We start from the raw sequence: 288358 nt of genomic DNA, 5'->3' as shown, positions 1-288358 counted from the left end.
AATGTACAAAAGCTGTCCGAAAACAGCCAAATCTCGTAATTATATATTCGCAGATTTTTTTCGTTTTTTAGTGCAACGGCCAAGATCAACACACCAAGAATACTGTATAACAGCAAAATGACAACATTGTCTCAATATCTCTACACATTTAGTCACACTCATTCTTTGCAAATAACGGGTTCCGTAGTGAGAAATTAACAGGTTTCACGAGGAAGCAAATGAATGTGATTCTTTTAGTAAAGGTATAAGTGTGAAGAGTCGGACTTCCGTAGAAAATAACAAAAATTATGTACATATAGGACGTATAAAATCCTCAAAAGCTAGGTCCATGTCATACACATAACATACAAGTGCTCAACAGCGTTCAAAACACTAATTTCTTCATTTCAACGGAACCTGGTATTACGTGGATGCAACAGGAAGAAATTTTATCATATTGTACAGTGAGAAGTACAACACTAAATGCACGCTACTATGGTTTGCTGAGTATCGATGCAGATGTAGAGGTGTCTGTTGTCTTAACGACAGAGCGATTTTTACATGCATTTAGTCTGTTACTTGTGATGTAACAGAATATACTTGACAGTGGTTTGATGAGCATCAACTTAGATGTGGACATGTGTAGTGCTTCCGCGCAAATACGATTTTCACATGTGTCTAGTCTACTGCTTCTAACGTAACATTACGTATACAGTCGACTACAATATTAGACCGCTTGAAATTACTTTCATACCAATCTTCTTATATATATTTACTCATACATTGTTAAGATATAATTTCAGTTTTCGCTTTTCGTTTCCTTTTTAGAGATTATGTCTATCGCCACTAACATCTATTGATGGTCAGAACCATCTTTTAGTCTTAGTGAGATAATTGTATTTGCCATGGCAATTTGGATGAGCTCTTTCACCGATACCTGTGATAGGAAACTGATTGCACCATAAAATTTTACATACAGTCTGAGATTTCTTAACTCGAAAAGTGGCAAGACGTTCGGGTCGCCTCTTTTTATATACGTATGAGAAATTTAACCCACACGAGGAAGATGCTGTGATAAGCAAATGATTAGCTCTTAAGAGCATTCACACAAGGTTGGCGCCGGTGGCAACACCTACAACGTGCTGACATGAGGAAGGTTTCCAAACAGCCGTTGACCGGCCTTGCCTAGTGAAACGTTGTTGTAATGCCTCGTGTAAGGAGGAGAAATGCGTACCATCACTTTTCCTATTTTGATAAAGGTCGGATTGTAGCTTATCGCGATTGCGGTTTATCGTATCGCGACATTACTGCTCGCGTTGATCGAGATCCAATGACTGTTAGCAGCATATGGAATCGGTCGGTTGAGGAGGGTAATACGGAACGCCGTGCTGGATCCCAACGGCCTCGTATCACTATCAGTCGAGATGACAGGCATCTTATCCACATGGCTGTAACGGATCGTGCAGGTACGTCTCAATCCCTGAGTCAAAAGATGGGGACGTTTGCAAGACAACAACCAACTGCACGAACAGTTCGACGACGTTTGCAGCAGCATGGACTATCAGCTCGGGGACCATGGCTGCGGTTACCCTTGACGTTGCATGATAGACAGGAGCGCCTGCGATGGTGTACTCAACGACGAATCTGGGTGCACGAATGGCAAAACTTCATTTTTTCGGGTGAATCCAGGTTCTGTTTACAGCATCATGATGGTCGCATCCGTGTTTGGCAACATCGCGGTGAACGCACATAGGAAGTGTGCATTCGTCGTCGCCGTACTAGCGTATCACCTGGCGTTATGGTATGGGTTACACGTCTCGGTCACCTCTTGTTCGCACTGACGGCACTTTGAACAGTGGACGTTACATTTCAGATGTGTTACGACCCGTGGATCTACCCTTCATTTGATCCCTGAGAAACCCTACATTTCAGCAGGATAATGCACGACCGCATGTTGCAGGTCCTGTACCGGCCTTTCTGGATACAGAAAATGTTCGACTGCTGCCCTGGCCAGCACATTCTGCAGATCTCTCACCAACTGAAAACGTCTGGTCAATGGTGCTCGAGCAACTGGCTCGTCACAATACGCCAGTCACTACTCTTGATGAACTGTGGTATCGTGTCGAAGCTGCATGGGCAGCTGTACCTTTACACGCCATCGAAGCTCTGTTTGACTCAACGCCCAGGCGTATCAAGGCCGTTATTACGACCAGAGGTGGTTGTTCTGGGTACTGATTTCTCAGGATCTATGCACCCAAATTGCGTGAAAATGTAATCACATGTCAGTTCTAGTATAATATGTTTGTCCAATGAATACCCGTTTATCATCTGCATTTCTTCTTGGTGTATCAATTTTAACGGCAAGTAGTGTATAAATAGATTATTGAGATTGCAGTGTTTGTGTGTGCCAACTTCACGACCTTACTTTTTTAACATTCTTGCAATTCACGTGTGGCATACAGAAAACCAGTGCTTAACAGTATTGGTTAAAAACAGTCATGATCGCAATTTTTTATTTTTTTATTTTTCGATGACGTGTTTCGCCTTATTTAGGCATCTTCAGGTTGTCTTAATTTGGAATTTCTTAGAAGAATCCTTTAGTCAGTGTAGTCAAAGGGCATCGTCAAATGTATGAGGCCAACATCGCCTTCGTTAAACTGAGTAAAAACTAGAATTTCTAGTTTTTACTGAGTTTAATGAAGGCGATGATGGCCTGATACATTTGACGATGCCCTTTGGCTACACTGACTAAAGGATTCTTCTAAGAAATATCAAATTAAGATAACCTGAAGATGCCTAAATAAGGCGAAACGCGTCGTTGAAAATAAAAAAAAACTAAAATTCCAACCAATACTGTTTTTAACCAATACTTTTTTAACATGACGCTGACTTTATCAATTGGTTTTCTGGATGGGTATTGGTAGTGAGGAGCGCTGCAGGTAAGGGACGGCTGAGTTGTAGAGAAGCTCGGCGAGATGCCCCCAGGTGAGTTGAGGAAAGGCGGCCTTTCGCGGAAGTGCTGGCAGGGGAGCGGCAAGTGTAGCCAGCCCCTTTGGCGTTGTCATGCAGAAAGTCGCTTTGGCTAGCGTCACGCTAGAGCCCAAGCTATTCTATTTTCGAGAAAAGCAGTGAATGGAAGACGGATGAAGTTTTCATTTCTTTGCCTATTTCATTTAATATTTTGATTCTATGTATCTTGAAACTGAGAGTGCGAAAAGTTTTTCAATCTTTGTTCGATTGCTACGTTTATTACAGGAATAAAAAACGGAAACCGATTATTTCAGAAACCGGTTATTTTGAGCAATTTTAACAGTCAGGTTAAGCTGGCGTGAAAAAAAGAGCGCTATAGCCGAAATCCGGTTGTTTCAGCAGTCACTGCTTTTCCTAAAAGAGTGATGACACCGTGTCTGGCTGCCATGAAGTAAGACACTATAATCGCACTGTTGAGAACTCGAACATTGGTGCCCAGTTGGCTCTTCCAATTGAGAGCGCAGCCAGCAGTGTACCAGTGTGATTAGCGCAGTACAGAGACGAAATCTTTCTTTCTAGTCAGTAAAGAAATAACCACTCCCTTCTTCTCGCCAAGAATCTTGACAGCCAGAGCTCTTTAAAATTACTTCAGTCTGTTAATCGTGTAATTGTTTCTTTAACAAAATATCCCGCCAAGAAGAGGCGAAACGTTAAAAAACCAATGAACTCAGTTTCCTCCGCACTTTTCTAAAAAAACTTCCTGTTACGTATTATGTCCTCCTGAAGTTACAACAATTTCACCATTTGGTGACCTCTCAAGAAGGAGCTACCCTCTCGTTACAGGCCTGGGAAAAAGTAAAAAAACTGTGCTTCAGACTAGCCGTCAACTCTGCGGTATTTTCGGAACTGATAGTGTACCCGAGCTGTTTTGTGATTTATTTATTTATTTATTGAAACGCTAGGAGATGTTTATCAGCTGAAAGCACTTTTCTTAAAATGGCCCAAACGCCTACCTCCTGCTCGCAGAGTTCCGTCATGGAGAGCAAATGCATTGAGCTCGGCTGTCGAAAGTGGTAACATTCTGGCAGTTACATTGCTTATTAATGTACCAGCATTTCATATTTCCAATGACTTATTTTGAACTTGCATTAATATGTGATCTTGCAATGTTAATCAGTTAAATATGTTACTTAGGCAAATGTACTCATGATATGTGATAACTCCGCACGAATTATGTTTTGGAGTTGCGATCTTTTTCCGTCAGCGTAAATCAGAAATTTAACAAGCGACCAGTTACAGTTACGTTGTTTTAGGCCGCCCGATTGGCCGTGCGGTCTAAGACACGTCTTTCCGGGCGGGAAGGAGCGCCGGTGCCCCGGCACGAATCCACCCGGCGGATTTGTGTCGAGGTCCAGAGTCCGGCCAGCCTGTGGATTGTTTTTAGGCGGATGCGGGCTTGTTCCCCTTATTCCACCTCAGTTACACTACGTGGCGATTGCTGCGCAAACAAGTTCACGTACGCGTACACCACCATTACTCTACCACGCAGATATAGGGGTTACACTCGTCTGGTGTGAAACGTTCCCTGGGGGGTCCACCGGGGGCCGAACCGCACAATAATCCTGGGTTCGGTGTGGGGCGGCGGAGGGGTGAAGTGGACTGCGCTAGTCGTCGTGGTGTTGTGGACCACTGCGGCTGCGGCGGGGACGGAGCCTCTCCGTCGTTTCTAGGCCTCGGCTAACATAACGTAACATACGTTGTTTTGCTGACAATATACATCCGCGCCCATTTATCTCAATCTTCCCTTAGTCCAAGGCACTCAAAGTGCCAACTTTCTCCGTTCTTCCCACACGAATTCGACAAAGCAGGTTCTCTGTCTCTACAGTACTTTGATACACTTTTCATACAATATTTTTCCTCAACAAAACCTACACTAAAGCGAAATTTACAAACCTCTATAATCCATTTTGTAGAAAGAGGCATCCGACATTTGTATTCTGCTGTTAGGATGGTCAGTCACTTTCAGTTTGTGCCAACAGTATCCATAGAGAATAAGCCAACGGGCGTCGCTGTTTCTGAGGTATCTGTTTCCAGCCTCTGGGACATCTCAATCTGTAGCTTATACCTGCTGCGTTTCCAGTCTTTCTATCTGCAGTCGGATGATTGCTCCATACCCTAGCCAGCTGTATTCCTTTCGTATGCTGCTTGCTTACAGTGTGCCCATGTTAAAACAATGTCGTGTTACACTCATGTAACAGAAGTCGTGGGGTAGCGATATGGACATGTAGAGGTGGCGGTAGTATCCCGTACCCAACGTGTGCATTAGCGCAGCTGTCATTTTTCCCAGGTGACTCATGTAAAAAGATTTTCGACGTGAGTATGGCCGGACCACGGAAATAACAGACTCTCAACATGGTATAGTAGTTGGAGCTAGATGCATGATGCATTCCATGTCGGACATCGTTAGGGAATATTCCAAGATTCACAGTGTCAAGAGCGTGCGGAGAATGGCAAATTTCAGTCGTTACCTCTCACCACAGACAACGCAGTGCCAGACAGCCTTCACGTAACGACTGAGAGCAGCGGCGTTTGCACAGACTTGTCAGTGCTAACAGTCGTGCAGCACTGCGTGACATAACAGCAGAAATCAATTTGGGACGTACGACAAACGTATCCGTTAGGACAGTGCGGAAAAATATGGCGTTAACGGGCTATGGTAACAGATGACTGACGCGACTGCCTCTCTCAACAGCACGACATTGCCTGCAGCGCCTCTCCTGTGCTCGTGACCATTTTGGTTGGACCCTAGATGACAGGAAACGCATGGTCTGGTGAGATGCGTTCCGATATCGGTTGGTAAGAGCTGATGGTAGGCTTCGAGTGTGGCGCAGAGCCCAGGAAGCCACGGGTCCAGGTTGTCAACAAGCCAGTGTGCAAACTGGTGGGGCCTCCAGAATGGTGTGTGCTTTGTTTACATGCCATGGACTGGGTCCTCCACTGACTGGAACTGGTTATGTTCGTGCTGTGTACATAGTTCCGCGTAGTCAGCGCGTACACAACGTTCCCACTAGAGCGCGCCCCGCTCAGCACAACAGCGCAGGCGCAGCGCTCGTCCGTCTCCGCACTACGAGATGGCGCTGTCTTAGAGACGGACCGAATTCTGCTTCCGCCGATCCGCGTATTAATATGTAACACAGCCAATGAGATTGCTGCTAACGTAGAACCTTTTCTCCTCGTGGATCACACTCGCGCAGTGATTCCTGAACGCTCGAGGTATTATAGCAAGTGTACAGACCTCCGATCAATCAGTCTGCATTTGTCTGCACCAGTCTGCATTAGTCTGTACCAGTCTATAGTCAAGTTTCAGTCTGCCCCTAATAAGATTATCATATTCCTGTACATAGCCATGAAGATAAATGTATAGACACTTTGTCAAGTATCAGAGATATGTGAGAATAAGATTAACGTGCCAAGATCAAAGGAACTTCAGATTGTCAATTGTAAATAGCATCCAGAATCAAGTTAAGTAATTTTATGTTGTTATTATTTTAATAAATGTGTGAAAATTAATCAAGTTCTATTTAAAGTGGGTCACCGTCAATCTGCTACTCTAAGCGTGCAAGTGGCATTTCTATCGTCTGACCTAACGCCAGAAGATAAACACGCCACGATAAGACCACGAGACATATTGCTGACACTCGCCTACTTCGCTAGTCAAATAATCTGATGGTGTGTGTACCGAAGGTCTTACTGGGAGACGATTTGCAGCCATTCATTGCCGTCATATTCCCAAATAACGATGGAATTTTTATGGATGACAGTTCGCCCTGTCACTGGGTTACAATTGTTCGCGATTGGTTTGAAGAACATTCCGGACAATTCGAGAGAATGTTATGGCCACCCAGACCGCCTAGCATGAATCCCATCGAAAATTTATGGAACAAAATCAAGAGGTTAGTTCGTGCACAAAATCTTTCACCGGCAACATTTTCGCAATTACGGACGGCTAAAGAGATAGCATGACCCAATGTCTGTGCAGCGTACTTCCAACCACTTGCTGAGTCTACGCCACGTCGAGTCGGAGCATTACGCCTGGAAAAAGGAGGCCCGACACGATACTGAGAGAAATTTCATGGATTTTGTCAGCTCAGTGTACTTCGGCAAAACACGGTGTATACATGTTATTACATGTGCGCCAGAGCAGGTTTCCCTGTTAATATTGCTATAAGTACACGCCTCAGAAATTACACCGCAGCGCCTGGGGCTCGACTCCCAGGTCGCACCCCCTGCATTTATCCCTAACCCTATTATGTTTCCCTAGGTCCCCTCTCGTCCTCCCCTCCGGGCCAGACGCTTCAGAGTCACCCTGGCGCATCCCACGGCGCAGTATTTAAACTTGAGAGCAATCTAATTAAGTATCTGTCCCGACAAATCCGCTCAGCATTTGCAGTGTTATCCCTGTAGAGGCAGCCGTGGCGGTACTGATACTGCCGAGCCACAGAACTGACTCTGACAAAGGGACGAAGTCGGACATTAGAGTACCGTCAGTAATAATAAGATTAGTAAGTTTACGCCTCTGTTTTCCGTCAGTGTAGCATATCCTCTGATTGGAATATTATGAAAAGCTGTTTTTTTTTTTTTTTTTTTTTTGCTCCTTCTTGTACAGAAGCCTCACAATTGTTCATTATTTAAAATTTTATGTTAACAGTTGTTATTCTATGATGAGTGAGGAACAAGGTGTATTATACAAATGAGTAATAGAAATTAATTAAAGAAGAAGAAACGAAGGTCACGTATGCTTTTCTCATTTTGATAGTTGTACACAATTATTTCCTAATAGAAACGCGTTCCTTACTCATGTCTGGATAAGACTGGACATTTGCATTCCTTTTCTGTTTTGTAAGTGCACATTGGAGTTTAAATTTTGCATGTAATTTCAAGCTCTTTTGCACAGATTAATTATAAAGTCCATGAAATGTTTTAAAAAATCCGTCTGAGTAAATGGCTGAACACGGCGTAGAAAATCGTACAGTATGTTAAACAAAACTGTCAAAGCATTTTTGCACGTGACGGCGGCAACTTAGTTTGGAAAACCGCCAACAGGGGCGCCACCAACAGAAGTTGCTGAAAATGGCGGCGAACCAGGAAGAGAAAATATTTTTGTGTGCTAGAATAAGCTAGTTGCCAATCAGTGGTGACTGTGGAAAGAGGTTACCGTGGTAAGTTTCACAATACACCGACTGTTTCCAACATCATATTGAAGTAGTACAAGAAATAAGAGGCGGGTAGTTATTTGTGCGTTTATTATATCCGGCCGACCATTTGCGTCCAAGCAGAATGTGAACTTTGTGCCGGACATTGTAGCATTACACGGGTAATCGTCCTCGTAGCCATCGAGATCTTTAAGTAATAATCTTGTGGAGATGTCTATAACGCCGCGCGGGATTAGCCGAGCGGATTGCCGGCACGGTAGCTCAGCGTGTTCGGTCAGAGGGTTAGCAGCCCTCTGTAATAAAAAAAAAAACTGAGCTACTCGATCAACAACGAACTTCAACGGATGTCTTACGACGTCCGCCCCGAGCAGATACAACGAACAAAAGCGAACAAAATGAGATAAAAAAAATAAATAAAAAAAGTGGTCTGAGGCACTGCAGTCATGGACTGTGCGGCTGGTCCCGGCGGAGGATCGAGTCTTCCCTCGGGCATGGGTGTGTGTGTTTGTCCTTAGGATAATTTAGGTTAAGTAGTGTGTAAGCTTAGGGAGTGATGACCTTAGCAGTTAATACCCATAAGATTCCACACATTTGAAAACTTTTGATGTCCATAACAGTCGGATATACCTTGTGTCACGTGAGAGTAGGAGAGTCAAAACAGGTAGTAGCCCATGACGTCATCTCAAGTCGATATTTTTGTTGTTGTTGTGAAATCTTTTCTGAGTGACTGACACAGTGTACATGTAAATCGTTTCTAAATTTTATTAGTTATTTTTGGAGTAAAGAATATAATGAAGTATAATATGTTTTAGCATCAATAGGTAATGAGCCTTTATGAGATGGATATAAATTTGTTTCGACATATCAGATCGCAATGCTGCGCTATGGGTGATATTTTTTTCTCTTTGAGAAGGATGATACCATCTGAGTTGCTCGAGTGCGCGGACAAGTCGTAATCGAGAGCGCGTCTTCTGTAATTTTTATGGATGGACACAGAACTGATAATTCACAAACCGGAGTTGGTTTAGAAAATATTCTAGGGAACCCCGGCCAAACTTCGTTACAAACAAATCGCGCGCAGACTTTTAAATATCGGCACAAAGTTTGAGATACGCGGTAGGCTATGGCGCGTTATAGTCGCGTGAAGTATTAAGTGACACTGGCCGTGATTTATTGACATTAACTTAATAATAATTATCAAAGAATTGTCGGAAGGAATAGTGAATGTTCTTGATGCTTAAAGCAAGTGTGAGTTGATTTACTGTTTGAATACGACAGATATTAATCACGGAATAGTTAGCTAGTTGATACGTTGCTTAGCAAACCATAAACAGACTGTGATAGAATTACCGGAACGATCATTTCAATCATTAGTGACCACTACACACACACACCAGAAAACTTACTACTCTCGTTGTGAATGACATTTGGAACGGATGAGTTTTGTTTCGGCTCCTTGGGATCAATAAACTTCATCCGAAGTTGAAACTTTACGAACTGTGTCGGGTTCCCTCATTTTGGTAGAACCATAGACAATACAGTCTACACTACTCTTTACCTTTTTTTTTTCAAAAAGGGAGCACTTACCTTTTTCTTTTAGAGGAATGTTTCTGCTTCAGTCATCAATCTTCTCAAAACGGAGATAAGGGTGACGCTCAAACATAGCACTACGTCATCGTGATCAACCATATACATGTGCCCCTTCCTCCCTCCATTTTTGTGTTGAAAACCCTGAGATATAGCCGCGGTACCACGAAGGAAGAGAAGAGAGAGAAGAAAAGGAAGAGAGGGCCAAAAAGGGGAGGTCACAACATGATGATCCGAGTGTGTGAAATCTTATGGGGCTTAACTGCTAAGGTCATCAGTCCCTAAGCTTACACACTACTTAACCTAAATTATCCTAAGGACAATCACACACATCCACGCCCGAGGGAGGACTCGAACCTCCGCCGGGACCATCGGCACAGTCCATGACTGCAGCGCCCTTAGACCGCTCGGCTAATCCCGCGCGGCTGATGATCCGAAGTCCCACAAACTCTACCTATCGAAACAGCAAAAAACTGACCATCTCTCAGCTTTATGGAGGATCCTTCGTAAGCGATTAAGAGTGAAATTGTCCGAACTGCAGCTCCTGCAAACCATAGTCCACGATGACAATCTGTGGCGTCAGCCGTTCTGTATTAATACGCAAACCTATCTTGAAAAAGACGACTTTGTAGGCATATTAACCTTGAGTGACGAAACCACTGCTCATTTATCGGGAAGGGACAGCTGATACTAAACGCATATCTCGTGGACAGAAAATTCACGTGATACTACTGAACTCATCCGGGATTCCGAGGAAGTTCACGTGTTCTGTGGTATGTCCAGACAGACAATCTATGTACCCCATCTCTTCTCCGAGAGAACTGTCAATGGTCTGAGCTATGTCGACACAGTGCGGATGTGGCTCACGCCTCAACTTGAAACTGATAGCAGGCATTTCATCTCTAGATAAGACAGCACTGATCCACATTTCCTCAATTGTGTACGAGGGTTCCTGAATAGTTGCATAGGGAAGATAGGTCATGCAGCAGGCGCTGATTTGTCGCTACCTGAGTGACCACCACGTTTGCTGGTCTTAACGCCTTGCGGTTTTTGGTTGTGGGGTTATATCGAGGATAGGCTTTTGTTCCACCCTACGACAGAATCTCGAAGACTTGCGCCACTGCATGCAGCAACTGCTCTTGCTGCCACTCTGTCACTCTTGACATGCTGGGTCGGCAACGGGTAGGATTGGACTACCCGTTAGAGACGTGCCGTGTGAAAATGGTTCAAATGGCTCTGAGCACTGTGGGACTTAAAATCTATGATCATCAGTCCCCTAGAACTTAGAACTACTTAATCCTAACTAACCTAAGGACATCACACAACACCCAGTCATCACGAGGCAGTGCCGTGTGACCAAGTATGGACACATAGAACATTTATAACCGCTTCGAGAGTTTGTCTTTCATATATTGTATCATTTGATACGTTTTCTTGGCCATTATTTGTACCGATTTTTTAAAAATGTTTCGTGGTCTTTATAGTTACCCTGTGTAAGAACCAAATGTCAGATGGAGTGCAAATTAAAATATTACCGTAATTCTTGAAGTTCCCTTCGGGACGTTTGTAATTAAACATCAAGGACACAATCTTGCCCCACTTAACTCTATTCCCTTCCCCTGTAATTTCGCTTTGTACTGTGCGGTCCAGAAGAAATGTATTGCAAGTGGTGCAGGGATAAACGCCTGTCGCTAGACAGCCCTTTCGGCAGCAAACGAATCTATACGCTGATGACAGCATTCAGGACTTAAGATGCCATGTAACTCGTCCTAGCCTGTCCCAGCACTTAAGCAACCGCTAAGTGTAGTGACGGACGGGACGTCAGAGCTACAATTTACGCCCACAGCTCAAGGAATGACATAACGGCATGCATTCTACCCTGCAACTGCGACGCTCTGTGATGCCTTTGGACGATGTTTCCTTATCCTAAATTTTTCCTTAGGCCGCTCTCCAAAGCCCGTCAAAGGTTGTTAGTGGAGTTATGGGCCACTCTGTAAAGGGGCTTCGGCGCTGTGCTTTAAACAAGAGCGTCTCGCTGCACGAAAGGTGTTCAAAAGGAAATGTGGTACGAATAGTTAAATGCACTGAAAGTGAGTTAAAAAAAAACTATATCATTACTTCTGTTAGCTGAGCGCATCGATCTCAACAGATGACCTGGCCATACCGCACTATCGAGCAATCCATTTATCATGTGGTCGCCAAGCTACGTCTGAAACTGATCCTGTTACGTATGCAATCGATTATTTACTGGAATTTATTTGGAGGCTTTAAAGAGTTATCAACACACTTTAATTCTCTGTTTTCCTTGTTACTGAATTCTGTCTCGCTTTAAATATTTGGTGTTGATCATCCTTATTACGATAAATTCAAACTGGAAAATAATTGTATTTATTTCCTTTTGGCACAACAGGCAGAACTAATGTTCAATATTTATTGGCCTCTTTGTTTTGTCCCTGCATGAGCTGTAGGAGATACAATCGAGCACTAAAATTGTTTGAAAATTTTCTCGTATGTAAGTATGTAATAAAGGAGTAAAGAAGTAAAAAAAATAAAAAGTTGTGTTAGGGCACCGATCGCTGCTGCTACAATGGCAGGTTATCAAGATTTCAGTGAGTTTGAACGTGGTGTTACAGACAGCGCACGAACGATGGGACACGGCGTCTCCGAGGTACCGATGAAGTGTGGATTTTCCCGTATGACCATTGCATGAGTGTACCGTGAATATCAGGAATCCAGTAAAACATCAAATATCGGACACCGCTGCGGCCGGAAAAAGATCCTGCAAGAATCGGACCAATGACGACTGAAGAGAATCGTACAACTTGGCATAAGTGCAATCCTTCCCCAAATCGCTACAGATTTCAGTACTGGGCTATCAACAAGTGTCAACGTGCGAAACATTCAAAGAGACATTATCGATATGGGCGTTCGGAGCCGAAGATCCACTCGTGTACCCTCGATGACTGCACGACACAAAGCTTTACCCCTCGCCTGGTTCAAAATGGTTCAAATTCCTCTGACCACTATGGGACTTAACTTCTGAGGTCATCAGTCCCCTAGAACTTAGAACTACTTAAACCTAACTAACCTAAGGACATCACACACATCCATGCCCGAGGCATGATTCGAACCTGCGATCGTATCCGTCGCGCGATTCCAGACTGTAGCGCCTAGAACCGCTCGGTCACTCCGGCCGGCGCCTTGCCTGGGCGTGTCATTACAGACATTGGACAGTTGAGGACTGGAAACCCGTTGTCTGGTCGGACCAGTCCCGTTTCAAATTGTATCGAGCGGATGGACGTGTACGGGTATGGAGAAAACCTCATGAATCCATAGACCGTGAATGTCAGCAGGGGACTGTTCAAGCTGGTGGAGGCTCTGTAATGGTGTGGGGCGTGTGCAGTTAAAGTGATATGGGACCCCTAATACGTCTAGATACTCTGACATCATGTTTGATCACCTGCATCCATTCATGTCCATTCTGAAAGAGTGGCTACAGGTACACTCTTCTGGGTTTAAACACTTCCGCTGGCCACCAAACTCCCCTGACATGAACATTATTGAGCATATCTGGGATGCCTTGCAACGTGCTGCTCAGAAGAGATCTCCACCCTCACGTACTCTTATGGATATATGGACAGCACAGCAGGATTCATGGTATCAGTTCCCTCAAGCACTACTTCAGACATCAGTCGAGTCCATGCCACGTCGTATTGCGGCAGTTACGCGTGCTGGCGGGGACCCTTCACGATATTACGCAGGTTTACCAGTTTCTTTGTCTCTTCAGTGTAGTTCAGCTGCCAGTATACTACTTTGCACTGGTAAGACAGTCATGTGACCATTTGACCACCACTGTGTGAACCTCAGTTAACGCTTCATTGCTGTAGTGATCGAGATTTATTTAAACTCTATCGGCTGTTGATGGAATGTTGGATTACTTCAGGACAACCCATCACTGTAGGTGTTAAACTAATATCCAAACAAGTGGAAAGCTAAACAGCAGAGATTTACAGTAGCTTCCTTTGGTCCTATGTCCTAGCTACCCATATACTACGCAACGCAGTGTCTGATTTCTTCGCTGCAGATGACTACAAGCAGCCCGTAGGGGGAGACACAGCATGTGAATAGCAGAATTTCTGAGTAGTTTGCTTTGCAGACATGTTGACATGTAGTAGTTGACATATTGATGTTTTCACGCAAGCCAGTTTCTGCCTCCTACAGTAACGACATTATCAGGCGCCACTAGCGTGAGACAGCGCTACCGTCGCGTGTCAACAGGCGGCGCGCGTACCGAGAAGCGGGCTGGGTGTTTACGCGGGCCGCACCGGGCGGACTCAAAGTGGATTAGGACGGCCGCTCGTTACTCGGGGCGAAGCGTGTCCCCCGCGACGCCGTCAGGTCGTCACTCTTAATTGCGTGATTTAAGGAGGCTGGCAGCCGCTCCGCGCGCTTCTTTAAGGTGGAGCCCATAGCCTACGGCGGCAAGACCCAGCCCCAGGCTAAATCCACTCCCAAACATTAATCTTTCTCTACAGCTGGCTACCCAACGGGATTTTCTATAATGATCTAAGCTACCTTATTTGAAACTGTAGTAGAAAGCGCATCTGAAGAGTGCAGGGTCCATGAGAAATATTTTGTATATTTCCTGTTCGATAGCAGTAAGTCACAACCAAAATAGTTCTGCATTGACGTTAAATGCGAACTTTTTAGGTTAGGTTTTACCATAACGTTTACTCTTATCAGTCTCTGTTTATTTATCTCCACCAGGCGTTTCAAAGGTTTAAATCTCCATCAGGTGGATTTACATCTGATATATGTAAATCCACCTGATGATGGAGGTTTTAACCTTTGAAACGCGTCGTGGAGATAAACAAACAGTGACTGGAAACAGTAAACTTGTTGTTTCATTTAAAGTTCTCCATTGACTGTGTAAAATTTCAGTAAATCAACAGGGGCTTTTAGAGAATATGAAGCAATTGAGACGCGTAGTCATTATCTTTTACTTTCACAATAATGTTACATAAAACTGCCGTTTTCCACTGTAGCTCAGGACACTTGTCTATCCTGTGCAAGTCTCTACGTCTCTAATAAGTACTCTGACCTACATAAATCTGCGCCTGCTTCCTAAATTCAGGCCTATTTCTCTCTCTACAGCCGGCCAGAGTGGCCGAGCGGTTCTAGGCGCTACAGTTTGGAGCCGCGCGACCGCTACGGTCACAGGTTCGAATCCTGCCTCGGGCATGGGTGTGTGTGATGTCCTTAGGTTAGGTTTAAATAGTTCTAAGTTCTAGGGGACTGATGGCCTCAGAAGTTTAGTCCCATAGTGTTCAGAGCCATTTCTCTCTCTACAATTTTTACTACCTACACTTCCTTCCGTTACCTAGTTGACAATTCGCTGCTGCCTCTGGATGCATCGTATCAACCTACACCTTCTTTTAGAGAAGATGTGCCATAAATGTATCTTTTTTTCCAGAATTCGATTCAGTACTTGTTATTCAATCTTCCCGTATAGCCTTCACCATTCTTCTGCAATACCACATTTCATAAAGCTTCTTGTGTAATCTTCTATGAACTCCTTATCGCCCACATGTCATTTCCGTATGATGTTAAACGCCAAACAAATACTCAGAAAAAAACTTCCTAACTCCTAAATTTTTATTAGATAACTAATTCGTCTTTTTCAGAAATTCTGTTCTTGCTATTGTAGGTCTACATCTTATACTATCTCTAGCACCATCAGTTATTTTACTGCCGAAATAGAAAAAAAATTTAACTTTTTAGTGTCTCATTTGCTAATCTAATTCCCTCAACATTGCCTGATTTAATTTCATTACTCTTATTGTTGCTGACGATCTTAAAATATCTTTCAAGGCACTATCCATTCCATTAATCTGATCTTCCAAGTCCTTTGCCATCTCAGATAGAATTACGATGTCACTGTTACACCTCAAAGTATTTATTTCTTCTCCCTGCACTTTAATTTCGTCTCCAATTTTCTCTTTGGTTTCCTTTTCTGTTTGCTGAATGTACAGAAAGAATAACATTGATGCCAGCCCGTGTGGCCGAGCGGTTCTAGGCGCTACAGTCTGGAACCGCGCGATCGCTACGGTCGGAGGTTCGAATCCTGCCTCGGGCATGGATGTGTGTGATGTCCTTACGTTATTTAGTTTTAAGTAGTTCTAAGTTCTAGGGGACTGATGACGTCAGAAGTTAAGTCCCTTAGTGCTCAGAGCCATTTGAACCAATAACATTGATGATACTCTACTGATAGGCTACATTTACGAGGTGCGGCTAGAAAAAAACCGGACTGATGCTGGAAAAAACATTTATTTACAATTATTTACAATTTCATGTTATCTCCTTCAATGTACTCTCCTCCTCGGTCTCTACACCGCTCCATACGAATTTTCCACTGTTCATAGCAATGCTGCAGATCATTTTCGGTAAGTCCATACATTACTTCCGTCGCTTTTTCTTTTACTGCTTCAACAGTCTCAAATCTAGTTCCTTTCAAAGCTGACTTGACTTTAGGGAAAAGAAAAAAGTCACAGGGGGCCAAATCAGGTGAGTTGGGTGGATGATCTAAGATGGGAATGTTGTGTTTTGCCAAAAACGTCTTCACTGACAACGCACTGTGAGCTGGGGCATTGTCTTGGTGAAGGATCCATGACTTTTTTCTCCACAAATCGTTCCGTTTTCTCCGTACTCGCTCACGTAGGGTAGCCAGGACGCTAATGTAGTAATGCTGATTCACTGTTTGTCCCTCTGGTACCCAATCAATGTGCACAATCCCTTTCATGTCAAAAAAAAACAATCATCATTGCCTTAAATTTCGATTTTGACATTCGTGCTTTTTTTTTTGTCGTGGAGAACCAGGTGTTTTCCAAAGCATCGATTGGCGTTTAGTTTCGGGATCGTAAGTAAAAAACCACGATTCATCGCAAGTAATAACATTTTGTAAGAAGGTGGGATCACTTTCAATGTTTTCCAGGATGTCAGAACAAATCATTCTCCGGCGTTCCTTCTGTTCAATTGTGAGACACTTTGGAACCATTTTTGAACACACTTTGTTCATGTTGAAACTTTCATGAAGAATCTGCCTAACACTTTCCTTGTCAACTCCTGTTAACTCAGACACTGCTCTGATTGTTAAACGGCGATCTTGTCGAACAAGTTTACCGATTTTTTCAATGTTTGCATCAGTTTTTGCTGACAATGGTCTGCCAGTGCGAGTGTCATCACTGGTGTCTTCGCGGCCATCTTTAAATCGTTTAAACCACTCAAACACTTGTGTTCGCGATAAACAATCATCGCCGTACACTTGTTGTAACATTACAAACGTTTCACTTGCAGATTTTCCTAGTTTGAAACAAAATTTGATGTTAACACGCTGTTCTTTCTGTACACTCAACATTTTCCGACGCACAGACAAAACGTCAACTACTTAAAACAGACGCCACGGGCAGACTGAGTGCAGGAGGCAGATGAAACTCGAGCAGTAGGCGGAGCGAGAGTCACGTGACAGGCCACGCGACTTTCAGCCTTATTGCATTCGTTTTATTGTTTCACCAGTACTAGTCCAGTTTTTTTCTAGCCTCACCTCGTATGTCTCACTGCGTCTCATATACATCTTGACCTTCGTTTCCTTCGACTCTTACAACTGCAGTCAGAGTACTGTACAAGTTGGAAATAATGGTTCATTACCTGTATTTTATTCCTCCTACTTTCAAAATTTCGATGAGTGTAGTGAAGTCAGTATTGTCAGGAGCTTCCCTAAACCTATAAGTGTTATAATGTCCTAAATACAAAATATCTGCACTGCATGGAGCTCGCCTCTCATTTACGGGTTACCTAACTGCATGTTTGGAGGTATGTCGTCTTGTGACATGGGAGTGGGAACAGCTGGCATAACCAAGTGGGTCAAACTGGACTGAGGCTTCATTTACGATCGTCTATGCAGTGGAGAGCCGGTGAAGGATAAATCGATGGATAAGAGAGCAGGCCTGTCGACGACGAACTCAGTAGCGACTTAGCACAAGCTTGCATCAGGGAAAATGTTATTTCCAAGAGAATCGTCCTGGCATTCATCTTAATCGTTTTAGGAAAACAGTGGAAATCTTAAATATGGATATTCTAATGGAGATTTTAACACCGCCTCTTGTAAAATTCTAGTCTAGTGTTCGATACAGCACTCGTAAAAATGTTCGAATAGTTTGTTTCGTTCAGATGAAACTACGTTCCCACAGAATATAATAAATCAAGCGCACTCAAACACCACTGTTATTCTTTTGTTCCATGATGTGACTGAAACACTGTTTCAGTCCTTCGTCTGTTATGATTCGGGAAATTTTGCACAATGTTGCCGCCTGGTCGCTGGATCACCATGTCTGTGGAATTCCGTCACCTTTTGACAACCACCTGCTTTTCTGACGAAGGCAGTGGTGGATATTTTCTAGATCTCGGAAGTTAATAGGGATCTGACGTGACAACAAAATTCTATTTTACAAATGTATTGCAACAGACATGGTGGTTAAATATCTGTTCCTTCATACATTGTTCTCGTTCACGCCTTCAGTCCGAAAACTGGTTTGATGCAGCTGACCACACTACCCTGTCCTGTGCAGCCTCTTAAACTGTACATAACCAGTGCAGTGTACATAACCAGTGCTTATAGAGTTTCATTATGAAACTCGCCTGTCAAGTAATGGACTGACACGTTTCATGTGTTATTTCTATTGATTCAGTCTTTCATGTTCCTGCCGTTTTCAAGTTTCTACCGATTGATGAATATCTGACGCTGATATTACGGGTGTTACTTGTGATTGCTAAGATCGAACTATTGACCTAAGTTGGCTGGTTCAAATGGCTCTGAGCACCATGGGACTCAACGTCTGAGGTCATCAGTCCCCTTAGAACTTAGAACTACTTAAACCTAAGTAACCTAGGGACATCACACACATCCATACCCGAGGCAGGATTCGAACCTGCGACCACAGCGATCTCGCGGTTCCAGACTGAGCGCCTAGAACCGCTCGGCCACTCTGGCCGGCCTGTTGACCTAAGTTTGTAGAACTCAGGAGCTGTCTTGGAAGAGCTACACAGCAGGAGGGAACAAGTGCCGCTGCCGACCACCGCCCGGAGCTCTGTAGGGAGAAAAGCCAACATTTGAATGTTAGGCCGCTTGAAGAAGGAAACGACGGCCCGGCCACAAAGACGGGTAAGTGTTTACGAGTCTCGTATTGTCTGCCATGGTGATAGCAGGGTGCACGCAGTCAAGATACCACAAAACGAAGCTTATGCCCTGTGCAGTCCTGGACTCTGGGTAAAGAAACCCCATATGACGAACCAAGTTGTGCGTACTGCAAGTGTATAATAAATCATTTTTGTAAGCCAACCTCTCTGGTCGGCTTGGTGGACTGTTGTTTACGCTGGTCGGATTTTACTGTCGAAAGATATTCTTCTCTGCTTTTACGTGGGAAGCTATGTAACCGTTTATTGATAAAAGGTTTTTCTTCACTCCTTGTGGAGGGGAAAATGCAACAGTCGTATGCCACTCTAAGTGAAGTGAGAATATCTCTCTCTCTCTCTCTGTCGCAAGACGTGAAAGTAGCTTATTGGTTGAACTAAAAAAATATCTGTCATCTTCTGTGCAGAGTACAAGGACACACTCCAAAGAAAATGTGTTGCTGGCCTCGGATATAAAGCAAAGGGAGTAACGAAACTGGCCGATTAAAATAGATTTACTGTAGGTAATCGTAATAATATATCGCTAGAAACGGAGAAATAACGATATTCATTTGATCACATGGGAGCAGTTTCAGTTTGCTGAGAGGGAGTTTTCTGGTAGTGGATGTCTGGAGGGCAGTATACGTACAATTCAGGTAAGGTGAAGACGGTAATGCGGTCTAGCTCAGTAAGTTATTTCAATAGATTACACTAAAAGTACACTTGAGTCAAAAGTGCGTTTAATTGGTCTGCTATGTAGTCAATGAAAGTGTGCTCTCTCATCTCTGCCGGCTGGCAGCGCCTTATCGTACCACTCACAATCTGTGTGGGCGGAAGCATTTGTGCTCTTCAGTGCGGCTGAGAGTGATACTGTGGAAGAGTAGCTACTGTCAGGGAAAGGCCAGAGAGGAGGATCCCGAAAATATGTGTCTCACAAGGACCTGTCTCCCCTATTTTCCATTCCTTGTCTATATTATATTCTCCACACCATAGGGCATGGAGAGCTCTTGCAGTGTAATGGAACCTATCCTCCTAGGGGAGAAAACGTTGTTGACAAATCTTGTCTTTCCTTCTTGGAGTACCACAGTCATAAAGAATGTTTTCAAAGAAATTTCCGCCTAGTGACTGTTAAAGTGTTCACTTATTGCACACAATCATGGTTTCAGCTTTGTAGCCATTCTCAACTGTATGTTGAAATATTAAAATATATATGACCTGTCTGTGACATGCCATCTCGAAAATTCTGAACTTATCGAACAGTTGTCGTATTACAGTATAGACAGTTGATGAAGTGATGATTGCAGGTCAGGGGAATATATTAGACGTTCAATGCGCCACACCGTATGTTGATGGTTTCCCATGGTGCACAATGTAAGCTATATGTTGTGTGTTGGATGCGTACTCCTATCCTACAATACGACAACTGGTCTATTACACCAGAAATACATATTTTCGGCGATGACACGACACAAACAGATCAGATATATTTTAAGATTTTAACGTGCACTTGATAATGACTGCAAGGCCGAAATCGTGATTGTGTACAATAAATGAGCAATCAACATTCCAATGGTGGAAATTTCTTTTAAAAAAGAAAATAAAAAATAAAAAAATCTTCTTAACTCATCAGCAGAAAAGTGGCAGCCCCATTGGATTAACCCTCCACAGCATCGGTAATGTGGCCAGGGGACACTCGTCGCACCAAAAGCATTACAAACGTGCAACCCTGTAAGACGAAAACCGCTAGACGAAGAGCTGGCACGGGAATGTTCGAAGTCTATATAGACCACGATTTCGTAACACCGTAGTGTCCGAGTTGGAGGAACATAGATTGTCCAGACTGGAGGAACACAGAATCGATGTCACTGTATTACAAGAAACTAGATGTTATCGGGAAGGGATTTTACATGTGGCTGAGAATAGAATAGGAGGCAAGAATATTTAGCTTGATATATTTGCCGTAATGTTCCCAAATATTGGTTTCAGTACGTTTTTTTTGCTTCTGCTATTTCTCTCTTCTTTGTTTGACGTTTTTTGATGTATTTCAACAGCATTGTTTGCTTATTTCGTCTGAGCTAACAGTATGTTAGCCTCTTTCTTCGTACTTTAAACTCCAGTATTCTCTTCTGTCACTGTTGTACTAAAAGTAATTCCATAGCAGTACATGAATTTCTATGGTTCTTTGCGATTCTTTATTACTTTCTACTACTCTTGTACTGTAGTACTTTCGGTGCACTTACATTGATCATTGATAATGCCTAGAAGAATTTACGCTTTCTTCTCAAGCAGTATTTCCAGCATATCAATCCCTCTTCTAATTACTCTACTTCTGAATTTCAGCCCACTGAGCGTAAGTACTACTTATGATCTGAGTGTACATTCACAGCTGGATATGTTTTGCAATCCAGTATTTTCTTTGCGCAGTGTATCCATATCTAGCTTATAGCTTTCCGTGCATCCCAGCCTTTTCGAACTGAGAAGTTGAAAAAAATTGTTTGCAAATAACGTATTATCAGCTTAATCAGAAAAATCTACCAGTAACAATAAGTCCTTTTTGACCACTATACAGCATCCTCTACCGAACTTGGCGAGGTCTTTTGGTAACGCATAATTTGCACTCATTTACCACGTTAAATTCTCCGTAAAGTATTGTTTCCGTAGATGATAAGCTACTTAGCCATTAATGAACAAACATAACGCAACCTTCTAGAGAAGAAAGAAAATATTATATTAGAGAAAAAAATGTTTCAGACGTAATATTTCGTTCCAGGATTATTTTATTAAACATCCTGTATTTTTCGGGATTCAATAGAACGTGAATCACTGATGCCGGTAAAAATGTTTCGAAACGTATTTACGGAATAACAGTGCTTTTTGATTTGCATAAATAAGTGAATACCATTTCTGGCACCTCTGTGTGCCAACAGATCCACATGAAACACCAAAGTTTCATGACTCCATATTACAGTTCATATGTCCTACATCTACATCTACATGGATACTCTCCAAATCACATTTAAGTGCCTGGCAGAGGGTTTATCGGACCACCTTCACAACTCTCTATTATTCCAATATCGTATAGCTCGCGGAAAGAACGAACACCTATACCTTTCGGTACGAGCTTTGATTTCCCTTATTTCATAGTGATGATCGTTTCTCCGTATGTAGGTCGGTGTCAACAAAACATTTTCACATTCGGAGGAAAAAGTTGGTGATTGGAATTCCGTGAGAAGATTCCGTCGCAACGAAAAGCGCCTTTCATTTAATGATGTTCAGCCCAAATCCTGTATCATTTCTGTGACACTCCAATATTTCGCGATAATACAAAAGGTGCTGCCCTTCTTTGCACTTTTTCGATGTACTCCGCCAGTCCTACCTCGTAAGGATCCCACACCGCGCAGCAGTATTCTAGAAGAGGACGGACAAGCTTAGTGTACGTAGTCTCCTTAGTACATCTACATCTACATCCATACTCCGCAAGCCACCTGACGGTGTGTGGCGGAGGGTACCTTGAGTACCTCTATCGGTTCTCCATTCTATTCCAGTCGCGTATTGTTCGTGGAAAGAAGGATTGTCGGTATGCCTCTGTGTGGGCTCTAATCTCTCTGATTTTATCCTCATGGTCTCTTCGCGAGATATACGTAGGAGGGAGCAATACACTGCTTGACTCCTCGGTGAAGGTATGTTCTCGAAACTTCAACAAAAGCCCGTACCGAGCTACTGAGCGTCTCTCCTGCAGGGTCTTCCACTGGAGTTTATGTAGATCTGTAACATTTTCTAAGTGTCCTGCCAATAAAACGCAGTCTTTGGTTATCCTTCCCCACAACATTTTCTATGTGTTCCTTCTAATTTCAGTTGTTTCATAATTGTAATACCTAGGTATTTAGTTGAATTTACGGCTTTTAGATTAGACTGATTTATCGTGTAACCGAAGTTTAACGAATTCCTTTTAACACTCATGTGGATGACGTCACACTTTTCATTATTTAGGTCAACTGCCAATTTTTGCACCATTCAGATATATTTTCTAAATTGTTTTGCAATTTGTTTTGATTTTGTGATGACTTTATTAGTCAATAAAAGACAGCGTCATCTGAAAACAACCGAAGACGCCTGCTCAGATTGTCTCCCAAATCGTTTATATAGATAAGGAACAGCAAAGGGCATAAAACACTACTTTGGGAAACGCCAGAAATCACTTCCGCTTTATTGGATGACTTTCCGTCAGTTACTACGAACTGTGACCTCTCTGACAGGAAATCACAAATCCAATCCAGTCACATAACTGAGACGATATTCCATAAGCACGCGTGATGACTGGGTGTTGTGTGCTGTCCTTAGGTTAGTTAGGTTTAAGTAGTTCTAAGTTCTAGGGGACTGATGACCATAGATGTTAAGTCCCATAGTGCTCAGAGCCATTTTTTTGAACCATAAGCACGCAATTTCACTACACGTCGCTTGTGTGGTACAGTCTCAAAAGCCTTCCGGAAATCCAGAAATACGGAATCGATCTGAAATCCACTGTCAAAAGCACTCAACAATTAATGTGAATAAATAGCTACTTGTTTCCGCAGGAATGATGTTTTCTAAACCCATGTTGACTGTGTCATATGGTTCAAATGGCTCTGAGCACAATGGAACTTAACATCTAAGGTCATCAGTCCTCTAGAACTTAGAACTACTTAAACCTAACCAACCAAAGAACATCACACACACATCCATGCCCGAGGCAGGATTCGAACCTGCGACCGTAGTGGTCGCGCGGTTCCAGACTGTAGCGCCTAGAACCGCTTGGCCACTCCGGCCGGCTACTTCACTACTCCGGGGATATTTACTTCTACGTTACTCATGTTGGCAGCTGTTCTCGATTCCAATTTCGGAATATTTACTTCGTTTTCTTATGTGAAGGCATGTCGGAAGACTGTGTTTAGTAACTCTGCTTTGACAGCACTGTCTTCGATAGTATTCCACTGCTATCGCGCAGAGAAGGCATTGATTGTTTTTTGCCGCTAAAATACTACACATACGACCAGAATCTCTTTGGATCTTCTGTCAGGTTTCGAGACGCTGATGGATGTGAACACTGTTCCTTACGTTTTTCGTGAAACATGGAGGAGGGTTAACTAATTGTCGAAAGTATAATTTGTGGTTAATTTAGTATACGAAATTGGTATGTCTTCTTTGCTTCTATTATTCTCTGCGAGAAGGGATATACGATATGGCAGTCATTATAGGCCTTGTATCACATAGATTGTAGGATTCGCTACCATACAAGAGATGGTGTGGACCACGATACCGCCAATAAACTGGATGGACGGAGTTCACCCCCAAAAATTGTAGTCTACCGCATTCCCACAGTCACGCATAGAAGTGCGCTAGGTTCAGAAGGCAGACGTCTTTGGCGGTGATCTCTCAAACGCCAACGCTGTGACAGAAGTCTGGTCTGTACGACCACATTAGTACTGTAGGGAAGCAGCCTACTCACGCCGTATAAAATTCACATCAGTCTCTCCATTGTGTGCCAGCCTAGTCCGCTGTAACTAACTCTGACGTCATAAATGTTGCGCAATACTTTAAAAATTAAGTAAATAACCTGAAACGGTTCTAGCATGTCAGGAGTAATACTAAATCAATATGTGTTGAATGTCAGTTCAATAACTTTAACTATTTTCAAAATTTGGACGTTTTTCTGTAAAAATCATTGGCACAACAGAAAAGAGCTAGAGACTTAAAAATTTATATTTAGATTCCTTTTTCATAATAATTTAGTAGAAACAGTATTCTGGATATCACAAATTAAAATTTTTGTTGAAATTCATGATTTTCTGGATTTTGTCTTAGAAATTAAGGAAGCAAGATAGATTAAGTAGGCGAATAAATAAGGCTAGGATGTTTAAATTTAAGTAGAAGGGAGATGCGCTAAAATCGTAAAGATGTGAGAAGTTTCAATTGAATAACTATAAAAATATAGCCATAGCGTATCTCCAAAGGGCAAGTTCAGAGCTCGTCTACTGCGTGTAGTGTAATTAAATTAATTCTCTCGCCCAAAATATTTGACTTAGCCACGTCAGACTTTTATTATGATTACTTACCTGTGTGCTGATTGCACAATTAAATTGAGAGCTTCATCGGCCATCAGCAAAGGAAGCAATGATTTATTCAATAACTTAAGGTGGTGGTGCATTACTAGCCCAGCGGCTAGTCGGGAGAGCCAATTTGATTAGGCGTTCCCTTAGCCATCCGCACCGCGGCTTTATATATAAGAATTTTGCGCGAGAGAAGAAGGCCCCAGTTCTCTCCAGACGCTGAATAGCACACCATCTGTGCCGGGAGTCGCGTCGCGTCGGTATCATTGCTATAAACAGCCTCGGATGCCGTATTAAGTTACTCGGGATACGTGTAACCATGAAATCATTTCCGAGTGAAGTGTAAATTCTGGGATGACTTTAATGATATATCTTCAGTTTGCGTATGTCGTACTTTCACGTGCCGTTGCGGGACAGACATTCTACCATTATTTAGCGTGGCGTTTGATGAACATTATCATCAAATTATGGCGAGCATTCACTTAAACATTTAATTTGGACAGTTATAGTTGCATCAGCGCATTAGACTCTGAACTGTTCTGTTAGTTGGATTGTGTGGAAATTATTTTTGGTCTGTGACTTTCAGAATATAATGAACATTTTTTCAAAATCGTTTTTGATCATGAATCCCAGACAATCTAATTCCTCAGAGCTATAAGCTGTAGCTATAAGTGTGTTTCTCAGATAAAGTGGGCACTAGGAATTCTAATTACAGACTTCACATTTTGCTAATCACTTTCTGGTTGCCAATATTGTAGTTAGAGAGCCAGTGTTGAGAATGGCAAAAAGACAGCATAATTAATAGGAACATTATATAATAACATTATTCCACCCGCCGCCCCATATATGGTGAATCGGCCTGGAAAAACAAACAAAACTTATATTTAACAACTTCATTCCACCAGCCGCCCCACATATGGTTAATCGGCCGGAAGTGTTTCTACATTACAAAACATTCTATATAAAACATAAAATTCCACCAGCCGCCCCACATATGGTGAATCGGCCGGGAAATGCATAATTTCTACATTACACTCTGCATTTAAACAACATTTTATATAAACAAATCATTCCACCAGCCGCCCCACAATTGGTACATCGGCTGGGAAAGAAACTGAGTAAAAGTGAAAGTGATATTAAATATTCGGATTCGGGAGTGAAATGCGACACTCATTACGTGTGTATGTGGGCGACGCAATTGGATTAACAACGCATCTGGATTGACGGAGCTGGCACTAAGTCTAGCGGCACTGCCGGCATCGCAAGAAACCAGTTTCGCCGCACTGCAGTCATCCGCCGGAGCAACCGGAGCCGCGCCTGCTGTTGCGGCCACGCAATCACACAACAGCCGTCGGAGTGCAGTCTGCAGTTCAACGCACTGCGTCGCATCAGTAATCCTGGTACGCCGCGCCGGCAACGCCATAAGTCGTGCAGAAGGAACTAAGTTAAGTGAAAAGCTGTTAAAAATTTTACTAACCTTCACTAAAAGACTGTCGGAAATGGAACTGCCAGAAGAAACTGAGGTTAAACTTAAATCAGAACCAATGTCTGTTGAGGGAACTGTAAATCCAGACAACGGTTTAAGTGTAATTTTGCACGAAAATAGTAATGTTAAAGTGAAATATGAAGTATTGTCTTCTGACAGTAGTGTGTAAAGGGGCAATGATTCAATAATAGAGACCCCTGTAGTAGAGCAGAAATCAGAAATTGTTAATTTATTGGATGATAGTTTATCTGATGAGTTAAAAACGAAACACTAATCAGAGGTGGTAGAGTTTAAAAAGGATAAGTTAGAGATGACTGATCAATCAGAAGTTTAATTTCGTTTTGATGATTCTGTTATTGAAGCTAGTTTTTCGTCACCTGAGTGCGATAAAAAACCAGCTAGTGAGCAACCCAAAGATACTGGGGCTATTGACTTAAATGTTATATTACAAGCAATAGCTACCAGTAATGCTGAATTAAAGTCTGAAATAACTGAAGTCAAAAGCAGTAATGCAAAAATGTCAGCCAGTAATGCTAGAATGACAGCTGAGTTAAAATCTGATATAATTGAGGTAAATAACAGAATTGTGGCCAGCCAAATTAATTTTAATAAACGATTGGAGGAAATGGACAATACCTTCAAGGCTGGTTGCAATAAGTTGAAAGAGGATTTGGACAGTTTAAATTATAAAATTTATTACAATCATGAGGACATTAAGAATAAGGTTGCTCAACAATTTTCTGAAATGTATAAAACAGTAAAATCCGAAGTTGCTAAGGTTCGCAAAGACTTCCAAATGGAAGATGCGAAGCTGGAGCACAAGTTAACAGAAACGATCGAGGCGGAATCTGAACTGTGCTGAGATAGGTTTAAAGATGTTAATATAAAAATAAACATATGTCAAGCAGAAGTAGATGCAATCAAAACTGATACTACTCATACTGTGCAAAGAGTAGATTATGTTGACATGAGAGCAGAAAATATTAGTACTAACATTGCTAAGATTGAGAGTAAAGTAGCTTCAGTAACTTCTGGTAATGGTAGTATGCAACAAATTGTAGCTGCAAACGCCGCTTTTATCGGGTGTCGGCAGTTCTTGCGGTCCGATCCAGAAAAAAATATCCACCCGATAGATTTCTGGAACGATTTTGAAGATGTGATTCCACCAACTTGGTTTGAACGAGAGAAAATCTCATTTATTAGAAGCCATTTAGCAGGTCACGCCATCCGTTGGTCAGCTGATGTTATGTTGAAGTGTAAAACATTAGCAGAATTTAAAACAGCTTTCATTAATGAGTATTTGTCTAGCAATAAGCAAAATGAAGTGTGAGAGAATTTTGAAGTGGAAATCGCTTCAATGCAGGCAAGGAATCTATAAAAGAGTTTGCGAGGTAATGGATCTCACGTTTGTCACATTTGGCCGAAAAGCTGAAACCTGAAATGATAATACTAGGTCTTGAAGCCAAACTGCCATGGTATTGGCAAACTAGAATTATATCTGCCCCTAGAGACAATATTGATCGTTTCATTGAATATTTGGAACGTGTAGAGCTGCCAATGAGGAGCAAGCACGCAGTAACAGATTTGCTAATAACACTAGTAGTAATTTTAAGAACGAGCAGAATGGCAATGTAAACATCAGAACAGCAGGTGTTCGCCATCCTAAGAGAGGTAGGAATTGGAGAAATAATTATCAGAACCAACAATGGCATCCAAATGATAGTAATTTTGTTCTGAACAAAATTATGCAGGTAAACAACAGTGCGGAAAGCAATGCTGTGCCAGTTAACTATAATGGAAATAAAGGAAACAGTAGTAGGCCGAGGCAGGAAAACTAGTTCCCGTCTATGAGGACACTGGCGCTCACCAGGCGGTTACTTTTCCTAAGCCAGTAGTTACGGTAATTGGTAAGACAGATCAGAATACTCAGACTGAACGTGTGGATGAGGGGTCGGTAGCATCTAAGGATACAGCAGAAATATTAGATCACTCACAGTATTTGATAGATACCGTGTTAGGGACGCTTTCTAAGTGGGAAGAGAAAGAGAAGGTGCAGCAGTGTAACGGTAGGGAAGAGCTACAAAATACTGAATTGTCAGGTGAAGAAGCAGAAGAAATTCATGCTTATATTTACGATGAGGATGATGTGCTCTTATCTGAAGTGCCTGTGCAGGATGTTGATACTGTACTAATAGATTTAGGAAAGGAGGTAAGTGAGAATGTAGAGGATAGCCTGTTGGGGGTCGATGAACCCAGTAGCTGTGACCAGTTGTCACTTGAGAAGGAACCCGACGATAATAGTGAAAGTGGTTTAGCTGTAACTAGTGTTATGCCCGGTCTGGAGGCGCAGAATCGCTCAGAATACAGTGATTTGGGTCATGTTCAGCAAACTAAGCGTAATGAAGTCGTGCGGTGTTTAGATTTGAAATTAATAGACCGACTGGAAAAGGCAGCTGAAAATGTAATTCAGGAAACCCCTAAACACTTTGACCTAAATGTAATGAAGACAGATGTCGATCACTTTAGTTGGAGACAAATACAAAAGGAACTATTGGATGAGTTTGAGGAACCACCTGTACAACCTAGAATAAGTCACCCTGTAATAATAGTGAATATGTTGGGTATCAATGTACGTTGTCTCTCAGACAGTGGAAGTGAGGTGAGTGCGATATCTCAGTCCTTCTTTGATACGTTACCTGGTAAAGACAAGCTTACAGTAATGAGGGTATCAGGACTAAGAATAATTGGTGCTACTGGCAAGGTGTCAAAAACGGTAAAGCAAGAAGCTTTACTGCCCTTAGATATTAATGGTAATTTAATTGATCATCCATGCTTAATTGTAAATAATCTCAGTATTGAGGTTTTAATTGGCATAGATTTCTTGTCGAAATATCAGAGTGTTGTTGACTTTGAAAGAAGCCAGTTAAAAATGGTCTTGCCGATAACCGGAGTAATTACAGTACCATTTAGTGATAAACATGTAGTAACTAATGATGAAACTTGGGAGCTGCCTATACGAGTTCTGAAAAATAGGAGATATTGGGACGAAGGTGTTAATCTTAGTAAAAGTAAGCTAAACACAGAAGAAGCAATTATTTTGGACAAAATAGAAGCTAAATTGCAGGAAATCGATAAAATTTCAGCTAATCAGAAGAAAGAACTGAGACAGGTTTTAAAAAGGCATCATAAGGTATTTTCAAATCGACCTGGCGTGGTCAAAGGTTATGAATGTCAATAAAAGGTGAAACCTGGCCAAGTGTTTTTCAGGAAGCCATACCAAATACATGTAGCTAGGGAGGAGGTTGTTCTGTAACCTCTACACAGTCTGGCAGCTGTGCAGTCCCAGCTGTGTGAGATCTTTCCATTTCAGGTCTCACTCATTCTTCATCTTCCCTATCTACAAAAATTTTGACCCCTTATTTCCAATATGAAAATTTTAATAAACTAATGAATTCTATAGGGAGGAGGTTGTTCTGTAACCTCTACACAGTGTGGCAGCTGTGCAGTCCCAGCTGTGTGAGATCTTCTTTCCATTTCAGGTCTCACTCATTCTTCATCTTTCCTGTCTTCAAAAATGTTGACCCCTTCTTTCCAATATGAAAATTTTAGTAAACTAATTAATTCTGTAGGGAGAAGGTTGTTCTGTAATCTCTACACAGTGTGGCAGCTGTGCAGTCCCAGCTATGTGAGATCTTCTTTCCATTTCAGGTCTCACTCATTCTTCATCTTTCCTATCCACCAAAGTTTCGACTCCTTCTTTGCAATACAAAAATTTTCCGTCATGGCTATCAAGCCATGAGTTCTGTAATCATTCTATCCACCGATTAGTGAAGAAAATACGTAATGTGACAAACCCAACAGTGACATAAACGACAGAGAAGTATGATGTAATTAAGATACAATGTATTTGAGTAACAAGTATGTATAGAACCCAGGTAATATTGTAAGTACAAAATGTTGTTTTATTGGAAATGGTCCCACAATAATATTTTAAAAAGATGTACAAATTCGTGTTCAAGCAGGATCTGAAGTGGTAGTGAAACCTATTGTATGCTGTAGAGCTAACTAATTAATAGTAAAAGAGATTGCTTAGTGTCATGAAAAATATGCAGATAAGTTGTAAGAATAAAGTCACCTAGTGTAGCAAGGAATGACAGTGTAATAGAATTGAACAGTGTTTGTGGTTGAGATGTGAAGGACACTTCCCTCAAATATTTATAAGGTTGGATCTGGCCGTTATTTGGTGTAGTGTGTGACAGGACACACCTACATGTATTGAGGTTATGAGTTGGAGGCGTGAATGCGACCATAGATACCCTTATGTTAGATGAGACAGAGCAGCTCATGGTGTCCTATAGGTTTAAGGAATTTAGCATTACGCTCGTCCATAATTACTTAATGCACTTTAGTGGTAGGTCGAGAGAGACTACCTGTGGTTTCAGCGTCCGATCGAGTGGAAATGGATTGCCACGTGAGCAAACTGATCAGCTGCAGTACACTATAGATATGAAATAAATGTGCTATCCTATGCTTTAAATGTTAATAGAGTGAGTGTTAAATAAGTACATACACTAGCAACATAATTGAGTAACATAATGGCAGACGTGAAACATTATTTATAGCTCAGCATAAATACACTTCGATGAAGAAAGTACATAACCGCAGATGTGGAACTGACACAGCAGCAGAGGACCAATAAGTGGATTTAGTAGCCAACTAAACGTAGTGTGTCTTGAACACTCAGAACTGTACTATTACCAAAAGTTACTCACATGTACAAAGAAGCTGAGAAAACAGCTACTAATCAAATATACTCATACTATCTCTAAGAATAAGGTAATCGAATATGAGTCAGTTAAGTAAATAAAATACAGATTTGGCAGGAATGTACCGAGCATTGGTTCAGTGTTCCGGCCCAGAAATTATAAATTGAGATTAAATAGGATTTATGGTTCTATGCCTTGAGCATAAATTTTCTCTAGTACGTGACTAACGGCGTTTTGAGCCATTTGTTTACCGATTTTATGACAGTTAAGGAATCGCGAGAGTAAAATTGAAAAAAATTCTGTTAACTTTGTTCCTGTAACATGTTGAAAGATAAAATGTATATATCCCAATTTCATTGTGACCCACCATAAGATATTAAGTGAACAGAGTCTGAGGCACTCTTTTTGTTTGTTCTACAGGACAAACCAGATAATGGCAGCCTGGTAGCTGCGTGAAAGCGTGGAGTGACTTGGACACAACTCACAGTGACCCCTCCCCTTTCCCCATATAATTTAGAGTGAATGTGGAGGACGCACACCATAGCAACTTCCCCTCCTCTACCCTTGTGAATGGAAGTGTATAACGCCAGCAAAAGCGGCTACAACCACGTGTGTAAAAATGAAATTGTCATGATTTGTGAAACTTTCTTTCAGGTTTAGAAAAGACTGCTAAGATATAATTATCTGTTTATGTATCATGAATAACTGTGTTATTTTCTTTGAATTTGTGTTTGTAAAAATGTATTTAATGGATTTAAGCTTTTCATAATTTTACATATTTTTGTGTTTGTTTGTCTAAGGCAATATGTATGCCAAAGTGTTTCACTGATTTTGCTTAAATTTTGAGTGGTAATGTTGCTTATGAGGCAGTGAACATGCCAGCAATTTAAATAATTGAAGTAGGTAATCAGTTTTTCTTTTAATATTTCTATATGTTTACATTTCAATTTTAAATTTTCATAGGGAGTTAAGCTGTACTCTTGCTTCCCTTTTTGTAATTAAATTTTTTTTCCATTCGTTAGCATTCAAAAAAAAAAAAAGTAGAGGGTGATGTAGGGAAGCAGCCTACTCACGCCGTATAAAATTCACATCAGTCTTTCCATTGTGTGCGAGCTAGTCCACTGTAACTAGCTCTGACGTCATAAATGTTGCACAATACTTTAAAAATCAAGTAAATAACCTGAAACGGTTCTAGCATGTCAGCAGTAATACTAAATCAATATGTGTTGAATGTCAGTTCAATAACTTTAACTATTTTCAAAATTTGGACGTTTTTCTGTAAAAATCATTGGCACAACAGAAAAGAGCTAGAGACTTAAAAATTTATATTTAGATTCCTTTTTCATAATAATTTAGTAGAAACAGTATTCTGGATATCACAAATTAAAATTTTTGTTGAAATTCATGATTTTCTGGATTTTGTCTTAGAAATTAAGGAAGCAAGATAGATTAAGTAGGCGAATAAATAAGGCTAGGATGTTTAAATTTCAGTAGAAGGGAGATGCGCTATAATCATAAAGATGTGAGAAGTTTCAATTGAATAACTATAAAAATATAGCCATAGCGTATCTCCAAAGGGCAAGTTCAGAGCTCGTCTACTGTGTGTAGTGTAATTAAATTAATTCGCTCGCCCAAAATATTTGACTTAGCCACGTCAGACTTTTATTATGATTACTTACCTCATTGATGATTGCACAATTAAATTGAGTGCTTCATCGGCCATCAGCAAAGGAAGCAATGATTTATTCAATAACTTAAGGTGGTGGTGCATTACTAGCCCAGCGGCTAGTCGGGAGAGCCAATTTGATTAGGCGTTCCCTTAGCCATCCGCACCGTGGCTTTATATATAAGAATTTTGCGCGAGAGAAGAAGGCCCCAGTTCTCTCCAGACGCTGAATAGCACACCATCTGTGCCGGGAGTCGCGTCGCGTCGGTATCATTGCTATAAACAGCCTCGGATGCCGTATTAAGTTACTCGGGATACGCGTAACCATGAAATCATTTTCGAGTGAAGTGTAAATTCTGGGATGACTTTAATAATATATCTTCAGTTTGCGTATGTCGTATTTTCACGTGCCGTCGCGTGACAGACATTCTACCATTATTTAGCGTGGCGTTTGATGAACATTATCATCAAATTATGGCGAGCATTCACTTAAACATTTAATTTGGACAGTTATAGTTGCATCAGCGCATTAGACTCTGAACTGTTCTGTTAGTTGGATTGTGTGGAAATTATTTTTGGTCTGTGACTTTCAGAATATAATGAACATTTTTTCAAAATCGTTTTTGATCATGAATCCCAGACAATCTAATTCCTCAGAGCTATAAGCTGTAGCTATAAGTGTGTTTCTCAGATAAAGTGGGCACTAGGAATTCTAATTACAGACTTCACATTTTGCTAATCACTTTCTGGTTGCCAATATTGTAGTTAGAGAGCCAGTGTTGAGAATGGCAAAAAGACAGCATAATTAATAGGAACATTATATAATAACATTATTCCACCCGCCGCCCCATATATGGTGAATCGGCCTGGAAAAACAAACAAAACTTATATTTAACAACTTCATTCCACCAGCCGCCCCACATATGGTTAATCGGCCGGAAGTGTTTCTACATTACAAAACATTCTATATAAAACATAAAATTCCACCAGCCGCCCCACATATGGTGAATCGGCCGGGAAATGCATAATTTCTACGTTACACTCTGCATTTAAACAACATTTTATATAAACAAATCATTCCACCAGCCGCCCCACAGTACAACAGGCGGACAATGTGAAAAAACTGGGGCTCGACAGCTGGCAAGTCTGGTGTCTTCTGACAGTGGGTCTAATATACTGCTACTGGCAAATGGCTAGAAGAACTCGATTTTGAAGAGTCTAACCCTCTGCTTTTTTGTGCTAGTTTCAGAAGCGACACGTGGGGTCTGCTGTAGATAGCACAGACCTTCAGACAGCTTTATCGTAGAACTGCGAAATACTATTTATAACTACGAGATGTTTATCTATTAAGTACAGCTCAGGTCGAACCAGGACAGACTTGAAAATGAATAAAAGTGTTATTTAATCTGTCTACTGGTTATTCCATAACTGAGACTGAAGGCAGCTACAAACTGCGCCACCTTAGCAGTTTCATAAGAGCATTAGGACGTAAGTACATTGTATGATAAAAAATAACCGAAAACCTATTATCTGATATTTCTATGGATTTTACCACTTACTCACTGTCTTTATTATGCCTTTAAGTCTGCTGGATATAATTTCAATGTCGTTTCTGAATGTTTGTGGAAGAATTGCAGCCCATTCGTCCTAAGAGCCGCAACCAGAGATGGCAGTGATATACGCCTGGGCCTGGGCAGAAGGCGACATTCTAACTCATCCCTAAGGTGTTCCATTGGGTTCAGTTTGGCACTCTGGGCATGCCCGACCATTTCTGGAATGTTGTTGTCCCCAGACTACTGGCTCACAGGTGTTGCTTTACGACATGGTCCAGAGTCATCCTTAGACATACAATCGTCACCTCCAAACTGTTCCTCCACTGTATGCACTACATTTTGCCGTAAAATGCTTTCATATCCTTCTGCATCTACCATTTTCTTATGTGCAACACCCGAACCACTGGAAACACGCCCGTACCATAACAGTGCTCGCTTCGTACTTAACTGATTGCACTACTCATGATGGCATGTAACTTCGTCCATGCATTCGCCAAACTCTGACTCTTTCGTCGCGCTGCCACAGGGTATGGCATGACTCATCGCTCCAAATCATTCTTTTCCATCCATCCACTGCTTGTGCGTCGCTCTTTACACTACTACCTCTATAACTATATAGCACTGACTACAGAAGTGTGTCACTACTAAAAATCTGCTTGACCATTGCACCTCATTGTTTTTAAGTACCTAGGCACAGGCAATGTGCTAGCTGCACTGGCGGCAGTACTTTGGAACTCACGGTTGATTCTATCAGGTGATTTCATACGGTTTTTACAACCACATTGTGCAGTGCTCGACGGTCCCTGTTCTGTCATTACATCAGGTCAAATTGGTCTTGGTTTAGCTGTAGTTATTCCTTGGCGTTTGCAGTTCATAGTCACATCACCAGCGGTCTACCAAGGCCCCTACAGAAGAGTTAAAATGTATCTGGTGTATTTGTTACTCGAGTGACATCCAGTGACTTGTCCAGGCTCAAGATCACTGAGCTCTTCTGACTGACCCGTTCTGCTGTTACTGATCTGAAGACAACAAAACACTCCCCACCTCGTTTCATACTGACGTATCCGCCTCTCGTGCCACAATGATATTTAAGCCGCAGAACACAGGGGTGTTCGGATACTTTTCATCAAATAATATATGCAGATATAAACGAGGATGACTGGTACGCTTGGCAACCAGCTACGTGTGTATCGCTCAAGGCTCTCCACAGCTGGTGAGGCTTGTGACATTCCAATATAGTCATTGCCTTCCATAGCAGTGGAGGATCGTTCGCCTACGGATCGGTCTCGATTTAAGTTTCAAAGCGTGGACAGTCGTGTTTTGCATGCGGCGAAACCCGATACCATTATGATTCGTCGAGTTCCGTAAATGAGATGCTTCCAGACAAGGCAACACCCTTGCCTCAAATAATTGACCGCCCATGCAGGTTCAGCATTCTTATTTGCTTAATATGTTGGACCACTTGCTGACGATTTCATACTGTACGTTGATGCTAGTGGGTCCATCTCTGTGACATCTTGTGGTCATTTCCACATTACGTAGGGATGTCCGCATACTTTTGATCAGGTAGTGTATGCTTCAACCCTCTGTACGTCAAGACAGATCGGAATAATATTTTTGGAGTTACTCAGTTCTGTTTCATTGACCTCATGTCAATTTTTTTATACTTACTTACCTTTTAAGCAAAATTTTCTCGATGATTTATGCCATATTTTCTATCTCTAAAATCTGAGAGAGGTTTGATAAGTTTGGTAAATTTCCATGAAAGAATGGAACATTTTTGTTGCACCTTCATGGTTGGTAGGCTTCTTATTTCAAAGGATCGTAAAAAGAATTTCAACAATGTACAGTGTACAGTTCTTTGTCAACAGCACTCTGGTCTGTGAGTCGACTATGATAGAAAATGGAGAGAACCGACTTTCGTGCTGTCACTAAACATTTTCATTTGAATATTTCGACTGCTGCACAAGTCAACAGAGAATTTGCTGAAGTTCACAGGCACTCTGCACCATCATTGAAGACCACTGACGTTTGGATTAATGAATTTAAGCGTTTTCGGACAAGCACCGAAGACGAAGTGCATTCCGGCCGCCCATCTGAGGTCACTAAAATGAAACCTTTGACAAAATCCAAGATGTGGTAACCAAAGACCCGCGAATAAAATTTCGTGAATTTCCTGAGACTGCAGACATCTAGAGTGAGCGGGTGAATAATATTCTGCACGGTGAACCGACTACGAAGAAACTTTGTACGAGGTGGGTGCCGCGACTGCTAACTGTCGGCCAAAAGCGCATCCGGCAAAGCATTTCCGCACAATATCTGCCTATGTTTAATCGCAATCCACAAGACTTTTTTTCCTATTTGTGACTGTTAATGTAACCTGGATCCATCATTACACACCATAGTCAAAACGGCAGTCAAAACAATGGACTAAACGCTGGTGAAAGTGCGCCGAAGTAGACGAAGATTATTTTGTCAGCTGCTAAGGTGTTTTTTTGGGGATTTCGAAGAAATAATCTTCATAGACTACTTAGAAAAAGGCAGTATCATGACAATATCCAATTATTCTTCGTTTTTGGATCGTTTGAAACTTGCATTGTCTGAGAGAAACTAAAAAAGTGCTCTTCTACCAGGATAATGCACCAACCAGATTAACAATAACAATGGCGAAAGTGCATGAATTACACTTTGAATTGGTTCCATCCTATTTAACAGATTTAGCAACAAATGAATTCTTCCCTTTCCGTAACTTGAAATTTTGGCTTGTGCCAAGAAATAGTAATCAAATAAGGAAATGATAGTTGAAGTCATCCAGTATTTTGCAAAGTTTGACAGAACCTATCTTTCCGATTCTACGAAAAAGCTGGAGGATCACTGGACCAAGTGTATATCCCTCAATAGAGACCATATCGAGAAGTAACGTGAGTAGTTTACGAAACAAACAGTTTTTCTTGCTTTTTGCCAGGTCTACAAAATCACCCTTGTGTAGTGGCTCCATTGCTGCTTCCGTTTCAAATTTAGTAACTCCAGGTAACGCCGCCAGCTCTCTCTTCTTTTGTTAAAGTAATAGCAGCAGTATTCATATGTAGATCACTCGATATGCGTTGGTATTGCAATTTTAGAACAACAAAAATGAATTCACATATACAGGCATTTATATACTGAAAGGATGGGACAGGTAGATGACCATGACATTTACTCTCCATGCTGATGGTTTGACAATCTACACTTTCCATTCTGATGAAGCTGATGCAGTGAGCAAGATGCCGACATGGAGAGAGTAGATCTCACATCCCCACCTGCCAATGCAGATTTAGATTTTCTCTCTCGCTTCCTTCAGCAGTAATTTTCGTCGAATGTCTGGGTTGTTCCTTCAGAGTAGAGTCGTGATCGATTCCTTCGACCAACCCCCCCCCCCCCCCCCCAGCCCCCAACACAGCCCAGAGATCGAGCTTTATCTCCGTCCCTAATGACCTCAACGTCGACGGAACCTAATACGTCAATTTTAGGTCAACTGGGAGCAGCTGGTTCAAAATTCTCGTTCGGGCTTCGTGATATTTTCCTGCAAGATTTCTTTGAATCGAGGACAGCGCTTGGCTGGGCCATTTCCTCATTAGACGATTGCCGTTTCCTATTCAAAACAACACACAACCTAGTTAGCGCTCCGTATCTAATTACTGCAGTGAACACAGAACGCTAAACCGTAAAATATTTCCAACACTAGTCGACCATAAATTTCAACTTCCACTTCTGACATCAGTTTCTTATGGGCGAGCGCACCAATCTCGGTCAAAAAGTAAGATAAATAAGGTCCCGTGATTACAATTAGAAGTAAACCACGTTTAAAATATCTCTGCGGTGTACGAAAGTTTTGCGGCAGTTAGCAAATCGTCATCAGACAACCGTGGAGCTGACCGCAGCCAATTCCATATATTGCAATGGAAGGAGCCCTGGAGAAGCAAAGATGTTAACACACATATACTTTTGCACACGGCCGCCTATGTACATAAGTTTTCTAGACAATCGCTGTTGTGTGACGTCATTGTCACACGCTCAGACTTTCGCCAACAAGCTGAAGTATGTACCTCGCTACTACTCCTTTTGCCGGCCGGTGTGGCCGAGCAGTTTTAGGCGCTTCAGTCTGGAACCGCGCGACCGCTACGGTCGCAGGTTCGAATCCTGCCCCGGACATGGATGTGTGTGATGTCCTTAGGTTAGTTAGGTTTAAGTAGTTCTAAGTTCTAGGGGACTGATGACCTCAGAAGTTAAGTCCCATAGTGCTCAGAGCCATTTGAACCATACTACTCCCTTTGTTTATGTGTCGCGAAAAGGAAAACAAAAGAAAAAACCAAATTTTTCGAAGTAGGAGATGGAAATACTTTTCAAATTTGTCAGTGTGAATGCATCAGTTCTTCAAAATAAAAGAACTAACAGGTGCACTACAAAAGCAGAAACTTGCAGTGCCTCGTTTTTTTTTTTTTTTCGTTCAGTAAGAATGCATACGTCGTTTAAAAAAATGTTCATCAGATATATGCTGATTAACATCTATGAGTGTCACTTCATGATGAATGCAGGTTTTGTTATTTCTAACTACATCCAAAAAACAGTTTCTTTGCAAACAAAAATTCTCAATTACTGATTTTCATAAAAGGCTTTTAATCAAGAGTTTATAGCTAAAAGGCCTCAAATTAATTTTTGTTCTATATTTTTATACTTCATGCTTCACATATATGCTCATAGAACATGCATCCTAGTTCAAAAATTTGAATCCATCAGGAACCAAACGCAGACAACCCCACGCAGTAATCGAGAATGCTACCAAAAAATGGTTCAAATGGCTCTGAGCACTATGGGACTCAACTGCTGAGGTCATAAGTCCCCTAGAACTTAGAACTACTTAAACCTAACTAACCTAAGGACAACACACACATCCATGCCCGAGGCAGGATTCGAACCTGCGACCGTAGCGGTCGCGCAGTTCCAGACTGTAGCGCCAGAACCGCTCGGCCACCAGCGGCCGGCCGAATGCTACCACAGAGCCACTCTGCTTGTCGAAAAAATTCTACCTTATTTCAGCATATTAAACGCTATCGGCTAACTCAGAAGCCGATTTTTTCGACAATCTTTCAGAACTGCATCGAACTGCTTTGGGAGAAGTATATTTGAGTTTTGAACTTCACGTACAGCAAATATAAAAAATTACCAACTCCCCTGTTAGAGAGAAACAGGCAGAGTGGTCACATATGGATGTACAATTTAATTTTACTACTGGTAGTTCTGATTCATAAATTAATAAACTTCCTGGGTTCATCTTACGTATGGAGTACAGTATACGATGCCTTGCCTTGATTCTTTCTCAGCAAATCGAAACGTGCCGCCATCCTAATACCGTGCTATTATAAAACTCTGGTCATCTCGCGAAAATCGAGCGTGAGGCACAGTCAAATTTAAACGCAGTCGTCTCCCCCATTTAAATTTGATCGAGGTCGGTGCCCCACAATTTTGCGTTGAACGTAGTTAAATGCCGACTTAATCGCACTTAACATTTAATCTAGGTTGGTGTACTCGGCCATAAGATTTAGCAGCCTCGTATTCCATTATAATTTCTTCATTTGATCACTTTTCAATTCCCTTTCACAATTTCGTCCCGTACTATCGGAGAATCGCAGGTAGAGGATGTTTCTGACAACGGGGTAGCAAGAAGAACCTTTGAAAAGCTGAGCCCTTTATGAATAATATACCGATGGGCAGCTGTAGCCCAGTCAAGAGCGTGGTTCCTGCCGAGGCGAAATGCGTGAGATGCGACCAATTAGAAACGATGGCCGCCGGCCATACAGACGTCATCTTCCCTCTTGAAGCGAATGTTCAGGGCCGCCTCTAATTAAAAACATCCTGCCCAGTCCGAGATGCCGTTTCGAAACGACTGTGGAGGCGGCCGCCTCAGGGCTATTACACTTTATGAGGAACTGGTATTACTTTAACCTTACTACACTTAATTAGGTTTTTTTCGTCATATCGCGTGACGTATATATGGTAGATATCTAAGGCAAGGATGCTCGTTCGTATGAACGTTCCATCTCGTCGGTTGGGTTTTATAACTCCGTTCGTACCAAAGTAACAACATGTGTAGCAGCAATTACGGAAGCCAATTACTTCTGAGTAAATGGCAGACGAAAATGTTCCGTAGTGAGCATGTGGAACTGCAGCACTGTGAAAAACTGTAATAGAGGAAATCTGCGGTATTCACTGTTCGTTTTCTGATTTACTGGCGGTAATATTAGTTTCGAACCCTTCAGGTCGTGTACAGACGGTGTTAAGATGTTGTCTTGGAGGATACAGTTCATAAATACGTTGATCTGACAGATGACACAAAAAAAATTGTGAGAAAGAATGTCTTGGATCACCATCTATATAAATAACAATGCTATATTCTTTTGTTCAAAATTGTATTCCTCCGAAAGTTCTTGATCGATTTTTTTGAAAATTGAACACAACGTTGCATTCTGACATACGCGTATTTTAGGTGCCTATCACTTTAATATATTATCAAAAATCTCAACATGTACCTTTCCCATTAACTCAAAATTTTTACTCGCTACTGTAATAAACGTTTAGAGACATACAGAACATATACTTTTTAACATATAAAGATAAAAAAATATTCAGTAGTGGAGAATTGTTAACAGACAAGAAAGTTGTATTAATGGCTTATTGTTTTATGATTAGAATACTACTGCAGAATTTCAGTTCGAAATAACAATAAACAAGACTCAAGGTCAGAGAGGGCGGGAAGGAAGAGATGGACATAGAATAGGGGAAGGAGGAGATAAATGGAGAGAGGGGGCAGGAGTTGATGGAGATTGAAGTGGGAGTAGAAGATGGACAGAGAAACGGGGGATGAGGTAATGGACTGTGTGAGGGGTAGAGAGGGATCTGAGTAGAAGATGTACAGAGAGGGGAAGGAGATGACAGAGAGAGGGGGAAGGAGGAGTAAAAGACAAAGGAAGGGGGAGATAAAGACCGAGGAGAGGAGATTAGGACATATATCCAGTTACCACCCATAATAGAAAAGTGTGCTTTCTCTTTTCTTTCTTTCCCATTTACGCAGACTGAGCCACAGCGAAGTATGGCCGCTTACAGCTAGCAATAAACATGGCCGTAAATATGTAGCGTGTTTGGGATTCCACAGTAGGTCGTCTTATACATGGCTGGGTAAGTCACTTCAAATGTTTGAGGCAGGCAACGGCATGTCATCTCTAAGAGGAATATGCCTAGTAAAGGTCTGTCCTGTTCAAAACAATCTTCGGACTGAGGGCTACTTAACTTTACTTACACAAAGAGCAAGGGAATAAAAACGCTTTCCTGAGCTTTGGACAACAAAAGCTCGAAATGAACGAAGAATAGAAGCTGCAGAAGCGAGGTTTTTAAGAAGAGCAGCTGGCTGTATACTATGATAGAATAAGGTGTACTACAGTCAGACAATAACTAAGACTGAAAAGCAGACTGTGGCGCCTAGAACCGCTCGGCCAACCCGGCCGGCCCTAAAATAATAATGAATTACCCAGCATTAGGGAAAGATCAATGATAGGTGGACCAAGAAAGAAGGGAAGAGACTAAACAGCAACTAAGCATTGACAATAGAAGCACTGAACAAGAGGACAAAATAGGTGAATGCCCAACGCTTGAAGAAAGAAACAGAAGAAAATTTATGGGACTATTTAGAAGAAAGCGTAAAAGTCAGCGCTCGACATCAATGCAATTCGGTACCTCTATGAATATAACAGTGAACAGGTGGTTTCAACTGGATTTTGCGTATCTGAAGATACATGTGGGCTCTCTTCCTCGTCGAACTGAAGCAATCATGAAGGCCAGATGCAGTGCTGTAAGATATTATCGTGATGTCTCCCGGGCTGACTAATTTTGTTACGCGGAGTGCTTACTATCAACAGTAGCAACAACTGTTCAGAAATACAGAATGAAGCACATCAAAATAGGCTATGGTTTAAGTGGCAGACTTGTATAGACTGGAGATGTGCTCATCTCACTCATTACTTCAACTGGGCCAAAGAGACTGTCTGGAAGCGTTTGCCATAACTTTCTTAACACACTTCACTCCGTATAGTGAGTGAACTCGGCCCCTACCTGCAGTAATCACTACCCTCAGACTGCAGACCTCATCCCCTTCCCAAATCAGCCACTTTGTGGCCATTTTCTGAAGTAGACCTAAAATATGGCGCCATTCCCGGTGATTTCTTTTAGTGTAGCCACAAAGCAATGAGTGACAACTAGTGAATCAACTATGCAGCTACTCTTCTGACAGATTACAAATTATTTCAAAATTGAGTGGTTGGGCGTGGAAACTGACATTTCCGCATCTCCATGAAGTACTCAAAGCTCCTCTGCCTTTTTCTTTGTCGTCTCTTTGTTAATTTTGAGATTTATGTACAATAGTTTTACAGTCCATGAGATTACCTGTCAGCTTCCTCAGTCAAAGAGGTATGGGCATCCAATTCTTGGACAATTTGTTGATGGCCGACTCTTCGAGTTTTCCTGTCCAATAAACTCTATGAGAGCATCATCTATGTAGGACTCTAGCATGTATATTTAACGTTTCTTCATTCTCTACGTAGAAAGTCAATGAAGGGATGTAATGAAAGATGTCCAAATCACTGTACTATCAATAAACGCAAATTTTCGAAGCTATTGTCAGATATTCGTCCAGTAACTTCTCAGTTGTCTGCTCAGGACTGAGCAGACAAGGTTACAGTTCTCCGACGAATAAAGCCTCCGTCATTGTACGTCAAAACGGGTTCAGTGTACGTCAGTGAGACACACTCATCTACAGAGATATGCTTTATACCTAGCACCTCTGTGCATATGAGGCCTTCTTTCGTTCGTATTTTGCATTCCAGACGGCCATTCACCTTCTGTCCGAAGTTTCCGTCGCCAGCCTCCATCCTAAGTTTGTTGGTACAGGCATCTTCCATAGTGTCCAGAAATGTTTTGGTTCATGCCAGAAGAATCAATCAATCACTCCGCGATCGGCATGTCCATATCTTCCGGAAGATTGTGTCGTGTTCGCAGGGTAGCAGTCGGAGTCAAATCAGAGGGTGCCACAACATGAGAACGTGTCCGCAGTGCGGTCCGGTCTGTCGTGCTCGATGTCCAGATTATTTCTTCAATCGATCACTAATCAGTGGGCTGATATTATGTAATATGGCTCGTCCGTTTCGGGTTTACCAAATTTTTCGTATAGTTTTGTCGAAAAGCACAAAAATGTATGCTACGGATATCTAAAATGTACTACACCATGTGTGACGATAGCACCGTTACATAAGTGGTAGTGGTGATGGTTCTACGCTCGAAAACTACAAACGAAGTGCCAAAGTAATTTCATTGCAATACGTGATGATGCCGCCCCTATGAACTATGGACCTTGCCGTTGGTGAGGAGGCTTGTGTGCCTCAGTGATACAGATAGCCACACAGTAGGTGCAACTACAACGGGGGGTTATCTGTTGAGAGGCCAGACAAACGTGTGGTTCCTGAAGAGGGCAGCAGCCTTTTTAAACGGCGTTGCTGTGCTGGTACTGCGAACGGCTGAAAGCAAGGGGAAACTACAGCCGTAATTTTCCCGAGGGCATGAAGCTTTAGAGTATGGTTAAATGATGACGGCGTCCTCTTGGGTAAAATATTCAGGAGGTAAAATAGTCCCCCATTCGGATCTCTGGGCGGGAACTACTCAGGAGGACGTCGTTATCAGGAGAAACAAAACTGGCGTTCCCCGGATCGGAGCATGGAATGTCAGATCCCTTGATCGGGCAGGTAGGCTAGAAAATTTAAAAAGGGAAATGGATAGGTTAAAGTTAGCTATAGTGAGAATTAGTGAAGTGCGGTGGCAAGAGGAACAAGAGTTCTGGTCTTGTGAATACAGGGTTATCTATGCAAAATCAAATTATGATAATACAGGAGGAGGTTTAATAATGAATAAAAAAAACAGGAACGCGTATAAGCTACTACGAACAGCACAGTGAACGCATTATTTTAGCAAAGATAGACACGAATCCCATGCCTACCACACTAGCTCCACAGATGGTGAAGAGAGTGAAGAAATGTACGAGGCGATAAAAGAAATTATTCATATAGTTCAGGGAGATGAAAGTTTAATAGTCGTGGGGGACTGGGAACCGATATTGGGAAAAGAAAGAGAAGGAAAAGTAGTAGGTGAATATGGAATGGGGGTAAGGAATGGAAGACGAAGCCACCTGGTACAATTTTGCACAGAGCATAACTTAATCGTAGCTAACACTTGGTTTAACTATCATAAAAGAAGGTTGTACATGTGCAAGAGGCCTGGAGGCGCTGGAAGGTTTCAGATAGATTATATAATTGTAAGACAGAGATTTAGGAACAATGTTTTAAATTGTAAGGAACTTCAACGGACAGATGTGGATTCTGATCACAATTTATTGGTTATGAACTGTAGATTAAAACTGAAGAAACTGCGAAATGGTAGAAATTTTAGGAGATGCGACATGGATAAGCTGAAAGAACCAGAGGTTGTAGAGAGTTTCAGAGAGAGCATAAGGGAACGGTTGACAAACCCAAGAAAAAAAATATAGTAGAAGATGAATGGCCAGCTTTGAGAGGCGAAATAGTGAGGGCAGCAGAGGATCAAAACAGATATCTAATTTAACTGATGAAAGGAAAAAATATAAAAATGCAGTAAATGAAGCAGGCGAAAAGAAATATAAACGCCTCAAAAATGAGATCGACAGGAAGTGGAAAATGGCTCAGCAGAGATGGCTAGAGGACAAATCTAAGGATGTAGAAGTGTATGTCACTAGCGGTAAGAAAGATACTGCCTACAGGAAAATTAAAGACATCTTTGCAGAAAAGAGAACCACCTGTACCAATATCAAGAGATGAGATGGAAAACCAGTCCCAAGGAAAGAAGGAAAAGCGGAAAGGTGGAAGAAGTATATAGAGGGTCTATACAAGGGCGACGCACTTCAGGGCAATGTTATGGAAATAGAAGAGGACGTGGTTGAAGATGAAATGGGACATACAGTAGCGCGTGAAAAATTCGACAGAGCGCTGAAAGACGTAAGTCGAAACAAGCATCCGGGCGTGGACAACATTCCAATAGAACTACTGATAGCCTTGGGAGAGACAGCCATGACAAAACTCTTCCACCTGGCGAGCAAGATGTATGAGAAGGGTGAAATACCTTCAGACTTCAAGAAGAACATCAATAATTCCAATACCAAAGAAAGCAGGTGTTGACAAGTGTGAAAATTACCGAACTATCTGTTTAAAAAGTCATGGTTGCAAAATGCTACAGTAAATTCTTTACAAACGAGTGGAAAAACTGGTAGAAGCCGACCTTGGGGAAGATCAGTTTGGATTTTGTAGAAATGTCGCAACACGCGGGGAAATACTGACCCTACGACTTAGAAGAAAAGTAAGGAAAGGCAAACCTACATATCTAGGATTTGTAAACTTCGAAAAAGCTTTTGACAATGTTGACTGGAATACTCTCTTTCAAATTCTGAGGGTGGCAGGTGTAAAATACACGGAGCGAAAGACTGTTTACAATTTGTGCAGAAACCAGATGGCAGTTATAAGAGCCGAGGGGCTTAAAAGGGCAGCAGCGGTTGAGGTGGGAGTGAGACAGGGTTGTAACCTATCCTCGATGTTACTCAATCTGTATATTGAGCAGGCAGCAAAGGAAAGTAAAGAAAAATTTGGAGTAGAAATTAAAATCCAAGGAGAAGAAATAAAAATTTCGAGGTTTGCCGACGACATTGTAACTCTGTCAGAGATAGCAAAGGACCTGGAAGAGCAGCTGAACGGAATGGACTGTGTCTCGAAAGGAGGATATAAGACGAACGTCAACAAAAGCAAAACGACGATAATGGAATGTAGTCGAATTAAATCGGATGATGCTGAGGGAATTAAATGAGGAAATGAAAAGCCTAAAGTAGTAGATGAGTTTTGCTACTTGGGGAGAAAAATAACTGATAATGGTCGAAGTAGAGAGGATGTAAAATGTAGACTGACAATGGCAAGGAGAGCGTTTCTGAAATGGCTCTGAGCACTATGGAACTCAACATCTTAGGTCAGAAGTCCCCTAGAACTTAGAACTACTTAAACCTAACCAACCTAAGGACATCACACACACCCATGCCCGAGGCAGGATTCGAACCTGCGACCGTAGCAGTCCCGCGGTTCCGGCCTGCAGCGCCAGAACCGCTAGACCACCGCGGCCGGCGCGTCTCTGAAGATGAGAAATTTGAAACATCGAGTATAGATTTAAGTGTCAGGAAGCCGTTTCTGAAAGTCTTTGTATGGAGTGTAGCCATGTATGGAAGTGAAACATGACTATAAACAGTGTAGACAAGAAGAGAAAAGGAGCTTTAGAAATGTGGTGCTACAGAAGAAGACCAGTTGGGTAGATCACGGAAATAAAGAGGAGGCACTGAACAGAATTGAGGGGAAGAGGAATTTGTGGCACAACTTGACTAGAAGTAGGGATCGGTTGGTAAGACGTGTTCTGAGGCATCAGAGGATCACCAATTTAGTATTGGAGGGAATCGTGGAGGGTAAAAATCGTAAAGGGAGACCAAGAGATGAATAAACTAAGCAGATTCAAAAGGATGTAGGTTGCAGTAGTTATTCGGAGCTGCGGTCGCAGATTCGAATCCTCCCTAGGGCATGGATGTGTGTGATGTCCTTAGGTTAGTTAGGTTTAAGTAGTTCTAAGTTCTAGGGGACTGATGACCCCAGATGTTAAGTCCCATAATGCTCAGAACCATTTGAACCAAGTTATTCGGAAATGGAGAGGTTTACACAGGATAGAATAGCATCGAGAGCTGCATCAAATCAGTCTCTGGCCTGAAGACAACAAGAACAACAACTTGACTGATGACCGGGCTGTGTACAAGATTGTGACTGTGGTCGTTGCCCTACTTACGCAAGTAATCATTTGTTTACGTTGGACTGAGGTGCCTTACCGTGCTCCGTCAGAGCGCGGCATCTGACTGCAGCACCGTCATTACTTGTTGCACTCCACGCAAAATCACCACGTCATCAGAGGCCTAGGAGCAGGTAAAAATGCATTGCAAGTTCAGCACCATGGACTCCTCAAAGATCAAACACTCCTGGTAAGGAAACGGATCACTACGAATCAGGGGACTCACAAGTATCTAGAACGGTAAACGTAGTTCGGTCATCATAAAGTATGTTTCAATCGCTTCCAGAGACAGAATAATACTGAAATAAAGTCTAGACGAAATCAGTGGCAGGTTAGATATGTGTAATGCAAGGGTAAATTTATGACATCTGCCGTGAAATTCGGAAGCTACGTGCACAAATGCATATCAATCAGTACCAGCCCTTGAGGTCAAAATCAGATAGCCTGAAGAGAAAAAGGATAGGCTCAAACACGAAAATGAAGAGCTAAAAGAGCAAATTGTAAGACCATCTGTCTCATATGCGTCTTCTGCGAATAGTAATACATACAGTTTCACGCACCATGGCAAAAATACGACATGTAAAGAGCATAAACACTCCCTTCATCTCGGCGACAGACAATAAGGGTGGCAAGGTTGTCAGGCAAAGACTCGACAGGGGCCGTTAAAACTGACTCTCTTCCACACATCCCGTTAGTATGGATCAGCGTCTCGCGAGCAGTCATTGCTATCATACACTGAAGCGCAAAAAGAACAAGTATGGGCTTAGGTATTCAGATACAGAGATATGTAAACAGGCGGAATACGGCGCTGCGGTCGCCATCGCCTTCATAAGCAACAAGTGTCTGGCACAGTTGTTGGATCGATTACTGCTGCTACAATGGCAGGTTATCAAGATTTAAGTGAGTCTGAACGTGGTGTTACAGTCGGCACACGAACGGCGGGACACGGCATCTCCGAGGTAGCGATGAATTGGGGATTTTCCCGTACGACCATTTCATGAGGGTACCGTGTATATCAGGAATACGGTAAAACATCAAATCACCGACGCCGCTGCGGTTGGAAAAAGATCCTGTATGAACAGGACCAACGACGACTAAAGAGAATCGTTCAACGTGAGAGAAGTGCAACCCTTTCGAAAATTTCTGCACATTTCAATGCTGGGCCGTCACCAAGTGTCAGAGTGCGAACCATCCAAAGAAACGTCATCGGTATGAGCTTCCGGAGCCGAAAACCCACTGGTGTACACTTGATGACTGCACGACACGAAGCTTTACGCCTCGCCTGAGCCTGTGAATACCGACACTGGACTGTTGATGACTGGAAACAAGTTGTGTGGTAGGACGAGTCTCGTTTCAAATTGTTGCGAGCCGATGGAAGTGTACGTGTGTGGAGACAACCTCATGAATCCACGGACACTGCATGTCAGCAGAGGGCTGTTCAACCTGGTAGAGGCTCCATAATGGTGTGGGGTATGTGCAGTGGGAGTGATATGGGACCCCTGATGCGTCTAGATACGACTCTGACAGGTAACACGTACGTAAGCATCATCTTGCATCTACTCATATCCGTTGTGCATTACGGTGGACTTGGGTAATTCCAGCATGACAATGCGACACCACACAGGTCCAGAATAGCTACAGAGTGTCTCCGGGAACACTCTCTTGAGTTTATTGAACATATCGGGGATGGAATGTAACGTGTTGTTCAGAAGACATCTCTACCCCCTCGTACTCTTACGGATTTATGGACAGCTGTGCATGATTCATAGTGTCAGTTCCCTCCAGCGCTACTTCAGACGTTAGTCGAGTCCATGCCACGTGGTGTTGTGGCACTTCTGCGGGCTCGCGGAGGTCCTAAGCGATATTTGGCTCTTCAGTACCTCTGTGGCACGTTGATCGACTTCCTCATATTCATGGCTCCTTCAGGCTGAGGTCACTGAGGCGAGAGCGGTTTTGGCCTGTGTCTAGCGAAGGCATTGTAGCCACAGGTGGCTTACCAGTTTGGAAGGAAATCAAAAGATTTTGTTTTATTGCATTCAGTTTGCGCTGCTTTGCAGTGCAATTGTTTTCCCCGTGTATGATTTAGTGTGTTTTTGATGGAGCCAGCATTCCTTTACGCTGAGAAAGATACAGAGCAATAGCTAGGAGCAGCCTATGGTTTCTACTCATGCAGTGGAGCTGAAAATTGAACTTAATTTTTCTGCACACCGACTCCAGTATAAAAGGTAATACTTTCTCTTATTTTATGACTTGGCGAACTATACTGTAACTGTGTAGATGATTAGGGAATGTAATCGGATGGGAAGTAGAGAAGCACTTGCCATTATCATCAGTGTCGATTACATTATTTTCAAATGTACGTTAAAGAACTGATCTTTATGTAACTATACTGAAGACACCAAGTAACATTAATCTGATTGTACTGTGTAGTATCCTTGTGATTTTTGCGATTAAATAATGACCCTAAATAAAAACAACATCTCATATTTTTATTTCTGTTTCGTTATTTTTACTAATTTAATTTAAATGAAGTATGTTTTTTTTTTTTTTTTTCAAGACGGTAGTACTGCGGCTCTCATATTTCAAACTGCGATGCTGAGACCTGTCTGTACTCTAGAGCTGAAGAACTGCTGAACAGTGACCATCAGACAGACTCTAACTGAGATCAAGCCAAAGAAAATACAGGGAAGAAAATTGATATAAACACATCCGAAAGCTTGCCTTGCACAGTCCCCTACAATAATAATGACAAAATTTCACAGGGATCATTGGTAAAACGACCGCTGCAATAAAAATTTATGATACTAGCAAGAATGACAAATGTATTAAACCGGTGGGCCGGCCACTGGTGGCCGAGCGGTTCTGGCGCTACAGTCTGGAACCCCGCGACCGCTACGGTCGCAGGTTCGAATCCTGCCTCGGGCATGGATATGTGTGTTGTCCTTAGGTTAGTTAGGTTTAAGTAGTTCTAAGTTCTAGGGGACTAATGACCTCAGAAGTTGAGTCCCATAGTGCTCAGAGCCATTTGAGCCATTTTTATTAAACCGGTGAGGTTAGAACCGTGGGGGCAACAAGGTGACCACTCTAACAAATGTGGATTTCTGTAACAAAATAGCGAATGGGTTCTCACCAATATTCGGATATAATGGAACTGGGAGCGGAACGGTATGCTTCATGTTTAACAATTTTTGTAAAATGAAGGAACACAAGGAAATAGTTCTTGAAGCTATAAAACTGAATCTTATCCATTTTCTTCTTTTACATTTTTTCAAACAAATGCTTGCGTGTTTCCTGTCCTGCCCCATCCGCGGGAAAAATTGAATAAGGCATTTTTTGTGAAATTACTGCAGAAACGTTGAAATTATAAGGAATACCATTTTAAAACTAAGACATAAAAATGTTTAATGATTTTGACTAAGGAATTGTGGAATCTCCAAAGAAATCGTTAACAGTAAAGAATTATTTCAGTATAATTTTGAAAAACGTGCGGTTATTTCTACTGCGTAATACTAAAATACTGTTACTGTTGCTGTTATTGTTACTTTTCTGAACCCAATCGTTCGTGCAATAGATGTATTTTCTGGCTTGCGAATAGATAACGTAGGATGCCTATTTAATAAATCCTGTAGCCCACTTATGTATATGTGGTAAGATACTTATCTCTGCTTGTTGATAGGCTAAAGATCTGATAATGAGATGTTTTATCGGTGGACTAACCAGATTACTGAAAGAATCCTTAACGGGAAAGATGGCTGCGACTTGGAAACTATCAAAGTGTGTAATAATAAACAAGTCCGGGATTAGAGATCGGGCTCTTCCCAAAATCTGTAGACAAATTTGTTTGATTAACACACTTGTATAGTTTCAGGAAAGACACCTCTATGACAGGTTTTTCTCATACAGGGAGCTTCAGGGATTTAATCAGTGTCAGTTTGGTTTGGGAAAGGGAAGTGTATTAAAGATGGATTTAACAAGGCAGTCGAAACAATAGACACATATAAGAAAAAATGATATTGCAATATTAATTGACATTTTGTAAGCTTTTAATAGTGGTCTGCGTTGTGTGCCCGGATGCGTGAACTACAGGTCAACCTCCCCTCACCAATGTCAATACTACAGCTACATGCTGCAGGGGTAGAGTTGTAGAATGACCAGCCGCCACACAAACATTAACACAAAGAACTAACGAAGTTACCCACAGGGATCGATTATCGGACCAGTATTTTTGGTTTTGGCAGTCGAATCACTCTCCTGCCAAATGTAAGATAGTGACCAAATCCATGGAGTGGTGGTTTACGTCGATAGGTCTTGGCTGTGTTGTAGGGGAGCTCTAGAACTGAATTGGAGGAAATGGCGCATGGAAACCTCTTCCGGATGCAGCGATGGTGAGTGGACAACAAATGAAGCACAATTCTACAGAAAATCACTTGCATACTCTTTGAAGGTCAACTTTCACTCTGTAAACGTTCCACAGCTAAATTGGAAACTTAAATTAGAAAGTATCTTGTAAGGGGTCCGCAGGCCCTTACTAATAAGTTTGCGCTCACACAGGTCGACAGGGCAACTATCGAGTAGTGTGTGTGCAGGTCGCGAGAGCTAGAGGGGGTTCACCGGAGTGCCGAGTGCTGCTGGGGTAGATTCCCGCGAGGCGGGAAGAACTGGGCGGAGAGGAGTAGTGGAGTGTTAGTGTGGAGAGTGCCGAGTCAAGGTGTGGTAGGTTCCCGCGAGACGGGCAGAGCTGTGCAGAAGCCAGCAGTTGAATTAATGCAAATTATCGACAAAGGGAGTGGCCATCGCCGCGGTTTAACCCCTTTGTGTTAGTATTATACGGGAAAGTGAGAAAGTTTAATTACAGAGTGAATTCAGTGATATTAAGTGCCGTTATTGAACTTCCGCGTCTACCGCCTCGGCATTACTTGGATTACAGTGATTGGATGTTTGCGTGTGACGATTAAGAATAACAAAAGAAACCTGTGCTGAGATTAGCCGTCATTAACAGTGTATTGACGAAGGCAGTGGCTGTCTCCTTATTTTGTGCTTTTGCTAAGAATATAGATCTTGTTTGTGAAACTGTGTTGTGTCCTTCTTACCACCAAACAGTACTTATTACAGTATTTGCGAAGGACAATACGGAATGTAACATCCCCTGAGCAGTCCAACCCGATTGCCAGCCCATTAGGTACACGGTCACATTAATCAATTATCTAATTTTGGGCTGCTATTCAGATCCCGAACGAGCGGGAACAAAATAATAAATAAAAGGGAATGTTACACCCTTGGCTTACCATGAAAGGACAAGTGCAATTTTCGGACGAGTCGTAATGAACAATAGGTAATTTACCGTGCTTAAAGCAAGAAAATATTTTGCAACGTTAAAATCGCGATAAGGAACAGTGCATTTTTTTTTTAACAATACGAAGTAATAATATCTTACGATTGTGACTAAATTATTTTTCTGGCCATATTAAACTGTTGTAAAGTGCAAATGCAAAAATTCGCACGAAAAACTGTGAAAAGTGGACGCTAAAGAAAGACACGTGTGAACAGTAAAATAGCAAAACGAAATAAGATTTCGTCATACAAGTCGTCAGAAAGGTGTTTTGTGGTAATATGTCGACCGAAATTGCCTTTTGAACAGTGAAAATCGGACGGTTTCGTGTGGACCCATAAACTGGTATGCTGACGATAATGTATTGTGGCGACGCAATTAGTGAATGACGTCACGCAGCCGCGTAGCAGTTGCACCAAAGAGCTTCGATCCGCGAGGTGATTTCACACGACACCACGGCGAGCGACGCAACTTCGAGACAACGAGCGCAGTTCCGGCATCTAGCGGCCGAACTACGAACTACGCCCGCCTGCAGCGCCACGGAGCGGCCGACGGGGAACTACATCGCCTTGCAGCTGATCTTCAACTTCACGCGAGCTCCAGCGGCGGCACAGCCACGCCCATCTCAAACGTCAAAACATCGCGGCTCGCGGTAACGTCGGTTGGTGAGTGAAGACGACGGATTAACATAACAGTAAATTGCAGTGTGCAGTCTTCGCGATAAATAAACAATTTTTAAATGATATTTACGTTAGGAAAAATGCTAAATTGCAGTAATTTCAGAAAAGTTGCGAAACATACTCTGAAGTCTAGCATGCTTACTTATGCACACTGCACTGGATAAATGATAATTGTTTTGATGAATTTGCATTTATAGATTTTGTGAGAGTTATGATTATCTTGTTTAAAACATTTTTACATAAACTGTGTATGTGGAAATTGTTATTGGAAATCTTGGTTTTTGGGAGCTGTTATGTTCAGTACTCATGCATGTTGTATCATTATGGGAATTAACTGAAAGGATTGCAGGGACTGTTTGATTAGTTTCATGATAATTAGGAGTGTTTTGGGTTATTGGAGGTTATTTTGTATTACTTGCCTGGGCATTAAATATAAACCAAACATGTCTTCTGAAGATAAGCAGGTCTGTGAGGCAGTAGTTGAAAGGAAAGGGATAGGACAGGAAGATAGAGATAATACAGGAATCAGTGATTGTGGATTGTCATTAGGAAGCCCATCAGCACATTCAACTAGTTACCCTGAGACACCGGGACAAACGATGAGAGCTAAGCCAATTTCAGAGCATGCAGAAATACGATCAATGTTGGCAACCTTGCTAAAAGAAAGTAGAGAGAGGGAAGAAAGGCTACACAAATTGATAGAGAGGAGCGCCCAAGAAACAAGAGAATCATTAGAAAAACATTTACAAGAAAGGGAAGAAATAGTACGAAAATCCAGAGAATCGTTAAAGGAAGAATTCCGAAAAACTAAAGAAAGTTACAAATCATTAGACAAGGGTTTACAAGAAATTAACGCATCGTTAGAGAAGAGTTCACGAGAAACAAGAGAATCACTAAAGGAAGATTTACAAGAGATCAAAACATCGTACACGAAGATGGAATGTAGTCTGAAGAAGGAAATTCAGGAGTTACCAGAACGATTGAAGATGAACGTCGACGGAAGAGAAAATAAGCTACAGACAAAAATAGACCAAGTCCAGGGAGACATGGAGAAAATGGAAGAAAAGTTAACACAGAAGATAGAAGACGATGTTGAAGAAACTAGAACCGAATTGGGAGAAAAGATCACCGAGGTGACGCAGATGCAGAAACAATGCAACGATGTGGTTAAGGAGATAGGAGATAGGCAAAACCAATTGCCTGTCAGTCTGAGAAATGTTGTAGCCATGCAGCGAGAAGAGGGTAACCAGAGGGGTGCAATCGAAGGTGGGGCCTTCACTTGTGGAATCAAAAGGAAGAAAGGGACGACTAATTATGATCAGTTTGGAGGAGGATTATTGAAGAAATGCTGGCCCCAAAGTCGTCAGTGTGCAGCACTTGAGGACCCACTACGATGCAGACCACTTAGTAATTGGAAAGGAACGTCGGAAGAATTTGACAAACATTTGTGGAAATGGAACGAGATTTTGGAACAACCCATGAATGATAACGTCATGGTATCTGTGATAAAAAGAAGATTGAATCAGAAAAGGCAAGGAACCGTATCCAGGAGCCAAATTAAAGGTAGAGAGGCCTTAATGAAGATACTGGAGCAGTTGGAGTCTATTAGATCACAGAAGTACAAGCAAGCTAATGATCGAAACAGAGAAGGGAGTAATGACCCAAGGATTCATATTAATCATTCGTCTGATTACAGAGGAAGAGGCGGAGGAACCGAAAAACCGAAGGACACTCCAGGTGAGGTCCGGTCAAGGGTGAGGGTTATAAGGACCCGAATAAACCTGCTAAGACATGGTTAGGACATTTGACTGTAAAATGGACATTTGAAAGAGGGAAGGGTTTATTTACATTGTGTTTTGTGATGTATTACAATTAGAGTTGCATATTTCGTGTCAAAGACTATCTAAGGATGAATATAAAACTTATAATAACTATGTTGTAGTGTAGAATTCATGTATTCTGTGTTTAGATAATAATTTTTGAGTGTATATGTTGTGTTGTTTCATTAGATATTGGACTAGAGAGGACTATTGCTGGCTGAGATGAAAAATTGTAATTTTGGACAATGCTATTTATGTAATGTAATAACCTTTTTGTAGAAATTGTTGTGGAGGCAGCCCACTACCGGAGTCCAGGACTAGTTTGCAAATTGAAAAATTCATTAATTATTTGTATTGTATGTTCTTTTCAAATGTAACCATGTTTTTAATCCCTTGCCGATTCTTTTTCACCTGCGGTTCAAAAGAAGTTTTTGAGGGCGGGGATGTAAGGGGTCCGCAGGCCCTTACTAATAAGTTTGCGCTCACACAGGTCGACAGGGCAACTATCGAGTAGTGTGTGTGCAGGTCGCGAGAGCTAGAGGGGGTTCACCGGAGTGCCGAGTGCTGCTGGGGTAGATTCCCGCGAGGCGGGAAGAACTGGGCGGAGAGGAGTAGTGGAGTGTTAGTGTGGAGAGTGCCGAGTCAAGGTGTGGTAGGTTCCCGCGAGACGGGCAGAGCTGTGCAGAAGCCAGCAGTTGAATTAATGCAAATTATCGACAAAGGGAGTGGCCATCGCCGCGGTTTAACCCCTTTGTGTTAGTATTATACGGGAAAGTGAGAAAGTTTAATTACAGAGTGAATTCAGTGATATTAAGTGCCGTTATTGAACTTCCGCGTCTACCGCCTCGGCATTACTTGGATTACAGTGATTGGATGTTTGCGTGTGACGATTAAGAATAACAAAAGAAACCTGTGCTGAGATTAGCCGTCATTAACAGTGTATTGACGAAGGCAGTGGCTGTCTCCTTATTTTGTGCTTTTGCTAAGAATATAGATCTTGTTTGTGAAACTGTGTTGTGTCCTTCTTACCACCAAACAGTACTTATTACAGTATTTGCGAAGGACAATACGGAATGTAACATCCCCTGAGCAGTCCAATCCGATTGCCAGCCCATTAGGTACACGGTCACATTAATCAATTATCTAATTTTGGGCTGCTATTCAGATCCCGAACGAGCGGGAACAAAATAATAAATAAAAGGGAATGTTACAATCTGCATCACCAGACAAACAGCCTCACGAGATCTCTGTGTCCAGCTCGAAAAGGGTAACCTCAAACATTACCTTCAGACGATCGCAAAAAGCAACTAACATTCTGCGCAAAACTATCCAAGTCTCCACATCTAAATACAAGTTGCCGCTGCATGCACTGAGAACATATCATGATGCCATTTTCATCATATCCTACTAACGTGTGTCTGGGCACAAAGACTGCTATACACGCGTAACAGACAAATCTTTCGATGTTAGCAGAGGTGTGTGCTTCTCAGTCTCACAGAGGCTTTTGGCATCACGTGAGTAGCCATTACGGCAAGAAGTCGTGCAGCCTCGTACCGCTTATTGAAAGCGGATTTGATAACACTAAAACAATACTTAGTCAAAAGTCTAACAACTATGTCCCAATTCCTGAAATGGGGAGCATGGCAGACTGAATAGGGTAAAAGTTAAAGGTCGGAAAAGTCTTCCTACTTATTCCAGATATTTGAAAACCCTCAGCCCTTGACCACGTAAACCCGGCCATATTATCCTCAACTGTGACGCCTATAATTGAATTGTGGAACAAATAGACACTAACCAAGGTCTATAAGAACTTAGAAAAAATTACTAATGATGGACAATGAAAGACAATGTTCTAACACTATTTCCCGGAATGAAAAAGACAAATATGATACGGTGTTACAAAAATCCCTCCCGTCCCGCATACCATCACCATAGAAGCATCGATGTGATGCATCAAGTGCCAGCGACTGTATCTAGTGTTACGGATTACAGAACGTGCGCCTTCAACCAAGACAAGAGCGACACACGAGGCAGAACCGCAGTATCACATCAGCTCCACGTCAGCTCGGCGACGCTGACGTGGATACGCATGATCGAGGGAGGAAGCATAACACAAGAAGTGTAACACAGTGCCGTAAACAGTTCCGATGCCTTTTAGAGACAGTTTTCAAAAACAAATAACAAAAACAAAACAAAAAATTGTTACAGCAGAGATATAACGGTAATATGATAACGTGATCAGGAAGACCATGTACACATTTTATACAGGATGTTTGTGAGATGATTTTACAGACTTTCAGGGATGATGGAGAAGGGTAAATATATCTATGCGTCGCAAGGAGCCTTGGTCCGGAAACGACCGATTCGAAAGTTATAAGTGAAAATCGTTCTGATACCTGTGACAGTGCAATTCATGTACCGGTAGTGTTGTTGCTAAGACTGTAGGGTAGGCAAATTTCAGAGATGGTAGTATGGACCAAAACAAGAAAAAATGTCCAGTAAATATTCGCTTACATACTTTAAGCGCTATGAGCATTTGATTCATCTTCGGCACTGTGAAACACATGGCTTCTACTAAACAAGAGCTCATTGCTCTTACTGTATGCATTGTAGAATCCACATTTACAGGAAATTCTTTTCTGCTTTTGGTCCACGCTGCATTCTCCCTCAAAGAGCTTGCTGTCGAAGAAATGCCTTTCACAGTAGCGAGATGAACAAGTGCTCAAAGCGCTTAACATAGCCATTTTAGAGCCCATGTTTATTAGACTTTTTTTCCTGATTCGGTTCATACTACCATCTCTTAAAGTCGCCTATCCTAAAAGCTTAGCAACAACAGTACCGGTACACCTATTCCACTATCAGACTTATCAGAACAATTTTCCCTTGTAACTTTCCACTCGGTCGTTTCCGGACAAGGATCCCCCACCTCAGATTGATACATTTAACCTTCTCCATTAACTCTGTAAGTTAGTAATATTATCAAGGTAATACCCTGTATTTAAGCACTCATATTTTTAAGAGAAGAACATCCATTCTATCTGTGTCTCTATGTTCGTAACCCTCTGATTCAGAACATAGATGAAATGACTCTTACTATTAAATATTACCTGTGCAGTAATCAATTTCCTTTTTAAGCTTTCATTTTCTCCCATATCGCTCACTGCATTTGCCTGTAGCCTCTCTATTAATACTGTGACTGGTACAGAAAAACCTAACCAATTATTATTATTGTTATTAGCAAATGTCCCTATTTAGATAACGACAAGCAGGTGATTTTCAGTCTCTCTTATGGTTCTTCTTATTTTCCCAATATTTCTTCATTTACTCGCCGAAGGTCTGTCTTTCTTCGATCCACTATGGTCGGTATGGTTTTGGTTCCGTCTCTGGAATAAACTCCCACACTCCCACTTGTCAATTTTGTTTCGCAATGTATCCCTGTCTGATGTGTTTGTTAAGTCAATTATTGCTTTTGTCAAATCCTTCGTAACTTCAGTAACCCAAGGTATTGATGCTTTAAGGGATGTCACAGGGTCCAAAAGCCGTTTAGTTAGTCTGTTTCCATGTAATCTGTCTATTTGTCCCTAGAGCTTCATTCGTCTCTTTCTGATGTCAATTTCGATGTTTTATACTTTTTGTTTTCTCGATGGTTTTCAGTCTGTATCCATCTTGTACGTATCGTGGTCCCACAAATTTTCTAATAAACTTTCTCTCTACTTTCTTAATTTCTTGTAAATCTAGTTTTCGATTCAATGAGAGGGTTTCACTTGAATATGTGACTCTCAGTTTGCTTACTGTGTTGTGTAGTGTCTGATTTTAGTGCACTTTGACAGGCATTTTTTGTTAAACAAGATCTGAACAAATCCGGACGCCTTCTTAATTTTTTGCAATCTCTTTTCTTGTGCTATTTTTTTCAAGTCCTGCTGATTCAATAATTTCACCGAAATACTTAAAGAGTTTGACTATGTCGATTTCACCATAATTCATTTTGAGTTTCGGAATATCTAACTGGGAACAGATGAATTCAATTTTCTCAAAGGAGATTTGCAGGCCAACCTTCTGTACACATTCTTTGAGGGTCTCGATTGGTTTTACTGCTGTTTCTTTACTGCTGGTTAGAATCGCGAAGTTATCTGCATACGCTATGTATGGAACGCTCAAATTTCCTTGACATCTTCGTAGTTCCATTGTCTTTTCTTACTTCCATTTCCCGTCCTTTCATTACTTTGTTTAAAACTATGTTGAATAACAGTGACGAGATGCCATCTCTGTCTTACTCCTGTTTTAAATTAGAGGTTCCGAAAGTTAGTATATGAACTTAAATTTAGATTTGGTTTCTGTCAGTGTTTGTTCCATCAGTTTTCGTGTTTTGGTTTCTAATCAGTGTTTTTCTAGAATACTACATAGAGACTGTTCATCTACAGAATTGTATGCTTTTTCAAAACCAACGAATGTGCAGACTATTGGTTTCGATCGGATTGTTTTACTTTTTAAAATAGTTTTAAGATGAAAGATCTGTTCCGGGCGCGATCTGTTAGGTCGAAAGCCTGCTTGGTAATCTGAAACTGTATGGTCTACTTGTTTCTCTGCACTCTTTAAAAGACGTAGATACAACTTTATAAGTGACCGGCAACAGTCAAATGACTGCGGTTGTTTAGATCTGATATCTCCCTTTTTCTGCAATTGATAAATTAGTGCACATTTCCAAACCTCTGGAATATTTTTTTGTATGTCAAATTTCTTGTACGATTTGAATGATCTCTTTTAAGGAATTTGACCAAGTTTCTTCAGTACCTCAGCTATAATTCCATCTTTTCCAGATGACTTATTCTTTTTTAGCTTTGTAATGTGACTGTAAATTTCTACTTGAGTTGGCGGTAGTAAAGTTTATTTGTGTGTTCTGGCTGCAATCTAGAGAATCTCGTACTTGGTTGGGAGCAGTAAAGAAACTGGGAGTTATATTTGGCTAATTCTTGACCATTTTCTTTGTTAGTGTCAGTTTTCCATTTTGTTTCCTGAAACAGAAATTTCGTGGTGTGTATCCTTTGATTTGATTTGCAACGTTTGGTAAAAGTTGTGTGTTTTGCGATTCCTATTTCTTCATTTGTGTTTAGCTGTTTATTAAGATATCTTCTATTAGTTTATCTGAGTATTTTAGCTGATTATTTTCTGACTTCAAAAAATTTCTGTTGTGTGGTTTCTGATTTGTCACAATTGTAGTCGAAGTAGGCTAGTTGTCTCTCTTCTATTGCGTTATCGCAATTTGAGTTCCACCACAGACGTCAGGATTTTTTTCTTTATTCGGATCAGTTGACTTGCTTTCTGTATAATTTTCGTTTGGAAATATCTCCATTTGTTGGTGGATTGTTTTTCCATACGTCTGTAATTTTTGATTCTTAGATTTTTTCTAATCAAATTTGGAAATTAGTGATGATTTCTTTCGGTGTTTCATTTTTGGTGTGAATTTAATTTTGACTCTGTAAGATAGTGGTCTGATTCTGTATTTGCCCCTCTGCGGACTTGAACGTCGCGTATTTCTTTTTGGAAATCAGGTGTGATTGCAACATGGTCACTTTGAAATGTACCTAGATGAGATATTAGTGCTCGCCACGATTTTTGTTTGTTAGGGTTCTTTCAAAGTGAAGTTGACATTATTTTTAAACCGTTTTGTTGGCACAAGTCGATGAGCCTGACGCTATTCTTGTTCGTGCTTTGCGTGAAGGGCACTTACCGACTGTTTTCTTTATATTTTCTCTCTTCTTGCCAATTCGTGCGTTGAAATCATCCGGGAAGAATTTTTACCTCCTCCTTCGGAAATTAGGACATTTGAATTTCACGTTTTTCCCCTAAGTTTCCTGTCTTATCAGGATCTTTTTTGTTGTCAATGTTAGTAGGTGAGTGAACATTAATAGTTTTTAATGATATGTTGTTGTGCTTAATTCGCATGTTCATTAGTGTATTGCTGATACGATTTACGTCTGTAACAGAGTCAAAGATGTCAATATTCACAATAAAGGCCAAGCCAAATAATGGAGCTCCTTTGAATATTTTCTTGTCTGTTTTGTGTTTAAAATAGTCTCTTGTTTACGAATTGGTGTATCTAGTTTCTTGAAGTGCAAGGATCTGAATTTTCTGTCTGTTGAGTTCTTTAGTAGAATTCTGTAATTTTCCAATTTAAATAAATGTATGGATGTTAAAAGTGGTAATACATGTGTGAGATTTTCGTGGAAACTGACCAGAGATCTCCGACTTTCTGTGTGATACGAGCCCAAGCTACCCAGAATCATACAGCGTAGTTGTCACCACAGGGAGAGTGGATTGACCGCCTGGGGTAATTTTCATATTCCTTATACGAATAAGGCTCCAGCTAATTCTGGTTGGGTAGAACCAGGGATTGTTAGTTTCCAGGGCGTGGTGTTCAGCCGCATCTCAGATGGTGAACAGATGCTGGCCAGAATACCGGTGGTACCACACAGACGTGTCTGGACTTTTAAATATGCATTATTATCTTTATGAAGCTTGCCTGTTCCGTCAGCTCCACCCTTACGAATGTATATATATTCTTTTAGCATTACCTATGATTATTATTATTATTATACTTGTTATCTATAGAAAAAAAAATTAAATTTTGGTTTGTTGAAGATCGGGTATTGCCGAAAGTTCTGGACCGACTGCTGGGAAATTTTGACACAACATTGCAATCTAAGACGGGTTTGTTCTTAGGTACTTATATCTGTAATATACATCACATAATATTTGTATTTATGTAACTTTTTGAAATTTTTTGTAACACCGTTTATCTGTTATTAAATTTATAAAAAATTGTATAGTATTTACACTAAAAAAATACGTAACTGATAACACACTCTTATTCCAATGTAACCTTGTGTTAAAATTTCAAAGCATTCTATCAAAATCTTTCGGAAATTTGAGTTTAGAATCATCTACAGTTTCTCAATAAGTACTAACGTAGATGTTCGTTTCTTCGGAATCGCAAATCTCCGAAAATTCTTCACAGATTGCTTTGGAATTTTGCCACAACGTTGCATTCTAATATACGTGTGGTTTTATATACTCACTGGATGCCATCTGGTATACGTGTAATCCATGTGTAATAAGAGGGCCGGCCGAAGTGGCCGTGCGGTTAAAGGCGCTGCAGTCTGGAACCGCAAGACCGCTACGGTCGCAGGTTCGAATCCTGCCTCGGGCATGGATGTTTGTGATGTCCTTAGGTTAGTTAGGTTTAACTAGTTCTAAGTTCTAGGGGACTAATGACCTCAGCAGTTGAGTCCCATAGTGCTCAGAGCCATTTTTTTGTAATAAGAGGATAAACCTTATCAAAATGTAAATTTGGTTTGCTTAAAGTCATTGATCTCCGACAGTTCTTGACCGATTGATTTAACATCTGACACAACGTTCCACTGGAATACGAGTGTGTTTTTATTTACCTATTTTTAAATACACTCCTGGAAATTGAAATAAGAACACCGTGAATTCATTGTCCCAGGAAGGGGAAACTTTATTGACACATTCCTGGGGTCAGATACATCACATGATCACACTGACAGAACCACAGGCACATAGACACAGGCAACAGAGCATGCACAATGTCGGCACTAGTACAGTGTATATCCATCTTTCGCAGCAATGCAGGCTGCTATTCTCCCATGGAGACGATCGTAGAGATGCTGGATGTAGTCCTGTGGAACGGCTTGCCATACCATTTCCACCTGGCGCCTCAGTTGGACCAGCGTTCGTGCTGGACGTGCAGACCGCGTGAGACGACGCTTCATCCAGTCCCAAACATGCTCAATGGGGGACAGATCCGGAGATCTTGCTGGCCAGGGTAGTTGACTTACACCTTCTAGAGCACGTTGGGTGGCACGGGATACATGCGGACGTGCATTGTCCTGTTGGAACAGCAAGTTCCCTTGCCGGTCTAGGAATGGTAGAACGATGGGTTCGATGACGGTTTGGATGTACCGTGCACTATTCAGTGTCCCCTCGACGATCACCAGTGGTGTACGGCCAGTGTAGGAGATCGCTCCCCACACCATGAAGCCGGGTGTTGGCCCTGTGTGCCTCGGTCGTATGCAGTCCTGATTGTGGCGCTCACCTGCACGGCGCCAAACACGCATACGACCATCATTGGCACCAAGGCAGAAGCGACTCTCATCGCTGAAGACGACACGTCTCCATTCGTCCCTCCATTCACGCCTGTCGCGACACCACTGGAGGCGGGCTGCACGATGTTGGGGCGTGAGCGGAAGACGGCCTAACGGTGTGCGGGACCGTAGCCCAGCTTCATGGAGACGGTTGCGAATGGTCCTCGCCGATACCCCAGGAGCAACAGTGTCCCTAATTTGCTGGGAAGTGGCGGTGCGGTCCCCTACGGCACTGCGTAGGATCCTACGGTCTTGGCGTGCATCCGTGCGTCGCTGCGGTCCGGTCCCAGGTCGACGGGCACGTGCACCTTCCGCCGACCACTGGCGACAACATCGATGTACTGTGGAGACCTCACGCCCCACGTGTTGAGCAATTCGGCGGTACGTCCACCCAGCCTCCCGCATGTCCACTATACGCCGTCGCTCAAAGTCCGTCAACTGCACATACGGTTCACGTCCACGCTGTCGCGGCATGCTACCAGTGTTAAAGACTGCGATGGAGCTCCGTATGCCACGGCAAACTGGCTGACACTGACGGCGGCGGTGCACAAATGCTGCGCAGCTAGCGCCATTCGACGGCCAACACCGCGGTTCCTGGTGTGTCCGCTGTGCCGTGCGTGTGATCATTGCTTGTACAGCCCTCTCGCAGTGTCCGGAGCAAGTATGGTGGGTCTGACACACCGGTGTCAATGTGTTATTTTTTCCATTTCCAGGAGTGTATATGTAATACATACATTTATATAAATTTAATAAAAGGGAAACGTTATGAAATAGACAATATTTAAACAGAAAAAGGAAAGTTCTATTGATGGCTTATTGGCTTACTAATTGAATCTCGGATATAGAATCTGAATTTTCAATAACATTAAACAAGGCTCAAGGTTAGAGAGAAAGGGGGAAGAGGAGATGGACAGAGAAGTGAGAGAAAACTGACATAGAAAACGGAAAGGAGATGGACAGAGAGAGAGGCCAGGAGGAGATGGAGAGAGAAGGGCGGAGGAGAAGATGGACAGAGAAAATTGAGGAAGTGATGGACTGAGAGAGAGGTTCAGGTAGGTGCAGAAGGAGATGGAAATAGAGGTGGGAAGGAGGTGCTGGACAGAGAGAGAGAAGGGGAGGAGGTGACAGAGAAAGGAGGAAGAGATGGACACAGAAAAGGGGAAAAGTATATGGACAGAGAGAGAGGAGAGAAAGAGATTAAGACGTACATCCAGGTCCCACACGTATCAGAAACGTCATTATTATTCCCATTACTATACTTCAACTTCAAACAAAGCCAAACAACTTAAAAATATGTTGAAAGCGTTATTTATTAAACAAATAGAGTATTAATAAAGGAACCAATAAAATAAGTAAAACAACTGTCAGAAAGCCTGCGACTTCGCTTGTGGTCAGCTAGGACGACGGCCAAGATTGCGAAGGCGGAGAGCAGAGCAGGAAATACGGCGTCAACAAGACGGGCCTCCACCAAAGGCCGTGGTTTCTGTGGCTGTTGAATCGTCGTAAGGCGCAGGGCCAGTAGTTGGGCGTTAATGCGACTCGTCTTTAATCAGCAGAACAGGTCGAAGCCGTTGGAGTAGCCGCATCTGCAGGTACAGAGTGGAGTGACAGGCGAGTGGAAGTCACTTGGTGCACGGCCAAGAACGGGAAGCCTTCTCCTAGCCGGTACGCCAAGAAGCTGTCTCGGGATTTCGCTAATGGTCGGTCAGGGGCGTAACCGTATGTACACTCCTGGAAATGGGAAAAAGAACACATTGACACCGGTGTGTCAGACCCACCATACTTGCTCCGGACACTGCGAGAGGGCTGTACAAGCAATGATCACACGCACGGCACAGCGCACACACCAGGAACCGCGGTGTTGGCCGTCGAATGGCGCTAGCTGCGCAGCATTTGTGCACCGCCGCCGTCAGTGTCAGCCAGTTTGCCGTGGCATACGGAGCTCCATCGCAGTCTTTGACACTGGTAGCATGCCGCGACAGCGTGGACGTGAACCGTATGTGCAGTTGACGGACTTTGAGCGAGGGCGTATAGTGGACATGCGGGAGGCCGGGTGGACGTACCGCCGAATTGCTCAACACGTGGGGCGTGAGGTCTCCACAGTACATCGATGTTGTCGCCAGTGGTCGGCGGAAGGTGCACGTGCCCGTCGACCTGGGACCGGACCGCAGCGACGCACGGATGCACGCCAAGACCGTAGGATCCTACGCAGTGCCGTAGGGGACCGCACCGCCACTTCCCAGCAAATTAGGGACAATGTTGCTCCTGGGATATCGGCGAGGACCATTCGCAACCGTCTCCATGAAGCTGGGCTACGGTCCCGCACACCGTTAGGCCGTCTTCCGCTCACGCCCCAACATCGTGCAGCCCGCCTCCAGTGGTGTCGCGACAGGCGTGAATGGAGGGACGAATGGAGACGTGTCGTCTTCAGCGATGAGAGTCGCTTCTGCCTTGGTGCCAATGATGGTCGTATGCGTGTTTGGCGCCGTGCAGGTGAGCGCCACAATCAGGACTGCATACGACTGAGGCACACAGGGCCAACACCCGGCATCATGGTGTGGGGAGCGATCTCCTACACTGGCCGTACACCACTGGTGATCGTCGAGGGGACACTGAATAGTGCACGGTACATCCAAACCGTCATCGAACCCATCGTTCTACCATTCCTAGACCGGCAAGGGAACTTGCTGTTCCAACAGGACAATGCGCGTCCGCATATATCTCGTGCCACCCAACGTGCTCTAGAAGGTGGCCAGCAAGATCTCCGGATCTGTCCCCCATTGAGCATGTTTGGGACTGGATGAAGCGTCGTCTCACGCGGTCTGCACGTCCAGCACGAACGCTGGTCCAACTGAGGCGCCAGGTGGAAATGGCATGGCAAGCCGTTCCACAGGACTACATCCAGCATCTCTACGATCGTCTCCATGGGAGAATAGCAGCCTGCATTGCTGCGAAAGGTGGATATACACTGTACTAGTGCCGACATTGTGCATGCTCTGTTGCCTGTGTCTATGTGCCTGTGGTTCTGTCCGTGTGATCATTTGATGTATCTGACCACAGGAATGTGTCAATAAAGTTTCCCCTTCCTGGGACAATGAATTCACGATGTTCTTATTTCAATTTCCAGGAGTGTAGATACAAACAATCCGATCAAGAGGTGGGTTTCTTTTCTGGGGTAAGGGGACGTCGATTCCATTTAAGAGGAGAAAGGGGACACAGCGTTTGAAGAGGAACACTGCCTAAGTGCTTTGGTAACCGATGACTGCATTCTCGTAGATAGGTGGTCAAACATAGTAAACAACAGAATGCTATAGTTAATAAATAATATTATGCACGGAAAGTCCGAGTGTGTAGTGCGATGCATTACGGTTGTTGTGTGACGGCATGATGGGCGTAGGAACGTGTTCTCTAAAGCCAAGAGCTACTTTGGTTTTTCTAATTTCATGCTGTGAGCGTGGTTGATTTGTATATTTTATTGTAAAGAGGGAAGGTTATTTTTTTATTCTGTGAGCCAGACTGATTTGATTTTTGCAGTTTGTATAAAGAAAATTACCTTGTTATTTTACTACGCCAGAATGATTATGCACTTAATTAACAGCAGGTTGTCGTAGTGACTATTTGATGATGGGAATAGCCGTACAACATTATTCAGCTATGTGGGTATCTTTTATGAAGCTTAGTGTTGTCTTAGTGTCCCGTGGTTAGTTGCAGAAGTTGTACTTATTACCTTTTCCTGTATGTGGCCAAGTAAAGCTGTTTAGTAAATATTGTACTTAAAAACTGTTAATTCTGTCCAGTTTCAGCTGGCCAGTAATCCGGTTTCTTTACGCCTTTCGGTGGCCTCTATGGGGCAGTGTGTCTCAATCTGAAGGTTTCTGTATGCGCCGAGCTAGTATTTTGCGACGTTAGTGTTGTGCTTCAAACCATGGTTTTTTATTACTGAGTGTTTGGGACTACTAATTGTAATTTCCGTTGGTTGTAGACCTCAAGGTCGTTCATGGGACGAGTTATTATGCGCGCCCAGGCTAAAGGCGCTCACGTGTGGGTCATGTGTGTGCGTGCTTGTATGTGCACACACTTTTACTCCGTGTTGAAGAGCCCTTCGGGTTATAGTTGCACAGTTTAACCAGCCATCTGCCATTTCGTACGTATCCAACTTATACTGTCTATTAACGTCTGTGAGGTCCCAGTAAAGGTATACCTTGAATTTTTGAAACTTGTTGGAATTAAATGGTCTTGAACATTGATTCTTGTTATTGCTAGGAAGATTGACTTGCAATATTATGAGCGGGCCGCTCCCATTCTGGAGTTTCAATGGTTGATTTTTCAATTGCCCGTTTAAATATTACCACGTATGTTAATTTTTATCAACCTATTTTGTTCTTTGTTGTTCGGCGTATGTTGACAGCCATGTATCGGCAGTGGTTCACACGTTTCTGTTCTGCTGGTACGGGCCAGGAACGCGTCTTCCTTCTGCTTCGGCGGCCTCCCTCTCATTACACGAGGCAGGTCACACGCGGTTCGACGGATCTCCCGTTCCAGCCTCGAGTTGAGTAGTTTATTGTTATCCTTTTGATATCGTGCAACGGCAGCGGTGTCGCCGGATTAGGAAGTAACTGACTCATTATTTCTGTTATTCAAAAAATGTTCAAATGTATGTGAAATCTTATGGGACTTAACTACTAAGGTCATCAGTCCCTAAGCCGGCCGGAGTGGCCGAGCGGTTAAAGGCGCTACAGTCTGGAACCGCACGACCGCTACGGTCGCAGGTTCGAATCCTGCCTCGGGCATGGATGTGTGTGATGTCCTTAGGTTTGTTAGGTTTAAGTAGTTCTAAGTTCTAGGGGACTTATGACCACAGCAGTTGAGTCCCATAGTGCTCAGAGCCATTTGAACCATCATCAGTCCCTAAGTTTACACACTACTTAACCTAAATTATCCTAAGGACAAATACACAGACCCATGCCCGAGGGAGGACTTGAACCTCCGCCGGGACCAGCCGCACAGTCCATGACTGCAGATTTCTGTTATTGTAAGGCCATATGGAGTGTATGATGAAAGTCTTTGGGCAAACTGAGAACTGAGTTTCTTGTTTTCTTTAAAATATCAAGGGTTTAACTGTCGTTATCATTTTGTTTTAGGGGCCCATTAGTTTAAGTACTTAACGCGACTTATGTGGAACAGGCTTGTGGCCAATCAGTGAAATACTACTACTGCTTTGGTTTTACATGTGAATAGCCTTTGGGCAGCTTGACTGTTTCTTGCCTACTAGACAGCAGAATAATCAGTGAAGATGTATGCATTTTGTTTTATTTAATGTATGTTTAACTTATATTTAAGTAGTGTTGTGGGATTAGCCACCAGTTGTGATCTATTTGCGGGGACAGAGTGCAGCCGCAGTTCGATTTAATTAATTAACTGTTTGTGGTCGGGCCACTATTCTGTTCACAATTGAATTTTTGGGGTACTATTTGTAATTTTATGTATAATCGAAAGGTTGTCACATACTAGGATTTTAAATACGTAAAGATCAGTATGAATCTTCAACACAATGAAACATAACTCACTGAAACGTAATTAAAACCAACTTTCCTCAGCACGTATAATTGTGCAAGAACAGTAATAATTGCAAGGAGGCCAATATCTTCAGCACTCCAGGTAGGCACGGAAAATACTGCCTGGCTGTTCGTGGCTGCTAACAAGTTGTTCAATTCATCTCGGCGTATTTAGCACATCACAACTGACTGATGCACATCGAAGCCATATTGACCGCGACGGGAGCCGCTCCTCGCCCACTAAACTCGCCGATAGCGAAGGTCGATGGTGCAGGAAAACGCTGGCCCTCATGCCAAGGGTCAACGCTGTTTACTCGCTTAACAGGGCGCCGAGCACTCAGGCACACCCGTCCAGTTTACTGTCCGACGCACCACTAGCCACCACACAGCGTCAAAGGGAACACGTAACGCAGCAAAGGTAATATGACGAGGTCCAGGGTTGATGGAATGCGCTCACAAGTGGTGCCAGTAGGATAATGTATAACGTGTGCACCCTCACGGAAGCCGCCACGGCTCAACCTCTCCCGCTCAAACCGAAAGATCCTCCCCAGCAAGTGGGGAAGTTACATTAATTAATAAGTTTCACCTTACTAACAAGGGAACCTCCCCATCGCACCCCCCTCAGATTTAGTTATAAGTTGGCGCAGTGGATAGGCCTTGAAAAACTGAACACAGATCAATCGACAAAACAGGAAGAAGTTGTGTGGAACTATGAAAAAACTAAGCAAAATATACAAACTGAGTAGTCCATCTGCAAGATAGGCAACATCTAGGAGAGTCCGAGTTCAGGAGCGCCGTGGTCCCGTGGTCCCGTGGTTAGCGAGAGCAACTGCGGAACGAGAGGTTCTTGGTTCAAATCTTCCCTAGAGTGAAAAGTTCACTTTCTTTATTTTTGCAAAGTTATGATCAGTCCGTTCGTTCATTGACGTCTCTGTTCAGTGTAATAAGTTTAGTGTCTGTGTTTTGCGACCGCACCGCAAAACCGTGCGATTAGTAGCCGAAAGGACGTGCCTGTCCAATGGAAACCGAAAACATTTGATTGCAACGTCATAGTTCAACCGATTCCTCCACATGAAAACACGTCTGATATATTCTATACGACACTGGTGACGGCATGTGCGTCACATGACAGGAATATGTTGTCGACCCAACTAACTTGTACACTTGGTGAATGGGTAAAAAGATTCTTCTACCTTGCCCAATTTAGATTTTCTTGTGGATGTGATAATCACTCCCAAAAAAGTGTGAAAACATAAGAGTTTGTCACATAAACTGCAACAAATGAATGCAACAATTTCACAGTCGCACAGTTTTGTCTGTGCTCTGTCAAAACATATGTTTTTAACGTTTTCAAATTTTTCCGTGTGTAGACCGTCAAATCCTGCATATGTCGAAGCAAATCTGAACATGTCCTGGAATTTTGGAGAGCAAAGTTGATTATATGTAAGTGCCTGAACTTTGATAATTGTCTGAAAATAAAAAATTAAAATTTTCTCCCAAGGAAGACTTGAACCAAGGACCTATCGTTCCGCAGCTGCATACGCTAACCACAGGACCACGGCGCTCATGGGCGTAAACCCACCTGGATGTCTTATATATTACGCATGGACTACTCAGTTTGTATATTTTGCTTATTTTTTCATAGTTCCACACAACTTCTTCCTGTTTTCTCGATTGATCTGTGTTCAGTTTTTCAAGGCCTATCCACTGTACCAACTTATAAATAATTCTGAGAGGGGTGCGATGGGGAGGTTCCCTTGTAAGATGCGCTCGGTAGGTCATAGAAATGGGTAACACCTTGGATAGCAAATTAACTGGCCGCAAAACCTTGATGACAGAACGTGGACCCACAGAGCGGGGGATCAACTCGCGAACACCAGCACTATTTTGTAATCGCCTCACGAAGTTCCTAATAAAAACCCTATCTCCCACCTTGCCCTGAAATGGTCATCTGCCAGGTTGTAGTACCTTGCCTAATGGCAGTGAGACAATTCAGAATTCTGCCCCGCCCACTGCCAATTCTCTTTGAGGAGATCCGATGTGATCAGTGGGCTGCTTAATGCCGGGTGGAATTGAATGCGAAGTTGAGTCAGGGTAAGGTGCCATCCCATTTGTTCGGGGACAGAACGTGGTCCCATAGAGCGGGGTCTCAACTGACCCCCTCTCCGTAAGGGACGCCCTGGCGATAAAACGGCGTGATGGTAATATGGCTAATGGCATTGTGAAAACGAAACTGTCTAAAGTGCCTGGAGACAAAGGCCGGAGCGTTATCTATCACAAGGGCATTAGGAAGGCCAAGCCACGAAATGATGTTGGTTAGGCGGTGAATGGTAATGACAGCAGTAACCCCTTGGCTAAAAAGCAGTCAAACAAACCGAGAGAATGCATCGACAACAACCAAGATGTAACGGTTCCCCTCTTAGTACGGGTAAGGGATCGTACGAAATCTATAAAGAGTTTATCTATAGGATGCTGCTCTCGCTCGGACTCTAGCAACCGCTTGGGCGAGTTACGGTCCGGTTTATCACTCTTACAATACTCGCACTCGTGAATATCTCTGTACAGTGAAGACCACATGAGGCTGAGCACCTACCTTCGCCATGGTTTTGTAAACACCTAACTGATCGCCCACCATGGAGTTATGGAAATAATGAAACATGGAAGTGACTCAACAGGGAAGCAGAGTTCACCTACTTCTTTACATAAAATCCCATCCTTTAACAAATACTTCGCGACAAAGCCTCCAGATAACAATTGCTTCCTAATAGATCCCCACAACGGATCCAGATCCTGCCTGGCGCTAAGCTTCAAATGGCTCTGAGCACTATGGGACTTAACATCTGAGGTCATAAGTCCCCTAGAACTTAGAACTACTTAAACCTAAATAACCTAAGGACATCACACAACACCCAGTCATCACGAGGCAGAGAAAATCCCTGGCCCCGCCGGGAATCGAACCCGGGAACCGGGGCGTGGCAAGCGAGAACGCTACCGCACGACCACGACCTGGCGCTAAGCCTGCCTAACAATTGTGGTACCTTGGCTAACACACCGCAGACAATATCATGAAGCTCCTCAGCCTCACTTTTGGCTCCTGGATCTTCCTGTTCAAACATGCGACTAAGCGCATCTGCTGTCTGGCTGTCGGAGCCTTTAATATGGCGTATCTTGAAGTGGAAGGCTGAGATGCGGACAGTGCGTCTCGTAATACTATCAGTTTTCCTAGGCCTAGCCAGAAACCAACTCAACACCTGATTGTCGGTTTCTAAATGAAATTCTCTATGTTCAAGATAAAATTTGAACTTTCCAAGGGCGAACAGAATGGCTAAGGCGTCACACTCATATACTGAATACCTAAGTTCCGGACCCGTCAGTCTCCTCAAGCCAAGAAGTAAAGGATGTCTTTCACTCAGATACAACCAGAGAAGAAACGCGGCGACGCCAGTGTACGAAGCGAGAATGTTGACAATAAATTTCTTGCCGAAATCAGGCAAAGCCATCACCGGAGGATTAACGATGGCGGTCTCAGTAGCCTCAAAAGCACACTGCTGATTTCCTCCCCACGCAAAGCTCTCTGCTTTCGTGCGCAAATTATTAAGAGGAGCAGCGACATGGGCGACATTGGGACTTTACGAAAATAATAAGCCATTCCTATAAATCTGGCTACCTCCTTTCTACTTTTAGGTGGAGGAAATTTCTTCAGGTCCATTATTCGTTCCTGGTCGATCCTATTGCCATGGCCTCAAACGAGATGACCCGAAAATGAGATCTGGCGCCTGGTGAGGGTAATCTTGGACAACTTCGCTGTTAACCCAGCAGAACGAAGTCGGGACAACACCTGACCAAGATGAGATGTTCCTTGAACGAACGGCTATAGACAACCACATAGTCAAGGTAGCTGTAAAAACAGACATTAATTCCAAATATCCCAAAACACGATCCAGTAAACGAGAAAGAACGGCGGCTTCTGTCGCCAACCCGACCGGCACTCTGTTAAAGTCGTACAGATTCCAGTTCGTGCAAAAGGCAGTGATATGCTTAGAATCTTATGTCAAGGGAATCTGATAAGAGACTTGATTCAAGTCGATCACAGTGAAGGAACCACTTAAAACATTTGCGAAGGGGACTGGTTCCAAAATGACCCTGTGATCAACCACCTGCCTTTGGTCCTGCCCCTGACCTTCAGGGACAAGGAATACTGGCGAAACATACGATGAAGTGGAAGGCCTAACTACCCCGTCCCGCAACGTAGCACTGACGAACTGCCTCAAAATTTTCATTTTAGGCGACGATAAGAGGCCTGTCGAAAAGGAACATCATTAAGTAGACGAATATTATACTGAATCAAATTAGTAACACCCAGCCTGTCACACAGCCTCTTCCGGCTAAAGATGACCAACCAGAAATTCCCCTGTTTCGCAACTTCATAGAATTAATGAGACTCGTACCGCGACAAGAGCAGAGGGCTGTCTCTCCGCTGGAGAAAATTTAAAGGACAAAGTACCACTCGCAAAGTCAAGGGCCAGCCCGGCTCCCTGAATAAAATCGCAGCCGATCAACAATGTGACAGGCCACGAGAAGCTACAAACGTATAAGCTACCGCGTTCCTCGCCAAGCAGAGCAAGCAGAGGCAAGTCTTGCCCATTGCCCGCACTCCATCTGCGAGAAGACGAGCGTACTGGAGGCAGTTTACACAAGTGGCCAAACTCCAGGTACCATTTGTAATCAAGGAAGGAGACCAAACAGCCAGAGCCCAGTAACGCGCAAAATGATTCCTGTGCAAAAGGGGCACAAACATAAGCAAGGAAAGATCTTTCGATTGCACGAATATGGGTACAATTAAATCGTAACCTCCTCTGACACGTTCGACCTCCCCCATAAAGGCGTCGTCTGTTAGGCCTGGTGCTGCTCACAACAGGGCACTCGCGTACAAGATGGTCACTCGCAGCGCAACGCAAACTATGCTTGTGATCGGACCAATCAGATTCGAATCGTGGTTTGTTACCTCGTGAAATAAATGGTGTCGATGACAGACTTCCATCTGACCCGCGCTGTTCGTCTGAAAAAGTCAGAGACTCTAGCAATTCCTGAAATTCATTAAAATTAGTCGGGCGACGCGCAAACACCAAATAAGACCAAGCCTATGATTTTTGCCTTCTAAAATATTGGAGATTCTATCAGATTCAGTAACCCCCGTATCGAGTGCTGACACGGCCATACGCACTCGTTCAGCATAATGGTTCCATGTTTCGGAAGATGTCTCCACCCATCAATAACACTTCCGCTCAAGTTCATTGAGCATACGCGCCGAGAACTTTATAATTCGAACCCTGAGCTGTCCTAGGGAATCCATAGGGATTAGTTTAAGGAAAACAAGTGGAAACGTGACCCAGCTTGATGCGTCATTTATCATTCCCAAATAAATACTTTTATTTAATAACAATTCAAGCATGAGTCAAGAGACATTTACGAAGATACCATGCGAAGCACATACAAATATTTAAGGTAGTACCCCAGAAATGTCAACTGTGCAACACAATGGGGGCATGACTACGTAGAGTTAATTACTTAAATCAAACTGTAGCTGAACTCTGTCCACGCAAATAGATCACAACTGTGGGCTAATCCCACAAAAGGACTTGAATATAAGTTCAACAAACATTATTCTCCTCTGATGCAAACAAGACACGGCCAAGCTGCCCAAACGTTACTCACATATAAAACCGAAGCAACAGAAACATTTCAATGATTGGCCACAAGCCTGTTTCACATAAATCACGTTAAGTACTTAAATAAACTACAGGGCCCCTTAAACACAATTAAAGTGATAATGACAATTAAACCCTCAGTTTAAAGAAAACTCAGTGCTCAGTTTGCCCAAAGACTTTCATCACACGTCCACAAGGGACTTGCACTAACAGAAATATTGAGTCAGTTACCGCGTGGTTATAAATCAACTTTCCCCATTTAACACGTTATAACACGGAAACTAATTGCCATACGAGGATCAAAAAATGGGTCAAATGGCTCTAAGCACCGTGTGACTTAAGATCTGAGGTCATCAGTCCCGTAGACTTAGAACTACTTAAACCAAACTAACCTAAGGGCATCACACACATCCATGCGCGTGGCAGGATTCGAACCTGCGACCGAAGCAGTAGCGCGGTTCCGGTCTGAAGTGCCTAGAACCACTCGGCGACAGCGGCCGGCAACGAGGACCAAACTTGGTAGCATTGATGTCAAGGACACGAGGAAGAGAAATAAGAAATAATGCAGAATCTATTCAATTAAAATATTTTAATGTGCTGCGGTCGTCATAGCATTACATACCGGCACCATTACTGTTACAAATGGGGCTCAATATGGCTCCCATCAGTGTCCAGAAGAGTCTGAAAGCTTAGGATTGCATTCTGCACAGCAGAACGAAGCATGTCCGTAATTATGCTGGCTATCTCGCTTGATATGCTGCGATTCAGATCAGCACATGTGTGAATGTTCCCCTGGTAAACCCTGCCTTCAGGTAACCCCATTAAGAGAAATCACAAGGAGTGATATCAGGTGGTCGTGCCGGCCAAGAATTTGGAAACGATCGGTAGAATAATTCGATCGTTTCGGAGAAGGAGGTGAACCTCATGACCGATGTGCGGTGGAGCCCCATCTTGCATGAAAACTGTTGAGTTCAATGCGTCTCTCCTGTAGGACGAGTATGACTTGCTGGCGGAGCACGTCACAGTAACTCTGGCCAGTCACATAACACGTCTTTGTTTCTTGAGCTCCAACCTGTTCAACGTAAGCGTGAAGCCACAACATACGGTGACTCGTTCACTATGCAGAGGAACTTCATGCACAGAGACTGGAGGTGAAGATCCCCACAGTCCGGAATTATGTGTGTTCACCACAAACGTCAGAGGAACACATGCTTAGCCTGTCCATAGGATTGTCCAGGGCCAGCACTCGCCAACTTCAGTCCTTGTGAAAAAGAAGAGAGCGAAGTCAACACGTCATTGCGCCTACTGTGGTGCAAGCTGCTTTACGATACGGATCTTGTACGGATACCATTTGAGAATGGTTCGAAGCACCTACCGTGCATTGGATCACGGGCTGTTCAACTGTCGTGACACAGCACGCGCGCTGCCTGACAATCGGGAATTGCACACGGCGTTGTCTGCCGCACCAACTCCGATTTCATCAAGCACCTGTGGTGCAACCGGTCGTCGGCCTCTTCCTGGAGCGACGCGAAGTTCTCCAGTTGATGCGAACTTCTTCATCACGATCCGCACAGCCAGTGGAGAAAGAGGACCCTTCTGTAATCCCTTCAGCCGGCGATATTCTCTATGTGCAGCTGCAGAATTACTGTTATTTTGATAATAGAGCTTCATCAATAACGCCCTGCTCCTTATGTCCAAGCCGGCCGGGATGGCCGAACGGTTCCATGCCCTTCAGTCTGCGACCGCGCGACCGCTACGGTTCGAATCTTACCTCGGGCATGGACGTGTGTGATGTCCTTAGGTTATTTAGGTTTAAGTAGTTGAAAGCTCTAGAGGACTGATGACCTCGTAAGTTAAGTCCCATAGTGCTCAGAGCCATTTTGCAACTTATGTCCAAGCACATGTTCACACGTCAACAACTGCACTGATTCTGGTCAGGTGTGTGAGACTATGAATCATGATGATTGACCACGACAGCTGGTGACTATAGTTGGAATTGGACGGTGACCCTGTGACGCATGAAAGTCATGCACCCCATACTCTGGACATTAATGCTTCCAATTTTGGTACACGTACGGTAATTACTTTCCTTATTATAACTTGTTAAATAGGGAAAACAAACAATATTAATTAAATGGGCAATTAAAAATTCAAGAACTGAAACTTCATAATGGGAGCGGCCAGCTCATAACATTGCAAATAAATCTTTCCAGCAATAACAAGAAGCAATGTACAAGGTCATTTAAAAGAATGATTACATAGTGGTTCCGACAAGGTTTAAAAAACCAGGGTATACCTTTACTGGGGCCTCTTACGCTCTTATATGTACTGTAATTTGGATACGTACCGAATGGCAGATGACTTGCTAAACTGTACAACTATAACCCGAAGGGGTCCTCAACACGGAGTAAGACAGTTTGCACATACAAGCACGCACACACACACACACACACACATGACCCACAGGTGCACACCTTAAAGATGAAAGTACACAACTTTAGTTACAGGCCAAACCCGATAACGCCTGTGAGGTCGACAACAAATAGAAATTCTAATCAGTAGTATCAAATACTCAATAATAACAAACCATGATTTAAAGCACATCATTAACATCGCAAAATACTAGCTCGGTGCATACAGAAACTTTCAGACTGAGACACACAGCCCCAAAGAGGTCACCGAAAGTCGTAAAGAAATCCGATTCCTGGCCAGCTCACACTGGACAGGATTAACAGTCTTTATGTACAGTATTTACTAAACAGTCTTCACAGATAATTTCAAACTAATGCCAAGCAGGTTAGTATCTTCAGGACTCCAGCTGGACACCTGATAATACTGCCCTGTTGCTCATGGGTGCTAAGAAGTCATTACATCTCGGCGTATTTAGCGCACCAGAACTGACTGATGCACATCGCAACCAGGTTGCAAGCGACGAGAGCCGCTCCTTGCCCACTAAACTCGCCGGTAGCAACGGTCGATTCTCCAGAAAACGCCAGCCCCCATGCCAACGGTCAACGCTAGTAACTCGCTGCAATCGCCAGGACGCCGAGTACTCAAGCACACACGTCCAGCTCCGTGTCCGACACATCACTCGCCTCCACACAGTCCCAGAGGTAACAAATGACGAGGGCAAAAGTCGACGTGCGCACAAGTGGCGCCAGTAGGATAACGCGCGTGCCCTCACGGAAGCCGCCACGGCTCAGTTGTCAAGCAGATTTTATGTCTAATAAATTAGCTGTTAAACTGAGCCCTCGCCTGCTCTACCCGCAGCATGATCTCTAATCCACCCGTATGCTACACGTATTTTCCGAAACAACCTGTACATACAAGCTGTATACAGATTAATCCTTTGGAAGTACAGTTAAGTATTCCTGATGAATACTGAGATCTGCAGTGCCTTTCTCACTGCGTATGATTTAAGATCATTTAACACATGAGAAATCATTCATTCAGTGTTTTTACTTGTGCCTTGTTCTCACGTATGTCTGTATAATAAGGGGAAAATTGTCACAACTAGGTGGAGCTATTCTAATCAAAGACTGAAAGAGTGAGTATATTGTAAAAAATCTAGTAACAGCGATTCTATCAGCATCACAATAAATGTAAAGTAAATGACCGTGATACTGAAGCCTTGCATCATCTTAAGAACAGTTCACTGAATTATGTAATGAAACCCAAACTGCTGCTACAGGAGTTTGGTGTTTTACTGTGATGGAACCACTTTCTCTGGACCACCGTCTTCAAACCATCATTTTTATTTTGTTATATCGTTGATTATCATATTTTTAGATAAATTAATTTTGTACTTAGGTGCATGTAGGATCTGTGGTCGCTGTCAGTCTGTATTCTATTGCAGTGGGTTGTAGATTCAGGACTCTTATGTTATATGCTGTTTTGTGGTTTGATTCTGCTGTTAATCGTCCTTTCCCGTAATCTTTATAATTTGACATTTTAACGTCAAATGCGAGAGATCGACAATTGTGACAGTTGGCCAAAGATACTACATGATTACGGTTGCAAGGGTGTGTTTATGTTATTATTTTGGGCTGCACATGTTGTTGTTCTTGTGGTCTTCAGCCAAGAGACTGGTTTGATGCAGCTCTCCATGCTGTTTAGTGTATTAATCTCTTGGTCTCCCTCTACGATTTTTACCATCCACGCGGCCCTCCAATACTACGTTGGTGATCCCTTGATGCCTCAGAATATGCCCTACCGACCGATCTCTTCTTCTAGTCAAGTTGTGCCACAAATTTCTCTTCTCTCCAATTCTATTCAGTACCTCCTTATTAGTTATGTGATCTACCCTTCTAATCTTCAGCATTCTTGTGTAGCACTACAAGCTTCTATTCTCTTCTTGTCTAGACTATTTATCGTCCAAGTTTCACTTTCATACATGGCTACACTCCATACAAATAAGTTGAGAAACGACTTCCTGACACTTAAATGTATACTCGATTTTAACAAATTTCTCTTCTTCAGAAATGCACACATGATCTTTGTAATCGAGGTGTCTGTAGGTAGTTGTTTGTGACTGTCCGTTATCTTTGCTTAGGAATTTAACGAAATTTTGTGTAAGATATTTACGTTTTAGATCCATTTGTTCATATTTTTTGTATGTAGATTTCTCTCTCTTCAGGTAGGTTCATCACTAAATCTTTAGGTAATATGTGAAAATTTTTTGTAGTCAACTACAAAAATTACGAGAAAGAACAGCAGTAAACCCCAAACCGGCTTATAACAAAGAGTCCTAAATATACACCACGTTTTAATAGAATACAGAGTGACAGCGGTCACTAATGATGTATGTGCGTAAGTACGAAATACGTATATCTGAAAATACGATAACCAACATTATAATAAAAAAATTATAATATTATGTAACCGTCGCATATGGTCTGAAGATGGCAATCTAGCCGGAATGGATCCATCACAATAAAATATGGTTGAAATGGCTCTGAGCACTATGGGACTTAACATCTGTGGTCATCAGTCCCCTAGAACTTAGAACTACTTAAACCTAACCAACCTAAGGACATCACACACATCCATGCCCGAGGCAGGATTCGAACCAGCGACCGTAGCAGTCGCGCGGTTCCGGACTGAGCGCCTTAACCGCGAGACCATCATCACAATAAAACACTAAACTCCTATAGCAGCAGTTTGTATTTCGTTACATAGTGTCTCTGGGAAATATCGCCGGCCGCGGTGGTCTAGCGGTTCTAGGCGCTCAGTCCGGAACCGCGCGACTGCTACGGTCGCAGGTTCGAATCCTGCCTCGGGCATGGAAGTGTGTGATGTCCTTAGGTTAGTTATGTTTAAGTAGTTCTAAGTTCTAGGGGACTGATGACCACAGATGTTAAGTCCCATAGTGCTCAGAGCCATTTGAACCATTTTTTTGAGAAATATCTTCAACTCTGCTGGCCCATTGGCTCGTAAAGTTCACTGAATGTGACGCAGCTGGCCGGATGATTATTTACAGTGAACGAAGTTAGGATCTTTATTTGTTCCTTTGGTGTGATAGTCTTTTCTAGAAATCAGAAGAATTACATTTTGTTCTCTATTATTTACTTATTCTTGAAGAAAAAATATCAGTCTAGGAAAATAAATATTGATGAAAAATAAAAGATTGTTGAATTGTAAGTGATAAATGTTTAATGCCATCACAAAATGTAGTCCCAAACACGCCAGGGATTATACAGAGTGTAAATGTAATAGTAGGCTATGTACAAAGGAGAAACAAATAATTATTAGTTGGAGCTATAATGCGTTAATAGACGGAGTCCTTGTGATGCCACAGTTGACGATGTTGTGGCAGTTTTGTACCTTTGTGTTTAACAATGGAGTTAGTTTCGGACGACATAAATATCAGTTCCGAACTGTTACACCGAGCGAGGTGGCGCAGTGGTAGCACACTGGACTCGCATTCGGGAGGACCACGGTTCAAAAAAAATGGCTCTGAGCACTATGGGACTCAACTGCTGAGGTCATTAGTCCCCTAGAACTTAGAACTAGTTAAACCTAACAAACCTAAGGACATCACAAACATCCATGCCCGAGGCAGGATTCGAACCTGCGACCGTAGCGGTCTTGCGGTTCCAGACTGCAGCGCCTTTAACCGCACGGCCACTTCGGCCGGCTGGACGACGGTTCAATCCCGTCTCCAGCCATCCTGATTTAGGTGTTCCGTGATTTCCCTAAATCGTTTCAGGCAATTGCCGGGATGGTTCCTTTAAAAGGGCACGGCCGATTTCCTTCCCAATCCTTCCCTACCCCGAGCTTGCGCTCCGTCTCTAATGACCTCGTTGTCGACGGGACGTTAAACACTAACCGCCACCACCACCACCGGAACTGTTACTCACTATCTTGGGAATTACGTGACTAGCAATTGATCGTTATAGACAGGGTTAGTACGCCTGCTTGTGTAAGCTTTTTCTTATGAGTAACTGTGGAAAATACTGGCTTGGCACACGATGTGTTGGGAAACTCCAGATGTGGCAGTCAGCGTAGGAACACAATGGCTGTACTGATAGCTCGAAGCCTGCCTGCGGTTATTTTTTCTTTATCAAGGACATCACTAGCTGACGATGTAGCCTAACAAATATAGATACCGAGGCCTTCTATCAAGTTTCTGATGCAGTTTTCGAAAGGGAGTTGAGAGAACTAAATGATACAAAGCAGTACTTCCGTTGTAAAATTTTCGGTGGTTCAAATGGCTCTGAGCACTATGGGACTTAACATCTATGGTCATCAGTCCCCTAGAACTTAGAACTACTTAAACCTAACTAACCTAAGGACAGAACACAACACCCAGCCATCACGAGGCAGAGAAAATCCCTGACCCCGCCGGGAATCGAACCCGGGAACCCGGGCGTGGGAAGCGAGAACGCTACCGCACGACCACGAGATGCGGGCAATTTTCGGTGTTCCAGCTAGATAGAACGTTGTATTTGTTCAACTCGCCAGGAAAGACAACGAGATAATTCATTTCTGGCGGGTTAGAGCTCACAGATAATGACTTTTTCTAAAGGACATCTCGCATTTATTTATTTCTAAAATCCACCAATGAAAATTTAGGTCATGTGGCCATTATGAAGAGTAGCACGGCGAAAACTGTGATTTTATAACTTTAGAAAGTATCCGATACATGCATATGTTAGTTGGTGTGTGACACAACCAGCCGCAAATATTTTTTGAATGTTTTATTTTACTGCATGACCTTTTCCAGGCTACCATGTCCATCTTCAGATGGCTAATATTTTGCCTTACGTAGATGTTTTGCTTATTAGTATATCATCTGCCCAACACTGCACATGAATGTTTGAGTATTTAGTGCCACTTTATCAGTTGTTTTATTAACAATATATATATGAGATGCCAAAGAGTCATGTTTATTTACATATGTTCCAGTAGATGGTGTTGGTTTTGTTGTGGTCCAGTGGTTTTCTAGGTCGATGTATATGTTCTTGAACTTCATCCTAACACACATATTGTAAATAAGGTGTTGTGGAACACTTCACAATATTCTTAAAATGGACGTTGAGCATCGTACTTGTTACACACTTGGTGTTTTGTTTACAATTGAAAGATTATCGTTAAGCAAAGATACAAAGGTATCATCATTAAATATCGACCAAAGATCTAAGCAGAGCAAGAATGACGTGTGAGATGTGCAACATGTAATATGTTAATAACAGAAAAATATTTGAACCTTAAACGTAAATTTATTATTATAAGGCAGTAGGATGAATTGCTTTCAATAGTTTTTTTTATGCAACATTTGCACGTGTTGTCATCGCATCCATATCCTGTGTATCTGAAATGTTTTTATCAGCCTTAACAAGCATAGTGTTCTGATGTGATATTGACCCATCTGATTGCATAACACCGACTCACACGTACTTATTGTTTCACTGTCGTGACTTACGTCGGTGCAGAAGACTGTGTCCACACCATCTATGGAGCTCCAAGGCGACTATTGTAATTTTTTAAGGCCGCTACTAATATTTTGTCCGATATATAGTACCTGGAAAAAAAGCAGCACCCTCAATGACTTTGTTTAGTGGTACCAGTGTATATTATGTGCATACTAAGGGGTTCTAGAGTTAGTAACTCATTTGTCACGGTCATCGGCAATCAGATGGCGTTCCGAAGGCCTCTCTGTGCGCCCTCTGTTTTGACTCTGTAGGCAGTAACTGTGCTGAGTTTACAGGTGAACAATGTCTGAAACATTCATTCTAGTGTACAACCATGCCACACCGACGAGTATTAATTCCTGTTGAAAACCTTGAGCCATTTGAACGGAATCGGATTGTGGACATGCGGGAAGCTGGAAAAACGTATCGCGGATTGCTGCGCTTTTTGAGCGCATCGTGTCTGTGATGTATCGTTACTTTCGACTGAGGTCTGTGCAACGTTGCCATACCTGTAGACCAGGTTCTGGACGTTTGCGCAGTAGTGAGCCATATCGATGTCGACGCTTACGAATACCAAGGTATCACTGACACCGCGACACCGCTTAGCATTACTATTGTAGTGTGCTGGAAGAGTTGGCTGGAGAATGGAGCGGCGCTTTTGAAAGATGAGAGTAGGTTCTGTCTTTATGCATATATGCCGTGGAGCTGGTGAACTGCCTATACCAGAATACATTCACCCACGACATAAAAGTTCCATCCCAGACTTCTGTTATAGCTTGCGGTCACATTTGGAAAAAGTAACCAGTGCACGCAACATTGCACGGGTTGTTATCCGCATGTTAGTGCTATTTCTTCGACAGAGAAGTTATGTGCTTTTCTAGCAAGACAATGCACGTCCAAACACGTCTGCTGCGACACAACGTACTGTTCGTAGTATATGACACCTGTCTTGGCCAGCCAGATCACCAGATCTCTCACGGTTCAAATGTTTCAAATGGCTCTAAGCACTGTGGTACTTAACATCTGACGTCATCAGTACCCTAAACTTACAACTACCTACACCTAATTAACCTAAGGACATGACAGACATCCACGCCCGAGGCAGGATTCGAACCTACGACCGTAGCAGCAACGCGGTTCCGAACTGAAGTGTCTAAAACAGCTCGGCCACAGCGGCTGACATCTCCACGGATATAACGCATAAGGAACTTGATGAAGCCGGAATTAATTCGCTCCCCAGGGTTTGCTAGAAGTATTGCGGAATTGGCAAGTAAAGGCGCAAGGTGTTTGTGACACTCAATCAGAAGGTGCCACCTTTATGATCGTTTGCGTGCGAGAATACACGCCTACTTTACTGCCAAAAGGGTGGGGGGGGGGGGGCACAATGTGTATTGATGCGGCTATTTAGCGCATTTACTGGGTGTATCATGTTGCCTTAATTTGCTATACTTCTACAATGTTCTACAATGACGAGCTACCTGTCACTTGATTTGTCAATAAAACGACCTTCCCCGTAAGGATGTTACTTTTTTCCGGCACCGTACTCACTACAGGTACGGTGCTAATAATGCTATAGATACGTTATTTTTCGTTCCTGTCCTCATTTCACATGATTGTGGTTGATGGCAGTAGCTAAGAGGGCGAAGGCTGAGAGAGCTGTGTTTGATTGATACGAGTCGACAATAGTGAATCGCGTTGGCCGGCCCTTGTGGCCGAGCGGTTCTAGGCGCTTCAGTCTGGAACCGCACGACGGCTGCGGTCGCAGGTTCGAATCCTGCCTCGGGCATGGATGTGTGTGATGTCCTTAGGTTAGTTAGGTTTAAGTAGTTCTGTTCTAGGGGACTGATGACCTCAGATGTTAACTCCCACAGTGCTCAGAGCCATTTGAACCGTTTGAATCGCGTTGAAGTGGCTGCCCCAGTGCACCTGTGATTATTAGTGATGAGTGGCGCATGTCAGTGTATCATAGCTCTTCATTCTGATCATTATGAAACGGTAATAACGACAAAGAAACACAAATGAGCAATGCTACGACAGAGCAAGTAACGTAGAGCGCCACTCTGGTGAACGCCACCTGCTTAGCATCCAAACCGTTGAAATATTTTGCATCATCGTGCGTCCACAATGCCGAAAAGGCTATTACAGAACGTTAGAATGACAGTGGAAGTAGTTATTCCACTACGAAACTGCCCTCACTAACGACGGTGTGCCGATAAATGTCGCTGGACTGAATTCAAAAACGGAAGAACTTACAAAAGGCTAATCCTTCCTCAATATATAAGGCGCAAAAGTAGTGATCGTAACGTCGCACCTGGAGTGACTTGTGGAACCTCTCTTCCTTCAACCGTTTAGCGGCCTCTGTGGACGGTAGGGCATCAGTGAACGAGACGTCGGTTGCAACGAGCGACCCCGTGCGACCTGTACTTCCGAAGAGAAACTGCCCTGCGTGGATGCAGCTGCTTCCGTCCGATCAGGGAAAAGAACATTTCACTCATTTTATTAGTAACGGCGGCTGGGGCTCAGGGCAGGTGGTCCTAGCGGCCGTGCACCTGCGTGCATCTGGAATCCCACAAAACGGATGAGCCGGCCGGCGACGCCAAACACTTCGCGAGATTTTCAGTCTGGCTTATACCACCGCAGCGAAGTAGACACTGTGTGTCATAGGCGTTCAAATGGTAACTCTTCACATACGGAGACAGTCGTATGGCAAGAGTCCAGCAGGACTGATGCAATCCTTCAAGCTGTAGTTCAGCAACCAGTGTTACACGATCACAGAGAAGGCCGAATTACTGAATTCATTCTTTGTAACTGTTCCACTGAGGAAGATGGCGGTACGGACATTCATCTCAATTATCGCATGAGCGCCGAAATGGCAGGTGTAAGTGACCACGTGATAGGAGGCCACTCTCAACTGTTCAACACCAGAAAGGCAGCTAGGCCGGACGGGGTATCTGCGAGCTTTACGGAGATTATGTGAAAGAACCCGCCCCCATTCTGGCTACTGTATAATCATTTGTTGCAGGACCAACGAGTTCATCCCAGTTTTCAAGAAGCATCATCGGACAGCTATGGGTAAATATCCCTGACAAAGTATCTTGTAGAATTATGGAACAAGCTTAAAGCTCACGCATTACGATATTTTTCTAGAACCAAAACCTTTCCTATAAGAATTAACATTACTAATTGCGACCGCATACAACTTGTGTTTACATTAACTTCATCGAATTGAGTTGAAAGAGGCTGCTGTGGTTAAAAGGATACAATAACAAAAATCATTAGATGAACAAACAATCAAAATCAGTCAGAATGCAATTGTGATGAATATAAAAAGATTTAGTTTGTTGAGAAGGTTACGAAAATGAAATAGGATTTTGTCTAGGATAAGTATTCCTGAAACTGTTGATATCTCTTCACAATTATTTTAATTATTTAACAGTAATTAAAACATCGTCTATTGAGTGAAAGTAATGTTCAGAATCGAGGTATTTTTTTCACCTCCTGCCTCGACTGAAATACCACAGTTGTTTCAAAAGACTTTTCTGTGTGAGTGTCAAAATGAAGATGAGCAGCGTTATGTTTATAGTGTTTTGCTGAACTGCGTACAGAGGGGTGGAAAGGACTAAAAACATAAAAAAATAAAACTCAATAGAGAAATGCAAAATAAAAATTTAAGCTAATGTTTTCATGATGTACTTCAAATGATTCCGTTTGATCAAAGGATTACAAGACTGTAACTGGCTTTCGTCTAGATAAATTATTATGGAAGGTATTGATATGTCTTTATCGATGTTAGTGCAATTAGTCACTAGAAAAATGTAAAATAAAAATTTAACTTAATGTTTTCATGATGTACATCAAAAGATTCCGTTTGATCAAAGGATCACAAGACTGTAACTGGCTTTTGTCTAGGTATTGTGGAAGATACCGATGTCTTTATCGATGTTTTAATTAGTGCAATTAAAGCATCATATTTTAAGTTAGAGTTCAGGACAGGAGGATTTTGACCTGCCTCGGCTGAAATACATCAGTTGCTTCACAAGGCTATTCTAAATACGTGTCGAAATATAGAAGATCAGTGTCTCGTATCAGGATTCGGAAGATTAGTTCATGGAGGCCGTACCCCACGAATCTAATTAGGTCACTGCAAAGAAAAAGGTTGCTCCGGCTTTCAGTATACAAATAATCTTCACAATATGAGCACTTATCTTCGTTGTTCTACTACGATGATACTGATTGCAGCTGCGTACTTTCTACTGAGAAGTGTTGGTAAATTCAAAACCATTTTTTGTGCAGCGACCAGTGATGCACTCTAAATAAAAATATATGCAAAGTAATGCGTATACCTAACGTCTGAGTACAACAACAGCTATAACTACGAAGTAATTGATGCACAAAATACCTCTGTGCGTCCATGATGTCAATTGAAAGCACAAAACGTACCTCATACTGAGGAAATCTAATGTCAGACCTAATTATTGAAGGGTGAAGCACATTTACAGCAGAAACAGTCTACAAGACCTATGAGTGGACCCCCTGAAGTTTTCATCTCCTTGGCCAATATAAGAATTGCTCAAAAACTTGGAAAAGTACAAAGAACTATGCAGTTTGTGATGGAGTTAACTGCTCTGTTAGATAATTAAAGTGGCAATAAAGAGATGCAGTAACTTTCGTAATACTTTGACTAGAGAAAATCAAGGAGGGCGTGCTGGAAAGCAGTGACACTGATTTTTTTATGTCTACACTCTTGAAGCTTTTTAAATGAAACCAACTTTATCAAAATTCTTAATCTTTATTTCTCGTGTTTCCAAATTCATTTCTCAACATAGTCATACTGACGAGCACACTGAATTCACATTCAGGAGGACGACGGTTCAAACCCGCGCCCGGTCGTCCTGGTTTAGGTTTTCCACGATTTCTCTAAATCGCTTCAGGCAAATACCAGGATGGTTATTTTGAAAGGTCGTCAGACTGATATTACTGACGTAAATACCTTCTATATTTCCTTCTATATTCCCTTCTCCATCCTTCCCTGATCCGAGCTTGTGCTCCGTCTCTAACGACCTCTTTGTCGACGGGACGTTAAACACTAATCCTTTCCTACTCCTCTGCCAACAAGAGGCCAGTTTGTTGATATCATCACTCTAAAATGTTTGACGGTGCCACAATCTGACCTCCGTTCCCACCACCTAATCACTATCAAAGTTAAGTTCTCGTAGCAGTTCTTTAAGTTTGGGGAACAGATTAAAATCAGATGGGGTCAAGCTGAGGTTAGCACCATCGTTCCCTTCATTAAGAACACGAACAACACAACGTCGCACAAAACTTATGTAGATATAATCATCACCGTGCACTGCTTTAATTCTTCTATGGATTCCAATCAGAGACATGTCTTCTGCGGCTAGAAACGCTGTTTCTCACACACCGATATAATTATGTTACACAATACCATGTTACACGCTACAATTCTGAGCCCTCTAGCGACAGAGGGTTGCAGCTTTCCTCAGGGATGCATGGAAGGCGACCGAGTAATATAATCACATGTAACAGATATAGAAGGTATTTACGTCAGTAATATCAGTCTGACGACCTTTTTTTAAAGCGGGTATGACTCCGTAGCTCCAGCGAACTACACTACTGGCCATTAAAATTGCTACACCACGTAGATGAAGTGCTACAGACGCCAAATTTAACCGACAGGAAGAAGATGCTGTGATATGCAAATGATTAGCTTTTCAGAGCATTCACACAACGTTGGTGCCGGTGGCGACACCTACAACGTGCTGACAAGAGGAAAGTTTCCAACCGATTTCACATACACAAACAGCAGTTGACCGGCGTTACCTGGTGAAACGTTGTTGTGTTGCCTCGTGTAAGGAGGAGAAATGCGTACCATCACGTTTCCGACTTTGATGAACGTCGCATTGTAGTCTATCGCGATTGCGGTTTATCGTATCGCGACATTGCTGCTCGCGTTGGTCGAGATCCAATGACTGTTAGCAGAATATGGAATTGGTGGGTTCAGGAGGGTAATACGGAACGCCGTGCTGGATCCCAACGGCCTCGTATCCCCATGGCTAGAACGCATCGTGCAGCCATGTGTCGATCCCTGAGTCAACAGATGGGGACATTTGCAAGACAACAACCATCTGCACGAACAGTTCGACGACGTTTGCAGCAGCATGGATTATCAGCTCGGAGACCATGGCTGCAGTTACCCTAGACGCTGCATCACAGACAGGAGCGCCTGTGAAGGTGTACTCAACGACGAACCTGGGTGCACGAATGGCAAAACGTTATTTTTTCCGATGAATCCAGGTTCTGTTTGCAGCATCATAATGGTCGCATCCGTGTTTGGCGACATCGCGGTGAACGCACATTGGAAGCGTGTATTCGTCATCGCGATACTGGCGTGTCACCCGGCGTAATGGTATGGGGTGCCATTGGTTACACGTCTCGGTCACCTCTTGTTCACATTAACGGTACTTTGGGCCGGCCGCGGTGGTCTCGCGGTTCTAGGCGCGCAGTCCGGAACCGTGCGACTGCTACGGTCGCAGGTTCGAATCCTGCCTCGGGCATGGATGTGTGTGGTGTCCTTAGGTTAGTTAGGTTTAAGTAGTTCTAAGTTCTAGGGGACTGATAACCACAGCAGTTGAGTCCCATAGTGCTCAGAGCCATTTGAACCATTTGAACGGTACTTTGAACAGTGGACGTTACATTTCAGATATGTTGCGTCCCGTGGGTCTACCCCGTCATTCGACCCCTGCAAAACCCTACGTTTCAGCATGATAATGCACGACCGCATGTTCCTGGTCCTGTACGGGCCTTTCTGGATACAGAAAATGTTCGACTGCTGCCCTGGTCAGCACATTCTCCAGATCTCTCACCAACTGAAAACGTCTGGGCGATGGTGTCCGAGCAACTGGCTCGTCACAATACAGCAGTCACTACTCTTGATGAACTGTGGTATCGTGTTGAAGCTGCATGGGCAGCTGTACCTGTACACGCCATCCAAGCTCTGTTTGACTCAATGCCCAGGCGTATCAAGGCCTTTATAACGGCCAGAGGTGGTTGTTCTGGGTACTGATTTCACAGGATCTATGCATCCAAATTGCGTGAAAATGTAATCACATGTCACTTCTAGTATAATATATTTGTCCAATGTATACCCGTTTATCATCTGCATTTCTTCTTGGTGTAGCAATTTTAGTGGCCAGTAGTGTACGATAAACAGTAGCTAGAAGGGAATCAATTTCTTTTGTATAATCTCTGTAAATCTCGCAGGTACCTCATCTGGCTTAGACGTCTTTCTGGAACTCAACAGATTTTCGCATGATGTGTCGCTGCTGAGTAACTAAGTTCTACGAAACTTGGACCACACATAGAAAGAACTGCTACAGTATAATACAGAAAGTAACTGAAAGGAATGCGCAGTGACACAAACAGAGAGGACACTTTTATTCAAAGACAACAGTTAAAATGAAGTCACCACTATTTAAAATGGTTCCCTGCACTTTATAAAAGACGAGACACGGTTCCCAGTAGGGTGTCCGATCACCACGGACAGGGGTGCATGCTCTGCGAATTTCTCCCCTGCTGGCCGCAGGGTTTTCCATTCATCCACCAGCGCGGCTGGCAACGGATGGACGTTGGTCGCTGGCGTTTGTGGACGTATTAAAATACGCCTCCCTATCGCATCCCATACAGGTTCGGTGGAATTTAAGTGGGGGGAACGAGCAGGGTAGTCCATTCGCCGAATATCCACCCGTTTCAAGAACTCCTTCAACTGCGTTGTTCGAAACTGTCATGCACTGGCGTCCATAAAAATGAAGTGTGGCTCCAACACACCCCTGTAAAGAGGCACATGAGGAAGTAATACAGTGTCACAATAATGTTGACCGGTGAGTGTACAGTGTACAAAGATTTGAAGGTCAGTGCGCCCATGTAACATGCCTCCTCACACACGGACCATCGAAACGACCATGTTTGTGAGTGCATTACTTGTTCTCACCCTTCTCAATGTGAAGGTACGTCCGAATTCACGTCTAAGACAGAAACCGCTCTCATCCAAGAGAGCACATGACCCCATTCTTCGTTGGTATGGTCCCCATGCTCTTGACACCATCACTACCGGTGCTGCCGATGTGTGGTGTCAAGAGGACTCAACTCGCTGGTCGTCGGAAAAGGCACCATCCCATACAGTCAAAGTGTCATTGTGAAGCGTGAGACTGCGTGTTTTTCACTTATGTAAATGTCTTAGCAGTCCCTTCTTGGCTCTTGCTCAATTTAGCGGTCATGTGCTGTTGTAGATAGTAGTAGTAGTAGTAGTAGTAGCTTTATTCATCCTTAGATCTCTTTTTACAAGGATATAGGACATGTTGACAGTGGCCGACCACCTCCTCTTCTTCGGGTAGCAGTGCCTATGGTTTGGAACGCTCTCCATGCTCATGAAAGAATCCTGTGAGTAACGAGCTACACTCGTGACAGTTCATTCTTCTTCAAGACTCCCGATGATTCCTTCCCGTGTGAAGTCATCCAGGCGTTATCTGCGGACCATGTTGTACTGAAAAACAGCACTCTTTTCCACCGCATCTGCTCATCGATTGACACACTTTGTCTTTTGCTGTCGTTTCAAATGCTGCGTGTTACGGGGCCGGCCCAGTTTTGCGGTATACTGACGCTGACCTCAAGCCAAGCGGCCTCCACCTTTCTGTGCACGAATAGGAGAGCTCTGGCAACATGCTAGGGCACTTCAATATTTTATGTTAGTTTATGTATCTGTCCTTAAGTTTTACGGAGCAGAGTATATGTTAATAAAGCGGGGAATAATTACTAAAACAGAAACCAAATATGAAAATCACAATGACGATAAAGTAAAAATACGTAATCGGTCGATATAGAAGGGGTTGAATAATTTCAAGCAACTATGTACAGTGGCCGATAGTGTGTCTTTTGTCACGTCGGAACCAGTTTTCATTACGTAGAGTTTAGATTAGGACGGACAACGTTGTGAGGATGATGTTTTTCGGAATGTCTGATGGTATATTGTCAGTCTCGTACATTCTGCACACCAACGTTAATAATCGTTTTGTTGCCACTTCCCCAAACGATTTTAGAAATTCGGATAGAATGTTGTCTATGCCTTCTGCCTTATTTGATTTTAAGTCTTCAAGAGCTCTTTTACGTTCTAATTCTAATACTGGATACCTTACCTCTTCCCTGTCGACTCCTGTATTTTTCTTCTGTCACATAATGAGAGAAATTCAATGTACTTTTTCCACCTATCCGCTCTCTCCTCTCTCCTCTGAAATTCCCATTGCGCTGTTAATGCTACCGCCCTTGCTTTTAATTTCACTCAGTGTCATTTTGACATTTCTATATGCTAGTCAATCCTTCCGACAATCGTTTCTTTCTCGTTTCCTTTACATTTTTCGTGCAGCCATTTCGTCTTAGCTTCCCAACACTTCCTATTTATTTCATTCCTATGTGATTTGTATTTATGTATTCCTGGATTTCTCTGACAGGTTTCGTACTTCCTTCTTTCGTAGATCAACCGAAGTATTTCTTCTATTACCCATTGTTTGCAGTTAACTTCCTGTTACTTGTGTTTTTCTCTCCAAGTTCCTCTTCCATTGAATTGCCTCAAGAGCTATTCATTACTGCAGTATCTATAGCCTCAGAGAACTTCAGTCCTGTCTCTCAACCCTTAGTACCGCCGTATCCCATATCTGTGTGCATTGATTTCTCCTAACTAGTCTCTTAAACTTCAGCCTACTTTTCATCACTACCAAATTGTGATCTGAACCTATATCTCTTGGTCTGGGTACGCCTTACATTCCAATATCTCTGCCTGAGCATGATGCAAGCTAACTGAAATCTTCCTGTATCTATCGATCTTTTCCAGATATACTTCCTCCTCTTGTAATTACTGAACAGGGTATTCGCTTTTACCACCTGAAATTTATTGAATTAGTCTTTCTCCTTTCTCATCCCTGACTACCAAGCCCATATTCTCCCGGTACCCTTTATCCTACTCCTTCCCCTATAGCGGAAATCAAATCCCCCATGACTATTAGATTTTCATCTCACTTTACCTACTTACCAGTTCAGTATCCTAATATACCTTCTGTATCTGTTCATCATCTGCTTGCGACGTCGGCATGTATACCTTGTACAAACTTCTGACATTCCGCGCCCCGACTCATAGAACATTATCCTTTCGTCGGTTATTCACTCTTTCACCTCCCCCTTGGTAGTTTCCCCTCCAGGAGATTCAGATTGGGGACTAGTCCAGAATCTTCTGCCAATGGAGAGATCATCATGATACTTTTTCAATTACAGGTCACATGTCCTTTGGATACGCGTTATGTGCCTTTAATGCAGCAATTTCCATTGCCTTCTGCATCCTCATGCCTTTGATCATTGCTGAGTCTTCTAGCTTTTAGTTGCAGTTTCCCACCCCGAGGGCAAGAAAGTGCCCTGAGCCTCTGTCCACTCCTTCGCCCTCTTTCACAATGTCGTCGGCAGATTGAGGGTGACTTATGCCGGAAGTCTTCGGCTGCCATTTCTAATGATTTTTATTCAAAATTTAAGCAGTGGGGGTGTTCGAATCCGGGACTGAGGACGTTTTCGTTACTAATCAATGACGCTACTCCTAGATCACAGGTGCTCCACTTATAGCCTTTCAAAGAACCCAGTATGCTCATATCATGGCAACAAGTACTTTGGACTCACTAAGGCGCTTCAACTTTGATGGTTAAGTACGTCCTGTGCGTCGGTAAACTGATCATCGATTGTGTACATCATTTTCCGCTTTTTCCCATTGTGAATTTCTCTTCTGCAGGATCAATGTTTCTATTGTTTTCCACGATATTCATTAATCCAGGACGGCGAACAGAGCATTTTTAAGGTATGATACCAATTTTACACCAGACACTGTTAAGTCAGAATTTATTTTTAAGAATATTGTTCCAATTCACAGAAAGCAGAGTTAGTTGTGGTATGTTGAATATATCAAGCTTCGGGGTATTAAATATGACGAAAGATGGATTTATATGTGTTCGTAGTGTTGTATTGCAGTTGCTTTTGTTGATGTTGTAGCCTCTTGTGTAAGAGATGTGTTTCTTTGTCCATGGAAAAGGTGGCACTGCGGCATTTAGTCCTGAAATACAGGGAGTACAAGATTTATGACCGGGAGAATAGTTTTCTCACCACACGTCCCTCCTTATCCACACGTCCAGTGATGACTGATGGGTAAGTATGACACGGCAGTCGGTCCACACGATTGGGCTTTTGGAGACCTGTTAAGACGGAGCTCTTTCTTTTGGTACAAGATTAGGAGAGAGGGAGAGGGCACTTTGTGTATGTGGGTAGGAGTTTATTGATTGACAGTGGCTGGGAAGGAATTGAGGCACCTGCAGATGAAGCATTAATTGTAGATGACACTGATGTGACAAAAGTCATGGGATACCGCCAACTGTCAGACCTCTTGTTGTCGACGTTAGTGCAGCAGCTCGACGTGCCATGGACTCAGTACGTCGTTGCAAGTACACTGCAGAAATATTGACCAATGTTCCCTCTACAGACATCCACAACTGCTAAACTGTTGCCAGTGCAGAATTTTGTGCACGAACAGACCTCTCGGTTATCTCCCATAAGTGTTCGATGCCGTTCACATCGGGCTATCTGGCCGGCCAAACCATTCGCTCTAACTGTCCATGATGTTCTTAAAAGCAATCACTATTGTCAGCTGACATGGCGCATTTTCGACCACAAAAATTTCATTGTTGTTTGGCAACATGAAGTTCATGAATGGCTGCAAATGGCCTTCAAGCAAGCGAACATAACCATTTACAGTAAATGATCGGTTCAGTTGGACCAGAGGACCGAGTCCATGTAAACACAACCCACATGATCACGGACACACCACCAGCTCGCACAGTGCCTTGTTGACGATTTGGGTCCATGGCTTCGTGGCGTCTGCGTCACACTCGAACGCTACCATCAGCTCTTACCATATCGGGCCACGTCTGACCAGACCACGGTTTTTCAGTTATCCAGCATCCAACCTATGTGGTCAGGAGTCAAGGAGAGGCGCTGCAGGCGATGTCGTGCTGTTAGCTAACGCACTCGCATCGATCGCCGGCATTCATAGCCCATTAACACCAAAGTTCGCCGGACAGATACGGTCGACCTAGGTCCCACGTTGTTTTCTGCGGTTGTTTCAAGCAGTGTTGCTTGTCTGTTAGCAGTGACAACTCTACCAAACTCCACAGCTCACGGTCGTTAAGGGAAGGCCGTCGGTCACTGCGTTCTCCACGGTGAGAGGCAGTGCCTGAAATTTGGTGTTCTCGACACACTCTAGATACTGTGGATCACGGAATATTGAATTCCCAAATGACTTCCGAAACGGACTGTCCCATTCGTCTAACTCCAATTAGAATTCCGCGTTCAAAGTCTGTTAATTCCTGTCGAGCAGCCATAATCACGTTGGAAACCTCATCACGTGACTCGCCTGAATACAAGGGACTGCTCCGCCAATGCACCACCCTTTTATAAACAGAGTACGTGATACCACCGCCATCTGTATATGTTCATATCGCTATCCCATGACTTTTGTCACCTCAGGGTGTTATTACTCTAAAGAATTCACACCTTGGTCACCCGTGGTATGACGTATACTATATGATTACCCAGGGCACCCATGGACTGACAGTTTCCATAAATACTGGGTTCTTACTGTAAGTTATGCTTTAAGCCTGAGTTATTGTTATTGGAGAGATCAGTCATATGAACTTCCTGATGTGCAATCTCACGTCTGTTTTCATTTCCCAGCCATGGTTCGCCTTTTTCTGATGATGCAGCATAGTGTTGCGTCAGTTCCAGTGGTTTCTCGTCTGTGGCTAAATTTCCCCTCCTGATGAAAAGGAGGTACTTCGTACTCAGACGTTTACGCTTTGTATCACTTGTAACGTTACCCTTATTTAGGCTAGCTAATCGGCCTTCCAGTTCTGGGACGAAGCAAGATGAATTTGTTGTACGGCTGAGCGCTGGCGGACAAACCAGGGCCATCAAAGTGTAGCGGCCGGTCCAGAGGCAACAGTCATTGCTGGGGAGCCCAGCTTGGCCGGAAACGGGAAAAATCACGATATAGGATTAAGAGGGCCGCAGAAATGGCGGGCTTGGAGACAACTGAATGACAGATTCTTAGAGCTTTTTAAGAGTCTACAATAATTTACACCAAGTACTAAAGCAAATCTGCATACATCGGCGATCTGAGATAAATGAGCCATATCCAGTGACACATAATATTTCATTATCTTTAAAACTACAGAAATCAACATTTCACAGCGTATAAATATTTTCACAGTGACTCTTTGAATGAGCAACTTTTAATTCCTTCATGCGATTTCAACAGAAGATATCTCAGATGATAGCATTGCACTACAGCTATCACCCATGAAAGCTACGTATCTGTATCTGTTTTATTTATTCGTTTACGACGTCTTTTATATCTTTTTCATTATGCAAATGTTTGTCAGAACATCAAATTCTCCACATTTACACAGCAGATGAACACAGCGTCAGTACCTCTTACTATCATACTTGTGTAGTTACTGTGCTGCCAGTAGCTTAATTTAAATGCTGATTGCAAGTGTTATTAAAAATGTGCTAATTTGAAAGTGGTCAATCGCATGTGTTAGTGTACACCAGAAAAGAAAAGAGAACCAAAAGATTCCTCTATCAAGAAGGCATAAATAATTGTTTAAATAATATTCAACGAAAATTTGTTTTCATTTAACGTGAACGCACTGGAATGAGAATACTGGCTTTTTTATTTATATACAAACCTTTATTTATAATTATTGTAAATTATCTGAGTGTGACTGAATGCTTATGACATGTCTTTATTTAAATATTGTTAATTTAGTAACTGAAGTGGTCAACTTAAATCACATTATGTCTGTAGATCTTAAAGGACGATGTATGTTTGGTGGGGATTGCCTTCAGTCTACAGAAAACAGACAGCAGTAGAACGCTTTGGGAAACAAGGGGAGACTGACACTTTTCGAGTGACTAGCTCGAGGAGCCATTATGGACACTTTATGTCAAGTGCAGCAAGGAGACAGACCTGCCTGTTAGTAACGAGGGATACTCGATTGTGGAGGTGTTTGATTCTGGGTGGTGAATGGCTGCTATCATACTTTAACTTCTGAAGCGTCTGAATATTTTGAGAGGTCCGAATATGCTCCATAGTAGGACTCTCTTGCAGCTTGATTTACAGAATTGCAAATAAATAGAGATACTATTCTTTGCATCACGTGCATTAATTTGTGAATCATCATGTTGAACTCTGAACTGTTTTCATGTGGGGAATATATTTCGTGTATTGTGATCAAGAAACTGACGTAGTTTTGAGGTATCATTGATGACTCTTTAGCTTGGGGGTTTGCTACCATTCTCTAAAGCTCTCAAAGTAACTCTTTACTGCATTTGATAAAGATATTTTCTGTCTGTATTTTAACGGAATATCGTAGGACTCTTCCCATGAACCATGGACCTTGCCATTGGTGAGGAGGCTTGAGTGTCACAGGTAGCCGTAGCGTAGGTGCAACCACAATGGAGGGATATCTATTGAGGCAGGACAAGCGTGTGATTCCTGAAGAGAGGCAGCAGCCTTTTCAGTAGTTGCAGGGGTAACAGTTTGGACAATTGACTCATCGGGTCTTGTAACATCAACCAAAACTTTCTTGCTGCGCTGGTACTGCAAACAGTTGAAAGCAAGGGAAAACTACAGCCGTAATTTTTCCCAAGCGCATGCAGCTCTGCTGTATGGTTAAACGATGATGGCATCCTCTTGGGTAAAATATTCCGGAGCTAAAATAGTCCTCTCTTACGTTTCTCCGGGCGCGGACTACACCTACTCAGGAGGATGTCGTTATCAGGAGCAACAAATCAGACATTCTACGGATCGGAGCGTGGCATGTCACATCCCTTAATCGGGCAGCTGGGTTAGAAAATGTAAAAACGGAAAGGGATGGGTTAAAGCTAGTAATAGTGGGAATTACTGAAATGCAGTCCTAGGAGGAACAGTACTTCTGGTCAAGCGAATATAACGCTATAAATACAAAATGAACTACGAGCAATGCAAGAGTAGAATTAAAAATGAATTTAAAAAATAGGATAAGCTACGATGAACAACATACTGAATGTTTCAATATTGACACGAAGCCCGCACCCATCACAGTAGTACAAGTTTATAAGCCAACTGCCTCCGCAGATCATTAAGAGATTGAAAAAATATATGATGAAGTGAAAAAGGTTATACAGATAGTTGAGGGAGACAAAAATTCAATAGTCATGGGAGACTGGAATCCGATAGCAGCAAAAGAAAGGAAAAATAGTAGATGAATACGGACTGATGGAAAGGAATGAAAGAGGAATCCGCCTGGTAGAATTTTACACATAGCATAATTTAATTATAGCTAACACTTGCTTTAAGAATCATGAAAGGTGGTTGTGTACGTGGAAGAGACCTGGAGACACCCTAAGGTTTCAGACTGATTATATAGTGGTAAGATAGAGATTTCCAAACCAGAATTTAAATAGTAAGACATTTTCAGTGGCAAATGTAAACTCTGACCACAATTTACTGGTTATGAACTGAAGATTAAAACTGAGAAAATTGCAAAAAGATAGGACTTTAAAAACATGGGACCTGGAAATGCTGAAAGAACCAGAGGGTATAGACAGTTTCAGAGGTTGCATTAGGGAACGATTGACAAGAACAGGAGAAAGGAATACAGTAGAAGAAAAATGGCTAGGTTTGAGAGACGACATGAAAGGCAGCGGCGGATCAAGAGGGTAAAAAGACAAGGTGGAATAGTAGAAATTCTTGGCTAACACAAGAGATTTTGAATTGATGAAAGGAGAAAATACGAAAATTCAGTAAATGAAGCAGGCGAAAGGGAAAACAAACGTGTAAAAAATGCGATTGACAGGAAGTGCAAAATGACTAAGCAGGGATGGTTAGAGGACAAATGTATATATGTAGAAGCATGTATCTCCAGTGGTAAGATAGATACTGCCTACAGGAAAATTAAAAAGATCTTCGGAGAAAAGAGAACCACCTGTACGAATATCAAGAACTCTGATGGAAAACCCATCCTATGCAAAGAAAGAGAAGCAGAAAGGTGGAAAGAGTATACAGAAGGTCTATACAAGGGCGATGTACCTGAGGGAAGTATTATGAAAATAGAAGAGGACGTAGACGAAGATGAGGTGAGAGATATGATACTGTGTGAAGAATTTGACAGGCCACTAAATGACCTAAGTCGAAACTGGGTCCTGGGAATAGACAACACCCTGTTCGAACTACTGATAGCCTTTGGAGCGCCAGCGTTGACAAACCTTATATCTGGTGAGCAAGATGTATGAGACATGCGAAAAACCCTTAGACTTCAAGAAGATTTAAAGGCACATTTGCAGGATGGGAGTGGACATATTGCAAAAACTCAGATATAATTTCAGAATATAAATAAATAATTACTTAAGATATTAATTAGTATAAGCGGTTGTATCGATTGTGGCGTGCAACCGCTTAAACATTAGAATAATTACGCAGTTCAATTGTCTTGCGGAGAAGACGGCACCTTTTTTTTTTCTTGAAGTGGTCCAGATCGGACGCATATTTGCCACTGCTGCAGATAATTATTTGGCACACCGCCATTATTTTATTTTATTGAGACGCAATCTCCATAGGCGTAATAGTCGTTACACGCAGCAACTGAATTAACGTAAGTGTCTATGTAATTTAATTTAGTATAATATTTTGTGTGTAAAGTGATATTATCTAACCTTGTGTTTCATTTATGTTGCAAGCTGTTGTTCCAATCAAACAGCGTCTTAGCATGGCTGAAGGTTTCGTATTACAAACTTCATGAATAGTCCAGCTGGAACTTACAATGAACGGACCTTACGCAAAAAGCCATTGTCAAGCACCCAAAGTTTGTATCACGCAATCGTTAAAAATTTATACTCTGATCACGTACTACTATCATTACCTATTATTGTTCGTCTGTTCTCTGATATTCTCAAACCAGAATTGAAAAGCCGATAAACCAAACTGGCGACATCGTGTCTGGATCTTTTATTGTATTTGGTACATTGTTTTTCTTTGTTGCATGGATAATGGGATCATCTGACGAGCCATTTCCATTGAATATTTGTAAAGACCAAAAAGAAATTGTTGATGAAACCTGGAATCTACACTGCATACTTCGATCCAAGGTAAGACATCCCATTTCTACATTATCGCGCCAGTCCAAGTGCTTTCGCTAATTTTAGCTTGCTTCCTAGCTTTGTAAAAATTTTCCGTAGCCGTAGCAGTCATTTTTGTGCAAGATCGCATATTCCAAATTATTTTTATCATACAGTTTATTACAACAGTACAGTCAAACCATTCCACAAAATGGCCGAATTGTGTCATGAGCACCGTGAAATGGCAAGCAGCCACTAATGTTAATTATTTCACCATTAATTGCAATTCTTACTCAGTTAAGCCAACATCGGTATCAGAGGAAATTAATTTCATGAATTCATTCACAAACGTGTTTAAAGATTTTTCTCGCAATATACATTACGTGTAGCATGGTGGTAGCACGGAAACAATTAGCAAAAATGAAACACGACAGGCAACAGACGCATACCGAATCCGACTTGGACATTGAACTAAACAGTGACAATGACTCCAGAGTTGACTTCAATAGTAACGAACAATCAGCAGTTAACATGCCTAGTCACGGAAAATTCGTAAATATGCCGACCACTAGTCAAATAGCTAAATCCAGCTCAGAGCTCAGTCTTGTCCGTGACGTCACGTCAAACGACGTGGCGGGGGCAGAGCAGTTTCAGTTGACAAATATTGCCAGTATGTTTGACGCTATTATCAAACAAATGACTGAAAACAAAAAAAAAAAAAAAGACATTGACGAACACATGACAGTTTAAAAACGCTACATGACGAGATTAACGCTGAATTAAGAGCACTAAAAACTTATAATGATACTTTGTGTGAAAGATTAGACGAGATTAATACGAGACTGAGCGGACAAGTGTCCGAACATGACTCAAAATTTTACGAACTGAACTTGCAGCAGGGAAAAACCACACAAGACGTAAAATATATTCAAACTGAATTCAAACATTTAAACGTTACATGCGAAGCTGTTTACACTCAAATCAAATCTTATCCGTCAGTTCATGACTCAATAAAAACACGCATTACTGTAATTGAAAGCAAAGTTAACAATATGGATAAACAACTTACAAACAAACTGCAATTACACATCGGCAACCATTTTGCCAACATGAATAAAAAATTCCATGACCGGGTTGATAAGAAAAATAAATATTTTGACCAATGTATAGAGCAAAAATTACCGACGGTTGTGTACTACACAGTAGCCGAATTTGTCAAAAATAATAAACGTTTCATAGCTGAGGCAGCTCAGTCCAACGCAGCACAACAGAAACAACTAAACGCTGGCATACGACCGGAGTGTAGTATGGCTAATAATCAAAATGCTCGCTTTGGTAATGGAAACAGATACCTGTATGACACGCATCCTCCGTACACAACACACACCTCACAGCAACAACCGTACACACCCGTACACATGACATCTAATTACAATCGTGACATTTATGAGCAGTACATTCCTTTTCATTCATCAGCCGATCACTACAATAATAACAGTTAAAGCAATCGACATTACAGTGCCAAAGAAGAAGAAAGTCTGATTTAACATCGGTAATATCAACCTTTCATCTCAGAAAAACGTACTGTACATCCTGTAATTTTTCTGAGAGCGTTTAGAAATGCGTTCCCAAGAGCACGGAGTGACCGAAAGAGAAGTTCTTCTGTTCTAGGTTACATCCAGGGTGACGCAGCTGTCTGGGCATACCCGCAGATTTAAAGAATACTACAATAATTTCCAATTCCATAGAAAGCGGGTGGTGACAGGTGTAAGAATTACCGAACTATTAGTTTAATAAGTCATGGTTGCAAAATACTAACACGAATCCCTTACAGAAGAATGGAAAAACTGGTAGAAGCCGACCTTGGGGAAGATCAGTTTGGATTCCAGAGAAATGTAGGATCACGCGATGCAATAACGACCCTACGATTTCTTGTAGAAGCCAGATTAAGGAAAGACAAATGTACACTCCTGGAAATGGAAAAAAGAACACATTGACACCGGTGTGTCAGACCCACCATACTTGCTCCGGACACTGCGAGAGGGCTGTACAAGCAATGATCACACGCACGGCACAGCGGACACACCAGGACCAGCGGTGTTGGCCGTCGAATGGCGCTAGCTGCGCAGCATTTGTGCACCGCCGCCGTCAGTGTCAGCCAGTTTGCCGTGGCATACGGAGCTCCATCGCAGTCTTTAACACTGGTAGCATGCCGCGACAGCGTGGACGTGAACCGTATGTGCAGTTGACGGACTTTGAGCGAGGGCGTATAGTGGGCATGCGGGAGGCCGGGTGGACGTACCGCCGAATTGCTCAACACGTGGGGCGTGAGGTCTCCACAGTACATCGATGTTGTCGCCAGTGGTCGGCGGAAGGTGCACGTGCCCGTCGACCTGGGACCGGACCGCAGCGACGCACGGATGCACGCCAAGACCGTGGGATCCTACGCAGTGCCGTAGGGGACCGCACCGCCACTTCCCAGCAAATTAGGGACACTGTTGCTCCTGGGGTATCGGCGAGGACCATTCGCAACCGTCTCCATGAAGCTGGGCTACGGTCCCGCACACCGTTAGGCCGTCTTCCGCTCACGCCCCAACATCGCGCAGCCCGCCTCCAGTGGTGTCGCGACAGGCGTGAATGGAGGGACGAATGGAGACGTGTCGTCTTCAGCGATGAGAGTCGCTTCTGCCTTGGTGCCAATGATGGTCGTATGCGTGTTTGGCGCCGTGCAGGTGAGCGCCACAATCAGGACTGCATACGACCGAGGCACACAGGGCCAACACCCGGCATCATGGTGTGGGGAGCGATCTCCTACACTGGCCGTACACCACTGGTGATCGTCGAGGGGACACTGAATAGTGCACGGTACATCCAAACCGTCATCGAACCCATCGTTCTACCATTCCTAAACCCGCAAAGGGAACTTGCTGTTCCAACAGGACAATGCACGTCCGCATGTATCCCGTGCCACCCAACGTGCTCTAGAAGGTGTAAGTCAACTACCCTGGCCAGCAAGATCTCCGGATCTGTCCCCCATTGAGCATGTTTGGGACTGGATGAAGCGTCGTCTCACGCGGTCTGCACGTCCAGCACGAACGCTGGTCCAACTGAGGCGCCAGGTGGAAATGGCATGGCAAGCCGTTCCACAGGACTACATCCAGCATCTCTACGATCGTCTCCATGGGAGAATAGCAGCCTGCATTGCTGCGAAAGGTGGATATACACTGTACTAGTGCCGACATTGTGCATGCTCTGTTGCCTGTGTCTATGTGCCTGTGGTTCTGTCAGTGTGATCATGTGATGTATATGACCCCAGGAAAGTGTCAATAAAGTTTCCCCTTCCTGGGACAATGAATTCACGGTGTTCTTATTTCAATTTCCAGGAGTGTATGTTTGTAGCATTTGTAGACTTAGAGAAAGCTTTCACAATGTTGACTCTCTACCAAATTCTAAAGGTGGCAAGGGTAAAATACAGGGAGCGAAAGGCTATTTACTATTTGTATAGAAATCAGGTGGTAGTTACAACTGTCGAAGGGCCTGAAAGGGACGCAGTAGCTGAGAAGGGAGTGAGACAGTGTTGTAGCCTATCCCCGATGTTATTCAATCTGTATATCTGTAAACAGTACAGGAACTCTGGAGTTGGACTCAAAGTCCATGGAGAAGAAATGAAAACTTTAAATTTTGCCGATGACACTGTATTTCTGACAAAGAGAGCAAAGGACTTGGAAGAGCAGTTGAACGGAATGGACAGTGTCTTAAATGCAGGATATGAGATGAACGTCAACAAAAGTAAAACGAGGATAGTGAAATGTAGTTGAATTAAATCAGGTGATGCTGAGGGAATTAAACTGACTGATGCTAATAGCAACGCACACATCCATCTCAAGGGGGTTACTCGAAATGAGTAGTGATGAGTTTCGCTGTTTGGGCAGAAGAAGTAGACAGGACGTATAATGAAGAGTGGAAATGGCAAGAAAAGCGTTTCTGAAGAAGAGAATTTTTTTTTAACATCGAGTATAGATTTAAGTGTCAGGAAGTTTTTCTGAAAGTATTTGTATGGAGTGTAGGCATGTATGAAAGCAAAACATGGACGATAAATGGTATAGACAAGAAGAGAATAGAAGCGTTTGAAATGTGGTGCTACAGAAGAATGCTGAAAGTGACAGAAGGACAGAAACTTTTGCTTACTTGTCGCCGCCGAGGAGTTTAGAGTACGTGTCTTAAGTCCTAAATGAACATAGTTTAGAGCATGTAAGTACTCAGCCATTCAAATATTAAAATATTCTCTTCTCAATATCGTAGGCTACACCACGAGCCGGTCACACCTGGAGTGACATCCTGGAATTCAGTATAGGGTCTGCTGTTCGACCACGGGGCAGGGTAGCCTGTCCTGAGTCATGGGAGCCGCTGCCGGAGTAGAGAGCCACGTTCTCCTGGACTGAGGTCACGGCCGCTGTGTGGTGCTGTCAGTTGTGCTGGCGTGCTGTCATCACATTCACAGCTGGAGGCGTCGCTGACAGTAGCATTTGATTGACGCCACGCTACGCCCCACTCTTTGTACTGTCAGCAATGCTGGAGATCTGTTGTTTCGCATGAGAAGCAGCTGGACGCCTTCACCAAGCTTTTCTCAATTTTTTAAGGCTGACGGACGGAATAAAGAATTTAACAAATCTTCTGTCGTCTTGACATCTCTCCACAGTTGACAATGAAAGGACCACATAACAGTACACATCAGCTTTTATGTAAATAGCACTAACTGAGCTCAGCATATGGATTTATGATTACCTTTTACTTCGCGTAATCTGCTTTAGTTCCTTATAAACTCAAGTGGCAGACTCTGCAAGAGAGGCGCTCTGCATCGCGGTGTAGCTTGCTCGCCAGGTTTCGAGAGGGTGCGTTTCTGGATGAGGTATCGAATATATTGCTTCCCCCTACTTATACCTCCCGAGGGGATCACGAATGTAAAATTAGAGAGATTAGAGCGCGCACGGAGGCTTTCAGACAGTCGTTCTTCCCGCGAACCATACGCGACTGGAACAGGAAAGGGAGGTAATGACAGTGGCACGTAAAGTGCCCTCCGCCACACACCGTTGGGTGGCTTGCGGAGTATAAATGTAGATGTAGATGTAGATGTAAAAAAAAAGTATGTGAATTCCTAAGGGACCAAACTGCTGAGGTCATCGGTCCCTAGACCTAAAGACTACTTAAACTAACTTAAACTGACTGATGCTAATAGCAACGCACACATCCATCTCAAGGGGGTTACTCGAATCTCCGGCTGGAGGGGCCTCTAAATGCGCGGCCACTCCGCGCAGCTAGTTTCTTATATTTCATAAGTTGACTAAACAGTGGATGACCATCTAAGACAACAGTCTCATGAACGTATGTTTTGTTTTGGACACCTATGTACAGCTTTGTTGAGGTTTTCAGGTAAGAATTGTGACGCCGAAGATGGAAGGGAATCTCGCCTATAATCGGTTGTGTTTCCTAATGCTGATATCAGAAAATGAAACTGACACATCCTGAATGTGCTTGGTCTTTTATTTTCACTGGTGCTATTTAGAGTATCCAATTTTCAGTTTTCAAAAAATTGGAAAGATATTTTCGTTGCTTAGTTGGAAGGACATGTTCTGAGGCATCAAGGGATCGCCAATTCAGTATTGGAGGGCAACGTGGAGGGTAAAAATCGTAGAGGGAGACCAAGAGATGAATACACTCAGCAGATTCAGAAGGATGTAGGTTGCAGTAGGTGCTGGGAGATGAAGAAGCTTGCACAGGGTAGTGTAGCATAGAGAGCTGCATCAAACCAGTCTCAGGACTGAAGATCATAACAACAACAACAGTTGGAAACTTCTCGAGGAGTGATAACGAATTTTGCCTGTCGTTTACAGGTGTACCAGAGATCGGGCATGCCTGAGATGTCCAGTCTTTTCTAAATGTAGGAGCTCGGAACAATTGAAACTTTAAATGTAATCCTTTCCCTTCCATGTTTGGGGTTTTGCTCGACCTGTCCAAGGTTTGTTGAAGTCTGAGGAAAATGCACCGTCACTGTCAATAAGAGAGAAATTTTGTGGACAACCTAATTCATGTATTTCAGACTGTGAGATGTCTGATGGTAGACTATGAGATTATTATTTATTTTTTTCATTAACCATCAGCAGCAAAACTTGGGCCTCTGCGTTCGCAGCTGCCGAAATCATCGGTATCATATACAAAAGTTGAAATTTTTTTTTACCTTTGTTCTCTTCTTAGTGTGGATGTGAAGAATAGTAATGATTGAAGGGTAGACTTGTTGGGGTAGATTCAGTGGTACTTACAGTGGTTGGTACGGTGACATAGCCTTTATAGTGGCAGACACACTGTTCTAGCAAAAATGAAAATCTCGTAACTACTTCCAGTGGTCTAATAGGCAAGCAGTGCTCGCTGTGATAAAATTGACCGATATATACCGCAAAGTAATTATTTTGTAAGCATCTAAATACGTAAAAAATGTGTCCAAGACTTCATGCATTTTCATTGTTGCGATTAAGTTCTAGGTCACTTACAGCAAAACGGACGTTTTTGAAATGAATAGTCTCATAACTTTAATAAAAAAACCAGTTTTACTGCGTGAATAACCTCGTAATTGAACCCGATTTTAAAGTAGTTTAAGATTTAGCGAATATGTTAAATAAGTGATTTCCATTTTGCTTACGTAGATTTCAGGTCTTTGTTGAAATCCGCGTATAATTGTTCGTCACACGATACATTTTGCCGCTTCCTGCTAGATTAGCTGGTTTATTTCGATTACGATGCGCGGTTCGTTTGATCTGGAGTTTCTCGGCGAACCATGCTCATCGACAATCGTGCAATGTGTGGAGTGGTCTTCCTGTTGTTAGTAAACGTTTTTAATGTTAATTAGAAGACGTCTCCATGGTTGTGGAGGCAAAATATAATAGAAAGTAAGTATCCGCGGTGACTGTCACAGTCACAAGACTTCAAGCCTCAGACGAGTAGGAAGTAACGATTCTTGAAGTTTCCGTCGTACACTACTCAGTTAAACCCTTTGGAAGGAAGGTCTTTCATAAATATTACGAAAGTTCTTATTTACCCAGCTGCGGAAATTTTATTTCTTGGCCTCCCAATTCACCCACTACTTGTATTCAAAAGGCGAAGTTCTGTAGTCGTTCACAGTCTGATGCCTTAAGCTTCCGAAATCACATACCCTGTACAGGTGAAATTTTATATTCTTCGACAGAGCTGCCCTCACTGAGACATGTTTTTATGTTAATTCACATGTGTGTCTTCATGCGTATTGCCTTGGGTTCCGTATCAGCTCTTGTCTTAATTTTTTGAAGTTTACTGAAAATCTTTCACTTATTCGGAACAGTTGTCTTCTCTTTTGTTCTTCCCCTCGCTGTCACAGTATGAACTCGGAGAATCACACTGCGGCTACGTACGTTATCTCACTGCCGGAGGTTAAACCGGACGCGAAAAGGCATCTGAATTATCGTGATAGGTTCATCACCTCGCACATCTACGTCGCATGCAAACGTGCCCCATCTCCAATGAAAAAGCGTTGTATAGCGAGACCAACGGCTGCGGGTTCCCCTTCTCCTTCCTTCCCTCTAACTATACAGGTTGCCCCAGGAGAGATGATCAATATTCAGGGACATCGCAGCAAAAACGTCTAGTAAACATGGGGTCTAAAATGTATACGTTAAGAGCTAAGAGCACTTGTTCGTCTTCACTACTGAGAAAACACATCTGTTCCACTGAAGAGTTGCTAATAGCTCTTAAGTTAAGGATTTTGGAGCCCATGTTTACCACAGATTTTTTACTTCGAATGATCGTTCCTGCGATATCCCTGAATATTGACCATCTCTCCTTGGAACGTCCTGTATGGGGTTTTACACCAGCTGCATCAAATATCCCCGATTATCGTTAGGTAGTTCACACGTAACATTAATTTCTTGTGGCTAAAACCTGTAACGTTAAATTTAGTTGCAGTAAGCAGAAAAATATTTTAGAATATTTGGAACCCATAAACGGACATTGTAACACTGTTTGCGTTGTTCTTCGTAGCTTTGAGTATGACGTTAATGTCAGGAAATGGGTGTTTAAAAGGATCATGTTGGTATAGGCTTAATTAATACAATACTGGTCCTAATGACAATAAAAAATGCAACATTTTGCTACCCAATTAATCATCACAATCATCTGCAAGATGATCACGATCTTGCCTCTTCATTCACAGGATCGAGCGATTTCGTAGCAAACCAAAAGCCTATGACTTCACCACAAATATCTGCCATGTTGGCAGTGTTCTAAGTTACGCCTTTAATTCTGCGTGGGTATCACTTAACAAATATGCAAGTGAACTTCATCTCACAGGACCATTCCATCACAAGACTATAAGATTATTAAAAACCTGTGATCATTTTTAAGCAGAAAATCATGTCTCCCTCCTCATTTCTTTCGGAAATGAGTAATACTGGGCGCGATGAACAGTTCAGAATTCTCTAGGAGGAAGTTAGCATTCCTACACTTATAATCTACAACGTATTCCAGCCATACTCGGACCTAAATCGCTTGTTGCATTATCAAAATTGGTTCAAATTGTTCAAATGGCTCTGAGCACTATGGGACATCTGAGGTTATCAGTCCCCTAGAACTTAGAACTACATAAACCTAACCAACCTAAGGACATCATACAGATCCACGCCCGACGCAGGATTCGAACCTGCGACCGTAGCGATCGCGCGGTTCCAGACTGAAGCGCCAAGAACCGCTCGGCCACACCGGTGGGCGTTGCATTGTCGTTCATGTTATTATGACGACAAAAATGGTTCAAATGGCTCTGAGCACTATGGGACTCAACATCTTAGGTCATAAGTCCCCTAGAACTTAGAACTACTTAAACCTAACTAACCTAAGGACATCACACACACCCATGCCCGAGGCAGTATTCGAACCTGCGACCGTAGCAGTCCCGCGGTTCCGGACTGCAGCGCCAGAACCGCTAGACCACCGCGGCCGGCTATTATGACAACAGTCAGCGATATTGTCAAACATTCAAATTACATGACGCCGGAAGTAAAGGTTTTCGGAGGAAACTGCGTGATAATACAGTCGGTGAACAACTGTACATACTGAAGAGTTGCATCTGTACTTATCCCTTACGTAGTATTTATTTAAGAACACAGCAGTCATTCGTCACTTCTTATCTCGTCGGACCTTCTTTATTGAAGCGTTGCCCCCCGAACAATGAGCTGAGTCTATGACTGGCGGCTGCCAGAGGTGGAGCAGCCTCAAGGTGAGGACACGCGGAAGAGACGGCTGTGGCGACACCGTTAGCCTCGCCCTGTGGCGCGCCGAGCCGCGCTGGTAATTGCGGTCGGACCGCAGGGTCACAGGTCGCTGGGACGGCCGCGGCGCACGTCAACGACCGTAGCGCTGCTGACGTCTTCGACTGCCTCAGGTCGCCACACGGTTCCCGTACGTCCGTCTCAGCAGATGAAGCCCGAGGAAACTCCGGAGAGTGTGCAACAAAGCGTTACGGTGCATGTCACTGCAGTGTCTAGAGCAACATGTCCAGATGATTATACAGGATGGTCCATTGATCGTGATCGGGCCCAATATCTCACGAAATAATCATCAAACGAAAAAACTACAAAGAACGAAACTTGTCTAGCTTGAAGGGGGAAACCAGATGGCGCTATGGTTGGTCCGCTAGATGACGCTGCCATAGGTCAAACGGATATCAACTGCGTTTTTTTAAACAGGAACCCCCATTTTTTATTACCTATTCGTGTACTACGTAAAGAAATATGAATGTTCTAGTTGGAGCACATTTTTCGTTTTGTGATAGATGGCGCTGGAATAGTCACAAACGTATAAGTACGTGGTATCACGTAACATTCCGCCAGTGCGGACGGTATTTCCTTCGTGATACATTATCCGTGTTAAAATGGACCATTTGCCAATTGCAGAAAAGGTCGATATCGTGTTGATGTATGGCTATTGCGATCAAAATGCCCGACGGGCGTGTGCTATGTATGCTGTTCGGTATCCTGGACGACATAATCCAAGTGTCCGGACCGTTCGCCGGATAGTTACGTTATTTAAGGAAACATGAACTGTTCAGCCACATGTGAAACGTCAACCACGACCTGCAACAAATGATGATGCCCAAGTAGGTGTTTAGCTGCTGTCGCGGCTAATCCGCACATCAGTAGCAGACAAATTGAGCGAGAATCGGGAATCTCGAAAACGTCGGTGTTGAGAATGCTACATCAACATCGATTGCACCCATACCATATTTCTATGCACCAGGAAATGCATGGCGACGACTTTGAACGTCGAGTACAGTTCTGCCACTAGGCACAAGATAAATTACGGGACGATGACAGATTTTCTGCACGCGTTCTATTTAGCGACGAAGCGTCATTCACTAACAGCGGTAACGCAAACTGGCATAATATGGACTATTGGGCAACGGAAAATCCACGATGGCTGCGACAAGTGGAACATCAGCTACCTTGGCGGGTCAATGTATGGCGCGGCATTATGGGGGGAAGTATATTTGGCTCCCATTTTATCGATGGCAATCTAAATGGTGCAATGTATGCTGATTTCCTACGTAATGTTCTACCGATGTTACTACAAGATGTTTCAGTGTAAGACAGAATGGTGATGTGCTTCCAACATGATGGATGTCCGGCACATAGCTCGCGTGTGGTTGAAGTAGTATTGAACAGCATATTTCATGACAGGTGGATTGGTCGTCGAAGCATCATACCATGGCCCGCACGTTCACCGGATCTGACGTCCCCGCATTTCTTTCTGTGGGGAAAGTTAAACGATATTTGCGGTCGTGATCCACCGACAACGCCTGACAACATGCGTCAGCGCATTGTCAATGCTTGTGCGAACATTACGGAAGGCGAACTACTCGCTGTTAAGAGGAATGTCGCTACACGTATTGCCAAATGCATTGAAGTTGACGGACATTATTTTGAGCATTTATTGCATTAATGTGGTATTTAAAGCTAATCACGCTGTAACAGCATGCTTTCTCAGAAAAGATAAGTTCGCAAAGGTGCATGTATCACATTGGAACAACCGAAATAAAATGTTCAAACGTCCCTACGATCTGTATTTTAATTTAAAAAACCTACCTTGTACCAACTATTCGTCTAAAATTGTGAGCCACATGTTTTTGGCTATTACAGCGCCATCTATCACAAAGGGAAAAACTGGTCCAACTAAAACATTCATATTTCTTAACGTACTACACGAATATGTAATAAAAATGGGTTTTCCTATTTGAAAAAAAACGCAGTTGATATCCGTTTGACCTATGGCAGCGCCATCTAGCGGGCCGAACATAGTGCGTTCTGGTTTCCCCCTTCAAGCTAGACAAGCTTCATTCTTTGTAGTTTTTTCGTTTGACGCTTATTTTGGGAGATATTTGGCCCGGTCACGATCAATGGACCACCCTGTATACAAAGCAGTTCGTAGATTTACAAATATTTCATAATGTATAGCGCAGTTTTTCTGTGACACAGATGGTACTGGATCTTCTGGATGTCTTGTCTAGTAGACTTACGGACATGAGAATATACAGGCAGATGTTGCTTGTTAAAGCGACGTAATAAAATTCAGGAAATATTCGATTAGCAAAAGGAAGTTGAGGTTTGCGCTGGAAAACCTGGCCTACTTGCTTACAGGAAGGCGTGTGAAGGATTTGCTGCGACGTGTGATAGGAAAGAAGTAGGTAGCCCATAAAGTACCAGAGAAGAGCATGGTACACTTTGTTGACCCTACATGGACTAAATTGTCTGTTCTGAGTGGGAAAACCAGTAAGGAAAGTTTAGCAGACAACAATTTCATTGTGGTCGAATGCTGTCAAGGAACTGAGGATAAAGTTACTCTGACTGTGGAAGTGGCTGAAGAGTGGGGAAACCAGATTAGAAGAAATTAGTGGGACGCTGCAAAATAATGTATGAACTAAGTTACAGATGAAATGGGAAAGAAGGACGTGTAGGAAATACAAACGAGAAAATAAGTACGTCGAGTTGCAAAAAAATTCAACGCATTTATAAGGATGAAGATGCAATTTTGCCGAGCGGTTCTAGGCGCTTCGGTTTGGAACCGCGCGACTGCTACGGTCCAGGTTCGAATCCTGCCTCGGGCATGGACGAGTGTTAGTAGGTTTAAGTAGTTCTAAGTTTTCCGGGGTATATCTTTTACGTACATGCACAAGCAACCTTGGGATACTTTTTACCACTATGTGTAGGCTTACAGTATTCATTTACCTTTCAAAAATGTTCAATGTGCCCTTATCAGATGAGCGACAAAGGTACAAACAATCTCCAATCTCGTCCCCTATTTTTCCAAGCATATATGGAATCACAGCATCATGCAGTTTTCAAGCGGTGGAAGGGGAGACACATAGACGGGACATTCACAAAAACACGTGAAAAGAAAATAATAGCTCTGTGAGACTCAGCGACCTTTGAGGTTAATGCCGCAGTGTGAGATCCATCGCAGAGGAAGCCCGTAGGTAAGAAATGCAAGTGTGGTAGTGCACCGTCCTGTTGATAAATGAAATTGTCGCAGTTGTGAAAAAAGCGAGAGCCTTAACAATGCAGGTACGCCATTCCATCGGTGCTAATGCGCAGCTCGTGGTCTCGCGGTCGGGTTTTCGCTTCTCGAGCACGGGGTCCCATGTTCGATTCCCGGCGGGGTCAAGGATTTCAAAAAATGGTTCAAATGTCTCTGAGCACTATGGGACTTAACTTCTGAGGTCATCAGTCCCCTAGAACTTAGAACTACTTAAACCTAACTAACCTAAGCACATCACGCACAGCCATGCCCGAGGCAGGATTCGAACCCGCTACCGTAGCGGTCGCGTGGTTCCAGACTGTAGCGCCTAGAACCGCTCGGCCACTCCGGCCGGCGTCAGGGATTTTCACGTGGCTCGAGATGAGTGGGTGTTTGTGTTGTCCTCATCAATTCATCATCATTCCTGAAAGTGGCGCGATTGGACTGAGCAAAGGTTGTAAATTTTTACGGACGCTGGTAACCGCGCAGTTGAGCGCCCCAAAAGCCAAACATCATAATCATCCTTCAGCGTTATTTTCACTACGGAGATCCCTGTAGACAACTATGTGAACCGGTAGCTTACAGTAGGCGCCTAGGCAAACTTGTAGTTTTGATGCGTATCTATGTAAACTATAGTGAGTATATTATCATGCCATAAGATGCTAAACTGTTGTATTAATGCCACATTCTAAAGAAGAAGAACAATAATCAATTCATGCATTAAACTTAATTGGAACACATGATAATTTTAGGAGAACTGTAAATAAAACTAAGACATTGACATTGCATGAGAAATACGCAGCGCGAAACAAGACTGTAACTGAAAAACAGGTTTTAGAACTGTTCAGTACTTCAGTTACCTAGTACGCTATATTACTTTTAACGAAGACAAGAATGCTGGTATGAAATTACAGAGATGTCAGACGATATGTGACGCTACACGTAGAACTCTGGAAAATACACGAAAAAACACAAAGTGAAATTTTGTAAGGTGATGGCTGTATCTGTACTACTATAACGACAGTGACACCTGGGTTGCGAAGAGTAAAATTCCAGCCAAGTTCAGGCGGCAGAAATGAAATTTTTAGGAGCAGTCAAACGTTGCACTAAGCCGGACAGTATTCCCAGTGAAAACATTACACAAGAAGTAAGTATTTTTGCAGTAAATGACAAAATGGAAGAATAGAAGTAACTAGGATTCGAAAGATGCCCTACGATTCAAACCCAAAGGGAAGCGAGACCTGGAACGGCCAGTTAAAAAATGGAACTGAGGCCACAACACGTCGCTAGGCCTAATCTTGAGAGGTAGAAAGCGAAGTTAAAAAGTACGCCATGGTTCTATCATCATTCATGTGGAAGACGTAGCTTTGGGAAAGCGGATAAATGTTTTTTAACGATTGTATATAGACTGCTGATGTAGTCAGGAAGATTTCACATTGTACTGCGAAGCAGTGAATGGAGAAAACTGTAGGCGTACCCTCAGGTCAGAGTATGTAGTAAGAGATGAAAAGACCAGCAGAGCAGAGGAAGATGTGATGCAGCTACATAGTACGCCCGTGGAACCTGCCGCCTGTCCCACACGTATTCGCCGTGAGATGCAGAGCTATGGCCTGGGGGGGGGGGGGGGGACAGAGGAGGAAGCACGACCCCCACACTGTACGTCACAGCAGCGACTTCGTGTGTGTATTTGGGGAGGGGGGGGGGGGGGAGGTGGAGGTGATGCAATTACACCTGCAGCCAGCAGCATGGCGCATTATATCGACTCATCTCCCACAAAACCATCTGCCTCTAACAGCCGACATTGATCTTTTATCAATTTATCATACATTCTCTTCCATCCACATTTCGCGTTCCTGGTGTTCTTTGACTAAATTTTACGTACATCACATAAAAGACGCAAATGATAAGATTTTCATGAAAAGACACATTTAAAATAATTTCAGATAGCCGTTGGAAAAATGTAAAAGGTCAAGAAGTTCAGATATGTAGGAAAAATCTGCCTTAAATGAAAGAGTAGTAACAAAAAATATTTGCAGTCAAATGTATGGAAGATACCGACCGACATCCGAACCGAAGTTCGACAAACTTCGTCTACTCCACCTGGATCTATGTGAGGCAGACAGTTCCCATGAATCAAACTATTTACTAAAATTGTTATGTAATGGAAATGCTAATTATTTGAATGAAAATCAAAATGGGCCCGACTAACTGGATTGATGTGTCGGTACCTATTCATTTACGGTACCTAACTTGAAAGAGGATGGAATTTCTAAATACAATACGTAAATTAAGTTCAAGGCCCAGTGAAATCACAAAATTTATTTTCTGTGTGTTCTCATGAGATGCAAATGGTATAGTAATTTGATATCATAACGTTTCGTGAAATAATGAGTTCAGACCACAAACACAGATACAGTCGGAACAACAAACACGGGATTTACCTTAGCACCTAGTTGCTTGATTGGTTACGAGAACCTGACCTCAATGTTATACACGGTACGTAGCCCAATAAATCGTTGTTGAGAGCCATTTATATGCAAGGAATGACAGCCACAGACTGTATACATTCCACGGTTTGATCACTTCTGAAAAGTCTCAAAATCTCACGCCGCCCGATAGACCTTATCAGTTGTGTGCTTTAAACGCCAGCTGCAAGACGTGTGTTGCCGCAACTAGATGAGCTCCAAAAGTCAGCTGTGGGTCGGCCAGATGTCACTCGTCTCAGATGTCCTTCACAGCTCGTCAGTGTGAATTTCTTCTAAGTCCATACCGAGTGCGAACAGTTCCTAAACAAAGCCAAGGCCCGAGACAATTTCACTCCAAGAGGCTTATCACGCAATCGACTGCGAGACTCCTCCGCCACTTTGCTCAAGAATTCGGCATAGTAATTTCGTGTTCCTTCTTTCGGGAGTCGGAAGACTAGCTCCAAAGCTTCTGACCAATGAAACGTTTAATAACAAAATTAAGTCTCTGACACACGGAAATTTTCTGAATGAGTCAATGTGAAGCATTCCTGCACACAGAGAAACGAGTACGCAAATCTTTTCCCAGGCTCGGTGTCAGCCCGGCACTTTCAGCCCTCACAAAACAGAAAACAAAGTATAGCCCAACATGGCGCCTGCTTCTGGCTCAGCATAGAAAGAGGCTGTCTCGGTAAAACATTTTCAGCCAGCACTCTAGGAACTAGCCCTTTTAGTGATAAACTGCTTTCGTGCTTTCAGTGGCAGGAGGTCATCCTCTGGAAAACATTATATGGCCCAGCCGAAATGCGAGGATTGTCCGCGACTACGTTCCTTGAAATAGCCCCGTATCCGCAGGCAAAACTCCCTTGAACAACCAGGGCATCCCAGTGACACTGTCATCCCAACGCTTACTAATGCAACGTTTGGTTCGCTGGTGTTGACTCTAGACTGACGAGCCGCTGCTGCGCTAGGAATCTCCCCTTAGGGATGGTCGACGCGTAATCCGCGATCAACATCTCCCTTCCACTCATTCCTGCAGCTCACACAGAAGCGCAAGACCACCGTGGAACCGGCATTGCTAAAACGCCATGCGCTAAACACTCTTGAATCTAAAAGAAATTAGAAGGGAGAGATGCAGTGAATCTGCTGGTGGAACACGTAACCACTCATTGATCCCTGTGAATCAGTATGATACCACAAACATCATGTAATTAATTTCCAAATTAGTATATTAATTTGAACCAATGAACTAAAAATTAGAGGAGGTAGTGAATGTAAAGGAACAAAAAATTATTCATGTCAACGTGATGGTAATACCAGAATACCACTATGCAAGTGGGTGCCAATACTGAACTAAAAATTAGCCGAACCAGAAATTTAGAGAGAAATCACTGCAAAAATATAGGACCAATGAGTACCAAGAAGGTGTGGAAATTAAGTATCAATGACTAAATATATCAAAATAAAGAGAAAATAACAGAAACAATATCAAAGAAAGGACATATTTTTGGACATTTCTACGGGAGAAATGGAAGAGAAATGGAATAGGCTGGCAAAAGAAATCGTCAAGTAACTCTGGGAAAATACACCGAGGGGAAAAAAGTCATGAGATTCCTCATATCACCTCAGACCTCCTTTCGGACGGCGTAGTGCAGCAACTAGACTAGAAATGCACACAAGTCGTTAGAAGACCTCTGGAGTAATACTGAGCAATGCTGCCTCTATTGCTGCCCATGTAAAACGGTTTGTGCAGGAACTGACCTCTCGATTTTGTCCCGTAAATATTCGATGGAAATCACGTCGGGCGATCTGCATGGACAAATCATTAGTCAAACAGTCCAGGATATTCTCCAAACCAGTCGCGAACAGCTGTGGCCCGATGACATGGCACATCGTTGTTTTGGGACATAAAGTCCATGCATGGCTGCAAGTGATCTCCAAGTAACCGAATAAAATCATTTCCAGTCAATGATCGGTTCAGCTGGACCAGGGGGTGCTGTCCGTTCCATGTAAACACTGCCAGCACCATTATGGAGCCACCATCAATTTGTACAGTGCCACATCGACAACTTGGGTCCATGGCTTCGTGGTGGGGTCTGCGCCACACTGGAACCCTACCATCAGCTCTTACCATCTGCAGTGGAGAGTCATCTCATCAGGACACGGTTTTCTAGTCTTCTAGAATCCACCAATTTGGTCACGAGCTCAGGAGAGGCGCTGCAGGCCTGCCTGTTATCAAAGGCAGTTACGTAAGTCGTCTCCTGCTTTTGGTCGTTAAGTGAAGGCCGTCGGCCTCTGCGTTGTCTGTGGTGAGAGGTAATGCCTGAAATTTGGTATTTTCGTCACATTCTTGACACTGTGGATCTCAGAATATTGAATGCCCTAACAATTTCCGAAATGGAATGCCTTATGCATCTACCTCCAACTACCGCTTCCGTGTTCAAACTGTCTTAATTCCCATAATCACATCGGAAACCTTTTCACATGAATCATCTGACTGAAAAATGACAGCTATGCCAGCACACTGCTCTTTTATATCTTGCGTACGCGTTTCTACCGCCACATATGTGTGTGGATACTTCTATGTCATGACTTTTGTCAACTCAGTGTAAACTAACAATAAATTTTATCCGAGAAGATGAAAAGAGTTAGAAACACAACAACTTGTTGACTGGTTATTTTGTTCTACTTCATTCACCACGGTATCCAAGCTGGATTACCTCAGGGAAGCATCCTAGGGCCCATCTTGTTCAACCTCTACGTTAACGACTTCCAAGCAACACATAACACGACGTTAGCCATCTACCCGGATGACAGAGCCATCCTTGCTCAAGACTGGAAGCCGTCGAACATTAATTCACGAATACAGACGGCACTCAGAACTGCCGAGCCTTGGTTGGAACGATGGCGTATTAAAGTAAACGTCGACAAGTGCGAAGCAGTTCCGTTTACACGCAGACCGAAACTACTGCGCAAACACCAAAGCATTAGACAGATAACACTAGATACACGCCCAATCCGTTTCCGAGAGAAAGTCAGATGTCTCGGTTTCTGGCTGGACCGGAGACTTACATTTCTGCTTGCACAGTCGGTCGAAATAATATATGAGCCATGGGTATTCAATCAATCTCGGGCGGAGACCTACAGAGGGCTGCAAAGACAAAGTGAAATGCAAAACTGCAACGCGTGTTACTACTTTTTATCGCTCTGAGGTGCTCAGAACACTTACGATTAAAAGTCCATGACTATCAGCAATCAGACGTTATATTATACTCTTATTAAAATGTTACGGTCTTTTTAAGACTGTTGGTCATGAGACAGTTCAGCACCAACTTATATGTGGTATGCCATTTAGAGCTCTACAACGTTTTCTGAATATACTCGCCAATCTGTTATTTTTATTATTGAGGGTTAATATGTACGACATACTGTTATTTTTTGTGTCTGAGTCCCAACAAGATGAAAAAAGCATTATTTCAAAATTTTTCAAAAAATTAACCTTTATCATCATTGTAAGCAACGACTGTAAGAAGAAATTGACAAAAAATAAACAATGTATTGTTTTAAGGAGGTGGTTTCACTTTGGAACCACTGGAACATACGGTTTTTAACCGCCCATCATTTCATGTGATATAGATGAAAGCAATTTTGCATTTTTCCTAGACACAATCCACACCTACAAACTCCCATGTACTCACAATACCTAAAAAAAATTATAGTCCTAAATAACAAGCAAAAATGGACCTCAAATTTCATAGATTTGTATCAAAAGTACATAATGCTCCAGTGGTTTCATATCGAAATCTCCTATAAAAGCCGTAGTACAAACTCAAATTTACAATGCAATAACGTTCTATATATTTACTTTCGCTGTCACTTATCTCAATATTATAACTTTAAAAAAGAACACATGACACAGTCGCCTGCTATCACGTTGCACAATCTCCGGGCCGACTGTTGTTTGAACGCTGTAAATGACTGGTCTAATGCACTTCGTAGAAGTACGTCAGAGCACCAACAGATGTCTCTCTCTTTCAATGCCACAGATGGTTTCATGTGAAGACGCTAGCACTTCAAAACAATATCAATAAAACGGTGGTTTGAGGCAGGAAACAGTGGTACTCAAAGGCTAAAGTGTTCCAGTTTTGTTGCCTGATATGTGTTGGTCAGGTGCTGGCTTGCTTGGCAATTTTTTGTGTGTGACAATTTACGAGTGCTTTTTTAGTGCTGCATTTTCTTTTTATTTCGCTGTTTATATTGATAGTCGTTTGTGTCTTGTCTCAGTTTTCTGTGGGATTTTGATGTACTGTGATTAGTTTTTGTGTTTAGTTAGTATATTGGCGGGAGGGATCTAATTCCGTACAATATCTACACTCCTGGAAATTGAAATAAGAACACCGTGAATTCATTGTCCCAGGAAGGGGAAACTTTATTGACACATTCCTGGGGTCAGATACATCACATGATCACACTGACAGAACCACAGGCACATAGACACAGGCAACAGAGCATGCACAATGTCGGCACTAGTACAGTGTATATCCACCTTTCGCAGCAATGCAGGCTGATATTCTCCCATGGAGACGATCGTAGAGATGCTGGATGTAGTCCTGTGGAACGGCTTGCCATGCCATTTCCACCTGGCGCCTCAGTTGGACCAGCGTTCGTTCCGGACGTGCAGACTGCGTGAGACGACGCTTCATCCAGTCCCAAACATGCTCAATGGGGGACAGATCCGGAGATCTTGCTGGCCAGGGTAGTTGACTTACACCTTCTAGAGCACGTTGGGTGGCACGGGATACATGCGGACGTGCATTGTCCTGTTGGAACAGCACGTTCCCTTGCCGGTCTAGGAATGGTAGAACGATGGGTTCGATGACGGTTTGGATGTACCGTGCACTATTCAGTGTCCCCTCGACGATCACCAGTGATGTACGGCCAGTGTAGGAGATCGCTCCCCACACCATGATGCCGGGTGTTGGCCCTGTGTGCCTCGGTCGTATGCAGTCCTGATTGTGGCGCTCACCTGCACGGCGCCAAACACGCATACGACCATCATTGGCACCAAGGCAGAAGCGACTCTCATCGCTGAAGACGACACGTCTTCATTCGTCCCTCCATTCACGCCTGTCGCGACACCACTGGAGGCGGGCTGCACGATGTTGGGGCGTGAGCGGAAGACGGCCTAACGGTGCGCGGGACCGTAGCCCAGCTTCATGGAGACGGTTGCGAATGGTCCTCGCCGATACCCCAGGAGCAACAGTGTCCCTAATTTGCTGGGAAGTGGCGGTGCGGTCCCCTACGGCACTGCGTAGGATCCTACGGTCTTGGCGTGCATCCGTGCGTCGCTGCGGTCCGGTCCCAGGTCGACGGGCACGTGCACCTTCCGCCGACCACTGGCGACAACATCGATGTACTGTGGAGACCTCACGCCCCACGTGTTGAGCAATTCGGCGGTACGTCCACCCGGCCTCCCGCATGCCCACTATACGCCCTCGCTCAAAGTCCGTCAACTGCACATACGGTTCACGTCCACGCTGTCGCGGCATGCTACCAGTGTTAAAGACTGCGATGGAGCTCCGTATGCCACGGCAAACTGGCTGACACTGACGGCGGCGGTGCACAAATGCTGCGCAGCTAGCGCCATTCGACGGCCAACACCGCGGTTCCTGGTGTGTCCGCTGTGCCGTGCGTGTGATCATTGCTTGTACAGCCCTCTCGCAGTGTCCGGAGCAAGTATGGTGGGTCTGACACACCGGTGTCAATGTGTTCTTTTTTCCATTTCCAGGAGTGTATTTAAAGGTTGAGTGTTTAAATGTAACTTGGTGACTGGACAGGCTGTCAGTGGTTGCACTCGTGGTCGTAGGCGTCCCGTATATTCCAAAATTGTGTTTGGTGCTGGGTTGTCTACAAAACGTAGAGGGGTGTCTTTTTCTGTTTGAATAGTCAATTAGTTTCTGGATGATTTGAATAGTCAATTAGTTTCAGGATGATTTGCATTTATCTCAGTGTTGCCGTTTTATTTGAGTGAGTTTTTTGGTAGGACTAACAAATTTGTTAAAAGTCTGCCTTGTTGAGAAATATTCATTCATTATTAGTGTTTTGTTTTTTAGTGTTGTCAACAGTTCTTTATAACGGAATTGTCATTAGCTCGGTACGCCTTCGGTGCGGTGGAAGTGTTCCATAACGTCATCCCCCTGGCGCTCCCGCGGTAAACCACCTGAGACGTCTGCTGTGAGAGCACGCTATGGAACAGCGATCAGAGGCCGCAGGTGCGTCAGTGATGGCAACACGAGCGCGACAAATGCCCGCGGTTGCCGCCACAGCTGTCACAGTCGACTGCGTGCTTCCATGAGGCGGCACGGCAGGGCAGAGCAGGGCACCGCCGGCCTAATGAGGCAGGTGGCTGGCAGGTGTACCAACATCACGTCGCTATCCGCCCTGACGACCCCGAACGTCTTTGAACAATCGAGTGAACTCGGTCCGCCAGTTTGGTGAAGTCCTTCTTCAACAACCAATAAGAAAAAAATTTCTATTAATTATGGCTTTGTTTATTAAATAAATTCCCCGCTACCAGTCATGATATTCCTTTTCAACAATCGTAAATAAGTCATTTGCCAGATGCACAAGAAAATCTTTATGTGATTCACTTAACCGATTACGACAGTTTAAACCGTCACCCTTAGAAATGAAGTAGGCTCAAGTCATTGGTAAGCCATTGTCAAAATAAGAAGTGGCCGGTAGTGTCCTTTGCTACAGAATCAATAAAATAGAGTGACATCGCTAAAAATATACATGTCTGATGAGTAAAATATGTCATATATCTTTAGCCACGTCACTCTATTTTATTGATTCTTTAGCAAAGGACATTACCGTCCGAGTCTTATTTTGACATTGCCTTACCAACGATCTGAGCCTACTTCACTTCTGAAGATGACGGTTTAAAATGTCGAAACCGCAAAGTTAACCAAATAAAGGTTTTCTTGTGCAGCTGACGACTGACTTCTTTATCTTTGTTGAAATATTTCGCAGCTGCTGAACTACAGCTATGAGAAAAGTCATAGAAATCCTTTTACATTTTTCACGACGCGTTTCGAGAAAGTATTTCCAATTTTCAGCACGCTTTTTGTCTCCTTAGCCCGTGTCTTCCAGGTGTGGGGTGCTGCAAATCGTTCTTTCGTCTTTACCGAAATTTATAAAAACACATGGAATTCTTAATTATTAATCATTACTTATGTAGAGTTAATGGTGCAATTTGGAAAGAACTATTTACTGGTTTTTTCTTGGGTCCACTTGTGCAGAAACTCACAAACATTAAACACCACACACAATTCTCTGTGCCCAGTACGCAAGCAAATAAGCAAACGTACATAAATATACATTTATAAAGAAGTTTTTTACATATAGCTCCTACAGGTCATCCAAAGTGTATCTATACTTTCGTATAGAGAGTATTTACCGGAACAGTCTGGATATTTATTGTTTATATGCACGGTCTCCATAACTAAAGTTCCACTTTCGTGACGTTGTAGAAAGAGTAAATCTGCTCAGAAATATTACCGACATCGGGGAAACGACATGAAAAATAATCTTTACCAATAGATGAGGCTGTAAGCGTCTTAACGTAAATGAGGTCCGCTATAAATTGAAGTGACTCGCAAGACGACTGCTATGGTTTGAGTTGCACTTTACACCATCGTTACAATTCAGTTCCACGACTGCATAGGTTTGGCAGTCAACATTTGTGGCACTATTGGTTAGGTAAGGCCATCGACTATGTCAAGGTAGTGCCACGTCGGATGAGAGAATACGGTTTTTTATTTGTCCTGAGGCCAAAGACTGCATCGGTTTCTAACTGTCGCGAATCTAGCCCAAGACATGTTCGATATGCTGTCCACCGTTTTCTGCAAGAATTGGAAATCGAGGAACAGCATGTTCCACAACAGTTTAGTGTGTCTCGGGGATCTTATCCAGACTGCATTGGTCAATGCGTGCCTTCCTTTCAGCTACGTTCGTAACATGAGCGCCGAGCACAACATCTGTCAGATAATCCCACAGCAAGAAGACAGACGGATTAACGTCACGTGAAATTAGCGGCCACGCTGTAGGGAAATGAAGATTGATAATTCTAGAAATTCCGAAATGCCTCTACAGCAACCGTTTCACCGGCTGTGAATGTGTGGAGGAGCACTGTCTTGCCTAAAAATTATCGTAACCACACATCCAAGCTGTTGAGTGCTGGAATGACGTTGGTGCGCGAAAGACATTAACAGCGTTTATCAGTGCCAATTTACTGTTGGCCGTATTCTGTAATTCTACGTAATGACATGCCCTTGGAAATATGAATCGTCCTCGTCTGTCCACTTCCGTGCGTGTAAGAAATTCCGGAGCCAACGTTGTCTTGTTGGCAGGTCAGCAGGGAACTACTCTCGAACGTGAGTGATGTCGTATAGAAAGCAATGCAGGATGTTTCGTAGCATTTTATGCATAGTGCTCGAAGGTAGTTCCCCGCGTAAGGATCAACTGCTTTCCTTACTCTGCCTCACTGGCACTTCAAAAGAACCTGTCTTTTCGAATTGTTAAATGATTTTCTCCAAACCCTTACCGATCATCCTACCAATGTGTTTTTTCATACCCCTGAGTGCCCGAAACTTCTGCAGGGCTACTGGCACACAGTCATCGTTCTTACAAAAGAGCTTTCCCAACAGCGCACGATCCTTCATGGAGACAGTTATGTTGGACGGTTGGGCGTCTCGGTCGCGAACTCAAGAACAGCAGTGTGTCGCGCGTCTATTAGTGAGCGTATTCTGACTTTATTCACTGATAAAGTTTCCATTACTTCTTTTTTTCACGACGTTTCCTCCTGCTGCAATAACATTCCGTCGAAAAATGATGTCACTGTGAGCAGTGTTTCTCTTTTTACAGCGTTTTGAAAATGGAGCTTTAATTATGGACACCCTGTATATCTACAATAGTCCTACTTATTTCTTTGTGTCACTGTTTTTATTTAAGTATACTGTCGAAGCATCTAAAGAAATTCACTGATTCACTTTCATTTTATTTATTGTTTTATCTTTGTACTTTTTGTAGTGCGAATATACGAGGTGTGGCTAGAAAAAAAACCGGACTAGTACTGGTGAAACAATAAAACGAATGCAATAAGGCTGAAAGTCGCGTGGCCTGTCACGTGACTCTCGCTCCGCCTACTGCTCGAATTTCATCTGCCTCCTGCACTCAGTCTGCCCGTGGCGTCTGTTTTAAGTAGTTGACGTTTTGTCTGTGCGTCGGAAAATGTTTAGTGTACAGAAAGAACAGCGTGTTAACATCAAATTTTGTTTCAAACTAGGAAAATCTGCAAGTGAAACGTTTGTAATGTTACAACAAGTGTACGGCGATGATTGTTTATCGCGAACACAAGTGTTTGAGTGGTTTAAACGATTTAAAGATGGCCGCGAAGACACCAGTGATGACACTCGCACTGGCAGACCATTGTCAGCGAAAACTGATGCAAACATTGAAAAAATCGATAAACTTGTTCGACAAGATCGCCGTTTAACAATCAGAGCAGTGTCTGAGTTAACAGGAGTTGACAAGGAAAGTGTTAGGCAGATTCTTCATGAAAGTTTCAACATGAACAAAGTGTGTTCAAAAATGGTTCCAAAGTGCCTCACAATTGAACAGAAGGAACGCCGAAGAATGATTTGTTCTGATATCCTGGAAAACATTGAAAGTGATCCCACCTTCTTACAAAATGTTATTACTTGCGATGAATCGTGGTTTTTTACTTACGATCCCGAAACTAAACGCCAATCGATGCATTGGAAAACTCCTGGTTCTCCACGACAAAAAAAAGCACGAATGTCAAAATCGAAATTCAAGGCAATAATGATTGTTTTTTTTTTTGACATCAAAGGGATTGTGCACATTGATTGGGTACCAGAGGGACAAACAGTGAATCAACATTACTACATTAGCGTCCTGGCTACCCTACGTGAGCGAGTACGGAGAAAACGGAACGATTTGTGGAGAAAAAAGTCATGGATGCTTCACCAAGACAATGCCCCAGCTCACAGTGCGTTGTCAGTGAAGACGTTTTTGGCAAAACGCAACATTCCCATCTTAGATCATCCACCCTACTCACCTGATTTGGCCCCCTGTGACTTTTTTCTTTTCCCTAAAGTCAAGTCAGCTTTGAAAGGAACTAGATTTGAGACTGTTGAAGCAGTAAAAGAAAAAGCGACGGAAGTAATGTATGGACTTACCGAAAATGATCTGCAGCATTGCTTTGAACAGTGGAAAATTCGTATGGAGCGGTGTAGAGACCGAGGAGGAGAGTACATTGAAGGAGATAACATGAAATTGTAAATAATTGCAAATAAATGTTTTTTCCAGCATCAGTCCGGTTTTTTTCTAGCCGCACCTCGTAGTTCTTCTAATACATCCTCTTTAGGTCCTTTACTTAGTCATTTTCTTCCACTCTCCCAAATTGATGTACTCTGTTGTCTATATGTGTAGCTATTGCTGATGATGTGTTCCTGTTGTGTGTTTCGGCGGTAACTATCGGTTACTGCTAAGCAGTTGCTATTAAACAGCACCCCATACTAGCAAACCAGTTGTGTCTGCCGTCTTTACCTGTGGCTACTCGTTCTTTAGGTACTTGGGCTATGTACGGTTCTGTTTAGAAAGAATAGCTATATGTAGTCATGGGGTCGAGCCTCACAAGTCTGATTTCACACCCCGCAGCTAAGTCGCTGCAAATATAACCTCTAACTGTGATCCTGCATTCAAATAGTATCTCTTCTGGCTAGAATTGCGAGTTAATAAAATAGTCAGAAACATAAAATAAAAGATATATGAATAATTTAACAAAGAGGATTATATTCTAACTTCTGTAATGGTTCAAATGGCTCTGAGCACTGTGGGACTTAACATCTGAGGTCATCAGTCCCCTAGAACTTAGAACTACTTAAACCTAACTAACTTAAGGACAACGCACACATCCGTGCCCGAGGCAGGATTCGAACCTGCGATCGTAGCAGTCGCGAGGTTCCGGACTGAAGCCCCTATAACAGTAACCTCTGTAATTGAGGTAGACAACAGAGATGTGGAATAATGTTTATTCAAGAAAGGACATCTCAGATATGCGGGAGGTGGTCCTATGATATTCAGTTAAAATATAGACAGAAAATACATTAATCAAATACAGTAAGCAAACAATCCTGTTGCAGAAATATTCGTAGCTGAACATTATACCAGGGGTTGTAAGATTGTTTTATTTAGAACACCAGTGGTTTCAGGGTCTTATACGCCCATCTTCATGCGTCGTAATTTGGTGCAGCGAGCGCAGAGCATATCGCTTCTTGTACTCGTCCACCACGGCACTCGGGGTCACAGCACCAAGTTACGACACATGAATATGGGCGTGTAAGAGCCCGAAACCGGCCGTGTCGTAAATAAAAGAATCTTACAACTGTAGCGGTATTTTGAACCTCTAAAAGACTGTAAAGTTACGTTTAGAGTGGTACAAAAATGGTAACAAAATCCCCAAACTAAGTAGTTATCGAAGTTACACGAAAATTAAGTCAGTTTCGTAATCACAATACACGTAATATTTACCAACTGAAAACAGTACAACATGATGAGTCACAAATTAACGCACAAGATGCACAGAATAGTGACTCATACTCTGTCTATTCTTAGTTCCATAGTAAAACCAGAAACAGAGTCCTGTTCTGGAGTACATTCAGACATCTCGAAATACAAAGCTTCAAAAGTTATAATATGGTAGTGGCCGTTCATCTTCAAGAAACATTGCCACAACACCAGGCTGAAAGTTAGTTCCCAGAATAACGTCTTGAGGAAGCTCACATCTACCGCCTGGGAAGCAAGTCCTCCCGTCCTGAGAATTTCGGCTCTTGCTTTGTGTGTGTCCGCTACAGAGTATGCTTCACCTGCGTGGAGTGCATCCACTCACACCAAACTGGTTGATATTGCAATCAATAAGACCGTCCGAATCATGTCGGGATGTATGAAGCCAACTCCAGTCGATAAAATCCACCCGATTGTTGGAATAGCTCCCCCCATTATTAGAACGGCTGTTGCTGTTGATGTAGAGAGGGCTAAGCAAATTTATGATACCCGACATCCAATGCATGATCATCAGGCTGTAGTCCGTCGACTGAAGTCGAGAAAGAGTTTCATCGCCGGGACTTAACGACTAGAGGGAACACCAGAGTCTAACCGCATCACCAGGTGGAAGAGCAAGCTACCACCTGATATCCCTGTAAAGGAAACGACTTGCCGTACTCTATTTGGAGATCGCTCAATCGTCTTAGGGTGGGCGTTCCTCTTTGTAAGACCAACATGCGAAAATGGGGCTTTCTTCTAGCCGTTGGGGATACACCCTGCGAGTGCGGAACAACACAAGACCCGGCCCACCTGCTAATTTGTCCTCAACTTGAACAACCCTGCACGACACAGTACCTGATCGAGGGAACCAACGAGGATATCAGAGTTGCTCTAAGGCGCTGCAGTCATGGACTGTGCAGATGGTCCCGGCGGAGGTTCGAGTCCTCCCTCAGGCATGGGTGTGTGTGTTTCTCCCTAGGATAATTTAGGTTAAGTAGTGTGTAAGCTTAGGGACTGATGACCTTAGCAGTTAAGTCCCATAAGATTTCACACATATCGGAGTTGCTACCTTCTGGCAATGCTGACCGAAGACGGAAATGAACGAATGAATCTCCCAGAATCAATCACTTAGATGACGGAATCGTGTCCTCAACTATAGAGAGGTCTGTCTTCTCCCAGAACTCTCTTAAAAGTGTCCCAAAAGCTCCCTTGAGCTTGTCACTCATAGTACCTGCCACAACGAGATTCCCACAGTGTTCCACTACTGCCTGCTTCCCCATTGGTTGACGGATATCCCCACCAAAAATACATCATCCTTCAGCTCTGCAAACATCATTTGATTCAAGTTGACCACTTCCCATACTATACCAAGACATTATAACAATATTTAAATGAAGAAATGTAATGAACATAGAGTCAGTCTCTGATCATTTACAATAAATACAAAAATAATTAGTTCATAGATAAATAAGGTAGCATTCTTGCGCAAATGTGCTCTTGACAATAGGTTGCCCTTAAATATTATCTTCGCAGATAAGTATGCCTTCTTGACAGCAACGCCTTTTGGTACTCTTTTCAGTTGTGGTGTCTGCTGACACATGGGATTTATCCCGTTTAAATTAGCATAGTTTATTAATAGCGCTTGCAATCAACATTTAAATATAGTTACTGGCGAAATAGTAAACTGTTCATTAAATAAATACACAGGCGTGACAAGAGACGAGGTACTGGCGGAAGTAAAGCTGTGAGGACGGGGCGTGAGTCGTGCTTGGGTAGCTCAGTTGATGGATCACTTGCCCGCGAAAGGCAAAGGTCCCGAGTTCGAGTCTCGGTCCGGCACACAGTTTTAAACTGCCCGGAAGTTTCAAAATATGAGGTACTCATACTGTGTTTATTTGCTGTGCAATTGTGTAGGATACAACGTTATGCAAATATTTGCATAATGACAAAATATAAAAATGTAACACAACAAGAAATAAATATCGTATGTTGAAATTGCATGAAGCAATTAAATGTTTTTGATTCAGAGATTTACTGTGAAACTATTTAGGCAGGGTAAATTATTAATTTTTGTCGTTTTTAAGATATTGATATTATTGTTGTGTCACTGGATGCGCCTCATTTTTGTGGAATTGCTGGTGTATTCATATTTGCATTTAATGCTTGACTGTAAATTATTGTAGACTCTCAAAAACTGTAAGATGCCATCTTTCAGCTCGTCTCAAGTCGCGGAATTGCTGGTCATTCCACATTGCGCATTAAGGGGCCGTCAATTTGCCTCGGACGAAGCCGTGAAAGAAGCGGTGCATTCCTGGCTCGGAGCTCAACCGAGAACCTTGTTTTATGAGGGCATCACGAAGCTTGTAAAACGATGGACCAAGTGCGTTGAAACGCAAGAGACTATGTCGAAAAATGATGTTCTTGTAAGCTTCCTATTTGATTACAATAAAATTTCGTAACTACTTTGAGGATAATAATTGACTCACCCTCATACTAATACTAGTATGATAACATTACTTGTTTCCTTTACAGGTAAAGATCGATGCACAGAATTACAGCGTTCACCACCTTCGACACTGAAAAACAAGATTACTTGTGACACAAACTGAACGCCAACATGACTCAAGCTCTAGCAAATAGTGGAGTGAAGTGTGCATTACATTTTAAGCACTGCATGCTTCCGCTCTTCTTTTGTAAAACCAGCGAAACATCAAGTGACCCATACCATCGAACGTTCTCCTAGCACCTGTATCGTACCTCAAACACGTTCTACCGGAAAACCCCGAATGAGCACCGTTAATGTGGACACTGCTCAGTTCCAGCGATGCATTTTGCAGAGTCCTGCTTCTAGGCTGCACTCTGGAAAAACCCACAGAATTTAACTCTCAGCATTTAATATGCAGAACGTTTGTGATTTTATTGTTAGTCTACGTTAGCAATGCAAATGAGAGGTGCGGAACCAGCTGACCTGTCGGAGCGAAACGACTGAATACTCACCCTTGATATGTAACTATCCTGCGGTATTAATATTAATACTGCGTTTGTGCCTTTTTAATTTTATGTACACGATTATAGTTGCTCTCACAGACCAATAATTCTTAAAGATCTCATATGCTGTCTGGTTTCCAACGTGTAAAGTGGCAGTTAGTTGCAAATGGAAACATGGCAAAGGGTAATAGCTTCGCGTATCCTGTTTTTTCCTTTACTCCCCGTCTTGTTGCTGCTTTCCTCACGTTACCTCGTCATGTCTCTCTTATTCGTAAAAAATTCCAATATGCGTCTTACCTCGCTTCTTCTCTCTATTATAATTGCACTTCATACAGGGTGAGTCAAAAAGGACCTTACAAATTTGGAACGATGTATGAATTTATTGAGATAGCTTACAGAATCGATAAGTTCATTTTGTAGCAAAAAACCTGAAGTTTCATTTATGTAGTGCATCAGTACCTCATTCTCTCATGAAAGTTTAAGGTTTCCTCTACAATCGCTTACCAGGTCGGTGGATCGTCCATGAAGGGCCAGTCGCATGATCACATCGCTCCCCAGACATGACACCACTGGATTTCTTTCTGTCGGGTTTCATTGAAGATCGTGTGTATGTTTCTCCCCTACCAAACAATTCAACCGACCTGAAAACTCGAATCTACGCTGTCGTTGCACAAGCTACGCCCGATTCGATGCAACGAATGCGGAAAGAAATTAATTACTTGTGGATGTTTACCGCATCACTAATGGTAGTCACATCGAACCAAAATGACACTTGACACTTTTCTACATCTACATCTACACAGTTACTATGCAGTTCACACTTAAGTACCTGGCAGAGGGTTCATCGAACCATTTTCATACTACTTCTCTACCATTCCACTCTCGAATGGCGCGTGGGAAAAGGAACACCTAAATCTTTCCGTTCCAGCTCTGATTTCTCTTATTTTATTATGATGATTTCTCTTTACGTAGGTGGGTGTCAACAAAATATTTTCGCATTCGGAAGAGAAGGTTGGTGATTGAAATTTCGTAAATAGATCTCGCCGCAAAGAAAACCGCCTTTGTTTCAGTGACTGTCACACCAAATCGCGTATCATATCAGTGACACTCTCACCCCTGTTGCGCCATAACACGATACGAGCTCCCCTTCTTTGCACTTTTTTCGATGTCCTCCGTAAATCCTACTTGGTAAGGTTGCCACACCGCGCAGCAATATTCCAGCAGAGGACGGACAAGTGTAATGTAGGCTGTCTCTTTAGTGGGTTTGTCTGCCAACAAAGCGCAGTCTTTGTTTCACCTTCCCCAAAATATTATCTATGTGGTCTTTCCAATTTAAGTTGCTCGTAATTGTAATTCCTAAGTATTTAGTCGAATTAACAGTCCTTATATTTGTGCGATTTATCGTATACCAAAAATTTTTCGGATTTCTTTTAGTACCTATGTGGATGATATCGCACTTTTCTTTGTTTAATGTCAATTGCCACTTTTCGCACTATACAGAAATTGTCTCTAGATCATTTTTTAACTGGATTTGATCATCTGATGATTTTACTAGACGGTAAATTACAGCGTCATCTGCAAATAGTGTAAGGGGGCTGCTCAGATTATCACCTAGATCATTTATGTAAGTCAGGAACAGCAGAGGGCCTACGGCACTACCTTGCGGAACGCCAGATATCACTTCTGTTCTACTCGATCATATACCGTCTATCACTGCGACCTGTGACAAATCCAGTCACACAACTGAGACGATACTCCATATGAACACAATTTGACTAATAGTCGCTTGTGAGGAATGGTATCAAAAACCTTCTGGAAATCTACGAATATGGAATCGTTCTGAGATCCCTTGTCGACAGCACTCATTACTCATAAAGAGCTGTGTTGCACAAGAACGATATTTTCTGAATCCGTGTTGGTTATGTGTCAATAAGTCATTTTCTTCAAGGTGATTCATAATGTTCGAGTATATGCTCCAAACTCCTACTGCAAATTGAGGTTAGTGATACGGGTCTGTAATTCAATGGGTTACTCCTATTTCCTTTCTTGAATGTTGGTGTGACCTGTGCTACTTTCCAGTCTTTAGGAACAGACCTTTCGTCAAGTGAGCGGTTGTATATGATTGCTAAGAAAGGTGCTATAGTATCTGCATACTCTGAAAGGAACGTGACGTCCACTACAAGACACACATGTACCGATTCTGTAAGTTATCTAAATGAATTTCTGTTTCATTCTAAAATTGTTAAGCTCTTTTTGACTGACCCCGTACTTTATTTATTAATGCTCCTGATTTCTATGAGGAGTTTCTGATCCAACTATTGCAGAAAGCGCTACCCCGAAAGGTAACTCTTAGTAACATTCCGTGTAATGAAAGGGACCTTATGTAGCGTTAAATACGAAGTCACAATGTCATGAAGTCATTGAAAGAAACCTACAGAGAAAATAGTGACGTGAATACTCTAACACGTCACCATTTCGTATCCTCAGTAAGCTAATACCTTTAGGTTTAAGTAGTTCTAAGTTCTAGGGGACTGATGACCTCAGATGCTAAGTCTCATAGTGCTTAGAGACACTCGAACCATTTTTTGAATAAACACAAAGCCTTACAACATTTCCAGCGGCAATGATGATCTTGTAATGAAATGCAGGTGATTGAGAAACAAGAAGAAAAAATTAGAAAAGGCGTAAGGCAAGAGTGTGATCTTTTTCCTCTTATATTCAACGCTTGAATCCAGGATGCTATAGAGTAAGTTCGTGAAACTGCTGATGCGGGGATCACCATTAATGGCCAGAAGGTAGGCATGCTACGTGCATTATGCAGATGATAATGGTGCGGTCACGGAGACGATAGGAGATCTAGAGACGGTCCGCAGCACAATGAAAAGGATTTTCTGTTTTCAGTATGTTATGAGAATAAACAGGCGAGAGACTGAAGTAATGATGTGCAGTGCTGAAGAAGAACATGTACTTTAAAGGATAAAAACTGGAACAGAGAGCTAGAAATGATAGAGGAATTTAGCTGTTTGGGAATCAGGATTACAAGGAATGGTAGAAGCCAGAAAGAAACTATGAGCAAAATACAACACTCCAAAAATACATCTAATTTAAGAAAGAACTTATCGGGAAGAACATCAATATGGAACCAAGAAAACGAGTTATAAAAGCACTTGTTTGGAAGGTGGCTCTTCACGTGCTTGAAGTTTCGACAGTAGGAAAACAAGAGAGAAGACGGCTAGAGGCCCTGAAGATTTGGTGTTACAGAAGAATGATGAATACCAGCTGTAGAGAGGGAGATACCACTGAATAGGTGCTGAGAAGAGTACAAGGGAACATCCAGAGAAGAAGAGAGATGCTCGTAGGAGACATTTTAAGGCACAATAACATCATTGGAACAATAGCAGAAGGGACTAGTGACGAAAGGAATCGCCGGGCATGGCCAAGGATGTTACACATGCTGTGGGATGCACTACGTATGGGGAAATGAGGAACGCAGATAGAAAAGAGCAATGACGTCCTGCTGCAAGCCAAGGTCACGGTTGAACACTGCAGAGACAGAACGAAGTAAATGAATGGACAGTGAGTTTTATTTATCCTTTCAAAATTGTAGTCAATTTCGACTTGACAACTCTCGAAAGAGTGGTATGAATTAAAACATTTTATTATATGGCCGACTTCTGTTGTTACGAATAAACAAAGTTAATGTCTCTAATGAAAATTAATGAATTTTTATTTAATGATATTTGTTACCATATTTCCCAAAGAGGAATATAATTTCACTTGTATCTTCTATGGAATTTTAGTTAACTAGTTAGACGTATACAAAAAGTTCTGCAAATATGACGTCATAAACATTGAGCTGCTTGAAAATGAAACAGAAGGGCGTAATTCGTTACAGACGTAGGTGAAATATGTGTAAAAATAGCTGCGAAGTATGTAAACTATATCTGAAATACACACATCAAAAAAAGTTTTGCATCATCTTCGGTCTGAGAGTTTGGGAACCTACACAGAAAATTGGAATAGACATAAACATCATTTCCGCCCATTTTATTGCTCATGAAAACCACACATTGCATGTTCTACCATCAAAAAGCGAGATCTACAGAGGTGGTGGTCCAGATTGCTGCAAACACCGGTACCTTTAATACCCAGAAGCACGTCCTCTTGCATTGATGCATGAATGTATTTTTCGTGGCTTACTATACACAAGTTCATCAAGACACTGTTGGTCCATATTGTACCATTCCTCAACGGCGATTCGGCGTAGAACTTTCAAAGTGGCTAGTAGATCACGTCGTCCATAAACAGCCCTTTTCAATCTATTCCAGGCATGTTCGATTGGGTTCATGTCTGGAGAACGTATTGAAACGTTCCCTTAGAAAAATTATACATGACTGTGCTTAAACTGACACACAATATTTTTTAGCACAACGCAATCTGACTTTCAATAATACCTACAAAAGAATGGCCCTGACTAACATTAACCTATACACTTCACAAATCACTTACCTCACAAAAATCTTCGTTACTCTACTGCAATACAGCGAGCGCCACTACTGCCAGCTAAATAAAAGATTCAAACTACTGAATGCACTAACTACTAATAGGCATAGTTAGCAAATGAAAGATTTTGATGGCGAACAAACAATGTATTTACCTTAATAGTGTTCAAAAGTCATTTTATATATATATATATATATATATATATATATATATATATATATATATATATATATATATATATATATATATATATATATATCAGTTCATGATATCCAGTCTTACAAATTTACTGTCTCTATCCAGATCATCCGCTATAAAAACTCCGCCATCTCACTCCCCACATCCACCACTGCTGGCGGCTCACCTCCAACTGTGCAATGCTACGCGCTGTTACCAGCCAACTGCCCAACACTACAATGGCAGACAACAATGCAAACTAGCTACACAGCACAGCCAGTGATTTTCATACAGAGCGCTAGGTGGCGGTGGCGTTACCATTATAAGCACCTAAACAGCCTACTTACAGAATTAGCCACTCTAGTCGAGCGATGTCGTTATCCTGAAGGAAGTCATTCATAAGATGTGCACGATGGGGGCGCGAATTGTCTTCCATGAAGACGATTGCCTCACCAATATGCTGCTGATACGGTTGCACTATCGGTCGGAGGATGGCATTCACGTATCGTACAACCGTTACGGTGCCTTACATGACCGCCACCGGCGTACGACGGCCACACATGATGCCATCCCAAAACAGCAGGGGAACCTCCACCTTGCTGCACTCGTTGGAAAGTGTGTCTAAGGCGTTCAGCCTGACCGGGTTGCCTCCAAACACGTCTCTGAAGATTGTCTGGCTCAAGGCACATGTGACACTCATCGGTGGATAGAACGTGACGTCAATCCGGAGTGGTCCATTCGGCATGTTGTTGGTCCCATCTTTACAGCGCTGCATGGTGTCGTGGTTGCAAAGATGGACCTCGTCATGGACGTCGGGAGTGAAGTTGCCATGATGCAGCCCATTGCGCACAGTTTGAGTCGTAAAACGACGTCCTGTGGCTGCAGGAAAAGCATCATTTAACATGGTGGCGTTGCTGTCAAGGCTCCTCCGAGCCATAATGCGTAGGTAACGGTCATCCACTGCAGTAGTAGCCGTTGGGCGGCCTGAGCAAGGCATGTCATCGACAGTTCCTGTCTCTCTGTATCTCCTCCATGTCCGAACAAGATCGCTTTGGTTCACTCCGAGACACTAGGACACTTCCCTTGTTGAGAGCGCTTCCTGGCACGAAGTAACAATGCGGACGCGATAAAGCCGCGGTATTGATCGTCTAGGCATGGTTGAACTACAGACAACACGAGCCGTGTACCTCCTTCCTGGTGGAACGACTGGAACTGATCGGCTGTTGGACCCCCTCCGTCTGATAGGCTCTGCCCATGCATAGTTGTTTAAATCTTTGGGTGGTTTTAGTGAAATCCCTGAACAGTCAAAGGGACTGTGTCTGTGATAAAATATCCACAGTCAACGTCTACCTTCAGGAGTTCTGGGAACTGGGGTAATGCAAAACTTTTTTTAATGTGTTTGTATGTAAAATATGCTTACCTAGGCAGAGCTGTGGGTAAAAGGCTCCTCCTGTACTCCTAGATAAGAGTCAGCCGTACTTAGTACAGTAATTACTTACTACATGGACAGAAATACTGTTCGATAAAAACCACCAACTTTCTGTTGATATGGGCATGATAACGTAGTGGTGAAGAGAGAAGGGGAGAGGAGAAGATGGGGAGATAGAGGGGGCGGAAGAAATGGACAGAGAAAGGGAAGAGGAGATGAACGGATTGGGGAGGAAGACATGGTCAGAGAGAAAGGCAAGAAGGAGATCGTCAGAGAGGGAGGGAAGGCTACATGGACGGAGAAATGGGGAGGAGGATATGAACAGAGAGAGGTGGAAGATGAGATTGGTGGAGATATGCCGTGGAGGAGTTGGGCAGGGTGGGGGGGGAGGAGGAAACGTTCAGAAAGAGGAGGGGAGGTAGGTGCTAGGAAGATAGGGTAAGAGGAGGTGGAGAGATATAGGGGGAGGAGCAGACAGGCAACGAGAGATGCAGGAGAAGATAGGCAGCGAATGGGGAATGGTGAACAAAGAGAGTGAGAGGAGGAGATGATCAGCCAGGGGAAGGAGGAGATGGACAGAGAAAGGGGAAGGAAGAAGTGGACAGATAAAAGACTGGTATAAATACATACCCAGGCAATACTGGTTACTCTGTTAGTACAGAAATACAGGTCACATAAAATGAAATAATGGAAGTGCAGACAAACCTAGGAGAAAAGGCTGTAGGAAAAACGCGAAGGAATCGAACAAGGAATGGTCATCAGTAGCAATGAGTCAGCACATAGAAAAGTCAAAATTAATTTCGGCGAAATTAAAAGCTAAGACGTCAGAATTAAGAGTGCAAGAGAAATTTCACGAAAGCAGAGGAGAGACTGGATAGTTGGACTGAGTACAATGAAGGTCTCTACGAGGAGGAGAAACTGTCTGATGAGGTGATAAAAAAAAAAAAAAAAAAAGGAAATGGTAGTCGATATGGAAGACATAGGGCATCTAATATTGGAACCATAGTTTGACAGAGTTTAAGATCGAATATGGCGGAAGGCACATTCCTTCTAACTTCTTAAATCACTGGGGATGGTGGCGAACAAACGAGACTCTATGTGGACAGAGGCATACCATCAGAATTCGGCGAAATATCATCCACACAGTCCTGATGGTATCATGGCTAGTTAAATGTGAGAACTACAACATAATCGAATTGACATCCCACGCCTCCAAACTGCCGGGAAGATTAACATACAGAAGAATGGAAATGAAAACTGGGTATCTAGAACGTAACGACCAGTTTGGCTTTATAACAGTGGAGAGGACCAGAGAGGTTGTAACACCATAGCTCTAATGCTGTAATGATTTATTTTGCTTTTTGTTCATTTTATGTTTCATCATTGAGCTTCTGTAAATGTGTTTGATTGAATAGATAACACAAAATTGTATACTCATTTCTTTGTACAACTTTTGACGTCATGTTTTGGTTCAATGCAAAGTAGTGTATCTACAATTTATATTCTTTGTCCCATTTGGAGGGAACAAAACTTAATATATATAATTGTAATTTTGTGTGAATAATTTTTTGTAGAAGTGTCAATATGTGAAAATGTTCTGTTTTATTTAATGTGTTTGTTTGCTGTTATGTAAACTGCTGACCTTCACTTAGGGCTCTTAGTTAGTCTGTATGTAAAAGGTGTAGTGGTTCCCCTCGGGAACGGAACTGTGTAGCGCGCGCAAAATGTGGTTGGCCTAGGTGGGAAAGGTGGAACTGATAGTCAGTCGGAGGCGAGCTAAGAGTCGGGGACGAGCAGTCAGTCAGAGATGAGCTACGAGTCCGTGCACTGCCGTGTAAAAGTTGCATAGTGCTGGTTTCGAGAGAGGCTTTTCTGTTATTTTCCAATGCCTCGGATGGATGGATAAATAGCTGGGCTATTCTGGAATTTGTACCTATCTTCGCCACCAAGAAATGACAGAGTCCAGCAATTCTGCCTGCAATTCCACCTACCAACATGCAGTTGCCACCACATTGCGCAATCATTGCAACGTAATATGATAAGGATGTACAGTGAAGGATCAGCTTAATAGATGTGTTATTGTGCTGAAATATAAGGTAATGTGTATCTGAATTTATGTACCTACCTTGAATTTTCTCCTCATCATAACACCTCTCAGGGTCCTCTCCGTTTGAAGTAAAGTGATTACCGAGTATCCTTACTGAAAGTACGTTAAAACTCAGTTTGCTAATTAATACCTATTGGACAGAGTAAAGTTAAAGTTAATGTGGCAAGAGAGTGAGTTAGAGTTAATGATGCTTGCTGAAATAATTTGCCTAGAAAAACTGATTATTAATGTGTTGTTGCCAAATTCAAATTAAAATTTCTCAAGACTGAGGCTTATAAAGTTTTGCTTAGTAAGTGATCACATTACTACCTGTTGTTAATCGCAGAAAGTGAGCTAGTATCTTACATAAATGTTAATTTTATGTCTCATGCCACTAAAAGTGGAAAATTGCATAGTAGGAAAATATATGTTCATGATTACTAAGTGTTTGTCTTTCTTGTGTGCATATTAACAGTATAAAGACTACTCACTTTGTGTAAACCCTGAAAGTAATAGTGTGTTTCGGTAGCTGTTATAATTTTGCAAATAGTGTGTGCTGTTCCAATTGTTGGTTTCAATCTTAAAACATAGGTGTGTCAGAGTTCATTGCACTCGCGTGTGGCCAAGTCTAGGTTGTGTTTGTCCGTTATAATTACTAATAACTATTTTCTTGAACGAGAATGTTAATCATTCTCATGCCTAGTTAGGCTGGCGACCGGTTTCGTTATTCATTAAACGGTGCAGATAATCAAAATTTCGTTTGTTACTGTTCAAATATTTACGTAATTCTGACTTTCATTGCCGATAAGCCACTTCCGTTAGGGACAACACGGTCAACATAACAAAATTCCTCTCAGAGGGTAACACTGCTCTGTTGAATTGCACTATAATTGCTTTTACAAAAGAGTTTTATGTCACAACCTGTTTCTAGCATTGAGGTTATGGTGCAGTAGTAACAGCAGTTAGGAGTGTTATACGTGGCTTTTCCGTGACAGGACTAGTTTGTTCTGTTGGGGCATAATACGTAATAAATCGAATTTGGTATTTGATCGAATAAGCTACGTAAATACGCTGTTGTAGTGTTATACGTGGCGCCGCGTGACAGGACGTTGTTCGATTTGCATCTACATGCGAAAAAAAAATTATAAGTAGTTAGCATTTTACAAATATCGAGTGAACATAAAACGTCCAGCGGCACGAACCTGTACCTTAATTGACAGAACGGATAGTAAAAGTTCAGTTTAGATTGGAAACTAAAGGTATCAGTACTTAATAATAGCTAAAATGGACAGGGAACTAGAAATGAATCTAAATACGCGAGAGCAGAATGCAATCGAGAGTAGTTCAGGCGGCACACCAACAGATGGCAGTGTGCGCGAGTTAAATTACGTACGCTACCACGCCGATGTCAATAAACAGATAGAAGCTATGAATGCCGCTCGTACTAAGGAAGACAATATGAGCGATGTTGCGGAAGACAGTGGCTATGTTAATGAATTGCGGGATATATTTGAATCCCCAAAAACAGAAAGGGTTGTAGGATTTGAACACGAAAATTCAGTTGAAACCAAAAGTGAAAAGACACCAGATGTGACTGATTTGTTAAAAATGTTGTCTGCACAAATTACAGCACAGGGACAACAAAATGCTGCACAAACTGACAAAATTAATGCACAAATCGCAGCACTGGGACAACAAAGTGTAGAACAAAGGCAACTAATCACAGCACTGGGGCAACAAAATGCAAAACAAAGGCAGCTAATTACAATACAGGGTAGTGATATTAGTAAACAAATGCAAGAGCAGGGCAAGAATCTTAGTAAACAGATTGAGAAGGTTGAGGTAAAAGTAGACGTTGTGAGTAATGAAATTAAAAACCTCAAAAGCGAAATTACTGTCATCAATGGCAATATTGCCAACATACAGGGACAGATTGATGACATTAATGAAAGATTTGACACTGAAGTAATTAAAATCCAAGATCAAATAGAACCCTTAGTCTGTACTAAAGTAGATGAAAAGATGTTCGGTATTAAATCCGAAATACAAACCGAATGTAACGAGGAATTTTCACAGATCAAACAGTCTGTAACAGAAACAAGCAGGGCTCTAACCAAACAGATTCTTACTTGCGAAAAGAAGTGTGAACATAACACTTCACAAATCCAAGGCAAAATGTATGACTTGGAAAGAAAAATACAAACCGGACCTACACATATTACTGAAAGAATGCCTCTCAGTAAAATATTAGAGGGCGAAGAGAAATTCGACCCTGCAAAGAGGCATAACGGATGGCACCCCCTAGACTTTATAAAGAATTGCGAAAGGAATTTTCCTGAACATTTATCTGACCAGGAAAAAATTAATGTCGTAATTAGTGCACTAACGGGAGAAGCAAAAAGATGGGGGTTGAATCTGGATACAAACCAGATGTCTTTTGAAAATTTTAAGCAAAAATTTATTGACGAGTACTGGTCAGAACAAAAACAAGACCAGTTGTGGCGTGAATTTCTAATGGCCAGGCTGTACGATATCAGAGGCAGGCAAACCATGAAAGAGTTTTGCGAATCATGGTACAGAAAACTAATACACCTAAAGGCTAGAAGGACTGAAGCTGAGATCGTTTGGGTTCTTTGGCAGAAATTGCCTGAGGATTCTAAAAGATATGTGGGGAGTACACACAGCAGTTTTTCTGCGTTTCTGGAAAGGGTAGAGGATGAAGATCACTGGCGCAGAAATCGCGAGTCCCGTCCCTATCATAACAACAATTATTCGCGCGAAAATAATGACCAAAACGAACGACAGGAGAATGACAGATTTCGCGTAAACACGATGCAAAGAGGTCGTGCGAGAGGCAGGGGAAATTTTACGACGCGCGGCAGAGGATACATGCCGCGGAATTTCCAAAATAGAGACGAAATGGAAAACTGAAAACCGCGTGTGTTACGGGCCGGATTCACGCGGAAACCGGTTCTGGGCCCAAAGAAAAGATGCCAAATATTAGATTCGAGAAAGAAAGATGTAAGCTACGGGCAAGAAGGTTAAGGGCGCGCCTATAGCAGACGGGCGCGGAGTGATACATAGTGGCGTTCCCAGCGCAAAGTCACGTGACTTCGTGCTCGGGCAAGCGCTTGCCGGAGCAGCGTACATTGCATTTGGCAGCAGACACAAATGACAGACGTCAGAACAAGATGGCTGCCGTAGAGAGAGACAGAAGAGGCGGGATCGGACACTTCCGATGGCCGGTTTCAGTAGTAAATGAACGTAGAAATGAAAATAAAGTTAATGCGTCATATGATAAAGATAACTCCGTATCGGATTCGTGCGAAAAGACTTTATTAAAGAATGAAAGGGAGACAGAAAAGGCGAGTGAAAAGGGAAATATTGACACTATTAATGATGTGTATGAGGTAAAGGACGTAGATGTGGGAGGAGTTATGATGAATAAAGATGAAAGGGAGGTAGAATATGCCACGCAAAAGACGTGTGCTCAATTAATAATAGGTAAAAATGATGTAAAGGAGGACGTCAGTGAACATTGCATTGCAAACAGTGCAGACAAAATTGTTGTTGATGGAAATGTGTTTAGTGATTCTGAGGTAGAAGGGTGTGGTAATTTCGCACGATTGCCTGAAACTGATAGCATGGAAGAAAATGAAATGAAAGTTATCGAAGTACATGACGATTATACTAAATATGAAGTTAAGGCCGAAATAGTTCAAAGTGATATAACAGAAGTGTCTGACTGTCCAAACGATGTGCAGTGTGTAGGAAATAATTCGAAAAACAAAGTTAATCTGCCTCACTGTTTAAAAGTTGCATTCCTGCTCGAATCTGATGACGAAAATGAAATCAGTGATAGTTCAGATGATGAAAGGTATATGAATACAGACGAAAATGAATATACTAATTTTCCCTATTGTTCAAAAGTCGCGTACTTAGGTGAATCTGATGGTGAGGAAGAGAGTAGTGATGACTCCAGTGAAGATAGATTTTCAGGTGTAAACGAAAGTGAATATACTTTTACTGACAGAGGGTACGAAAAAATTAGTGACATTTTTCCAAAGCAAGATACAGAAAGTAGAACTGGGCCAAAACCGAGTGAGTTATTTATTAATGTAAAACAGGGGCATAATTTACAGGAACCTCCAGATGATACTATACTGGGGCAAGCCTTAATAAATGTTTTAACTGAGTGTGAATTACAGGAACAAAAAGAACCACCTGATAAAATGATAGCAGGACAGGAGATGTTGTATCTTACTAAAGACTTTGAAATTTCAAAACCTAAAAAGCCACCTGATGAAACAAAACGTTGGCAAGATCTGAATAGCATAGTGAAAGATGTAGAAAATAGTAAGCCTAAAAAGCCACCAGATTTAAGTCACTGTTTTTGAACCATAGAAGACTGCCTTGTTAATGAAGAGACTGGGGGCAGGATGCTGTATGTATACATATTTTAATATAATGCATGACTTTATTATTACTGTAGCTCAGTGTTACCTGAAAGTGAATTACTGTTTTGTTGACCTTGAGGCCTGGGGCAGGTTGTTTATTTATTGTAGTGTATTGTTTGACTTTGCTTAGGAGCTGTTTATTTTCAATTGAATACTTATTGTTGCCAGCCTAATTATGAGGCTAGGGGCATGTAGTGTGGCAAACCTTAAAACTTTGTGAATAATGATGCTTATGATAACATTATGAAAGTGCAAAGAACTCTACAAGATAATAATTCATTCCTAATATACATAAAAATCAGAAAAGGCTTATGTTTGCAGTATGTGGTTTACTTAAAGATACATGTCCTCAGATGAGGGTTGTTAACCCTCAGGGGGCAATGCACTCTTTGCATTGTCAGGTGCCTGACGAGCACCAGGGACCCGAGTCGTTGCCAGCACTACTTCCGTTTCTTTTCGTGTTGGCAACCTTCCCCTTCTTCATTCGGAACATTGACTATCTTCTTTCTTTCTTCCCTTTTTTATATTGAATCATGTTATACAAGATGTGAATTCAACTTTAAAATAACTAACTCCCCATGTTCAAGCCACGATTGTAACCAATTGCTCCAAACTTAAAATTTAACATTAATTGAAAGTTATTTTAAAGTATGGTTCCCAAACCACATATACATTTATTTAATTTTTCTTAGTGAATTTGAATGATGATAAAAATTTTAATAATGCTGAAATTTTCCTTGTGCAATGTGACTAAAGATAAATGTTTTTGAGAAAAGTAATTGAATAAATAATATGGGTACACTAGAAAATGGCCAGGAATAATGAAAGTATAGTGGGTACAGAAAAAGGAAATAGGAACATGCAGTTAAAATAAATGAATAAATGTTTCTATGCAGAAAAATACCAGTGTGAATAAAGGTAATGTTTAAAGTGAATAATCTAATATGATTAATGTCTAAAGATGGTTGTATAGAAATGGGTAAGAACGGTGATGAAAAATGTTGTGTGTTTAAGACTGAGGGGATATACCTGACTAGTGTACATGATATAGATTAGAGAGGTATGTGTCTAATGCCACCAAAAGTGGGCAGAACTCACAGTAGGATGTAAAATTATAGTTCTGAGCTTGATATATCTGATGACCTAAATGTGTAGTTAAACTTGTTACTGACTTTAAAAGAAATATTACTAAGTAAGAAAGTGGGGAGAAAAACCACAAATCAGGGACTCTCAAATAACCCCTGATCATTGTCCTTATACCAAAAATGTCATTTAAAATTTTCTTGATTAAGGTATATGTTTTCTTATGTTGTCATGTGAAAAGAAATGGTTTTGTGGCCAGTGTCTAATTACAGTTTCAAAGTTGCAGGTTTTATATTTTGTACCATTAATGCAAATGTTACCAAAGATGTGATGTAATGATGAAAAACACAAAGATGATGACGATAAACTGCTCAAAAGTATGTTGTTGGGCAGCTAAACAAGACAAAACAATAAAAATTGCAGTGGTCCTAAAGCTGAGGGCTACCCAAATATGCAGTGTGAGCAGTAGCCAAAGGACTTGCCATTGTGGGGCAAAATTTGATAAGTGGTTACGAACTGCCAAACCTAGAGGATGAGGCAGTGTATGAATTGAAAAATGTCTGTTTTAGTGTTCTTAATCTAAATTGTGTTTTTGTGCCTAAAGGTTTATAGATAAAGACTGCCAAAACAATAATGGGCAGAATGTATAACATAGACTGCTAGTGCTGAGGCAAGCAGTGAACGTAGTTAGGTTTATTGGTCAATGTGTTATGAACTGACTATTCTTTCTGAAGTCAGTGAAAATTTATTATAAAATATAAATGGATTCTTATTCAAATGGATGTAGATGTTTTGATGCTAGGGTTTTTGGAATAACTTAAAGTTTTGGACTGTCTGTTTTAGAACACAGCAGTGATGATTAAAGATAGGTTCTGATTAGGTTAATGTGTTTATGTACAGCAAACATTTTGGACTACTATTAATGAAGAGCAGATTTAAAGTTAACTGTTTTGAGAAAACCTTGAAAAGTTACTTTTGTATTTAAAGAGTCAGTTGGAAAAGGGTTCTCATAGCTGTTTGTGTAAATACTTGTGCATATGTGAAAGCAAACTGAAATTTTCAACATTCCATTAATTGCTGAACCTTGCAAAATGTACTATGATCATGAGTATACTTGTGTGTCTCTGAAAGTTACATTCTTTAACAACATTGAAAGACAAATTTGTGTTTTGTTGAGTTGAAATGTTCTGTGCTATTGTATATGTGTTCATTATTATTATTTTTTATTTTTTTATTTGAAGGCTATACTTTTTCTCCTAATATGCAGATTTATTTTGTGTATTGTTTGTCTATTATTTGAACTGTATGTATGTAAAATGAACATGCTTAAAGGTATTTTGTGTAAAGATGCAAAATTAATTTCCGTAAACTAGTCTGAAAATGAAAATTGCTATAAATGCTTTACTTTGAGGATGTTTTTGAAAGAAATATATGCATGTCTTAGTGTATATACTGTATATTTGTAATATGTGTATTTTTTTTCTCCCAACTGAAGTTGGATGGTACAATTTTTTTCTTTAGCCAACACCACTTAGGTGTTATGGATGTTTCCTTGAAGTATCCCTTACAGGAAACTTCAACGAAACATGGGGCATGTGTAACACCATAGCTCTAATGCTGTAATGATTTATTTTGCTTTTTGTTCATTTTATGTTTCATCATTGAGCTTCTGTAAATGTGTTTGATTGAATAGATAACACAAAATTGTATACTCATTTCTTTGTACAACTTTTGACGTCATGTTTTGGTTCAATGCAAAGTAGTGTATCTACAATTTATATTCCTTGTCCCATTTGGAGGGAACAAAACTTAATATATATAATTGTAATTTTGTGTGAATAATTTTTTGTAGAAGTGTCAATATGTGAAAATGTTCTGTTTTATTTAATGTGTTTGTTTGCTGTTATGTAAACTGCTGACCTTCACTTAGGGCTCTTAGTTAGTCTGTATGTAAAAGGTGTAGTGGTTCCCCTCGGGAACGGAACTGTGTAGCGCGCGCAAAATGTGGTTGGCCTAGGTGGGAAAGGTGGAACTGATAGTCAGTTGGAGGCGAGCTAAGAGTCAGGGACGAGCAGTCAGTCAGAGATGAGCTACGAGTCCGTGCACTGCCGTGTAAAAGTTGCATAGTGCTGGTTTCGAGAGAGGCTTTTCTGTTATTTTCCAATGCCTCGGATGGATGGATAAATAGCTGGGCTATTCTGGAATTTGTACCTATCTTCGCCACCAAGAAATGACAGAGTCCAGCAATTCTGCCTGCAATTCCACCTACCAACATGCAGTTGCCACCACATTGCGCAATCATTGCAACGTAATATGATAAGGATGTACAGTGAAGGATCAGCTTAATAGATGTGTTATTGTGCTGAAATATAAGGTAATGTGTATCTGAATTTATGTACCTACCTTGAATTTTCTCCTCATCATAACACCTCTCAGGGTCCTCTCCGTTTGAAGTAAAGTGATTACCGAGTATCCTTACTGAAAGTACGTTAAAACTCAGTTTGCTAATTAATACCTATTGGACAGAGTAAAGTTAAAGTTAATGTGGCAAGAGAGTGAGTTAGAGTTAATGATGCTTGCTGAAATAATTTGCCTAGAAAAACTGATTATTAATGTGTTGTTGCCAAATTCAAATTAAAATTTCTCAAGACTGAGGTTTATAAAGTTTTGCTTAGTAAGTGATCACATTACTACCTGTTGTTAATCGCAGAAAGTGAGCTAGTATCTTACATAAATGTTAATTTTATGTCTCATGCCACTAAAAGTGGAAAATTGCATAGTAGGAAAATATATGTTCATGATTACTAAGTGTTTGTCTTTCTTGTGTGCATATTAACAGCATAAAGACTACTCACTTTGTGTAAACCCTGAAAGTAATAGTGTGTTTCGGTAGCTGTTATAATTCTGCAAATAGTTTGTGCTGTTCCAACTGTTGGTTTCAATCTTAAAACATAGGTGTGTCAGAGTTCATTGCACTCGCGTGTGGCCAAGTCCATGTTGTGTTTGTCCGTTATAATTACTAATAACTATTTTCTTGAACGAGAATGTTAATCATTCTCATGCCTAGTTAGGCTGGCGACCGGTTTCGTTATTCATTAAACAGTGCAGATAATCAAAATTTCGTTTGTTACTGTTCAAATATTTACGTAATTCTGACTTTCATTTCCGATAAGCCACTTCCGTTAGGGACAACACGGTCAACATAACAAAATTCCTCTCAGAGGGTAACACTGCTCTGTTGATTTGCACTATAATTGCTTTTACAAAAGAGTTTTATGTCACAACCTGTTTCTAGCATTGAGGTTATGGTGCAGTAGTAACAGCAGTTAGGAGTGTTATTCGTGGCTTTTCCGTGACAGGACTAGTTTGTTCTGTTGGGGCATAATACGTAATAAATCGAATTTGGTATTTGATCGAATAAGCTACGTAAATACGCTGTTGTAGTGTTATAAGGTAATTCTGATGTCGCATTTGATAATGGAAGGAAGACTTAATAAAAATCACGATACGTTCATATGATTTGTCGACCTAGAAAAAACGTTCGACAGTGTAAAATTTGTTTAGGAAAACAGGTTTATACTGTACGGAAAGACGCAACGGCCCTCCAGCACTGGTTCCTGTCACAACAATGAAGTCAAGCGATGTCAGGCTTGCCTCGCATTTGGATGGCAGACGGTTTGCACTGAGCCACTGAGAGACCAATGGAAGAACTACGTCATTTATAAGTAGCGGATCGGTTCATGAAAACTGACAACGGCCGGGACAGTGGTGTGCTGACCACATGCTCTTCCGTATCCGCATCCGTTACACTTATGGGCTGAGGATGAGAAGGCGGTCGGTCGGTATCTGTAGTGTACCTAAACTAGGATACCTGAAAGGTTTAAAATTGTCTTTCTCTCTTTCCCACGATTTATAGGAAGATAAACCTAACAAGATTATACAACATGTGGCATAGAATCAATGTTATCTCGGTAAATTCAGTTATTTTAATGTTCATTTTTTAACACTTTTCTTTTATTAATTACTTCTCTCATTTCTGATTCCAACGGGATAGGAAGATTTATGGAGACCTTTGTGTCAAGGAAAAAGTGTGAACTTGTATTAAAAAAATATTCAATACAGTGTTTATTACAAGGCTGCTACGGTCGCAGGTTCCTTAGGCTAATTAGGTTTAAGTAGTTTTAAGTCCAGGGGACTGACGACCTCAGATGTTAAGTCCCATAGTGCTTAGAGCCATTTGAACCATTTTTGTTTATTACAAGTCTGAAGTGGGGTCTCATTTAGTAGGAGAAAAAACTTAGGTTTATTAAGATTCCTACTACACAAAATTATAACACGATGACGACGCCTTATCGACCCGACATGGTCAGAAGAGATTTATCTATCTAGTGAGAGGAAGGACGCAGAAGAAGATTCCGGAGCTGCTACTATTAAGATGAAACGAGGTAAAGCGATAACTTCCGCGGACATTACAAGACATTAATGAGAATTACTAATGTTACAGGTAAGGGTGACAGCAGCAGCTGTTCGGTCTACCTTCCTCCACACGTCTTCAGAGACTTACTATTATTTATACAAAATAAAAATAGCTTATAACTAAATCACGTTGCCCCCACTTCATATCGTTGGGCCTTCAGAGGCCTGTTCGGACGAAGGTCTATAGGGGAAGACGGGAAATATACAGTTTCTACAAGAACCAAGAGATAAAAAATAAGAATGGGAAACCAAGAACGAAGTACTCGAATTAAAAAAGAATGTAAGACAGGGATGTAGTCTTTCGCCCCAACTGTTCAAACTACACATCGAAGAAGCAACGACAGAAATAATAAAAACCTTCAGGGATGACATTAAAATTCGGGGTTAAAACAACGGGAGAGGTAATATTCCCTGACGACAATGGTGTCGTCAATGAAAGTGAAGAAGAACTGCTAGACTTGTTGAATTGAATCAGCACTCTAATAAGAGCATCCTACGATTCAAATGAAACCTAAGAAATACGGAAGTAATGAGAACTATCAGAAATGAGAATAGTGAAAAATTTAACATCAAAACTGGGGACCACAAAATAGAGTGTGTGAAGGACTTATGCTCGCTTGGAAGCAAAATAACTGATCATGGACGAAGCAAGGGGGACATAAACAATGGACTGGTAAAGGGAAAGAGATTTTTCGTCAACAAAAGAAGACTACAGGTATGAAACACATACCTTAATTTTAAAAACAAATTTATGAGAGCGAACGTTTGGAGCATATTATTTCATACATATGAATCGTGGTCTGTAGAGAAAACAGAATAATCTGCAAGGAAAGCAACACTGGAAAAAAGTGACAAGAAGAAGAGGCAAGGTGACAAATAATGTGTTAAGTCATCAAGAAGTAACTTCCGATTTACTTGGGGAAGATGTGGAGGTTAAAAACTGTAGAGGAAGAAGACTGGAATACGTACAACAAATTATTTAGGATGTTGGCTGTTTATGCTCCGCTGCGATGAAGAGGGTGGCACAGAACCCGAATTCGTGGCGCAATTCATCCAACCAGTTATAAGATTATTGATCAGATAATTCGTGATAAATTCAAATGGTTCAAATGGCTCTGAGCACTATGGGACTCAACTTCTGAGGTCATTAGTCCCCTAGAACTTAGAACTAGTTAAACCTAACTAACCTAAGGACATCACAAACATCCATGCCCGGGGCAGGATTCGAACCTGCGACCGTAGCGGTCTTGCGGTTCCAGACTGCAGCGCCTTTAACCGCACGGCCACTTCGGCCGGCGAATTCGTGATAAAATATCAGGGGTTACCGTGTCTGACGGAGCCGGACAAACTGGGATGGCCAGTTTCGATCCGCATCCAAGCAGTCTGATTCTGATTTCTGTTGTGGACACTCACCTCCATAATTCTGTATATTATGTCCCTTCGTATAAGGTAGGTTTGAGCGGACCAGCCACTAAAATTATTATCTTATTTTATAGAACGACGTAATGGAGTCTGAAGTGAATCATTGTACACACAGACACGATACAAAAATAAAGTAGATAACTTCTGTTATTGTAGATTATCCGTCTCGAGCTGACTCCAATGTAATTAAAAAGAATTACAGAAGACGCGTTACATCTGGAAACGTGTCAGTACACGAAATTACATCATAGAAGAAATAACGGATAAAATAAAATAAAATGTCAAGTCGTAAGTTTAAGTAAACGCAATCAACAATATAACAAAGGAATCAGCTTAATTTTTCGAGGAACTCCTCAACAGAATAGAAGGCGTGAGCCATGAGGAAACTCTTCAGTTTCGATTCGAAAGCGCCTGGTTTATTGCTAAGATTTTTTAATTATTGTGGTAGTATAATGCACACCTTTGTGCACAAGAGTATACGAAGTGCGATCCAAATGCAGACTGGATTTCTGCTTAGTATTAACTATGTGAAAGTTGCTGTATCTTTCGAAGTCAGAATACCCAGTCTAGTGAACAGAGGCCGACGAGACGTTCGCGAACTTACACCACTTATTGCCCGAACTGTCCGTTTCTCTGCCAAAGACATCCTTTGAGAATGGAAGAGTTACTCCAAAATATAATACAATACGACATAAGCGAATGAAAATAAACAAAGTACACTAATTTTAGAGTCGAACGATCACTTACTTCAGATACCGTTCTAATAGTAAAAAATGGCAGCTGTAAGTCTTTGAACATGATCCTGAATGTTGGCTTTCCACTCCACTTTACTATCTATCTGAACACAGAAAAATTTGAACTGTTCAGTTTCACTAATCGTATGCCCATTCTGTGAAATTAAAACGTCGGTTTTTATTGAATTCTGTGTTAGAAACTGTCAAAACTGAAGTTTATTGTGATTTAGCGTTAGTCTATTTCCTACAAGCCATGAAATTATGTCATGAACTGCAGTATTTGAAATAGAGCCAGTGATGCACAGAACATCCTTTACTACCAAGCTAGTGTATCAGCAAACAGAAATATTTTAGAATTACCTGTAATACTACAGGGAATATCATTTATATAAATAAGGAATTGGAGTGGTCCCAACACTGATCCCTGGGGCACCCGTCATTTGACCGTACCCCACTCAGACCCCACGTCACATCCATTGTCAACTCTGTGAAAAATGACCTTTTGCAGTCTGTTGTTATAGTAAGAGGTGAACCGATTCTGAGCTACTCCCTGTGTTCCATATTTTTCCAACTCCTTGAGCAGTATTTTGTGATCAACACAATCAAATGCCTTAGATAAATCAAAAAAATATGCCCAGCGTTCGAAACATTTTCTTTAATCCATCCAGTACCTCACAGAGAAAAGAGAATATAGCATTTTCAGTTGTTAAACGACCTCTAAAGCCGAAATGTACATTTGATAGCAAATTATGTGATAAAAATGATCAATTATCCTGACATACAAAGCGTTTTCAGTAACACTGATTGCTTAGAAATAGGCCTAAAATTGTCTATATTATCCCTTTCTCCCTTTTATAAACCGGTTTCACTACGAAGTACTTTAATCGTTCAGGAAACTGGCCATTCCTAAAGGAAACATTACAAATAGGGCAAAGTACAGTACTTTAATATTCTGCTAGGAACTCCACCATATCTATGAGAGTCTTTAGTCATCAGTGGTTTAATTATTGACTCAATTTACACTTGTCAGTATCAGAAAGGAGTATTTCAGACATCAGTTTCGGAAAGGCATTTTCCAAGAGAGTTATATGATTCCTTTTAGAAACTAAGTTTTTATATAATTCAGTAGCAATGCTCAAAAAATGATTTTTGAATACTGTACGTATATCTGACTTATTAGTAAGAGAAATATTTTTACTATGAACTGAATTAATATCGTGGACATGGTGCTGCTGACCAGACACATCCTTCACAACTGATCATATGGTTTTAACTTCATCCTGTGAATTAGCTTTTCTATTTGCTTACCACATACTCTTTGCCTCTATAATAACATTTTTAAACACCTTACAATACTGTTTGTAACGAGCTACTGTAGCTTGATTGTGAATGCATCTAACATTTTGATATAATTTCCTGTTTGTTCTGCATGATATCCTTATCCCAGGCTGCCTTTTACTGCTAGTATCCCGTTTAGAACATTCTCACGTAAAGCAACTGTCAAAGAGCATGAAAAATGTATTAAGGAAAGCATTATATTTGACACTTATGTTATCGGGACTATAAACATCCTGCCACTCTTATACCTTAACGAGGTATAACACCATCTATTGCCATTGGGTTGACTTTCCTACGTAGTTTGTAGTTATATGTGACATTCGTTTGAGTACAAAAGCTTTTTAGTGTTAATATTTGTGCATCATGGTCTGAAAGGCCACTCACCCTTTTACTAACAGGTTGCCCATCTAGTAATGAAGAATGAATAAAAATATGGTCTATGTCTGTGCTATTGTTCCCCTCCTCCATGGTTGGGAAAAACACAGTCTGCATTAGATCATATTAGTTTAGGAGATCTGCCAACATCCTTTTTCTTGTACAGTCAAATACAAAATTAATATTGAAGTCACCACAGATAACTAATTTTTGTTACTTCCTATAAAGTGAACCATGAGTCCTTTCTAGCTTGATCAGAAATGCTCCGAAGTCAAAGTTAGAGGAGCTATAAACAACACAGTTAGAAGTTTACTTTCACTAAATTCAACTGCCCCTGGACAACATTCAAATATCTCTTCAGTGCAGTGCCATGATACATCCACAGACGCAAATGGAATACTGTTTTTACGAACATGGCCACTCCCCACTCCGCAAGGAGCTCCTTGAAACACAGCCAGATAATCTGTATCCTGATAAGGGAAGCCACTGAATTTGCCAAGTTAAAACGGTGCCCTGTTATACCAATAATTTCAGAGTCAACATCTATAAGCAGTTCACCAACTTTATCTCTATTACCTCTTATGTTTTGATGGAATATGGTAATTCCTTCTCCACTTGGATACATGACCTTCTCTGAAGGTGATTCCTTAGTTTAAGCAGGTATATCTATCAGCTGACTTCAGACTAAAAAAGGTGATGCTCTAACACCAACTCTTACAGGAATTTTTCCATGAGTAATCCCAACACCCCCCACTACGCTGTCACCTGTAATCCAGCCTCCCCTCCCCATAACACTGAGGTGCAGGCCACGCCTGGTGAAATCCGATCTATGGATAGATTTAACTGGCGCCACAGCAATGTGAGGCATGCCCTCTGCCATCAGTGCCTTCTCCAGGCCCATGTTAACACTCCTAACAGCAGTATTAAGATGAGGTCATCATGACGCTGATACAGTTGCACGAAGTGCACGTTAGTGACACCAGTTGGAGTAGCTATCTTTACCAGGACACCACCTACATCCTATTCCCCGTTGCTATCAAGACTATTCCCCCCCTTCCCCCCCCCCCCCCCCCCCTCGCCCAAGAACCATGGACCTTGCCATTGGTGGGGAGGCTTGCGTGCCTCAGTAATACAGATGGCCGTACCGTAGGTGTAACCACAACGGAGGGGTATCTGTTGAGAGGCCAGACAAACGTGTGATTCCTGAAGAGGGGCAGCAGCCTTATCAGTAGTTCCAGGGGCAACAGTCTAGATGATTGACTGATATGGCCTTGTTACACTAACCAAAACGGCCTTTCTGTACTGGTACTGCGAACGGCTGAAAGCAAGGGGAAACTACAGCCTTAATTTTTCCCGAGGGCACACAGCTTTACTGTATGGTTAAATGATGATGGCGTCCCCTTGGGTAAAATATTCTGCCGGCCGGTGTGGCCGTGCGGTTAAAGGCGCTTCAGTCTGGAACCGCGTGACCGCTACGGTCGCAGGTTCGAATCCTGCTTCGGGCATGGATGTGTGTGATGTCCTTAGGTTAGTTAGGTTTAATTAGTTCTAAGTTCTAGGCGACTGATGACCTCAGAAGTTAAGTCGCATAGTGCTCAGAGCCATTTAAAATATTCCGGAGGTAAAATAGTCCCACATTCGGATCTCCGGGCGGGGACTACTCAAGAGGACGTCGTTATCAGGAGAAAGAAAACTGGCGTTCTACGGATCGGAGCGTGGAATGTCAGATCCCTTAATTGGGCAGGTAGGTTAGAAAATTTAAAAAGGGAAATGGATAGTTTAATGTTAGATATAGTGGGAATTAGTGAAGTTCGGTGGCGGGAGGAACAAGACTTTTGATCAGGTGAAGTCAGGGTTATAAATACAAAATCAAATAGGGGTAATGCAGGAGTAGGTTTATTAATGAATAAAAAAGATAGGAGTTCGGGTAAGGTACTACAAACAGCATATTGAACGCATTATTGCGGCCAAGATAGACACGAAGCCCATGCCTGCTACAGTAATACAAGTTCATATGCCAACTAGCTTCGCAGATGATGAAGAAATTGATGAAATGTATGATGAGATAAAAGAAATTATTCAGGTAGTGAATGGAGACGAAAATTTAATAGTGATGCGTGACTGGAATTTGAGAGTAGGAAAAGGGAGAGAAGGAAACATAGTAGGTGAATATGGATAGGGGATAAGAAATAAAAGAGGAAGCCGTCTGGTAGAATTTTGCAGAGAACATATCTTATTCATAGCTAACACTTGGTTCAAGAATCATGAAAGAAGGTTGTATACATGGAAAAATCCTGGAGATACTAGAAGGTATCAGATAGATTATATAATGGTAAGACAGAGATTTAGGAACCAGGTTTTAAATTGTAAGACATTTCCAGGGGCAGATGTGGACTCTGACCACAATCTATTGGTTACGAACTGTAGATTAAAACTGAAGAAACTGCAAAAAGGTGGGAATTTAAGGAGATGGGACCTGGATAAACTGACTAAACCAGAGGTTGTACAGAGTTTCAGGGAGAGCATAAGGAAACAATTGACAGGAATGGGGGAAAGAAATACAGTAGAAGAAGAATGGGTAGCTCTGAGGTATGTAGTAGTGAAGGAAGCAGAGGATCAAGTAGGTAAAAAGACGATGGCTAGTAGAAATCCTTGGAAGAAATATTGAATTTAATTGATGAAAGGAGAAAATATAAAAATGCAGTAAATGCAGCAGGCAAAAAGGAATACAAACGTCTCAAAAATTAGATCGACAGGAAGTGCAAATTGGCTAAGCAGGGATGGCTAGAGGACAAATGTAAAGATGTAGAGGCTTATCTCACTAGGGGTAAGATAGATACTGCCTACATGAAAATTAAAGAGATCTTTGGAGAAAAGAGAGCCACTTGTATGAATATCGATAGCTGATATGTAAACCCAGTTCTAAACAGAGAAAGGAAATCAGAAAGGTGGAAGGAGTATATAGAGGGCCTATACAAGGGAGAAGTACTTGAGGACAATATTATGGAAATGGAAGAGGATGTAGATGAAGATGAAATGAGAGATAAGATACTGCGTGAAGAGTTTGGCAGAGCAGTGAAAGACCTGAGTCGAAACAAGGCCCCTGGAGTAGACAACATTCCATTAGAACTACTGATGGCCTTGGGAGAGCCAGTCCTGACAAAACTCTACCATCTGGTGAGCAAGATGTATGAAACGGGCGAAATACCCTCAGACTTCAAGAAGAATATTATAATTCCAATCCCAAGGAAGCAGGTGTTGACAGATGTGGAAATTACCGAACTATGAGTTTAATCAGTCACAACTGCAAAATGCTAACGCGAATTATTTACAGACGAATGGAAAAACTGGTAGAAGCCGACCTCGGGGAAGGACAATTTGGATTCCGTAGAAATGTTGGGACACGTGAGGTAATACTGACCTTACGACTTATCTTAGAAGAAGGATTAAGGAAAGGCAAACCTACGTCTCTAGCATTTGTAGACTTAGAGAAAGCTTTTGACAATGTTGACTGGAATACTCTCTTTCAAATTGTGAGGGTAGCAGGTGTAAAAGATACGGAGCGAAAGGCTGTTTACAATTTGTGCAGAAACCATATGGCAGTTATAAGAGTCAAGGGACATGAATGGGAAGCAGCGATTGGGAAGGGAGTGTGACAAGGGGGGGAGGGGGGGGGACTCTCCCCGATGTTATTCAATCTGTATATTGAGCAAGCACTAAAGGAAACAAAAGAAAAATTTGGAGTAGGTATTAAAATCCATGGAGAAGAAATAAAAATTTTCAAGTTCGCCAATGACTTTGTAATTCTGTCAGAGATAGCAAAGGACTTAGAAGAGCAGTTGAACGGAATGGACAGTGTGTCGAAAGGAGGATACAAGATAAACATCATCAAAAGCAAAACGAGGATAATGGAATGTAGTCGAATTAAGTCGGGCGATGCTGAGGGAATTAGATTAGCAAATGAGACACTTAAAGTAGTAAAGGAGTTTTGCTATTTGGGAGCAAAATAACTGATGATGGTCGAAGTATAGAGGATATAAAATGTAGACTGGCAATGGCAGGGAAAGCGTTTCTGAAGAGGAGAAATTTGTTAACATTGAGTATAGATTTAAGTGTCAGGAAGTCGTTTCTGAAAGTATTTGTATGGAGTGTAGCCATGTATGGAAGTGAAACAAGGACAATAAATAGCTTAGACAAGAAGAGGCCGCAGTGGCCGTGCGGTTAAAGGCGCTGCAGTCTGGAACCGCAAGACCGCTACGGTCGCAGGTTCGAATCCTGCCTCGGGCATGGATGTTTGTGATGTCCTTAGGTTAGTTAGGTTTAACTAGTTCTAAGTTCTAGGGGACTAATGACCTCGGCAGTTGAGTCCCATAGTGCTCAGAGCCAGCCAAGAAGAGAATAGAAGCTTTCGAGACGTGGTGCTACAGAAGAATGCTGAAGATTAGATGGGTAGATCACTTAACTAATGAGGACGTACTGAATGGAATTGGGGAGAAGAGGAGTTTGTGGCACAACTTGACAAGAAGAAGGGACCGGTTGGTAGGACATGTTCTGAGGCACCAAGGGATCACAAATTTAGCATTGGATTGCAGCGTGGGGGGTAAAAATCGTAGAGGGAGACCAAGAGATGAATACGCTAAGCAGATTGAGAAGGATGTAGGCTGCGGTAAGTACTGGGAGATGAAGAAGCTTGCACAGGATAGAGTATCATGGAGAGCTGCATAAAACCAGTCATAGGACTGAAGACCACAACAACAACAACAACAACATCAAGATTATTACCTGCGCCGCTCACAATTATTACCTGATCGTCTGTCGCAAAATTCCTACGTAACTCCCCTATGCTGTCAGTCACATGAGCCAAACCTGCATTAGGCTTCACAGTGCTGGTGACTTGGTGCTCACACCCTAATACTTCCTGCAACTGCTGGCCCACACCGCTACTGTCCGAACTACGTAGCAGCAGAATCTTCTTCTTGCTCTTATACTTTGCAGTTCACTTAGGCTTCCTAACCGCTGAGGACAGCTCCATGTTTCCTACACCTACAGCTACAAGAGTCTGCTCTCCACTCAACTCTAACAGTTCAAGATTGCTCAAATGGCTCTGAGCACTATGCGACCCAACTTCTGACTTAGGCTTCCTAACCGCTGAGGACTGCTCCATGTTTCCTGCACCTACAGCTACAAGAGTCTGATCTCCACTCAACTCTGACAGTTCAGAATGGCTCAAATGGCTCTGAGCACTGTGTGACCTAACTTCTGAGGTCATCAGTCCCCAAGAACTTAGAACGAATTAAACCTAACTAACCTAAGGACATCACACACATCCATGCCCGACGCAGGACTCGAACCTGCGACCATAGCGGTCGCTCGGTTCCAGACTGTAGCACTTAGAACCGCACGGCCACTCCGGCCGGCCAACTCTGACAGTTGGTCAAAGCTATTGCATATACGCAGAGTGCAACTGTCTGAACACCTCCCCCTCCTAACTGCCTTCTTGCCAACTGTCAATTCCCATTCCCCAGCACCCTTCACTCTACTCAATCTATCTAGTTGCTGTCGCTTATTATACTAAAAGTACAATAACGACGTGCTGTTTCTTGGTGCTGTAAATAACAGTAGAGTGTGTGCTGCAGTCTTTTGGTTTCTTCAAATATTACTCCAACATTGGCTTGTCATCCCCCATCATATACGATAAGAGTACAGATCTCAGTAATGCTCAATATGTGGCTTACCATTATCTATCCCTGAACGCCTCAATTCATAAAACCAGTCTAGTAACGCAGAATATATCACCATCGCCCTATATTATAGGCGATATGGCACACGGCCTGTTGTTACAACATGAGAACCTTGTGCCTGGCACCTCAATGGACCCGCAGCGCCTACAGTCTTAATAAAGCAAATGCGAAACGAGGCTGCTCAAACCAGAAATGTTACACGCTGTTAGCGAGATTACAGCCTGCGCCTCGTCACGGAAGTACTTGGGACCTTGATACCGCAGAGAGTCATCCGCCAATTTCTGCCGCAGTGGGTTCCCCTACTTGCTGCACGCCTCGCGAGGGGCATTAGCTGTAATAACCCAAAAAAAGAAATTAAAGAATTGCGAAGGTGCTACTGAGTTTTATTTCACAACTAACGAGCACAAACGTTAATTTCTCTGGCTTCTTAATGGGTGTCACCTGCTCCTTGCGACTCTTTCAGGAGTAAGTGTTCCGGCTGGAAAATAAGTGTGTAATGGCGTGTTAAAAACCCGTCTAACATAATGACACAGATAGACCAGGTGCTGCCTGTAGCAGGCTATGTGCTACTGACAGCAAGATAATGAATCCAGGAACCGTTATGTGTGCAGTATCGTTGAATACGTCCCGATGTCGTTCATTTCTTATATCAGAGCTGCAGCTTGTTCTTTTTTATGTTATGTGTCGTTAGAAATCATAAAAAAGAAAACGCCCTTGGTGCAATACACATACGATATTCATTTCATACAGTTTATTAAAGTTCCGGAACAGCACATACAAAATGTATTCAGCCTTCTTCCTAGTATCACACTGAAAAGTTTCAGCTGGCTAACTTGTTTCGGCTGTATATCCGTAATAGAAAACGTTATTAACGAGCAAGGTAACCTAATAGTTAACGCACAGTTGTATTCGAAAGCGGAGAAACTCAAATGCCCTTCCGACCATTTTCTGCGGTTTTCTTAAATCAGTGCCGACGAAGTCATGAATTTTCGACAGATACTACTTCACTTTATGGTATTTTGGGTTTTTGTTGTAAACAGTTTTTTCCATACCAATTTTTGAGCTGTGCTTATGCTCTGTTTCTAAATAGCTTGACGTCGAGGTTCTGTTGAGATATTAACTTCCCTTCTTCTTTTCCGTAACCACTATTCTAAAACAGAGAAGATAAAAAGCGAGATAGAAAGTTGACGACGTTTTATAAAGAATTAACAAAATTGCAGTTCTTCGGAAATAGGTGTAGCCTGACCCCTACAGTAACTCTTAGTCCAACATCGAATTCTTTTATATACAACTAATTTGTCGCACTGAATTAGAAAAGACATAAAAAGAAGATGCATGACACAGATGCAACTAGTACATTTTTTTTTCATTTTGTCAAATTTCAAATTATATGTGACAGATTTGAACATGAAGTTTCTCAGTTTCAGTTATGTTGATGGACGTTGTCAAGGTGTTATGCGAGTTCAAATTGCAGTGGGGAAATTGCACCGTACAGCAGCGGTTTAGTGCAAGTGGTTTCTCCAGCCATTTGAGGGTAATGAAGACAACTGCAGTGGAATGGGCAGTTATGATTCTGATTTAACAATGTATTCTGATCTCATGAAATGAAATACGAGGAGACCAGTATCGTGGTACGAACGTCAGGTTATCGACATAAACATGAAATGACACAGTTTCAGAGACGTTACTGGCCTCATACAGATATGATTTTATGTATGTAGACTGAAGCGGCGGGCTAAAATTTATACCGAGTCCGAGAATCGAAGGCGGGTCCCCTCCTTACTTCAGGTGCGTTAACCACTATGCGACCTTGGCAAAGCTGTTCAGACAACCGCACGGATTACCCTGGCACGCATCCATCCTCGAGCCAAATTCCCCCTTACACACTAACAGAACTGCCGAGGCTCTCCATGTTCTGCAATAGTACCTCGAATCGAACGTAAACGGGGGACCCGACCTGAAAGCCAGGAGCAGGCACCGATCCAAACTCTCACTGCAGCGGCAGTCTACTTTAAATTACCCCTTACAAACGTACATAATTGCTCATGCTCTCCATGTACTGAAATAGCACCTCAGCATCGAACGTAAACGGGGTTCAAATGGTTCAGATGACTCTGAGCACTATAGGACTTAACTTCTATGGTCATCAGTCCCCTAGAAATGAAATGTCGTGTGGCTAGGGCCTCCCGTCGGGTAGACCGTTCGCCTGGTGCAGGTCTTTCGATTTGACGCCACTTCGACGACCTGCGCGTCGATGGGGATGAAATGATGGTTATTAGGACAACACAACGCCCAGACCCTGAGCGGAGAAAATATCCGATCCAGCCGGGAATCGAACCCGGGACCTTACGATTGACATTCTGTCACGCTGGCCACTCACCTAATGGGGCCGGACAGTCTCCTAGAACTTACAACTACTTAAACCTAACTCACCTAAGGACATCACACTCATCCATGCCCGAGGCAGGATTCGAACCTGCGACAGTAGCGGTCGCGCGATTCCAAACTGAAGGGCTTAGGACCGCTCGGCCACTCCGGCCGGGCGTAAACGGGGGATCCAGCCTGAAACCCAGGAGCAGGTATTTATACAAATGAAATGACACAGTTTCAGAGACTTTACTGGTCTCATACAGTTACGATTCTATGTATACAGACAGAAGAGGTTTGTATCAAGGCCGGATATCGAACCCGGGTCTCCTGCTTAGTATGTAGGTGCTTTAGCCACTAAACCATCTTTCGATTGTACACGGACCTGTTCCTGGGTTTCAAGCTGGATCCGCCATTTACGTTCAATGCTGAGATGCTATTCCACAACATGTAGAGCCTCTGCAGTTCTGTTCGCGTGTAAGGGGGAATTTAAAGTAGAGTGGGGCGGAAGAGAGAATTCGGCTGGAGGAGGGAGGCATGCCAGCGTAATCCGTACAGTTGTATGAACCGTTATGGCTTAATGGATAACGCACCTGCCTAGTTAGAGGGAGACTTGGGTTGGATTCCTGGCCTCAGTACAAGTTTTCACTCGCCTTTTCAGTCTGTATTCGAAATAAAGGTGTTAGAAATCCTAATAAACCGGGACAGGTCATAACTACTTCCATTCTTTCTTGGATTGAAGCGCAAACAGTGCTCTTCCTACAAAATACAATAGTGAATGACTCTGTAAACGAATAGTATAAGCGTATGCAATGCTTCTGATTTGTAAGTTTTTTTTTCCTTTATTGTAATTTTAAACACCTGCTGTCAGCAGCATAGTACGCTGCTCTTCAGCCTTAAGTGGAACAATAACATGACATAGAGGTGATACAGACAATACAAAAAACGGCGGGCAAAAAAATGGAGATACAAAAAACAATAAACAAGAAGCCGTTCACGTTGGACGATAAAAACACTAACACTGGTAGACACGGCGCACAAAACACGGAGAACGGCGACGGCACATGTGAACAGTTGAGTTGTAACTGCACAAAACACAAAACGAGGCACACACACTAGACACTGATGGCGATGATCTCCGGCGATTTGTAAGTACTACAGGTTGTGTATTAGTTTCAACTGCATAGTTCTCCTCATGAGAAGAAACCACAATACAATTCGTCATAGCGGAGACTAAACATTGTTTTGGTATGCACACAATAGAACATACTTGTATATACAGGGTGGTCCATTGATAGTGACTGGGTCAAATATCTCACGAAATAAGCGTCAAACGAAAAAAACTACAAGGAACGAAACTTGTCTAGCTTGAAGGGGGAAACCAGACGGCGCTGTGGCGTTATGGTTGGCCCGCTAGATATCGCTGCCATAGGACAAACGGATATCAACTGCATTTTTCTAAATGTGAACCCCCATTTTTATTACATATTCGTGTAGTACGTAAAGAAATCTGAATATTATAATTGGACCACTTTTTTCGCTTTGTGATAGATGGCGCTGTAACAGTCGTAAACATATGGCTCACAATTTCAGACGAACAGTTAGTAACAGGTAGGTTTTTAAATTAAAATACAGAACGTAGGTACGTTTGAACATTTTATTTGGCTTGTTCCAATGTGATACATGTACCTTTGTGAACTTATCATTTCTGAGAACGCATGCTGTTACTGCGTGATTACCTGTAAATACGACATTAATGCAATCAATGCTCAAAATGATGTCCGTCAACCTCAATGCATTTGGAAATACGTTTAACGACATTCCTCTCAACACCGAGTAGTTCGCCTTCCGTAATGTTCGCACGTGCATTGACAATGCGCTGACGCATGTTGTCAGGCGTTGTCGGTGGATCACGATAGCAAATATCCTTCAACTTTCCCCACAGAAACAAATCCAGAGACGTCAGATTCGGTGAACGTGCTTCGACACCCAATCCAACTGTCATCAAACATGCTATTCAATACCGCTTCAACGGCACGCGAGCTAAGTGCCGGACATCCATCATGTTGCAAGTACATCTCCATTCTGTCATGCAGTGAAACATCTTGCAGTAACATCGGTAGAACATTACGTAGTAAATCACCATACATTGCCTTTAGATTGCCATCGATAAAATGGGGGCCAATTATCTTTCCTCCCATAATGTCATACATTAACCCGCCAAGGTCGCTGATGTTCCACTTGTCGCACTCATCGTGGATTTTCCGTTGCCCAGTAGTGCATATTATGACGGTTTACGCTACCGCTGTTGGTGAATGACGCTTCGTCGCTAAATAGAACGTGTGTAAAAAATCTGTCATCGTCCCGTAATTTCTCTTGCGCCCAGTGGCAGAACTGTACACGACGTTCAAAGTCGTCGCCATGCAATTCCTGGTGCACAGAAATACGGTACGGGTGCAATCGATGTTGATGTAGCATTCTCAACACCGACGTTTCTGATATTCCCGATTCTTGCGTAATTTGTCTGCTACTAATGGGCGTATTAGCCGCGACAGCAGCTAAAAAACCTACGTGGGCATTGTCATTTGTTGCAGGTCGTGGTTCACGTTTCACATGTGGCTGAACACTTCATGTTTCCTTAAGCAACGTAACTATCCGGCGAACGGTCCGGACACTTGGATGATGTCGTCCAGGATACCGAGCAGCATACTTAGCACACTCCCGTTGGGCATTTTGATCACAATAGCCATACATCAACACGATATCGGCCTTTTCGGCAATTGGTAAACGGTCCATTTTATCATGGGTAATGTATCACGAAGCAAATACCGTCCGCACTGGCGGAATGTTACTTGATACCACGTACTTATACGTTTGTCACTATTACAGCGCCATCTATCAAAAAGCGAAAAAAGTGGTCCAACTAAAACATTCATATTTCTTTACGTACTGCACGAATATGTAATAAAAATGGGGGTTCCTATTAAAAAGAAAAACAGTTGATATTCGTTTGACCTAAGGCAGCGCCATCTAGTGGACCAACCATAGCGCCAGCTGGTTCCCCTCTTCAAGCTAGACGAGTTTTGTTTTTTGTAGTTTTTTTAGTTTGATGCTTACTTCGTGAGATATTTGGCCCGGTCATTATCAATGGACCACCCTGTATACGTAGCAAAAGCAGAAGACTGGAAAACGATTGCTGAACTTTTTTGTCATTTTTGGAATTTCCAAAGTGTATACGATAACTTGAGAACAGAAGTCAAATTACAAGTCATACAGCTCTGTTGTACTGATTATATTTTGGGATGCGATGGATTATGTACTATGATCGAGGCCGATAATGACAGAAGGAGTAGTGCAGAGGAATATTTCTCGCTGAACGTGGGATATTGAAGGCAGGCCTTGGTATTCTAATACAACAAGTTTAATGTAAGTTGATAATGACAACAGTACTGTTTGTAGATCAAGCGTTACCTACATCCTACGATTTAAGGAAATCATTCTGCCAGAAATCTTTAAAATGCGAATTTATAACTAGAGATTAAGCAGAGGAAGAACGTATGCTTGAATACGCAATTTTAATGGCATGAGAAACAATTCTTTTACAAACTTGTTCACTCGTCATCGTCAAAACCAGTATGGCGAGTCACCAGAAACTGGCTACCACCTTGTTATTAACGGATTTCAGCATCTAGCACGGAGGCGGCATTCGGTTGAATCACACAGGAAGCAACCCATTGCCAACTCGCGTCATGAATTCCTTTTGAATAGATCCACCTGCGGACGGCCTAAAAGTGAAAATATTGTACTTTAAATTTTCGTTGCTCGTCCGTTATTTTTCGTTTCAAATTATATCGCAGAACTGGCTATAAGATTGTGCAGTAGGCCATCTTTCCTTGGACCGGTAGAGTGTCGGAGGTAACGGAGCACGTACCCAGCCATTCTTCAATATTTCTAAGTTTGAGGGTTTTCCCTTATATCGCCGCTCTCCACTTGCCGATGCCAGTACGATGACATGCGAGGTACTGTGGACAGCTCGTAGGCTGTTAAGGGAAGAGCATATCGCAGTGGTAGATGGTGCGTACGTCTCAGGGAGAATGTGACCTACTCCCCGTATAATCTCTTCTGTAGCACCAATAGCCATTCTACTTTCCCCTTGGAAAGATGGTAGGAAAAAGCGCGATGGTAAGTAGAATAGCACAAAATTTTGACGAACAGATGCACAACAGAAGATGTCAGTTGAAGGTGGATGTAGAACATCGAGATGGATAAAAATAAAGAACTACATTCGAGACCTGCGGAAGAAAGGTTTATCTCTTCTTATCATCCACGGACCTAGCAATATGTGGACCTAGCAATATGTCGAATGTTTGCTGTGACTAATAATATGAGTGCAGGGAATAGTCCGAGGCGCATGAGATCTGTCATAATGCAGTTTGACACGTCCACTAACAGTTAAGACGACGTACGCAGATCGTGGTCTCGTGGCTAGCGTTGCTGCCTCTGAATCATGGGGTCGCGGGTTCGATTCCCGGCGGGGTTAGAGATTTTCTCTGCTCAGGGACTGGGTGTTTGTGTTACCATCATCATCATGTGTGAAAGTAGCTCGAGTGGACTGTGGAAAAATTGGGTCTTTGTACGGGCGCTGATGATCGCGCAGTTGAGAGCACCAAAAAACCAAACATCATCATCACTTATGCCGTCATTTGCAAATACGAGAAAGTCTCGTTTAACTGTCTTTACGTACATGGGGATACAAAAATGAAGCCTTATTTTTTAGTGTTGCACTCTTTAGCCACTAGTTAGGAATTATGGTCGCCCTTACTCGTAGCATCCAGTCTCTCTAATTATTCTATGTGTCCAAATGCATTTTCCAAATATTTCCTGAAGTAGATGTTGCAGCAACTCCCCATTTTTAAGCAGCTTGAATTCGTCGGCATAGAGTCTCAGCAGTCGGAGGTCAATGGTGCAGTGGTAGCAGTGACACGAGAAACTGAACGGAATAACCAGTAAGGACTTCACTCAGAGGTTGTGCATACGGTTACGGCTACTCAGGAGAAATAAGGGGACGAAGTACAATTTTCTCAGAGGCAAAAGCTGCCGCCGGCCGCTGTGGCCGAGCGGTTTTAAGCGCTACAGTCTGGAACAGCAAGACCGCTACGGTCGCAGGTTCGAATCCTGCCTCGAGCGTGGATGTGTGTGATATTCTTAGGTTAGTTAGGTTTAAGTAGTTCTAAGTTCTCGGGGACTGATGACCTCAGAAGTTAAGTCCCATAGTGCTCAGAGCTATTTGAACTAAAGTTGACGCCGGCCGAAGTGGCCGTGCGGTTAAAGGCGCTGCAGTCTGGAACCGCAAGACCGCTACGGTCGCAGGTTCGAATCCTGCCTCGGGCATGGATGTTTGTGATGTCCTTAGGTTAGTTAGGTTTAACTAGTTCTAAGTTCTAGGGGACTAATGACCTCATCAGTTGAGTCCCATAGTGCTCAGAGCTATTTGAACCATTTATTTTTGAACTAAAGTTGCCGTTTCTAATCGCGCCTGAAATATCGAAGAAATTTGGCAATACCAACAGGAATCCTATTCGTAGTATGATTTCACAAAGTGATTTAGAACGGAAATAAATTTAAGGACATATAAAATGCGTTTCGTGAGAATATGATGGTCGAAAAACTGAATTATCTCGAATTCTCGTCAGCTGGGATGGAACAAGCACACATGAAATCCTGTAGTCAGATGGAACCTTCAAGTTGGTGGGCACCTTCACCATTTTCGTAAATTCTTCCTTCAAATCACTGAAATCAAATATGAGGCTGATCTCTCGCTGGAGCGTTTCCTCTCAGCTAGAACACTTTCTCTAATGAAATTGACGAGACAGTAAACTCGAATACTTATCTTTCCTAGAAGAGAAAGTTCGGAATCTCGACTTGAGGCCTTAATCATGTACGTGTGTGACAAAATAGTTTGGATAATTTTATTCTCCGTGGTACGTTGCATGCGTAGAAACACTTGAGGATGCTAGTGACCGTCAGAGCATTGTGCACTAAGTATGAACGTAAGAGTACTGTGCTCTACTTGCTAGAAGGGACACCACCTTTATCAGAGTCCTATTTCGTGGTTAATAATTTTTACTGTCTCGTTATTTGAGGCAGAAATTTTTAAATGGCTAATGAATGCCCCCGGCAGTTCTTCCTTTGGGGATATCTAAAACAGTTAAGCCAGAAATCCGTCAAAGCCAATCAAAATATATCAGATGCTTGTGCACCCATTGAATCTTCAGCCAATGGTACTACCTAGTGATAGCAAGTTGTAACATATTTATATCAAATTAAAATTTGAGTTCATCTCTTGGACACTCTTTATAGTACAGCTATGGTTGCATTAAACCACTCTCAGCGATTACTGACAATAGTGATTCCAGCATGAACCAGTACATGGCAACTGCCTGTTTTTGCAGGACAGTGAAAGAGGTAATACAATCTTCCAGGGCCTCGTGTCACATCAACTTACATTTTGTCTGTGACATTTCAAAAGGCATATGCTATTTTCTTCTCCAAAAGGAGAGTGCACACCTTCCTGGACGTTGTGAACACTTTACGAATTGATGTAAAAAGACATCTGAGATGATTTTATAGTAATGACACGCCAAGGAAATGTTTGTTTATGAAACAAAGGAGTTGTAATGCAGACGGAGCCGTCAGGTGGCAAAATGATTTGAGAAACTTCTAAAAATTCTGCGTGGTGTCTGTTTGTTCTATATCGTGTCTCCCTACCACTTTCGCGCAACGACGCTCTGAGCGTGTTTTTTAGGGAATTGACTAGTTTGAACCTGGAACCTGTTGCTGGTAAGGAGACGCCAGACCACGCATGACATGTAGAATTCAGAAGAGTTCAGTGAGACTAGCGATGATATAACCAAATACTTAATGATTTCAGCGTCAGCTCCACTGCAGTCCCTGTAAAAGAATCTTAATCTAACGAAATTTAGTGGAAGGGTACAAGGCTTTCCTATTTTTAGTTAGCTGGTAAAATAACGTCGAAAAAGCAGTTAAGTTTACCACTGGAAATTTTATTCTACTCACAAAACATTGTTTATAAATTGCACTATTGATAAATGGAAATGTTTTAATACAGGATGATGAAAACCAACTGCGTTCAACAAAAATGTGAACGAATATTCCCTGAATGGGTTTCCAAGTCCTACAATTGATCGAAGGATGACCTATGCCATATCACATCTATAATCTAGGTTTAAATTAAGTTTCACAAAAGAGAAAACTATCAAAATGGTCTACAGTGACGCTCAGTTATCTTTAATTACTTATCTAACTTGTCGTAAATTACAGTGGCTGATGTGGCTTCTCAATAATTATATAACAGAAAAATCATCGCGTTTCAGATTTTTACTTCGAGTGGCAAATGTGAACACCATGAGCTTTAATTGACGATCGACTCTAGTATTACGCAAAAAGGGGATGTAACAGATGAGACTTCTGCAGTTCTGAGTGAAGCCTTATGCGCTCAAAAATGCGGCATCTCGTGCGTTCATTACCTTGTCGGTGTTCGTCAGGGGTCAGCGGGCAGCACATCTCCGCTCACCTCGCCGTCTCCGAAGCAACTCTTTCCCTAACTTCTCCTTACTACAATCAACCGAAGTTGGTTTAAAAAAACTATCTGGCTGTGTTTTTATCTGACCAATCAGGGTCTCAGTGTTAACCTTAAGCTCCGCCTACAAAAATTCTGTCCATCCAATGAGAAACGTTATACTTTTCGTGGTGGGGCAATGTTTTTGAAGTTTGCAACGTAACAGAGACGCGAAAAAGTCTCACGCTAAAACTTGCAGCTGGTGTGGTCCTTTTAGCGTTATCGTAACATCTATACTGTTCTTTTGGAGGGCTCTATCTTTTAACATGGGCTGGGGGGGTGGTCCTAACGTAACAGAGACGCGAAAAAGACTCACGCTAAAACTTGCGGGTGGTGTAGCCCTTTTTGTGTTATCGTAAGATCTATACTGTTCTTCTGTAGGGCTCTAGCTTTTAACATTGGCTGGGGGGTGGTCTTGACGTAACAGAGACGCGAAAAAGTCTCACGCTAAAACTTGCGGGTGGTGTGGTCCTAGCGGTTAGCTGGCGACGTGGGTGTCCGTCCGTCCCTTATCGTAGGGCCTTCCAGCTTAACACGGTTCTGCTCTCGGCTTCTGTTCTCGTTTCTCCCCTCGGAACTGCGTCTGTCTTACGGTGGGAAGGTATGACATGCATTTAGGCATTATTGTTTTAGTCTGTGGCATTCCATTTGCTCACTCGTTAGTCGTATTACTTTGGTTAATTTAATGTCATGATTTATTCGGAGCTATGTGACATACTACTGGATCTGCTTATCATGTCAGGGTTTTCATGGAAGGTGTTGGATTTGCCTGACACCTTACAAACTGAGTCGAAGAGAGTTAGGAGTAACATTTCCCAGCGACCGCGCCAGTGAGCGACCGGTGAGTAGCTGCAGTGACGGAACACGGCCTGTACCGTGGGACCGACTGCCAGGATGTCCTCTCAATTAGCTGAACTGTTCTCAATTTAAGCGAGGTCCGCGCGCAGCCGACCGTGCATTCCTGTATCACACACACACACACACACACGCACACACACAACATCACAAAACGGCCATGTTCACATGCCCATATGCCACCGGCTGTAGTGCTGAAGCGACCCAAATTCATACGTTTCATCCGTAATTGCCGAGACCTGTTTTCTTTGAGTAATCATCAATGAAGTACTCGCAATATAAACGTTTGTGAAGCGGGAGAGAGGTGCTGGACGAATTGAAACCGTGACGGAAAGAAATAAGTCTGCGTGGATACAAAAAGGGGGAATAGCGTTTCCGCGAAAGATGATGGTTCAGAATCCCAGTCCAGCACATAATTTTAATCTCTCAGAAAAGTTTCCATAAGAATGTAATACAGATGTAAAACTGGATTTCCCATTAGACGTTTCGAAGACTATCTGCACATATTCTCTAGGGGAAAAATGATTTTCTTCAATAAGGTTGACATAGTAGTCTATCAAATGGTTCAAATGGCTCTGAGCACTATGGGACTTAGCTTCTGAGGTCATCAGTCCCCTAGAACTTAGAACTACTTACACCTAACTGACCTAAGGACATCACACACATCCATGTACGAGGCAGGACTCGAACCTGCGACCATAGTGGTCGTGCGGTTCCAGACTGCAGCGCCTAGAACCACTCGGCCACTCCGGCCGGCAGTAGTCTATCCCTCGCTTTCGTGCTAACGAAAACAGAGATTACCCACAACTATCCCTATAGAAAAGTCAGTCTGCAACAGCCCAATCGTTGATTGTTGTTATTTATTATTATTAATCTTTAATTGCTGATCACATTTACCCTGGGACAACAACTGTAGTACTTCCTATTTTTATCTTTTTTTTTCTCTGAAAGTTCAAAGCAAAGAACTTAGACGCGTACAGCTTTACAAGTTTCAGTTGTGAATTTGAAACGCGTCGGTAGCTAAGCTTCCGACAGGTTCCATGAGTCGAGCCACGTCATCAAGCTTCCACACACTGTAAGGATGAAAGAGATCTACAGAAATGGAAGAAATGACTGTAATTTGTAGGCGTGTTCCCCATTTTTCTTCTTCTTACAACCTGGTAAGACCAGAGCAGAAGTTCGCAAAATTCCAACCTTTATTCAGCAGGAATTGTCAAAGAAAAAAAATAAAGAAATGAGTAAATAACAAACAAAAAGCTCTGGGCGTGAACGGCCAGTTGAGACAGACTGCGGTTTTTTTTTTTTTTTACATTGCATAGGTGTGGCCGTAGTGGAAGTTGTTCCATTCAGGTATGTTTTAGTCAGGGGTGAAAAAATGGTATGTCTCCTCTGTACACACGGTGTCCCGAGAGGAATGGTCAGTTTTCAGGGATATGGAACGAATACTCATGTGAAGCAGAACGCATGTGGGCATATATTTCGAATGGTTTTTCGCTAGACACATTCAACATATACTTTTCTTGGGTTAGTGGCGCTCACATACGTTTCTTACACAACAAACCTTTTTGACGTTTTATTCTAGCCCATCCCACTTCTTTGTTTCCAACCTCTTTGCTCGAGATAGTTTTCTGCCATTAAACTAGCCCGTTGATCACGCAATGTACATGGTATGTTGTGAATGATGTAGTGCGAGGCGTGAGAGAAGAGCAACGGTTAATGTATGATCATACACGTGCTGGCTAAAATGCCACATATCTACACCGATGAAACAAATGCAGATTTGGCGTATGTTCCCGGCTTCTGCCATGATAGTTCCCCTGGTGCTATCGAAGAATATCGTCAGCGCTTTCTGACAAATCGAGTTCCTGATCGTAGACTGTTCACCATAGTTTCCAGTACAATGCGTGAAACAGGTAGTCTTCCAATTTCCCCTTTTCCTTCTGAATGTGTTGTTCAACAACCTGTGCAGGAAAAACAACACACTGATGAAATGTTGCAGCGCAGTCCTGCTGCAGCGGCTTTCTGCATGTATCAGAGTTTCACGGACACGTATATGGCGAACATTACATTCAAAACCTTGTGCCCGTTTCACATATATTGAGTCCACAATCTTCACGTTGGCGAAAATGTCACACGATCTGAATTTTGTCACTGGTTAAATAAAATTCGTCATTAACTTTCATTAAAATTGGTGTAGCCACGCTTGCACGTAACGGAAACAACATCACACGTAACAATTGTCGATGGTCGCAGCAAAATCCACACGCTACAGAGGAAACCGATTGCCATGTTCGTTCTTCGATCAATATTTGATGCGGCGTGATCGATGACATGTTGATAAGTTCAGCTATTTTAGAACGTCGACTGAGGACACACAGTTGCTTCCATTTTCGGAAAACTCGTTTGCTGAACACCTTGAGGATGTTCCTTGGGCCACGTGGATTGCAGAGAGCTTCTAGCGCTACGTAGCCCCTCTGCATTTTATAAGATGTGTGAGTGGACATCTCAACCGTACTTATCCTAGTCGCTGGAATGGTCGTGGTAGCACAGTCAACTGGTCACCAAGATCGTCAGACCTTGACGCCATTAGATTTTTGTTTATGGGGTTGAATGAAATTCGAGATGTACAAACGAAAGATGAATGAGCAAGACGAACAGCTAGGCCCGTCACAGACGCTACTGCCCTTATTAGGGGACGTGCAGAGGCACTCAGCAAGCAACATATGTTCTCCCAAGAGTGCACAAATGCAGTGAAGTCTACGGTGGGATATTCGAACATTCATTGCAAACTGTAAGACAGCTGTAATGTGATGTGTACGATAACGCTTAGAGGTGAATGTGCAAAAATGGGTAATCTTCAATCGGTACGTTGTAAAACGTATGTTGTAATATGTACTAACTGTTGTACCTGCGTATCTGTGTGAACCTCTCAACGTATTGAATACTACAGAAAATAAATGACAGTTTACATTTTAAAAGAAATGTATTTTATCTTGGAAACTATTCAGAATAAGGCACATATCCATAAGAAGTTTTTTGCTTGAAATGATTGTTCGTGTCGTATTCATGAATTTATAACGACATTGTCGTTTCCTTCGTGCGCTGCAGGAGTGTTTTGCTTGTGGTGTTTCTATCAATTCCCGATTTAATAATGTGAATTCAAGCCTGTTACTTTGTGCACTGAACCACAAAGTCGTGGTCAGTTTGTTCATGTCATAATACTACTTCCATTCACTGTTTCAAATGTAGTGAGGAGCTTGCGTATTGCTTTCCCATAAATTAACGATTTCACTGTGTGAATTCAGATCGCTTTTTTTGTACGCAGAGCTACGAGGCCTCAGATTTAAACTGCTTCCTTTCACCGTTAAAAATCTCACAGAAGTGCTTGTTTGTTGCATTTCTATAAATTTCCGGTTTAATTGTCTGTGTTCATGCCACTTCCTTTATACACTAAACAACTTGGCTGTAGGTGAGTTCACAGTGTTATTAGTCGAGGGTTTATTGTACGTTTTGTGATTGCAGTACATTTTTATGCAGTTTTCTTATCCCAGTAGCAAACTGACAGTCATTTTTCGAAACTGTACCACATTAGTAAAAAAATGTAATTGTTTATCACATTTCAGTATCTTTTCCATAGATCTATATGAAACGTGTGTTCTCTGTTATGGGTAGTAAAATGTGCACTCCACAACCAGTTCAAATTATCTCATTAACAATAAAAAAAGTTACTTCTTTACTGTACCGTAACATCAAAGTATGTACACACAAGTGTTATTAAACTCTTTTCACTATTTTACTTAGGAGCCAGTATCTACTGCCGGCAATGGCCTTGCCGCAGCGGACACACCGGTTCCCGTCAGATCACCGAAGTTAAGCGCTGTCGGGCGTGGCCGGCACTTGGATGCGTGACCATCCGGGGTGCACTCAGCCTCGTGATGCAAATTGAGGAGCTTCTCGACCGAATAGCAACAGCTCTGGTCAAAGAAATCCATCGTTACGACCGGGAGAGCTGTGTGCTGACCACACGCCCCTCCTATCCGCATCCTCATCTGAGGATGACACGGCGGTTGGATGGTCCCGATGGGCCACTTGTGGCCTGAAGACGGAGTGCTAGTATCTACTGCACACTGCCGTTAATATTTAGTTGATTGACTTTTATTAGAAATGTGTTGATCAAAGGTCGTAACTATGTGCTGTTAGCTTCAGGGATTTAGTCGGCACTTTGTGGCTATCGCCGCTGTCTATAGGCCCAGAGCGACCGAGTGCGATCGCCAACAAGTTCGAAGATTTTCTGTGCTCCTGATGTAGTTGCGCTCTCCATTTCATTTCATCATCACCGGCTGACGAGTCGACGAAATGGCGTCAATTACAAAGACTTCCACGTAGCCGTCAAACTGCCCCAGGCGGGGTCTCCTGGTCAATAAGCCCATTTTATGACTCTCTTATTAGTTCCATGTACCACGCATAAACGTTAAATTTACGGAATGCCCTCACTTTCCAAGTTATTTAATTAAGCGAACTGCTAAGTGGCTCGCTTTCAGTCTTGTTTGTCAGGAATTCTCAGTACTTTAACTGGGCTACTGAAAAACTGTACGTGATATGATTCGGCAACAGTCGCTCGGGTGCTGCTGTGTAAGACGCTGCGATAGAGAGTTTCAAAGTTCTAGAGCAGGACGGTGATTGACGAAGTTTTCTTATTTCAGATCTCTACTACTGGAGGAGTTTTCATTGTCAGTATCATTTGCGGTCGCTGAGGCATTCCATTGGTGCTACCAAAAAAATTTGTTTCGTAGCATTGAAAGTATTACGGAATTTTGTCGATAATTCATATATTTCATAAGACTTATTACAACAGCGCCCTTCTTATGAACAGTAAGAGATTGATACATTCCTGTAGAACATGGTAGCGAGTGTTTGTATAAGAGAGAGAGAAATTGCTTTAGCTATCTTTTTCGCATGTCTGCATGAGATATAAAGCGTAACATTAAATCAGAAAATCTATCTCCCACACACAAATGCACACACGCGCACACATATCAACAGCACAATTCTTCACTCCTCGCAGGGTACGGTCGGTCACTTTTACGTGGCAGTCGTAGGCAGGGGGTGTTTTGATGTGTAGTTGTTTAAGATACCGGAGGAGATCGGGCCTGAACTACCACGTAACAACACCACCAATCCCAGCTAACAATTGCGCTGTAGTCGTTACCAAATGATTTATGTGCTCCGGTTTGCTTTGAGTTGTGCTTGCTGGTTGCCGGCCGAAGTGGCCGTGCGGTTAAAGGCGCTGCAGTCTGGAACCGCAAGACCGCTACGGTCGCAGGTTCGAATCCTGCCTCGGGCATGGATGTTTGTGATGTCCTTAGGTTAGTTAGGTTTAACTAGTTCTACGTTCTAGGGGACTAATGACCTCAGCAGTTGAGTCCCATAGTGCTCAGAGCCATTTTTTTGTGCTTGCTGGTTGTTTATTTTTCTTATTTTGAAATGAGTGCGAGAGCAATCTTGCTTTGTCACAGAGTTCGAATATGACTCTCGCAACACCAGATGGAATCAGCGACCCATATGTACATTATTACATCGGTTCCGCCTTCCCAGGAGCGCAGAAGTCAGAACACGGGCGTAGGCTGCCAGCCCTATGTGAGGGGGGCGTGACTTCTCATCCCACTCCTCTCTTCTCCCCTCGACAGCCAGACCTCCTCGATCGTTTTACGTTAGCTGCCGACCACCAGACAAGTGTCCGCTACCACATGAGTACCAGTACGAGAAATAATAGAGCATATATAATTTCTTCGAACTTACAATCTGGATTTTGCAAAGCAAATTTGATCGAATTACCATAATTTAAAATTAAAAACATTGTACTCACCAGAAGCAGCAACTCCGTGATTTTGGGAAGTCAGCTTAAAATAATTAGTAGGAACGATGTTGTAAATCGATTCGTCTCCCCTTCTTGTTGGCAAATAAATCTGTCATCTCAGATTGAAATGTTCAATTTTACACACGAATGACTTTTCACATGATAGTATCCCTAAGGCACTCAGTCATTCTTCTTTCATGGTGTTTCGTAGGAACGTTTTAGTTCTCTTGAGCGTTCAAAAGCACCGTTCAGCATCTGATGTCGAGATAGGCGTCGTGACTAGCAGTTTCAAAACTTCAACAGTCTCTTCGAATGTGTCACGAAGTTCATCCTCTAGAATCATGGAAAAAAATGCAAATTCTCTCAACTCAGGCCTTGCATGGAAGACTTGAAGCTCACACTTCAACTTCCTTTTTTCCAGAAATGTATATGTGTCTTTAATTTCAAGGTATTTGTCAGGAAAATCGGTGATGTTTTTGTCAAACTGATTTACATCAAATAACTGGCTGCAATGAGGTGTCCAGTGAACTGAAAACGTAATTTTATTTGGAGAAAGGACGGCATCGCACACTTCCAAAGCATTTCTCTTTTGATGCCCATCAAGAATCCGTGGCTTCTTGGCAGGCATCGTTCCATCATTTTCAAAAGTAATATCGTTAAGGATGGAGTCAATGTCATCTCTGATGTTATGCATTACAGTTCAATATTCTGGTTTTCTTGCGTTGCTGTGGTCGGTTCGGTTATCTTCTTCTGAAGCTGATTAAAAAGTACGTCTGCATGAGGCATTATCTTATAGAAAAATGATAGCCAAAAAATGAATCCGTTATCTTGCAGTCTTTGTTTGCATGAACCAGCTCTTTCAATAGTAGGAGATAGTCTTATGCTCTCACTTGTTTCAGTGACTTCCATAACAGTAATAAGATTTTTCCCTGTTTTCATAAACATCTTTTACTACTCGCGAATGATAATTCCATCTGTTCACCCAATGTGGCAAGATTTTTCGAATAATAATATGCAACACTTTTGATCTCTGTGGCGAGTTAGAAAAGAAAAAAGAATTACCTGAAAGGTGTGCGAAAGGATGCGGGCTTTGCGATTAACAGAGGTTCAAATGATGCTTGCCACTCACTACGTTTGTACCAGCGTAACTCTGAGCTATTAGGTATACTCGATCACTGCCAGCGTGCAGCGAAACGCGTCTCTTCAAATCAGAAAATACATACTAAGAAACAATGTTTTATGCACAGTTTGCATAGATATCTCTTTCTTTCTTTTTTATACAAGTGATGCCATGGCACAGCGGCACTACCTCAGAAGCCGCCGCTCGTCATTATGTACATTAGTGTCCAATAGATGACATAATCAAGGATTTATGAAACGTTTTTCGAATATCACTGCCGAAAAATAAAATGCTTATTCGAACAGCATATATCTTACCACATGGGCGCCCAAATTAGGTAATTAGAAAAATTCTGAAGTCAAATTTACACATTTAAAGAAAGTAATGACACCAGAAATGCCCCTCCTCTGCAGTAGACGAGTTAGTAAAATGGTTCAAATGGCTCTGAGCGGTGTGGGACTTAACTTCTGAGGTCATCAGTCCCCTAGAACTTAGAACTACTTAAACCTAACCAACCTAAGGACATCACACACATCCATGGCTGAGGCGGGATTCGAACCTGCGACCGTAGCGGTCGCGTGGTTCCAGACTGAAGCGCCTAGAACCGCTCGGCCACACCGGCCGGCCAAACGAGTTAGTAGCACTTCTTGGTAGTCATGTATGTTTTGACTGTGAAATGGCATGTTCTCTAGCACTTGTAGTAGAGTCTGTTCTTCTGATATATTTTTTTCGGATAAGTTTAGACATTTAAACTGCGTGGCAGATTAAAACCGTGTGCTGTACGAGGACTCGAAACTGGAAGCAAGTGCTCTGGCGACTGAGCTATCCAAGCACGACTGACGACCCACCCTTCCAGTTCTTAAATCAGTGTAGAGCGAGAATTCTGGGAAATACCCCCTCCATCCTCCCCCACCCAGGCTCTCTCGGCAACATCCTTTCTCCCACGGTTGCTAGTCCTGCAAGAAAACTGTGAAGTTTGGGAGGTAAGAGATGAGGTACTTGCGGAAGTAAAGTTGTGAGGGCAGATCGTGAGGCATACTTGGATAGCTCCATCGGTAGAGCACTTGACTGCGAAAGGCAAAAGTCTCTAGTTCGAGTCCCACACAGTTTTCATCTACCAGGTAGTTTCAAAATAACGCACACTTCGCTGTAGAGTGAAAATGCATTCGGGAACTTTAGACTGTGGTACCTGAGGGGCTATAGTTCGCCTCCCAAAGCTTTTTTCTATTGTGCGTACTGCGCAAGCCTCTTGGCGGAGCGTGGCAGATTGAATATTCATTACTACTCTCTCCTCCCACCCACCGCCACCCCCCCCCTCCCCTTAACCCAAGCAGACACTTACTTTTTCCATTCGCGAATGATGCGGGTCAAGAACCACTCTCGCTAGCACTCCAGATGACGTTTCAAACCGAAGGCGAATCGCTGTGCTATTTCATAGGTAGCATCACACGAGATATTTAGCATTTCACGAAGTAGTCAACATAGATTTCTTCATCACATCCGCCAGAAAAGACTACAGTCTCATAAGTAATTTCATCGGTTTGTGACTATGAGCAGTAACTTTTCAAACTAATTCTAAGAAACAAGTATTACTTTACCGTTACAGTGGCGGTATCGATTGGCTACGTCATACCAGGGAGCGTCGTGAAAATACGTAGCTATAGGGAATCTAAATAAAATATTTACCCTTTTATTATTCTGTTTTAACCGTTATATTTATTAATAAATGTCAGTATATTGAAACATTACAAATACATCCATTTGAACATAAATATTTCAACGCATCTGTATGTGTCTGTTGTCGTAAGGGGCCTCTTTCGTCTATCGGTACTGAACAGTCGAATAGTAGGGTCGGTGACGAGGGGAGACGGATAGTTGACTTGAAGGCATAGCTGGTGGGCTGGTCTTTATGCGCGAAGACACGGATAAAACATTTGTGTACGATATGTACAGTATCAGTGTGATTGCGACAAGACATTGTTAACAACTGAGATTTAAAAAACAATGGTTCAAATGGCTTTAAGCACTATGGAACTTAACATCTGAGGTCATCAGTTCCCTAGACTTAGAACTACTTAAACCTAACTAACCTAAGGACATCCCACACATTCATGCCCGAGACAGGATTCCAACCTGCGACCGTAGCAGGCGAGCGGTTCTGGACTGAAGTGCCTAGAACCGCTCTGCCACAGCGGCTGGCTAACAACTGAGAAAAGTGTGATATGCACACTGCTCTTTTTTTCTTCGATGAACTAAGACCATTTCCGCATGTGGAATGGACAAAAGCGTATGAGTTCCTGTAGTTGCAGTTACGAACGATGGCGGTCAAGTATATACTTGTGATTCTTGAGTTTCTCCGGCGTATTTGATAATCAAAATATCCACGGGTGTACTGCCGGTCTACAGTGTCCAACGGGCACTGTAGACCGGCAGTACACCCGTGGATATTTTGATTAAGTATATACTTGTTCTGCGCATCTACGTCGCGTATTCGCCGACAGCCAATGAGTGTTCAGTAGTGCTGTGAGCGCTGTGCTCTGAATGCCGTAGCTAATGCGAGCATTACACGTGATCGTAGAGAGTTGTTTGGTGAATTTCGATTCATTTTGTTGGGAGTTGTCATCGCTGATTGTGGCGGTAAGTAATAAATTCTGCATAAGCAAACGAGAGACATAATTTGCAGGATACACGCTTCCTTCAAGCGGAAAGCACGTGCATGTGTGTACGACAACTGTTGCTTGGAATCGTTAACAATGCAATCCCCGTCCGTGCCTCGACACGCGCGAACCGCCATCGTTCGTTGATCGGGCTATAGTGAAATAATGTGCACGATATCAGATTCGAACATTTCGATGACTCAGATATCAATAAGTTTTGAATTGTATAGTATCAATCGAACCGAAATTGTTACGCGGGGGGAGACAAATGTACCCCTTATGTGCTCCAGTATCGTGTGTTTCAAACTTGCAAACTATGGAGCTGTAAACTCACATCAAGCTCCTGACGACAACTGCGACAGTACAGCAATCTTTTTCCTACCTAGAACAGACATGTAACGGTTCTGGAGACATTATTTCCAAAGAAGAATCGACAAATACTGCCATCGTGCGTCATTGTCGTCACATTATCTCTCAATGCTGTAACGAGGTGAGGTGCCGCCAAAGCGGAGAATTAATAGGATGAGGCTCTCAACTGCAGAATTGTGTTGTTTTTTCTTTAAAATGTAACGTTGTTCCACTTTTAATATTGTCTTAGATCGACAGTTTTGTCGTGAATTGTTGCCACGGTACTAACTTAACAAGCATTATTCCCGCTCCACATTCCTTCCTACAATTTTTCTGTCAATATGTAAAATGGTGGTCAAACGTGTTCCCATTTATTGCGTTTAGTTATCGTGTTCTTCAAATTATGAATTTCCATGAGATATCTGTAACACATGTACTTAGCTCTGATTTGTCTACAAAAGCAACCTTCGCTTGGTTCATATTTGACAGTTTGGGTATTGGTTTCACTCTTTATCCTAGCCCATTTGTGATCGACGAACGTCGACTGACTTCGTGCCGCTCTGGAATGTTTACGTTGGCTACCTAGGTGCGAAAGTCTGCTTGCTTAGCTGAATGGTAACATGTTTGCCTACCACGCAAAGGCCTGCGTTCGATTCTCTACCGGGTTGGAAATCTTCTTCGCTATTGGACTGGGTGTTGTGCTGTCCTCATCACCGTTTCATCATCACCGATAGGCAAATAGCACAATGTGGTGTTACCTTAAATAAGGCTTTCAATTAGGCGGCCGTACTTCCTCGGATGGGGCCTCCTGGCCATCATTGCCATATGATCATTTCATTTCATTAGGCACGGAACAAAACGTGTGCCTTAACATTAGGTACCAGTTCTGAATATAGTGTCGATCCTAGTGCGGTGTGTTGCGTGGTGATTGGTTGGTTAATGTGGTAGGATGGGACCAAACAGCGACGGCATCGGTCCCATCGGATTGGGGAAGGATGGATAAGGAAGTTGGCCGTGCCCTTTCAAGTGGTGATTCTTAATATTATTTACAAAAATGACCAAAGAGGCTGTTCCTGGTTCTTGCAGTGACTCTCCATCAGCTTTCGTGTCACTCAGTGATCTGACTGCTCTGGAAAAAGGAGGTAGGGCTTCCCGCAGTAAATAATGTGGTACGAGCCAATCGCATACTGTCGCTCCCAATATCTCTGCTCAGGGAGCAAGTAAAGGTGTGCGATCGATACAAGTGTTTGAGGCTCGTTTGTTTAGAATATTATGCAAATCGCGTTGGATGCGTAAGTACACTATGTGATCAAAAGCAACCGGACACCCCGAAAAGCATACGTTTTTCACATTAGGTGCATTGTGCTGCCACCTACTGCCAGGTACTCCATATCAGCTCAGTAGTCATTAGACATCGTGAGAGAGCACAATGGGGCGCTCCGCGGAACTCAAAGACTACGAACGTAGTCAGGTGATTGGGTGTCATTTGTGGCATACGTCCGTACGCGAGATTTCCACACTCGTAAACATCCCTAGGTCCACAGTTTCCGATGTGATAGTGAAGTGGAAACGTGAAGGAACAGGTGCAGCACAAAAGCGTACAGGCCGTTCTCGTCTGTTGACTGACAGAGACCGCCGACAGTTGAAGAGGGCCGTAATGTGTAATAGGCAGACATCTATCGAGCCATCACACAGGAATCCAAACTGCATCAGGGTCCACTGCAAGAACTATGACATTTAGGCGGGAGGTGAGAAAACTTAGATTTCATGGTCGAGCAGCTGCTCATAAGCCACACATCACGCCGGTAAATGCCAAACGACGCCTCGCTTCGTGAAAGGAGCGTAAACATTGGACGATCGAACAGTGGAAAAACGTGTGTGGAGTGACGAATCACGGTACACATTGTGGCTATCCGATGGCAGGGTGTGGGTATGGCGAATGCTCGGCGAACGTCATCTGCCAACTTGTGTAGTGCCATCAGTAAAATTGGGGGGCGGTGGCGTTACGGTATGGTCGTGTTTTTCATGGAGGGGCTTGCATCCCTTGTTGTTTTGAGTGACACTATCACAGTACAGGCCTACACTGATGTTTAACCACCATCTTGCTTTCCGCTGTTGAAGAGCAATTCAGGCATAGCGATTGCATCTTTCAACACGATCGAGCACCTGTTCTTAATGCACATACTGAGGCGAAATGGTGACACGACAATAACATCTCTGTAATGGACTGGCCTGCACAGAGTCCTGACCTGTATCCTATAGAACACCTTTGGGATGTTTCGGAACGCCGACTTCGTACCAGGCCTCACCGACCAACATCGATACCTCTCCTCAGTGCAGCACTTCGTGAAGAATGGGCTGCCATTCCAAAAGAAACCTTCCAGCACCTGATTGAACGTATGCCTGCGAGAGTGGAAAGTGAATTTCGGTATTACGGATGGAGGGCGCCACGAACTTGTAAGTCATTTGCAGCCAGGTGTCCGGTTTGATCACATAGTGTATATTCTGAGTGGCCGAGTGCATTTTTGAGAACATGCGTAATTATCGTTCAGCAATATTAGTACTACATACTTGTAGGAACTGTATCTAATGTCATAAAATGATGCTCATTTAATTTTCTTGAATCTACTTTTCTCGTGCTTGGGTTAAGATACATGGCAAACATAGGAGTACAGCTTTATTGATTTTGGACTAGACGAGCAGTTTATTTCAGCTTTTCACCTGACAGTTGAGATTAACACCTCTTGACTAACACACTTCATTTCAACAGTGTAAGATGACGAGAACATGTCACGACCTGATTACATGGTCATTTACGCTATGTAACTATAGTCCGACCATCCCGTTGTGATGTTATCTGTCCAGACCGAGCAAGTGTTTGCTTGTGGAGCATCCCCGGCCACTGAACAGCAGTGTGTCGCGTCGTGTCGCGCCAGGAAGCCGTAAAGCTGCGGCTCAGACGCGCATCACCGTCCTTCACCCACTTCTGGCGCCATTCCGGTGATCGTAAACAGCGTCTGAGGGCCGGGGCGAGGCGGCTCTGCGCGATGCACCGCCCTCTGCGAGTGGTCACACACTCGCTACATTACGGACTCAGAAGCGACACTTCCTGCTCGTCATGACCGAGAAAAATGAAAGAAAAACCTAGGTACTTGCACGGGGCTCTGTGTGGTTCAGGATGGATGTAGGAAGATTACAGAGCCTCTTCAGCGCAGCTGTAAACACGTTGTGTACATGTTGTAAACGGGCGGAGAAAATGCAGACAGCCACAAGACTGTGCAGATGTCCGGTGCCGTGTTGGCATTACCTTCTTCTCCTTCTTCTTCTTCTTCTTCTTCTTCTTCTTTATCATCTCGGGCCTTTCTCCCGCATCGGCGCAGGGTTGGTAGGGTCTTTAAGAGGACTGGTATAGTTAATTTTGAGGGATGGCAGCGCGACCATCCTGCCGCGACTCTATTATCCCCCGGAATGGAATATGTGCACACCAGCTGTCTGCTTGTTATGTTTAGTCATGTGAAAGTGAGCAATAAGTCTCTAAATGCTTGCGAGTCGTGTAACTGAGGTGGGAAATGAGTGCCATCCCAGCATTCACCTAGTGGTATCTACAACTACTTTATTACTGTGCAATTCACAATTAAGTGCCTTGCAGCTTCAGGCTATTTCTCTTTCGTTCCACTCTTGAATGGCGGGAGGGCAGAAAAAGCACTTAAGTTTTTCTGTGCGGAATCTGGTTTCTCTTATTTCATTATGATAATCATTTCTCCCCACGTAGGTGGGCGTGAACAGAATATTTTCGCAATAGAAGGAGAAAGTTGCTGATTCAAATTTCATGAGAAGATCGTGCCCCAGCGAAAAACGCTTATGTTTTACTGTTTGCCACCCCTACTCACCTTTCATGTCTGTGGCAATATCTCACCTATTTCACGATAGTACAAAACGAGCTGCCCTTCTTTGAAACTTTCCGATGTCCTCCGTCATTCTGATGCGGATTCTATAGCACACAGCAGAACTCCAGAAGAAGGCGGACTATCCGGTGTAAGCAGTCTCTTCAGTAGACCTGTTGCATTTTCGAAGTGATCTGCCAATAAACCGCAGTCTTTGGTTCGTTTTGCCGACAACATTATCCATACGATCGTTGCAATTTCAGTAATTCGTAATTCTAATCCCTGTGTATTTAGTTGAATTTACAGCCTTCAGATCTGTGTGATTTATCGTGTAACTGTTACTTCCTGCACCATACAGAAATCTAGCCTAAATCATTTTGCAATTGGTTTTGATCATATCATGACTTTACAAGGCGGTAAATGGCAGCATCATCTGCAAACAGTCTAAGAGGGTTGATCGTATCGTCTCCACAATCCTTTGTACACATCGCGAAAGCATAGGGCGTATAACACTTCCTTGGGAAACATAATATATTACTTCTGTATTACCCGATGGCTTTCCGTCAGTTACCACGAACTGTGACCTTTCTCACAGAAATTCACCAATTCAGGCGCACAACTGAGGCGATACTCCACAGGCACACTGTTTCAAGTCTCTTGTCTGGAACGATATCAAAAGCCTTCTGAAAACATAACAATATGGAATCAATTTGACGTGTTGGCAACCGTATAAAAACAACAACGTGGCTGGTCGCCACATCAACCCTCGTCGTTAATCTGCCTCTATCGGTGGCCGGCGCATCTCCACGAGCCGACTGTGGGACTTTAACATCCAGGGCTATCCAGGAGGGTTGCCGTGTTGCAATTATAGTGACCTAACCAAAAACACTATTACATTTGTGTTGTAATGTGAAATGCTAGGTATTAAAATTACTACAGAATGAACTCAGCATGCTAGAAACTTCAAACTGGTATGAATGGTACACTACTGGTCATTAAAATTGCTACACCAAGAAGAAATGCAGATGATAAACAGGTATTCATTGGACATTTTCACGTAATTTGGGTGCATACATCCAGAGAAATCAGTACCTAGAACAACCTCCTCTGACCGTAATAACGGCCTTGATACGCCAGGGCACTGAGTCAAACAGAGCTTGGATGGCGTGTACAGGTACAGCTGCCCATGCAGCATTGACACGATACCACAGTTCATCAAGAGGAGTGACTGGCGTATTGTGACGAGCCAGTTCCTTGGCCGCCATTGACAAGACGTTTGCAATTGGCGAGAGATCTGGAGAATGTGCTGGCCCGGGCAGCAGTCGAACATTTTCTATCCAGAAAGGCCCGTACAGGACCTGGAACATGCGCTCGTGCATTATCCTGCTGAAATGTAGGGTTTCGCAGGGATCGAATGAAGGTTAGGGCCACGTGTCGTAACACATCTGAAATGTAACGTCCACTGTTCAAGGTGCCGTCAATGCGAACAAGAGGTGACCGAGACGTGTAACCAATGGCACCCCATACCATCACGCCGGGTGATACGTCAGTATGGTGATTACGAATACACGCTTCCAACGTGCGTTCACCGCGATGTCGCCCAACATGGATACGGCCATCATGATGCTGTAAACAGAACCTGGATTCATCCGAAAAAAATGACGTTTTGCCATTCGTGCACCCAGGTTCGTCGTTGAGTACACCATCGCAGGCGCTCCTGTATGTGATGCAGAGTCAAGGGTAACCGCAGCCATGGTCTCCGAGCTGATAGTCCATGCTGCTGCAAACATCGTCGAACTGTTCGTGCAGATGGTTGTTGTCTTACAAACGTCTCCATCTGTTGACTCAGGGATCGAGATGTGGCTGCACGATCCGTTACAGCCATGCGGATAAGATGCCTGTCATCTCGACTGCTGTCCGCAGCTCGTGGTCGTGCGGTAGCGTTCTCGCTTCCCACGCCCGGGTTCCCGGGTTCGATTCCCGGCGGGGTCTGGGATTTTCTCTGCCTCGTGATGACTGGGTGATGTGTTATGTCCTTAGGTTAGTTAGGTTTAAGTAGTTCTAAGTTCTAGGGGACTGATGACCATAGATGTTAAGTTCCATAGTGCTCAGAGCCATTTGAGCCATCTCGACTGCTAGTGATACGAGGCCGTTCGGATCCAGCACGGCGTTCCGTATTACCCTCCTGAACCCACCGATTCCATATTCTGCTAACAGTCATTGGATCTCGATCAACGCGAGCAGCAATGTCGCGATACGATAAACCGCAATCGCGATAGGCTACAATCCGACCTTTACCAAAGTCGGAAACGTGAAGGTACGCAGTTATCCTCCTTACACGAGGCATCACAACAACGCTTCACTAGGCAAAGCCGGTCAACTGTAGTTTGTGTATGAGAAATCGGTTGGAAACTTTCCTCATGTCAGCACGTTGTAGGTGTCACCACCGGCGCTAACCTTGTGTGAACGTTCTGAAAAGCATCTTCTTCCTGTCGGTTAAATTTCGCTTCTGTAGCACATCTTCGTGGTGTAGCAATTTTAATGGCCAGTAGTGTACTACTTAAAGTGACTAGCGTTTCAGCGCAACCATGCAAAGCATGCAAGAGTGACACCATTAACTTTCTGCATACGAGGAAACATTAAGCAGCAGATTTCATATTCGTAAGTCACGCTTGAGCGTTGGTTGTCTGTGAAAAGGTCGTGTTACGCCCCATTTAAGTCCCTTGTTGACTAGTCTGGTTCGTCAATTGAAGATAGCAAAACGAAAGCCGAAGTTTTAAATCTCATGTTGAGAAAATCGTCCACACAGTAGAACTGTACAAATATACCGTCATTTGACCATCGGGCAGACGGACAACATAGTAATAAGCATCCCTGGCCTAGAGGAACAACTGAAAGATTTGAAAGCAAATAAATCACCAGGTCCAGATGGAATCCCAATTCGATTTTACAGAGCGTACGCAAGGCATTAGCGCTTACTTAGCCTGCATTTATCGACCAGCACTACGTCCCAAGCGACTGGAAAAAGGGCAGGTGACTCCATTATATAAGAAGGATGAAAGAACGGACCCGCAACATTATAGAAAAATATCCCTAAGTTCCGTTTGCTGCAGAATCCTTGAACATATTCTCATTTCGAATGCAATAAACTTTGTTGACTCTGAGAAGGTTATGTCCACCAATCAGCATGATTTTAGAAAGTATCGTTCATGCGCAAATCATCTTTTCCTCTTCTCATATGATATACTGCGAACTATGGATGAAGGGCAACAGGCAGATGTCACATTTCTAGTTATCTGGAGGGCGTTTGACACGGTGCACCGTTGCAGGCTGTTAACGAAGGTGCAAGCATATGGAATAAGTTCAGTGCTATGTGAGTGGCTCGGAAACTTAAGTAAAAGAAATCAGTACGTTGTCCTCGACGGCGACCATCAGAGACAAGAGTATATTCAGGATTGCCCCATGGAAGTGTGATAGGGCCGTTGTTGTTTTCTATATACATAAATGATTTGGCGGACTCTGTGGAAAGAAATCTGCGGTTGGTTGCTGATGATGCTGTGGCGTACGGTAAAGTATCGAAGTTGAGTGACTGTAGCAAGACACGAGACGACTTAGACAAAATTTGTTATTGGTCTGATGAATGCCAGCTAGCTCTAAATGTGGAAAAATATAAGTTAATGAGGAGGAGTAGGCGAAGCAAACCCGTAATGATCGGGTGCAGTATTACTAGCGCCCTGCTTGATACAGTCAATTCGTTTAAATATCTGAGAATAACGTTGCAAGACGACATGACATGGAAAGAGCATATGAGAACCGTGGTAGGGAAGGCGAATTGTAGGTTGATTGGGAGAATTTTAGGAAAAAGTATTTCCCCTGTAAAGAAGACCGCGAATAGGATGCTGGTGCGACCTATTCAGGAGTACTGCTCAAGTGTTTGGGATTCGTACAAAGTTGGGTTAAAAGAAGAAATCGAAGCAATTCAGAGGCAGGCTGCTAGATTCGTTTGCAGTGGGTTCTAACAACACGTAAGTGTTACGGGGATGGTTCAGAAACTCAACTGGAAATCCCTGGAGAGAAGACGACGTTATTTTCGTGAAACACTACTGAGTAAATTTAGAGAAACAGTAATTAAAGCTGACTGCCAAACGATTCTACTACAGCCAACATGCACGTAAGGCCCACGAAGATAAGATACGAGAAATTAGCATACGAAGCCATATAGTCAGTCGTTTTTCCTCTGTCTATTTGGTAGTGGAACAATAAAGGGAATGACTAATAGTGGCACAGGGTATCCCCCACCACGCACCGTACCATGGTTTGCAGAGTATCTACCTATGTACGACGTCGATGTAGATGTACCAACTAGCGTCGGAATTCGACAACTGCAGAACAGTGGCCTGTCGAGAATGAACATCTTTTCGAAAAATAGCTCTTCACGTTGTCCACAGTCCCACTAACGTCACATGAATGAGAAATCGTTGGGTTCAGGAGAGTTATGCTCAACCCCGTGCAGGATCTTAGAGGCCCTACACGAAAGGACAGAGTATTCTCTCGGCCACGCAGGATAGTACAGAACGTCACCTACTTGGAGCTAGGAAATGAGCGGGTTTGTAGCAAGACAAATATCATAACGGACAACGCGACTCTCAGCAAGGCGACCACTAATAAGGCTTCCCCTTGGCGTGACAGCACTGGGCAACGTCCTCCACAAGTGGCTATGTTTCGACAGGTGAACATCCCATCATTTTGAGGGCATAAAAGTAACAGGAGATGGCTGCACGTGGAAATTTAAACATACGGTGGGTGCGGCTGCGAAGGTGCTCTTAATATCTTTGTTATGTGGTGTAGAGACCACAATGCTCTTCCACATCCTGACGTTGTCAGACGTAGAGATACATAAAAAATTCTCAGTCTTTCTTCGACACACCAGTACTACTCTCATGTCAATTTGACAATCAAAATATTTTTCGACTTTTTCTCTGAAGCAGGCGTTATGAACGCAGAGATCAGAGAAATGAACGTACATACCTTTGCATTCCTGCATGTAAACACCTGACAAGAGGAAACTATTATTGTAACATTTAGTGTAATAAATTCAATTAGACCTACAACGCGTGTGTGCTACCGTTAATGATAACATACATATACACTGCTGGTCGGTGAGATCGGAACATCAACACGGATGGCAAATAACGACGTTTTACGTATTGTACATACGGAGATGAATACATGATTAAATTTGTCGTTGATTGGGAGGTATACTCGCTGCGACGCGTACTAGGGAAACACGCAAGTGCCATAACCCTATTTCCCAGAAACTTCGCACAGGGGTAGAGGGGTCAAAATAATCGAACACGTGTTTCGGATTGTCTGTAGATACTCGACCATTTCTGAGGAAATGTCGGACAACGTTTTGGAGGTAGTTTATGTGCCTTTTGGCGAGTAATAACTCAGGCCAAGTGCTAGCACAGTGGCTTTGCACTTTTGCGCCGCATGTTCCAAATCCGATTATTACGATTTTTTAGTTTTTGTTTTTCATTTATGTACCCACGTCCATAGAAGACTGCAGCACGAATTTTTTCCAATGTATACTGAAAAGCCGTTGACCTTATGCGTCTACTAATAAATGAATAGAAAAATAATTTGTAATCGTTAACGGTGAAATTCCTGTGGCGGATCCTGATTCGTAATCAGTTGCAATAGACAGTTTTCTGACATGTCCGAAAGAAGAGACAAAAATGGTTCAAATGGCTCTGAGCACTATGGGACTCAACTGCTGAGGTCATTAGTCCCCTAGAACTTAGAACTAGTTAAACCTAACTAACCTAAGGACATCACAAATATCCATGCCCGAGGAAGGATTCGAACCTGCGACCGTAGCGGTCTTGCGGTTCCAGACTGCAGCGCCTTTAACCGCACGGCCACTTCGGCCGGCAAAGAAGAGACACCATATCCATATAAGTATATAGTTCTAGCAACACTGGGCATGACCTTCTTCTTCTGTGCGGATGCACACATATTCCCCGAACTCTTACGGGACTTGGTAAGAATGTCTTCCACGAATAATGAGCGTGTTGGGGTGGGACACTACGAATGTAGTGTGTGGACATACAAGGTGAGAATGTGAGTCTCGCGGGAGGCGTGCGTGAGATAGTCCCTGCAGTCACGCTGTCCTCTGTGCCCTCACTGGCTCAGATGGATAGAGCGTCTGCCATGTAAGCAGGAGATCCCGGTCGGGGCGCATATTTTCACCTGTCCCCGTTGGTATATATCAACGCTCGTTAGCAGCTGAAGGTATTAATACAATTCTAATTTTGGACACAAATGGTGGGAGACCGTGACGGGCGTCTGAGGTGGTTTACTCAGAAATGGTCAAGTACAGGTATCTACGGATAAGATGAGACACAAGATACCTTATTTTGACTCTTCTTCCATTGAGCGAAGCTTCTAGGAAATCGGGTTATAGGACTTGCCGTGTTCTCCACTTCAGTGGGCAAACCTGCCACCTTAGGCAGGCTTTAATTTGGCCGGGTGTCTATGCTATCTGAGTTTGGGTGACAGATACGGGTACGGTATTGCTTGCTGCATCAACTCTAAATCAGTGTCAGTCAATCTTAGATCCCGTGATCAGATGTTTTAGATGAGTGGATGATCTGGCAACCGCGTTGGACAAAGTAACAGTCGAACACCCTTTATCAGATGGTTCAAATGGCTCTGAGCACTATGGGACTTAATATCTGAGGTCATCAGTCCCCTAGACTTAAAACTACTTAAACCTAACTAGCCTAATGACATCACACACATCCATGCCCGAGGCAGGATTCGAACCTGCGACCGTAGCAGCAGCGGGGTTCCGGACTGAAGCGCCCAGAACCGCTCGGCCACAGCGGCCGGACGAACACCCTTTACATTCAGGTATATCAGGACAGAGGGTCCGATGCACTGTCTGATGTTATCTTGTTGATAGATAATGTCTCGGAGGTATCGAAGGAAGGACACAGAGAACGGCCTTCACACATCAGAAATGTAACGCCTGTTCTCGAAATTACCGGCGATGTGAACCAGAGGTTTGTGTACCCAGTGGCATTCCACGGGTTGCTGGGCCTGCGGTAACGATGACAAATGCTTATGTCGACTGACACTGGCCGCGGAAGCCTACGCAATTATAATGACAAATGCTATTTGGCGCCGATCAGTCTCATCTGAGTCTCCATTCAAAGATACTCCATCGTGAAGCAGAACCGGTTCTCCTTCGAAGAAATGAAGTGGTGGCTCTCGTGTGTACTTTGGGAGTCTCTCAAGACTGCATATTGGACACGCATGTTTGCCACAGTGGCACTTCTTCTTATGAATCTCACTCGACAAGAAAACGTTGTTAACACTGCTGAATATTTCACGCGTTGGCAATAACTTTGCAGCATACCACTCATAACGGATTATTTTTCCGATAACTGTCTCTTGCAACTGCTTATGAATCGAGATCCGCCGCAGGAATTTCACCGAAAACAATTTCAAATTATTTTTCCATTCATTTATTGTCTTTTTTAAGCCATTAACTATAAAATAAGTAGAGGAATAAGGTCAACAGTATCTCAGTATACACTGGAAAACATTCGTCCTGCAGTATTCTATGGACAGGGATAGATAAACGAAAAACAAAAATTAAAAAATCGTAATAATCAGGTTTAGAACATGCGGCGCAGAAGTGCAAAGCCACTCAGTTATTGGCCTCAGTTATTACTCGCCAAAAGGCATATAAAGTACCTCCAAAACGTTGTCCGAGATTTCCTCAGAAATGGTCGAATAGCTACAGATAATCTGAAACACGTGTTCGCTTATTTTGATTCTTCTACCCCTGGGCGAAGTTTCTGGGAAATCGGGTTATGGCACTTGCGTGTTTCCCTAGTACGCGTCGCAGTGAGTATATCTCCCAATCACCTACAAATTTAATCACGTATTCATCTCTGTGTGTACAATAAGTAAAATTTCGTTATTTCCCATCCATCTTGATGTTCCGACCCTACCGACCAGATGTGTATGTTTTAAAGAACAGTAGCAGACACGCGTTTTAGTTCTGTTACAGAATTAGTTATCTCTTTTCAGGTGTTTACATGCATGAATACAAGCACTACGTATTAAGATAACAAATGTATGTACGTTCTGACCTCTGCGTTCATAACGCCTGCGTCAGAGAAGAAGTAGCCAAATACACTCCTGGAAATTGAAATAAGAACACCGTGAATTCATTGTCCCAGGAAGGGGAAACTTTATTGACACATTCCTGGGGTCAGATACATCACATGATCACACTGACAGAACCACAGGCACATAGACACAGGCAACAGAGCATGCACAATGTCGGCACTAGTACAGTGTATATCCACCTTTCGCAGCAATGCAGGCTGCTATTCTCCCATGGAGACGATCGTAGAGATGCTGGATGTAGTCCTGTGGAACGGCTTGCCATGCCATTTCCACCTGGCGCCTCAGTTGGACCAGCGTTCGTGCTGGACGTGCAGACCGCGTGAGACGACGCTTCATCCAGTCCCAAACATGCTCAATGGGGGACAGATCCGGAGATCTTGCTGGCCAGGGTAGTTGACTTACACCTTCTAGAACACGTTGGGTGGCACGGGATACATGCGGACGTGCATTGTCCTGTTGGAACAGCAAGTTCCCTTGCCGGTCTAGGAATGGTAGAACGATGGGTTCGATGACGGTTTGGATGTACCGTGCACTATTCAGTGTCCCCTCGACGATCACCAGTGGTGTACGGCCAGTGTAGGAGATCGCTCCCCACACCATGATGCCGGGTGTTGGCCCTGTGTGCCTCGGTCGTATGCAGTCCTGATTGTGGCGCTCACCTGCACGGCGCCAAACACGCATACGACCATCATTGGCACCAAGGCAGAAGCGACTCTCATCGCTGAAGACGACACGTCTCCATTCGTCCCTCCATTCACGCCTGTCGCGACACCACTGGAGGCGGGCTGCACGATGTTGGGGCGTGAGTGGAAGACGGCCTAACGGTGTGCGGGACCGTAGCCCAGCTTCATGGAGACGGTTGCGAATGGTCCTCGCCGATACCCCAGGAGCAACAGTGTCCCTAATTTGCTGGGAAGTGGCGGTGCGGTCCCCTACGGCACTGCGTAGGATCCTACGGTCTTGGCGTGCATCCGTGCGTCGCTGCGGTCCGGTCCCAGGTCGACGGGCACGTGCACCTTCCGCCGACCACTGGCGACAACATCGATGTACTGTGGAGACCTCACGCCCGCCGTGTTGAGCAATTCAGCGGTACGTCCACCCGGCCTCCCGCATGCCCACTATACGCCCTCGCTCAAAGTCCGTCAACTGCACATACGGTTCACGTCCACGCTGTCGCGGCATGCTACCAGTGTTAAAGACTGCGATGGAGCTCCGTATGCCACGGCAAACTGGCTGACACTGACGGCGGCGTTGCACAAATGCTGCGCAGCTAGCGCCATTCGACGGCCAACACCGCGGTTCCTGGTGTGTCCGCTGTGCCGTGCGTGTGATCATTGCTTGTACAGCCCTCTCGCAGTGTCCGGAGCACGTATGGTGGTTCTGACACACCGGTGTCAATGTGTTCTTTTTTCCATTTCCAGGAGTGTATTTTGACTATTCATCTGACATGAGTGTATTAGGGGTATGTCGAAGAAAGAGTGACAATTTTTTATGTATTTCAAGGACTTGCAACATCAAGACCTGAAAGAGAATTGTAGTATCTACACCACGTAAGAAAGATTTTATGAGCACCTTCGCAGCAGCACCCACCGTGTGTTTAAATTACCACGCGCAGCTTTTATGCCATGAAAAATGATGAGATATTCATCTGACGAAAAATAGCCACTTGACGAGGACATTGCCCAGCTTAATTTCTATAAGTCACTTGAACGGACATATCTCACACTACATTAACGTTTGCTTAGTCAAATCAGACATTGGTTTGCATATGGAGACATCATTTAATGGCATAAAAAGCCGAAATCGCACTCGTGGTTTATAAAGAAATGTAATATCAGTCCAGAAGGAAAATGTTGTTCTTTCTAAAATATTGAAGGGTTGTGTGCACCATTAAACAAAAAATAATTGGAATGATATGGTGTTCTACAAATCGTTTGAGTGTGAGATTAGCTTCATCTGTTTCCCTCCGAAGCTCAACGCGACAAAAAGCCATCGCTAGGCGGGCATTCCATTGGCCGAACAGAGGAACGTTCTACGTGAACTCTGAGATGGGGCTGTTCCAGTTGGTCTTACATTTCAGAATACGTGTAGCTAAATACCAGCTGGTCTTACATTTAAGAATAAACTTTCACTGTACTACAACCAGAAACAAAGCTTTCTGACAGAGCAAGGGGTTTTCATTCTGGTGGGCACCCACAAAATCGTGGTTTAGTTGTGTTCTAAAGGAGGGGTCGTATTATCTTACGAAATAGATTTGCATTTTGCGAAACAGGATTGGCGTCAGCTGTTTGTGGCACAAGAAAATTTGAGCCTCACCTGAATTCGAACCGAATTTCTCGCTTATTGCGAGCAGCCGCCGAGAGCACTTCGGCTTTCCGAGTACGCCTCCAGGATCGGCCGAAAATTCCATGCGCTTACCCCCGCACATTTCGTGGTGGCCGCACGGGGGAGACAAATATTTTATCGTCATTTTAATCCATGGAGACATCGGTACAAAACTGACGATTGCAATTTCTATGTTTATACAGAGTTCGTATCTTCATAGTAGAATGTCTTGCAGACATGCACTTGTCTGGAGGATATTGTAATGTAAAGATACAGGCACTGTACGGACACAGACATTGTAGCCATCAGTGATTTCTTATCATCTGTCTCTGGAGAAAACATTTGCTCTGCAGCGAGGTGAACGCTGAAATGATCCTATGAGACGGTAGGTCGAGGCCAGATCTTCCACCACTTGGCTGTAGATTAAAAATTTTGATGTGGAATCTGTCCAAACTTTTGACATCATCTTATTATTTGTCTCCATGTTCTTTCTCTCTTGCTTCCTCGTTTATCGACGTATAGAAATGAGTGTCTCTGGCCTTCATAAATTTAGAAATTGGTTTCTGGGAAAATGGAAATACATCTGTGACGAGTACAGGAGTGGCTCAAATGCGACAAAGAAACCAGTGGCTCAAATGAGACAAGGAACCCAGTGGCTCAAATGAGACAAGGAAACCAAGTTAGATTTCAAGCCCGACTACTACGTTCAGTTCGCCCACGCTGTTGGCTATATTCAGTTCATTAGACGAAGTTTTGTTTTTTGGGTAACTAAACTGTTTATCGGGAGGTGCAAATGTGTAAGTTTAACTATGAGAATAATTTGGTAGTGATATATCAGCGACAATCAGTGGAACTGCTAAAAGACTTGTGAAGAACTAGTTACAATAAGGTAACATGCAGGAGTTATAAAATGTACAGTTGCAAGGGCTTCAGATATAAGTTGGGTTGGGTTGGGTTGTTTGAGGGAGAAGACCAGACAGCGAGGTCATCGGTCTCATCGGATTAGGGAAGGACGGGGAAGGAAATCCGCCGCGCCCTTTACCTGGAGCGATTTAGCGATATCACGGGAAACCTAAATCAGGATGGCCAGACGCGGGATTGAACCGTCGTCCTCCCGAATGCGAGTCCAGTGTGCAGATATAAGTCACTTATAAAATACATACCAGTAAATGTAAGCTAAAACATTAAAAACACTTGCATATGCACATAGTCCCTAATGGACTATTCATGTCAGACGTTGAGAGGCCACTGTTTGCAGTTACAACACAGCTGGGTTTAGTGTACGTCATACGAATCTACAGCGCCTTCCTTGTATGTGTGGTGTACTGACAACATCTACTGACTTTTATTATTTTATACTTATTAAAAATCTTTTGTGCATTAATAAGAGTGCTGTAATTAAAAGCAGCATCTAGCGTTTTAGTTGTAACTGAAACCAGCAACTAATGTTCTACAGTTGTACATGGTAGTAACTTTCTGAACTAACCAGTAGCGTCAGTCACCACCGCACATTTTACAACTGAACATATTTCAAAAAATAGGAAACATGGTATTCGGCTACCGAAGTTAATAAGATTTTTATTAAAACCGCGCTACATACCAAGTACTGTTAAAGGAATTGGAACGGACAGGAGTGGTGCTATAAGTCGTCGAAAGGCCAGAATTCTTTCTGCTTTCAAATGTCCTCTCTTATAAGTTTCGCATATAAATCCATTATAATGTACATGGGTTGGTGTAAAAACTAACAAACCGTCAACTATTTCATATAATAATGTTTGAAATACGGTTACATTACTCTCCAGAAACTTTGTACTCATATCCGATTTTGGAGGCTTGTAGTCATAGGCAGCTCATTACTGTCAGATCAGTGCGGTCCCTGAGAGAAAAGGCGAGGCGTCTGTACGACGAAGCGGACGCCATACGCGACGCGGTCAATGGTTTGCAACGCATTGGCAACGGGACTCCCGGCACCGACACCACCACGTCCTAGAGGACTCGGATTCGGGCCATGGCTAAAGATGGCCCCGGTACGGCCGCTACTAATGTGTGTTTTAATACGACCACTCACTCTGTGCAATAATTGATGCGACCACCAGTCTAAGTACCTTCGTAATTGTGTCACATCTTATCAGCAACCTTGAACTTGCACAGCTGGAGGGTGGTATGGGACTTCACGTCCCACCAACACAACTTCAATGTGCAGTATAATGATGCCCTTGTGATGCCGTCATCGTAAAATAGAAAAACATTACACCGCCACCAAGAACGTTAGATCGATCAGTGCGTCTATTGGGCTCACGCATAGTAGCCAAACAATTCTCAAAACTGAGAGATTCTCGTGGGCATCTGCTCAATAAGCAGTGTAACACAAATCGATATCTGATGGCAGAAGATTTCAAATTTCTTCAACAAGTCCATATGTCTTCCCACCTTGCGTGATGGAGCGTCCCCATATGTGAGGGAAAAACTGCTGACTGATTTAGCCGGCCCCTGTGGCCGAGTGGTTCTAGGCACTTCAGTCCGGATCGGCGCTGCTGCTACGGTCGCAGTTTAGAATACTGCCTCGGGCATGGATGTGTGTGCTGTCCTTAGGTTAGCCAGGTTTAAGCAGTTCTAAGTCTAGCGGACTGATGACCTCAGATGTTAAGTCCCATAGTGCTTAGAGCCTATTTGAACCAAGTTTTTGCTGACTGATTTACATTTAAAGTTTACTCAACTGTACATTCAATAGGGCATGCATATTATGTTATTGTAACCGGTTCTTCACATGTTTTAGCTCTGAAAATGACCAGACAGTGACCGAAATCTAGATATACATTAAACACGATATGCGACAGATTGCTGTACCCTTTACTACTTCAAATGAATACAGTCGCTGTGCACAGCTGTTTCTCTATGGAATCGAACCTGATAAATCGTTAATGTTACTTGCATGTGGCGTTTGTGAACACTAGGTAAACTATTGTAGACATTGAAACTTTCTAGCAGATTACAACCGTGTGCCGCGCCGAGGCTCGAACTCGGGACCTTTGCCTTTCGCGGGCAAGTGCTGTACCATCTGCTTTTTCGATGTTGTTCGTTGCATTTGTTCGGTGCGGATGTCCCAGGACGCCCGTTCAAGTTCAGTGTTGAGGCGTTGACTCAGTTTTTTAATTGCAGAGGGCAGACCGAACACGCTGAGCTACCGTGCCAGCATTCCATCTGAGCTACCAAAGCACGGCTCTCGGCCCCTCTTCACAGCTTTACTTCGGCCAGTACCTCGTCTCCTACCTTGTAGACATTTATGATAGCATAAGTCGACCTCGGGGAAGATCAGTTTGGATTCCGTAGAAATGTTGGAACACGTGAGGCAATACTGACCCTACGACTTACCTTAGAAAATACATTAAGTAAAGACAAACCTACGTTTCTAGCATTTGTAGACTTAGAGAAAGCTTTTGACAAGGTTGACTGGAATACTCTCTTTCAAATTCTGAAGGTGGCAGGGGTAAAATCCATGGAGCGAAAGGCTATTTACAGTTTGTACAGAAACCAGATGGCAGTTATAACAGTCGAGGGACATGAAGGGGAAGCAGTGGTTGAGAAGGGAGTGAGAAATCTGTATATTGAGCAAGCAGTAAAGGAAAAGAAAGAAAAATTCTGAGTAGGTATTAAGATACATGGAGGAGAAATAAAAATTTTAAGGTTCGCCGATGACATTGTAATTCTGTCAGAGACTGCAAAGGACTTGGAAGAGCAGTTGAACGGAATGGACAGTGTCTTGAAACATCAACAAAAGCAAAACGAGGATAATGGAATGTAGTCGAATTAAGTCGGGTGATGGTGAGGGAATTAAATTAGGCAATGAGACACTTAAAGTGGTAAAGGAGTTTTGCTATTTGTGGAGCAAAAATAACTGATGATGGTCGAAGTAGAGAGAATATAAAATGTAGACTGGCAATGGCAAGGAAAGCGTTTCTGAAGAAGAGAAATTTGTTAACATCGAGTATAGATCTGTCAGGAAGTCGTTTCTGAAAGTATTCGTATGGAGTGTAGCCAGGTATTGAAGTGAAACGTGGACGATAAATAGTTTGGAGAAGAAGAGAATAGAAGCTTTCGAAATGTGGTGCTACAGAAGAATGCTGAAGATTAGATGGGTAGATCACATAACTAATGAGGAGGTATTGAATAGAACTAAGGAGAAGAGAAATTTGTGGCACAACTTGACTAGAAGAAGGGATCGGTTGGTAGGACATGTTCTGAGGCACCAAGGGATCACCTATTTAGTATTGGAGGGCGACGTGGAGGGTAAAAATCGTAGAGGGAGACCAAGAGATAAATACATTAAGCAGAGTCAGAAGGATGTAGGGTGCAGTAGGTACTGGGAGATGAAGAAGCTTGCACAGGATAGAGTAGCATGGAGAGCTGCAGCTAACCAGTCTCAGGACTGAAGACCACAACAACAACATTGTTTCTATTATCGTAACGTTAAACGGTACGCTGTATGTAGTTAAGTAAGAACGTTGTTGCGAGTAGCACATACGATTAAGCTGAACAATTTAGATACTGGCTTTAATGAGAATCTAGTAATTTAAACACGACAATAAATGTTGACAGTAGCCTTCTGCGTGAAGTGGCTTCGGCTCCAATCACGAGCACTTTTTTTTTGCGTATAGCGTAGGTCGTGAAGGCTAGATGTAATCGCCAGCAGGTGTACCACAGCCGCATCTGTCGACCAGCTGCAGCCAGCGGCCATACTTGCTACTGCTGAGCGCGCCGCCACACCACATCGTTTCTTGTAACACAGCTAGCAAGGGACGAACAGCGCTGTGCAGGGTAGGTTATTAAACATTTTGATGCGACCAAGCATCATGAAAAGCCCGAGTACCTACAAGAGAAACTACATTCACCGTCTTCAAGAACGATTTAAAGATTCAGAGGAACCACAGTTCAGTAATTTGTAGCTGCAAATCAACAAACGTCGGAGGGATGTAAGAAAACGGCCACTACTTTGTTTGAAACAACACTTTTTGTTTTAATTTTATAGACGAGCATAAAACATGATTATCTTTAGCGCACTTGGTCAGCCTTTGTCCCATACATTTGTTTCCAGAATTTCAAGTATGTACTATATTTGAAGAATGACACGGTATCGGAATTCCTCATAGAGTAGAAAATGCCGTGTAAAAGTTTCTAGTTGGCTTGGGTTTATTGAAATATCCTACAACATGTATATAAAGAAATCATAACATGAAGATAGAAAAAATGAATTGTTTGCAGTGTCCTCATTGGCAAAATAATGTAGTTAAAGAATCTTGACGTGATATCAACTTAGAATATAAACAAGAAGTCAACAGGTATTGGAAAGCAATCATCTGGAAGTGAATTAATATATTCACTGGTAGCACACTAAATTTCATTTGAGGTAAAAAAGGGCTCTGCGTGTTTGAGTATTTCCTAGACACAGTAAAACCGGATCACGTGTAAGAATGGGTACCATTTTCACAAAATTTTGCAGTTTGTTGTTTTTCAGTGATTCGAAAAAACTGCTAGATAACACGAAGTGGTTTGTACATTTCCTTTATTCTGACATCACCCGTAGAAGTCATTGTCCTTAATACAGATCGAATGTAAGTGGGAAGTAGTTGAATCATTGTTGCAACGCATTAGTATCAGGGTAGTTATGAACTTCCAGCTCATATCCGAAGTTCTGGAAAACGGGTTGGGAGGGGGGGGGGGGGCGCTGAGTGTTTTACCTACTGTTAGTACTGGCCTTTACAGGGTGTCTCAAATTTTTTGGTTCAAATTGAAACAGATGACTGTGGCTCCGCAACGTATTATATTGAGAGAGGGGAACAGTGGTCGGAAATACACATTTATTGTGTTACGGACGTACACAGCGTACACTACCCAACAACAACGTTGCTCATAGTAATCGTTTATAACGACGACCGCCAGTCTCAATGCATGTATTGCAATGGCGCATGCAGATCTGCCGCAGTGTCGCAAAGATCCCGGAGTATGTTGTACACTGGAACAAGCAGCAGGTGATAAACAGCTTACACTGTTGACCAGCAAACAGACGTACTGTACACAAGTTAGCTCATAGCTTGTTCGTCGTACGAAGACCTCATGCAACGCACGGGCTTATTGACGTATTCCGCACGTATAGCCCTATCCCTGGTGTCAGTTGTCCTCTGTTGTCCATTGCGCATTACACAGCTTTTGAAGTGTCGATGGCGACGTGTATTACTGTTAACAGTGCATGACACGTAATCAAAGATGGAACGTTACTCGTCACAAGAAATGGCAGACATGCATTTATGTATGGTCTGGGAGGGTGTAGTGTCTGTTACGCAGCACGAATGCACAGAGAACGCTTTTCTAACAGGCCTCATCCCAAATGGAAGAAGTTTATATTCATGGATACCAGCTTACGACAGAGAGCAGGCCAAGGTTCCCGCCAAAGACATGTCCAAACGCCAGGCTTTGAGGAGATGGTGTTGGACCTTGTGGCCCACCACCCAACAATAAGCACTCGTCAGTTTTCTCGTGAAAGGTACACTTTTAAGCGTATGGTATGGAGAGTGCTGGTGGAACAGCTATTACACCTCTCTCACAAACAACGTGTGCAAGCACTGGGACCTACGGATTTTGATCCCCATGTTCACTTCTGTCAGTCGATAATGCAGCGTAGCCCTGTAATGCCGAACTACGTACAATTTATGTTGTTCACGGGTGAGGCCTCATTCATCCGTGAAGGTATTTTCAATAGCTATGTCTGCAGTGAGGACAATCCCCACGCCACTCACAGCGGTGACCACCAGCAACGATTCTCTGTCAACGTAAGGGCGGGCATTGTCCAAGATCACCTAATAGGACCTCATTGGACTGATCGACGTTACTCGGTGTGCGAGATGTGCTGCAACACTTCTTGGAGACTTTACCCCTTGTTTTCCGCGAAATGATGCGATTTCAACACAACGATGCACCAACGCACTTCGATGTTAATGTCAGAAAGCACCTGGACAACACTTGCGCTCATCATTGGATTGGAAGGAGAGGTCCTGTCACACGGTTAGCGCGAACGCGAATCTAAAACCTCTGGACTTTCTCCTCTGGGTTTACGTCAAGTTGTTAGTGTATGCAACCTCCATAGAAATCTCTAAAAACCTGCTTGCTGAGATCCAAGCTGTCTGTCTTTTGGTGCAACAGACACCAATGATGTTTGTGATGTGTGTGACAGAACTTCATGCGCCGTTGCCATACATGCACTAAGACTGGTGGCCGCTTCTTTGAACAATTGCTGTAAACTACGTTATTGTAATGCAGTCCACTCTGTGTATGTCCTCAACACAACAAATATGTATTTCCCACCGTTGGCTCCCTATCTCAGTTCAATCGGCCGTGGAGTCACTATCACCTGTTTCATTTTGACCCAAAATGTTAGAGATAGACGCCATGACGCCATTCCTTTGGCCATTCTCCCTCGGTTAGATTCCGTATCCATATCATGAACTTGTAAGATGGTGACATTACAGGACCAGAACCACAGGTCTCATTCACATTCTGGCTGGCCTTACCACATCTTTTTATCTCAGTTGCTTACAGTGACCCAGTTATGAATCAATTGTATCAGTCTAATACGATCTTCATAATACCTGTGGTGGCGAAACGGGGGTGGCAGCAGAAAACATAGATGTGAAGAAACCAGCGTCTTCTTAAATGGTACGATGAGTTGACGGTTTCATACTGAACTATCACTTGAAAATGACTTAAAAAGCTGAAATTGTGATTGTGTTGAGTAAATGAATGTAATAAAAGTCTAGAAAGATAATTTTGTTCTTTCTAGAACACAGGTCATATGAAGCGTGTTCACTCTCTTCTCCTGAGAATCGACATCAACAAATAAGAAATGAAATGTTGTTTATCGTTGATAGTTTGAACATTCGCTGTTGTCCTTCCAGGTGTGCTATTTGACTGGCCGTTTTATACCCTCTGTTTCGACGTATAGCCTCCGTTAGAAACCTACAGCAGGTGACGGAGGCAGCTTCTTGTACGAAAATCTCTCCAGTCTGTTCCATTTGTGAATAGTGTGGGAGAAGAAAAACTGCCAATAAGAGTCAGAACTGACGGCTCCAGTGTTTCTGATTTTCTACACATATAAATTGCGTGATATCTCTATGGGAGAAAATAACATTTTGGTACACTGTTGCAAGCTGAATTCTTGCAATTTTAACAGTAGATTACTCTGTGACACACATAGTTGCGCCGGTAGTGTTTTGCATTCGAGCTCATCAGTAATAATTCGATCTACCTAAAGGAAACCGTGACTAAACTCGCTTCTTTTATTTTACCTTTTTTTATCTTCTCTGTTAACTCAACTTTGTAAGGATCCTAGGTAGTGTACGAAATACATTTTGTTGAGATTCTTCCAATGAATTTCAGTCTAGTATCTGTCTGTTCTACAAGTAGCTTTACACGTTCGTTCCACTACAGAATTCTCCGGATGCATACTTCTATATACAGGGTGACACTTATTGAACTGTATGAAATAAAATCGTCATAACTTCTGAACAGTTTGCGTTAGAACGTTCAAGGTGCACAGTTGGCCACGGGGTATGATGGGAATTAATATACGCATGCATGGTTTGGTTCAGCGACAATTCCCACTATCATTTGGATAGGTTCGTCAATTGGAGCATTTGGAGGACTGAGAATCAGCATTTAGCGATCGAGAAATCTCTTCAGCCTCAGCGGGTGACTGTGTGCTGTGCAATGTCCAGTCACGGAATAACCGGTGCTTTATACCTTGATGGTACAGTGACATTCTTTTTTGGTCATCTGGTAATCAGCCTTCTGACTGCTTTGATGTGGTCCGCCGCGAGTTTCTCTCCTGTGCTAACCTCTTCATCTCACAGTAGCACTTGCAACATACGTCCTCAATTATTTGCTGAATGTATTCCAATCTCTGTCTTCCTCTACAGTTTTTGCCCTCTACAGCTCCCTCTAGTATCATGTCAGTCAAATGGTTCAAATGGCTCTGTGCACTATGGGACTTAGAACTACTTAAACCTAACTAACCTAAGGACATCACACATATCTATGCCCGAGGCAGGATTCGAACCTGCGACCGTAGCGGTCACGCTGTTCCAGACTGTAGGTCCTAGAACCGCTCGGCCACCACGGCCGGCTCCATGTCAGTCATTCCCTGATGTCTTAACAGATGTCCTATCATCCTGTCCCTTCTCCTTACCAGTGTTTTCCACATATTCCTTTCCTCTCCGATTCTGCGCAGAACCTGCATATTCCTTACCTTATCAGTCCACCTAATTTTCAACATTCGTCTGTAGCACCACACCTCAAATACTTCAATCCTCTTCTGCTCCGGTTTCCCAACACTCCATGTTTCATTGCCAGACAATGATGTACTTCAGACGTACATTCTCAGAAATTTCTTTCTGATATTAAGGCCGATATTTGATATTACTAGACTTCTCTTGGCCAGGAAAGCCCTTTTTGCCATTGCTAGTTTGTTTTTGATGTTCTCACTGCTCCATCCGTCACTGGTTATTTTACTGCCTAGGTAGCAGAATTCCTTAATTTCATCTACTTCGTGACCATCAATCATGATGCTAAGTTTCTCGCTGTTGTCATTTCTGCTACTTCTCCTTACCTTCGACTTTCTTCGATTTACTCTCAGTCCGTACTCTGTACTCATTAGACTGTTCATTCCATTCAGCAGATCATGTAATTCTTCTTCTCTTTCACTCAAGATTGCAATGTCATCAGCGAATCCTATCATTGATATCCTTTCACCTTGCACTTTAATTCCACTCCTGAACCTCTATTTTATTTCTATCATTGCTTCCTCGATGTACAGATTGAACAGTAGGGGTGAAAGGCTACATCCTTGTCTTACACATTTTTTAATACGAGTTCTTCGATCTTGGTCGTCCACTCGTATTATTCCCTCTTGGCTCTTGTGCATATGGTATGTGACCCGCCTCTCCCTATTGACTACCTCCACTTTTTTTTCAGAATTTCGAACATCTTGCACCACTTTACATTGTTGAAAGCTTTTTCCGTGTCGACAAATCCTATGAACGTGTCTTCATTTTTGTTTAGTCTTGCTCCCACTATTAACCGCAACGTCAGAATTGTCTCTCATGTGCCTTTACTTTTCCTAAAGCCAAACTGATCGTCATCTATCGCATCCTCAATTTTCTTTTCCATTCTTCTGTAAATTATTCTTAAAAGCAATTTGGAAGCATGAGCTGTTAAGCTGATTATGCGATAATTCTCGCACTTGTCAGCTCTTGCTGTGTTGATGCTTTTCCGAAAGACAGATGGTATGTCGCCAGACTCGTTCATTCTACACACCAACGTGAATAGTCGTTTTCCCCAATGATTTAAGAAATTCTGATGGAATATTTTCCATTCCTTCTGCCTTATCTGATCTTAAGTCCTGCAAAGCTCTTTTACATTTTGATTCTAATACTGGATCTCCTATCTCTTATAATCGACTCCTGTTTCTTCTTCTATCACATCAGACAAATCTCCCCCCTCATAGAGGGGGTGACTATGGAACGGTAAGTGAAGATTTTTGAAGATGATTTCATCCCCATTATCCAAAGTGACCCTGATTTCGACAATATATCTTTCATGCAAGACAGCTCGGTCCCATCGAAGCTCGAGGGTGTTTCATGTACTGGAGTTGCACTTTGGGGACCGCATTCTGGCTCTGGGGTACCCAGAGGCCACTGATATGGGCCTCTATTGGCCGCCATATTCTTCGGATCTGAACACACGCGACTCATTTTTCTGGGGCTATAGTAAATAAAAGGTGTACAGCAATAACACCAAAATCATTGCTGGGCTGACAACATTCAGGAGGTCACTGATGTTCCGACATTTCAGCGGGTCATGCTGAATTTCGCTATTCGTCTGCGCCACATCATCGCCAATGATGGTGGGTATATCTAACATGCCTTAACCTAAATCCGAGTATCTGTAGTGCCGTTTGCATGTTGAACAAAGTGTGTGCACGCCTTAGTTTGTAACTAATTTACTTTTTTGTCATATAGTTCAACAATTTTCAACTTGTATTTAAAGGTTGTCACTCTTACAAGTGAGTCATTGCTAGTCTTGTAACAGAATTATGGTGGACGTTTCAGCCTGTTTCAGTGCAATTTTATGGTCATTTGCTAATTCCTTCAAAGATCATTGAACCTGAGTAGGTCATCTTGCATTTTGCTACAAGTTCTTGTCTGCTCCAGTATCATCAGCGTTATCCAATGGACAATTTATTCACGTCATGAACATCAATGATTCTCGCTAGGGATGTTTCTGAAGATGCTTCCTTAGCCGAGGATTTCCCTCCATACCTAACGATTTGCTAGGTAGTCCTCGACCGAGGGACAAACTTGTCAGCTATTACGTAAGCTCGTATGCGCAAATGTCTCGAATGCCCTCCGGAAGTCAAAGAGTGCAGCACCGACATGGGGTCAGCCTTGTCGGTCTATTGGACAACAGAGCGAGCTGAGTTTCATAAAACTGTTATCGGACAAAATAAATATTTCGTTGTGTTCGCTGTGAGCCTGTTACCGTTTCAGTCTGTAAGATACAAGGTGGGGGAAAAACAGCCTGATAATACAGTTCAGGGTAGACCACGTCGAATCAAGATAAACTTTCCTATTAACTACAAACAGGATGTGCGTCGTTGTGGAGTTACGGCCACGAAATGACAAAAAAGCAACGACGAGGACGCCGAAATTAGTTCGACGACGGAACGTGTTTCGGTGTATCTAGCAGTGGGATTTTGTCCGACTTGTTTTAGAGAGGGTGCACCTATCATTTCTCGTGGCTATAAATTTTGTACCATCGTAGGAGGAACGACTTTAGAGCATTTGCTGTAAAAAATGTGTTCTGAGAACAAAATAGTACCTAAAACTGGACCATTGCCTTTGTTTGACACCTAATGATCTACAGTACTTTTTAGTACAAAAGCTGATTCTGTTTCTTTAGGAATAACTAAAACATCGGAAAAACAAGATTTGATAGTGATAACGTTGATCCTTACAGTATCGTACACTAAGGTGGCAAAACTCATGGAGTAGCGATTTGCACATATACAGATGCTTGTAGTACTGCGTACACAACGTATAAAAGGATAGTGAATTAGCGGAGCTCTCATTTGCTCTCAGGTATAGTTGGAGCTACACGCGTGGCACATTTCATTGGCTCAAATGGCTCTGAGCACTATGGGACTCAACTGCTGAGGTCATTAGTCCCCTAGAACTTAGAACTAGTTAAACCTAACTAACCTAAGACATCACAAACATCCATGCCCGAGGCAGGATTCGAACCTGCGACCGTAGCGGTCTTGCGGTTCCAGACTGCAGCGCCTTTAACCGCACGGCTACTTCGGCCGGCACACATTTCATTTCGGAAATCTTTAGAGAATTCAATATTCCGGAATACACAGTGACAAGAGTGTGCGGAGAGTACCGAATTTCAGGTGTTACCTTTCACCACGGACAACGCTGCAGCCAACGTCCTTCACTTAACGACCAAGAGCAGCGGCGTTTGCGTAGAGTGGTCAGTGCTAAGATACAAGCAGCACTGCGTGAAATTACCCCAGAAATCGATGTGGGACGTACGATGAACATATCCGTTAGGACCTTTGCAGCGAAACAGCTGCAGGAAACAGCTAACAGCAAAACATAGCCTACAGCGCTTCTCCTGGACTCGTGACCATATCGGTTGGGCACCTGGAAAACCATGGCCTGGTCAGATGAGTCTTGATTTCAGTTGGTAAGCGCTGGAGATACACGACTGATGAAATCAGCCACGGAGCAGCCGCCTGGCTTGGACTGTCCGGCTAAAAGCATTATCTTCAGTTAATGTAATTAGTATGTGCACTCTTCAGCATGACAGATATTGACTGGGGCGCTCGTCACTGACTGGCTATCGTTTCATGTTCGTAGGCCCATAAAGATGCATTTTGATAATGCTAACAGGTTTTCCATCACGATCCCATGTAGATAGCCCACTATCCTTTTCGTACGTTTTCCATTCCAGTTTATTGGCTTTCGGGCCGTGTTGATTTAACCATCGCAATGGTAATGTCAATTACGTCGATTCTATCATAAGGACAACACCCGGTCCTCGAGCGGAGTGAATCCCGACCCGGCTGGGGAGCGAACCCTGATAATTTGCTTAACAATCCGCCGCGCTGAGCGCGCAGCTACAGAGGCGTACGAGTTCGTACGTTTACCGAGTTTCGGGCCACAGCTTCGTGGCAGCTCCCAGCGGCTGGTCTGCAGGTGGTGTGCTGTGAGAGAACGCGAGTCCACAGGACGTGACGGGACGGCCAAGAGGCGGCCAGTGCTGGCTCAGCACTGTGCCGTGGGGGCCGACGCGGCAGTCTGCAGTCTGCTGCGCCACCGGCGGTCCCTCACGCTCCTCCAGGAGGCTGCTAGCTGAGCCTGCCAGCTGCTGTACGTAGCGGCAGAACACGGAAAAACTCGGTAAAGCCAGCGCTTAGTCAGCACTTACTACTCTGGAGAGAGCGGAACGAGGGAAAGCAAAAGAAAAATGATGGAGATTCTCACTGACACTTAGGTGGTTCAAAAATAGCTCTGAGCACTAAGGGACTTAACTGCTGAGGTCATCAGTCCCCTAGAACTTAGAACTACTTAAACCTAACTAATAAATATCAGTAATTCAAGAACAGTCTTAATCGCATTTATTATTGTTATAATACCGCCAACGGGTTTCAACCCGACGTAGGGGTCATCTTCTGGACGTTTACACTGTGAAATTATAGATATCCGTCAGAAAGGCTCTATTATGCAACAGCTAAAATTACGTAAATTTAAAATTTGTTACCCATTGGTCGACTGCTAGTGCTGTCACTCCTGTCTACATAACGGCAGGAAACTACGCGAAAGAGTTACAACTATAGTGTTAATTTTAAATTAATAACAAATGTTCCATAGCCAACTCGTAAAAATCGTAAAAGTATATTACATTATGTCTCATAATATAAAGTAAAACAATTTGTGACACACAAAAAGTGGTGTCGTCTTGTATTACAATGCACATTTGTGTAGAAAACATTTGAGTCAATTTACTAAAACGATTAATATGGAAGGACTACAACGCCCTCTACTCGTTGTGGTGGGGACGCCTTTGCCATGGATTACAAAGCGTGTATCAGGCGCCCTCTACTCTGTGTAGCGAGGACGCCGTCGTCATGGGAGCAGCTGGTGTGTTCGTATGGTGTTATCTTTGCCCTGGCCATGGCGTCCGTTGCCGTGGTAGCGGTATCTCAGAACTGCTTGTTTAACCTGACATAAATTAAAAAAAACTGTATCCCTAAATTATCAGTAAATAAATTAAAAGGTCAGTCAACGTACTGAAGAGTGATCGTCCTATACTGAAGAGAATATTGGAGGTATCTCCAGAAATCTTTTCAGATAGTCTGTCGGCAGAGAGCTGAGAAGCTGGTACCGTAAAATGCAGGCTTTGAGCTGCCTCGAAGTGGCGTATATACGTGGTGTGTGATAAATCTCAGGGTGTGAAGGGATCAGGCAGGTCTCCTCAGGCAGAGCTAATAATATTACCCGATAGGAAGGGCGAGGGGGATGCATAAAGCGGAAATCCCCTGGCGTTGGGTTGGAAGGCGACCCCTGGTAGCGCCGCTTTACGTCCGAACCTCCGCAGGCAACCGCGGCTGTCCTACGTAAGGCAGCCGGCGCGACGCAAAGCCAGTTCTTTACCACGCCTGCTTGGGGCGCCCTCGTCTCGTTTTCCAGTAACAGTACCGGCGGATGTTGTCGTGACATCAACACCTTGCTACACAAGACCCTCCCAGGTGCCTCTATCGTTGTTGATCTGTATTACTCACATTTTAAGAGATACTGTGTGTTGACACGTTTCGTAACTCAAGTTCATCCTTTGTGCATTCAGACAAATGGATAAGCTGGCTTATATTTTCCATCTAGATCTCCTTCAAACAGGCCTTTATACGACCATGCAGTATTCTTTAGAGCGCCAGATATTTCTCAAAGGTACAGGGTTTACCAAATTAGTTTTATAATTATTGTTAACGTGTTCTGTCAAGCTCCGACAGCGAATTAAATTAACTGGGGAGAAATCACGAAGGATGCCTCACAAGCTTCAATTTGAGTCCACTCCTATTTCTCGTATATGTGAACGACCTTCCACTTAGTATTAATCGAGCAGAACTGGTACTTTTTGCAGGCGGTACCAATGCTATAATAAATTCTATTAGAGAGAAAGCCACCGAAGAGATTGTTAATGTTCTCTGAAAATGGAAAGTCACTAAATTTTGAGACAGTACCCTATATTCAGTTGTGGGCAACAAGCAGCGTCATGCCAACAATTGATGTAACACATGAACGGTAGTTGATAAACAGGGTGAATTGCTCCATATTTTTGGGTTTACATAGTGACGAAACCCTGAACTGGGAGAAGTATGTTACTGAATTGCCCTTAACAGTGAAGTTCAGCTGCTTTTGCTCTTCGTACAATGGCTACTGTTGGAACCAACGAATCAACCACCTGGCATTGAGTAACGCCTTATGAGCTAACTTTCTAGGGTAACTCATCACTTACAAAGGAAGTAATAACTGCATAAAAGTAAGAATAATTTGTTCATCCACGGTCGTCATGTCGGTACATCTTCGAAGAATCAGCCATTTGACCTGCATGATCTCAATACATATATTCGCTACTGAAATTCTTCAGAGATAATTCATCACAATTTGAGAAAACTAGTGAAGTTCATACCGACAACAACAGAGAAAAACTTTATCTTTATTACCCATTATGAAAGCAGTCAGTGGCTCAGAAAGGAATTTAATACGCAGCAACAAAAATTATTTATCATTTTTCCGATTATGTAAGTTTCTGACAGGCAGTAAAGTAAGTTTTCTATTCAATCTCCTGGGCAAATGCTTGTTTTCCATGGACGAATTTTTATTTAAAAACAGATAACCTGTAGAAAAATTTGTATTTAAGTGTAGCTGCAGGAGTGGGACTAACCAAAATATGTTCATTAATGTGAACACAAATCACGCACACACATCCTGTAAACTGACTCCTTCACCATCATTTTATAAAAGAATCATTCAAATGATTTTTAGAATATGTAACTAATTACAGGCAGATGTGGACTCTGACCACATCCTTTTGGTTATGAACTGTGGATTAAAACTGAAGAAATTGCAAAAAGGTAGGAAATTAAGGTGATGGGACCTGGATTAATTGAAAGAACCTGAGGTTGTTGAGAGCTTCGAGGGAGCATTATGCAACGGTTTACTAGAAGAGTTGAAAGGAAAACAGTATAAATGAAAACGTAGCATTAAGAGATGAAATAGTGAAAGCAGCAGACGATTGAATAAGTAAAAAGGCCTACAAAAGCATTAACTACGTAAAAAGTCCGAGCAGAAGTCCTTGGATAACACGGGGTGATATTGAATTTATATGATGAAAGGAGAAGATGTAACAATGCAACAAATGAAGCAGGCAAATGGGAATAGAAAGGTCTAAAAACTAAGATCGACAGGGAGTGCAAAATGTCTAAGCAGGAAACGATAGAGAAAAATGTAAGAATTTAGAAGCATATACCTCTAGGGGAAAGATAGATACAGCCTACAGAAAATTAAAGGGAAACAGCCGTATGAATACCTGGAACTGAGATGGAAATCAGTCCTAAGTAAAGAAAAAGCAGAAACGTGGAAGGAGCATGTAGAGGATCTATACAAAGGAGATGAACATGACGGCAATATTAAAGAAATGGAAAAGGACGTAGACGGAGATGAGATGAGAGATAGGGTACTGCGTAAGAATTTGTCAGAGCGCTGAAAAACCTATGTCAAACAAGGCGCTGGTAGTAGACGTCATTCCATAGAACTACTAATAGCCTTGAGAGACCAGCCATGACGAATCTCTTCCATCTGGTGTGCAAGATGTATGAGACAGGCGAAACACCCTCAAACTTAAGAAGAACGAAGTAATACCAAATCCAAAGGAAGTTGTTGCCGACAGGTGGCAAATTACCGAACTGTCAATTCAATAGGTCATAATTTCAAAATACTGACGTGAATTCTTTACAAAAGAATGGAAAAACATGCAGAAGCCGACCTCGGGGATGATCAATTTGGATTCCGGAGAGATGTAGCCACATACGAGGCAGTACTGACCTCACGATTTCTTTTAGGAGATTGGTTAAGGAAAGGCAAACCTATGTATATAGCATTTGTAGACTTAGAGAAAGCTTTCGATCATGGTGACTGGAATACTCTCTTTCAAATTCTGAATAAAGCAGGGGTAAAATAAATGGAGTGAAAGGCTGTTTACAGCTTGTACAAAAACTAGGCGGCAGTTATAAGATCGATGGGCTTGAAAGGGAAGCAGTGGTTGAGAAAGGAGTGAGACAGGACTGTAGCCTGTCCCCGATGTTCTTCGATCTGCAAATTGAGCAAGCAGTAAAGGAAACCAAAGAACAATTAGGAGTAAGAATTTAATTTCAGGGAGAAGAAATAAAAACTGGGAGTTTTGCCATTGTAATTCTGTCAGAGACGGTAAATGACTTGGAAGGGCGGTTGAACGAGATGGACAGTATCTTGAAAGGAGGAAATAAGGTGAACATCAACGAAAGCAAAACAAAAATAATGGAATGTAATCAAATTAAACCAGGTGACGCTGAGGGAATTAGTTTAGAAAACGAGACACTTAGATACTACATGAGTTTTGCTATTTAGGCAGCGAAATAACTGATGATGGCCTAAGTAGAGAAGATATAAAATGTAGACTGGCAATGACATGAAAAACATTTCTGTAGAAGAGAAATTTGCTAACGTCAGATATAGGTGTAAGTGTCAGGACATCTTTTCTGAAAGTATTCGTACGGAGTGTAGCCATTTTTAGAAGTGAAACATGGACCATGAACAGTTAGACAATAAGAGAATAGAAGCTTCCGAAATATTTACACAAGGATGCAGAAGACTATATGGGTAGATTATATAATTAATGAGGAGGTGCTGAATAGGACTGCGGAGACGAGAAATTTCTTGCACAACTTGTTTAAATGAAGGTATGGCTTCACAGGACACAGTCTGAGACATCAAAGGATCACCAATTTCTTTTTGTAGGTAAGTGTTTTGGTTAAAAATCGTTGACGGAGACCAATAGATGAAAGTAGTAAGCAGATTCGGCAGGATGCAGGCTGCAGTAGTTACTCTGAGATGAGTGTTACACGGGATAGAGTAACATGGAGAGCTCCAACAAACCAGCGCACGGACTAAAGACCACAACAACACTTTTGGATTGAATTGTCTGCTTTGAATGCTATGTTTATGCACTGTCTTCCGAAAATGTTTGTTATCTTATGTGTGAGTTTGTGCTTGTAGGTCATTGTCAACCTTCTTGAATCTTTTTTCTTGTTTCCATGTATTATTTGCGCCGTTGTTGTTCTGTTGCTGTGTGTGCTTATTTATGTGTTGTATCATTGTGCCGTTGTTTAGGCTGTGTATGTGTCGCGTTTATTGACTGTAGTGGTTGTTTAATTTTTGTGACTGTATTACTATTGTACCCATTGTTTATTGGTATTTGTGCGATAATCTATAGATCTTTCTGGTAGTTTTCTGTGCTGAGTGGTATCGCGTTGAGTCTATGAAGCATGTATCAGAGTGCTGATTGCTTCTGTGAGTGTGGGTGATTAGAAGTGTGATGTGTGATTGTGTCAGTTGTTGTAGGTTTACTCTAAATTACAAATCAATGCTATTTTCTTTTTTAATGGTTATCTCTAAGAGTTTATTAGGTTGTGACGTTCTTTTCCCATTGTGAATCTTAATTTTTTGTTTTTTGTGTTTATATCTGCATCCAACTGGTCAATTTTTTTCTGGAGATCCATCAGTTAAACAAAAGACATCATCCATGTGTTTGATCGAATAAGGTATGTTGTATTTCTTTGTGATAAAGTTTTTAAAAATAAGGTTTTCTACATGGTTTATGAAAATGTTTGCTATGGCACCTGACATTTGGGATCCAATTGACAGTCCATCTTCTTGTAATAGTACTCATTATTAAATTGAAAGTAGTTCTGCTTAGTTATCGTTCCAGAAATTTGGGTTTTTCAGCGATGTGTTCCTCCAGTAGTTGGTTGTTATCCTTCAGGTTTATTCTACGTGTTTAGAGTTTCTCCTACGAGTACTTACATGTTAAAGTACATGCTTCCCATGTCAAAACACAGAAGGGTAGCTTTTTCAGGGATTCTTATATCTTGTGTGAGTTATGGTAACAACTGCCCTTCGCTCTTTAGCGAGATCTTTCTCACATAGTATTCCAACTATACAACAATTTTTTGCTTTGCCCTGGGCGTCGGCCGGCCGGAGTGGCCGAGCGCTTCTAGGAGCTACAGTCTGGAACCGCGCGACCGCTGCGGGCGCAGGTTCGAATCCTGCCTCGGGCATGGATGTGTGTGATGTCCCTAGGTTAGTTAGGTGTCAGTAGTTCTAAGTTCTAGGGGACTGATGACCACAGCAGTTATGTCCCATAGTGCTCAGAGCCATTTGAACGATTTTGAACCTGGGCGTCGACTACAATAAAACTGAGACGTAACGTTGCATATGCCTTTAAATGTCTTACGAAAATGCCTTCTCCGAGTTGTAGGTTGTTCCCGCACTGGACCAGAAACTGCTTCATAATGCACTTCACAGCTGATAAACGAACAAATTGACGGCGCAACATTATAGCAACTTTGTTCACTTTGGTGAGTAGAATATATGAGACTGGCGATATACAAACAGGCTTTCGGAAAAACGTGATTAACACAATTCCGAAGATTGCAAGCGCCGACATGTGTGAGAATTATCTCACAATCAGATTAACAGCACATGTATCCAAATTACTAACAATAATAATACGGAGAAGAATGGCGAAGGAAACTGAGGATGTGACAGATGACCATCAGTTTCTCTAGGAAAGGTAAAGGCACTGGATAGGTAGTTCTGACGTTGCGGTAGATAATGGAAGCAAGACAGAAGGAAAATCAAGACACAATCATGGTATTTGTCGACAAAGAAAAAGAGTTCGATAAAGTCAAATGAATTTCGAAATGTTGTCAAAAAAAAAAACAAAAAAAAAAAACGGATAAGCTATAAGGAAAGACGAGTAAAACAATTTAAGTACTTGAATCAAAAGGGAAAAATCAGAGTGGAAGACCAAGAATGAAATGTTAGGATTGAAAAGGGTGTAAGACAGGGGTGCCACCATTGTTCAATCCGCACATCGCAGAAGCAATACGGAAATAAAGGGAAGGTTCAAGAGTGGGATTAAAATTGAAGATGAAAGGATATCAGTGATAAGATTCGCTAATGACACTGCAATTCTCAGTGAAAGTGAAGAAGAATTACAGGATCAGTTGAATGGAATGAACAGTCTAATGAGTACAGAATATGGATTAAGTGTAAATCAAAGAAAGACGAAAATAATTAGAAGTAGCAGGGAAGAATGGTCCAAATGGCTCTGAGCACTATGGGACTTAACATCCTAGGTCATCAGTCCCCTAGAACTTAGAACTACTTAAACCTAACTAACCTAAGGACATCACACACATCCATGCCCCAGGCAGGATTCGAACCTGCGACCGTAGCAGTTCCGCGGTTCCGGACTGCAGTGGCTAGAACCGCACGGCCACCGCGGCCGGCGAGCAGGGAAGAGAACAGCGATAACTTAACATTAGAAGTGAGGATCACGAAGTAGACGAAGTTAAGGACTACTGCTACCTTAGAAACAAAACTACCCTTGACGGACAAAGTACGGAGGACATGAAAAGCAAACTAGCACGGGCAAAGAGTGCTTTCCTGGCCAAGAGTAATCTACCGATATCAAACATAGGTCTTAATCCGAGGAAGAAATTTCTGAGAATGCACTTTTGGAGCACGGCATTGCATGTTAGGGAGACATGGACAGTGGGAAAGCCGGAACATAGGAGAATCGAAAAGCTTGAGGCGTGGTGCTACAGAAGAACGCTGATAATTAGGTGGCCTGATAAGGAATGAGGGGGATCCACCGCAGAAATGTCAAGGAAAGGAATTTGTAGAAGATGCTGACAAGAAGAGTGAACGGGATGATAGCACATCTGTTAAGACAGCAGGGAAATATTTCCATACTACGAGGGGGAACTGTAGAGAGTAAAAACTTAAGAGGAAGACAGAGACTGGACTAATCAAGCATGTAATTGAGGATGTAAGTTGCAAATGCTACTCTGAGGTGAAAAGGTTGGCACAGGAGAGGAATTCGTGGCGGGCCCCATCAAAGCAGTCTGAAGACTGACTTCCGACACTTCCGTGTTGTGCTGCAAGGCGGTCGCTATTTTTGCTGGTCCTACGGTCCCGTGCGTTTGGTGACGTGTGTGTGTTCCCTCCCCCACTCCGCATGTCTAACTGGCCAGACCACCACACATTTACGATCCCATGATTATTTTGTGGCGCCTGAAGATGAAGGTTTGCGCCTCGAAACCGGTCGTACAATAAATTAAGAAATTACTGGTAAATGAAGCGGATTTTTATTCTATAAGTAAATAGTTCTGAAGGTGATCCACTGAGATCTAAATAGGTCATACCGTCAAAAAAAATATATACAAGTGGGACTGAAAAATTAACAACGTGTTAAAACTGTTTCAAATACCAGTACAGTTGCTGATATACCTCGCGACGAATATGTCAGCTATACTAACATTTATTTTGAATTAACTGTCACTTCTAGGCAGAATATCTTCATATTCACCTGCAAATACTATTCATACTGTACAGCTTCTTCTGAAATACTGCTGGAATAATGAGTGCTGAAATGTACCCCATATTTCCAAACGAGACTCATGGAAAAGTAAGTTCTCGTTACGAGGCCTGTAATTACAGACGAAAATGACGATAAGTCATTCAAGAAAAGAGGCAGGAATCACTGATCACGAAACCATTAGAGATTCGTCAATGAATAGCGTTCAATTGTTAGTTAAGAAACATGGGAAGACATTTCCGCGTAACAACTATCCAAGTAGCTAATAATAAACACTAAGTTGTATATTTGAGAATATGAACTATCTACGGCACAAATTGAAGAGTATTGTAATTCACACGCGAGATAGGTTTGTATTGTGCAATGCAGTGAAGGAATGATAGTTGTTCAACAAATTACTGCATAAGCAAAGCGAGACACATAGCAGATTCAAACGAAACTGAATCACTGCGGACAAACAAAACCGCAATAAAGACAAAACAAGGGTAAGATAGCTGTACATTAAATTTTCAATTAATTGGAAAGCGAGGTAATACCTGTCGAGTGGCCATATGCCCTGAAACATGTTGGCCTTACGTGAGATCAATGGATCGAAGTCATCTGTTTAGATGCATGATTGCAGCGAACCGAAATATGGTCAGTTAAAACTTAAGCGCTAAATTCAGTCATCTGTAACTGTTATGCAACAGAGCAGAAAATAGTTTCTACTTTCAATTGATACGGAGGTAAAAAGACGAGGGATGTAGGCAGCAGTGATTCCGGTAAAGCTGAAGACGTTCGACAGAGGACAGTCCATGGACTTGATTGAACACCCATTAAAACCTGTATCGGAATTGCAGAAGAAATCGTCCTTTTTCTAGCAACACTTTTTTGTTGCTCGCTAGAATAATGGTGTGTTCGACGTGATAGGGAAAAAAAGATCGTAGATCGTCCCAGATCTCAGGACAGATATATTGAGATTTACAAGTGCCTCACTGATGTAATTGTGTTGTAGAGTTTTACAATGTACTCTTTGCCTGCAGGTGATGGCTTTTTTGAGGGCCGAAGAGCTCCTTTGCAGAAACCAACAGGAATTTCACAAGTATCGATCGTCTGAAACACACCTTGTCCTGTTTGTCGGCGAGATCTGGAACGCTATAGATAAAGAATATCACGCAGATGTCGCGTGTTCTTGAGTTCCTAAAGCCTTCAGCACAGATGCAAACAGTCGTCCAATTAGCAAAACACATGCTGATAGAAATTCTGGGTGTATATGCTGTTGGGTTGAATACTTCCTAAACCTCGTAGATCAGCCTTAATGGGAATGTGGCGTAGGTTACTTGTCATGCCTTATCTTTTCCTTTCTTCACTGTTATACTCGCGAATGGTGCGTGAGTTGAATGATTTGCGGTAAAATCGCAATATGAGCTCTATTTTACCTGATTTTCTTGTTGTGGTCGTTTCGCGTCTAGTGCTTGGGACGAAGTAGTATGTTCCCCGATTTTCACTGGAGCGTAACGTTTCCTGAAAATTTCATCAGTAAACCTCCCCGTCATGCACATTGCCTCTCTTGCAGCGTCTGCCGTTGGCGTTCGTTGAGCATCTGTGTAACTAGACGATCCCACGACAAAACTCGCTACTCTTCGTGTGATCTTATCTATCTCTCCTACTCCCCAACGTAGTAAGGGTACAAGACTCATGAGCAATATTTAAGAATCGGTCCCACAAGTAGTTTGTAGGTCACTTCTTTCGTGTGTGAAAACTGCATTTCCTTATGAATCTGCCAATGAATCGCACAATGTCTTTTATGTGGTCATACCACATTAGGTCCCAGCGGATGGTTAACCTTAATTTTTTCAGTAGATACAGTTTACAGTGCTTCATCGCGAATAGTGTAGTGGATTTTTTCGTCGAGTATTCTTTAAATCTTTTCCATCCTTCATTCCTTCTCTTCACAAGAATAACTTCACTGTTACTATGTCGATAACGGTGTTCAAGAGTTGCGCGTGGATTTTCCGTCACACATATGTGTGTATCGTGTCTCCTGACCGTGCACGGAAGATGAAAAACTGCTTGCCACTGAAGGTTAATTTGCCGACAAAGTCATCATTTTGAAGATGGTTATGCAGATCAGTGCATAATTTGTGCGGCTTCTCTCCTATTCGCTTGTGAACGACATTTATCATGGTGGGCTAAAGGATATTCAGACTGGTAGGCAGGCTTTGTGGGACTTTAAAACATCATGCCTCTCACACGGCCCACTGTCTGCTCTGACACGAGCTGTCGGACCTAACCTTTTCCGTGGCACAAATAATCATCCTTCTCGACTGTCTTGCTGCTGTAAAATGGTGGCGACTGATGAAATTGGTCATGAAAAGCTCTTTGCTTACATTACCGATTGACAATGAGCAATTTCCAGCACATGAAGTCCTTAGTTTGCCTGATTCGCAGCTACTTTCAACTACGGCCGGTGGGCCCTCTGTCAGTTGGTACGCAAGTAACTTGCAGACAGTACGTTAAAAAGACTCTGAGAGCTCGTGGTATGCGTATTGTATCAGCTGTTACGTAATATGTAGCCTTTCACCTACACTCATTTTTTAAAAATATTTCGTGAACAATATAATTACCCTGTATATTTCATTTGCAACAAACTAACAACACAAGTAAAATGATAACGATAAGAAAACACAAGTAAAGCCACATAAGACGTCAGTGGTTTAATTTTTACCGTCGACACTCAGCACGGTACGTTTTCTTATCGGCAACGTTCTTTTGAAGCCGTATGTTGCATAATTGTTCTTAGCAACTGAAGGAACATAGTTTCAAACGAAATGACAGTGTGCTGTATGGACTTGCTTAATGACTTAAGGTGTTCTTTCAATACAGCCTGTTTACCTAAAGGATATTCGTCATGGAGGACAGTTTTCAAAGATTTTCTGCTGTTTTAATATTAGTGTGAAGGCAAGTTTCGTCAACTCTGTTACAACATTCCAACCAACGTGAACTGTAACTAATAAACATCCTGCCTTACAAGGGTCTCCTAGAAGTAGAGCCGGCAAACCTGCGCAATAAAACCAGGAAATCTAAATTTCTACTGCTCTTTATTCTGCTCGTCCTAACTGAAGAATTTCCACAATAACAGCTCAGGATACATTACGTCGCTCAGGCACCACACGGACGCTAAAAGGAAGTTGCTGAAAGCTCTCAAAGGTTAACATTCGTTTTTACGAGCAAGTTAATGTCAGCGCTGACATAATGCTACTTCGCAGGAAGTCATCCCTAAATTACTTGAAGATGTTGCAGGAAATGCATTTTCTCATTAATGAAGAAAATACACCGTGTTTTTTTTCGTTGTGTGATTTTTGGGTTCACCTTGATGCTTAACACTTTGTTACACTCAAAGTAATATTGACGCGAATTTCGTCATTATCAGTAATTTTTTTTAATTTTTTCTTTTCTCGTTTCATACCACAAAAACGTTACATGATACGTTTCATCTTACAGCATGTCATTTGAATGGACTCGATTTATTTTGAAAGTACATAACTTCTACACCGAAATGCTCTGTTTTTGAGGCGGTTCTAAACTAGTAAATCTTCCTTTTTTTCGCTTGTGACATACCAATTTGATACAGAAAGGCCTAAAGTTGATGCCTAATTTTTTTTCATCGTCTGACGCGTTTTCATTGTTTCATTGTTGTCCGTCCAAGTGAGAATGGCATCAGTTCAGGAGATGCCACAAATCGTGCTTTGCTGCGCAGAGTTTAAATGCGTAGTTATGATGTAAAAGCAGTTTCATTCCATTTACAAGAAAGTAGCACTAGACACCAAGAGGGAAAATCCATAGCATAGGCTGTTTCCGTACACAGACAGCATTCTGAAGCGTTCTTCCGAAGAACAAGTTGAGAATGTCCACCAGGTGTTCCAACGAAATCCACGGAAATCAGTTCGTCAGTTCGAAAGGCTTCACAGGAACTTCAGATGCCACGTACAGGTATTCGTAAGGTCGTCAAAAAAGCGGTTGCGTCTGTATTCACACTAGGTGCTGATTCTGCAGGCCATAAAGCCCGACGACAAGCATCGGCAATGTGAAACTGCATGAGGAGTGCTTAACCGAATAGTCCGGAATCCAGCTTTCTCGTGCAGTGGAATGTTTTCTAATGAGGCCACATTCCATTGTCTTAATCTGTGAACAAGCATAACATTTACATTTGAGGGTCACAGAACCAACACAGGATCACGGAAAAGGTGCCAGATAGACCGAAACAGAACGTATGTGCCACACCATAACTGGATGTGTCTCGGCGTAACAACAAGCGCTGGCACCAAGATCAATAACGTAACCGCAGAGAAGGCTGTGAGACAATGTCAGCCAATAGTACGCTGACTAGGAACGCACCACGACAGAAGCGGCCTCTAGAAGAAGAGAAGAAGTTCCGCTCCTGCAAGCGTCGGCCGGACACTAGCAGACCCGGAATTGAAGAGAGCTCTACAAGAGCCGTGACTTGTGACCCATATGAACTTGTACCATTCATTTCCATGGACATTGTATATAGCTAAGAACATTGACTATTTGCATGTCACCATTTGCTTGCGACACAAAGTAAAGTATTATCAGTTCAATTACTGTAATAAACTCCATTAATATGATTTGCTTGTACGTTGTCTAGCTATCCAAGGACAGCTTCCTAAACACCCTACAAGAGACGTGTGAGTGAAGATTCCACAAGGTGATTCTCCTTTACTGAGAAGACTGTCACAGGAACAACTTACCTAGGCATGTTGGTGACGTTAGCTTTTCCCCAGGTTGATGATATGCAGCCAAACCTTTGGTGCCAATAAGATGGTACTCCCCTAACTGATCACTGGATATTCGAAAAATTCTGACTCGAATACTACCGAGGTGCTCGGTTTGGCGTGACGTACCTATGAAACGTTCTCGTGTCAACACACCATAGGACCGTTTTTTTTTTTTTTTTTTTTTTTTTTTTGGACGGCTGGGGAGGGGGCTACGTGAAGGACAGTGTATTCTTCACTGCAGTGAGGGCTCTTCAAAACCTCTGTAATAGTATTGTGGAAATCATCGTTACCATCCCTCCAAATATGTTACAGGATGGAAACTGAATAAAGAGTAGACGTTGGTCGTGACACCGCGTGGGTGCGGCTGTAAGCACCCTGTGCTTTCCAATGTTCATTGTTATGTGTTAAAACTTAGCAAGAAAATCTACTGAGATAGCATCACTATTTGCATAGACAGAAGTTGAGTTTCAGCGCTGGTGAACGCTACTGGTACACGATTCAGGTAGAGACCAAAAGCAAAGAGTGGACGTGTGATGGGGGCCACTTCTCATCACCCACCCACACCCCAACCTACCAAAAATTGTTTTAGTATAGGCTTTTACATGTTTATATATGTAGCTCCCCAAATTTCTCAGCTAACATCCCGAGAATAAAATACACCACTGGGCATTAAAATTGCTACACTGTAAGATGGCAAGAACTATGCCCCTTACATGAAGTCAGTAAAGATCACTGAACTCATGTTGAGCGAACAGTAGGGCTGAACAAAAATGATTGACAAGGCAGAATGCATCTTGTAGAGGGTATAGTACGGACATATTGGAATAATTAATGTTGGGTGATGGTTTTAAAGTAATTCACGTGACATGAAAACTTTGTGGAAACAGGTCAATTTACTGGAGGCTAGTTTATCCCAGGGAAGTATTCAGAGTTGACCGCAGCTGGGTAGCAGAGCGTGGCTGGGGGGCGGCGAAGGGAAGCGACAATAGGCAGCTCAGGGCGGCTCAAACTCTGAGGAAGCGGTAACGGGGCGCAGCCTCCAGCTGCCTTAAGATGAGTGACAGTGAGTGGATGGTTGACCCCATGCTGGTGTACCGGGAAGCAGATGTCCACCTGTTGATAAATGTCCATCGTCCCGTTTTCAGTGAAACATGCGAGAAAGCCGCGCAAAGCTACGGTGGAGCGGTCAACAGAGGCCGAAATATGCGTGTTCGTGACTATAGCAACTTCACGCTGAATTCACAGTCTGCAGAGTCTGAAGTAAATCAGGTGAAGAGCTACAGAATGAAATACGCCGGCCTCCGATGGGAACGTAGGACCAAGGAAATTGAAGTACTCTCCTGAGAGTCAGAATTTCGGAAAAATTGGTGTTTTATCCAGAAGCTAACCTTGATGGGTGGCCTGGGAGGAGCTAAATAGCAGACATTGAGAGGAAGGGAAATTTTGTGGGAATTTGTTCACTTGCCGGCCGGTGTGGCCGTGCGGTTCTAGGCGCTTCAGTCTGGAACCGCTTGATCGCTACGGTCGCAGGTTCGAATCCTGCCTCGGGCATGGATGTGTGTGATGTCCTTAGGTTAGTTAGGTTTAAGTAGTTCTAAGTTCTAGGGGACTGATGACCACAGATGTTAAGTCCCATAGTGCTCAGAGCCATTTGAACCATTTTTTTGAATTTGTTCACTTCCAAGAGCAGGCATTGGTCAGCGCTGCAATTGTCGTAAGTGATTATGCTGGAGGGGAAACCAAGGCAAAGAGCGGACTGACGGAAGTCTATGTAGGGGTTTTCCGTTCCCAGCCTGCATTGAGTGCGGACGTGGCATTCTTTACTCAGCTTGCCTGAGAGAGAGTGAGCATCTCTGCAGTTTAGAATTTAGCAAACGGAGATTGAAAGTTTTCGTTCAGCTATGTACTGAGCAAGATAGCTAGGAATGAATAGACAAGCACAGGCTTGCAGCACCACAAGGCTTGCCGACGTCCGCACAACGACGACGCCCTGCCATGCTGAATTCGATGATATTGCGCCCGCTCTGGCTTGAGTTGGGCCACTGATTAATTTGTTGGACCACGTCAGCAAAGTTTCCATGAGGGATTCATGGACCGTGTATTGTAGAATTTTTCTCACACTTCGCATTACGCTGGGTCAGTCAGTAGGTTGGAATCCTGCCTCAGGCATGGATGTGTGTAATGTCCTTAGATTAGTTAGGTTTAAGTAGTTCTAAGTTCTAGGGGACTGGTGACCTCAGCAGTTAAGTCCCATAGTGCTCAGAGCCATTTCAGTCGATAGGAATTAAGTTTGATTTATCGCGCTTTACTCCATGTAAACGAAATTTATACCCACTGCCTGTTAGGAGAGTCATGTAATGTGATGATTGAAGGTCATGAATTAAAATAAATTTGTGCTAATCGACTGCATCTGTTTTCAATAAAGTAGTTGAAATCCCAAGTCACTTTCTTAATGAATTTTATGTTCAACATGTGCATCTGGTTTCAATAGCTGATTATAATATCAATGGGCGCCCTTTTTTAATTAAAAGGGATCCATTCTGAATCAGTTAATGTCAACACTGCCAGCGCAGTTCAATCAGGATTCACAGGGCCTTATTAATTTCTTTGCGTTATCCGATACTGCGGCAGTTTTGCCCTCTCTGTTGATTTGTTAGTCAATTACAGGGTGAACACACGCCAAAACCAGATATGTGACGGGTGGGGTGTTACAATACCACGAAGATAACGTGCTATAGACGTGAAATTTAACCGAAAGGAAGAAGATGCTGTGATATACAAAGATAAGCTTTTCAGAGCATTCACATGAAGTTGGCGCCGGTGGCGACACCTACAACGTGCTGACATGATGAAAGTTTCCAACCGATTTCTCATACACAAACAGCAATTGACCGGCGTTGCCTGGTGAAATGTTCTGATGCCTCGTGTAAGGAGGAGAAATGCGTACCATCACGTTTCTGACTTTGATAAAGGTCGGATTGTAGTCTATCGCGATTGCGGTTTATCGTATCGCGACATTGCTGCTCGTGTTGGTCGAGATCCAATGACTGTTAGCAGAATGTGGAATCAGTGGGTTCAGGAGGGTAATACGGAACGCCGTGCTGAATCCCAACGGCCTCGTATCACTAGCAGTCGAGATGACAGGCATCTTATCCGTATGGCTGTAACGGATCGTTCAGCCACGTCTCGATCCCTGAGTCAATAGATAGGGACTTTTGCAAACAACAACCATCTGCACGAACAGTTCGACGACGTTTGGAGCAGCATGGACTATCAGCTCGGAGACCATGGCTGCGGTTACCCTTGACGCTGCATCAAAGACAGGAGCACCGGCGATGGTGTACTCAACGACGAACCTGGGTGACTAATGGTAAAACGTCATTTTTACGGATGAATCCAAGTTCTGTTTACAGCATCATGATGGTCGCATCCGTGTTTGGCGACATCGCGGTGAATACACATTGGAAGCGTGGCTCAAATGGCTCTGAGCACTATGGGACTTAACTTCTGAGGTCATCAGTCCCCTGGGACTTAGAACTACTTAAACCTAACTAACCTAGGGACGTCACACACATCCATGCCCGAGGCAGGATTCGAACCTGCGACCGCAGCGGTTGCGCAGTTCCAGACTGTAGCGCCTAGAACCGCTCGGCCACTCCGGCAGGCCCATTGGAAGCGTGTATTCGTCATCGTCATACTGGCGTATCATTTGGCGTGATGGTATGGAGTGCCATTGGCTACACGTCTCAGTCACCTCTTGTTCACATTGACGGCACTTTGAACAGTGGACGTTACATTTCAGATGTCTTACGACCCGTGGCTCTACTCTTCATTCGATCCCTGCGAAACCTTACATTTCAGCAGGATAATGCGCGACGCATGTTGCAGGTCCTGTACGGGCCTTTCTGGATACAGAAAATGTTCAGCTGCTGCCCTGGCCAGCACATTCTCCAGATCTCTCACCAGTTAAAAACGTCTGGTCAATGGTGGCCGAGCAACTGGCTCGTCACAATACGCCAGTCACTACTCTTGATGACCGAGCGAGGTGGCGCAGTGGTTAGCACACTGGACTCTCATTCGGGAGGACGACGGTTCAATCCCGTCTCCAGCCATCCTGATTCAGGTTTTCCGTGATTTCCCTAAATCGCTTCTGGCAAATGCCGGGATGGTTCCTTTGAAAGGGCACGGCCGATTTCCTTCCCAATCCTTCCATAACCCGAGCATGAGCTCCGTCTCTAATGACCTCGTTGTCGACGGGACGTTAAACACTAACCACCACCACCACCACTACTGTAAGCAGCTAATGGTCTCGATCTCATTGTAATTTCTTTCTTAGAGAGCTGCAAGAGCAGTTACTATCTTCATATTCATATAATTTCAAATGTTGTATTACTCAGAATAGTAATATATTGATTTCATGGAGCTAGGCTAGGCCAATGTTGTAAGCACTGATATAAACAATTTAGTGTCATTTTAGTGCGAATTTTTTTATTCCGTATCTCAATCAGTATACGTCAAATCGTATAGGATCACTTTGTTGTTCGTCTGGCTATCTATCTGACTGTTAAGGCCTGTTTTTCTCAGAAACGCTTAGAGGTATCAAGTTGAAATTTATATCACATACTAACGTTTACATTCGCTTGGTAGCGTTGAAAACTTAAACTCCTACGTCAGTGCTACCAAAATCTACAACCATCAATGTCACACACTTCGCTACACGCAAATTCTTTATCAAAAGCTGTAGCGTACTATCCGTTCACCTCGAATCATAAAATCTGACGACAAGGAAGCTTGCACAGCAGAAGCAAAGGCAAATTTACTATTAAATCACATAAATATATTTTTCTATCATTTGTTGTTCGTCTGTGTCTGCCTGTCTATTAAGACCGCTTTTTCTCAGGAACGGGTAAAGGAATCAAATTGAAATTTGTGTCAGATACTAAGGTGAATGGTCTTCTAAATCAATGAAATCAAAAGATACGACCATTTATGTCACATATTTTCAAATGGGTAACTCACTCATCGTAAACCATAACTGAACTGACCGTGTAAATTTCGGGCATCGTGGTCTCACAGTAAAAGGTGGGCCTGAAATTCGAGATGATGTGGGATTGGATGTCTGTTGGACCACAGAGTTATCGGTCTTCTTCATCTTTCAATCACCTGAATAGTTACCAGAAAGAACGCGTGGTTTCGATTCCACGTTCAACTGTAGATCCATTTTTCCCGGTTGGATAACTGGGATAGCTTAGGGACCGCCAGTCATCTGTGTACATAATTAAGTTAGCACTGAACTCTCAGACATTACTCAGAAACTCGCTGAAATTAGTGGTGATGGCGAGCAGCAGAGGGGATGATGGTTTGAGGTAGGGGCGGTGGCGTGGAAGTAGGAAGGTGTCCTTGGGTGAATGTAGAAAACTGACCTCCCCTTTCTTCGGAATCGAATCCTGGACCCTGGGTCCTTACCTGACGCGATAGTACACTGACAGTCTTCGCCGCAGACACTAATTTAAGATGTCAGCATCTGATTTACGGCTTCCACCCATCACGATGGAGGACAGTGACCGCATAACCCTTACGATAAAGACATTAGACCACTAAAACCTTTTGTAATCATTCGCTGGGAAGTGACCTTGGCTCTGGCAAATGAGTTCGGTGATGCGAGTTCGATGATGTGACTCCTTCTAACTTTTGTTCTGTCTGTATACTATGAGGAGGCAATTGAGTGTCTGATATCGCTTATGGTGGCAGAGCGCACGGCGACCGACTGCTGTGCGTTGATAAGATGTCTAACTTGGGGCGTTCCAGGAACGCTGGTCGCCTTTATCGCTGACGTCGCTGCCTCGTCAAAGCGAGGCCAGAGGTGCTGGATAGCCTCTGCAGGACACTTTGTTCATGGTCAGCCTCGCCGTCCACGTAAAGAGGCGGAGCCATCAGAAACTGCCAGTCTGCGATTAGTACACACTGCCTGGAACTTTAGGCAACCGTCTTACAAAACTGACGTGTGGCCACTGAAATCAGACATCTCACTTATTACTTCGTACCTATCAAGACCTAAAGTAACCGCAGTGTGTGCACTTGCTTTTGTTGTCGCAGCCGTTAGCATCCTTCGTGTATCTCGTAACTAAGCAAAGTATTATTTACTTTACTTACTTCGATTCTCTACTGCCCTTTGATAAGTTATCATAACCAGACCTTTAGCTAACATTCCTCAACTACATGTGGATGTTTCCAGGGAGATTTCAAATCCTCGCATCAGATATAGAACGAAGACGCGAGAATACATGGGAACTTTTACATCTAGATCCTATCATAAATGTTTTAACATGTCCAGAATTCTGCGGAAAAAAACAGAAACTAGCAAGTAGTTTACGGCATGCACACAGCCCGAAGAAACGAAAAAAAAAATGGTACTGGAACCCCTAAAGCATGTTATCGAGGAGTGTCACAGAAATCCTGTGTAACACGAAGTTAGAGTTAGTTACTTCCGCCTCCGCCTTTTAAACAACTTTAACGACCATAGGAAATACGAAAGAGTGGACAGAAGTGCCCATGAAAATTGGGGAAAGCACTAGTTTCCAAGAACTGCGATGGGAATATCTTGTCTTGACAATAACTTTATTCGTATGTTGGTGTGACTGATTTCTAGTGATTTCGAAGTCAGTATCCAATTGCATGATTTGAAAGTGTTAAAGAGAAAATTTTCTTCTTTTGTATTGCGCACACGTGCATATACACACACATCAAAAAAAAGTTTTGCGTCACCCCGGATCCCAGAAATCCTCAAGATTGACGTGGACTGTGGATATTGTATCACAGACAGTCTGTCCATTCAGAGATGTCATTAAACCCGCCCAGATATGTAAACAACCATGCATGAGCAGCGCCTATTACACGGAGGGGGTCCGACAGCCGATCAGTTCCAGTCACTCCACCAGGAAGAAGGTACACGGCTCGTGTTGTCTATAGTTCAGCCATGCCTAGACAGTCAATACCGCTGTTCGATCGTGTCCGCAATGTTACTTTGTGCCAGGAAGGGCTCTCAACAAGGAAAGTGTCCAGGCGTCTCGGAGTGAACCAAAGCTATGTTGTTCGGACATGGAGGAGATACAAGACAGACAGGAACTGTCGATGACATGCCTCGCTCACGCCGCTCAAGGGCGACTACTGCACCGGATGACCGCTACCTACGGATTATGGCTCGGAGGGACCCTCACAGCAAGCTCGGAGGAACCCTTCCAGCAACGCCACCATGCTGAATGATGCTTTTCGTGCAGCCACAGGACGTCGTTCTACGACTCAAATTGTGCGCAATAGAGTGCATGATGCGCAACTTCACACCCAACGTCCATTGCGAAGTTCATCTTTGCAACCACGACACCATGCAGCGCGGTACAGATGGGCCCAACAATATGCCCAATGGAACGCTCAGGATTGGCATCGCGTTCTATTCACCGATGAGTGTCGCATATGCCTTCAACCAGACAATCGTCGGAGGCGTGTTTGGAGGCAACACGGTCAAACTGAACGCCTTAGACACACTGTCCAGCGAGTGCAGCAAGGTGGAGGTTCCCTGCTGTTTTGGGGTGGCATTATGTGGGGCCGACGTGCGCCGCTAGTGGTAATGGAAGGCGCCGTAACGGCTGTACGATAATTGAATGCAATTCTCCGACCGATAGTGCAACCATATTAGCAGCATATTGTCGAGGCATTCGTCTTAACAGACGACAATTCGACAATTCGCGCCCCCATCGTGCACATCTTGTGAATGACTTCCTTCAGGACAACGACATCGCTGGACTAGAGTAGCCAGCATGTTCTCCAGGCATGAACCCTATCGAACATGCCTGAGATGGATTGAAAACAGCTGTTTATGGACGACGTGACCTACCAACCACCCTGAGGGATCTACGCCGAATCGCCGTTCAGGACTGGCACAATCTGGACCAATAAGGCCTTGATGAACTTGTGGATAGTATGCCACGACTTATACAGGCATGCATTAATGCAAGAGGACGTGCTACTGGGTATTAGAGGTACCAGTGTGTACAGAATCTGGACTTCCACCTATGAAGGTATCGCTGTATGGTGGTACAACTTGCAATGTGTGGTTTTCATGGGCAATAAAAGGGCCGAAAATTATGTTTATGTTGATCTCTATTTCAATTTTCTGTACAGGTTCTGGAACTCTCGGAACCGAGGTGAGAGAGAGAGACAGAGAGAGAGAGAGAGAGAGAGAGAGAGAGAGAGAGAGAGAGAGAGAGTGAGAGTGAGAGAGTGAGAGAGAGAGACAGACAGACAGAGACGTGTTAAGGCATATTACTGGAAACACACTGTTTGACGTGAGTTTTTCAATCACTTAAACCGGGAAAAAATTTAAACAAGGAATACCCTGTACAATCCGGGAAAGCTCTACTCTTTGCTATTAATGTAAAATGTGGCTTCGTATTAAAAAAGGATTATTCTAGTGTTTTAGTAGGCTTTGTGTTTGCGAAGTGCAAAAAGGAACGGAAGAAGATACATATTTACGTGACTGAAAACTGTCCCTTAAGCAACTTCACCAGTCCGAATGCTTCCGCAGAATTACCCTCCAGACGATCAATTACGTTTGCACAAACTGTTTGATTACTCACGCTTCTGAAGCTTGCAGTTAAGTGTGTAGCCACTTGTAGACACCTTTGTGAATACCCCATGTGAATACCAGTTATTATTCAAGAAGCTGAAAAAAGAGCTTAAGTGTATCACTTGTAAGATAATAGTTGCTTTTTTGTGTTTACACAGTTACCACTACAACCGGAAACATAAATTTTCTTATTATTTATAGCTCTAAGGAAGCTGAAAACTTCATATGTTGCATTTTAAAAAACAGTGAACTTAGCTTTTTGGATCCTTGTTATAAGTACTTTCGATTAGATGTTAAAATTAAATCCTTCCCATTTTTCTGTCTTCAAATTTTTGAGCTTCAATTATTTCAGCTTGTGCAAGAACTCTTAGGCTGAAAAAAGGGCCCATGTTTCGCGAAGGAAGTGATCTTCCGTCTGTCTTCAGGGAAGATATACTTGTTCCATACCTTACTACTTTTCTTTAACGACTGAACCAATTAAGCTCACTTAACGTCAGTGGCATTGTGTTTTAGATGGAGAATCTTTTGTCCCTGAGGAGATATATCCCTATTTCCCGCCCCCCCCCTCTCCTATCTAATAGAAGTGATGAATCTACTTACTATGGGAGACGGTTTTCCGTCATACCTTGTAAACATGAGTCTTTCGTAGTTCAAGATTTCATCGATCATTTTATTAACATAAAATTTCTTGCCGACATCGCTCTTGCCGGCCGCGGTGGTCTCGCGGTTCTAGGCGCGCAGTCCGGAACCGTGCGACTGCTACGGTCGCAGGTTCGAATCCTGCCTCGGGCTTGGATGTGTGTGATGTCCTTAGGTTAGTTAGGTTTAAGTAGTTCTAAGTTATAGGGGACTGATAACCACAGCAGTTGAGTCCCATAGTACTCAGAGCCATTTGAACATCGCTCTTATTATTGTACCCAATTAATTGACTCCCTCAGTATATTGCAAAAAATCGCGTTTCTAATGTTTCTGTCATTTTCTTGCCTTCTTACATTAATACCCAAGTTTCACTTCTTCCAAACAAATCAGGTTTTGAGATGATGTATGCATTCTGTTCTTAAATATTTTTTTCTTGTTTCTCACAGTACTTACTAAGGCATCTATTCAGTATCTCGTATTTCTGGATATTGTCTTCTGCAACTCAGTTTCCTAGTACTAACACATATATACACAAATGCAAAAATTAAATTAATTTACCCCTTGTGTTCCTTCCACAATGATCACTATTTCAGAACTCTGCCATATTTTCATTCCATAGTAATTATTTGGCATTTGCTAACCTATTGTTCGTTTGTTCCTTGCCACTTATGTTGAATATTGTTTGCGTACAGAACAAACGAAGCTAATAGGTCGCAATCTCTCAAGGGATATTTCCATTCAATGGTTTGTAAAAGCAGTACCTGTCTGATCGTAAGGGGCTATGCGGTATTGATTAATTTAAGTGATATTTGATAATCTTCCAGTACTCTGTCACAATTTAGGTGGCGTTTTCCTGATGTATGCACTTCGTGAGGTATAAATAACACATTCTCTAGCGTGTTATATTCCCTGTGTTCAATCATAAAAATATCACCTATGAATGATCTTCTTTTGGATTCCAAAGCTGTTCAGCTGGGGTCTACTATTTATTTTTAATTAGTATTCCGAATCTTTTTAAACAGCGTTCATTAATGCGATGCCTCTGTAATCCTATGTTTCATTAAGATATGTAAAAAAAAATCTTTTAGTTTTTAGGTGCCATATTTGAGAAGTTACCGTTTAGGACGATCACCTCCTTTTTTTGTTCATACTTCCAATGCTGCTTCTAACTAATCTTTTTCTTTTCCAAATTTCATTCACTTGGTTTGCGTTAAACGTGTCTCATACGTCTTCCTTGTCAGCTAGTAGTCTTTTTTATAATGAGGTATCCCAAATGCGCTTGTAATTAAATCAGTCCCGACTTCGTCTCTTTACCTGAATGTAATGTGGCTGGAAACAGTAATACTAATCACTGGGATCACATTACATCACGACTCATTCTTTTCAAAAGCTTTTTCCGGCCGTTTGTGTTACTTTTTTTGGACATTTTACGAACTATAATTCTTTTCTTTTCGTACTTTTGCGCTCATTGCTTTTACTATTTAACCATCTTAAGTATAAATCTCTGCTGTCAGTTACTTCCTTTCTTTAAATCATCAATTCGCAGCTACACTCTATGGGAAATTTCCTGGCACACATTTATAATCGAACAGGAAATTTCAAATCTGTACTCACTACACTCCAGAGGAAAAATTCAGTTGGGATATATTCTGTGCTGCTTTCTCTTTCCTTGCAACCTAACACCTCTCTTGATGTATTGCTGATAATAGCTTACAGATATTGCTAGTGTATGTTTTTACATCTCCTCCACTGCTCGACAATGTCATGAATCTGTCCTTTCATGAAAAACATTTTTATTACTAATTGCTGTAAGAGCTAGATTTAATATCTCATTCCTTCAGAAACAGATGTGGAACATTAGGAGCATGGTCGCTGCATGGGAAATCCTAAACTTATATGTACAGTAAATATAACAACGGCGCTAGAGGCTTGTAAAAATCCTTAGGTAAAACCTGATGGTCGAAAATCCAGGGAATGGTATGAAAACTCCACGTAGCACTTGGTGGGCTCTATTGGAGTTGCCTTGCGTTCCTCCGATTTGTGAACCTACTAACTGATCCACTGGTGGCAAATACACAGCGTAATGTGGAATTAACACCATGGTGAAACCAGTGACACAAAAGAGTCACATTAACTGTCAGAAGGACTATTCCGCACCAACCAGGAATCGAACAGCAATATTTATACTGAAACGTGCAGAATGAATCACTGCGAATGTGTATCAGGTTGGAGCATAAGTTCGTAGCGTTTTCGTTTTGCATGTAGGCATTCCGGTTCCTACGCGTTTATTTACCTGTTATCTTTTTTATTTGTAGTTCAGTGTTGCTATTTGAGTTTACAGAGTCTCGTTTTCTTTCTTTTTTTTTTTCATTTGGAGGTAGTGAGTGGAGCTGTTAACGCTGGTAAATGGAGTGCCAAGTGGAGAAATTGGAACATTTCCGACATATTTTTCTGTTTGAGTTCAATACAAGGGTGACAGAAGAGGAGGTAGCCAGAAACATTTGAGTGGTGAACGGGGATGATATCATTGGACAGAGCACGGCAAGGAAATGGTTTTCTTGTTTTAAATTGGATCGTTTTGACCTTAGTGACTCCAAGCTTAAGAAAACCTTCGGGTGTGATGAAGATCGTTTAAACGCATTGATCGACAATGATATACGAGAATGTACTAGAGAAGTCGCAGATGTGATGAAATGTGATCATTCCACCATCGTGCGACATTTTCAGGTAATGGAGAAGGTTCAAAAAATCGGATGTACAGGTACCGCATTCTCTAAGCCACAATTACAAAAATCGGCGAGTGGCCATACATACATCTCTGCTTGCTCGTCATCAGCTGGCACGTGAACAATACCGAACAGTCCTATCCTGTATCATTACTAGTGACGAGAAACGGTGTATTTACACTAACAGAGGGAAAAGAAAGGAGTTTTTGAGCCCAAACAAAGCAGCCACTCCCCCAGACAAAGACCTGCGCGCAACAACAAAAGATAATGTTATGCATATGGTGGAACAGCGTCGGTGTGGTGTACTAAAAATTGCTTCCCCAAGGTGTAACCACGACTGCTTACATTTATTGTCGACAACTAAGACGTCTTGCCGACGTAGTCCAAGAACATCGACCAGGAAGACTGCGTGAAGCCATGGCAACAACGCCCATCTGCATTCTGCTACATTGACAGAAAACATTAAACAGGATTTGGGTTGAGAAGTCACTCAGCATCCATCTTATTCACCTGATCTTGCACCCTCACATTTTCACCTTTTCCGCTCTCTGTCGAACAACTTTCAAGGAACTTCCTGGCAGATTAAAACTGTGTGCCCGACCGAGACTCGAACTCGGGACCTTTGCCTTTCGCGGGCAAGTGCTCTACCATGCCCCAGGCTGTGGCTAAGCCATGTCTCCGCAATATCCTTTCTTTCAGGAGTGCTAGTTCTGCAAGGTTCGCAGGAGAGCTTCTGTAAAGTTTGGAAGGTAGGAGGCGAGGTACTGGCAGAAGTAAAGCTGTGAGTACCGGGCGTGAGTCGTGCTTCGGTAGCTCAGGTGGTAGAGCACTTGCCCGCGAAAGGCAAAGGTCCCGAGTTCGAGTCTCGGTCGGGCACACAGTTTTAATCTGCCAGGAAGTTTCATATCAGCGCACACTCCGCTGCAGAGTGAAAATCTCATTCTGGGAACTTTCAAGGAACTTCCTTCCCGGATGAAAATAAACTCTGAATATGTATCGAAGAGTGCTTCACCTCAAAACCAAATGATTTCTACAGTCGCACAAGCGAGAAGTTTCCCCAGCGTTGGCAGTATTATAAATAGTGAAGGAGAACATACACTACTGGCCATTAAAATTGCTACACCACGAAGATGACGTGCTACAGACGCGAAATTTAACCGACAGGAAGAAGGTGCTGTTATACGCAAATGATTAACTTTTCAGAGCATTCACACAACGTTGGCGCCGGTGGCGACACCTACAACGTGCTGACATGACGAAAGTTTCCAACCGATTTCTCATACACAAACATCAGTTGACCGGCGTTGCCGGTGAAACGTTATTGTGATGCCTCGTGTAAGGGGGAGAAATGTGTAGCATCACGTAAAGGACGGATTGTAGTCTATCACGATTGCAGTTTATCGTATCGCGACATTGCTGCTCGTGTTGGTCGAGATCCAATGACTGTTAACAGAATATGGAATCGGTGGGTTCAGGAGGGTAATACGGAAAGCCGTGCTGGATCCCAACGGCCTCGTATCACTAGCAGTCGAGACGACAGGCATCTTCTCCGCATGGCTGTAACGGATTGTGCAGCCACGTCTCGATCCCTGAGTCAACAGATGGGGACGTTTGCAAGACAACAACTATCTGCACGAACAGTTCGACGACGTTTGCAGCAGCATGGACTATCAGCTCGGAGACCATGGCTGCGGTTACCCTTGACGCTGCATCACAGACAGGAGCGCCTGCGATGGTGTACTCAACGACGAACCTGGGTGCACGAATGCCAAAACGTCATTTTTTCAGATGAATCCAGGTTCTGTTTACAGCATAATGATGGTCGCATCCGTGTTTGGCGACATCGCGGTGAACGCACATTGGAAGCGTGTATTCGTCATCGCCATACTGGCGTATCACCCGGCGTGATGGTATGGAGTGCCATTGGTTACACGTCTCGATCACCTCTTGTTCGCATTGACGGCACTTTGAACAGTGGACGTTACATTCCATATGTGTTCCGAGCCATGGCTCTACCCTTCATTCGATCCCTGCGAGACCCTACATTTCAGCATGCTAATGCACGACCGCATGTGGCAAGTCCTGTACACGCCTTTCTGGATACAGAAAATGTTCGACAGCTGCCCTGGCCAGCAAAATCTCTTGATCTCTCACCAATTGAAAACGACTGGTCAATGGTGCTCGAGCAACTGGCTCGTCACAATACGCCAGTCACTACTCTTGATGAACTGTGGTATCGTGTTGAAGCTGCATGGGCAGCTGTACCTATACACGCCATCCAAGCTCTAATAGTTTCAATGCCCAGGCGGTTCATGACCGTTATTACGGCCAGAGGTGGTTGTTCCGGGTACTGATTTCTCAGGATCTATGCACCCAAATTGCGTGAAAATGTGATGTCATTTCTAGTATAATATATTTGTACAATGAATACCCGTTTATCATCTGCATTTCTTCTTGGTGTAGCAATTTTAATGGCCAGTAGTGTAATACTGATGACTCTCTATTAGATGAACGTGTTGTCTTTATAAACTCACTAACTCATGAACGTACTCAATAATAAAAAACGAAATCTCAGCATTCCGTATTTAGACGCTGGTAACGGGACCAACTGACAACGTAACCTTACAAAATTATTTTTCAATAGAACGTAGGACGCTGGTACCAGTCGTTTGACGAAGAACTAGTTTCGATGTGGAGTCCATTCCTCATTCCTATAGGAGGAAGTCCCGTAGGCCGCAGCTGTAGGCTCTGCTGGTTGTGCTGAACAGTACCGGACTGCGCGCTTAATGGACGTCTGGAGGCGGCGGGCGCCGCCATTACGCGACGACACTCGCGCCGAAATCTCCAGGGAGCCGTCAGCAGGCGCGTCCGAGGGCCGCCGCGCTAATTGAAACTCGCACCAGCGCCTCGCGCACAACAATCCTCGTAGACACCGCTGGTTTCTTTTTGCCTGAAAATATCCCCTCCTAGCTGCTTCAAACCCCGCTACAAAGCTTTTGTTTCTCGTTAAGTGTTAATCGAATGGCTGCTTTTATTGGAGCATGATGTTGCGAGTGTAACACTACCGCTTGGTTTCCTTAATCTCGCGACCCTCTGCTACAACGTAATTCCTAACCAATTACATCTACTCCGAGTTTTCTAGCTTTTCCAAGCGATGAATTGTCCCATAACTGTCACCTTACGATGGTCGCAAGAACCGTTTGGAAATCGAACTACCTTGTATGATGTACAACCTCAACCGCTAAAGGAAATTCAGTTAAAGGTGTTGCTACCCCAATCTAGTAAGAAAGTGGAATCGTTGTGCAGTGTATCGGGATCTAGACAAGGCTTAATTTCGGCCCGTAACATGCAGATACGGCGTTGGGGAACCTCAGAGGGAATAAGATGGCAAGGCGAAGACTTAAAATAGCAATCGTCTGTTAAATTGCAACATAACATTAATTTGCCATCGCGCCGCCACCAGTGAACGTGACAGTGGGTGACCCAGTGTCATGTGATTGGTAGGGGCGTGGGGCGATGTATTCTGTGTGTGTGTGTGTGTGTGTGTGGCATACAACTCCAAAGTGGCGATCGATGAAAATCGTTATTTGTTAAGAGTGCCAGCAACCTGAGCGGTGTAGCAGCATGGCAGTGTCTCGTGTTACTTGTTTCCAGTTCTATATAGAAGCTCTGCAGGTCACCGTACGGTGCGTGGCGGAGGGTACCCTTTACAACTACTAGTCATTTCCTTTCCTATTCCATTCGCAAGTAGAGCGAGGAAAAATGACTGTCTGTATCCCTTCGCATGAGCCCTAATTGGCTCTGAGCACTATGGGACTTAACTTCTGAGGTCATCAGTCCCCTAGAACTTAGAACTACTTAAGGGGCTCCGGAACGCCCTATACTTGCAATGTTAAAATAACGCTTATAAATTACATCTTTCCTCTCAAAGTATTTGAGGTAGGAAGTTGAACTTTTTACAGATTATTTATTGGAATATGGGCTACAACTTAACACAGGGATTTTACAGAATTTTAGTTCAGTTATTAAAGATGATTTTTTTTCATTTGTAATGAAAATTCACAACATTTTTTTGCAATTTTTTATTTATATATTTAAATATACAGTTTTTTTTGGAAAAAGGCTGTGTTAAATTATGCAGAAGGTACTGTGGAACATTTACTGAAAGTTTGAAACAAATATGTTTGGAAGATCCTTAGAAAACATGTAATTAGTATGAGAAAATAAAAGTTTTGGGAATCGAGCGACAAAAATTGGATTAACTTTTTAGTGTATTCCAGGTCCATAGGATGGATTATCTTCATCCTCTGCAAACTCCTCCTCCAGCTTCCTCTTGTTCCTCCTCCTGTTTACTCTTGCTTCTATTTCTAGACTCTTTACAGCCCTGTCTGCAGCCCGAAGGCGTTCCTTGTCAAAAGCAAGCATCGCTCGTACCATGTTAGAACCTATCTTCATTCCCATATTTCTAAATACCTTGCACCTCACAATGTTGCCATCATTGAAAGTCGCAACAGCATCATACACAGCAAAGTGAAGTGTTTCTGTTCCAACAAATACAGTCTTGGGGATTCTCGACCATATAACACTATTTACACTTTCATTGGGGTTTTGAGTTTTTCCGTGAATACACTTTTTCAACAGTTCAGGTGCTGCTAAGTCTCTGAAAATAGGTTTTATCACCTCCATTATTGCATGAGGCAGACTATGCTTATGAGTGTACACTTCACCAGTTAGCAATCCTTTGTTATATTTACACCAACTGTCTTCTTCTTTGGGACACAAGCTATGTTGGGGATTTTCATCGTCTTTATTGTTTACAGTAATAACACATACCTTTGGCTTTCCAACATTTCTCCTTTTCTTAAAAGCCTTCAGAGGATTTCTAATAACTTTACTTTTACTCATTATTATACTTCAACAAAACAGAGACTCAAGAAACAGAATTAATTACGAATATTTTCGAGATAACGACAGAGTAAATAAACATGAAACAATCGACAATCACACCAGCGATATATATTGAACCATCACAGGTTAGCCACAACACATACTTTATCTCACATCACTAAAATGTACCTGATGAACACGGGCGTTAATAATAACACCATTTGACAGCAGTTTAACAGCGCCACAGTGGGTCACGCCCATGTAGAACACATTTCAAAAAAAATTTAAAAATAGTTGTAGTCTTCGGAATTGAATAAATTATATATCTATTAAAAGGTAATAGTCTGCAGATTCAGAAAACGCAAAAAAGTAAAAATTGAACTTTTCATGATTTTGAGCCTATCCGGAGCCCCTTAAACCTAACTAACCTAAGGACATCATACACATCCATGCCTGCGGCAGGATTCGAACCTGCGACCGTAGCGGTCGCGCGGTTCCAGGCTGTAGCGCCCAGAACCGCTCGACCACATCGGCCGGCATGAGCCCTAATTCCTCGTATCTTATCTTCGTGGTCCTTGTGCAGTGTATGTAGGCGGTTGTAGAATCAATGGCAGTCAGCTTCAAATTCCGATTCCCTAAATTTTCGCTTCCCCTTCAGGGATTCCCATTTGAGTTCCCTAAGCATCTCCGTAACATTTGCGTGGTAACAAATCTAGCAGCCCGCCTCTGAGTTGCTTCGAGATCTTCCTTCAGTCCGACCCGATACCGATCCCAAACACTCGAGCAGTACTAAAGAATAGGTGACACCAGCGTCCTATATGCGACCTCCTTTACAGATGAACCACACTTTTCTAACATTCTCCCAATAAACCGAAGTCGAAATTCGCCTTCCCTATCAAAGTTCTCACGTTCTCGTTCCGTTTCATATCGCTTTATACCGTTACGCCAAGTTATTTAAACGACCTGGCTACGTCAAGCAGGACACTAGTAATACTGAATCCGATCATTACACGTTTGTTCTTCCTTCTCATCCACATTAACTTACATTTTTGCACATTTAGAGCTACCTGGCATTTATCACACTAACTGGAAAGTTTGTCTAAGTTGTCTTGTATCTTCCCACAGCCACTCAACCTCGACACCTTCCCGTATATCACATCATCAACAGTAAACACCAACAAATTGTTGCCCACCGTGTCAGCCAAATCATTTATGTACACAGAGAACAACAGCATTCCTATCACACTTCCCTGCGGCACCCTTGAAGATACCCTTTTCTCTGATGAACAGTCGCCGTCGAGGACTACCTTCTGGGTTCTATTACTTAAGAAATCTTCGAGCCACTCTTATGTCTGTGAGCTTATTTCGTATGCTCGTACCTTGGTTAGTAGCCTGCAATGGGAACCGTGTGAAGTGCTTTTCGGAAATGTACAAGTACGGAATCTGCCTTTGCCCTTAATCCACAGTTCAAAAGGGCAAGCTGAGTTTCGCACGAGCGATGCTTCCTAAAACCATGCTGATTCCTGGACATAAGCTTCTCAGTCTCAAGAAAGTTTAATATATTCGAACTGAGAATATGTTCAAGGATCCTGCAGCAAACCGAAGCTAGGGATATTGGTCTCTAATTTGGCGGGTCGGTTCCTTTACAATTCTTATATACTGCAGTCACTTCCGCTTTTTCCAGCCACTTGGGACTATGTGCCGGGCGAGGGATTCATGATAAATGCAAGCTAGGTGAGGGGCCAGTGCTGTAGAGTATCTTTGTAAAACCAAACTGGGTTTCGATCCGGACCTCGTGATTTATTTGCTTTCGAGTCTTTCAGTTGTTTCTCTACGCCAGGGATGCTTATTACTACGGCCTCCACACAGGAGTCTGCCCAATGGTCAGATGACGGTATGTTTGCACGATTCTTCTGGGTAAACAACTTCTAGAACGTCAAATTTAAAACTTCAGCTTTCGTTTTGCTATCTTCAACAGCCACACCAGCTAGGTCAACAAGGGACTGAATGTAAGGCTTAAACCCACTTAGCGGTTTTATATAGGACCAGAATTTTCTTGGGTTCTCTGACTGATCTTTTGCTAAAGTGTGACAATAGTAGCTGTCGTATGCTTCGCGCATACATCTTTTCAGAGACGCACGAATGTCTACTAACCTTCGCATGTCGTCATTTGTGCGTTGTCTTTTGAACCAAGAGTGGAATAGGCTCAGCTTTCTCCGCATCCTCCGAATTCCGTTATTAAATCATGAGTAGCCTTTTTCATTCTTTATCCATTTAAGAGGCACTTAAATCTCCAGATCACTATTTATAGTCTGCTTAAACACTGCCAATAATTCCTCTACATCCATGTTAATGGAACTAAGTGATGTCAATTCACTTTCTAAGTGAGCTGCTAGCAACTGCCTATCTGCTCTGTATAGCACAAACATTCTCCTAGCCTTCTTGACTGATTTATTAACTTTCACAGTCATAGCTGCTATAATGACGTCATGATCGCTAATCCCCGTATCTATAGGCTACTGACACTGTCGATAGGGTGCGGCTTATTCATAGCTACATGGTCTAAGATACTTCCATAGGTGTGGGCTGCCGAACTAGCAGCTGAAGACAGTTTTCAGAAAAGGTGTTCAAAAGTGTTTCGCATGACGGCCTGTCTGCACCCTCGGCAATGAATCCATAGACATCCCAGTCTACACTCGGTACGATAAAGTCGCCTCCAACTAGTACTGCATGATCCAGGTATTTATGCGTTACTGACCTTTGAATGACTCTAGACTACCTTTGAATGACTCTGGAACTGTCACACCGGAGTCGGGTGGTCGGAAGAAACATCCGACAATTAACTTGGCTTCACCTACACCTGTAATACGTGATCAGATAACTTCACTATCACACTCAATCTCGGCCTCAATAGAGACAATATTTTTGTTAGCTGCAATGAACACTCCGCCTCCTATGACCTCTAAACTCTCCTTACGATATACGTTCCATGATTCGCTAAATATTTCAGAGCTTTCCACCTCGGATTTCAGCCACCTCTCAGTCCCAACAATAATTTGAGCGCGAGAACTTTCCTGAAGGGCAGTAAATTCGGGAACATTGTTACGACTACTACGACGGTTTACTGACAAAATTTTGACAGTCGAAATGTCTTTATCCTGAAAGCGGCCTGACTTCCCTCGCTGGGTATCGACTGGCGAATGTTCATCAGAGCATCTCAAACTAACATCTAGCGTAAGAAACCCTCATGTGCACTTCACAAGTACTCCGTTACCCGAGTAGCTGATTTCTTTGTACAGTAAACCGCAGACCTATCATTACCAGTGTTACAAATCCCCACACGATAACGCAGGTCTAGAAGTTTGCAACCAAGAGCGTCTCAGGGTCGACGAAGCCTCTGGTTGAGACTCTCCACTCGGCTCCATACCGAACGACCACCATCAACTCTGGGAACAACGCTACAGATTGCGAGGTCTGCTTGCACCCCACACATGAGGCCAGCAGTCTCCACCACCTCTGACATTCGCCTGTATGAGCTGAGAATCGCCTCATAACCTACACGACAAGCGTCGTTGCTGCCTACGTGAGCCGCAACATGCAGACTACTGCGCCCTGCACGCACGATAGCCGCAGATCCACCTCTGCAGCTTGGATACGCCTCCCGGCAGACGTACCTATTGCCTATCGGCTTTCTTTCCAACCCTGATCGCTATCTGCCTAAGGGGCTCCATAAAGCGCCTAATATTGGAGTTCCCAATAACCAGTAAACCCCTCCCCTCCTGGCCTGCTAGGACCCTGCTGAAAGAGCGGCCTCAGTCCACTCACAGGGTGAATGGGCGAGGACAGGCGGCTAGTCTCCACATTGGGCCTCCGCCTCGAGCGACGCGAACACGTTGCCACCCACCACTCACCCTGATATGAGGCGGATCTGCCCCGTCGGATGCACTAGAAGGTGCGTCGGAAGCAGAAACCGTGGGCAAAACAAACGACACCTGGGGTGTCCCATGCGATGCTCCAGATTTTCCGCCACCGCTACACTCCGATGCAGCACCCTGTAGGTGACTGACCGTAAGCAAATGAGCGTTCAGCTGTTCGCGAGCTGTGGCCAGCTCCTCCTGTACCCGCACACAGCACTCACACCCCCTAACCATCCTAGCAAGACTATAGTTCAATTCTTTTATCTTGGCGGTTCGCGCATGCCCGCCCAGACGCGGGAGATTGCTGCGTTGCCAGTTGCACGCGCCAAGAGAAGCAGCGCCACAGTATAGTTCGCAAACTTACGTTTAGGGGGGGGGAGCGCGCGGTTTATGATGTAAAGCCACCACGGCCGCATTAACCCTTTCGCTGCTACAGAGACGTCCTCCCCGCATTCCGCGATGTGCGCGATTTTGTCATCATTGCACTGCTCGCCTGTGCAGACACATGGTGTTTCGACTGCTTTGACACACTTTATCATTCGATTTCACATAAACTATTTGGCCCAAAAATTTGATTTTTACACGTCTTCTTGACTGATACCTTCCCCCCCCATAAATGACTTAATTTTGTTTCGATGTTAATCACAGTTATTGTGCAACATTAGATGTAGTAAACTATTGCACGAAATTTTGAAGAGTTTGCAGAGGTAAAAGCCCATAGCGTATACTTTCCATAAGGTCGATTTTAGTTGCCACCAGAAATTTCAAAAAATTACATTCAAACGAATAAAATTCATGAAGTAAGATACTTCGATATTGTTTTTAAAATAAAGAAAATATTTAACATCGATCAAGGTTTTGAACTGAGAACCTTTCGCTTAGCAGCCATACACTTTAACCACTACGCTAGCGTAGCTCTTCATTCAATATTTCTCCCAGAGGACTTTAAAAGATCACGCAAAATACCGACAAACACCGTTGGTATGATTACCAATTACTCACGTTTCGTCGAAGTACAATAGGAAATAAACAATTACCGTTGTTCTTTATTGCGAAAAAGCGGTTGGTGAGAATGATACAAACACCTTTCCTTGGTATCGCCTGAATTAGGAGGCTTATTGCTTGCGTGATTTAATAAATTAATAGAATATGGAGCAACTGGTATAAAGAACGCTTTTTCCAAACTTTCTATAAAAGAAAGTCTCCTATCAAGATAGTGCTTTTGTTCAATTACTTTATTTATGACTGAACGTTTCTAAAACTGAAGCCACTCGTCTGTGGTCTGCACTGCAGTCGAGCTCTGGCAACGTCGTTCTCTGTTCATTGGCTGACTGTGTTTTGTGACGTCAGATGCGCAGAACGAACCTAAATTCGGCCGCCGTCATAAATGACGCGCACTTTAACTGAAGAATAAACTACACTCATGCTCATAAATTAAGGATAATTGCAGAATGTGGTGCCACACAATGTGGCACTGCACAAAACTGGCACTAGTAGCATAGGCACATAGGGAACACACACGACTCACATCCGTAATTCCACGGTATTGGTGATAAGTTGATGATGATGATGATGATGGTTGCTTTGTGAGGGGCTCAACTGCACGGTTATCAGCGCCCATACAAATTCCCAACATTTGCTCAGCCCAATCTCGACACTTTCATGAATGATGATGAAATGATGAGGACAACACAAACACCCAGACATCTCGAGGCAGGTGAAAATCCCTGACCCAGCCGGGAATCCTACCCGCGACCTCGTGCTCTGGAAGCGAGAACGCGACCGCGAGACCACGAGCTGCGGACCGGTGATAAGTTGAGAAAACCGTCCGGAAACACATTGTAACACCATAGCTCTAATGCTGTACTGATTTATTTTGCCTTTTGTTTTATTTAATGTTATAATATTGAGTATCTGTAAATGTTGGATTGAATTGATATCATGAGAGTGTTTATTCTTTTCTGTGTAAAAACTTTGGTGTCATGGTTTGATTCTATGCAATGTAGTGTATCTATCATTTAAATTCTTTGCCTCATTTGGAGGGAGACCAAACTTACTGTATATAATTGTAATTTTGTTTAAATAATTTTTTATAGAAATGTTAATATGTGCAAATGTTCTGTTTTAATTAATCTGTTTGGCTGTTGTTATGTAATTGCTGATCCCCACTTAGGGTTCTTAGTTATTTTGAATGTTAAAGGTGTTGTGGTTCCCCTCGGGAACGGAACTGTGTAGCGCGCGCAAATTGTGGTTGGCCTAGGAAGAAAAGGTGGAACAAAGAGTCAGTCGGGGACGAGCTACCAAACTGCCACCTGCTCATGTAAAAGCTGCATGTTGTGCTGGTGCCGAGAGAGGCTTTCCGTGCCACTTTCCAATGCCTCGGATGGACGGATAAAGAGCTGGAACTATTCTGGAATTGATGTCTATCATCGCCACCACATTGCGCATTCACTGTTAAGGGAACACTATAATAATGTATAGTGAACGATCAGCGCATTGGATGTTTAGTATACGCAAATACAAGGTAAAATTTAAATGAACTCTTGTACCTACCGTGATTTATCCTCAGTCACGTATCCACTTAGGGTCCCTCCCACGCTAAAGTGCTTACCGAGTGTCCTTTATTGAAAGAAAATTAAAGTTAATGTGGCAAGAGAGTGAACTAAAGTAAATGATGCTTGTTGAAAATAATTTTTCTTTTAAAACTGCTTATTAATATGTTGTTGCCAACTTCAAAATTAAAAGTTCTTAAAACTGAGGCTTATAAAGTTTTGCTTAGTAAATGATCACATTGTGCCTGTTGTAAACCGCAAAAGGTGAGTCAGTATCTTACAAATATGTTAATTTTGTGTCTCACTGTAGTAAAAGTAGAAAACTGTAATTGTTGATAGTTATATTCTCTTGCTTGCTAAGCACTTGTTTCTTTTGTGTATTGAAAGTGCTTATTAATAGTGTAATAAGATCCACAGGTTATCCTTTATGCTCATGATAAATAACAATTAACAAAGAGACCACTATTTATAAAAACAATAATTTCTTTATTCAAAAGACAGTGAGAAGTAACCTGTTAGTGAATTCCATTTAACTTTCATTCTAAACAGAAAAGGATTTAGTTGAGAGAGACTTAACCTGTGATCAGTTCATAGTTTTGCAGTGAACTACATTTACAATTTTATGTCAGCTAGGAAGATGTGTGAAAAGTAATACTGAACCTATGTCCAATTTATGATTCTACAGTGAATATTAATAGTAATGTTATAAAAACCATTCAATTTGAATAAGCCCTGAAAGTAATAGTGTGTATTGTTATATGTTATATTCATGCAAATAGTTTGTTCTGCTCTGTCAGCTTCCAATCTTACCGTGAACATATGCGGGTGTCAGAGTTCATTGCACTCGCGTATGGCACAGTATAGGTTGTATTTGTCCGTTAAAGTTACTCATACTTATTTTCTTGAACAGGAATGTCAATCATTCTCTTGCCTAATTAGGCTGGCGACCGTTTTCCTTAATCTTTGAACAGTGTAGACAAGTAAAATATTGTTTGTTACTGTTAAAAATGTGCTCGATTCTGACTTTCACTTCCTATAAGCCACCCCGTTAGGTACAACACGGTCAACATAACAAAATTCCTCTCAGAGGGTAACACTGCTCTGTTGCTTTATACCATAATTGCTTTAACAAGAATAATTTCATTATACGAACTGCTTTCAGATTTGAGGTTATAGTATAGTAGTAGCAGACGGTAGTGTTATAACATGTGCTACAAAACGCCACTGTTTCCTGCGCATACACCCGGAAATCATTATGGGATATGACCACCATGCACACGTACACAGGCCGCCCAACGGGTTGGCATACTGTGGATCAGGTGGTCGAGCAGCTGCTGGGGTATAGCCTCCCTTTCTGGCACCAATGCCTGTCGGAACTCCTGTTGTGTCGTAGGGGTTCGAAGAGGACCGAGAGCATCCCAATGGTTCCAATGGCTCTGAGCACTATGGGACTCAACTGCTGTGGTCATAAGTCCCCTAGAACTTAGAACTACTTAAACCTAACTAACCTAAGGACAGCACACAACACCCAGCCATCACGAGGCAGAGAAAATCCCTGACCCCGCCGGGAATCGAACCCGGGAACCCGGGTGTGGGAAGCGAGAACGCTACCGCACGACCACGAGATGCGGGCGAGAGCATCCCAGACGTGCTCGATGGGGCTTAGGTCTGGAGAACAGGTGGCAACTCCATTCGCCTGATATCTTCTGTTTCAAGGTACTCCTCCACGATGGCAGCTCGGTTGGGCCGTGCGTTATTATCCATCAGGAAGAAGATGGGACCCACTGCACCCCTGAAAAGGCTGACATACTGGTGCAAAATGACGTCCCGATACACCTGACAGAAACTTGTAAACTTACGATATTTCCTTTTTTTTGGGGGGGGGGGGGCGGGGGGGTACGGTTGAAATGACTTCTTCACTTATCGTGGTCGTGAGAATAATTACGTGTATATGGGCAAAAAGTGCCGTGTGTATGGGTAACAGAAAACGCGGAAAGTCTCGAGATGTACTGTGACAAACAATGTCTGGAAGCATAAGTAGTCGTGTTGAAAAATCAATGTCACGACGGCTACTTCTCCAGAGCAAAGAAGGGCTACCTCGGCCTCCCCCTCGGCTGGGCCTGTTTGCCCTGCTGTGCTGCCTCGTTACTTTCTGCTCATTAAAGCTGCGGCTCTGGTCCCAGCTTGCCCGTACGAGGCCTGGATTCCCCCCGTACTTAGAGCAAACTGCGCGGCGGGACTGAAATACACCGGAAAAAAAATTTGCTCAGAACCAGGACTGGGAGAAAATTAAATTAGCTCATTTCTTCCCCTTAATAAAGTCCACTGCAAATTTACACGAGACACACCACACGATTTCATTTCTTAGATGTTTATTAATTATTTGAGTAGGTTACTTCTTTCATCGTATTTAACTGCTGCGTAAGCTGATGATGGAAAAGTAATAGTACATTCTTCACAGTTTCACAGCAATATGCTAAATCATGGTTAATATCTGATGACAGTAGAGTCGTTGACGATTTCTCAATGCAAACGCTACAGTAAAACAATACCCATGTCAGCGGACCTTGGTAGAAGAAGAATCTGCAAAGGTCATGTGTTATCACAAAAGACACACGTGTGATCTGTTTACAGCAACACCTTCATTACTGTTTGAACATGTATTACTTGAGCTACGAACTGTTAATTGAGCTAGTCCAGTTACTCTTGAAAACTGCTGTGTGGATGGCGGATTTCTATTACAAATACCATGACTTCGGTAACTTTATTCCGAATAAATGTGATAAACATGGAATTTAATTCATAGATGCCTCAACAAGTGAATTAAATTTAGGCTTATTAACAGTATCAGTAGGTTTTTTAATTCAGAACATAACTATTTAAATAATAGTATTACTAAAGAAGCAGTAACAACATATTAATGCAACAGAAAGGAAGCCAGATGTATCTACTATTTTTCTATTTAATACGGGTAGTGTCTCTGTCATTTTGCTCCGCTGTAAATCTTCATCACTAATTAATTAGCAACATTTATCCATGGCAAAGTTTTGTTTCCCACACGTTGGCTATCCCATTTTTATTTGTTTGACTTACACCACAAACGAATATACTAAATATTTAGTTCCATAGTGGACTCAGTTTTATGCTGTTAATCTGAGGAAACCGTACAGGTACGCTAGTCACACTTGGATGCCTATAACGACGATACACTACTGTTGTGTTCTCAAGCTTTCAGGCAACATTCTGGCCTGTAGATGGGAAACGTAACGTTCAAGACAGGTCCTTAAATCTATATTCGTAATTGCCTACATTCTCATGGTTTTTTAATTAAGTTTTGTTTGATGTTTAACCCGTACTTTTAAGTCTTCCTTTGCTACGTCCATTAATACTCTATGAGTTCATAGTTATCAGCTCTACCCATTGTCCTTTGTTTAAGTAAGTTATTTCTTACTAAACTAATTGTTTCCTTCACAGGAGTGTTTGTATATAGGTTGACTATGTGAAGAGATGCAAATTAAGCTGTGACTGGGATTGGGATATCTTTTATACTGTACTATTGATGAGATCATAACTGTTTTCGATGGAGAAGTTATTTTCAAATATATATGCCTTGCGGATAATATCACTAAGTTTCTTGGTGATATTATAGCTTGGACTATTGATGGAGTTCAAAATGGGATGTAGCGGACATTCTGGATTGTGAATCTTAGGCTGTGATCTCAGTTTTGGTGCTGATGGGTTTATCACTATATGTGTGTAATATACAAATGTTGTTGTTGTTGTGGTCTTCAGTCCTGGGACTGGTTTGATGCAGCTCTCCATGCTACCCTATCCTGTGCAAGCTTCTTCATCTCCCAGTACCTACTGCAACATACATCCTTCTGAATCTGCTTAGTGTATTCATCTCTTGGTCTCCCCCTACGATTTTTACCCTCCACGCTGCCCTCCAATACTAAATTGGTGATCCCTTGATGCCTCAGAACATGTCCTGCCAACCGATCCCTTCTTCTGGTCAAGTTGTGCCACAAACTCCTCTTCTCCCCAATCCTATTCAGTACCTCGTCATTAGTTATGTGATCTACCCATCTAATCTTCAGCATTCTTCTGTAGCACCACATTTCGAAAGCTTTTATTCTCTTCTTGTCCAAACTATTTACCGTCCATGTTTCACTTCCATGCATGGCTACACTCCATACAAATACTTTCAGAAATGACTTCCTGACACTTAAATCTATATTCGATGTTAACAAACTTCTCTTCTTCAGAAATGCTTTCCTTGCCATTGCCAGTCTACATTTTATATCCTCTCTACTTCTACCATCATCAGTTATTTAGCTCCCCAAATAGCAAAACTCCTTTACTACTTTAAGTGTCTCATTTCCTAATCTAATACCCTCAACATCACCCGACTTAATTCGACTACATTCCATTATCCTCGTTTTGCTTTTGTTGATGTTCATCTTATATCCTCCCTTCAAGACACCATCCATTCCGTTCAACTGCTCTTCCAAGTCCTTTGCTGTCTCTGACAGAATTACAATGTCATCGGCGAACCTCAAGGTTTTTATTTCTTCTCCATGGATTTTAATACCTATTCCGAATTTATCTTTTGTTTCCTTTACTGCTTGCTCAATATACAGATTGAATAACATCGGGGAGAGGCTACAACCCTGTCTTACTCCCTTCCCAATCACTGCTTCCCTTTCATGTCCCTCGACTCTTATAACTGCCATCTGGTTTCTGTACAAATTGTAAATAGCCTTTCGCTCCCTGTATTTTACCCCAGCCACCTTTAGAATTTGAAAGAGAGTATTCCAGTCAACATTGTCAAAAGCTTTCTCTAAATCTACAAATGCTAGAAACGTAGGTTTGCCTTTCCTTAATCTTTCTTCTAATATAAGTCGTAAGGTCAGTATTGCCTCACGTGTTCCAGTATTTCTACGGAATCCAAACTGATCTTCCCCGACGTCGGCTTCTACTAGTTTTTCCATCCATCTGTAAAGAATTCGTGTTAGTATTTTGCAGCTGTGGCTTATTAAACTGATTGTTCGGTAATTCTCACATCTGTCAACACCTGCTTTCTTTGGGATTGGAATTATTATATTCTTCTTGAAGTCTGAGGGTATTTCGCCTGTTTCATACATCTTGCTCACCAGATGGTAGAGTTTTGTCAGGACTGGCTCTCCCAAGGCCGTCAGTAGTTCCAATCGAATGTTGTCTACTCCGGGGGCCTTGTTTCGACTCAGGTCTTTCAGTGCTCTGTCAAACTCTTCACGCAGTATCGTATCTCCCATTTCATCTTCATCTACATCCTCTTCAATTTCCATAATATTGTCCTCAAGTACATCGCCCTTGTATAGACCCTCTGTATACTCCTTCCACCTTTCTGCTTTTCCCTTCTTTGCTTAGAACTGGGTTTCCATCTGAGCTCTTGATGTTCATACAAATAGAAGTAAGATTTCAGATCACCTGATGTTTGTCCTTGTAGTAATTTATTTATTTATTTTATTTTGTACTCTCATGATATCGTCAGTCTGATTAAAATATTTGCCATTATATTGACTTTAATACATGTAAAAAAGAACAAATTACATCTCTGTGCAAAGTTGGCCTGTGTCATATCTTTCTGTCCAGATCTTTGTTACAAACAACAGTTGTAAAGCGCATGCTGGATGCTGGAAAAGTCTCGCTGTCAGAGTGTATATTAATATTGTTTGTGTGGAAGTGTGTGCAGTGATATAACAACTGGACATCAAAATGAAGGCAGACAGATGGACACTAACCGAAAAAAGCGGCCTATACTGTCGCAGTAAGTAAAAAACTAAATTTACATCCATATCGACAGATAAGCTATAGTCATGGCGATACATTAAAGTGTGTTCCATCTTCTTGTCATAGAACCAGCACCCAGCATTAAGCAACCAATAATGATGTAACCTCCTGAAACCATCTGAAGATGAACTTGAAAAGGTTAGAAAACCGGTTTATAAAGTAAAACAATTATTCAAAAAAGTGACTGGTTGCAGTTTTGTATAACTTATTAACATTTGAATTTTTAATTACCATTGTTCCTGTAATGTACGTTTTCTCGTAAACTAATCAAGCAATAAAACAGAAATTTCACAGTTTACCTCTGCATAGGAGGTTAACAATACGTATGGAACAGATTTTTGTTTCAATTCATAGTTGCTATGAAATTAATTTTTCGGTTTTGTGCTATCCACGACTGCTGTATTTTTGTCAAATCTTAAAGGAGAACTTTTCTCAGAGAAAAGATAACGGAAAAGTGCATCACAGAATTATTCAATAAGTCATTCTTAAGAGCTATGCCAAATTTGAGGATTTTAACTTTTGTAGTTCCTGAGAAAAGATACATTATAGCTCAAAAAAGTCAGTTTACGCCAATTCCCATTTAAGGTTTGTATTTCAATTCTTGACTATATCGTTATACTTCTAGTGACTGATGCTGTCCATATCCATAATCTTTATTCTCTTCCTCACCTTCCTGAAGTAAGCTCTTTGCCTAACATTTTTGCCTAGACAGCCTTTTGCATTTTTCCTTCTGCTACCTGAGCTTTGTCCAGTCGCGCTTCATCGACGCTTGCGAGCATCTTCACTGTGAATACAGCAGAATGGATGCCTAGTCTCTGCATGCACTCAATCCTATCTACATTTCGACTATTGAACATCACATGCAGCTATCTTCACAACAACTGAAGACACGAATACTGTTTTTGGACTACACATCCATATAAGGTGACTGTAGCTCTCATTTGTATTATGTTTTACCTGTCTTTGGCACTGCAGACATCATTATCAATACCTTCATTAATTTCCTTCTTCCATGAACTCAGTGACTTTGTTGAGAATTTTACGACCCATTCCGAGCAAAACAGTTTGATATATGCAAAAGTGGAAACTGAGATTAATTTGTAGCAAGTACTACTAAAAAAAAACACGCTGTAAACAAGGGTACAAGCAAAGATAATCTTTCTTATAGCGATCTAGATTCATCTGTAGTTCATTTCGATTGTGTGAACGAAAAAAAAAATTCTAATGTAGAGAAGGTGTGGATCACAGCATAAGCAGAGGGGGTTTGGCAGGCATGGACGCCCAAAAAACTTTTTAAAAACATATTTATAGTCAGAACTCGATTATGAAACTTTGCAATGTTATTCTCAAAGTATCAATCTAATAAATTAAGAAGTAAAAAAATCCATTTTTTTCGCAATTTTGCCCTACATCTGCGTTTAAGCACCACGTAAAGCGATTGCCAATGGAATATACAAAGAATTCAGCAAATTCCAAATAGTTCTTACAGTTTCAGCAATTTCACTTCTTTGACGGTATGTTAGAATCCTGTTTTAGTGGAGATATCTGCTATATAGAATGGGCATTCATGTAACCAGCAGCAGCGAAATCTTCAGCGTCAAAAATTCACTGACCGGATTCATGGTAAAATATGAAATACGGAATTTCCATGTGACGTTGGAGGTGGTAAAGAAGCTCCATAGTTAAGAAAACTCGTAATTAAGAACGTTGGCTCTCAGGTCTACGTTTTCTCACTTGGGCATATAATTATCCAGCTTTTCTACTGATGTCCGAATACGATGACAGTTTCCGATTTGATTTATAACAGCAACGCTTAGTGTAGGACATACATTTTAACACTCAAATTTGATTATGTTGTCGGTTTTGATTTCTAATTTAATGTTGAAAGCCTGGATTTATAGAGGAAAAGATTAGATTAATTACAGTACGCACGAAGGCATCTAAACAATCATTCTTCCCGCGTTCCGCACGTGATTGGAACGGCAAGAAACCCGGATAAAAGACACAGTCGGACGTATCCTCTCCCGTGCACTTCATAGTGGTTTGCAAATAGTAGGTTTAGATGTAGATGTAGATGAAAACATTCCTTATAGTTGATATATATACTGAAAAAGCTAAAACGTATGATGGTTTCATTATTCCCGCGTTAGGCGTAGAGCAACAGTGAGTAAACTTAACAATCAAGCTTTTTGCAATAAAAACACTTGTAAAATATATTATTTTATTGGAAAGAATTGTGAATCTTCAAAAGTCCTTACCTGATAGATTTCCAGATAATTACTTAGTTTTAAATATGTTAAATAACAATTATCTGTACCAAGACGACTGTCTTAACCTGATTCGTTTCTAAAGCGCAGCGAACATATTACGGTGATATTGAGCATATTTATTGAAGAACATTCTGGTACAAAGACACCTATTGCTCTGAGCCGTTGATGACGAAAAAAGATGATATATCTCCGTTATGTCATTTGATTATCTGCACCTTCGCTTCCACGTTAAACGTATTTTCTATTAGTACCTTTGTCTCCTGGAGGAAAAGACAGCGTAATTTGTTTGACCTCCAGGACGAACACATCGTTAACAGTGATGTCTACATGATGATGTCATCCTAAAACGACAACGAATACAAACAAGAGGAAGAGCTAATATGGGCTGACATCCGTCACGTAGACCGCACAAACTTACGTAACAAACACGAAACAGACTGTTTGTTCCTCAGCGATGCATAGTCACTGCAGTTAATAATAGCAACAAGTACCCAACCGTATCCTTCACTTTGGAGTGCAGTGTAACGTGTGTCAGAAGCGAATATTTTGATAGTGTGCGTCAGATGATCTTGACCATTCGGATTTTGTTCCTTCGAACTACTTCCGCTCTTGTTAATGACAGTAAATGGGCTGCAACGAAAATTTTAAATAGCTATCTGGCATTTTGCTCTGGCCTTTTGACTTTTCGTTAAGGTTTTATTGACTCACATCCAGTATAACAAATATAGAACAATAATATGTTTGAAACTTCCTGGCAGATTAAAACTGTGTGCCCGACCGAGACTCGAACTCGGGACCTTTGCCTTTCGCGGGCAAGTGCTCTACCAATTGAGCTACCGAAGCACGACTCACGCCCGGTACTCACAGCTTTACTTCTGCCAGTACCTCGTCTCCTACCTTCCAGACTTTACAGAAGCTCTCCTGCGAACCTTGCAGAACTAGCACTCCTGAAAGAAAGGATATTGCGGAGACATGGCTTAGCCACAGCCTGGGGGATGTTTCCAGAATGAGATTTTCACTCTGCAGCGGGGTGTGCGCTGATATGCCCGCGAAAGGCAAAGGTCCCGAGTTCGAGTCTCGGTCGGGCACACAGTTTTAATCTGCCAGGAAGTTTCATATCAGCGCACACTCCGCTGCAGAGTGAAAATCTCATTCTGGAATAATATGTTTGTCTACATGGCCACCTTTCGTAGCAGCTGTTAAAATCAGTTACTACCGTTTCTCTGTCTTAAGCATACAGAAATTTAAATAAACAAATTTTTTGCACCAGACGCGTTTCTTTTTATTTATAATATATCTTGTATATAATAATATATATTATATAATAATATATTATATATAATATAATAATATATATTATAATGTATATAATAATGTATATTGTTTATAATATATCTTCTGAAGTAATCCTGCAAATTTCAAGAAATTTTCGTACATTTTTGGTTGTTTTAGTTTAAAAACAGCATTTTGTTAATAAAGTTGGTATGCAGTATATTTACTGTATTTCTGCCTCTTGTTCACATATTCTCCAAACGATTGCTTCTTCCCTCTTTGTTAGCAGAGGTTGATGTTGAAAACCTTCGTGTGTGTGTGTGTGTGTGTGTGTGTATGGCAGTTTTTTGCCTTTCCGACTTTTTTCTTACGCTGCATTTGCATTATTTACACTTCACATCACTTTTGGAACTCGAAATGAAGTTGTATGTTCTCACTCAGAGCAGCATTGTAGAGTGTCTGTTCGTTTATTTTCGTGTAAGTTGAGAACAAAAAGAAGCAGACATAAACTGTGTAAAACTGTGCTGAGTGAGAACTCACGTAACTTCTGAACTCTGAAAGTGATGTGAAGTGTAAATAATGCAAATGCAGCGTAAGGAAATGTCCAGAAACGCAAAAACAGCCAAGTGCATATGTGAAACCAAGTCTTTCGACATCAACTTCTACTAAAAAAAGAGGGGAGAACATTGGTTAGGAGAATATGTAAACAAGAAGAAGAAACACCGTAGGTAAATTGCATAGCAGATTTATAAACAAATTGCTGTTTTTCATCCAAAACAACCAAAAATGTACAAACTTATTTATCCAATTTGCAGAATGGCTACAGAAGATACTTTAAGAATAAGAGGGAAAGGCATGTGGTGCAAATTTCCTCTTAAATTAAATTACAGTAAGCTTAAGACAGTAAAACCAGTAATAACTAAACATATTACAAGTCGTTTCTTAAGCTTCTGTTGTTGTTGTGGTCTTCAGTCCTGAGACTGGTTTGATGCAGCTCTCCATGCTACTCTATTCTGTGCAAGCTTCTTCATCTCCCAGTACTTACTGCAACCTACATCCTTCTGAATCTGTTTGGTGTATTCATCTCTTGGTCGCCCTCTACGATTTTTACCCTCCGCGCTGCCCTCCAATGCTAAATTTGTGATCCCTCGATGCCTCAGAACATATCCTACCAACTGGTCCCTTCTTCTTGTGAAATTGTGCCACAAACTCCTCTTCTCCCCAGTCCTATTCAATACCTCCTAATTAGTTATGTGATCTACCCATCTAATCTTCAGCATTCTTCTGTAGCACCGCATTTCGAAAGCTTCTATTCTCTTCTTGCTTAAACTATTTATCGTCCATGTTTCACTTCCGTACATGGCTACACGCCATACAAATACTTTCAGAAACGACATCCTGACACTTAAATCTATACTCGATGTAAACAAATTTCACTTCTTCAGAAACGCTTTCCTTGCCATTGCCAGTCTACATTTTATATCCTCTCTACTTCGACCATGATCAGTTATTTTGCTCCCCAAATAGCAAAACTCCTTTACTACTTTAAGTGTCTCATTTCCTAATCTAATTCCCTCAGCATCACCCGACTTAATTTGACCACATTCCATTATCCTCGTTTTGCTTTTGTTGATGTTGATCTTATATCCTTCTTTCAAGACACTGTCCATTCCGTTCAATTGCTCTTCCAAGTCCTTTGCTGTCTCTGACAGAATTACAATGTCATCGGCGAACCTCAAAGTTTTTATTTCCTCTCCATGGATTTTAATACGTACTCCGAATTTTCCTTTTGATTCCTTTACTGCTTGCTCAATATACAGATGGAATTTTGTCTCGCTCTGAATTCGACTTCCAGAGTGATTGTGAACAAGCTGGGTAACTGGTTGTGTCTGTAAATATTTCTAACTGGACATCATTGGTGCATAATGAGCACTGTGGTTTACTTGCAGAAACACTATAAAGTTACTTTTGATTCGTACGTAATTTAGTATCACTAAGTGAAGAGGGAAAATTATATTTGATTGAATACGGAAGTTACGACGTTACTCTTCCTGTGATTTTTTCTTGATTCTTTCTATGTTTTTGAAAGGATCAGCTTAGTGAATGTGCGTTTCGTAACATTACAATTTTATGAACGATGTTAGTCGTCCTTCTGCGAACAGATGGCGGAAATAAACTCAAAGCCTTAAAAGCTACATTTAAGAGCGGCGTCTGGAAGATGAACATCTATAGCTGCGCGCAGCCCGGGCACAAGAAGTAATTAGGGGCAGAGGGGATGAGCCCCTGAGCACTTTTAATTGTCCGCGCAGTTAAGGATAATAAAAAATAATTACACCCGAGCTCTAGAAAGAATTAAGTATGAGGCACAGGGAATTTGAAAAGAGGGTGGTTAGGGCGAGAGGGGAACTTAATGTGGGTGGGACCTGTGACGAAACTACAGATGAGGAGTAAATTTCGGTGACACAAATTGAAACCGATGGCTTTTAAGCATAATCCTTTTTACATTTCCGTTAATATTTATTTCTTTCTCAATTTATATTAGCTGTGGAATTTAACTAGCTCTCCGTTTCCGTGAATAACTTTTTTTTATATAAATTCAACCGTGCGCATGAGTCATTCTGTGCGGTACATTTAATCAAATTTACAGAAATGGGAAAAATAAGAGGGGAGTTCCAAAAGTAAGGCAACATTTTTCTACTAGGCCGATTTCGGCTGAAAAAATATGGACTTTTTCGTGGGACATCGTGGAATGTTCCCGCTTCAGCCCCTACAGTTTTATGAAGTTCCGATAGGTGGCTGCGCTTTACGTTGCCTTCTAAAAAGCCGTCTGAAACAGAGTGGCGTTCCAAGCGGAGTTCTGTCATTGAGCTTCACTTGGCGAAAAGCTAAGTATCACAGATATTCATAGGCCCTTCCAGGATGTCTACGGAGACCTGGCAGTGAACAAAACACCTTCGCAATTATGCACCGCTATAGAGACAGTACGGCTTAATATTTCTGTAATGGACTTCCAACGACTTACGTCCGTCTCACGTCGAGCTGTGTTACCCCGGGAAGAAGCAGGTGCGACACGACATTAGGAGGTATCCCCCGACTATTTTCACCTCAGTGTACTTAGAGTATAGTAACACGAGGGGCGTTCATTACGTAATGAAACTTCGTGAGCTCCTTTCGTGTGCGCAGATTTCCGTGAGGCGTTACGTTGTCACGGAAAAGAAATTCGTTTGCACTTTTGTGGAAAAGAATATGCTAAAGTCATCTCTTCAATTTCCTGAGTGTAGCACTTCAGAGCTGATCTTTGCGTTATGAGGGAAGATATCAAACAGAACAACCCCATCATAGTCCCAGAAACTGTCATAATGTGAAACCTCCCCTTAGGAATATTTATGAATGATTGTGCTGATAAAGCCCTTACGTTATTTGATTTTCAAACAGCTAAGCAAAACTGAACGTGCACAGACATTTCTCTCTTTACTTATTCAGATCATAAATAAACTGACACACAATATTTTTAGCACAACGCAGTCTGACTTTCAATAATCCCTACAAAAAGAATAGCCCTGACTAACAATAACCTACACCACCTGAATCACTTACCTCACAAAAATCTTCGTTACTCGAACTACTGCGGTTCTAGGCGCTACAGTCTGGAACCGCGTGACCAGTACGGTCGCAGGTTCGAATCCTGCCTCGGACATGGATGTGTGTGATGTCCTCGGGTTAGTTAGTTTAAGTAGTTCTAAGTTCTAGGGGACTGATGACCACAGCAGTTAAGCCCATACTGCTCAGAGCCATTTGAACCACTTTTTCGAAATATTGCAATACAGCGAGCGCCAATAGTGCCAGTTAAATAAAAGATTCTAACTACTGAAGTCACTAACTACTGATAGGCATAGTTAGCAAATGAAAGATTTTGATAGAGAACAAACAATATATTTACCTTAATAGTGTTCAAAACTCATAATGTATGTATCAGTTCATGGAATCCAGTCTTACAAATTTACGGTCTCTGATGGACTCACGTCCAGATCATCCGCTCTCAAAACTCCGCCATCTCTCTCCCTACATCCACCACTGCTGGCGTGTCACCTCCAACTGCGCAATGGTACGCGCTGTTCTCATCCAACTGCCCAACACTGCAATAGCAAATATTAGAACAATGCCAACCAGCCACAGACTGCACACAGCACAGCCAGTGATTTTCATACAGAGCGCTACGTGACGTTACCAACATAAAAACCTAAACAGCCTACTTACAAATGTTTTTAGCGACTGAGAGTGTGGCTTTGAACTTTTTCTTCGGAGGAGAGATGGTGTGGCGCCACTCCAAGGAGTGCCTTTATTCCGGTTCGAAGTGATCACTCTTCGTTTCATCCCCTGTGACGATGTTTGACTAGAAATTGTCACGTTCAGCCTTGTAATGCGCAACCAGTTCCACACAGATAGTCCGTCGTTGGTCTTTATGGTCTTGTGTTAGGCGACGACGAACCGAGTGGGTACACACATTATAGTATCCCAACTGGTGTACCAATGAGTCAGCACTATCAACAGAGACGTCCATTTGATGAGCGAGTTGTTTGACTGTGTTCGATCGGTTTCCTCGAACGAGAATATCCGCACGTTCCAACATCGCATGAGTCACAGCCTGTGAGGTCAGCCAGCCCGCGGAAGGACGGTTTCCGCGACCTTGTTGCGATGGTAACAGACACCTCACTCTACGACTCACAGTGCTTTCGTTCACTGCCGGGTCTCCGAAGACACAGTGCAGGCGCCTCTGAGTATCTGCGGTGCTCTGGCTTTCCGCCAAAAGAAACTCAATGACACTGCTTTGAACGCACCTCCGTTACGGACACCATTTTGAAAGCTACATGTAGTGCCGCCACCTATCGAAACTTTATTAAATTATAGACGCTGAAGCGGTAGTACTCTACCATGTTCCACAACGAATTCCGGGCTCTTTCATCCGAAACTGACCGAGAGAAGAAATATGTCTCGTTAGTTACTGTACATCTCTCGGATAAAAAGCTACATGGAATGGGACGAATATTTTAAGCTTGTTATAGGTAAGGCGAACTGAAGAGTCAGATTTGTTGCGAGGTTTCTAGGAAAGAGTAGTGCACCTGGAAAGGACCCAGCATACAGGTTGCTAGAGTGCAGTTCCAGAGTTTGGACAGCTTACTAAGTGGCCATGGCAGCAGTTACGAAACGAATTAATAACAGTCGTCCCGCTAGGACCGCCACACGCAGGAAATAGTGATGTAGAAGTGTAACAGAAAAATATACGAGGTGTGGCTAGAAAAAAACCGGACTAGTACTGGTGAAACAATAAAACGAATGCAATAAGGCTGAAAGTCGCGTGGCCTGTCACGTGACTCTCGCTCCGCCTACTGCTCGAGTTTCATCTGCCTCCTGCACTCAGTCTGCCCGTGGCGTCTGTTTTAAGTAGTTGACGTTTTGTCTGTGCGTCGGAAAATGTTGAGTGTACAGAAAGAACAGCGTGTTAACACCAAATTTTGTTTCAAACTAGGAAAATCTGCAAGTGAAACGTTTGTAATGTTACAACAAGTGTACGGCGATGATTGTTTATCGCGAACACAAGTGTTTGAGTGGTTTAAACGATTTAAAGATGGCCGCGAAGACACCAGTGATGACACTCGCACTGCCAGACCATTGTCAGCAAAAACTGATGCAGACATTGAAAAAATCGGTAAACTTGTTCGACAGGATCGCCGTTTAACAATCAGAGCAGTGTATGAGTTAACAGGAGTTGACAAGAAAAGTGTTAGGCAGATTCTTCATGAAAGTTTCAACATGAACAAAGTGTGTTCAAAAATGGTTCCAAAGTGTCTCACAATTGAATAGAAGGAACGCCGAAGAATGATTTGTTCTGACATCCTGGCAAACATTGAAAGTGATCCCACCTTCTTACAAAATGTTATTACTTGCGATGAATCGTGGTTTTTTTACTTACGATCCCGAAACTAAACGCCAATCGATGCATTGGAAAACTCCTGGTTCTCCACGACAAAAAAAAAGCACGAATGTCAAAATCGAAATTCAAGGCAATGATGATTGTTTTTTTTTTTTTTTTTGACATCAAAGGGATTGTGCACATTGATTGGGTACCAGAGGGACAAACAGTGAATCAGCATTACTACATTAGCGTCCTCGCTACCCTACGTGAGCGAGTACGGAGAAAACGGAACGATTTGTGGAGAAAAAAGTCATGGATCCTTCACCAAGACAATGCCCCAGCTCACAGTGCGTTGTCAGTGAAGACGTTTTTGGCAAAACACAACATTCCCATCTTAAATCATCCACCCTACTCACCTGATTTGGCCCCCTGTGACTTTTTTCTTTTCCCTAAAGTCAAGTCAGCTTTGAAAGGAACTAGATTTGAGACTGTTGAAGCAGTAAACGAAAAAGCGACGGAAGTAATGTATGGACTTACCGAAAATGATCTGCAGCATTGCTATGAACAGTGGAAAATTCGTATGGAGCGGTGTAGAGACCGAGGAGGAGAGTACATTGAAGGAAATAACATGAAATTGTAAATAATTGTAAATAAATGTTTTTTCCAGCATAAGTCCGGTTTTTTTCTAGCCGCACCTCGTATTCGGTGAACTGAATGGGAGTCTTCTGAAAGACACGTGACAATGTGCTCGCGAAACTCATTTAGGTGAATTTGAAGAATCAGTATTCGGGGGAGCAACTGAGTGAATTATGACAGGCAGTTTAAATTTAGAAATTCTTTCAGTAATTGTATGAAACAGTGAAATTAAAAGATTTGTTGCTACAAGAAACCGTCGAACAGGCAAGCTGGACTGGAACTGGATGACCTTGCAGCAGGTAGCCGTTTGGTAGTATTGATGGATTAACAATACGTTCCAAATTTTCTGTATACACCATTCACTGTTATTTGTACAGGTTCTGGAACTTTTACTTCTGCTTGTGAAAAGATTCACATTGCTCATAAGCTCTACCCAGATTGGAAAATAACGTAGCTTGGTAAGAGATAACAGTTTATCCGAGTATTTCAAGGAAAAATAAAGCGACGGCAAAGAAATCGCAACACCAAGAAGGAGCTGGGCGACATATACCAAGTTGGTAGCGTTTTTCTACATCTGAAAAGTGATGTCTATTCAAATTTCGAGCCACTAGCTTGAGAGTGGCGCTAGATGCGCCACTATAACGATTACAATCAGGTTTGCTTTAAATACACGCTGTAATGGTCATGGATGCTGGTTACCGTTGAGATGGGACGTGGTAAGTTGATGTTAGTCAAGAACGCCTTTAATGCAACAAAGACGCCATTATCATCACATAACGAGATCCTGTAATAGGACAATGACAAGTTGGATGTTCGTTCTGCGATACTGAGGGAAGACGTGGCAGGGATGTGGTCACTGTACATGATTTCTGGCAGCAGTGGTCACGACAGATGACCGGGCCCCTGACGGCCGCGTGGCACTACGGGGAGGGAAGACCACCGTGTTTGGCGTAAGCCATGGCTCACCGTACTGCATCTGCAGCAGCAGTCTGACAAGGGAACCTCCCCATCGCACCCCCCTCAGATTTAGTTACAAGTTGGCACAGTGGATAGGCCTTGAAAAATTGAACACAGATCAATCGAGAAAACAGGAAGAAGTTGTGTCGAACTATGAAAAAAATAAGCAAAATATACAAACTGAGTAGTCCATGCACAAGATAGGTAACATCAAGGAGACTGAGAGTCCAGGAACTCCGTGGTCCTGTGGTTAGCGTGAGCAACTGCGGAGCAAGAGGTAGTTGGTTCAAGTATTACCACGAGTGAAAAGTTTAATTTTCTTATTTTCAGACAATTATTACCTGTCGGTCCGTCCGTCCAATGCGATCACTTTTTTGGGAGTGATTATCACATCCGCAAGAAAACCTAAATCGGGCAAGGTAGAAGAATCTTTTTACCCATTCGCCAAGTGTACAAGTTAGGTGGGTCGACAACATATTCCTGTCATGTGACGCACATGCCGTCACCAGTGTCGTATAGAATATATCAGACGTGTTTTCCTGTGGAGTAATCAGTTGACCTATGACCTTGCAATCAAATGTTTTCGGTTCCCATTGGAGAGGCACGTCCTTTCGTCTACTAATCGCACGGTTTTGCGGTTCGGTCGCAAAACACAGACACTAAACTTATTACAGTTAACAGAGACGTCAATGAACGGACGGACAGATCATAACTTTGCGGAAATAAAGAAAGTAAACTTTTCACTCGAGGGAAGACTTGAACCAAGGACCTTTTGTTCCGCAGCTGCTCACGCTAACCACGGGACCACGGCGGTCCTGAGCTCAGACTATTCTTGATGCTGCCTATGTTGCCCATGGACTATTCAGTTTGTACATTTTGCTTATTTTTTTCATAGTTCCACACAACTTCTTCCTGTTTTCTCGATTGATCTGTGTTGAGTTTTTCAAGGCCTATCCACTGTGGCAACTTATAACTAAATCTGAGGGGGGTGTGATGGGGAGGTTCCCTTGTGAGCAGCTGTGGCACCACAATGCCGCAACAAACTGCTAAAAATCGGTTACTTCAAGGATATTTCCGAGCCAAACGCCCTGTAGCGTGCATTCCACTGTTGGTATACAGGACATAAAATCCCATCTGAGGCATGCGATCATTTTTATGTTAATGATTGGCAACCAACGCCGTACAGTCGAAATACGCAGAGCAGATGTGCTTCAAGACTGCTTGTGTCGCAGTCATATGTTACTCGACACTTTCTTTGAGTTGTCAAGGCTGTACGCCTGGTTGGTTAGCAAGGAGTTGAAGTTTGTGATGTCTGAAGATGGGTGTAATCCCGAAACGAAAAACATGTTCTAATAAAAGAGTCAATTGAACATCTCATGACTTTATTGAGATTGTACAGCATTGGTTGCCAATTATTAACATTCCACTGTTCCCAAACCACCGCCGTTTGTGACTTCAGTGGTGTCAAACGAGAGGTCATTGGAGGGCAGGTTAGAGGTCTGTTGTGTTTCCTAATCGAAGTTAGTTCTGCCTCTGTAGCAGTGATGGCCATCTATTGGATAGAAGCAGGCTGGTTGAGGGCCTGCAACTAACCTGTTTGCGTGCTAGGCACACTGGTCCAACACCTTGAGCTATGATCTGGGATGCAATTTCACATGACTGCAGCAGCTCTCTCGTTGTTATCCCACGAACCCTGATAGCAAATTGGTACGTCAGTCTAGTTATTCGACATATCTTGCTGCCATTCATGAACAACATTCCAGCAGTTGTTTTCTAGCAGGATAACGCTCCTTGGCTTGCTCGATCGCCAGATCTGTGTCCCAGTGGAGCACATATAGGACATCATCGGACAACAACTCCGGCGTCATCCACAAACAGCATTAACCGTCCCTGTATTGACCGATCAAGTGCAACAGGCATGGAACTCCGTCCCACAAACTGACATTCGGCAGTAGTACAACACAAGGTATGCACGTTTACATGCTTTCTTTCAACATTCTGGAGGTTACACTGTTTATTAATACACCATCATTTCAGAAAATGGTTCAAATAGCCCTGAGCACTATGGGACTTAACATCTGAGGTCATCAGTCCCCTAGAACTTAGAACTACGTAAACCTAACTAACCTAAAGACATCACACACATCCATGACTGAGGCAGGATTCGAAGCTGCGACCGTAGCAGTCGCGCTTTTTCAGACTGAAGCGCCTAGAACCGCTCGGCCACACCGGCCGGCCATCATTTCAGATTTCCAGTGGCTTTTCTCGAGCTACATTAGCCTGTGTCCTTGCAATCTTAATCAGTTAAATATGTTACATAGACAAATGTATTCCCGATATTTCACTACTGCACATTAATAATTATTGGTGTTACGATTTTTTCCGTCAGTGTATTTCTAGTAGAAGCGCTTACGGTCAGAGCTAATGGCGCCGCTGTGTGGAGGAAACTGTCTGTTTACATTACGCAGGATGGCAGGCGTTTCCTGCGGGCGCGCCTCTGGTCTGCAGGGCTTGTTGGGTTATCGCCGGGTTCCGGAGGAAGACCGCCAGATAGTAGCGACCGCGCATGGTTCTACTTCTGGGGCCGTCCAAGAGCACGGAATAGAACAGGAAGCCGCGGCTCCGGAAGGCGCTGTTGATTATTTCCTATTTCTGTGTGTGTGGCCTGCGTAGTGAAGTTAAAGATTAAAATTTTGCAAGTACCTTCACTTTTTCCGCTGTATGTTGTTTCTATTTCTGTACTAGCTCTTAGAAACTTAGGCACATATTGCATTAATATGACTGGCCGAGGGAAACAAGACGAACTGTTTTAGAGGCTGCGCTGGTAATTGAACCTCAGAGGTTTGTTACTGTCGCGAGGAGATAAGAACAAAGATGACTAATGACTGAGAGGTGCACTGATTACTGTTTTTTGATGTTGAGTATTCAAAGAAACTCAACACCACCACCCGTCAACTCGTGTGGTGTTGACTAGCAGATTAATAAGTAACAACTGAAGTCAGTCACGTTATACGGATATTTCAGAGTAATTATGTGAAGTGATACAGTATCTAATCTCAATATAGGATGAGTTGTTGCTGGAGTGAATGGCAGGTCACGATTCCATAGCAGTATGCTTGGAAACTGCAGTTTTTCCCGTTCGTTTACACATGAGGCTGTATAGAAAGTATTCGTGCGATCCATATGTGAACACGCGTGAATTATAAGGACGTATATCACTTGGGACTGGCAAGAGAACTCGAAAGTATGGTGATGCAGATTGTCACAGTCTTGTTTGACTGACAAGAGGGTGTTATATAAATACAGAATAAACTTAAAAATGACAACACTGAAAGATATCTTGCGCGAACCTGCTTAAAACACTAGGCAAACCGTTCCCAGGGCAGAAACCGCGAATATTCCCCAGCCTTTTAAGTACTTACTCAGCAGTCATTGCGCACGTAAAATTACGCAAATGACAGCTCACAAATATGAGCACAAAAGGTCATATGGTACAACAGAAATGATTCTTTGACACGTAGTTCACAGTACCTCCCGGAGTGCAGATATACACTGAAGAGCCAAAGTAACAAGTACACATACCTAATATCTGGTAGGGCCCCACGAGCACGCAGAAGTGCCGCATCACGACGTGGCGTGGTCTCCACTAATGTTTGAAGCAGTGCTGGAGGGAATTGACACCGTGAATCTGAAGGGCTTTCCATAAATCCGTAAGAGTACGAGGAGGTGGAGATCTAGTCTGAACATCACGTTGCAAGGCATCCCAGATATTCTTCATAATGTTCATATTTGGAGAGTCTGGTGGCCAGCGGAAGTGTTTAAACTCAGAAGAGTGTTCCTAGAGGCACTCTGTAGGAATTCTGGACGTGAGGGTGTCGCATTGTCCTGCTGTAAGTGCCCAAGTCCGTCGGAATGCGCAATGGACATTAATGGATGCAGGTGGCCAGACAGGATGCTTACGTACGTGTTACCTGTCAGAGTCGTATCTAGACGTATCAGGTGCACCATATCACTCCAACTGCACACGCTCCATACCATTACAGAGCCTCCACCAGCTTGAACAGTTCTCTCCTGACATGCAGTATCCATGGATTCATGAGGTTGTCTCCATACCCGTGCACGCCCATAGAATGTGAAACGAGACTCGTCCGACCAGGCAGCATGTTTCCAGTCATCAACTGTCCAATGTCGGTGTTGACAGACCCAGGCGAGGGATAAAACTTTGTGTCGTGCAGTCATCATGGACACACGAGTGGGCCTTCTGCTCCGAAAGCCCACATCGATGGTGTTCCGTTGAATGCTTCGCACACCAACACTTGTTGATGGCCCAGCTTTGAAATCTTCAGCAATTTGCGATAGGGCTGCACATCTGTGACGTTGAACGATTCTCTTCAGTTGTCGTTGGTGCCGTTCTTGCAGTATCTTTTTCTGGGCGCAGCGATGTCGGAGATTCGATGTTTTGCCGGATTTCTGATATTCACGATACACTCGTGAAATGGTCGTACGTTCAGACTCACTTAAATCTTGATAAACTGCCACTGTAACAGCAATAACCGATCTAACAACTGCGCCACACTTTTTGTCATATATAGGCGTTGCCAACCGCAGCGCCATATTCTGCCTGTTTAATATCTCTGAATCCGCATGCCTATACGAGTTTCTTTGGCGCTTCAGCGTACATATATGTATACTATCTGTCGTTGATGCAGCTGCCAAAACTATGATATCATCGGGAATGTATGAATCGATTCAAAATAGATGGAAATCATTTTCTTTGGCAGAATTAGGATTTAATCGGTACCGAGCGAGGTGGCGCAGTGGTTAGCACACTGGACTCGCATTCGGGAGGACGACGGTTCAATCCCGTCTCCAGCCATCCTGATTTAGGTTTTCCGTGATTTCCCTAAATCGTTTCAGGCAAATGCCGGGATGGTTCCTTTGAAAGGGCACGGCCGATTTCCTTCCCCATCCTTCCCTAACCCGAGCTTGCGCTCCGTCTCTAATGACCTCGTTGTCGACGGGACGTTAAACAACACTAACCTAACCTAACCATTTAATCGGTATGTACGACACAAAAAAAATGGCTCTGAGTACTATGGGACTCAACTGCTGTGGTCATAAGTCCCCTAGAACTTAGAACTACTTAAACCTAACTAACCTAAGGACAGCACACAACACCCAGCCATCACGAGGCAGAGAAAATCCCTGACCCCGCCGGGAATCGAACCCGGGAACCCGGGCGTGGGAAGCGAGAACGCTACCGCACGACCACGAGATGCGGGCATGTACGACACAGTAGGCTAGGATAATTATACATTTTTTTCCTTGTATGTGAGGGAGAAGGAGTCATAAAAATACTTTATATATAGACTGATGGAAAAAAATCGCAACACTAAGGAGTTGTGCGACATAAACAAAAGTTGATAGGCGTGTTTCTACGTCTGAAAGAAGATATCTATTCAAATTTATTACCATTTCCACAAGAGTGCTGTTAGTAGCGCCACTATGAGGATGCAAATCAGGTTGTTTTAAATACACGCTGTAACGGACATGAGCTTCAGCTATCTTCGAGATTCTGCGTGGTGAACACGCATACCTGTAACGAGACGCCCAAAGCTCTTGTTTCAGCTGCTGAAGCACAACACAGTAGGTCTTGACAACGCTACTGGCACAGTACGGCTGCTCCTCAATCACTACCTGAGACACCGGTATTTCTGTCATTTTTGTCGTGGATCTAATTTCGAGACTGGTGAAAAGAAAGAACTCTCCCACTGACAGAAGTCATCAAACTGGAGGACACAACAATAGGGATATCATATCATTAAACAAAATCTGAAGTCTCTTGTCAGCTATGAAAATTACCAGAAATAACTTATAACCACTGAGACGTAGTACCATCTCTAGTGACTATTAAGCAGCTTTCCCACTGCAAAATTTCCGCTCGGTTCGCATTCGCTATAAAACCCAAAATATCGGCCAATGCGACAAGTCACAACTCACATTTAAAGCTCTTTACAGTCTTAAAACGGTTTTATGGACATGAATTTCATCTCCGCAGTACTGCTGCACGAATCTCCCTTCGTCCCATCCCCCGTCCCCCCTCCTCTCCCCAATCATTCTTTCCCATAGAACACTTCTGCAACAACTAAATCTGGCGGTATATATGAATTTTCCCACGTATGGTGCTGCTTCCTAGTGAACCAGTTACTTTTTCTCATCATAAAACATCACCATACAACACAAAGCGCTCTCTAAATCACCAAGAAATTCTCAGCATATACCTACGCAACTTGAGGTCTTATGGTAAGCATCGCTGCCTCTAGATCACGAGATCGTACCTCCGTTTCCCAGTCTGGTCAGAGATCATCTTCGATTAAGGACTCGGTGTTTATGTTGTCCCAATTATTACGTCTCATTTTCATTACCAAGATGCGCAAGTTTCCGAAGTGCTCAGATAACCCCATATGGAGTCTCGACCAATAACGCCATACGATCATTTCAGTGTCTACTTAGACCACTCAAGTTAAAAAGCCACTTAAATCTCACACTAATACATCCCCAGGTCACTGCCATTTATTGGCATCCTCATTCTTTCGAAAATACTCAAGTTTCCCAGCTCAAAGACATTATAAGACATTTAATTAGATTTGTCTTCTTCAGAAGGTGGCAATTTTACATTAGTATGGACTAATGTATCGTCGCCGTTTTTACAAATGTCTGCATAGATCCATTTGTCCAAATTAAAATATAGCCCTAAAAATAGGGTTTGTCATGTAAATATAAATTAGTACATGGATGTTGCAGAGCTCACAAGCTTGTGAGCTCTGCGACATCCATGTACGAGGGCCGTTCAGAAAGTAACCTCCGGTTGATTTAAAAAAATACACCAAGTTAAATAAAAATATTTTAATATATACATCTTACAACTACATCTTTACACTATTTTTCTACATAGTCTCCATAGCGATTGAGGCACTTATCGTATCTCTTCACAAGCTTTGAAATTCCTTCTGCATAAAAATCACCCGCTTGTGCCTGGAGCCAGCCTGTGACCGCATCTTTGAGCTCTTCGTCGTCATCAAACCGCTGTGACCCGAGCCATTTCTTCAAATGCATGAAGAGGTGATAATCACTTGGCGCCAGGTCTGGGCTGTAAGGTGGATGGTTGATAACGTCCCACTTGAAGGACTCAAGAAGGGCCGTTGTTCTGCGAGCAGAGTGAGGACGGGCGTTATCGTGCAAAAAAACGATACCGGAAGTCAGCATACCACGGCGTTTGTTCTGTATAGCCCGTCGTAACTTTTTTATTGTTTCACAGTACACGTCTTGATTAATGGTCGTACCACGTTCCATGAATTCAACCAACAACACCCCTTTGGCATCCCAAAACACCGTTGCCATCAGTTTTCTGGCAGAAAAATCTTGCGAGGCTTTTCTTGGTTTGGTAGGCGAATTTGAATGTGCCCACATCTTTGATTGTTCTTTTGTCTCAGGGTTCACGTACTTAATCCAGGTTTCGTTACCGGTCACGATTCTGTTTAACAATGGTTCTCCTTCGTCCTCATAACGTGACAGAAAGTCTAATGCAGAGGCCATTCTTTGAGTTTTGTGGTGGTCGGTAAGAATTTTGGGCACCCATCGTGCACAGAACTTACGGTAACCCAATCTTGCTGTCACTATCTCGTACAAGAGAGTCTTAGAAATCTGAGGAAAACCAGTAGACAACTCCGACATTGAGAAACGTCGATTTTCACGAACTTTTGCATCAACTGTCTGAACAAGTTCGTCAGTCACCAATGATGGTCTACCACTCCTCTCTTCATCATGAACGTTTTCTCGTCCACTTTTAAATAAACGTACCCATTCACGGACAACTCCTTCACTCATAACTCTTGGTCCGTACACGGCACAAAGCTCACGATGAATAGCTGCTGCAGAATATCCTTTGGCTGTAAAAAACCTTATGACAGCACGCACTTCACATTTGGCGGGGTTTTCTTTTGCAGCACACATTTCAAACTGCCACAAAAACTAAACTAGCGCAGGTACGACGTTCACTCGACCACGGCTTGATGCCGACTGACCTGTTGAGTGGGTGAACGCACAGATGGCGTCGCTACTCCCCCCACAACCCGCACTGTGACCAATCGGAGGTTACTTTCTGAACCGCCCTCGTACTAATTCATATTTACATGACAAACCCTATTTTTAGGGCTATATTTTAATTTGGACAAATGGATCTATGCAGACATTTGTAAAAACGGCGATGATACATCAGTCCATACTAATGTAAAATTGCCACCTTCTGAAGAAGACAAATTTAAATTTTTTGAAACCTAGGTAAAGATTTCTTTACCCATTGCAACTGGTCGGCTGTTTATAATTTTATTACGTGGAACCGTTGCTGTTGTGCAGCTATGTTTAAAATACTTAATTAGATGGTGTTAGGACGAGAGACTAGTGTGCTGGCCGACAAGATCTGAGCGCTCTATGGTCGATAATCAAGGCAACGAGATTTTAAAGCAGTTCTTAGAAACACCCCTCCAAAGTGCTTCGAGAAATAGTTACTTCAATGCCCAAAAGATCAATAAAAGGGGGAAAATCGTGGATTATCGCGCAGATTCCATGAAGCTGAAATGGAAGGGCGTACTCGGCAGATGTGAAGAACTTCAGCAAATTGGACGATTATCTGACGAATAGGAAACGAGTAACTTCCATGTAGATCTGTTGTTTTTCCAGATAATTTGAGTCTGCCAACACTTGTGAACGAGGTGGATTTGTGTACATGACTGGTCGTACGAAATGCAGCAGATTGTTCTTAGTAATGTTTCCATAAGGTGAGGTTCAACAGCCGTGAAGCATTTTATAAAGTGCATTTTAACCACCAGTCGTTTATTTGTCCCATTAGTCATCTACCGGCTTTGATTATTAACCGTCATCCAGGATGTCTATCAACGTCAAAATTAAAAAGTTTATGAAAGTAGAATGCACACAAAAATAGGAAAACTCAACAAATTTACGGGTGCAAAATTAGATTTGTGTACTTACAGGGTACAACAGATTAGTTAAAAGCATCCCATATTCCTTTGAAGATTAACAGTATCGAAATCATCCAATGAAACTGTACGAACAATTTGTCTTAGAATACTGACAGTCATATCTTACGTCAATCAGACAGATATCACAGGAAGAACAAGACGAACAATTACTGGAGGAGTCCTTCAGCAGTCAAGTTATTTCAAAGATAGTACATTTGTACAGCATCGGTAACACATCAACATAATTTCGCATCAATGGTAAGGTGAGGGAATAGAACATCCGTACCAACGTCTTTGACTGAACGTACGTAAACAAAACCAGAGGAACACAAATACCGAAAGTTTCAGTAAAAACAGTCTCAAGATAAAAAGTGGAACCACTTATTAATGAAACCAGATATGTTTACAACAAGAAATGCGTACAACTGCTTCGTTACACGATTTTCAGTTATATAGTCCCTGGTAATGTAATAACAAACTTATATGTAATTATCTAATGACAACGCTAAATTCATCTATACCTCAAATTGTAACGGATATTCTTAAAAGTCCGAGGACAATTATCAGATGAGTAAATACAGATTACCGTGGAAACATGTAAAACAAGTTACATAAACGGTTCTTAGGAGGCTATTAATCCACATAAAAGAAATAATTGTTACATTAACAAATGTTATGGTCAAAAATAATGTGTTGCTCGATGGGGTTCAAATACAGTGCCAGAAACCAATGTCTGATGCCTAGGTGGCGTCTAACACTGCGTGTATATAGTCCGAAACAGCAGACACAATTTTGATCCAGCAGCCACTACGAATATAGACACAGGACGGATGGTCAATGACCTCTTCATGGGTTGAGAATTTGGATTTGAGAGGAGGTGTGTTTACGTAGTACGTGAAGTTATAATGACCTTTGTGTCCTTATGACTTAGCGGTCAGGGCATCTGTCTAGTAAGTATGGGACCGGGTTCGAATCCCGGTCTGGCACAATTTCCCACTTGCCCCATTGGTTTATATCAATGCCCACTCGCAGCCAATGTCTGTAATTCCTTTATGTGCACTAAATATGTTCCATGTCGGAGACCATTCAGAATAGTGCATATGTACGTATAAAGTTATTTGCTTCAAATGATTGTTCCTATAATATCCCTGAATATATGTAGACCGTTCGTTCTGGTACACCACGTATAATCAGTTTTTATGCATGCTGATGAATTTTGTGTTCTTAATCATTATTTCCGAAAGATTGCAAAATGTTTGTACGTGTTTTCTGTTTGCTGAATGCTTGACGTGGAGACTTCCAGGTGGATGCTCAGAGCGAGGTACGAAGACTGCGAACCAACAGCAGTGACTCTAGAGAAGATGCCTAAAATCTTGACAAAAATTCAGTTTTTCGTGATTGGTGTACGAAAAGTAGTAATATTCACGATAACTCTGTGTCCGTTCTTTTCTCATTTAGCCACTATTGTTTCCAGATATATGCTGAATAGCTTAAGAAAATTTTTCCTTAGGGCGTAGTTACATGTATATTACGCACAATGAGCATGTTGTCAGTGAAATCATTTCGCGTTACGGAAAAGTAATTGAAAATGCTGTGATCATTCAGGACTGAAACTGAAATGTAAAACATCACGACATGTTGATCACTGGTATTGAAATATTACGATGTAGTGAATTTATGGCAGATTATAGCTAAAGTTGTCCATCAGTTAAAAGGAACGACACTTTCGAAAATTGGAAATTTGTGGTATGGTCTTATGGGACCAAACTGCTGTAGTCATCGGTCCCTAATCTTACGCACTACTTTATCTAACTTAAACTAACTTACGCTAAGGACAACACACACCCACGCCCGAGAGAGGACTCGAACCTCCGACGGGAGGCAGCCGCGCGGACCGTGACAAGACGCCTCAGACCCACGCGACGAACGACACTTAACTAACTGAACAGTGATCACGGAGAGAAAGACTATTAGAAACAGTTTGATTTTATTTGGGAATAATTAATTTGTATTCAGCGATTAATGCAAGTTGGTACGCGGTAGCCTTATCACATCTCTGGTTCTGACAGCAGCATGCTAAAAAACAGTGTAAAAATAACACGCAAGATTTTGATCTAAGCTATTACTGGATAAGGATGAAATTGATTGAGCAAGTGTACCCTCTAAAATATTAGACGCACCTGCAACTAGATTCTTCGGAAACAAACTGTAATACTGATCCTAAAGTAACCACGCACTTTGGTTTCGTGTGTCGAGTACTAATTTACTCCGACGCACAACTACGCTTGCGCAACATGCACAGGTCGTAGCATTTTACGCTTTCGCTCACAACAACTTAGTTACATACACACTGAGGTGATAAAAGTCACGGGACAACTCCTAATATCTTGTTTGTTGTAGTGCAGCAACTCGAGTGGCGTCGACTCAACAAGTCGTTGGCAGTCCCCTTCAAAAGTGTTGAGCCTCACTGGCCCAAATCTTTTTTTTTTTTTTTTTTTGAGTGATCAGTGCTCTGACTGGTTTGTTGCGACCCGCCTCGAATTTCTCTCCTATGCCAACCTCTTCAGCTCAGTGTAGCACTTGCAACCTACGTCCTCAATTACTCGTTGTATTTATTCCAATCTCCGCCTTCCTATACAGTGTTTACGCTCTTCATCTCCCTCCAGTACCATAGAAGTTATTCACTGATGTCTCCACAGATGTCCTATCACTATATCCCTTCTTCTCAGTGTTTTCCCCATATTCCTTTCCTCTCCGATACTGCGCAGAACCTTCTCAATCCGTACCTCATCTAATTTTCAGCATTCGTCTGTAGCATCACATCTCAAACGTTTCGACTGTCTTTTGTTCTGGTTTTGCGACAGTCCATACAATGCTGTGCTAAAACGTACAGTCTCAGAAATTTCTTCCTCAAATCAAGACCTAAAGACCTACATTTGAAACTAGTGGACATCTCTTGGTCAGTTATGCCCTTTTTCCTTGTGCTAGTCTCCTTTTGATGTCCCCCCTTGCTCCTTCCGTCATTGTTCTTTTGCTGCCTAGGTAGCAGTATTCCTTAACTCAATCTCCTTCGTGACCATCAATACTGATGTTACGTTTCTCGCTGTTCTCATTTCTGCTGCTTCTCATTACCTTCGTCTTTCTTCGATTTACTCTCATTCCATATTCTGTTCTCATTAGACTGTCCATTCCATTCAGCAAATCCTGTAATTCTTCTTCACTTTCACTCAGGATAGAAATGTCATTAAGGAATCGTATCATTGATGTCCTGTCACCTAGAATTTTGATTCCACTCCTGAACCTTTCTTTTATTTCTATCACCGATATACAGACCGAACAGTCGGGGCGAAAGACTGCATCACTGTCTTACACCCTTTTTAACACGAGCACTTCGTTCTTGGTCGTCAACTGCTATTATTCTCTCTTGGCTCTTGTACATTTTGTATATTACTAGTCTTTCCTTATAGCATATCCTATTTTTTTCAGAATTTCGAACATCTTGCACCATTTTATATTGTCGAACGCTTTTTTGAGGTCGACTAACTCTGTCAACGTGTCTTGATTTTTTTTTTTTTTCCTGTTGCTTCCATTATCAACCGCAACGTCAGAATTGCTTCCCTGCAGTGTTTACCTTTCCTAAAGCCAAACTGATCGTCATCTCGTGCATCTTTTCCATCTTGGATGCACGAGCTGTTAATCTGATTGTGCGGTAATTCTCGCACTTGTTAGCTCTCGCAGTCTTCGGAAATTATGAATGATATGTTTAAGAAAGTCAGATGGTATTTTGACAGACTCATACACTCTACACACCAACGTGAATAGTCGTTTTCTTTCAATTCCCCCAAATGGATTTAGAAATTCTGATGGAATGTTATAAATGTTAGCTTTTCATTTTGGCTTATCTGCTCTTAACTCCTCCAAAGCTTAAATTCTGATTATAATACTGGATCCCCTATCTCTTCTAAATCTACTCCTGCTTCATCACATTAGACAAATCTTCCCCCCATAGAGGCATTCAGTGTACTCTTTCCACCTATCCGCTCTCTCCTCTGCATTTAACAGTGGAATTCCTGAATAGGTGATCTCAGTCTATATCTACTCCTGGTACGTCTTACAATCAAGTATATGACTTCGGAATCTCTGCCTGACCATGATGTAATCTAACTGAAATCTTCCCGTATCATCCGGGCTTTTCCAAGCATACCTTCTCCTCTTGTGATTCTGGAACAGAGTATTCGCTGTTACTAGCTAAAATTTATTACTGAATTCATTATTAGTTTACTCCTCTCTCATTCCTTGTCCCAAGCCCATATTCCCCTGGAGCGTTTTCTTCTACAGCTTCCTCTACGACTGCATTCCATTATCCCATGACAATTAGATCATCTTCCTTTATGTACAGTTTACCCTCTCAGCAACCTCATATATTTTCTCTGACTCTCCATCTTCAGCTTGCGTCGTCGGCATGTATACCTGAACTATTGTTGTCGGTGATGGTTTGCTGGCGATTCTGATAAAGACAGCCTTATCACTGAACTGTTCATATTAACATACTCTCTGGCCTACCTTCCTATTTATAAGGAACGCCACTTCCGTTATACTATTTTCTACTGCTGTTAATATTACCCTATAATCATCTGACCAGTAATCGTTGTCTTCTGTCCATTTTACTTCACTTACCCCTACTATATCTAGATTGAGCCTATGCATTTCCCTTTTCAGATTTTCTAGCCTCCCTACAACGTTCAAGCCTCTCACATTTCCACGCCGCGACTCGTAGATTGTTATCCTTTCGTTGCTTATTCAATCTTTTTCTCATTGTCACCTCGCACTTGGCAGTCCCCTCCCAGAGGTCGAAATGCGGGACTATTCCAGTTGTTGTTGTTGTTGTGGTCTTCAGTCCTGAGACTGGTTTGATGCAGCTCTCCATGCTACTCTATCCTGTGCAAGCTTCTTCATCTCCCAGTACCTACTGCAACCTACATCCTTCTGAATATGCTTAGTGTATTGATCTCTTGGTCTCCCTCTACGATTTTTACCCTCCACGCTGCCCTCCAATGCTAAATTTGTGATCCCTTGATGCCTCAAAACATGTCCTACGAACCGATCCCTCTTCTAGTCAAGTTGTGCCACAAACTTCTCTTCTCCCCAATCCTATTCAATACCTCCTCATTAGTTACGTGATCTACCCACCTTATCTTCAGCATTCTTCTGTAGCACCACATTTCGAAAGCTTCTATTCTCTTCTTGTCCAAACTGGTTATCGTCCATGTTTCACTTCCATACATGGCTACACTCCATACAAATACTTTCAGAAACGACTTCCTGACACCTAAATCTATACTCGATGTTAACAAATTTCTCTTCTTCAGAAACGCTTTCCTTGCCATTGCCAGTCTACATTTTATATCCTCTCTACTTCGACCATCATCAGTTATTTTATTCCCTAAATAGCAAAACTCCTTTACTACTTTAAGTGTCTCATTTCCTAATCAAATCCCCTCAGCATCACCCAATTTAATTTGACTACATTCCATTATCCTCGTTTTGCTTTTGTTGATGTTGATCTTATATCCTCCTTTCAAGACACTGTCCATTCCGTTCAACTGCTCTTCCAAGTCCTTTGCTGTCTCTGACAGAATTACAATGTCATCGGCGAACCTCAAAGTTTTTACTTCTTCTCCATGAATTTTAATACCTACTCCGAATTTGTCTTTTGTTTCCTTTACTGCTTGCTCAATATACAGATTGAATAACATCGGGGAGAGGCTACAACCCTATCTCACTCCTTTCCGAACCACTGCTTCCCTTTCATGCCCCTCGACTCTTATAACTGCCATCTGGTTTCTGTACAAATTGTAAATGGCCTTTCGCTCCCTGTATTTTACCCCTGCCACCTTCAGAATTTGAAAGAGAGTATTCCAGTTAACGTTGTCAAAAGCTCTCTCTAAGTCTACAAATGCTAGAAACGTAGGTTTGCCTTTTCTTAATCTTTCTTCTAAGATAAGTCGTAAGGTTAGTATTGCCTCACGTGTTCCAACACTTCTACGGAATCCAAACTGATCTTCCCCGAGGTCCGCTTCTACCAGTTTTTCCATTCGTCTGTACAGAATTCGTGTTAGTATTTTGCAGTTGTGGCTTATTAAACTGATAGTTCGGTAATTTTCACATCTGTCAACACCTGCTTTCTTTGGAATTGGAATTGTTATATTCTTCTTGAAGTCTGTGGGTATTTAGCCTGTCTCATACATCTTGCTCACCAGATGGTAGAGTTTTGTCATGACTGGCTCTCCCAAGGCCATCAGTAGTTCTAATGGAATGTTGTCTACTCCCGGGGCCTTGTTTCGACTCAGGTCTTTCAGTGCTCTGTTGTAAGTAGGCTGTTTAGGTTTTTTTATTGGTAACTCCACCTCTGTATAAAAATCACTGGCTGTGCCGTGTGCAGTCTGTGGCTGCTTTGCATTGTTGTAATACTCGCCATTGTAGTGTTAGGCAGCTGGCTGTGAACAGCGCGTAGCGTTGGGCAGTTGGAGGTGAGCCGCCAGCAGTGGTGGATGTGGGGAGAGAGATGGCGGAGCTTTGTAATTTGTCATGAACTGCTATATTTATAAATGATGATATCAAGGTAAATACATTCTTTGTTCTCTATTAATATCTTTCATTTCCTAACTATCCCTATCAGTAGTTAGAGCCTTCCATAGTTTGAATCTTGTATTTAGCTGGCAGTAGTGGCGCTCGCAGTATTGCAGTAGCTTGAGCAGCGAAGATTTTTGTGAGGTAAGTGATTTGTGAAAGGTATAGTTTAATGTTAGTCAGGGCCATTCTTTTGTAGGGAATCTTGAGAGTCAGATTGCGTTGCGCTAAAAATATTGTGCGTCAGGTTAAGCACAGTAGTGAAAAATTGTTAACAGGGGACGTTTCAGATGGCGACCCTGCCAGGATACCTCACTGGAATCTTCTGATTTTTTTTCTTGTAGTTTGTGTAATTAGTGTAGATTTTGTTTATTGCTAGCGCGTAATTGTAGAGAGAATCTCCATTATAGTTGTAGTTTTTCATTGTTGTATAGTAAAATAGTTGTGTCATGCATGTAGATTTGCACCAAGTATTTCGCAGCTGCAATTAACTAGATATTATTTTCAATGTTATGTTAATGTGTTCTCTTATTTTTGCTCTTCAAATTGTGTTTTTCTGTGTTGTCGTGTGAAATACTGTGACAATAATGGCGTGTGAAAAACGTAACACTAGGCTCCAAAGTAAATTGAGAAATGACAGCGAAGACGAAAGCAGTGTGTTAGCGCCACTGTGTAATGAATTAACTAATATTCAAAGTAGTAATTTGGTAACTGTGCATAGGGAAATGGAGCGGGCGGTAAACAATGGTGTAGACAGCGAAACAATTAGAGAACAGGGAAGCATTATCGATCGATCGGTCGGCGACAGCTCGCCTCAAGAATCCGAAATGACAGGAAACAATCTCGGAAATGCTGTGGATTCAGGATTTGGGTCCTCACCGTTTTCTCAAATAAGTCAAGACACATTTTCTGCTTGTCAAAATGTGAATGTTGCCGGTGCAAATGCACTGCCGAAAAGCACTGAGGAACATGTTCCAGACACCAGTGCATTGTTATTACAATTAATACAGCAAATGGGACAAACACAGCAAAAGCTTCAAAAATTAGACACAATTGAACAAAATCAGAAACAAATGGAACAAAATCAGAGACAAACACAGCAACAGCTACAAAAGTTAGACTCATTGGAACAAACTCTTAAACAAACACGTGAAGATTTAACTACTGAGTTACATAACATTGAATCGAAATGTCAAAAAGCCTGTAATGACGTACAAACACAAATTTGTGAGCATTTTCAACCTATTTTTTCGCGGCATGAAAATGCATTACAGAATCACGAAGCAGCCATAAAGGAACTGCAAACTACTGTTCATGAAAATCATGAGACCTTGCAAGCTAAATTTGACTCAGTTGCATCTACCGATTCGGTTACGCAACTTGCAAAAACTCAGGAAAACTTAAAGGACACAGTAGATACTCTGAAACTTGGTTCAGAAAAACACACTGAGGAAATAAGTACACTATCGGATAAAGTAGCCGAACTTTCAGATCAGTTCACTAACTTATCTACAAAGGTAGATGATGATCTGAATGACACAACACATGTAGCCTTCACTGACACTGAAGAGTATGAACAAATTAGAAAATTCAAACAAAATCAAAATCAAATCAATACACAGTACAAAAGAGAAATCCGGGAAGTGCAAGATCAGTTGGCACTAGTAGTACAAGAATTACGTATTTCAGAGGACACTTGCGCTCCAATACGGGAAGAGGGACTTGGAAATATGGAACAGCCGCAAAATAAGAACACAGGGCATTTCGGATGTTATGAAAGAAATTGGCAATGTGCACCGAATTTTGAGATGGAACGGCCGTCACGACGTAACAATGACCGATATGCTACTCGCCGACACGATGATTTTGACTATAAGCTGTTCATTACTACACGTAAATTCAAAACGTTTAAGAATTCTGCCAACGACATTCATCCACAAGCGTGGCTTCATCAATTCTCTCATTGTTTTCCTCCCAACTGGTCGTTAGAACACAGATTAGAATTTATGTGTGGCTATTTAGAGAATGAACCAGCTGTAAGAATGCGTTCGGTCATTCACGATTGTCACAGTGAAGGAGAGTTTTATCATGCCTTCCTCTCAGCATATTGGTCTCAAGCCACACAAGAGTAAAACATGGCATCATAATGATGAAACATTTCGAACAATCTGAATTCTCCAGTCTTGTGAAATATTTTGAAGACATGTTGCACAAGAATCAGTACCTGTGAAACCCATACAGCCCCTCAGAACTCATCCGCATTTGCTTAATGAAATTACCTGAACATTTACGACACATTATTTTGGCAGGACGTTGCAAAGACGACATTGAAGCATTTCAGGGACTCTTACAAGAATTAGAAATTGACACTGACAATCGCGGAACGCACGAGCACAACAATTACAGATCACATCCGTCGCAATTCCGCGATGAAAGAAATAATAACTGGACGCGACAAGGCTATTCTCACAACACAAATCGTGACCAAAACAGACACCACCCGTATGACAACCGTTGGCAGAGTGGTAATAATTACAGGGAAAGATCACCTTTCCGCGGTAATGACTATCACAGAGATTACCTTAGAAACAGACAATATGGTAACCAGAACTATTATTATCAAGGGAGACAGAATACTTTCAGACGCAACAGTTCAGCGCGCAGTTATGATTCCGGGAGAAATTCTCCACCACATGACCGACAAACAAGAAACTATGTAAACTACCGACATAACGACAGACCTGAATTTCATCAGAACTGGCGGGATTATAACAGAGCTGGGCCCTCTCGGCAAGGCGAATTTGTAGAAGTTAGGTCTCCGAATCTCATTAACGACGCGCGCCAACGGAGAAGCAGACAATGACCCGCACCGCAGGCAGACACCTGCGCCGGCTGGCTCCGAGAAAAATAACATAGCGCTAACCTTGAGAAAAATTCCAGTATTCTTTACCGACGTATACCGCACGATAATTGCGTTCAGGTTGAAACTCTGCGTACTATGAAGAGTAAAGGATTTCACCACACTTCACATATAAAACCGCTTATTGAGAGATGATCTGCTTTTTAACTTAGTCTTTACCATAAAATTTTTCACTTTACATTACTAGTATGCTTTGTTAGACTTAGAAACTGTTAACATGCAACAGTGTTTGAAGTTAATTATTCAATCTAGAACCTAGGATACATATTTACACAGTAGTTACGAATGTATTCTTATAGTGAACAGACGACACAGTGTTATTGTGTGTGCATTCTTGCTTGTTTGTTGCACGATTACGTAACGACTATCAGGCTTACATACTTCGAACATGTACTGGTACTGCTAATGAGATTTTAATGCAACATTTTGGTTTACTTGAAAATACATTATGGATTCAAGGTGCTTTCTGAGAGATACCAGGTGACACAGTGGTTAGTTTATTTGACAGCTACATGACTATATCACGACGCTACTAATGTGCGACACAATTCACCTTGTTGCTTTTGCGGTGTATCTGTTTTATATCTGCACAGTTTTTCTGAATTCTTCTGGAAAGTAAAACATGTTTTAGTAGTAACTTTTGTGGTATAGCAATAATGAGGCAGCCTTTTCCGTAGCACAACAATACGTTACAGCACAGTACTTTCTTCATCACAACAATAAGTGTAATAACTAAGATATCTATACGCAAAGCATTTCACTTTTGTGTATCATCAGGTAAGTACATTGACTTCTGCAGAACTTAGCTTTCGGAGGACGATAACTACGAGACTTCCACAGAGATCATCTTACAACATGACGCACATTTAGCGCTACAGGACACGCATTTGAGTGATCAATTTTGTACTTAAACCATTTATTTTCCAAGATTTTTTAATTACAAAGAAAGTTTTCCGTGATACATTTCATTCCATTGCTGTAATCTGTAACTCCTGAGGGTATAATTACATTAATCCTCAGGGGGGTACACGCTTACTTTGTGTACCATGTGTTTGGCGAGCACAAGGAGCCCTAGCTTGGTATTTGCTTATACAACTTTACACATCGGTACCATATTTCTCTAACACACAAATTACGCAGCTATCCGATTATTTAACAAAGAAACAAACATTTATTTTACCACATCAATGACAGATGTTTACACAATTATGCAGTTGGATACCTTCACACTTATGAAATTGTATTTTGTCTGTACTTTGTGAAATGCTCATATTTTTTCGGAACCATTGTGATACTATGAGAGCGTTGAATGATGTATTTGGTATGGGATCATAATTTTTAAAGTACGTTTGAGGTAGATGACACTATTGAAATGAGCAGAGAATTTTTTTAGGATTTGAAATTATTGGAGGAAGCTACGACGATTTTGAGAATTGACTGAGATGTTATGATATTTTTACGACGACGATGTGTATTATGCTGCTGAGGTATGTTTATGGTCAAGAAGCTGATGCTATATGAGGAATTTGATTATGCTACGTATTTCATATGGTGAATTATTAAAGAAGCGTCGACGAATATATATATGTGTAATAAGGTAAGGAGTAATGAGTAGCGGTTAGGAACTCTGCCTTGTGAAGACGTATGTTGGAAACCGAGAATCGTACTTTTAGAATTATGAAATGTGTGTAAATGCGTGAATGTATCACAATGCTGACGAATATTTTTTTTGGACACATATATTTATAGGATTTTGTTTCTACAGATTTGCAATGCTAATTCTTGACCTGTGAAATATTTTTATATGAGACTGTCGCTGTAGCGAAAACTGCTGTCGTAAATATTTCGTTAAGAAAGGTAAGTGACCTTGATGTAATGCGTTGTGGCGCGCAGCTGGGCCAGCCGCCCGGAGAAAAGGCCATTAGGTGGAGAAAAAAAGAGGCCATTAACCTCGCTTCTGACATTCCTTTGTAGAAAGCATCGTAAAAACGACACGGTCGAACTTGAAAACATATGATTACACTGGATGCCTAATGAAATGACGAGAAATATTTTTATGTCTATACACCTGATTATGACTACTGTCTCTCTAGTTGATAGATTTTTCTACTAACTTATGAAATGTCACATGACTATTGACTGATATTTTTATGCTTTGCCTTTCATAGTTGCTTATTTCATTTGATATCTAGTTTCCAGCTGTGTTGCAGCATGGGTTTTATATAAAAATAAAAATAAAAATAAAAAAATTCATTTGCTAATGTGGACACTTTCTGTCAACAGATCTATTAAATAATTATTTTATGACCCACATTCTTCGAAAAAGGAGCTCTTGGAATGGAAAGAACAATATGAAGGGACTAATAACAGGAACTGCATACATAATTTTCTTTTCAACTACTTGGTAAATTTTTTTTGTAGAGTAAGTTTTTGTGATGCATCACTCTAGTGTTAAGATGTGACATAGGTATTAGACATGGCCATTTTTACTGTAATATTTTTTCTGCTTGAGCTATGTCATGTTTAGGTATAAGTTGCTGCTGTTTGCCAGGCATAGTGTTATTGAATTTGACTTTGTGTTATTCTGTTAAGCCAGTTTTACTAATGATTTATTTTATTATTTGCTGCACATTGCCTTAGATTAGTTGTAATATTACAATTGCTTTGCTAATTTCTTAATGCTGCTTGCTTCGCAGATCTGCGTTTTTTTTATTGCTGTTTATATTAATTGTTTTATGTGATGCTGCATTGCCTCGTCCCTTGGTATATATATCTGAGCTCAGTAGATTTAAGTTAGCTTAAGAGGGGGTAGACTATATAAGAACCTAACTATGGGGAATAGGGAAAGAATGCTTTGAAAGTTATAAAAAAAGATTTGGGCCTAAATGAGTATTGTACAATGAGCCATATTAATTTTGAAAGAATTATGGTTGGAATACAGAAAAGAGGTACAGATAGGACTTTCTGGGAATATTGATGAACGAAGAGAGATCTCCAAGAACAAAAATAGTTTTGTTCGCAAAATACTGCAGTACCAAAAGTTACACTGAAAACGAACCCTGTCCTTTCCATTGTGTTTGTGTACTCTTGTATATTTGTGTTTTTCCTGTCTTTATGTGTTTAGCTAATAAGATTTATGTTGTAGAATTTTTCAAATACTATGTTATTTTCTTTGTAAAGATGCTTAGACATTATTTATTGTTTTGTTTTAAGGCTCATGTGTGAAGTCAATGTTTCCATAATTATTCTGATCTTTATGTATGTACTTATGTCATTATTTTTGTAACACTGATGTATATGTTTATTTCTATTCTTTTGTAAAGCCCCTATTACCGCAAATGTTATTCGTATTGTTATGTTCTTTACTGATGTGTTTTGTACCTTTGTTATTATGTTCTTATGTTATAAAATTGTACTTATCACCAGTTCATCATATTATTAACTTGTAAGTTACATTTCACTGCACACGTTTCTGTTGGTCATAGTATATGGACAATATGTGAGAAGTAGGGACTGTTAGTGTTTGTATGTGTGTTAATAATTCAGCAAGGGACTGGATAACAGCATTGCTGGTTCTAAGGACAATTAAAAAACTTTGTGAGTGCACAAGTGGTGGTTATGGACTTGCTATATTAGCCGCAAGACTCTTCAATGGTGATTGTGCACCTGCACAGTCACAACAGATGGCTGCTGGCCATCTCTACAAGGACTACAGTGGGTCTGCATCCTTGATGACCCACCAGTACCATTATCTCTACAAGGACTACAGTGGGTCTACCTCTTTGATGATCCATCAATACCATTATTTCCACAAGGACTGCAGTGGGTCTACGCCTCTGGTGGCCCACCAATACCGTAATCTCTACCAGGACTACAGTGGGTCTGCTCTGTGATGACCTACCAAACGATATTCTTCAAAACTTCGATTGACTCCGCTGTGGGTTTGCTCTGTTGTGGCCCATTACCTGTCAGCATGTCAAGAGTCAGCACTGTCTTTCCGTTGGAAGGACAACACTACTTCTTCAAGACTGCATGGAAATCCACTACTTCCGTATGCATTTTCTTTTACTGCTCAGACTTTGAGAAAAATACTGCAATGTGATCATTCATCAGGACTGTCTTTATGGTCTGTGAGAAAATTGTATCAATAAGTGTGTGCATTTGATTTCTTTGTTATTGTAATTATGAAAAATTTTTTTCAAATCTGTATTTGGCACTGCCCAAACCAATTTGTAAAATTTTTTGTGAGGAGCATGGGGGCTAACATTTTCATCTGAAACGTCCCCTTTTAACAATTTTTCACTACTGTGCTTAACCTGACGCACAATATTTTTAGCGCAACGCAATCTGACTCTCAAGATTCCCTACAAAAGAATGGCCCTGACTAACATTAAACTATACCTTTCACAAATCACTTACCTCACAAAAATCTTCGCTGCTCAAGCTACTGCAATACTGCGAGCGCCACTACTGCCAGCTAAATAAAAGATTCAAACTATGGAAGGCTCTAACTACTGATAGGGATAGTTAGGAAATGAAAGATATTAATAGAGAACAAAGAATGTATTTACCTTGATATCATCATTTATAAATATAGCAGTTCATGACAAATTACAAAGCTCCGCCATCTCTCTCCCCACATCCACCACTGCTGGCGGCTCACCTCCAACTGCCCAACGCTACGCGCTGTTCACAGCCAGCTGCCTAACACTACAATGGCGAGTATTACAACAATGCAAAGCAGCCACAGACTGCACACGGCACAGCCAGTGATTTTTTATACAGAGGTGGAGTTACCAATAAAAAAACCTAAACAGCCTACTTACACTGTCAAACTCTTCACGCAGTATCTTATCTCCCATTTCATCTTCATCTACATCCCCTTCCATTTCCATAATATTGTCCTCAAGTACATCGCCCTTGTATAAACCCTCTATATGCTCCTTCCACCTTTCTGCTTTCCCTTCTTTGCTTAGAACTGGGTTGCCATCTGAGCTCTTGATATTCATACAAGTGGTTTTCTTCTCTCCAAAGGTCTCTTTAATTTTCCTGTAGGCAGTATCTATCTTACCCCTAGTGAGACAAGCCTCTACATCCTTACATTTGTCCTCTAGCCATCCCTGCTTAGCCCTTTTGCACTTTCTGTCGATCTCATTTTTGAGACGTTTGTATTCCCTTTTGCCTGCTTCATTTACTGCATTTTTATATTTTCTCCTTTCATCAATTAAATTCAATATTTCCTCTCTTACCCAAGGATTTCTATTAGCCCTCGTCTTTTTACCTACGTGATCCTCTGCTGCCTTCACTACTTCATCCCTCAGAGCTACCCATTCTTCTTCTACTGTATTTCTTTCCCCCATTCCTGTCAAATGGCTCAAATGGCTCTGAGCACTATGGGACTCAACTGCTGAGGTCATTAGTCCCCTAGAACTTAGAACTAGTTAAACCTAACTAACCTAAGGACATCACAAACATCCATGCCCGAGGCAGGATTCGAACCTGCGACCGTAGCGGTCTTGCGGTTCCAGACTGCAGCGCCTTTAACCGCACGGCCACTTCGGCCGGCGGGCACATTCCTGTCAATTGTTCCCTTATGCTCTCCCTGAAACTCTGTACAACCTCTGGTTCTTTCAGTTTATCCAGGTCCCATCTGCGTAAATTCCCACCTTTTTTCAGCTTCTTCAGTTTGAATCTGCAGTTCATAACCAATAGATTGTGGTCAGAATCCACATCTGCCCCTGGAAATGTCTTACAATTGAAAACCTGGTTCCTAAATCTCTGTCTTACCGTTATATAATCTATCTGATACCTATTAGTATCTCCAGGATTCTTCCAGGTATACAACCTTCTTTTATGATTCTTGAACCAAGTGTTAGCTATGATTAAGTTATGCTATGTGCAAAATTCTACAAGGCGGCTTCCTCTTTCATTTCTTCCCCCCCAATCCATAGTCACCTACTATGTTTCCTTCTCTCTCTTTTCCTACTGACGAATTCCAGTCACCCATGACTATTAAATTTTCGTCTCCCTTCACTACCTGAATAATTTCTTTTATGTCGACATACATTGCATCAATTTCTTCATCATTTTCAGAGCTAGTTGGCATATAAACTTGTACTACTGTAGTAGGCATGGGCTTTGTGTCTATCTTGGCCACAATAATGCGTTCACTATGCTGTTTGTAGTAGCTAACCCGCACTCCTATTTTTTTATTCATTATTAAACTTACTCCTGCATTACCCCTATTTGATTTTGTATTTATAACCCTGTAATCACCTGACCAAAAGTCTTGTTCCTCCTGCCACCGAACTTCACTAATTCCCACTATATCTAACTTTAACCTATCCATTTCCCTTTTTAAATTTTCTAACCTACCTGCCCGATTAAGGGATCTGACATTCCACGCTCCGATCCGTAGAATGCCAGTTTTCTTTCTCCTGATAACAACGTCCTCTTGAGTAGTCCCCGCCCGGAGATCCGAATGGGGGATATTTCACCTCCGGAATATTTTACCGAAGAGGACGCCATCATCATTTAATCTTACAGTAAAGCTGCATGTCCTCGGGAAAAATTACGGCTGTAGTTTCCCCTTGCTTTCAGCCGTTCGCAGTACCAGCACAGCAAGGCCGTTTTGATTAATGTTACAAGGCCAGATCAGTCAATCATCCAGACTGTTACCCCTGCCTTTGCTGCCCCTCTTCAGGAACCACATGTTTGTCTGGCCTCTCAACAAATACCCCTCCGTTGTGGTTGCACCTACGGTACGGCCATCTGTATCGCTATCCAGTATCTTTTTTAATTACGGGCTACACGTCCTGTGGATACGCGTTATTTGTCTACAATGCAGTGGTTTGCACGGTTTTCTGCATCATCGTGGTGTTGATTATTGCTGGTTCTTCCACCTTTAGGGGTAGTTTCCCACCCCAAGCACAAGTGAGTGCCCTGAACCGATGTCCGCTTTTCCGTCCTCTTTGACAAGGCCGTTCGCGGAATGAGGGTGACTTCTTATGCCTGAAGTCTTTGAGCGCCAATGCTTATCATTATTGTAAATTTAAGGGGTGTCGTGTTTCGAATCCAAGACTTAGGACGTTTTGATTATCGATCGAAGACGCTATCCCTAGAGCACAGTGCTGGCTACAAATGCCTCCATATTGCGGAAGTGTTTTCAGTGAGGGATATTGCGCACGGACTGACCTTTGGATTACGTCCACAAATGTTTGATGAAACTCATGTCGGGCAATCTGCATGGCCAAACCACTCGGTCGAACTGCCCAGGACATTCTTCAAGCAATCGCGAACAATTGTGGCCCAGTGACGTGGTGCATTATCATCTATAAAAATTCATTAGTGTTTGGAAATATGAGTTCCATAAACGGCTGGAAATGGTCTGCAATTAGCCGAACATTACCATTTCGAGTCAATCATCGGTTCAGTTGGTCCAGAGGACGAACTTAATTCTGTGTAAACACAGCCCACACCATTGTGAAACCAACACCATCTTGCACAGTGCCTTGTTAACAGCTTGGGGTCATGGCCTTGAGTGGTCTGCGCCGCCCTCTAACCTTATCATCAGCTCTTACCAACTGAAATCGGCACTCATCTGACCAGGCCACAGTTTTCCAGTCGTCCGACCGACATGGTCACGTGCCCACGAGAAGCTCTGCAAGCAATGTCGTGCTTTTAGCAAAGGCACTCGCGTCGGTCGTCTGCTGCAATAGCCATTTAATCCCAGATTTCGCCGCATTGTCCTAAAGTATACGTTCGCTGTACGTTTCACATGGATTCCTACGGTTGTTGGACGCAGTTTTGCTTGTCTGTTAACACTGACAACACTGGGCAAATGATGCTGCTCTCTGTCGTTAAGTAAAGACTGTCGGCTACTGCGTTGTTCGTGCTGAGAAGTAATGGCAGAAATTTTGTGTTCTCATCACATTCTTGACAATGTGAAGGTCGGAATATTGAATTCCTTAACGATTTCCTAATTGTAGCTCCTAGTACCGCTCTGCGTTCAATAACAGCTCCACCGTTGCACTGTCCTTTTATTCCTTGTGTAAGTGAACTACCGCCATCCTCTCCCCGATGTTATTCGATCTGTATATTGAGCAAGCAGTAAAGGAAACAAAAGACAAATTCGGAGTAGGTATTAAAATTCATGGAGAAGAAGTAAAAACTTTGAGGTTCGCCGATGACATTGTAATTCTGTCAGAGACAGCAAAGGACTTGGAAGAGCAGTTGAACGGAATGGACAGTGTCTTGAAAGGAGGATATAAGATGAACATCAACAAAATCAAATCGAGGATAATGGAATATAGTCGAATTAAGTCGGGAGATGCTGAGGGTATTAGATTAGGAAATGAGACACTTAAAGTAGTAAAGGAGTTTTGCTATTTGGGGAGCAAAATAACTGATGATGGTCGAATTAGAGAGGATATAAAATGTAGACTGGCAATGGCAAGGAAAGCGTTTCTGAAGAAGAGAAATTTGCTAACATCGAGTATAGATTTAAGTGTCAGGAAGTCGTTTCTGAAAGTATTTGTATGGAGTGTAGCCATGTACGGAAGTGAAACATGGATGACAAATAGTTTAGACAAGAAGAGAATATAACCTTTCGAAATGTGGTGCTACAGAAGAATGCTGAAGATTAGATGGGTAGATCACATAACTAATGAGGTATTGAGTAGGATTGGGGAGAAGAGAAGTTTGTGGCACAACTTGACTAGAAGAGGGATCGGTTGGTAGGACATGTTCTGAGGCATCAATGTTAGTATTGAAGTGCAGCGTGGAGGGTAAAAATCGTAGAGGGAGACCAAGAGATGAATACACTAAGCAGATTCAGAAGGATGTAGGTTGCAGTAAGTACTGGGAGATGAAGAAGCTTGCACAGGATAGAGTAGCAGGAAGAGCTCCATCAAACCAGTCTCAGGACTGAAGACCACAACAACAGTAACAACATACAATGACCACGTGTCACTTGTTTAATTTGGTTCTACGCGTTGCTATGTTTCACACCATAAACAATTCGCCACCTGAAGATGATGCTGTAAACCATTGAAACGCGTAGTGCCAAAACAAACAAGTGACTGCCGCAGAGAACTGTTTTATTTATAAGTATAGAGATCCTTGTGTCACAACGTTCACCTCAGCAGTCGCTGGGTAGTAGCCCCTCCTGTACGGCTGTAAGCCACGGCGGTGGCGGCGACGGCCGACGCGGGTGCAGCGGCGGTGCGCAGCGGTCGTCGCTCATAAATCGGGCAGCGAGCGGCCGTAACTCAGAGCGCACAGTAGTTTTTAGTCGGGGCGACAGACTTATGGCGGGCATTAGGCGCGCCTCCCCGCGCCTGCGACCGCTCACTCAGCGCGCGGGGCAACGACTCGGAGTGCGCGCGGTCACCTTGGACGGCGCTGGCCGGCCCTGCGTGCAAAAACCGCGCCGCGCCGCGCCACGCGGGCGGGCAACGAGCCGTGTCCCCCGGTCTGCCGGACTGTCGGCCGCTGCCGCGAGGTGCTGCTGAGGCACAGTGAGCAATGTGCATGGCGTCCCTATAACACAGCAAGAGTAATGCTCTGAACTTGGAGAAGTGTTTCGGTCGTTAAAAGAGCATGTTAATTACCTTAATGAAGTGACCGTTATCGTTCAAAATGAGTTACGTTCCGAAAGGAAGTATCACAGTGCAAAGTATTCCATTTATCTCGACCATCACAAATAACTGTGTGTCCAGAAACAAATTAAAAGAGTCTGTCTAGCAAATTTTGTTAAGCTACCAGGCGGACATTAATCACTACGATCACTAAATGGCTCAAATGGCTCTGAGCACTGTGGGACTTAACATCTGAGGTCATCAGTCCCCTAGAACTTAGAACTACTTAAACCTAACTAACCTAAGGACATCACACACATCCATGCCCGAGGCAGGATTCGAACCTGCGACCGTAGCGGTAGCGCAGTTCCGGGCTGAAGCGCCTAGAACCGCTCGGCCACACCGGCCGGCAGTAAGATCACTATCTTGTAACTTTGTTAGTTACGTATGTGTTAAAAATAGTACATCCTATTTCAGTAGCACCCTAAATTTTTATCAGCATCTGTCTCCTCCTTCCTCTCAATCTCCTCCCACGAACTAGACCTCCCAAAGCGTCTGTTAACAAACTCCCATCTCAAAGAATGTCCCACCCAGTTATTCTTCCTTTCTCTTAAAACCTGCAGCAGTCATCTCCTCCCATCAACACTACCCAACACTATTTCGTTACTCATACCTTCCATCCAGGTTATTCTCCCCATACTCACAC

Source organism: Schistocerca nitens, chromosome 1 (assembly GCF_023898315.1).
Source record: "Schistocerca nitens isolate TAMUIC-IGC-003100 chromosome 1, iqSchNite1.1, whole genome shotgun sequence".
NCBI classification, from domain to species: Eukaryota; Metazoa; Arthropoda; class Insecta; order Orthoptera; family Acrididae; genus Schistocerca; species Schistocerca nitens.
Note: the sequence above shows the minus strand (reverse complement) of the source record.